Raw genomic sequence first — 224284 nt, 5'->3', positions numbered from 1 at the left:
CTGTATTTGGCTGCATCCATCTTCCCCTCAATTTTAACCATCTTCCCTGTCCCTGCTGAAGAAAAGCAGGCCCAAACCATGATGCTGCCACCACCATGTTTGACAGTGGGGATGGTGTGTTGAGGGTGATGAGCTGTGTTGCTTTTACGCCAAACATATCGTTTTGCATTGTGGCCAAAAAGTTCGATTTTGGTTTCATCTGACCAGAGCACCTTCTTCCACATGTTTGGGGTGTCTCCCAGGTGGCTTGTGGCAAACTTTAGACGAGACTTTTTATGGATATCTTTGAGAAATGGCTTTCTTCTTGCCACTCTTCCATAAAGGCCAGATTTGTGCAGTGTAAGACTGATTGTTGTCCTATGGACAGACTCTCCCACCTCAGCTGTAGTTCTCTGCAGTTCATCCAGAGTGATCATGGGCCTCTTGGCTGCATCTCTGATCAGTCTTCTCCTTGTCTGAACTGAAAGTTTAGAGGGACGGCCAGGTCTTGGTAGATTTGCAGTGGTCTGATACTCCTTCCATTTCAAGATGATCGCTTGCACAGTGCTCCTTGGGATGTTTGAAGCTTGGGAAATCTTTTTGTATCCAAATCCGGCTTTAAACTTCTCCACAACAGTATTACGGACCTGCCTGGTGTGTTCCTTGGTCTTCATGATGCTCTCTGCGCTTTAAACAGAACCTTGAGACTATCACAGAGCAGGTGCATTTATACAGAGACTTGATTACACACAGGTGGATTCTATTTATCACCATCAGTCATTTAGGACAACATTGGATCATTCAGAGATCCTCGCTGAACTTCTGGAGTGAGTTTGCTGCACTGAAAGTAAAGGGGCCGAATAATTTTGCACGCCCCACTTTTCATTTTTTTATTAGTTAAAAAAGTTTCAAAAATCCAATAGATTTCGTTCCACTTCACAATTGTGTCCCACTTGTTGGTGATTCTTCACATAAAATAAAAAATTTATATCTTTATGTTTGAAGCCTGAAATGTGGCAAAAGGTTGAAAAGTTCAAGGGGGCCGAATACTTTCGCAAGGCACTGTATGAATTGGCTTCATCACTCTGTTCTCCTCCCCACTGATAGCTGATGCAGTGTGAGCATACTGTGCGCACAATGACTGCCGCCACATCATCCATCCAGGTGGATGCTGCACATTGACAATGGTGGAAGAGAGTCCCCATTACTGTAAAGTGCTTTGAGTGGAGTTTCCAGAAAAGCGCTATAAAAGTATAATGAATTTTTATAAATTGTTAGTTCTAATAATCTTTCTGTTGGCTTCACAAGCCAGCTTGATTCTCTATGTACAGTAAGCTGTGAATGCTTTGCATAAAACGTTTTTGCAAACCAATTATTATTTTCACCTGACTAATAAGTTTGACTTTTTTGTTGACATTCTGAGTATCTAGGCATATTCAATAAAAAATTATAGTCGTGACAAACCGAGTTTCTCCTATCTTTGAGTGTTCTTTATTCTCATAATTCTCAAGAGTTAAACTATGGTTGTAAGCACATGTTTGATAATTCATTGTTCTAAATTCATATTGTAAATAACTGTTATTTAACTATCGGAGACTCATAAAATCTACTAGGTAAACCATAACACATTATAGTCGGTATATTTTAATTTTGATGATATTACTTCTTATCTTGTTATGCCGTTAAACGTTCAAATTTTCATTTCACAGCAGATCAATTCACTAATATATTCTATTGTTCTTGTTGATTTGTCATGCATGTTTTGACATTGTACCAATTATTTATTTAGAGTCCATGTGTGAGATTGTAAATTATTGTGTTTGATTTGGAACAGGTGTTTAAGCACTCTGTCAATTTACTGTTCCAATTTCTAATTGTAACAGTACAATAAAAACCCTCATTTCAGTACACCACCAAAACAGGTACTGTTTTCTTGTAGGTTATATTGATTTTGTAGTGATGTGGTGGTGGGATTCAATGGAACAATTAGAAATGTGCAGTGATTTGATGGCTTTGAGTAGTCAATCGGACAAAATGAAAAGCAACACAAGGACTGAAATTTTACAATATACAGTTTATTAACAGAACAATAAAACATGGACAGAAAACCAGCACTGCCCCCAGTCTGGCCACCATTAACCAAGCAGTTTCTTGCTTTTGTGTAATCCTGGATTCCATATTGTAGAATGGAACTCCTAATGTACTATTTTTATCTGTTTTTGCTGAAACAACCTGCAAGTGTGGGAAATATACAGATGAAGAAGAATTTTAATTTGAGAACATCATATCATATTCTCAATGGTTTCAAGGATAACCTGTTTAATTAATTACTAGGAAGTAAATATTATTTTCAAACTGGTAAGTTGAGTAACGTTTTTTTTTAATCCATCCATTGTCTCAAACAGCTTTATCCAGTACAGGGTCACAGGAAACACCAGAGCCTAACCTGGCAAGCAGTAGGCACAAATTAAATTAAGGAGAGCAAAAAAGCCCCAATGCGAAGCAGCAAATAGGGGGTTAGCCTGGGCTCAGGAGGTTATACGATGTTGTGTAGAAACCTATGCCCTCAGGCCACGGAGGAGACGACCTGGTGTTAGGCGAGTCTCAAGACATCCAAGCCATCAATGCTGAGCGAGGAGGAAAAGTAGACCCAGAAATATATAGCCCCAACTAAGACAAACCAGATGGACAAGCAAAGCACAGGGAAACTAGGGACAGGACAGAGTAGGAGTGTGAGGGCATGACAGTTACAAAAGTTTCAAAGTTGCTTCTTTTGGATTACCAATAAAAAAGGGTCTCTTGAGGATAGTGTAACTATTAAGCAAGGTGATCCTAAGCTGTCTATAATGAATTTTGGCTAGCTAACGGCTAAATAATGAACAATGAAATGGCTACAAATGAAAACACTGAAAATGACAATGACAATGAAAACACAACAGTCCAAGTTTTACATCAGCAAATTTGCACATACATACACTGTTCACTTCCTTCTAAATATGTCTTCTAATTTTGTTGAATTAAATTACAAATGATGACTACACATGTTGTATAAATGAATCATGTGGATTTTGTGTAAAAAAATAATTCAAGTTTGACATCATCAGCTCATTTGCACATACTGTACATATAAAACTATATATGTGTCACGCCCAGTACACCTAGAGGGCGTTCTACTTCTTTCCTGTTCCTGTTCCCTGTGATTATTCATGTCTTTCTGTTGTGTCTTGTTGTATAGCTTATTTACTTCCTGTGTCTGCTCTGCTCCTTGCTCAGCATTGAGGTTTGGATGTCCTGAGACCTGCCTGGCACCAGGTCGCTCCTGTCCTTGGGCTGCGGGGATAGGTTTCTATATGGCTTCTATATTTCCTGAACAGCTGAGCCTGGGCTAACCCCCGTCTCACCTACGCATAGGGTCTTATCACTCTCCTGCAAAACCACGGTTTGTCTTTTCCGACATCCGTGACAGTGTTCCGGGCTCCCATGTCCCCTGGTCTCCCTGGCTCTTGGCTCCCATGCACTCTGATCTGGGCTTCCATGCCCTTATGTATGGTTTGTTCCCCTGTTCCGTCAGGGTTTATTTCTGCTTTGTGTAATTTTTTTTTACATGTTTTGTCTGTCCCAGGCTCCCACACCCGCCAGTCTCTCTATCCTGGGCTCCCATGTCCTCTAGTCTGAGCTTCCATGCACTTATGTGTTGTTTGTTCCCCTGTTCCGTCAGGGTTTATTTTCGTTATTCGGGATTTTTTTTTGCTTGTTTGATCTGGTTTTTTGTCTTGCTCCTCCGGAGCCCAGCCTGGCCCCCCCTTCCTCTACTCAATATTTTTTTTTTTACCCCAGAGAAGGGGGGAGCATTCAGCCGTGGACTCCTGGAGGTTTCCTTTCAGTTAAATGAGGTTTTTCCTCCCCCCAGTGCTGTGCAGCTATTTTTTGGGCATCAGGAGCCGCCCTTGAAGGCGCCCTGTTATGCCCAGTACACCTAGAGGGCGCTCTACTTCTGTCCTGTTCCTAGTTCCCTGTGATTATTCATGTCTTTCTGGTGTGTATGGCTTATTTACTTCCTGTGTCTGCTCTGCTCCTCACTCAGCATTGAGGTTTGGATGTCCTGAGACCCACCTAGCACCAGGTCGCTCCTGTCCATGGCCTGAGGGCATGGGTTTCTACATGGCATTTCCTGAACAGCTGAGCCCGGGCTAACCCCGCCTTGCCGCTACGCATAGGGTCTTTTCGATCTCCTGCCATTCCATGGTTCGTCCTTTCCCATATCCGTGACAATATGATGACTACACATGACAACAGTCACACAGTCTATACTTCCACTTCCTTCTCCTTCCAGTGAGACTGCAAATGTGAAACAAAACAGAGGATTTTGTTATTAAGTGTGAAAGGATTACCTCAAATAGCCCTATCTATATCCCTAAGGATCCTAAATACTTTAGTCAAATCATGTCTCAATATTCTTGGTTCTTTGTTCAGTTAACCTGCCCATAAATTAATTAAAAAGAAATTCAAAAGACTAGTACTTCCTGATCTCATTTGCAGTCTTTCTAAGGCTGTATTACCCTTGTATTATGCTCATGCAATCATAGTTCTGCAGAGCCAGTGTGTCTACAGATTTTCATTTCAACAGCTCTCCTTGGTACTGTATATCTCTTCCAAGTATCAATCCTTAGCAGGCCTAGTTTTTTTACCATTTGAGTAAGTACAGGAGGCCATTGGTTGACACAGGTTGATAGCAGGTTCTGATGCCCCTGAAGCTGTGATGAAAGGTGAGGATGTGATATGCATTTATTTCTTTTTGTTAATAAGGTTTGAACTCACTTTGATGCCATTTGTAGTTCTGTAGAGTCTTTTACCTTTTTTTTAAATATATGTGGACAGACTTACAGTACTATACACAATGCAGAACATAACAGCCAGTGTTAACATAAAAAATAACATACTGTACTCTATGGGTTCTATGGGTTGAAATCACAACAAACCAAACTTGGTCCTAGCTATGCCAGATCCACCTATAAGCCCATACTCAACTTCTGAAGCAATAGGATTCTGCCTTGAGGTCTACTTAATCATATAAAACATTCTCATGAAGACTACTTTAATGTCCTCACTAGGAATATTCAGTCACTGTTAAATATTAATGGTCTAGGAGGGCTAACTTAACAATGGATTTTTTTGTTCATTTTCTAACTTCAGGTTCTTCCAATTCAGGGTCACAGGGGAGCTGAAGCTTTTCCCAGCAAGCAAAAGGATAAGGCAGGGTACACCCTTGATGGGACGTCAGTCCATCACAGGACAGACACACAGACACAACCACGCACACACTCACACCTAAGGCCAATTTTCCCAGAAGCTATTTAACTTGCCACCATGTTTTTGGACTGTGGAGGGAAACTGGAGCACCTAGAGGAAACCCACATGTAAGTACAGGAGGCCATTGGTTGACACAAGTTGATAGCAGGTTCTGATGAAAATGGGGAGAACATACATTTAGCATCCGATGGTTAGAATTCAACCCAAGGTCCCAGTATTGTGAGGCAGCAATGCTAACCACTGCACCACTGTGCCACTCCTTAATGATTTAACAGAGTTTCATTTAGCCTGACCTGACAGGTGAGTTAACATTTATAGATAATGCTCATTGTATCAAAAAAAGGTAGGTTAATTCCCTATGTTAATTCTCTATGTGCTGGGAAGCACAAATATTTATCTAACCTCCATATTGCAACAATATTGATATTTATGATTAACTGCAGGTGATTATTGATTAGCTCTTAATGTGCTTTTAATTATTTAATTTTTAATTTTTAATTACTTCCATTAGATTACAAAATTGTGTTTGTTTTTGATCTGACAAAGGCACATGTACTCTGGAATTATTAGATCTCTGATTGGGCTTATTATGGTCTTGGTCCCTTGGATTTTAAATTAAATAATAGTCATTTTAATTGGTAATGTGTGCCATAAAACCTTTTTTAAATGCAGAAATAAATGAACATATATTTACTCCCATTTGGCAGAACTTTTTGTGACTTTTGTGTGAGATGGAGATATATTTGTAGTACAAAATTCAAAACCTGAATGAAAGCAATTTACTTTGTGTTTTACTACTTAGTAAAAATTATCGTTTTTAAGCACATCTGTTTAAATAAATGTTTTACCCATGTATGCAAATTGTTACATCAAAGTGGCCTTGAAATGCTTGCCCTTGCATGACCTCCAGAAACACTGAACAGTATATAAACTGTTGGGAAAACCAGCTGTAGGGAACCAGGATTTGCAGACCTTGCTCATTTCTGAATCAGTTATGAAAAAAATTATTCTCTTTGTTTTAACTCTTGTTGTCAGTGCACAGGGTGAGTTTAGTCATCTTTATAACATTTTTTTTGTTCTACAACTGCTTAACTATTTTGCTTTTCTATCAGATTGAGAGAGGACTGCATTAATAACCTAGCAAAATGTACAGTGAATTTGAAGTCTGGTAAATGTATGTGTCTTGCAAAAATATTCAGATCGTTCCTATGGAACTCCATTTAGTGAAATTACAAAATGATGCATAAACATTATGAAACCTAATATTTTAGTCAAAAGCTGAGTGCTCAAACTGAATAGCTCTAAGGGTAAGATAAGTAACAGTAAATACCAAAAATCTAAAGAAAGATTGAATATGTTGATTATTTAAGCATTATAACCTTTGAACTCAAAATTTGGTGGAAGCAATTACAGCCTCTACAAGTTTTGCATGCTGAAGTGGAGCAATTTATGCCCATTCTTCTTGGGAGCTGTACTTCAGCTCTATCAAATTGCCTGGAGATTGCTTGAGGACAATCATTTTAAATTCTTCCCACAGTTGCTTGATCATGTTCAAGTCAGGACCTTGATTTGCCACTCAAGAACATTCACTTTAATATTATTGAGCTACTCCAGTGTAGTGCTAAAGACTTAAAACTGGGCTAAAACGTCAGCTTTCAGGAGGACGTGGATCACTGTTTTGTTTTTTTTCAGAACCACGGTGGGAAAATGAGTATGACCAACCTTTGCATTTTACTTGTCCATCATACGAGTCTATTTATTACATAAGCAGGTGAGATGTTGATGTTGCTATGATCTTTATTATAACCTAGGCTATCCGCAGCCTGTCATTTTGTATATCAACAAATAAAACATCTGAATGCCATTATATATATATAGATCCATATTTGAATTTGTTTTCTGCCAAATCAATGTATACTATATGGCAAAGGTGTTGATAAAAACAAGCAAAGTATCCCTCTTGAAATTCTTTCTTGAAGACACACTGGATACTATCCAGTGGTTCAGTTAAATCTGAGGACAGGATGAACTTCTTTACCCAAAGGATTGGGGATGTATTGAACAAGCTACTCTGTGCTACAGAGGAAACCAATACACAATTTAGCTTCAACCAAACCAGGCTAGCTGCGATGGATGGCCTCCTCTTGTTTCTAACTTGTCTTATGTTCTTATTCTTAAGAAAATGTTTTCACCATATCCTTGTCCCTTATACATATAAATCCATGTATTATATTTTAGAAAAGGAAACAGAATTCCAAGAATAATTCTATTGAGGAATTCAGGTTCTATTTTCAGAATTTTTGGTTCTCTTTTAAATCTTTGTTTCACAGTTTTTTTTCTTTGAAAGAAAATGCAAGCAGTACTGGTTAGCATGTTATAACCAGGTGGGATAGAGGCCAAAATTACAATTCAGGAATAATGAATGACTAGGCATGTGTTGTGCTGAGATACTGTCCCCGACAGGTTATAGAGTATGATGCTTCAGGTCAGGTGGGGTGTGTCCAACACATTGCTCATTGTGTTGTTGCAGAGAATAGCCATACCTTTCCTTATGTTATCCTTATATTTGGAAAGTAAGGTTTCTTGGAAATTTGTGTATTTTCTTTGCATTTTAGAATTACTGCTTAAACTTTGGGGGCATTTTAAAACATTTACAATAACAGAAACAACCAAATTTGTTTCTCGGATCATACTACGTTAATATTACAGTATATATAATGTATATTCTCTTGCACCTTTAAAGCTTCACAAGAAAGCCAAAAAATAGTGAATGAGTGAAAAGCTTTGACTTTTATTTTTTATCCTTTCTAGTACTCATCATAATAAATATGAGGATCGTTTATGGAGTTTCAGCTGCAAACGCACCTTTGAAAACATTCCATTATGCTCTTGGTCAGGCTATGTGAATGATTTTGATCAGCAATTTGAATTTACCTGTCCACCAAATTCAGCCATTTCTGGCATGTACAGTTATCATGACAACAAACGTGAGGATCGAAGGTAATTTTATTTTTTTTATTATGTTAAGAGAAATATTGCTTTTAAAAGAAAATCTAAACATTTCACTGAAATAAATCCCATCAGCAGGGTAATCAGCAGTGTTTGGCTCAGTATTATCTTCCATGCGTACCTAATAAGTGTGAATAAGGCAACTGATCATAGTGTTTCAGATGAAAATGCAAAGGTATCTGTCTCAAAGCTTAATCAATGAAAGAGTAAAGGGTTCCTTTATTGTAAAATATTTGATTTTCCTTTCCTAAATACTCTGGCCACTCATTTAATAATGAATTACTGGTTTATTTTACATGTTATTTTTGCTACTGTATATAGTCAAGCAATTTGTATTTGGGATTTTTAAATTAATATGAATAAATCTAATATACTGTATATGGCTGTACAATCATTTATCCTTAAGCAGATCCACGACTCTCTTTTGTTAGTCAAGTCCCGTCCTGTGTTCCCATTAGTTGTTTCCCTGTTCTTTGCCAAGAACTTAATTATCACTGTTCTCATAATATAATGCTTAATTGATTTATCAATGTAACCATTACTGCATTTTTAAATAAACATATTTCCGTTTTGATGGCCTGAACTTTAATGTTTTGTTCATTTTAGGTGGAAGTTCTACTGTTGCAGTGATAGTAAGATCTGCTATTCTAACTGCAAGTGGACTGACTATGTCAATGGCTTTGATGAGCCTATGTCTTGGACTGTCCCGAGTTCTTACTACCTTGTCGGTGCTTCCAGCTACCATGACAACCACCGCGAGTAAGTTCATTTTTTCATTTCATTTCAAAAGCAAATTGTAAAACTAAAAGCAGATTGTTGCATTCTCATTGTTTTCTAATTCCAGATAGTTCAGGAGGCACAATGAAATTTCAGCAATATTACCAAAATATAATTAGTAGTCTCTTTATGCCATTATCAGGTAAATGTGTATGAGGGGGTGCTGGGGGTGCCAATGAGACCTGTTGAGGAATTCAAGAGGGTAAAGAATGAGTGCAGCTGCACCAGTAACTCTGCAACAATGGACAAAGTCCAGTAAAGAAGTAGCTAGTCCATAAAACAAATTTTTGGTTTATTCTTAAAAATAGCTTAAAGAAGAAATGAAAGTATGAATGAGTAAAATACATTTAATATTAAATATTTTTAAATTACATATACTTTACTGGGACTGCATCATGGTTTGACATTGTTTGAATTAAAGAATGTGCATAACACAATACTTATTTTGCATTATGCATTAAAAACAATTACTGTGTAGTAATGTACACTAAAATGAAAAAAAATATGTAAGAAATCTCAGTAAAATGTAAAAATAATATAACAATAATACATGTAATGTAACAGAAATAATATGTTTGTACAACATACATTTAAACACGTCTAAAAAGCATGAATATCAGTGGAGCCCTATAGAGGTAGAGCAATAGGTATAGTGGTAGGTAAATTGCTAACAATAGGTGTTGTTTATGTTTCATATGCTTTAGTGAATTTTATACCGCATATTTATGACACATGAAATAAAAAGCTGATACATTTATGATAAAAGGCACAGGAACAATTTGCATTGAATATGTTGATCACAGTTGTTGAAAAAATACGTCAAAAGATTCAGAAACATATCTGTCCATTTTCTACCTTCTTCATTTTATTCAAGGTGACTAGGGAGTCAGAGCCAAGTGACCTCAGCAAAAAACAGGCACCCGGCACAAGGCAGGGCACACCTTAATGAGTGTAAACACATAGACACAAACACAGAAAAGCAATTATTCCCACTAGGGCCAATTTTCCCAGATTGCAGTTTACCTACCAGTATGTTTTTGGACGTGGGAGGAAACTGGAGCTCCCAGAGAAAATCCACATGAACATAGGGAGAACATCACACAAAAACATCACGCAGATAGCATCCCAGGAATTGAACCCAGGGCCCCACTGCTGTGAGACAGCAATTCTAACCATCGCACCATTATGCAGACCTCGAGAAAGTATATATACATGGATGAGATTGTCCAGGTTGCTTTTTTTTTTTACCATAGTCTTGAATATTTTCTATTTGAAGACTATCTTTCTGACAGTGGTTGGTTGGAGCCAAAATGTTTAGAAATGGTGTGGTAACTCTTTCCACACTGCTGAGAATAAACTACTTTTTTTCTCTGAAATCTGAAGAATCTCAAATCTCTCTTGATCATGGCATGATCTTCCAAATTTAGTTTGGTCTCTCCTCAAAGTTTCTCATCATTATATAAGACAGTGCTACTCAAACTCAATCCTTATTTATCCTTTTTATTTTACCACCTGATTCTAACCACTTGATTGTGCTTGGTAAACTACAGTAAGCATTCCATTATTATTTCACAGATACTGATTCTTAATTATTAGTTACAACATTGCCACAAGTCTTTCTTCATGAATCTTTACCAACTGTGCATTTGCTCGGTGCAATTTCTGCTCACTTGGCAAATTTGCTGAAACTCTCTAATTGCTTGTGGATCCCTTTCTGAAAGCATGTGGAAAGAAGTCTTATCCATAGATTCCCATTAGGGTTATATAATGTAATAATATATAACACTATATATATTGTATACAGTATATAACATATATGGCATAATGCTGTCACCACCATGTTTCACAGAAGGAATGGTGATGACAGAATAATGCATTATGCTGAGTTTACATCAGATGTAACACTTTTTATATAAACCAAATTCTTGCAATTTTGTCTACTTTGACAACAAAACCTTTTGCCACATGTTTGCAGTGTCATTTTGGTGCTTTTTTGCTCAGTTCCATAGAAGCTTTCTTTGTGGAATGATAAGGATATGGTTGTCCCATGGATATTTTCTCCCATTTTAGACACTGAACTGTGAAACTCTGTTGACTTCTTGGTGATATCTCTAATTAGTTTCCTCCTTGCCCTGCTGTTCAGTTTGGAAGGACAGCCTAATCTAGGAAGTGTCTTGGTGTGTTCCACTTCTTAATGATCAACTTCACCATGCTCAAAGAGTTATTTAAGACATCTGAAATGTTTTTATACCTACTCCTTATCTGTACACTTATACATCTTTATCCTAATGTTATAACTGTATATTTGAGGGACGAGTGGAAGTTGGTGAAGTGATGCAAGAAAAGCTCTAGTTGGTCATTAGAGCATGTGGCAGCACCGATCAATGTATCACTTGTAGAAGTCCGGGAAAAAGCCAGTGTTGGAAGCATTCTTCTACCCAGCTGACAAAAATATTAGCATAGCTGGGTCCCATCCTGGTGCCCATAGCAGCTCCACTAACCTGCTGCTAAAAAAGGTCATTGAATGAGAAGGCAATTCCACAAAATGTAAAAGAATGTGGGTGGGTGGATCAAGCACTGTGCGTTTGCCTAGTGTGTGCATGAAGGTAAACCATCATTGTTGGGAATGACATGTATAGGGATGTGATGTTTATGTCACGGAACCTATACGTGGAATAGAAGGATCCTTATGCGTGACGGGAATCCCACAGGACGCAGAGTAGCAAAGGGACAATCCAAAAGACAAAATCCAAAGGCTGGGTCGATAAGGGAGGCAGAGGGTCCGGTAATGAGAGATATCCAAAAAACAATCCAAAGTCAAAATCCAGAAGGTGAGGTCAAAAGGCAGAAGCAGAAGATTCGTAACGGGAGATCAGTCAAAAGGTTTGGAAACATGCACTGGAGAATACTATGAAAGGCTTCTCAGTAGTGAGCGTGGGAAGGTGTGCAAAGGGGGTTTAAATACTGAAAGGAAAGGGGTGTGATTGGATGATAGGTTAGGGAGTGAGAATTTGAGGAATCTGATGCATGTGAGAATGTGATGGGTTCAATCAGGGATGAGATTGTGAAGCAGAGGTTCCGGGAATGTAATGTCGTTTGCGAGGGAGAGTGTGGAATGTGACAGGGACAGAAAGGCATTTCTTAGTTAGAGTGTGGGCCGTGACAGTTTATGGTCAAAATGAAACATTCTGGGTCCTTAAACTGGAAATCATTGAAAAGTTGGAGAGCATGGTTGGTGTCCTTAAAATATTAAAGAAACCTTCAACCAGAGGTCTCATAAAGCTGTAGAGAAAGGCTGAGATGTGAGTTGTGGGACAGGTGCATGCAGAGATGATAGGGCATCCAGGGGTGTTGGGTTCGTGGATTTTGGGGGGAGGTAAAATTGATATACCTGAGGATGTTCAATGATGAGACGGTTTGCCTCCTTGGGGAGTTCCTTATTGCTGTTCAGAAATAAAATGGTGGATAACACTTCCTTTTGGTAGTGAGTGGTAGGATCCAGTGGAAGAGGCAGAAGTATTGGTAAGTCGTCTGGAGGCTTCATTGATATACAGGTCTTTTTGTGACACCTTTATCCACTGGTTTGATAACAATGATTCTCTCTATTGCAGAGAGATTAAAGCACCTGAATTTCTCCTTGGGTGAGGTTAGACCTGTGTTTCCTAGGTATGGAAATGGTCTTGGGAGCTTGACTGTTACATTGATTCATTAAATACTGACAGAAAACGGCCGGAGGGGGGACTTGATTTTGTTAATGGAATTGATAACTGGGGTGTTATCAGGTGCCAGTGAAAAGAAGTCATCAGCTAAATGTGCTCTGAGCAGTTGAGGACAACTTGGGCTTAGGGGATGTCCAGCTTCTTGGGAGCTGGTACAAAACTGAGGCCTTTGCTGAGAAGAGATCGCTCATCCTGTGAAAGGGAAAGGTCTGAGGGTATAGTAACAGCAATATTAGGATTAGTGGAGGTAGTGGTTGTGTTGACTTTTTTTTCTGTAAAAGATGATTGAGTTTTTTATCTTTATCTCCAGTGAGGAATTGGTTAAGCTTGGAGATGAGGGATCTGATGAGGTTAGTGTCACGACCGCCAGCCAGCGGAGATTAACTCATAAGAGAACTAACCAGTACCAGCAGCGGGTAAATAATAACAAGCGCCACCACACGTGTTAATCCATCAGCACACGCTCTACCATGCGGCACGCAGCGCTATTTGTACCATCCAAACCCGCTTCCCGCTGCTCAGTATTGAGTCTTCTCGTAGAGAGCTCTACCTCGCAGTTATTTCAACCTCGCTTACTATACTACTCCTGGATTCTGAACTACCCTTTTGCCTCTCGACCTTGAACCTTGCCTTATGAATTGGATTGTTCGCCTCTCTTAGTATTTCCTGGATTTTGAACTACCTTTTGCCTTTTGACCACGATCTCACCTGACGTCTCGGATTGTATGCCTGTCTTGATATCTACCTGTTCCTGCGTCTGCATAGGATCTGCAAACCTCTTCATTGGGGATTCCTTACAGTTAGTTATAAAGGAAAGATGATGTGGAGCTATTAGCCACAAAACTTCTTTGTTGTTGTCAGAAAGAGTAATCTGTAGTTTGAGGGGCAAAATGGTAGAAAACATTAGTTTCCTCAAAAACTGTTGAAGAAGTTTCTGAGTGTTAAATTTCAAATTAAATCCTTTAGGAATGATGTCATAGTGACGACATCTGTATAGGAATAGGAATAGGAAGTGGTTAGAAAGCCTGGTCTTGGAACAGATCTCTGTGAAGAGACAGAATGCCAGTTTGGTGAGAGAAGGGGGCAAGTAGCACAGAGAAGAGGAGACGGCATCTACAAAAAGATTTATCAGAAGGCATAGTGGGTGACAGCAGCAGTGGGTTGAAGACGTCCAAGTAGGTAGCCGCATCAGCATGCATAGGCTGCAAACGTGTGAAGAAGTCTGAAGAAGGCCCCACAGCCAAAAAGCTGTGTTTCTTATCTTCTCTTTTCAGAATGGAATAAACCTTTACTTGTTCCTGTGCAGACTACACATTCTGATGCAGCTACCTACTTGGACTTCTATTACCTGTAATACTGTACTAGTGTCTATGACACTAAAATATGTCAGTTCTACTGGAGATCCTTCTATAAATTCATGTTGTTGACATTTTTTTAACATAGGAAAGTTTATGGAAATTAAAGAATACATTATTTAAAAAAATATTTTTTAGAATTTTGTTATTTTCTTTCTATTAAAAACACATTAGACTTTTTTGTTTCCAAATTGAATTCCAGTTTAAACAAACAAATCATATTCAACATTCAGATAGGGAAATACTGCAGGAGAACAGCGCAGCACAAGCTGCCTGTATTAGCCTGTGCTAACAATTTCTTGTTTTCTCTATGTTAAGAGACCGTCGCTGGAAATATCAGATCTGCATGAGACACTCTTGCTAATTCCTCAGAGATTGACAAGAGGGACAAAGGACAGCAACTAAAAGCTTTCAGTATAATAAACTGCTTAATCTGTAAACCACATTCAAAATGTACTATTAAAACAATTATCTGCTTTTGCCTTGTCTGTTTTAGTTTCTTGTTAATCACTTTGTACAAATGATTATGCACAAAAGAGTTTACATTTACATGGGAAAAAAAATTAATAGAATTAATGAATGACTGATATATCATTATCATTATTTAGTAGATCATGGTCAGCTAAATAATCCATCCATCAATTTTCTAAAGACTTCCAATTCACGACTGCAGGGGAGATGAAGCCCTTCCTGACAAGCAACTGGTGCAAGGCAGGGTATTCCCTGGACAGGATGCCAGTCCATTACAGAGCAGACTGACACGCACACTCACAATCATAATCTCCACAAAGATAGCACCCCAGATCCAGAATTGAACCCAAGGCAGCACTGTCACCCCTGCTAAATAATGATCATGATAAATCACTTTAACTACTATCCTATTATTTTATTGGAAGTGTAGCGGTGAGGCTAATAATAAGGCAGAATTAAGTGTTTCTGAGCTTCCCAAATGAGGCCCCATTTCTCTGTTCATCTCTGTGGTGCAGCCACAGAGAAACCATTCATGCAAGATGTTTTCTTTTGAGGTTAGTGTCTCATAAGCGACTCATATCTCACCTTGATCAACCAATCAGGGACCGGTAGTAACCCACGTGGGACTCTGATGCCCATGGAACTTTCAGCCAATCAATGAGCTGAAGTTCCTCCAGGTAAAAACAGGCAACACAGAGAGCCTGAGAGATTCAGATTGAGAGATTCAGACAAGATTCAGATTCAACAATTCTAAAGGGAATTCAAAGGAGAATTCCAGGGCAGGACGGCCCAGGAGCAGAAGGCTCCCAAGGGCAGGACATTCTCGCAGCGCGCCTCCTGACCATCCTGAGACTCAGCCCGGACAACCACGGAACGGCCAGTGTGTCCGAGTGCCAGGTCGGAACTGTGGACAGCTGAATCACTATTCAGAACTAGCTCTTCATCATAAACGAACTGGTCCTCTTCCTGACTTGCTGGGACCCACAGTCATCTTTTCTCCTGTGCACAAACTTTGCTAGTTAAAGCCAACAGTGAGCATCAGCAGCGCACCGTCGCAAGCCGCACATCACAGCCTGGCACGGAGCCAGAGAGCGCGGATTGGACAGCAACAGCCTGCAACTGTTTCTTTGTGCCCGCAGGAGATCTGAATCCCCAAAGATTGGATGAGTATTCAACTTCAATGCATTACAGCTCAATAATTCAATTGTTATCCCAACCAGTTGATATCAATTTAATTCCTAAGAGTTATGTACTTGTTTCGAGTATCTAATGTAGAAGTTATAACCAAGTTCATTCATGAAACGGTCTTAATGAATGATATACTGAACGTATGTCCTCTTGATATATGTAACACTTCGTAACTGATTGAATATATATCTTTTGTATTCTGATAACCCTCTCGAAAAGATCTGTTAGTTTAAGGCATATTCTATGTATTAATAAATGTATCCTCGTGTATTAGTACCTGTGTGTGTGCGTTGTTTGAGTTATGTCGCATGGTTGGACTCTAAAGCCATCAAAAGAATCAACTTTGTGATTTACTGCTACAATTAATAATTGTCTCAGTAAATGCCCAAACCCTACAGAACTGGTGCCTTCAGAGAGCCACTATGATTACATATTTGGCGTCCCTGAACCGGTTTAATCTACAGAAGTAATAGTGGTACACATGATTCCAGAATAAAAAATGTCTCTCTTTAAGGTCATTCAGTCAGGTAATGAACTTCATTCAAGAAAATGTTCAACCATGAAGACCAAGGAGCTTTCAGAACTCAGGAATAGGTTGTACAGATCAGAAGAAGGTTATAAAAAATTAAAGTCACTGAATATCCCTTTGAGCATAGTTGAAGTTGTTCGTAAAGAAACATGTATCACAAAGATACTGCCTAGAGCAAGTTGTCCCTCCAAACTGAGCAGCAGGGCGAGGAGGAATCTGGTTAAAGATGCCACCCTGAGGCCAAGGGAGACTTTAAAATCCCTACAGAATTAAATGAATGGCGTGGGAGAAAATGACTATGAATCAACGATATCCTAGTCCCTCCACAAAACTGGGCCTGTATTGGACTGAAATTGAACCATCTCAAATCCTGCGTGGAGAATTCAATAAAGGAATTGAGAGATACTGTAGACTTGTGCCAAAAGATTTTGTTGTCAGACAAGAAAAAAGAGTTTAGGTTTAAATGATGTCAGAATTACATCTGACACAAACCCAGAATAGTACATCACTCAATAAATAATAATCCTACAATCTACATGGTGGCAGCATTATGTTAAAGTCTTGCTTCTCTGTTAGCAAACATCATTAGCAAACAAAAGTGAAGCTTGTCAAGACTAAGAGGAAAAATGGGTGGAGCAAAGTACAGACTAAGAATAGAAAAAAACCTGCTTCGATCTGCTAAAACCTAAAATAAGGACCAAAATTAATCTATCAGCAGGTGAATGACTGAAAGCACATGGTAAAATGTACACTGGAGTGATTTAACCAGAAGAAACTGAATGTCTTTGAGCTGCCCCATCACGTCCAGACTTGATAGAAAATCTGTGGCAAGACATAAAGTTACTGTCCATCAATGAACCCCAACCAACCTGACAGAGCCTGAGTGAATTCACACATAAAAATTGGCCATTGCACCATCCAGGTGTTCAAAGTTGATTGAGTCTTATCCAAAAAGACTCCCATCTTTAGGGTGAATACTTATTGAATCAAAATATTTTTGCATTCAACTTCTTTCACCCATAAATGTTTTCAGTGTTAAAACAATCTCTTTTTTGAAATTGTATGCATCATTTTAAATTAAACAAAATGGATAATTGGAAAGAAGTGAATATTTTTGCAAGGTACTGTAAATGTGACATTTATTGAAGGATTGATAGGACATTAAATGAACAATGTTATAATGCTGTTATACAATCATCATACACATTGTACATTGCAATCATACACATTGCCTTATCATTGAGCAAGATCATTTGACATTAAAGTGCAAGAAAATCAACACAGTTGATCACACATGAATATGCTAACCCTTGCTTTAAAACTAATGGTGAAAGAGAGACAAATCACACTTCAACACATACTGATTGGTGCACAGATTATCAGGTACATAATCTATATTTATCAATGTATGGTACAATGTGGTGTATACTGTAACAGCTAAAAATAAAGTATTTGGGAAATAAGTAAGTTGGTCTTTGAAAACCATGTTTGTTTAATTATCTTGTCAGCTTTCTTTATCAGCCCACAGGGAGTCATCAATTTTGTGAGGGAATGAAGTTGATTATGCTAGCCAATAAAGAATATTTTGCAACAAAATGAATGTAAAGAATAAATTATGCAGTACAATAACAAAAATAACAACTAAAGAGGTTTATGGTGAAACGTATTTTCAACTTTTTTACAAAGAGAACATGAACTTCTGTGCTTGCTGTGAAAAACTCCGGCACATATGCAAAGTGTTGCTGCATTCTGAAGGCAGAGCTGCCTGTTTTGCAAAACATAGAGGTTTGTCGTCCTCCAGTGGGCTACTGGAAAATGACAGCCCCTGTCAGCAATGTGCATTTTTTAAATACACCTGCAAAGAACAGTACTGGAGTAATGAAAAAATAGAAAACATTTTTTCTACAATTGTGCTATTGAAATATATTGCTGAAAGCCAAAAATTAAAGTAGATTTACCCTAAAACACCAACATCAGTGTAATATCTAACCTTTTTATATAGGAAATGTACACATTTTTATTTACAATACTAATAAATGTATAATAAATACAACTATGCTAATAAAGTTAAAGCATTTCATTGCCGACAACACCGCTGTATGTGTACTATTCGTGCATTGATAAATAAACCTTGATTGACTGACTGATTGATTGATTGATTGATTTATTGAAGTTATCCTATACTGGTATATCTTCATGTTTTGTCTCACAGTGATGTGATACAATTTCTGATCAAAATAGCCTTACAACAGCCTTGAATTGACTAAATACTCTTTTTGCAAGAGCTTTTTGCTCTTGAACTTAACTTTTTCATCATAATCATCATCTTTTATACAGGTGGATGTTAACCTGCATGCCTTTCGCTGCAGCTCCTACAGTGCCAAGAGACCAGCTACAAGGTCTTCAGCCACAGGATCTCTATTCATCAATGTTTCACCCCCTTATCTCCTAGTAGTGGGGCAGTGACAGGGACGTCTCATTGCCGCCTCCTGCAACTGGCCTTTATTACATATGGGTTTTTGGCCACATCTCCTGTCCCTTCTCCTTATAGCCAAAAACTCTTTTTTTTGCCTCTTCTGCTAATCCCCTTACTGCCCTCTTCAGTGTCAAGCCAGCCCCTCCCACATCCCTAAGGAAACTTAACATTTATGTACTTATAAAGCCTCAGCATCACACTTCCAGAGTGTAGACTGTCTCCAACCTCTTCCTCTGCACTCTGCTGCAAACTGAGGGTATTTCAGCCTCTTCCGCTCATGTTTAACTTCCATGCCCTCCTTCCATAGCACAGTGAGTTCTGCATGGAGCAAAGCCTTGGTCTCTTCTGCCCACCATGCTACATCATGACTTAACAATGTGCTGCAGATTTCCCTAGGGCCTTCCAAGGTCCCCCTCCGTCTTCTTCTCCACTCCTGGTGTAAGACGTTTTGATATTGCCCTCTCACTGCTTTCCCCTACCTTCTGCCCTTTACTGATGAATATAACCTGCTGTGGTAATGAGAGAAGACTTTTCCCATTTACTTCCTTACTCTTGGTCTCCAGCACCTCTGCCAGCTTCATAAGGATCTGATTGTGTCTTCATCTGTATCGCCCCTGAAACAGAGCCATCTTGCAGCCTGTCAATATGTGCTGGAGCTATATATTGAGGGTGCCACAATGATGGTAGCCCTCCTCTGTCCTGTACTACTGGCGGAGATTTTCAGGGTAGGCAAGAGGATATCGGTAGCCCTGTACAGGAAATGAAGTGGTGCTTGTGGGATTTTCCACATGTCCAGCTGATTTCCCGTTTCACCACACTCTCCCCCTTAGTCAAGCTTTTCTGTTGTCCTTGTGCCACTGCTTTCACCCTCTATCTCTCCTCTTCCATCTCTATTTCCTTCATGCTCATGGAGTGGCTGCCCCCATCCCAGGTCTGCTTGACCTTTTTGGGCTGATCCAACCACTTCTGGATGTTGTAACCTTCATGTTACAGCACAGAAGCCAAGATTAAAGCTGGACCATATGCGGTGAATGATATAACCTGAAGCACAGGTTTTGTGAGAGCCAGATGTACTTAACCAATACGTAGTATCCAAAGTTGTAGTCGTAGCAAGCGCAGGTCAGTAAACTGGTGGTTCATGAAAATGACAGCACACAGGTAACGAGAAAACATGAAGGTTAGGAGCTCCAGTGGGATACCCAATCCTGAGCACCAAGATGATGGGAAAGAGCCCTTAAGTACTCTGGTGTGGTGGTGACCGATTGAATGATTAACTGATGAGTCTGCATTTGAAGAAATTAGAGGCTTGTGTGTGAATATACGTAGCCATGACACTTCACTGCTTTCTGCATCTCATCATGTGCCCTTCAACTTCTTCCAGTCTGCACCTGGGTATTGGCATCCTAATTGTCTGGTCACAGGATTCTTTCAACTACGTGATCAGCCTGCTCTTCTCCTGCTTTTAGCCTAGGCTTATGGCTTTCAGAGGAAGATGGAAAGCAACCCTCCCAAAAAAGGCCTGTTTCAGAGAGACATAGTGGAAGGCATAGCCACTTCAGGATGTAAGTGTAATCTTTCCTGTCTATCTATTTAACTGTTGTTAAAGTGATTTTGCATATCTTCAGTGGACACATTATCCTCTGGTATAGTGTGAATTGGTAACACAACCTTTGTACTTTCCAGGTAACTGACTGATTGATTTTTGCCAGGCTATCTGAGAGTTCCTGGAGGACAGCTTTTCCCATTAGTTTGTCTGATAGCTCTGCTGTATAATCTCTGGCAAGACTCTGGATAGGTTGTCCACCTACTGAAAAGTATATCTTGTCATTTCTTACCTCCTTCCTCATTCACAGGCCTCTGGACTTACTTCGCTTAAATTTCCTTCTTGCCCAAGTAACCAGCTTATCCAGTCTCTTGATTGTTGTGCACACAGCTGTCCTCAGAAAGCTTGTGAGGTCATCAATGTAGCTTCATGGTGGTGAAAACCTCTGCCCTGATGTTACTGTCACAAATCGCTCTCACGCAGGCAAGCGCTCCCACATTCCCACGAGCTCTCCCCGTACCAAACGTGCACACATCAATCTGTCCTCTATTTAAACCCTCACCAGACCCCCTGTCAGTGTTCACGATTGAGATTCTCTCCCTGAGCTTAGTTCCGACCGACTCCTTTGCTATTCTACTGTTTCTCTCCTGGACCTCGACCCTGCAGTTCTTCGACTACGCCTTTGCCTCCCGATTTCGTACCTAGGCCTCTACAACGCTCTCTTGGATCCTGACCCCAGCCTGTTTCCTCGATTACGCCTTCGCCTTCTGATTCAACGCTGACACCTCTTCTACGCCTTCCCGGATCCTGACCCCTGCCTGTTTCTTCGATTACGCCTTCGCCTTCTGATTCAACGCCGATGCCTCTTCAACGCCTTCCCGGATTCTGACCCCTGCCTGTTACCTCGACTACGCCTACGCCTTCTGATTCTACACCGACGCTTCTACACGCCTACCCGGATTTTGGACTTAGCTATTGCTCCGACTACGCCTTCGTCTAGCGGTTATCCTTCCTAAGAGCACCGCATAGGATCCCAATCCTCCGCAGTCAGCCCCACCGTGCCAGTAACCCAATGACCATGAACAGCATTGGAGAGATCGAACACGCCATTGCTATATCTACTTCAAGTTGCTGCCAGCCTGTGGTGTAATCCTGCAGCACGAAACATTCTGTATTTGCAAATCACCAAAGTAACTAGTATAAGCTGGTGCAGTACAGCCTATATGCATTAGATATGTCCAGCCAAACAACGTGGCTTCAGCTTTGTTTGGAGGTCAGCGTTCTCCCTCTTGGATGTTCAAATTTGCTCCCAGTATAGCACACATTGAAAATGCAATGCAATGTATTGTGTATATACAGTATATAGTGTATATTGAGTGCCCCCTGACTTCTGTTTCTCATAGTAACAGAAACCTGTTGTTTATCACTGTTCTCTTCAGGTGTCTTGTTTAATAAAGACTTGTAATATAACTTAACAAAGGTGTCAAAGTTTGCGGGGGTAATATTTGGTGAGGCAGCCCAGGAGTAATTTTCCATAGAATACGGAGACCTGGATAGCTACGGTTAAAAAAAGACAAACAGAAAAGAAACCAGTAGTACAGACAGTGAAGAAGAGTGTATACAGTACGTTGTCCCTTCTCATCACCATGAATCTGATGAGATGGTTGTGTGTAATGAGCTAAGTCCAGAAGCTGGTCCGTGACCGAGGGTGTTAGGAGCATCTGGTTGGACCCTATGCAGTGCTGTGACTGTAGGTTCTTGCTAGTGATTGGCATCCCAAAATCCCAAAGGCAAAACGCAAAAAGTCATAGTCGAGGTAATAGAACTAGGTCGGGAATGCAAAAGAGTCAGGTCGAGAGTATCCAAATCCAAAATGAGAAGTGAAGCTAAGTCTAAACATGAGGAAACAAGGTCGTGTAGCCAGAAATCATGTCGAGAGTAGTTACGCACACAAGAGAAAGCCAAGGGTTATTCTCAATAGTGAGCAGAGACTGAGTGGAGTGAGAGGGTATAAATAGGGCAGAGCATGAGGAATGACAATTGATTAATTAGTGCACAGGTGTTGGCAGTGAGAGATGCTCATAGGAATGCCATTCATGAAATGGTCCTTTTTTATCCTTGTGTTAAATGTGATATTATTGATCCAAATCATGGCAGAACTGCAAATGATAATGTTCCAACCACATCCCCAGCAACCTTCACTAGCTAGAATGAAAATTTTCAACACAGTGGAGGAGACCCTAGGACAGAATGTCTGAATCAGAGCCCAGATGCTATTGAACCAGAACCTAAAGTGGACCCAGGGGAAGCAGAAGTAGAACCGTACAAGGAAACAGAAGTCATCCCCCTAGAGAGTGAAGAGCACTACAATTTCTCCTCTATGATCAATGTGCAGTGAGCTTAAGAATTGCTACCATCCTTGTTTAAGGTGATAAAGCAGCATACAATAAACAGCACAGATATGATCTATACTATATTTTATAACCCAAAAATGGGAAAACAAAAAGCTTTTCTTCTAATACAATTATTTCAAAACAATTGTTTTAACTGAGTAATACAATTTTTGCTCTAAAACCTAGGTGTGAAATTTTTTGGATCTCCAGTGTTTTTTAAACAAATTCATAAGAATGTTATTTTGGACTTCCTGTTTCCAAGTGTATAAAAAAGAGTTAAAACACACGGGAAAACCTTTTATAATCCATCACCATGGGAAAAGGCAAGGAACTGACAAACCAAAAAAGATAACTGGTTGTTGATCTTCACAAATCATTTAATGGATACAAAAAGTACAATAAAAAGTTAAATACACCACTGAGCACTCTTAGGGAAATAATTTACAAATGTATGTTGTTTACTGACAACAAGAAACAAATTGAAATGGCTGGAGTTTGCCAGACACCATTGGGACTTTGTTTGGAACCGGGTGCTATGGTAAGTTGAGACCAAAACTGAACTCTTTGGTTATTCATACCATCAGTATGTTTGGCGTCTGAAGAAGGATGTATACAAAGGAAAAACCTCATACCCACTGTGAAAAATGACAGTTGATTGTTGATGTTGTTGGGCTGTTTTGCTGCTACTGGCCATGAGGCCCTTGTTAAGATCAATGGCATCATAAACTACTAGGTATCAGGAAATTGTGGCCAAAAACCTGGTTGCTTCTGCTCCTTGCAGCACGACAATGACCCTTAACACACTTCAAAATCAACAAAGAAGTAGTTGGCTGAAAACAAAATCTAAGTTTCACAATGGCCATCTTAATCTCCGGAAATAAACCCAATTGAAAAACTGTTTTCTGAATTGAAGAGGGCAGTCCATAACTGTACACCAAAGGATTGAAAGATCTGGAAAATATCTGCATGGAGGAATGGTCCAAAGTCCTTAGCACTGTGTTTTTCAACCTTATAAAACATTATAGGAAAAGGCTTTATGCTGTTATCCATGCCAGAAGAGGTTGGAGGTTGCAGCAAGAACTGGAAACAAACAGGGGATCCAATAATTTTGTCACCTAATTTTGTCATGATTTTGAGACATAATTATATTAGAATAAAACCTGTAGTTTTCCAATTTTGAGGGGCATAAAATATAACTATCTGTGCTGTTCATTTTATGTGTTTTTTTTGTTAATCTTAATCAATAGTTCCAATAATTATTATATAAAATGTATTTTTAGTGTTGTGCGTCTTCTGTTACCTTGCAGTGGAGAAGCTTAAAATAATTGAAAAATAAGTTTTGGGGGTGCTCTTCACAGAATTTAAGAGAAACCCTTTGTATATTCTTGTGCTCTTCAGGGACCTTTTTAATAAAGACCCATAATATAAATTAATAAAAGGTGTTAGAATTCATGGGGGTGACACCAAATCATTGTAGCATGCTCCAGCCATTCTGGGAAATATTCCCCTATTGCTCCTAAGGTCTGAGATCATCCTCTTTGCCACAACCGGAAATAAAACCCTCTCCTCCACTTTCAGAAGTGTAATACTGCTAAATTTGCTGATCTCCATGGCATTTTGTTCCTTTGTTTCTTTCAGGCAATTCGCATTAACCTCCATAACAGTTTCAAGAAAAGTTTCAATTGGACAATTCTTACATAACCTGTTTGGTCCTGGTGCTGAGGCAGACCTTGCCTTTTCCACCACTTGCCTAGCTTCACTGAGCTTAGACGGTGCTGTGTCAAATCCAACTGGTGGCTCTGCTAGATGCGGTACATAGCCTGGTGGAAAAAAGGGTTTCCCTTCCCTGGGTCGACATACTGACAACTAATTTAAGCTTTGAGTTCTTCCTTGGCAAATTTGAGCTTCCCGTTTGTTTTTTTACTCTAGCAAATCTCCTGCGTGTTAAAATGGGTTCCTGAAAAACTTTACCCTCTCCTTCTTTTTTTTCTATCTGTGCTTATCTTCAGTCCCTTTTTCTCCAACTCATACAAAACCTCTTCATTCAATTCAATGTTTTAACTGGAGTGATGTAATGAGTGGAGTACCACACAGACCAGTATTAAGACTACTCCTTTTCCTAATTAATATAAATTATTATGACGCTAACCCGGGTGTGGCACCTTTAAGAGGCAGAGCCCTTGTTGAGACATGGGCGCATTGCCTTGGCAACACAGCTGAGCGGAATTTGAGGGTTAATTAGACTCAGCTGTGGGACTGTTTAAGAAGAGAGCTACTATTTCCCTCAGAGAGAGATCAAGCAGGACTTAGTCCTAAGTTAGCTACAGGAAAAAGTGGATGTGGGAGATCAGGTCTCTCATACTGTATGCAGAGGCTTGGTGGTAAGAGAGCTGGGCTGAAGCAACACAGCAGCAGATGTGAGATTGAGTGCAAGTGACAGTCTGATGGATACAGCTAAACTCTGACAAGGGAGAGTAATGATAGCAACAGTACTGGAGGGAACTGGGTATAGTGTGATCCCTTAAACATGGAAGGGACTGGGAAGAGCGTCTGTCTTGAAGGAGACTGAGGAGAGAAATGGAGCCATAAAAGATTGTGGAGCTTTAAAAGGTATGGAGATTTAAAGGGGCAGCAGTCTGTTGTGATGTGAGAGCAGTGTCCACTAATTGGTAGAGATTTATGTAAGTTAAGTGAAGTAGGATAGTACGAGTGTTATCAGAGTGTTGGAGCAGTAGAAGGACCCTTCCCCCAGGTGATACAGGATTATCAGAGATGTCAGTGGTGTATGTCTGGCTGCAGACCTCTGGTGATGAACATGTGGTGGTAACAAAAAGATGGTGCCACCAATGGTACACGGTGTGTTGAGGTGCAGTGATGGCTGGTCAGTTGTACAAGATGCACCAGCAGCTGCATGTGTGAGAAGCACAGTGACAATCAGGCACAAGAGAAGGTGCACCAACAGCTGTGTGAGTAAGTTAGGAACAGGGGCTGGGCACAGAAGAAGGTGCGTTGGTAGCTGCAGAAGTGTACACAACCTGGGGTATGAGCGAGGCACCGGTTGTGTGTGTAGCGGCAATGCTTATTAATAAGACAGAATTAAGTGTTGCTGTGCTTTCCTAAATGAGGCCCCATCTATCTTTCTCATCTCTGTGGTGCAGCTATTCATGCAGTTCTGATTTAAGGTATTTTCTCTCAGATAAGGACCAGATAAGGACCAAATGGGAATGCACCCAGTCATGCTTGGCTGTCATGATCAATGCCCATTCCTGGCGCCTATCTGTCTGTGAGATTCTTGGGAACATTTGAATTGCGGTCCAAGATGTCAGTGGTCATTGTTACTCATCTCTCATCTTGACCAACCAATCAGGAACCTGTAGGGCATGGTAACTCCATGTGGGTCTGAAATGACTGCTAAACTTTCGACTAATCATACCTTGTCTTGGTTCTGGTTTAAAAGACACTGCACAGCTCAGAAACTTTGCTTCTCTTGCCAGTTTTCACACCCTAAGAGACAATTACGTGAAGGTCAGTGTTGCCTGTATAGGGAGTGGAACCTTGTTTCAGCAAAGTGTTGGCCCAGGGGATGCCCGTGCATAAATCGTTAGCCAACGCCAACATGGACTCTTGTCGACAAACTGAATACGTTTTTATTCAGCAGCAGCGCTACACCTGTAGCGGTAATGCTTGTTAATAAGACAGAATTAAGTGTTGCTGTGCTTTCCCAAATGCTTTCCCAAATCTCTCTGTTCATCTCTGTGGCGTAGGCTGATTAACATTTTTTTTCTTTTGATAAGGGACAGTTCCCAAATGGGGATGCACTTAGCTAAGCCTGGCTATCATGATCAATGGTCATCCATTGGCGCCTATCTGTCTAGGGAGTGCCAGATGGACATCTGGACTGCATTCCTAAGTGTTAGGAGTAAGTGACTCATATCTCACCTTGATCAACCAATCAGGGACTGGTAGGGCCGAGTAACCCAAGTGGGACTCTGATGCCCATGGAACTTTCAGCCAATGAATGAGCTGAAGTTCCTCCAGGTAAAAACAGGCAACACAGAGCTCCAAGACTATTTCAGAGAATTCTGTGGACAATTCTAAAGGGAATTCAAAGGAGAATTCCAGGGCAGGACGGCCCAGGAGCAGAAGGCTCCCAAGGGCAGGACATTCTCGCAGCGCGCCTCCTGACCATCCTGAGACTCAACCCGGACAACCACGGAACGGCCAGTGTGTCCGAGTGCCAGAACTTTCCTTTGTTCTAAGAGTCGAGAGCGAAGGTTGCCAGAGAGTAACCAGAGGATCCACCCGAGGTTAGCACCAGCAGCAGGCCTCGTGAACAGGTCAGAACTGTGGACAGCTGAATCACTATTCAGAACTAGCTCTTCATCAGGAACGAACTGGTCCTCTTCCTGACTTGCTGGGACCCACAGTCATCTTTTCTCCTGTGCACAAACTTTGCTAGTTAAAGCCAACACTAACTAGCCGGTCAGTGAGCATCAGCAGCGCACCGTCGCAAGCTGCACAGCACAGCCTGGCACGGAGCCCGAGAGCCCGCAGGAGATCTGAATCCCCAAAGATTGGATGAGTATTCAACTTCACTGCATTACTGCTAGAGAATTCAATTGTTATCCCAACCAGTTGATATCAATTTAATTCCTAAGAGTTATGTACTTGTTTTGAGTATCTAATGTTATAACCAAGTTCATTTACGAAACGGTCTAAATGAATGATATACTGAACGTATGTCCTCTTGATATATTTAACACTTCGTAACTGACTGAATATATACCTTTTGTATTCTGATAACCCTCTCGATAAGATCGGTTAGGTTTATATGCATATTTTATGTATTAATAAATGTATCCTCGTGTATTAATACCTGTGTGTGTGTGCGTTGTTTGAGTTATATCGCATGGTTGGATTCTAAGGCCATTAAAAGAATCATTTTGTGATTTACTGCTACAATTTATAATTGTCCCAGTAAATGCACAAACCCTACAGAACTGGTGCCTTCAGAGAGCACACTACACACCTCAGACCCACAGTCACCCTCTGTGCATAGAGACTTTCTACTAGTCATCTGGACTACTAGTAGATCCCTGAGAGAGACACTGTCGGCGCGTCGCCACAGCAGAAATCTCTCCACCTAATTCATCTGACTCTGAGCTGCACCCTGAGTGGTTGGCTGGGAGCCAGAGAACGCCGGGACTAAGCCTATTGAATGCCACAGCGATTGGATGCAGCCTCTAGCTGGTCTTTGGTGTCCGTGCCTGGAAATATGAATCCATATCTGGATAGATAAACCCAATGTCGAGAATTCAATTGTTACCTCAACACAAGTTGATATCAATTCAATTCATGTGAGTAATGTATTTACTTTTGAGTAGCTAATGTTAACTGATTAATGATAGTATAGCCAAACTGTATACTGAAGCATATTCTTGTTTGTTTCTCTATGTGTTTTGCATCTCTTCTCTTTATCCAGGCAGACTGTTATGTGTTTTATATGCACAATTTATGTATTAATAAGTGTATCTTGTTTATTGAATCTATGTGTGTGCATCGCTGATCGATTTATTTTCTAATAGCCATAATGAATCACCTCGTGATTACTGCTACAGTAATAAATTGTCCCAGTAAATTCATAAAACCCCTACATGTGTGTTGAGTCAGCTTGGGTGTGAAAGAAACTTTGTTAGCTTCTAGAAATGCAAGACTAAGTGAATGTGAGGCCTAGCCTTGTGAAGTCAGAAGGATGATGTTAGCAGCCTGAGGTAGACCTTTGTAGTCCAAGGCTGGCTGGGTGTGAGAGGACCCCACTCTTCAAGGAGCAGAGGAGAAGGAAGCTCTGTAGGTGTCATCAGGAGGAAGCCACTCCAGATGAGTGAGGTAGGTAAAAGCTAGGAAGATCTCTAAAGAGATGGTGCCACCTGTCCAGCTGGATGGGGGGTCCATGATACGCACCACTATCAGAGGAGAGTGAGTGTTAAGAGAGACTAAATGCAGAGACTGCGCGTGCAAATATAGAAAAAGAATGCAAAAAGATTCCCCAACAAGCAAAAAGGGGTGTGTCTGGAGCGATGAACATGCCCACGATCAGTGAACGGTAGCCATTACCCCCCTTGCATCACATGATCTAGATTCCGGTATGGTTAATAAACTAGTCAAGTTTGCAGATGATTCCAAAATAGGAGAATTAGCTCAAACTGTATTAGTAGCAAACAAAAAAACAAAAAAGATGTAGCAGTGACTTGGCAAGACTGGACAAAAACATGGAAGATTACATTTAATATAGATAAGTGCAGGGTTTTGCATGCAGCTGGTTAAACTCAATATATCCATTTTGTAATCTGCTTTTCTAGTACAGGGTGGGGGGGAGCCAGAGCCTACGCCAACAAGCAATGAAAATAAAGCAAGATACAACCTGGATGGAAGCCAGTTCATTCCAGAGCACACACAGAACAAACACAAACTTAAACATTCTCACAATAAGATTTTTACAAAAATCAATTAAAGACTGATTATTTTCAGACTGATTATTAAACATATATATATAGAGATATAGAAATGATTTACAAATTTCCAATTAAGCACAAAATCGTGAACTTTGTGAACGGGCAAGAGTGAGAGTTCCCATGAACTGTGACATTATGTGGCCTCTTCCTGCTCACTAATCATTGTAATGGCTACTGCAACCAGAGCCGGTCCAGGCTCCCGTGAAACTTAGTTCAGGACCCTGTGCAGACGGTATAATCCGGAAGTAAGTCGAAAGGACAACAGGGAGGAGACGACGAGGATCATGGCAGGTTAACAAACAGAGGGGCGTGACGAAAGTGAACTGGTGCTCGGGGGGAGTGGCCACGGCAAACAAGTCCAACGGAGTCCAGGGGGAGATCCAGGGCGAAGTCCAAGGTCCAAATCCGGTTGATCCATCTGAGATAGGACAAAACAGAGTTAAAAGCTGGAATGGGATCCAGTACAGGGATGGGGAATAAAAACGGGATGACGAGGCCAGGCGCTCTGAGCCCCGGACTCAGCTGGGTCAGGACGCCGTTAGGAAGCCTATGCCCTCAAGCCGTGGATGTAGGGCGACTTGATGGTAGGCAGGCCTCAGGCATTCGTCTTCCAGTGCAGAGCCCAGATTGGTGAGAGCGCCCAGCATAAATAAGGAGGGGCAAGATTGAGGGCAGGTACACGGCATCATAAATGTGAAAGAGCTGGAGTGCCCTTAAGAGGAGGGATTACGATCGTGACACTACTGTAGCACGATGTATGAGCGAATTTCACTGCTGAAATGTTCCATTGTTACCTGCGTGCAGAGTTAACACGTAGTATTTGTCGGCAAAACTATCTTGAAGTCAAGAGCAACATTTCTATCACATTAAAAGAGATGTATACTCAAACCTGCTTGTTTAGAATAAAATCGGGTTACTTCACATCACTAAACATTTTGTTGCCTCATTCTGAATTGCAGAATATGGCGCTGCTTATTCCCGGAATTTTCATTTGTTACTGTGTCCATTTTACTTTAATTGTGATTTGAAATGCACTCATCAATGCTGATTCTTTCTAACCCCAAAATATAAATATACCGTTGCAGTTACCCTTTAACCATTACGAATGTCTTTGGACTGTGGCAGGAAAACGTAGCACCCAGAGAAAACTTTGGTATACAACCCTCATGCAGGTAACACCCCAGGAACTGAACCTGAGGCCCCGGCACTGTGAAGAAGCAATGTTTAACACTGCACCACTGTATCACCCAGAAGTTAAAATATAAATACAGACTGGAAAACACTAAGCTAGAAGAAGCTACTCATGATAAGACATCTGTGTTTATGTTGGTACATTGCTTACATCTTCCAGATGATGTGGGGAGAAATTAAAAAGGAAAATAAAATGTTTGGCTGTATTAAAAGCTTAAAATTGAAATTAAGGGATGTCATGTTAAAATTGTGTATTGCGGTAGTTAGGTCTCATTTAGAATACCGTGTAAAATGGTGATTATCACATTACAAAAAAAATATTACTGCTTTGAAATGAGTCCAGAGAATAACAGATGCTTTCTGGGTCTTCAAGGAATATTCTACACAGAGGCTGAAAAAACTTTTTTAGTCTCGAAAAACAATATTAAGGGACCGGATACAAATATTAAAAATTCTCACAGAAATTGACAATGTCAACCCAGAGGACTTCTTCAGAATAAACAATGAAACACAAACCAGAGGGCACACGTGGATACTACATGGAAGTGTATTTAACAACAACAGAAGGCACTTCTCTACCCAGAGGGTTGTGGTAGTGTGAAACAAGCTAACCATGTGATTGAGGCTGATACTTTGACTTAATTCAAGAAACTGCTGGATGAGATTCTAGGATCAATTACAGTAAATACTATCAAATGAGCAAAATGGGCTTAATGGCCTCCTCTCATTTGAAACATTTCTATGTACAGTTCAGTTTATTGCCATATGCACAAGTGCAATGCGTATTTGCATGTATGTTCCAAAGACATTAAGAAAATACCAAAAACATAAACACAGAACAGAGGCAGCAACAAAAAGTTAAAGAACATACAACTTTAAAAAAACATCAGTGTGAGCCAGTGGTAGGGGTAATTAAAACATCGCGAAACTGATATTAACATGTCAATTGCAATTACATTCCGTGCATTTTGTTTTGGTGAGCAGAACAGAAATATCCTTAGTAATAACCAGAATCGGATAACTCTGATTTTCCATCCTATACATGCTGCTGTGGGATATGCATTTCAACAAACACAGAAATCACGTAAGTGGAAACAGTAATACTCTAAATTTTTGGAATGGTATAACACACACTGTTCTCCCATCGGTGACTTCTGAGAAAAACATAGATTGTAATTTACTGATTACACAGAGAGCAAAATCTAGTAATTGACAAATCTTCGCCATTGTAATTGAAATAAAGCACGTAATTTACTCATTTTGTGGTGTCGAGTCCTGATAAATTCCCATTTCTTAGGCACTCATAAGGTCGTTTGATTAAGTTTAGGAACGCACCCCCTGCTGCACTTGCTTGCAGCTCAAATACTATGCACAACTCTATGAAAGGAATTATGGGTACGTCGCGTAATGGCAGTCGAAGAACGAGCAACTGTGCAAAACATCTCGAATCTGCTCATTTGCACAGAATTCTGCGACAGTGACGTCACGCAGCAGCGCGCCAGCAGTTTCAGACGCTATAGTTCCTGCAGCTGCTGGCCAATCGGTAGCAGAGCTCTCCTGGGTCCCATGGCTATGGCCTGGCCAATCCGCTTCAAGCTTGATGCTCCTAGTCTTACTGTCCGGCGGAGGCTGCTGTGAACGCTGGCGGGAGCGAGTTTCTTTCTTTCTCTCGGGCAGACCGCGAAGGGAACGGGTTTGTGACGTTTGGAGGGAAACATATTTTTGAAACTTTTCATACGCTTTCTGTCCGGATCTGAAGGTTTGAGTCCCCCCTCTTGTCAGGAACAAAAAACTTCGAAAACCTTTGGTGTGTGGATGCAGAAAATGAAGATCTGGTACCAAGACTCATTTTAAATAAGCGACGTATAAATACAGGAAATTATTCACTTTCGTAAGGAAAAAATATACTTTTTAGTTTTAGTAAGGAGCTGTCACCCCCTGTTAGAGCGCACGGTTCTCTGTAACTAGATCCTCAGCAGTGCAAAGACGGGATTTGGGGGTTTCTACGCAGTTTTGTCCCTTTGAGTGACTCGGATAATTATTGTTTTGCACCGCGAGTTGGCCGGGCAGCTGCAGAAATGGCGAAGGTGCAAGTGCTGAACGTTGCCGTCCTGGACAACCCGAGTCCCTTCGGAAACCCCTTCCAGTTTGAAATCACTTTCGAGTGCATGGAAGACCTTCCCGAAGGTAAGCGCATCTCCCTTGGGCTGCGGATGTCGGGCAGCCTTTTTTCTGCCTTATCTCAGGTGCAAAGTGCGTCCTGCCGAAATGGCGGGGAGAAATCGTAGGTACTCAAGGGGCGAGCACATTTCTAATTTTGTTGCATGAGCTGGTGTGACACTTTGCTGTTCAGATTTTAGGTGGAGTAGAAAGCCTATCGTAAAGCGCTGTTATGAAAAACTATTATAATCTTATAATCTATTGTTTGCTAGTACTTTGAAGCAATTTAGTTTTGTAGTTGAACGAATTTATAATAGTTGTAACTTGAGCATTTTCCAACATTTTTACAGATAAATTGTTTCATTCTCGTAGATTTTCAAGAAACGTCAGGGCTATATTATATCAGTTAGGTGAACAGGCCTAACTAGTTCACCCGCAGTCTAACAGTCAAAATGCAAGCAATTTAAAGTAACTGATTCTCTGAGATTTATGACGGCGATAATTCGTTTGATTCTTTCTCTGGTTAGAAGCATTTCGCTTTTTTCTTAATTATACTTGTATGTCCTTTCCATTACTTAGTTTAAAGATGGTAATCTTTGAATTTTGGCGCCGGCGGGGACTTAAAGCAAGCGAGCAGAAAAAAATTCTAGAATCCATGCCTCTTCTATCTGATTGGGCGGCTGATGATACGGGGGCGTGTGTTTTAGCATCTGTTGTGTATCCGATTGGTTCCTAAGCGAGTTACTATGACTGTAGCTCCTGATTGAATGGAAATTGCGGGAGTAGCTTTTGTTTCACGCAGAGCTAGAGGTAGTATTCTGCAACCACATTAATTTGACGCCGAGACGGTTGGTGTCTTCATTTTGAAGTTTCCAAGTTACTCATTAGTAACTTAGAGGTATTCAAATAAAGAATTGTTTATCCGAAGCTGCTTGGTAATATTCATAAGTAAATATAACGTTCAATGTTTCAATGAAACATTTACTTCTTAAAGTTTATATTAAAATATTCTGGGTATTGAAGACTGTTCAAAAACAAATATATTCACTGTGACAGTTTGGATTATATTTTCATTTTAATAAACTGTATGATTAATTGTACCTTTGTAACGTGTTAATTTGTAGTGGGGCAATATTGGTTTCCGTCTGAATATATTTAGTTGTTTTAATTAAACACATTTAATGTCTTGCAGTAATTCTGAAAATTAACATTTTCAATGTTACTTTATCTTTTGCTGTGCTGCGATATTCTGGCGCCCAAGATCAAAGCTTTTAGAGTTCAGTCATACCAGTTCAAGCCCGTTTAACTTTAAGATGGCATTGTATTTGTGTAGGAACAAGTGTCACAACCGAAGAAGGCTCCACAGCCGAAACGTTGTTTTCTTCTTTATTCAGCATGGAGTAAACCTATTACTTGTTCCTTTGCAGCCTATGCATGCTGACATAGCTACACACCTAAACTATTTCATTGTATTTGTGTTTAAAATTCCTGCTCGACAGTTGGTGGGTTTTTAAGTAATTTGATTACATAGTGATTTTTGGACATTCATGATTTTATATAATGAATGGGCTGTTCCAAATGTTGGAAAAGACCCTTTACCTAATTTTAAGTTAAGTGGCACGTTGGTGTAATGGCTGAGGCGTGTGCCTTGTGTGCTAGAGGTTGGGGGTTCAAACCCAGCTGTCACCATGATTTTCAGGGCGTGGTGGTGCGGTGGCTCTGTGGCTAAGGATCTGCACCTGTGGCTGGAAGGTTGCTGGTTCAAACCCTGTGGCTGGCAGAGGAATCCTACTCTGTTGGGCCCCTGAGCAAGGCCCTTAACCCCAACTGCTCCAGGAGTGCTGTATAAATGGCTGACTCTGCCCTCTGACCCCAAGCTTCTCTCCCTGTCTGTGTCTCATGGAGAGCAAGCTGGGGTATGCGAAAAGACAAATTCCTAATATATGAAATTGTATATGGCCAATAAAGTGATCTGATCTTTTATCCATTAACATGACAGCCTTGGGGTGGCACTTCGGTATTAATTGTAATACGTTTCAGATGTCTGAGCACCCTGAATCAGCGTGCGCTGTTACAGTGATCACATGTAGCTAGGTCTTTCATACGAGGCTGAAGTTGGCTTCTTATTTGTGTTTTTCTTTCCACCTTAAATGCTGCTGCTGTGATGTTATATCGCCTTTCGCCTGTAGATGGGTCTCTTCGGTCAGTACTAATCCAGATGGAATACTGTAGACATAATAATAAAAACATCACTTTATTAACCCTTTACAATTTCTTGCATTAGGAATTATCTTTTCACATACCCATGCATTTTCTCCATGAGACACACAGCAATGATAGGGAGAGAGCCTGGGGTCTGCCATTGTGCGGCGCCCCTGGAGCAGTTAGGGTTAAGGGAGTAGGATTCCTCTGCCGGCTGTGGGATTTGAACCGGCAACCTTCCAGCCACAGGCACAAATCCTTAGCCACAGAGCCACCGCTCCGCCCCAGACTTCCTCAGTGAAAGAGAATATCCAAATAAATGGCAACTGTCCAGAAAATCGCAAACCAATTTTAAAAACTCAGAATTACACGAACTTACACTGGGAGAAGGTGATTGCACTTTCTGCTTATTATTACGGTCCTCCCCCCAATTATAAAATCGTCTCACAGTTCTGACACTGAGGTGTGAGTGTCAATGTTACAGGCTCTCGAAATCCTGAACTTCAGGAAATTTTACTGTTCAGAGGGTCATCTTTAAAAAAACGTACGTGGCATGTGAGAATGCATTGGGAAAAGCTGATTGCACTTTTGCTGTATTGCTGTATGTCCCTCCCCCCCGATTGCAAAATCGTCTCACAATTCTGACACCGAGGTGTGAGAGTCAATGTGACAGACTGTCAAAATCCTGAAGTATAATACATTTTACTGTACCTTCATTTAAAATATGACCATCTGAACATGGCATGAGAGAACACATTGGCAAATGGTGATTGCACTTTCTGCTGTATTGCTGTGGCCCTCCCTCCTGATTGCAAAATCGTCTCGCAATTCTGACACCAAGGTGTGAGAGACAGTGACAGACTGTCAAAACCCTGAAGTACAAGAAATTTTACTGTACCATTTTTTTAAATATGACCCTCTGAACGTGGCATGTAAGAAGACATTGGCAAACAGTGATTTCACTTTCTGCTGAATTGCTTTGGCCCTCCCTCCTGATTATAAAAACATCTCAAAATTCTGACACTGGGATGTGAGACACAATGTAACGGACTATGCAAATTATGTCCAAATTGCACACTTGTAATTACAAAACTTCACTGTTGCATTTCTGCGTTGTGACATTCTGCACATGGCATGTTAAAGTATATAGAAAACCTAGATCAGGACAGGCTAACTGCAACTCATAGTGATTTGTCATTGTCTTACTTTCTGAATGAAAAATGTATTTTTTCAGTGATTAGGACACTTTGTTATGGCATAAAATATGCTTCAGTGCCAGAATAAATAATCATAGAAAAATGCGCACAGTGGACATTCGTAGTTGCGTTTACCATCCAGGCCGCCTGTTTAGATCACAGAATGCAGGTCTTCTTCAAATTCCCCAAATTAATAAAATAACAGTTGGCGGTAAAGCCTTTAGTTACAGGGCCCCTAGCTTATGGAACAGTCTCCCACCCCATATTCAGGATGCTGAGTCAATCTCTGTATTCAAATCCACACTGAAGACCTATTGCTTCAGCTTAGCCTACTCACACCTTACATTATAGCCTGCTGCAACCATTGCTGCAGGTGCTGCTGTACATGCCATTGTGTGTCTCCGTGTTGGCCCACCAGGTAGATACATCTGTTCTGACCAAACTATCCTATTCTCTTCCCTACATGTCCGGATGGTGCCTGGGCTGGGCACCATCTGAGTTGGATGCTGCATCACTGCAGTGGATCCAAGAGGGCCATCGTGGATATAGCTATTGTTAGGAGGAATTTACTGGTCTGCAGAGATCTGCATGGAGTACTAACACACAGAAGACATGGAGAGATGGATTAATTGTTTTTTTTAAATAATATAATGTTAGGATGCCCAAAGGGGTTGGGCAGCCAGTTGACCTTGGCCCCCTAGAGTTTTTTTTTCCTTACTAAGGAGTTTTTGGTTCCTCTTCTCCGTTGTCTTCTGAATTGAAGTATAGGAAGTAATAGAATCTTTTGGTAAAAGCGGTTGAGATCGACTTGGGATTGCAGGATGTCCAGCTTCTTCTGGACTAGTACAAATGTGTACAAATGTATGATGTGGAGCTGTTACCCATAAAAAGTCCTTAACTTTTTTGATGTTGTCACCATAGATAAACTGCAGTCAGCAAAGATAAAGATAATTATCTTTCCTGACTGCCCTATCTTTCTTACACCTGAAGAAGGTTCCAAAGCCGCAAAGTTGATTCCTTTCTTCTTTTTTCAACATGGAATAAACCTATTACTTTTTCCTTTGCAGCCTATGCATGCTGACACAGCTACCCACCTGCTATATAACATTCCTATAATAACTATGAATGACCACTGTGGGCATTTTTCCATGATTATTTATTCTGGCATTGAAGCATATTTTATGCCATACTAAAGTTGCAGTTAGCCTGTCCTGATCTGTCCTGTCCTGGTTTTCTATATACTTTAACATGCCATGTGCAGAATGTCACAACACAGAAATGCAACAGTGAAGTGTTGTGAGTACAAATGACTGATTTTGCCTCTCTTACCTTAGTGTCGCAATATTAAGATGTTTTGGTCATGAGGAAAGAGGGACAAAGCAAATCGGCAGAAGGTGCGCTATATGGTTGACTATAAATCCTCACATGCCAAGTTCACAGGGTCATATTTAAAAAATGGTACAGTAATTTTTCTTTCACCTCAGGATTTTGACAGTGTCACATTCTCTCACCTCAGTTTCAGAATTATGAGACAATTTTGTAATCAGTAGGGAGGGACACAGCAATTCAGCAGAAAGTGTAATCACCATTTGCCAATGTATTCTCTCATGTCATGTTCACAGGGTCATATGTAAAAAAACAGTACAGTACAATTTCTTGTACTTCAGGGTTTTGACAGTCTTGTTACATTGTCTCTCATATCTCAGTGTCAGAATTTAGAGACGTTTTTATAACCAGGGGGTAGGTTCATAGCAATAAGCAGAAAGTGCCGTCACTCTTTGCTCATCCTTGGTTAACCATATATTCTCATATGCCATGTTCTAAATGTCCCATTTAGTACTGCTATATTAAAATGTCTTGTAAAATGCAATAATTTTAGACTTTTAATGATCAGGAGGCAAGGTTGTGGTAAATATGCAGAAAGTGCCAGTGAATTCATGTTTTGTCTTTGTCTTATTTACTCGTTGTCTAACATGCGAGTTTGTGTTATTGTGTGTTTTGAAAATTGGTTTTTGATTTTCTTAAATGTTTCATACAAAAATGCAAGTTCGACAGTTACTATTTACTTACATATTCCCCTTTACTGCAGATATGTAGAGTAATCCATCTGGATTAGTACATTTAAAAATGACCGTAGAGAGCTATCTACAGGTGAAAGGCAACATAACACAGCAGCAGCAGCATTTAACTTGGAACGAAAAACGCAAATAAGGAGCATACTTCAGCCTCGTGTCTTGCGTAGTGTTAAGGAACTGATAAAATTGATTTTTCAAAGCACTCCCCATTAATTTGTGTTGGTGTCCTCTGCTATTCTGTATTCAGGTCTCAGAATATTATTTTCTTTTAGCTTGTCACTGTAGGGCATTAAGCCCAGGAATATGTCTGGTAACTTATGGATTGATTTGAGAGAGCAGTCATTTTTTATTCAGCAGTTGAATACAATTGTGTATTATTTTAAATAGTTTTAATAGTATAAATGTTCAATAGTAAAATCTCAATCTGTGTTCTATTTTTTTGCTTTGTTATCTAAAAGATAATAATAATAATTGCTTACACTTATATAGCGCTTTTCTGGACACTCCACTCAAAGTGCTTTACAGGTAATGGGGACTCCCCTCCACCACCACCAAGAAGATGGTGATTTCATAGGTGCTTCATAAGTGACATTCTGTACTTATCTACATTTAAATGTAATCTGTCACGTCTTTACCCCATCCTTAAGTGTTTCTGAATTTCATCTACAATGATGGTTAATCCTCCTACTTGGGTATCATCTGTGAGTTTATTATACCGGAATCTTAGATTGACATTAGAGCAACAGTTGTTCTAATACAGGTCGCTGTGGTACTCCACTAATTAATGCCATATTACCATATTTCAACATTCACCTCTTTACCGTTATCCAACCATTAAGTAGTGTTGCATCCAGAAGCATTTCCCTGACTGTCAGCAGCAAGGAATTTGACAATTACTGTTAGGACTTTAATCAAAAGACCATCGAAAATTTAGATATAGGCCTGCCATTTCATATTTCTTTGTCCTCATTACTGCTGTTCCTTGTTCAAGGATGTTAAAGGTAACAGAATAAAAGCTATTTACAATCGTGTATGGTTCTCATGAGACTGTTAGAAATAGCTTTATTTTCCTCTGTTTGTATATCTTTCAGATTTGGAGTGGAAGATCATTTATGTGGGTTCTGCCGAGAGTGAGGAATATGACCAAACTCTTGATTCTGTTCTCGTTGGTCCAGTTCCAGCAGGAAGACACATGTTTGTGTTCCAGGTGGGTGTAGAGATTAATTGGATTAGGTAAACATATACCAATCTGGGAAGGCAGGACTGTAGAGGTTTTTTGCCTATGGATTCAGTGTTGGACATTTGTAAATGTTCTTAACAAATGGCACTGCCATTTGATGGTACAGAAATGGGTAGACTGTTGCGTTTTATCACCACCTAATTGGAGAAACTGCGTATTACCCTTTTTGCAGTAATTGTGTGTGAGAGTATGTGTCACAGTTTTGCACAGTAAAGTTATGTGTATTCTGCATGCTGAATTAGAACATGAGGTTACAAATGAGAGGAGGCTATATCTGGCCTAGCTAGATCTTTTAGTACTCATCCACCCATTTCTTGTATGAAGTATTGGGTTTGACCACATAACTTGCTAGCCTATTTCAACCCCACGACCCTTTGGGTAATGAACTTCCTTCTGTTCTTGCTTTTGAATGCATTTCTGTGTAGTTTCCACGTGTGCCCACAGGTTTGTTTCATTGTTCAATCTGAAAAGGCCACTGGGTTGACTTGGTGCCTCTGCAGATTTAGAATGCTTCTGTCAATTTCCCCTCATAATCTTCTCGGTTCATGACTAAATAGCTTCATTTCATTCTAGACTGCCAGCCTAGGACTGATTCCAGAGTAGTTATATTATTTTGGACACCACGTTACAAAATATACACCATTTTCTATATTAAGACCTTTTTGGTTACTGTTATGTAACTGTAAAAAGTGAGGCAACTTTGGTACAACTGATTGATTGTTGTGAACCACTGAAAACAAGTAAAGTTCAATGCAATGGACTATTGTCTAATTAGCGACTCTGGACAAAAGTGCAGTGTTTCACCGACACCGACAGTGTTTTGCAATTAATTAATTCCTGGAATTTTTATCTGTGACAAATTATATCTATCAGTGGCACCATGCATTTGAAATAAAGTGCTGCTTCCTCCCTCCTTGCAAAATATACAGTGCCTTCCCAGAGTTAATTGGGACAGTGAAGTCTACAAAAAGTGCCAGTGTAAGAACTAATTTCTCATGTAAAAACGTGACTGAGTAAAACTCCTAACTAGTTAAGCAATTTTTTTATTGGTCAGTTCAGTTCTCTCCTTCTCGGTCTATTCAACAATTTGTTAGTGTTGAGCCTTTTTAACTTGAGGGAAGAAAATTACTGGGACAAGTGGATGACTAGTGGTAACATGTTCGTCAGGTGTTGTGTAATTAAGCTCATAAAAGAGCTGTGGGTGTTCTGTCTGTCTGCTTTGCTTTGAGTTTGTTTGGAGCCCCTTGTCAAAAGTCAAAATGAAAACTAAAAAGTGTAGTTTAATTTTTTATTTGAATTTTAAAACAAAACTCTGAAGAACTAAAACCATTTTCACCAAGAAGAAAATTTACAGGTGATGACAGAAAAATGATCAAAAATTCTGAAACAGTCCTATCAGAGAAAGTGCCAACTTCCAGTGCAGGACTGAAGTTGTCAAAATCCATGTCACTGAAAACGGACACAGAGGAGTTTGAGGTTAAAATCTTACGGGCATGATCAAGAAAATTCTTTACCAAAGTAACTGGAGAAAAAAGTGCATGTGTTTTAAAGAAAACCACCTCCTTTTTGAAAAATGATGGAGATAATATCGTGGTGAGGGCACAAATGGCAAACTGTGGACCTGGTCTTGTAACAGACAATGGATGCAGTAGAAGGCAGACTGTTATTGTTACATCACAATTCCTGCTTAGAACAAATTGATATACAGCTTTTTCAATGCTTTATCATGCAGCATAACAGTGACCTAAAATATGACCAACGCCATCCAAATAGTTATCAGGAAAATACTAGAAAATATTTGACTGTCCAAGTTTCTCTGGATTTAAATCCAATTGAGAGAGGATTGAAGTTTGAGCATCCTTAGAATAGGTAAAATCATAACAGCATAACCTCTTTACCTCTTGAATGGTTAACATTTGGTAAGTTCGGTGAGTTGTGAGTGTCATGGATTTGTATGCAACCACGTATTGACCTTTGCATTCTTAAATGAACGTCCCAATTCTGTAATTCCTTGAAATTACTGGGTTGAACAATTTGTTTTTGTTCAAATAAGATCAAATGTACTGTGTTAAATTACTCAGAAGCGAAATGCACTTATTCATATTAATCTCATTTTTACAAATTAATTGGTTTAATAATGGCAAATATCCTTGACACTCTGTAACTGTATGCATTTTTGTGCTATTGAAAATTACTCTCATTATGCCTGCTTTGAAGACTAGTGTTTCATTATATTTATTTGATCAACAGATTCTTGGTTGATTGAAACGTAATGCTACAATTTAATTTTTGACTTGGATTTATTCTGTGGCTAGCTAATATGACTATTATAAAATATTATTTTGACATTGGTAAACATTCAGTCTCATAGTTATTGCAAAATTCTTGCATAATGAAACAAGTAAGTTTAAATCATTTTGTTTTTGGTTACTGGACCAAGAACTGCAGTTATTCAGTTGCACTTTTTAGTGTCAATTGTGGATTTATTTTAAAAACTTGGCAGCAGAGTATACATCAGTTCTGAGGAATAGGAAACATGTTCATGCTGTGTGCTTTTCTTTATGTGCAGATAACTTGTAATGAATGGGACTAATAATCAATTTTAATGGGTTACCTGAAGCAGTAGAGGCCCTGTTACAGTATAGAGGGGGAATCTTAGCACAGTACAAACTGCCTATCCTATGCTGCTTCTGCTAAGTGGCTATTGAAGTCAAATCTGCTGTCAATACTGGAAGTGTGTTTTCTGCAAAGCGCTAGACTGTGTCCCCTGTTTTCTTTGCTCCTGAAGTCTGTTTTTAAGCTCACACACATAAGAAGAATGCGAATTAGCTCTGTAATGTAATGCAGGTGTTTGTACATCCTAGTATCGCAATATGGTTTCAAAAGGTCCACTACCCACACAAAATCATATAATTGTTTTCAGGTTGCAGGAGTGCAGTTGAGACCAATAGCCACTGGTCCCATATGTCATTCGGTCTAGCAACAAGGCTTCAAAAGACCAGTTGATGAGATCCTAGGGCAGTTAAATGGTGTATTGGAAAACCATGTGATGAAGTTAAGAGCCATTTTAACCTGATTAACTCGAGAGCCAAAGACGTATGACGAAAGAACTACAGAAAACTCTACGACAAATGAAATTTGTGTCCCTCCTCTGCTCCTGTGGAGAACCATGCAAAATCCATACATACGGCACCACTATATCTCAGGACCCAGTGCTAAACTTACTGTCATATTAATAAGTTAACTTTTCAATGCGGTCTCCACTGGCGTGTGTGTTGCTGGCCATCCCTGTTGGACAGCTTTTTTTTTCTGTGCAAGGTTTTTGCTCCCTAACCGAAGTCCTCCTTTCGGACAGGCGGATGCCCCGAACACCAGCCTCATTCCGGAGAGTGACGCGGTGGGTGTGACGGTGGTCTTGATCACCTGCACCTACAGAGGCCAGGAGTTCATTCGGGTTGGCTACTATGTCAACAACGAGTACACTGACCCAGAGCTCCGGGAAAACCCCCCTCTCAAACCAGACTATTCACAGGTGGGTGGTGCAGAGTTCTTGGGGAGTTTTGATTCCCATAAATGTACTTTTTGTAGTCATCTAAAAGTTTATATTTTGGAAGGAACATTGATAATGCAAAAAGCATATCAAATCACAATATCACTTTGCTTTACCAAATGACTTTCCTGATGGAGTGCTGAACCTGGAAAAGTTTAAAAAATGAGAAATAAGCTAGGAAAAAAGTGTGGAAATTTTAGTATCAAAATAATGCTTACCTAATGACGTTCACTACACACAGGTGTATTGGTGTTAAACATACCTAACCTTCTCCGTATTTCTGAAATCAAAATCTTAGAGCTGTTATTAGTGTTCATCTGAGACTGCAGTTGGCTGGGTACCTGAAAGTTGCTAAGCCAATGAAACTGAAATCTCCCCATGTTAAAATTAAGTAAGGAGGCAGAGTTGATTTGTGATTTCAGTTAGATTGGGATCTTGTATATTTAATATTTAATTTAAACCTTTGACATACATGCACGATTGCTCATGTGGTCCCTGCAGCGAACATCACAAATACAGTGTGATTATGTGATTAGAATTAAGCAACACAATATTCTCATGATGGTGCAACAATCCCATATGGTTTTCAATGTTTTCTGTTTAGCTAGCTAATATGGACTTACAAACCGTTAGTCTTCTCAACTGCCTTCTCTTAAATTCGAAAGCTCATTGCAGAGTATCAATATTGATATTCAGGAGCATAAATACAGAATTCAAGAGCCTATGCAGAACCAAACTCGACTGTACTCGGAGAGTCAATCACGCGAAGTAATACGTTTATTCATTGCTGAAAAGAGGAAAAAAGAAAACGCAATGTTTTGGCTGTGGAGCTTTCTTTGGGTGTGAATCATGCTAAGAGTTTGCTATTGTAAACTGAACATGTAATCAGTGTGTAAGACATCTAGCTAACAGTAATGTTTACGTTTTGAGTGACTGATTTGTGACACAAATGGGGCCGCAAATGATAATTACAGTTACAGTCAAACTCCAGTCCTGCTGTGCTAACTGATCAGATAGTTCGTTAAATTAAACTCAAATTAGCCAGATGACTTTCGTAAAAATGCTGAAAAAGTAATACTACCTCACAGGGAAGAATGTCAGAATTAGCCAGATAATTTTGTCCAATAGAAATGTTGATTATAAATATCTGGGAAAATATATTTAGTCTTAACTAAAAACATGAATGAATATCAAAAGATTGTAATAGAAATAAATTCATCAAAGCTAGATAATTTTCTCAATGTGAAATGTAGTCAAGCTGTAGTCTTCAGAAAATATTGGATTGTGATATAAGACGTTTTATAAAACGGATAGTTCCGGTCCTGAAATTTGATTGGCTGACATGCTTTCGAAGCCGTGCTGTATTCTCTGATATACGCACACCCCGAAAGGAATTTTGACTTTTTACTTTGTAATAAAGAAAAATCAATCGTATAGTGTAGATAAAAAAGTTTGGATTCTCAGGTATTTGATACATGCATCTTCTGCTGTCTTTGTTGCACTCTTGAGGATCCTTGTGATTTTTTGTGCTCTTGTTGAATTATAGTGTCGCATAGTTTAAATCATTTTCATTCTTAGAAATTATCAAACACTCAGTTAAAAGCAAGGGAGGTTGTCTGTTATAGTGGACATAAAAATGAGAGCTCGCTACGGTGTTATTGGAAACCCAATTTTAATTGTAAAGCGCTGGAGTGATATCCTGGCAGACACTGAGACCAGCACCAGTGGGAGTACTCCTGCAGCGAAAAAGAAAATGCCTGACAAACTAGGGATTGTACAGTTTTTCAATGCTTGTGTGATCAATGGAAATGTTCAAATAAATGTGCTAAAGAAATAAACAAAAAACAAGTAATTTATTCCTTTATCATATTGGCTAGCTAATGTCCTCTCTTTGCTAGTAAGTTACTTATGGCTGTGTTTCTGCGTTGCGTAGCAACACGGGACTATATTCTCGGAGAGGAACGTAAACACATTAATTTTCGTGTTAAATCATTTCTTAATTAAAATCCATTGCATACGACAATCACATATTTGGGGACTGTTTTATAAAAACTTCGCATCGGGTCTAACAACACCTTTTAACTTTTAACTATCCACAATATAACACGGCCTCTCGTGCCTTATTGCTTAAGTAGTCTTCATGCTGTAGCGGAGCAAATTCTAGAACTTTGGTAAAGAATTCTGACTTAATTTACCAAAACATCATCACTCTGCTTGGGCCATTATTAATGTTGCAAATTTGCACATAGAAATGTTCAGCAATACAAATTAAGATTTGTCTGCACAAAATGTGTTTTCTGACTCATCCATTTGTGTTTGCATTGATATTTTTATATTTCCCAAAAGGGGTCAAAGTAGCAGAAAAAATGGAAAAACTGCAATATGGTAAAAATGGAAAAACTGCAATATGGATATATATTAATTTGAGGTTCTATTTGTTAAGGTGGTCATTAGTCACATGAAAAATGTCAACAAAGCATGCATGTGTTTAAAACACGAAAGTTATAGATGGGTCTTGAAATATTAAAAAAACTGCCTGGAGACAGTCTGGAAAAAGTCTGGAATTTATCAATGGGGAAAAGAGCACACACCCTATCAATGCCACTTGAAAGCTGGCTACAGTTTGTGAAACAAGGTACTGTTCACAGTACATATGTTTGAGGGGGAAAAGGGCTATCCAAAAGAAATATAGGGACAGACTATGTATGTGATAAGCAGCAGTCTAGCAGAGATCTTGAGAACTACTTTATTAGAGGTGGAAATGTAAATATTCCCTTAAGATCAGCAAAAAGTACGTTAATACAAAAATGGGTGTTTAGCTGCCTGAAAACTCTTCTTAAAAAGAGGCAACAAAACCAGAAGAATGACCAACAGATATGAAACTATGGATTTGCAGATTTAAAATTTACTGGAAGATCAATATTTGTGCCTGCCAGTATCTCTCATTGATCACTGAATATCTTGAAAGGAGTCGGTAAACAATGTCAGTAGCTTTCACTCTAAAGCCAATAAAGATGCTTTATTCAGGTGTATTTCCATAGAGTTGATTCAGGAATGCATCCTCTCTTCCTGGTGAGTGGACCTGCACAGCAAGAATATTTGCATGTGGCAGCTGCATACAGATACAGCCATTCAAAATGCGCGGTACGGTAAACTACCCACAAGCCACCGCAGGGCACCGCGGCAAGTGATTGGCTGGCCAAAATGACCGACAGGGGCACTCGTGGTGCATTGGTTGATAGTGAAAAGATTTAATTATTTAATCTCTTTACTGTGCACATATTAATCTGCTTAGTATTGAATATGTATATGGAATATTACCACTAAGGGGAAATTTTAGTAGCTGAGCATAAAAAGAAGAGGGGCATAACGCATCTGAAGGTAATAAACGATATTAATTTAGGAACATAAACATTACTGTATGTAAACTGTACTGTGTATGGCTGGTCTTGGTAGTTTAAAGAAAAAATACACACCAGTCTTCCATTTCTCCCTAAACATTTTAAGCATGAAAGTTTTATGAAACTGTACCCAAATATGCGAATGCTGTATAGAATGAATTGTAATTTAAAAAAATTATTTAACATGAAAATTAAGCTGTTTACATCTTCTGCCTGAGAACAGTCACCCGTTGCTACCCAACGCAGAAACACAGCCACTAACTAGCAAAGAGAGGACATTAGCTAGCCAATATGATAAAGAAATAAATGATTATTTTGTTTATTTCTTTTGCACATTTATTTGAACATTTCCATCGATTGTACAAGCACTTGGAAACTGTCCAATCCCTAGTTCATCAGGCATTTTCTTTTACGCTGCAGGCATTCTCCCGGTCTGGCGCCGAAGTCTGTGTCTTCTAGGATATAATGTCAGCGATTTTTTGTTAAATTTGGGTTTCCAATAACGCCGCAGCAAACTTGTTTTTATGTCCACTATAACAGACGATCTCCTTTGCTTTTAACCGAGCGTTTAATAATTTCCTAAAATGAAAATGATTTACTTTATTTCCCTCACGGGATCAATAAAAGTATCTATCATCTATCTAAACTATGGGACAGAATTCTGGGGTCTCCCTATACCAGAGATTATGGTAGGGCTTCATAATAGTGATTGGCTGACACCATCTGACACCCCTCTGATTGGAGAAAAAAGACGTGCTGGTCTGCTATACATATTGTACCAGGAAGATGATTTCTTTCTATTCGAAACGTGTATTTTAAAAGTTGTAGTTTAAATAAAGTTCATGTTTTATCTAGGGGCTGCTCGCTCGCCTGCGTCTGAAGAGCGGCTTCTAAACTGTGAAAACATGTCTGTCTTTCCGTAGGGGGAAGGGAATCTGATCTGCAAGGCCCTTTGGCTACAAAAGTAAAAAGAAGGCGCTCGCTATCTCTCTCTCTTGATAATTACATCCAATAATCAGAAATGACACAAACATAATAACCACAATAACGACCAACCAACAAAAACAACCATGTAAACATAATACCAACCAAAAACATAGATAACAACCACAAAATACAAAATCAAATATATCAAACCATTAAACTCTCTCAAATTCTTCTAATTATCATAATCCTGCCCCTTATGCAAAACCAAACCCTCCTCCCATCCCAGTTTATCCTCTTTATCATAAACAAAATCCACCTCAGTTTTCAACATAAGCATTACACAAAATCAATACCTCAACACTCCATACTCAACAACGATAATTCACAAACAGCCAGAACATGTAACTCCACATTCCCAACTAGACCATTTTCAATAGCCCTTATGCAAAACCAACACCCCTCCCCTGTTCTCTCTCTCTGCTGGCGTTTGTAATCGTTTTTATTTTTAAATCAATTTTAGCAAAGTCATGTATTTTAAAAATCTTAAGATTTCTATATTTATGTCTTTATTTAGTGGTTTCATTAGTGACAAAGGCTAAACTTTCTTGGAAAAATGTCTTTTATGTAAACCATGTTTGCTATTAATTCATTTAGGGCTAGAATATGTTCATTGTCTTCCAATGAAAGAAGGGTTCCTTTCGCCGTGGTTGGGTTGACATTAGAAGCTTGCCACGCCCGGACTGTTACACCAACGCATTAGTATGTTAAAGCGATTCATTGACTAGTAAGTACTGTACTTCCATGGTTTTGGATGGGGGGAGGTGTCTTTCGCTGGAAATCTCGCCCCCTTCTACTTTGAAAATACCTGTGAAACCAGTTTAATTCATCACAGCCAGCACTCCCGCAGAGAGGGGCGTTGTACTTGCAGTGTATACAGTAGATGGGGAAGCCAGAGCCGACCGCTACACCGCCCACGTGTTATGCTCTTCACTAATGTCTAAGCCGGAACACATTATATCTAATTTTGTATTTCTTTTAAAAAAAAATAGTTTGCCCAGCCTAACAGTATTGTTGTTATTGTTTTTATCCTGTAAAGTGCTTTGAGGAGCCACCTTTAAAGGCAACATATACAATAAAGTTCTTTATTATTACTGTTGTTAATTTGCTGGACAGAGAGGTGAACATTATTACGCAGAAGACAAAGATAGCGATTTACTTTTTATTGTGCTGCTGTAATACAGTTTTAAATAAATAAAAGTCTAAACAGTATCAGCTTTATTTATGGGTTTTAAATAAAGGCGATTTAAATCAATATAAATGTTTATATTGTAACGCATAGGTGACTATTCATTGTTATTAAAATGACTTAAATTCGATCATGTTGTGATATTTAGAAATATAAATTTGTTTGGTGCAAGTGAAGTTTTATTTAATCTCTGAGTCAGGGAAACGTTTTATCGTACAGCGTGTACAATTCTTGTGTTGCGGTACGTGAATATAATTATATCGTTATTAATTTCTTTAGATACGCGATTCCATATTATATTCCCTTTTAATCAAATTCTTAAAGTATGCTTGTTGACTCTGGTATCACGTTAGTTAAAGACCTCGATGCTTAAAATGTTTAGGGAGAAATGGCATACTGGTGTGTATGTTTTCTTTAAAGTACCAAGACCAGCCATATGCTGTATGTTTATGTTCCAAAATTAATATTGTTTATGGCTTTCACACGCGTTACAGTATGCTCCTATTCTTTTTATGCTCAGTTACTAATATTTCCCTTCAGTGGTAAAATTCCATATAAACATTCAGTACTTAAATGGGCACAGTAAAGACATTAAATATACATATACATAGTGTATACAGTACAGTTTGCATACAGTAATATGTTTATGTTCCTAAATCAATCTCTTTTATGAGCATGTGAAAGGCATGGTGAATCTGAGATTCTCATAAATTACTGTACTTTGCATGATTGGAAACAAATGCGTGATTGTGAAATGCTGTGGTGTTACTTTTACAAAGACAGTCAATGAAAAAAAGAATGTGGACCAGGGCAATACTTTGAGTTTACAGCTTGTCCAAGGTCATTCATTATTAATACTATTAGTAATATCTTCGTTAAAGACTTTGATGGCGACAGCTCAACCATGAGAGGTTGAGCTTTATTAGCTCCACCTTGCGAAAATTCCAGATACTATTATTTTACTTGTGGTATAATAGGAGAATTTACGGTAACTCGCGGTAGACTGCGTAATCGCCCGCCCGCGAGAATTTGTAACAGAGTCTGCACAAAAAACTATATATTGCAGTCTTACCTTCTAGTCTATCAATTGGAACATATACTGTGGGAGAAACTGCTTAATTTCTAAGTTGTACCACTGAAATAAGTTCATTTTTTTGGTGTTAAACCACTGCAAGATTATTTCTGACTTGTCCACTTTGTCATAACACATGGTTAGCATATCATTAATGTAATTACCTTTCTTACTGGGAAAAACAGCCCTGCTGTTCCATACAAGTGTAAATTCAACATTTTGTAGTCGCGTATGCCAAACCCCTGGCAGAATGAAGTCTAGTTTAAATGCACCTAATATTTTATCACCCTGTCTTGTTTCAGCTCCAGAGAAATATCTTGGCCTCTAATCCACGTGTCACACGCTTTCACATCAACTGGGAGGGCACTCCAGACAAGATGGAGGACTTGGAGAATGTCGACCCAGCGCCCAACACCATGCTGCCCCCAAGCTGCACCCCCAGTAAGAGCCCTGGGCTCAGCCTGGTACCTGATAACTCCATGGACTGCTTGTAGACGTGTGTTTACTTAGCCACCCCCTAACTCTCCCCACACACACCTTCACTGCCAGCAAAGCCTTAAAGCACTTCCTGACAACGGGCCCCAAGAGATTGCTTGATCTCCCTCCGAAATGAATCCTTTCAAGCAGGTCAACAGTGTGCCCACTCCCACCTGGAAGATCGTCTTTCCTCCATGGGGGCAAATCTCACAAGTCTCTCTGGGCTTTGGGAGTTGGGATGTTTCATCTTTCACTTCTCATAAATGGGACACCTTTTCGTAAGAAACTGCTCTCTGTGAGAAGTAATGCCAAACTGCTGATTCACAAAGGACATCAGCAAATCACAGTATACACTGTTTAATCTTCGTCTGTACCAGGAAAATAGGAGATTTAAGGGGGACAGGCATTGAGATAGGTGTTGTAAACATCTGTATATATGTTTTTCTTTTTTTCATGTATTCCAAATAAATTCTCACCTGTTCCTTTTTTGTATTTTGTTGTATTCTACACAAAGCTTTATAAATGGTACTATTAAAAGTTTTTTAATTCTTAAATATAGTGATACACTCTGGTGGGCATGTGGGTATCTTGGTAAAGGAGTACAAGTTCATGAAAGCTCACAGATGAGAAAGCGGTAAAGTCTTTTTTTTGTGTGACCGGTGTATACAGACATCTGTGCTTGTGATGGGTATGTAATTATTTCTCCACACTGTGGCTTGGCAACTCTTCCATGTACCCTGAACAGAATCTCTTGCAGTGGAATTATGTTCCTTTACAACAATATGGTGAAGGTCTGAATATTTCTTACCATAGGTAACAACTTTACATTTGGAATATTAAAACAAATTAGGGAGAAAGGGAATCTTAGCTTCTGACAAGACATTGGTGATCTCATGTTTTGTACTAACATAGTGCAGAACAACACTAAGGTTTACAATAAGTGCCAAGTGATGTATTACTTAAGCAGTGTCATCGATGCTGACTGTAGTAAATAGTAGATCTTTCATTGTGGCTGGATCTAAATGTGGAAAAGATGCTTGCAGAAAATGTTTTAACAACACTGCTAACCATTTTCTGTTCCAGTTTTTCTTATTCCCGATAGCTAATTTTGTTGTACTGAAGCTGCAAAAGGTTAGATTCAAATCCCTCACCACCTCCAATAAAAAAAGATACAGGGTCTTACGAACTAGCCATCTTAGCCATGTTCACAGGTTTGGAATTAGTGTTCCTGTCACCTGAGAGGTTTGAGGTTCATATGTTGTTAAATTGTTACACCTGATGTTTTAGTGGCCCATATTTTCCATATCAGCAGCCCTGTTACCTTGGTGGGGGGTTCTTTATAATTGAGTTTATATTGAGGGTATATATTGAAAGTACATAGGCGCATTATAATGAGAAGCAATGAATGAGGTTTAAGTAATTTTGAACAAACCAAACCACTGAAAATCTGGAAAATGTAATACCAAGGAAAAGGATGAAAGAACAGTTAGTTGTAACAGTATATAGCTTTGAAACAAGATGGTTACAAATTCTTCAGATCAATATGCTTTGAAAATGCTTTTTTTAATTTATTATTTAAGGATTCAATAAAAATATTGTCCAGTGATGTGATAAATTCTTAAGAGAGCACATGAAGTGTCCACTATGAGAGGATGTTTTTCTGTCCATTTTATCTGTCTGGTCTGCTGGCTTCTGGAAGTAGAAACACTTGCTTTATACTGTGCAGGAAATCTACATGTCAAGGCAAGCTGAACTGTTACGTTCTTTCTATTCTGCTTTTCAATGGTAAAAGGAAGTTAAAAACTGACAGATTATTTTAGCCATACGTGTTTATTTAATTTAAACTGAAGAACGTTTCTAAAAGAGCACTCATATTGGATGTGCAGTATCAAGTTGAAATTTGAAAATGGTGTTTTATATATGATCATGGATCCTGGTAGGATGTAGAGTCAACCTTTTCTATGGAACAGATTAATATTTGTGCATCTCCACATTTTTTGTCCTGTGTCACTTTTGAATTTTTGCTCTGGTTTCAGTTTAGAATGATGTACTGTAAATAATGCAAAACTAATAAATCTGCCCTGAGAACTATGATCAAGTGTGTTGGGATTGAGAGAATAAAGTGAAGCTTTAAAAGTGTTACTTCTAATCTGGTTCACCCTTCGAGGTCACCTACTGGTTCTTGGTCTGAAAGCTGTCACCAGATTATAGTTATGGTCAGGGCATGCTAATATATCTTTCTCTAAGGGATTTGGTCACCCTTGCTTCTTTACAACATTTTTACACTGGAGATTTACAAAGAATACATTTTACAAAGAGAGTGAAAGATGAGTTATAGCGGCACCTGGTGCTGCACAGTTTTGCCAACACTATTCTAGGGGAGGCCCCTCTTGCATCAAGGTATTTGAAGGTAATTTTCAAAGAGGTGCCCATACCTAATCAAGGTTGGCTGTTGCAACTTAATCCAAATAATTATGCTGTTTTGTCCATAAGTGCCATTGATGGGTATGACGTATCTGATGATGATTCTTATGTACATCATTTCCAGCTATAGGTGATGTAAATAATATCACTTTATTAATCCTATACAATTTCTTGCATTTGGAATTTCTTTCCACATACTCCAGCTTGCTCTCCATGAGACACACAGACAGGGAGAGAAGCTTGGGGTCAGAATGCAGGGTCAGCCATTGTACAGCACCCCTGGAGCAGTTGGGGTTAAGGGCCTTGCTTAGGAGCCCACCAGAGTAGGATTTCTCCACTGGCTGCAGGATTTGAACCAGCAACCTTCCAGCCACAGGTGCCGATCCTTGGCCACAGAGCCACCACTCTTCCCCTTGGAGGTGAAAACTTTGTACTTTAAGCACTAAACCAATGGTCCTAATAATTTCTCAGAATTTCCGTTATAATTATATTTGCATGCACAGGGTTAATAGGATATCCATTTAGTTGGGGGATAAATGCGTTTGGACTAATTTTGTTATAGATATGAACCTATGATTCTCACGTTTTGGTGCCAATATAAGTAGCAATTGTTTGGAGTAACAAAATGTTTGCTTCTGAATGCAAAATGTATATTTCCAGTCTGTACATTTTGCCAGACATCTAAATTTGAACACAGTTGCACTCAACTAAATGAGTATCGTGTCACTTGGAACTTGCAGTGTAGTGAGGGGCAAGTGATGTGCAGAATTAGATCTGCTAGCCAAAGTCTACGGCAGAGATCTACTGTATATTTCGTAGGTCATATTTTAGTCAGTGGTTCTCAAACTGTGGTACGCTTACCTGCAGTGGTACGCCAAATGACCCTGGAACTGTGTTGTGTGTGCTGAAAACTCGGAATGGGTTTTCATATTTTGAATTTTAATACAAGTCGAATATGCAGCCTATGTACTACAATACAGTGCGCGCTAATACTTCAGTCGACACGAGATAATCTGTAATTCTATACCACTATAAGAATGTGTGCTATGGACGCAAGTGACCAATTGTATTTTAAAAAAAGCTACTGTATCTCCAGCAAATAGGGAGGTAGGAGAATGTGCGTGATTTTGGAACAATTCCAATGTTGTAAGCACAGGAATGCATAGAAATACGTGCGACGAATGCTAGTAATCTTGTGAGAGCAGGAAAGCGTGATAGATAACAGAAAACTATTAAAGAACTGTTCTAAGTTAATTTGAGAAAAATACACCGAGCGTCTGTGTTTCGCACCCATGCGCATGAAATAAAAACGTAAAATAAATATGGAAATAAAAATGGAAATGCGAGCTTGCGGATTGCTAAAGCAGGTAAGCCACACTATTTTTGAAGAACCTTATTTACTGTTGATAAAAGAGCTGTCATGTATTATGTGTGAAGAAAAGGCTGCTGTACAGCTCGACCTGCTGCCCCGCCCCCGAAAAACACAGTCACTCATAGAATTATTAATGAAGGATTATATCAAAAGTACGCTGATAGAGCGCGTTAAGATGATCAGATGTTTTTCACTGCAATTAGATGAGTCTGTAGTAGATTTGTCCAATTTGATCGTTTACATAAGATACGAGTTTGAGGGTACGTCCCATGAGGACTTTCTGTTCTGTAAGCCGCTACCAACAGGAACTACAGGAGAGCACATATTTCAGCTTCTGAATGAATTTATAGAAGAGAATGCCATTGACTGGATAAAACGCGTCGGAGTTTGTACAGACGGTGCTAGAGTGATGACAAGCCAACACAGCGGTGTAGTTACACGAATTAGAGAGGTTGCTGCAGAAATTAATGGACGCATTGTAACATCCACCGCGAGACTTTAGCAGTCAAGAAAATGCCTGACGATTTAAAATCTGTTAGACTCTTGTGAATTGTATCAAGGCTCGAAAAATTAATTCACATCTGCTTTGCTCGACTAAACAGGCTCACCCCTCTCACTGAAATGGTACTTTTTAATTATTTTTATTTGTTGTTGTTACTGTTTTTTTCAGCATCTCGGCAGGTGACTTTTGCGAGGCGCATGTCGTCTTTCAGCCGATCCAGCCAGCGCGTAAATGGTCCTCCACGGGGCCGGCGGCCTTCCACATTCAATTCGAGGGCGGTCTTTGCCATTGATGTGTCATTGCTGCAGAGCACGTGCCTATACCATCGCAGGCGTGATTCCCTCATTTTCTCAGTGATTGGGGCGACTTTGACGGTGTACTCCGTCTTCTTGATGTTCAATTTCATCCCGAATCGTTCAAGGTGCGTCTTCCACTCCTGTACTTGCTGTTTGAGGCCGTTTCGCGTTTCACTTGCTATCATAACATCGTCGGCATACAATAGCGTCCATGGATGCCTAGTTTGGATATCTTTGGTCTTTTAACTGCAAGGTGGAAGCTGTATTCAGTGTTGAAGAGCGGGACTCTCCAGTGCGTTGACTCAAGGAGCATTGGAGTGCTTTGACGCACAGTAAGACTTTGATCTCTGCACTTCCTTTAAGAATCATTTTTTGCTGTGAAACCTACAGTTCGTCATCAGCTCTGCCCTGTCTGACAAACGCATTTTTTAAAATTATATCACGTTTTAACTGTGAATTATGAAGCCTTGATTTTGATTATTTTTGTTGCTCTTCTATAGTAGTATAGTATAGTATTGTAGTTAATTAAACTTGATTACTTTGTGATAGGATAGCCATACAGGCTTTTATTATTTTCCTTAAACTGCTTTAGATTCAGTAAATCTCTCATAAATAACCTTGTAATAGATTTTAAAGGGGGTGACCCTGAGATCTTTTTGCATGACAGATAGCAGGCCCTGCGTTGAGGCCCAGCAGCTTGCTGCATTCTGTCTGAGACGTTAATGTGTACAGTATTGATAAAAAATAAGTTATTATATGGCAATTCATTTAAAACTGTAGGGTTAAAGCCCCTCAGGCTTGAATGGGGTTTTTATAACTTATCCTGCCGAAGAGTCTGGAGTAACCTACAAAGATCATTGGGTGAAAAACTATGCAGAAGAAGCTGCTGTGGCATGACTTTGGAGTTTCTCTGAATATCAGCACAAGGAGCTGCAACATACTGTTAGTCAGTGTGAGAGTCAGAACGTGAAGTAGGAACCTCATTGTAAGAAGCCCTTTGTCTTAACCTCTGGACCAATAAGACCTTTATCTCCATTAAACCTGGCAGAAACTTTGAATATGTCCTGTTAAGAGAATGGTCAGCTCAGTGAACTCATTAAGAGTTCAGTTAAGAAGAACACCTGATCCATGATCCCTGGATTTAGAGCCTCTCCAGAACAGAGTGTAGAATGTGCCCTCCAGTATACTCCAAATCCAGACTGTGCCTCCTCACTCTTGGCTGCAGGTCCCAATTCTGTTTTCCGTAATCTGAACTGAGATAAATATTGGAATGTGATTAAGCAGACTGAGGAGAAATATCCCCTATCAGATACTTAAAGAACCGGTAGCTCCAAAATTTTATTTTTGAGCTACTGGTAAATCCTTGTATATCACTAGGAATAACAACACCCAGAAATTTAGCTTATTGCAATGTTCGTTAAGTGTTTTAGACACGATAATTTAGACTTAACCTGCTTGACTGAAGGCTACCTTCCTGGCCAAAGGATGAGGAGGCTGGGACCCGCAAAGTGAAGAGTTACCAAGGGGCAGCTGCAGTGAAGGAGGGATGCAAAAGACCAATGCAAGGGAGAGAAGAGGATTACATACAGAACAGTATTTATAATGTTTCGGTTAGGAAATTATGTCATGATTGGTTACAAATTACTGACAACTGAGGTTGCTGAATTTAGCAGTTGTCATTCCTCCTAAACCTTCGTTATAAGCTCCATTTATACACAAATTTATCCAAAATGTGTTATTCCTCATGTTATAGTATGACTATTAACATAAAGTGCAATTTAAGGAACTTCCAAATATTTTCCCTTTAGACATCATTAAAACCAATAGATATGATATCAATGGTTAACAATAAGTGATAATGAGGTAAAAATATAATTGTATTTTGTTTACGCAAAACATTATTTTGTTTTGTGATTTCACAAAAAATAACTAAAAATAAACTATTTTCTTTAAAGCAAAAAAGCAGCTCAAGGCTTCAATTTATTTTGAAAATGATGTGCATTAAATATTAAACAGAATTAACCTCATGCAGTTAACGTACCTTAGATTTGTAATATATACATCATTTACTTATTGATCCACAAACCTTTGGATAAACACATTTGTAAACAGTCATTAGATCAGAGAACCAACATTAATGTGATCAATAGTCATAAGACGTGCCAGGTGATTTTTCCTCTTTGCCAGGCACTGGAATTGTATTGAAAATTCCAAGGAGGTTTGCAATTCAATGAAATGCAGTTAATCATAAAGCCACCCCCATGGACTTCTTAAGAGTGAGTAATAATTTTCTAGCTGGTCATATCAGATGAGGTTGTGATTAGGACAATGGTGTACCTGAAGTGAAAGTTCCTTTGGCTCCTCTATTTTTTGGTGATCAACAGCTTATTTTGCTGAAAGAAAAACAACAGAAATGTATAGAACGAGGTATTGAAGAGCTCTTAAAATGAATAAAGTACAGGAAATGAATAAAGTAAATTTAATAATGCTGATAACATTCTAACAGATGCTTGGCCTGCAATGCAGAGACCAGATCTCATGCTTCTCGTGTACATGAACCTGCGTCAGTTAATCTGGCTGGGTGCTCAAGACTTATATCACTAAAGACAACCATAATGTGATCATAATGGGTTTGGTTCAGTTTGAAATTTTACTTTGCATTGCATTAAGACAACTCAGCAGGTCATTGTTTAGCATAAGTAAACAAGAATCATGTCCAGTTCCTGTATTTTTCAAAGGGACAGAAATCTTTGAATTGTTTTTGTCAGGAAAGATGATGGAAGCCTGTGCCATCCTCCTCAAACATGGGAGATTAACTATTAACTATTAACTTGACTGGATTGACTGGACTGGGATTCCGAATAATTTTTAATACTCAATTTTAATACAGAGTGTCAATGCAAGGTATCGTATATAATAAATAAGAACAAAACATTTTGCAATGAAAACAGAACCATGTTTCATGACCCCAGATTAACCTCACGGAATATCTGCTCTAAGATGCTTCTCACTGGACTCTTTGCCAGGTCTCTGGCTCATTAGAAAGCAGTCAGACGAACATATTCTTTGCTCTATGGCAACTTGGGAAGGACAAAGGATGTGTCTTATTCAACTTTAATTGATGTTGTTGCCAAGCAGTTCTCCATTAACCATTAAACTGGCATTTTTAAATGTATTCCCATTGTTTTATTTTATTATTTTTTTACTCAGAGGATGATGAAAGGCAGATTCTTGCTTTTAACATTTTCTGATTTGACTTGTTTTTGTACTATATGTTTCAAGAACACACACCTGGAAGTCCTAAGAGGGAGAAATTGGCATCTGGGCAGGGTTTGAAATGAAAATATTCTTTCCTCATGTTCTGTGGGAATGGCTGCATCAGTAGTCAAAGTGAGAACATAAAAAGGGTTACAAATGAGAGGAGGCCAGTTGGCCCATTTGGTAGTTACTAGATCATTGATCCAAGGAATTTATCCAACTATTTCTTAAAATAAGACAGGGTATCAGATTCAACACCATGGTTTTCATACTTATTCATACTCCCATAACCCTTTCCATAAAGAACTGCCCGTTCTTTATATGCACTTCCATATAGTTTCCACTTCTGTCCTCTGGTTCTTGTTTTAGTGTCCATCTTGAAGATGAACTGTCTGGACTAACTTTGGTGATGAGATAGAGCATTTTGAATACTTGTATCAGGTTACTTTGTAATCTCTGTTCAGGAATGAAAAGGTTCAGTATATATTATATAAATTTAACATCCCTTGTAATTTCTAGTTTAGTCCTTCTAATTGTTTCCATTACCGTGCCTGTAACCCAAGTCAGACTTATTTTTCTGCAATTTTTTGTATTCAGATTTCTCATCTATCTATCTCATTATCTTCATGACCAGTTTTGAGACTGTTGCATCAGAATAAATTATCTTGTTTTCTTGAGTACAATTGGTGAGTTATCATGTGGGTCTGGGGATTTATCCACCTTGAGTACCTTTAGTACCCACACAATTTCTTCCTTATATTCTGTTTATACTATTTAATGAAGAACTTTATCCTTCCAGTAGCTGAGGCATATGTTGATTCCTCATCATTTCTTCATAATTTCTTCAAATCTGCATTCCAGAAATAGTAAACCTTTGCTTTAGACTCGACAAGTCTAGTCACTTAAATACGTTTAGCATACTGTACCATATTACTGTATGGTCACAGTTCCTGAATGCTTCTCTTAGTTTTGTTTGCCTCACTCTAACTTGATTGTTTGAAAAGACAAAATCTATACAAGAACTTCCTTGTATACGTGCTCCAACAAATTGCGTAAGAAAGTAATCATTATCCATATCTGTCATTTTGCAGACATTTCTACTGTTTTGTTCCTGTCTATGTGGGGAATGTTGAAGTCTCCAAAAAGCTGCTTTTTGTTTGTACCTAAATTCTTCATTTGATTATACAGTGGTGTTGAATTATGCTCAACGTCTGGATTTGGTCGTCTTTAGTATACTTCTGTAACTATATCTTTGGAATATTTTAAAATGATGACTCATATAGATTCAGAGACTCTCAATTAATTTGACTTTAGTTCCTGAACCTAAATATTTATTTCTTCCCTATTCCTTTTGTAATTTAAAAATTGCTGGCTTTGTGCAACACATGTGGATGAAGGTAGCACTGAAAATCAGAAACAGGTACAGGTTTGATACCAATTACAAATCCTATTCAACCTTTAACAAGCAGAAACTAAAAGATAAAAACTGAAATAATTTACTGCAATTAATAACTCTGCTGGAGCAAAAAACGGAAGACACAGTGGTCCCCCAGGATAGGGTTGGAAACCATGACTTATGGCAGCAGCCTTGTTTTCCTTGGAGGCATCCCATTCCACTACTGACTAAGCCCACCCTTGCTTATCTTCTGAGATATAGTATGAGAGCATCACACATTGAAAACAAATACAGCCAGTTTCAGTGCTAAAGTGTGCATTGGGCCTTTGGGCAATCACATAGGAAAAAGGTCTCACTTGACAATGTTTAAATCTCCATTATGGGATAATATTTTGAAGGATTGGAAATATGTATTTTGAATTCTCAAATGCATAGACAAAGTTGACCCCGGACACTTCTGAATGGACACTGAAACATGCCTCATGTTGCCGCAAGAAAAATAACCTGAGGAGGCACAACTAGGGGACACAAGTGGAAATGACATGGGGGTGCATTTAAAACCGAGAAAAGGGGGTATTCAGTATGCATTGTGGGAGTATGAACCAAACTGCCATGTTGTTGTTGTTAAAGCTGATAGCCTGATGTTTTTTTTTTTAAATGACTGAATTAAGCTTCTAGCTTCTAACTCCCAGACAGGTTACATGGACCAAAAAGCCTACCCTTGTTTCTAAACTTTCTAATGTACTTATTTTGACCAAAAGGAAGAGTGCCACCTACCTGTAGCAGTGGAAACTGTTTTGCTGCATGCTCCTGATCCTGAGTGCCTGAGTGACACATAGGGAGTATGAGTTTCACCATTTGCTGACACACTGCAGTGAAACTATTTGAGATTCACAAAAGGATTCCATCTTTTCCATTTTCAACCACCATAATTGCACATCTTCAGAATTAAAGACTCAATTACATAATTCATTATGAACAATGGTTCAAGTTCATGTTATCATCTAAAGATAACATAAAAAATAATAATAGTCTTCAAAAAGAAATTAATCTAACCACAAACAATCCAGTATAATTTTGTTATGGTTTGGCTCATTTTTACCTGGAGTATATTAATTGCTAGGTCTTTGGTAGTATTCCTTAGAGTGAAATCTGATCATCTGTTTTGGTTGGGGGCAGCACAGTCATACAGTAGTTAGCATTGCTGCCTATCACCAGGGCCCTGGGTTCAGTTCCAGACCTACTGTAGGTCTCCTTGTGTTTGTGTGGGTTTCCTCTGGGTGCTGCAGTTTCATTTCAGAGGCCAAAAACATACTGGAAAGTTAATTGGCTCCTGAAAAAATTGGTCCTGGTCTGAGTGTGTCTGTCTGCCCTGTGAAACACTGCCGTCCCGTCCAGGGTGTACCCTGCCCTTGTGCCTGTCGCTGTGGCATGACCCTGATTTGGAAGAAGCGCTTACAAAATGGATGTATGTTTTGGTTGGTATTTCCTCCAGATGTGATTAAACGTAGAGATTGTAATGCAACTACATTCACTATTAGGGGAACAGTGTTAGGGCACCATTACCAACAATAACAAAGCTGGTGTGTCTTAAATAGCAGGTTTAATGTTAAATAAAGGTCTCAGTGAGTGACACAGCATGGGGTGCAGAAATGTGTTACAATACGCTCGAGTAACAGAGTAAATCAGTTTGTCCAAGAAAAAGAAAATGTTTTGTGTTTGTATTTTTTGTTGTGGAGTGTCAGATAGTGATGGTGGGGTTCATAGGTTGCAGGGCAGACGAAATGTCTGTAGGGTGTTTTAAGGAGGTTCTAAATGGTAATTGGAGGTGTAGTCTTTGTGTTTACAGATATCTGGTTCCATTACAGGGCAACCCAAAATGTGAGAGAGCAACAGGAAAGCATTTACACGGAAAACTGTTCCTTGGTTTAATGGTAAATGAGGAGGACTCTAAGGAGTGGTTACTATAGTTTATGACAGTATTCTGAAGGTCTAGTGTATTTATGCCCAGTAAAGACATGTTAAACGCACAGCAAATCACAACACTACTGTGGTGAAACCATAGTAGAAGTGGTTTATAAGGGTGAGGCCAGTATGAGTTGGTAAGTGTCATTCACGTCCTGGGCTTTATATTGAATCACATGTTCCTGGGTTTACATATTCCTGGTTAAAACCTAGTATTAGTATTAATTTTTAAAATATTAATCTTCTTCGTATGGATTCATTTGTTAACAGGATATTTTTGGCATTATAGTTTTAAAGCCTGAATCTTAGTGATAACAGGCTCTCTACTTAATATTCTATAGACGTAGAGTCTCCGCGTGCCTTAAATTCTGACCAACTTTCTAAAAATAGCCTACTCTTGACGTCACTCGTCCAATCAGGGATTAGCCAGGCAGGCGGGGGTTAGCGAGGCCATTTCGTCTCTGAACCTTCCTTTGGTATCCAATGGAAATTCTTCTGTTGGGATGGTTTCCAGGTGAGATCTTGTCGAACGAACCAACTAAAATTCTTGAATGCGAAGTTGGGCGTGGTATAAACTGAAGGAAAATAATAGGTGACGTTATTCGTTGGTTTTGGGAGGCGGGATAAAATGCTCTTGACAGGTAGGAAGTGACCAATTCCCAAGCCGTATAGTGAGGATTTAGAAGCGATTTACCAATAATAAACAACTATATGTTGTCTGTCATGTTTGAATAAACCAATGGAGATGAGCGAGGGCGGGATTTTGTAGAGGCCGGAGTTCCGTCAGCCTTAAACCGAGGATTAAGGGGGGGGGGATGTTGATTTGGGGGTTTTTCTAATCGGTTTTGGGTTCGGTAAACCGGTTCGAAACCTGGATCGGGAAAAGAAAGGGGCGGGATAGGTTCAGTGAAGCAGGTACTCGCGGAGGCCTTTGAAGAGAAGTTTCAAAGCTCTAAATACCGGGGAAGAGCCGGGGGGGCCTCGGCGGGGGCTTTGAGGAGGGACAGACGGGGAAAGGGGGACCCGAACCAGGAGGACCGGACCGGGCTCGACCCAGGAAAGAACCAGGCTTGAGAAAATAGGGAGAAAACAAACTCACGACCCTTTCGGTGGGTGGATTGTTGTTTTTTAAATAAAAAACGGAGAGAGGGAATCCCAAGACAACCGAACCGAACCTGGCCTGGAGGTCCGTGGATTGTAACACCGAGGTGAAACATTGCCCAGTCGGCCCGGAGATATGGGTAACGCTCCCACAGCCAAGAAGGGCAGCGAGATGGAGAGCGGTGAGTGTTTTGTTTTTCATAATACGTCCGCTGGTGCTAGTTTTATTCGAATACATTATTATTGTGATCTTGCATTGAAATTCAGTTTCCGAGTGTCCTGGATCTCTTGGTGAAGAATACTAAAATCCAGCCGATTGAGGGGATTTACGAAGTGTGTTTTTCTGCTTGTATCTAAAGTCATTGTTGTGCTTTCCCTGAGGGGAAATGGCTTTGGATTTTGGACCACAGGAAGGGACACGGGTCCTCTAGGCACATGAAGCAGATAGAAATGAAAATGTAGTTAACACACAAATAATAGTCTTATTATTTTAGTATTAAATATATGCTTTAGTGGTCTTTATGAGCAGATAGACGATGCACTTGAGTCTGAACTCGACCAGCTGTCATCCGGAGTGCAGTCCAGCGTGTCAGTGTGTCAAGGAGCCCGGATGCCCTCACTCCCCACTGTGGGCACCAGTGCTGCAGGACAGCCCCCAACCCAGCTACACAGTCCATCACAGGGCACAGACACACTACATGCCACCTCCAGGAGGCGTTACTTATATGTGAACTTGAATTTAAAAGAAATGTCAAGGCGCACTGATGTCTTTAAACCTAACCCAGCCCCGGTTCAACAAACAGGTTTGGCGGATGAATTAGCAGTCGCTAAAATCACGGCCCTGACAAAAAATAAATTCTGAAACCGCAACGCCTTGAAACGTTTACAGTGGTATACCATGATTTAAAAGATAAATTACGAGTAGCTTTTTAAACAGTAATAGACACCAGTGCAGGAAATCAATATTGTGTAACCACACACATTTCACACTTCACACACTTGCCATGGTGTACTTGTATAAGGAAAAACAGATGTGTCCAGGTTAACAATTCAGTAGGAAGTAGTGTTTGAAAATAGTTTTGGCGAATGACTGGAAGTGCTGTTCAAAGCACATAAAATCGTACAAGCATGCCTGTAAGTAACATCTTTCTAAAAGTGCAAAGTTAAGTTTGTAGAAATAATTTGATGTGTGATGAAGTAAAGAAAGTCAAATCCAAAGAAAGAATGTAATTTATTGCAATTTAAAACCCAATTTATCCTCATGTATGCTTTGCACACAAAACTAACAAAACGGTTTCCCCTCTTATAAAGTACAGTTAAAAGCAGTGTTATCTCCTTATGGCCTGATCTCTGAGCACCACTAGGTCTGATCAGTAATGGAATGAAAGACAGTTGCTGCTGTAAGTGATGTTGGTAGACCAGTAGGTGGTGCTTTTCCCTCTGGGGTTTGGGGTTTGTTATGATGGAAACTCCCTCTTTGTGGAGTGTGCATGTTTCCCCCCACAAAAGACTTTTTGCCTAGGAAAAATTGAATCCATGTGTTTGTGTCCATCGGGCTGTCCATGTGTTAATGTGCTAGTGTGTCTGTGCCCTGTGATGGACTGTATCCCATCCATTATGTTCTCCTGCTTTGTGCTGGAAATTGGGGTCTTTCTGATAATATATGGAATTGTTTTAAAACGGGAACAGGAGTTGTCTTTACCTTAAGGGTTGTGGGAGTATGGGAGTACATTGAAGACAATATGTTGCCCGCTTTCTAGTAATGAGTGGATGAGATTCTTGCATCAATTAGTTACTAACTACCAGATGGGCTGAAGGACTTCCTTTTGTTTGTTACCGTTCTTATAAATAGCAAGTACTGTATTATCAGGACATACTGTAGAGGCAGAGACACTAGGAAGTTGAAAGTCTAGGTGTGATACTGTGAAGGAATTAATTGGAGTGCAGAAAAAAGATGAGCACTGTTGGGCTGAAAGCCCTGTTCTTGTTTTTAGCTTTTTTAAATTATGATAAGGTAATTACTCAGGATTATCACCTTAAGAATAAATCATAAATCAGTTCCCTGCCTTATGAGCCACCATATTGTGACCCTGCACAACATAGAAGAGTAAAATCTGAGTTATTTAGCCACAAGGCTCACTTTGCTCATGGCTAGATTTCAGTGTAAAGGAGAGGTGTTTGTAACTGCTGGGATCCCTGAAAATTTTGGGGTGTTTCTCCAGCAGCCTTGTGTGATGTTGTGTAGAGAGGCAGCAGCCTTGGATGTATGCCCTCATGTTGAACTTTGGCTTAATACATGTTGATATATTTCTAAAAGAAATACTTCTAATTTAGTGACTTCTAATTTAAACTTCCAAATTTAAACTCTCGTCAAGATGAGAACAAAAATTCCAGATGTGATGCTTCACTAGATTCAGCCATATCATGGGGGTGTAAGTCACATCACATCTAACAGTGTTAGTGACTAATGTCGTAAAGGCAATATTTTTGACTTAACAATGATACCTTCTAGGTTGATTCATTTCAGATTGATTCGCACATTAGATGGAACATCCCACTTTGGGGTTCTCTGTCAAAGTTCTGTGCAGCTGTAAATATATATTTTCATACTTTCCTGAATTCATGAATTTACTAGACATCTCAACTACTGCTGCTGGGACAGATGAAATGTCTGCAGAGCACCCCCAGGTGGTATCCCAGATGACCCTGGAATTTGTTGTGTGCACTGAAAAGTTGGGACGGATTTTCATATTTCCTCTTTTAATAAAATTAGTTTGTGTCAAATACGCAGCCTGCGATACGCAGTACAGCGCACGGCAATACTAGAGTGGACACAAGATCTACTATGTAATTATGTACCATTGTATAGGAATGCGTGCTACGAACGTAAGTGTCCAATTGTACTTAAAAAAAGTTATCTCCAGCAAATAGGAAGGTAGGAGAATGTGCGTGATTTTGGAACAATGCCAATCTTGTGAGCACAGGAAAGCATAGAAATGGGTACTACGAACATTAGTGACCAATTGTATTTAAAAAAAGTTATCTTCAGCAAATAGGGAGGTATGAGAATGTGCATGGTTTTTTAACGCTGTCAATCTTGTAAGCACAGGAAAGTGTGATAGGTAACAGAAAAAATTTTAAGGACTGTTCTAGGTTAATTTGAGAAAAATACACTGAGCATCTGTGTATTTTGGTATGTATGTGTGTGTTTCGGTCCCATGCGCATGAAATAAAAACTTCTTTAACTTCTGAGACAGACTCCTGAAACGGAAACGGGGAAAAATGCAAGCTTGCAGATTGCTAAAGCAGGTAAACCCAACACTATTGGTGAAGAACTTTGTTTACCCTTGGCAAAAGAGCTGACACGTATAATGTGTGGAGAAAAGGCTGCTAAACAGCTCGACCTGCTGCCCCTTTCAGTCACTTGTAGAATTATTGATGTGGCAGATAATGTCAAAAGTACGCTGATAGAGCGCGTTAAGATGAGCAGATGCTTTTCACTGCATTTAGATGAGTCTGTAGATGTCATTGATTTGGCCAAGTTGCTTGTTTACGTTAGATACGAGTTTGAGGGCACATCCCATGACGACGTTCAGTTCTGTAAGCCACTACCAACAGGAACTACAGGAGAGCACATATTTCTGCTTCTGAATGAATTTGTCGAAGAGAATGTCATCGACTGGCTAAAACGCGTCGGAGTTTGTACAGAAGGTGCTAGAGCGATGACAAGACGACACAGCGGTGTAGTTGCACGAATTAGAGAGGTTGCTCCAAATATGAAGTGGACGCAGTGGAGGCCTTGGCAGTCAAGAAAATGCTGTTACTCTGCTGTCAAAGTTGTGAATTGTATCAAGGCTCCACCAATGAATTCACGTCAGTGTGCTTTGTAATGTGGCTGGTATAATTAGCCTACCTGGCTGATTATATTCTCACGTTTGAATGAGCGGAATATGGAACTGCAGGGGCTCTCTGACACGTCAAAACAATTTTTGACGTGTCTGACAAGATCACCGCTCTGAAGAAAAAGCTGCAGCTTTTTGGCACTTGATGCTACTGTTTGAGATTAGATTACAGTGCATCTCTTGTCTTTGGAAGAACAGTTCTCAGAGTATTTTCCAGTTGAGGCCTCACCAGAGAATGGATCAGGATGCCCTTTACTGTTGATGTTGCAGGAATACCCAAGGATCTGACCTGTGCTGAACAAGAGAAGTTGCTCAAGTTATCATCTGATGCGACTTTGATATCAGAATTGAAATGAAGGTCACTGTTGGATTTCTGGATCCAGAGACAGAGTGAATACCCAGCTCTCTCATTAAAGGCTGTGTGTTTTTTTTATGCCTTTTGCTACTACCTACCTTTGTGAGAAAGGCTTCTCTGCTCTCACTGCAATCAAGACAAAGTACTGAAACAAAACGGATGCTGAGCCAGATCTGTATTTGAAGCTCACTGCCCTCGTCCATGACATTGCAAGGCTTTGCTCGACTAAACGGGCACATCCCTCTCACTGAAATGGTAGGTGCTCAGTGCTATTTTTATTATATGTGTATGTGAGTGTGTGCGTGCATGCACGCTCATGTTGGTCATTGTGATTTTCTGGGGTTCCTAGGAGAAGACAACTTGTAGGTGGTACTTGGATGCTTTGGTTTGATCAGGGGTGGTACTTGGTTTAAAAAGTTTGAGAACCACTGATATAGGTAATCAGAGCTATCAGAACTAATGCTGTTGGAGAAGGAGGCAGTCAGTATTTGTACTTATATACATAAATATATGTACTCATGTCTCCAACTGCAAAACTCTGTTTTAGAACCAGACACTACAGCACAAAAGAAGGACAACTTTACTGTTTTAGCATCTTCACACTTTGTTCTTGTGTGTCAGTAAGCAATGCTAGGACTTTGTTCTGTCTGTATTTTCCAGTCCATAAGGTCATGTGTTTAGATACTAAGATGCATCTAAGGCACCCAGGTTTGTAGAGACATTGTCAAAGGTCTCTTAAGTTAATTCTGGTTCGATTAGGTTGTGTTATTAGCAGAAAAGTGCTGAGTGCCATTGAGGAAGCATAAAACTGTTTTTAGCCATTGTTGACTTTTGCTTTATCTCATTTGTGAATCACTGTGTGGAGCTACAGACAGATAACAAGAAGCATTGTTCCATCAAAACCTAAAGTTGTCTTGACGGTCTTGTTGTGTGAATGAAACAGGTATGCTGCTGTGTCTGCCAGAGGAGGTGACTTTGATAAATTTTGGGGTAAATATGCAGGCTGTACGATACCCCATGAATCTAGAGCGCTGGAAGTGTAAATTCTGTTTGGCATTTCTAAGGTATACCTGTAGTTCAACCATCCATCCATTTATTTTCTAACTGCTTATTCTAATTCAGCGTTGCTAGGGAGCCAAAGCCAATCCCAGCAAGCAAGGCGCGCAGGGTAGGGTACACCCTGGATGGGACACCAGCCCATAATACAATACACACAGAGACAAACGCGCGCACACACAGTCATACCTAGAGCCAATTTTCCCAGAAGCTAGGAGGCAGCAATGCTTGTAGTAAATTCTAAAATTAAAGGTACCATCTTGCAGTTTTTTGAAGGATTGTGAGCAGCCATTCTTTTTTTTTTATCCTTAAAATGTCATGTGTAATATTCTGAAAAGTGTGACTTATGACTTTCTCTGCTCGAACGTGATCTGACAGAAATGTACTCAATTTTATTCAACCGTACCATTCCTCAAAATAAGACAACCTGCCTGAAGTACCCAGCACCCGGTGTTAGTTTATAAGCTTGTACTGCTTGTAAAGGCAAAGTCTTTACTTGTCAGCCTGTTTCTTGTTAGGAACAACACTCCACTCTCCTATGTTTTCTGGGAGAGAGAGAGTGCCTCACTGCATAGGGGAGTGAAAGCTTTCAAACACGGGACTCCTCACGCAACATGTGCATTTGTGAAAATCTGCGACAGTAAGGTCTCCACACTGTGATCATCCCCAGAGGAAGTGAAATGTTCCATTTTCTATACTGTGACCTGAACTCTGTGCACAATGCCTCTGATTCATCATAGCTGTCTGTGAATTGTTGCACAAAGTCCTAAAAATAAACCTCCTTTTGAGTAGTGTTTCTACCTTTGGATGGATTGAGCTCGGTTCTGTTGTCTTCACCAGATCTGGCTATAAAAAGATTTCTGGTCCTGAATTTGGCATTCAGCCAAACGTTTTATTAACAGAAGGAAGTTTGCACTTCCCAAAAAAACCTGCAGGATTTACATGTAAATTCAGCCTTTCCTTCTCCCCTTGTACTGCTAGGATCAAGCCTCCTCAGCTGTTCGTTTACTCTCTCACAGCTGTGTCTTGTTTAACAGTTATGGTGTGATTTAAAGCTGAAATTTTTATTAGAAGCCGTTAAACATAAACCCAGCATTGTGGGACTTAAGGAGAAGCAGCGTTAGGAGATTGGTAGGTGAAATAAAATATGCTACACAGCAGTGAAAGGGAGAAGTGATGGGTGGGTAAGAAGAGATAAATGTGATGGATAAATGGATGGGTGCCAAACATCGATTAAAGGTCAAAGTCGTTCCTGGTAAAGATTCCTCATGAAGATTAAATGTTATCACACAGTGGCTGTTGTATTTATTCAGTCATTGATACAGACTTTGCTAAACATAATTTATTTTGATTGAATTAATATAGTGGAGGCTGTCTAGAAGCACTGAGTGAGGATTTTTTGTGTATTTAATTCTAGATGAATGAAAACAAAAGCCAGTTTGTTGGCTGGGAAGCTGGTAGAATGTAGTCTAATAGGCCTACACATATGGAAGACCAAAGAATCAGTGTTGTGTTGTCTTTGAAAATTGTAAATGTTGTGGATCTGCTAGCCAAAATCTCTGGGTCGTTTTGGTTTGCTTTGGGAGTTGATTTGGGTGCTTCAGAGGTACAGCAGAAAACCTATACAGACCTGGCAAGTTACCATCCCATCCATGCATTTTCTAACCACTTCTTCCAATTTCGGGGAAGCTGCAGCTCATTCTGGCTAGCAACAGACGCAGGGCAGGGTGCACCCTGGATGGGACGACAGTCCATCGCAGGGCAGACACACAGAAGGACAAATACAACAGAAGCCAATTAACCAACCTGTATGTTTTTGGACTGAGGGAGGAACACAGATAGCACCCCAGGTTCAGAACTGAACATGAGGGAGCCCCTGTGCTGCAAGGCTGCAATGCTAACCACTGCACATCTGTGCTGTAGAATACTGTGCACCTAAATGCATTGATTAATTTTTACGATGAGTTTCATGAACTGGAAGTGTACATTAAGAAGTTTCACATGGTTGTATTTTTGTTGATGTTGGTATCATTCTAGCAAAGTCTGATTTTCCTCCATGAATTTTAAAGACCATATGGGCATATTACAGGTCTGCCCTGAGTTCTTTGAGAGGCTGAAACAAACCTGTTTGTCATCTAGTGAATACAAGTCATATGATGGTGAAACATCTGCGGTAGTGAGACTGCATGTGTTTTTATGAGCCCTTTTATGTAGAAGCAATTTCAAAGCTTCCAAACGTCCTCCTCTTGTGACAAATTTCTTTGTTCACCAGACAGAGACAGAAAGCTTCAGTCTCACGCCTCATTATGCAGGTGTTCTGCATGCAGGTGAATTTTATTCTTCTCTGGTCATAGTGGATATGTTGGGCTATTATGTCTGTGATGATAAAGCTGACATAGGTTGCCCAGTTTTCTCTGGTCAGAAAGTTCTGCATGGGCGGATTACATTAAAAACCACAGCAACTGGAGCAGCAGATGTGTGTGCAATCAAACATTGATGTTTGCCACAGTTACCAAAAAAGAGAGCAGGTCCAAAATTAGATCAGAATCTTTTGCTCATTAGTCATAAACAATCTGCTACCACATGCATGAGAAAGGCTTCGTTTTCCTTGTTTTGAAGTACAGATGCAGCCATTCAAAATGGGTGAGGTATTTCGCGGCATACCACGACACGCCCACCGGGGTATCACGCGGTTCACATGTGTCACGTGACTAACTATCCGGCGTCGCCTTGTAAAACCGCCAGGGGGAGCTTAACCTCTCATGTACAGCATTTGAGCCTTTAATTTTGAACTGTGTATTACAGCATGTTAATCATCAGTCATTAAAATGTTGGTATATTTTATGAAAGCAAGATTGCTCAGTTGGACAAAAGTACACAACCTACCTTTATCAGAAACATTTATGCATCAAAGCCTTTACTGAAGATATTACTAATAGTATTAATAATGGATGACTTTGGACAAGCTGTATACTCAAAGTATAATTTCTTTAGCACATTTGTACAAGCACTTGGAATTTGTCCAAGCCATACTTTGTCAGGCATTTTGTTTTACTTCAACGGGCATAAAAACTTCCTTGCTTTTAACAGGGCGTTTCATAATTTCTAACTACGAAAATGATTTAAAATGCGACACCTATCATTCAACTACAGCTTAAAATATCACAAGGATCCTCAAGAGCACAGCAAAGAGTGTATTAAAAGACACTTGTATTTATCAACGCTTTCTTTTCTTATGGAACCGCTTCAGAGGGGTGTTCCAGGAATCGGCACTTTAAAGAAAAAAATACACACCAGTATTCCATTTCTCCCTAAACATTGTAAGCTCAACAAGCATACTTTTAGAATTTGATTAAAAGGGAATATAATATGGAATCGCGTATCTCAAGAATTTAATAACGGTATGATTATATCCGTGTACTGCGGCAGGGCTGTGTAGGGCTGTTTCGCCTGCCTGTTCATGCGAGCCGTCTTGTAGCCTACTGGTCTAGGTGCGTGACTACCAACTGGCAGGTTGTGTGTTCGAATCCAGCTGGTGCTGGACTTTTCATTTTTATTTATTTATTTTTTAATCGCGTAACATAAACATATTACCGTATGCAAACTGTACTGTATACAGTATGTATATGTATATTTAATGTCTTAACTGTGCCCGTTTAAGTATTGAATATTCATATTTAATTTTACCACTGAAGGGAAATCTTAGTAGCTGAGCATAAAAAAATAGGAGCATACTGTAACGCGTGTGAAGGCCATAAACGATATTAATTTTGGAACATAAACATACAGTATATGGCTGGTCTCGGTACTTTAAAGAAAACATACACGAAACATGGTTTCATTATGACCAGAATCGGTCTTGAGATATTTTTAACTTGATTTACAGTATTTGAGAGGTATGTCTTAACACCGATACTACAGTGCTTAAGTACTGCTCACGTATATGTTTCTAGGTTTATATTATGCATTTCATACGGTAAAATTACTTTTGAGCAACTAATAAGAAGCGCGAAACGGTCTGCATTTTAGTTTCGTTTTGTGCTGGGACCCGTGGATTGATTAGAGATATCAAGTACATACAAGTCATTTTTTAAATGTTGTAGTTCGTCTTGAAAAAATATTACGAGTACATCATCTATCAACAATTACACAGGTTCTGTTTCCATATTGCGGATTTTGGTTACGTAATATGATTTTCTAGATTTCACGTTGTGAATATGATGGGATGTCTGATGGGATGTTTCTAAAAATTCATCCTCTGTAAAACGTCTTCTCTAGTTGTCCTGCATATGTATTCGCTAATGAAGCTGTGTGTTCTGAGCCTGGATCTCTACATTTCTGTATGAACCAGCTTAGAGGGCTAAAGACAGCTTGTGTTTAAATTGAGTGTAAGGCAATTTATGCTTTTAAGTCATGGTCAGCATTTAATTTTGTACTGTGCTGTGAACTTGTTCTGTGCCAAGTCGCATTATTTTATAGCATTATCAAATACGGTGGCGCTGTGTGTACTGTAGTTACCTGAAGTTTCCTGACTCCCATGTCACATGGTCTGTGATTGAAACCTGTAAAACCGGTTTAATTCGTCACAGCCAGCACTCTTCAGGTGTGAGGGTCTTCTGCTCAGAATGAAACGCTAAAATGTTTGTGTATATTCTAATGGTAGTGGGGGCAGGGTGTGTGGGAACAGGTTTGGTTGAAATTGCATTGGAGATCTACAGTGCCTTGCGAAAGTATTCGGCCTCCTTGAACTTTTCAACCTTTTGCCACATTTCAGGCTTCAAACATAAAGATATAAATTTTTTATTTTATGTGAAGAATCACCAACAAGTGGGACACAATTGTGAAGTGGAACGAAATCTATTGGATTTTTGAAACTTTTTTAACTAATAAAAAAATGAAAAGTGGGGCGTGCAAAATTATTCGGCCCCTTTACTTTCAGTGCAGCAACCTCACTCCAGAAGTTCAGCGAGGATCTCTGAATGATCCAATGTTGTCCTAAATGACTGATGGTGATAAATAGAATCCACCTGTGTGTAATCAAGTCTCTGTATAAATGCACCTGCTCTGTGATAGTCTCAAGGTTCTGTTGAAAGCACAGAGAGCATCATGAAGACCAAGGAACACACCAGGCAGGTCTGTAATACTGTTGTGGAGAAGTTTAAAGCCGGATTTGGATACAAAAAGATTTCCCAAGCTTCAAACATCCCAAGGAGCACTGTGCAAGCGATCATCTTGAAATGGAAGGAGTATCAGACCACTGCAAATCTACCAAGACCTGGCCGTCCCTCTAAACTTTCAGCTCAGACAAGGAGAAGACTGATCAGAGATGCAGCCAAGAGGCACATGATCACTCTGGATGAACTGCAGAGAACTACAGCTGAGGTGGGAGAGTCTGTCCATAGGACAACAATCAGTCTTACACTGCACAAATCTGGCCTTTATGGAAGAGTGGCAAGAAGAAAGCCATTTCTCAAAGATATCCATAAAAAGTCTCGTCTAAAGTTTGCCACAAGCCACCTGGGAGACACCCCAAACATGTGGAAGAAGGTGCTCTGGTCAGATGAAACCAAAATCGAACTTTTTGGCCACAATGCAAAACGATATGTTTGGCGTAAAAGCAACACAGCTCATCACCCTCAACACACCATCCCCACTGTCAAACATGGTGGTGGCAGCATCATGGTTTGGGCCTGCTTTTCTTCAGCAGGGACAGGGAAGATGGTTAAAATTGAGGGGAAGATGGATGCAGCCAAATACAGGACCATTCTGGATGAAAACCTGTTGGAGTCTGCAAAAGACCTGAAACTGGGACGGAGATTTATCTTCCAACAAGACAATGATCCCAAACATACAGCAAAATCTACAAAGGAATGGTTCACAAATAAACGTATCCAGGTGTTTGAATGGCCAAGTCAAAGTCCAGACCTGAATCCGAGAATCTGTGGAAAGAGCTGAAAACTGCTGTTCACAAACGCTCTCCATCCAACCTCACTGAGTTCGAGCTGTTTTGCAAGGAAGAATGGGCAAGAATTTCAGTCTCTCGATGTGCAAAACTGATAGAGACATACCCCAAGCGACTTGCAGCTGTAATCGCAGCAAAAGGTGGCTCTACAAAGTATTAACGCAAGGGGGCCGAATAATTTAGCACGCCCCACTTTTCATTTTTTTATTAGTTAAAAAAGTTTCAAAAATCCAATAGATTTCGTTCCACTACACAATTGTGTCCCACTTGTTGGTGATTCTTCACATAAAATAAAAAATGTATATCTTTATGTTTGAAGCCTGAAATGTGGCAAAAGGTTGAAAAGTTCAAGGGGGCCGAATACTTTCGCAAGGCACTGTATGTTCTTCACACCTGAAACATTTTCTCTGAAAGCATTTTCTTCGCAGTTTAACCTATCTTGTTACAGCATGTTACAGTTTACTATTATTAACCATATTAATTTTAAGTGCTTAATGTAAGCACCACGCTGTGGTGGCCGGGCACGGTGAGTTGCGCTGGCAGCTGTGTGGTTTGACGCAGCTGGTGGCCGGGCACGGTGAGTTGCGCTGGCAGCTGTGTGGTTTGGCGCAGCTGGTGGCCTGGCACGGTGAGGTGCGCTAGCAGCTGGGTGATGCAGTGGTGGCCTGGCACGGTGAGGTGCGCTGGCAGCTGTGTGGTGTGACGCAGTGGTGGCCTGGAACGGTGAGGTGCGCTGGCAGCTGTGTGATGCAGTGGTGGCCGGGCACGGTGAGTTGCGCTGGCAGCTGTGTGGTTTGACGCAGCTGGTGGCCTGGCACGGTGAGGTGCACTGGCATCTGTGTGATGCAGTGGTGGCCTGGCACGGTGAGGTGTGCTGGCAGCTGTGTGGTGTGACACAGTGGTGGAAATGTTCACCATGTTTCACCATGCTGAAAATGTCTGTACCAGACTTTTTTGAGGCCTGTTTAATTGTGTCTGAAGTCTGATGTTGTAAATTTCATTGTTAAAAAGATCCATGAAAATGTCACTACTAAAGTTAGCTGGTACTGTTGGTATTGTAAGTGGCAAGTTGAGCTCATATTTTAGATTTTGTGTAGTTGCTAGCGTTGAACTGTGTGTTGGATGCACATGAATATATTCATAATATGCCAGCGCACCTCACCGTGCCAGGCCCCCACTGCGTCACAACACACAGCTGCCAGTGCACCTCTACATACCCGACCACCACTGCATCACACAGCTGCCAGCGCACCTCACCGTGCCAGGCCACCACTGCGTCACACCACACAGCTGCCAGCGCAACTCACCGTGCCCGGCCACCACTGCATCACACAGCTGCCAGCGCACCTCACCGTGCCAGGCCACCACTGCATCACAACACATAGCTGCCAGTGCAACTCTACATACCCGACCACCACTGCATCACACAGCTGCCAGCGCACCTCACCGTGCCAGGCCACCACTGCGTCACATAGCTGCAAGCGCATCCTCACCGTGCCAGGCCACCACTGCATCATACAGCTGCCAGGGCACCTCACCGTGTCAGGCCACCACTGCGTAACACCACATAGCTGCCAGCGCACCTCACCATGCCAGGCCATCACTGAGTCAGAGATTAAATAAAACCTCACTCGCACCAGACAAATTTATATTTCTAAATATCACAACATGATCGAATTTAAGTCATTTTAATAACAATGAATAGTCACCTAGGCGTTACAATATGTGTTTTTTGATTCACAATCAGACAAATGCAACATAAATTGATATCTTTGTCTTCTAAGTATCTTAATAAACTTTCAGCATAGCTTTCTCCCCGTTTAGATTTATTTTGGGATCAAACATGCAAAGATTAGATTGTAATCGTTTTTATTTTTTAAATACATTTAAGAAAAGTGTAATCTATACTAAAAAGCTGTACACCACCTGCTATAAAGATACATATTGTAATACTTTCGGGTTTGGATAGGACAGACACAAGAACTCAGACTTGCGGAGTTAAAGCAAGTTAAAGCCTTGATTTTATATATCACCTTTAAAAGTGGCATCTCAAAGCAAAGTAAATACCCAACACTGATTGTACCCATCTGTCATGCTAATAAAGCAGCTTGAATTGAATTGAGGGGGGGGGGGGGGTATATTTGCTTTGTGTATAAAGTACATTGTGAATGTTTTCACAGCCTTCACTTTGTCGTTTTTATGCCATTTTTTGACCATGCACGAATATTCCTATGTCCGTATCTTCACAAGGGAATCAGTGTGAATTTTAATACTAATTAAATGACCGCGGGCATTTTCCACCCCCTCTACATTCTCGGAGTAGAACAGACTAACCTTCTAATGAAAGACGGTCCACCCCCCACGGACAGGAAAAGTGCCCACAGGCACTTAAACTTAATATGATCAGTAACAGTAAACAGTAACATGGTGAGAAGGAGCACGTACAAACGTTTTCGAAATAACCACATGTAAGACTCTGATGCTTAAAATGTTTAGGGAGAAAGTGGAATACTGGTGTGTATTTTTTCTTTAAACCAATACCAATACCAGCCATATACAGTCTGTAACGTAGGGATTTCTATATGTCTTTATTTAGTGGTTTAGTGATTAAATAAAACTTCACAGATATTAACGAAGAGCATAACGCGTGTACTGTATACACTGCAAGTACAACCCCCCTCTCTGCAGGAGTGCTAGCTGTGACGAATTGAACCGGTTTCACGGGTATTTTCAAAGTAGAGGCGAGATTTCCAGCGAAAGACACCTCCCCCCCCCCTCAAAAACCCAGTAAATACAGTACTTACTAGTTAAAGGCTAGGCTCCCGACTACGGCGAAAGGAACCCTTCTTTCATTAGAAGACAATGAACATATTTTAGCCCTGAATGAATTTATAGCAAACATGGTTTACATAAAAGACATTTTTCCAAGAAAGTTTAGCCTTTGTCACTAATGAAACCACTAAATAAAGACATAAATATAGAAATCTTAAGATTTTTAAAATACATGACTTAAAATTTTTATTTGAAAATAAAAACAATTACAACCACCAGGGGAGAGAGAGAACAGGGGAGGGATGTTGGTTTTGCATAAGGGCTATTGAAATGAGGTCTAGTTGGGAATGTGGATTTACATGTTCTGGCTGTTTGTGAATTATCGTTGTTAAGTATGGAGTGTTGAGGTATTGATTTTGTGTAATGCTTTATGTTGAAAATTGAAGTGGATTTTGTTTATGATAAACAGGATAAACTGGGATGGGAGGAAGGTTTGGTTTTGCATAAGGGGCGGGATTATGGTAATTGGATGACTTTGCGAGAGTAAAATGGTTTGATTATTTGATTTTGTATTGTGGTTGTTATCTATGTTTTTGGTTGGTATTATGTTTAAATGGTTGTTTTTGTTGGTTGGTTGTTATTATGGTTATTAATAATACGATCTATAGTTGAAATCTGAGCCTAAATAAAAAGAAAAGGCAAGTGATTAGGTTTATGAGCAATCTAATTACTTATTCGTTTAAAACGCTATATAAAATAAAGTTTATTATTAATTTGCTGGACAGAGCGGTGAACATTATTAAGACAAAGATAACGATCCTGATCAGTTTAGAAATCTGTGTACGCTGTAAGGTTTTTACTTCTTAAACTTTTAAAATACACGTTTTGAATAGAAAGAAATCCTCTTCCTGGTACAGTATGTATAGCAAACCAGCACGTCTTTTTTCTCCAATCAGAGGGGTGTCAGATGGTGTCAGCCAATCACCATTCTGAAGCCCTACCATAATCTCTGGTATGGGGAGACCCCAGAATTCTGTCCCATAGTTTAGACAGATGATAGATACTTTTATTGATCCCGTGAGGGAAATAAAGTAAATCATTTTCATTTTAGGAAATTATTAAATGCTCGGTTAAAAGCAAAGGAGATCTGTTATAGTGGACATAAAAACAAGAGTTTGCTGTGGCGTTATTGGAAACACAAATTTAACAAAAAAGCGCTGGCATTATATCCTTGAAGACACAGACCGGGAGAATGCCCGCAGCGTAAAAGAAAATGCCTGATGAACTAGGGATTGGACAGTTTCCAAGTGCTTGTACAATCGATGGAAATGTTCAAATAAATGTTTAATCATTTATTTCTTTATCATATTGGGTAGCTAATGTCCTCTCTTTGCTAGTTAGTGGCTGTGTTTCTGCGTTGGGTAGCAACGGGTGACTGTTCTCAGGCGGAAGATGTAAACAGCTTAATGTTCGTGTTAAATAATTTTTTTAAATTAAAATTCATTCTATACAGCAATCGCATATTTGGGTACCGTTTCATAAAACTTTCATGCTTAAAATGTTTAGGGAGAAATGGAAGACTGGTGTGTATTTTTTCTTTAAACTACCAAGACCAGCCATACACAGTACAGTTTACATACATACATTGTATACATACAATGTTTATGTTCCTAAATTAATATCGTTTATGACCTTCAGATGCGTTATGCCCCTCTTCTTTTTATGCTCAGCTACTAAAATTTCCCTTTAGTGGTAAAATCCATATAAATATTCAAAACTAAGCGGATTAAAATGTGCACAGTAAAGACATTAAATGATTAAATCTTTGCACTACCAACCAATGCACCACGAGTGCCCCTGTCGGTCATTTTGGCCAGCCAATCACTTGCCCTGCGGTGCCCTCCGGTGCCCCGCGGTGGCTTGTGGGTAGGTTACTGTACCGCGAGTTTTTACCGCGCATTTTGAATGGCTGCATCTGTACATGAGTATCCTGTCACAATCGGCAAAGAAATTGGAGAAGTAGTTGTTGAAATATTCAGGAGAGTAATGTAATAACATTTAGAAATGAGAAGTGGCCATTTGGTCAGTCTTGCTTGATTGGTTCCTAGTGATGGACCTGAGAACCTAATTCAGCTTCAATAGTATGCCTGAGTAACCTGTTCGTCTCCAAGGACCCTTCACAGGGTCAATGACAGTCAATGTCAAGCATGTAGCAGACCATCTCTAATGCTTCTGCCTTTGAAATAAGGATTCTCGGTTTTAACTTAAAATCAAAGTGAGATCTGTATAAATGCTAGGAAAAAAGTAAGGAAATGCCACTACTAATGATTAAGTAAGGAAAGCAGAAATGCAATCAGTAGATTCTCTAATTTTCCCAAGTCTGTTTTGTCCAAAGACATACTGTGGGGAAAATTGACCCTGGTACTGGTACGGGTGTGTATTGTGTCTATGTGTGCCCTGTAATGGAGTATATCATGATTTGCGCATGTTGCTTGCCAGGATAAGCTCCATCTCTTCCCCCTGCCAGCTCAGTATTGGATAAAGCAGTTAGAAGAGGGTTGAATGTATGGTAAATCTAAAGACTGGAAATGTGATGTACTTTACTTACAGTGGAAAGCTTAAGAATTTGGGCAGTGAAGTGAAATCTTGTGATTTATGCTTTGTACTATTGAAAGTTTTGTTTCAGATCAATACATTATTATGAGGCAAAAGTAGAGAATTTCAGATGTCTTTCCAATTCATTCCCCATCATCAATTACATTATCAGTAAAGACTTGTGTGCCAGGACCAGCTTTTGTGTCATTGGGTATTGCTTTTCATAAATGTTTAGCAGTGTTTCTAGATACCAGAAATGGGGGGATTGAACACAGCAACTGAAAATGTTCTAACATGACTAAATATGCATGAAAAGCAATACCCAGTAGCAAAAGTTCACATTCTACACTTTTGCCTCATAGTAATATTTTGAGCTTATATGCAAGTTTCATTACTTCATAGCAAAAATGACAAATTGCACTTTACTTTTCCAATACCTAAGCTTTTCACTGTATTTGCTTTGTTTTTAATCACATGAAGGATCTTGGGTGTTGCCGATGTATCCTAATAGGCTTGATTATAGCATTTTTTGACATCCTGGACTTCCAGAGAGTTGCTGATTATTGAGTAACCAAGGATTACTATAAAGACCGGATGTCTCAAGTGTCAACTTGAACAGAAAGGGTACACTTGAATAAGAACCCTTCTGTTCTATGAAACCAATACATTTCCTCCTATAATATATAACTTATGGTTTGGTGTTTGCATTGAAATGCACAGGTACTTTTACATTTTTAATGCAAAATAAATCTATTCATTAGAATGTGCGTTTTACTCCACATTTTCAGATTATGTTGTATGTAAATACCTGTAAAATACTGATTTGACATTTTGTTTTTTCAGTTTAAGAAGCTTGCTGGTTTGTGTTGACTTCAGAAAGTCTGCTGACATTTATGAGGCTTTGCACCTCTTTTTAGAGGCAACATGGAAGAAATACTAGATAAATCTTTCTCTTCTTCCAGTGCATTGCCTAATGTACTATATATATACTAGAAGCAGTCGAAACACATGATTATTTATAGACTTATCATCATAGACTTTTCATCTGTGCATTGCAGTTGCTTAGTTACTTACAGTGGTGGGTTCAGTATTTCTTTTGACAGCTATGGTTGCTCAGGACCAGTTACTGTTCAAATTTGCTCTGTCTTACCATGATATAGTAGCACTAGTGCTGTTAAACAGAGCCTTAAATTGTAATATACTGTATGTACCAAACTGATGAATACATTACTCAAACCCCCTTGTAGTTATCTCAGTTCAGGACTAACAATGCCCTGGCTTTAATCTGTGCAAAATATTAATTAAAAATTATGGCCACAAATTAACAAATGTTCCTATTTCTGAACCAATTTCTGAGTGGCAGTGCCCTTTTCAGAATGTAGCAATCCAAATTATACATCCATCCATTTTCTATTTTATACCGTTCAGGTTCACAAGGGAGTGTCTCACCCTGGATGAGACACCAGTCCATCTCAAGACAACACAGATATAGACACGCATACACTCACACCAGGTCCAGGTTTTTCCAGAAGTCAGTGAACCTACCAGTATATCTTTGGTCTGTGGAAGGAAATTGGAGCACCTGGTAGGAAACCCACATGAACATGGGTAGAACATACAAACTCCAGGCAGATTGTACCTTAGAAATTGAGCCCAGGGCCCCAGCACTGCGAGGAAGCAATGCTTACCACCATGCCAACACAAATTATACATAGCCTTGTAAATGTCTGTGCACATAGGTTTGTTTGTAAATAAAATAAATGCAGTGGAATCACCCACAAGAAATTGGACTTGACGTCATGGTAGACTGTGCATTACTTGTCTAATGGCCTAATCCAAGAAAACAAGCCCTGTGATTAGTATTGCTACCTTTGAACTTATATCTTTATTCCAGTGTTCTAAAAATAACCGATCCACTGCTAGTGTTACATCATCACAGGAGCGCCTAGTGGCTTAGCTCTGGGCCTGGAGTGTCCAGTTCATCCTGCAAGTCACATTCACTTCCAAGGAACATTGGTCTTGAGCTTCTGCAGCCTGGAATCTGGAAGCAAAAGAATCTTTAAACAAGGACAGTGCCAAAGGGGAAACATAACTAAGAACAATTATTTGAAAATATTTTTTAAATACTTGTCTGTTTTCTGAAGTGCTTTTGCTCACAGCAGTTGTTCCATGATGTAAAAAGGATACAAAAGTGCTTGTTTGCGTAATAAAAAAACCCAGATGTGTGCTGCTTCAGATTTTATCTCCAGCCGGCCTGGCTCTGGACTCCTTGAAGGCCTTGTGATGGAAACTGTCTGAACAAGGGAGTTCTGTCTGGAGCAGCAGATCCTGTAGATCTGTGCAGCTTCAGGAAACAGGATGAGTGCTGAACGTCTTCTACATGGGCAGAGGCAGAAAGTGCTGCCATCCTGCACACAAAGCTGCAGATGGGCAAGGTAACCAGCAAGTCAGAATCAGGTGAAAATGTGCTGTGCTATCTGTGGAATAAGTTACCTTCTGAAAACTCAGAAGCTAAGCACACTGGGACATGAGCATGAAGGATCACTCTGGTCTTTTTTCCCAGGAACTGTTTGTCCTGTAAAAAGGAAAACAAAAGATTAAAGAAATTCAGACAACATCAACATGAATCAGTATTGGTTATTTATAATTAAGGGTTTAGTTGCTTTTACAACCAAAAAAGCATGTGCACAAAATGGAAGAATACATGTTCAGCCCTATAAAAAACATGGGCTTTCTTTTTTTTTCACGTGGAGCTAGTCACATAACACTTCTAAATTTCGTACCTTATACAGTAGGAGAAGGTTTGTTTGGGGGAGATTTTCAGTTAAGAATTTCTTCTGAAGCTTAGAGTCAATTTGGTATTCATGATTGAAAACTTTTAACGTTTTTCTTTTAACTTTAAAAGTACATTACAAACTAAATCTTCAAACTGTAAAACAAAGCATGCAATACCTATTTGATATTTATACCAACTGGTATATTGATAAATAGGAACAAGTAAAGGTTTATTCCATGCTGAAAATAGAAGAAAACACACAATGTTTCAGCCGTGGAGCCTTCTTCGGGTATGAGAGAGGAAACTCGGCAGCTAATAAAACATGGGAGAACAGAAGCCGGGAGTGGAGAGGTGGCAGGAGCAGGAGAGAAGAGTGGACACTCAAGTGGTGTGAAGTTAAGAGAGGTGAAGTCAAAATCTGCAAATGAATAGAGAGAATTGGAAGGAAACGGGTGTGTTGTTAGAGGGGGTAGGTGTGATCCTAGTTTCAGGATAATTTTGGTTTTGGATGTCTTTCTGCAATAGGAGTTGAGAAACCCCTCTTTGAGAATGCAGACAGATCAGTATAATCATGGTTGTTAGAGGTGAAATGAGAAACTTACCTACTTTAACTACATCGATGATTCATTTTATGAGGATTGTCTTTTAAGACGGAGAACCTCTGTATTATTGAATGTTGAATTTTTAAAATCATGTTCTTAATGAATGTTAAGTGGACTATGAATTACTTAAATAGACTACTTATGTATGTTTTTTCATCGTGGTTTCCTGATTTTTTTTTTCTTGGAATATATAATTATTTCAAGCGCTTCCCTGTTGCTAGGCAACCATAATAAACAAGATCTAATCTAATTATAGTACAGTAACAAGTTATAGGTTTATTCCATGCTAAAAAGAGAAGAAAGAAAATGCAACGTTTCGGCCGTGGAGCCTTCTTCAGGTGCTTCATGTGTTTTCTTTCTTCTCTTTTCAGCATGGAATAAAGCGATTTACTTGTTACTTTGCAGCCAACGCAGCCACCCTCCTGAATTATAGTACAGTGTACTTGGATATATAAGAGTAAAATACATATAGTAGAAATCATCAATTTCAAAATCTCCAGGAAGTAATGGGATTCATTAGTTACATTTTTAGTAAATTATATTTTAAATTATTCCTAGGAGCACAGTTACAGCCTAGAAACATATTTTGGGTATTATAAAAAAACAGGCATCTTAGTCTGCTGAAGCTTTAAAAAATCCTCTGTAGTTTCGTTTATATTGGTTTTCATACTATTTCTTGCCCTTGTGAACTGATAAAACTAATTTTCAATTTTAGATTTAGTGTATTTTTGTAGACTTTCCAGAAGGTGTCAGTAGTGTGTGTAGATTGTGTCCTGAGCTGTAGCCCTGCGAGTGTTTCACAGCAGTGGACTGAGAAGGGAGATATTGTCTCCAGACTGGATCTAGGGACCCTCAAGAATGATCGGAGGGCTTTTCCCTTAGTTGGTAAAACTGATATCCTCACATTACAATCACATTTTGTGCTGATCTAAAGAAATAGACTGTTTTAAGTGTGCAAAGCTCTTGCAGTGTTACTTTCAGCAGGTTATCATTCATTTTACCTGTACTCAAGTGCAGACTCTTGTGATGTTATTTTAAAGTGAGTAAAGGAGAAAAGTTGAAAAGGGGTCCTAAAGCTAAGAAGAGTATGAGAACGCTTTATCTTGCAAGGACACATGTAGTCACGAGAGAAGCTATATCTAATATTGTAATAGGCTTTTCATGTGCATTAGCAAGATTTCTTTAACATTCTTACTCAGGGAAGACTGAAAATTAAACCCTTCACTGGAAGAATCAGGGGCAGATTTTTCTGCAACATTGAACCAGGGATATGATTTAATGGTAGTTTTCTTACTTGCAGTTGTGGAATTCAGGCAGGAAGCATTGAACAGCAGAGATAGTTACAAGTAACAGGAGGTCTTGCAGCCTATATACCCTTTTTGGTACTAAATTGTTCGATGAGCTTAAAAAAAAATCAGGATATTGGCTTCAACAACTTGTCTGGGTAGCTTGTCCCATACTCCCCACATCCCACTTTCTTCATGTATCAGATGGAACCTGCTTCATTCATAACTGATGTGCAGTCCCCTCAGGCAAGGTCCCCTAGGTAATGCACAGCAACCATTCATTATTAGCACATCCAAAACACATCAGATCAGGTGGAGAAGATCTGAATTAAGGTAGAGCTAACCTAAGTAGATTTTAGCTAGGGCCCTGGGTTAAATGCCTCTAAGTCTGTTTTTCATGGACTTTTTGATGACTAAGTAGTCAGGAGCATCCAAAGTGTACCTGATCACCGTAGTGGGATTCTGGTCCATGAGGAAGAGCACCACCTTCTGGTTCACAGGAACCACTGCTGACAGGTATGCATTGTCAGTACAGACCACACCCAAGCATGCTTAGCTTCAGAGGTCTGATGAGAGCAGTCAGGCTTCAGCATTACATTGAATGCAGTCTAAATGACCCAAATATTAAGTGCGTGCACATTTTTATTTGTTGCTTGCTTTTCCACTGTACAGTATTAGGTTTGGGAAAAGGGGTAATAAAGGGGTGTTAGCGTGTGACTCCATTAATCTCTGCCACAAAACAAGCACTGAAAATCTTGCTCACCCTGATAATCCCACTCATCATAGGCTGGAATTGCAGAGCCAGGGTCATAGACACACCTACTGAGTGTCATTTGACATTTGACATTTGCTTTAGCACAAGTGTTTTTTTAGAGAATGCCAGATCGTTCCTTTGTAGGATCCTTTATACCTCTGAGCTTCAATTGTAATTTTTAGCAGTGTGCTATAATTGTGACATCAGACTACACAGACTGCACATCAGGCTTCTAAACTGCTATGTATCCTTGAGTCCTCGTCTCTCTGTTGGCCATGAAGTAAAGTAGGTATTCTGGTGCCTATAGAAATTCTACACAACCTTTCCAACGTAACAGATTTTGTGTCCTTACAGCCTGAAATCAAATTAATCATCATTTATTTATGTTTATTTACACATTGTAACCTGCATAATTTCATCCAATTCACGGTCAGGGGGAGAGCCGTAGCCTAACCTGGCAAACAACAGGTGCAAGGTGGGATACACCAGCTCTTCACAGGGCAGGCAGACGCACATATTCATACTAGGGCAAATTTTCCCAGAAGCCAATTAACCTATCAGTATATCTTTGACTGTGGGAAGAAACTGGAGCATCTGGAGGAAACCCAAGTGAACACGGGCAGATTATTCAAACTCATAGAGATGGCATCCCAGGAATTGAACAAACACCCCTGTGATACAAGGCAGCAATGCTAATCACTGTGTCACCATGCTGCCCCTAACACACACAACCTTCAAGTAAAAAATATTTAAACATTCTGAAATTTTTACAAATGAAAACTTAGAAAATGGATTAGATTGGTGTACACAACCCTTAGTAAAACCAAATATAAATTGTAACTAGTTGCCTTTGTAATCACACGACAACCTAATCAACCATCACCTGTGTTCAACTGTAGTAATTGTAATGATTTCAGCATAACATCAGCTGTTCCTGTAGGCCATCTCTGCTGGGTAGTGCTATCAAAACATTTTGAGATAAAGTTTTAGAAAGTCATGGAGCAGGAGATTGATATAAAAAGTTGGCAAAGGCCTTAATTATCCCTTGGGGCACTGTCAAGATGAATATTAAAGGAGGGAATGTGTTTGGCACCACCAAGATCCTGCCTGGATCCATGAAAAAAAACTAACAGCAATGTTCCAAGCACTCCACAGATCTGGCCTGAATGGTAAGAGGGCAGGAATGAAGCCATTACTGAAAAAATGGTAACAAAGTCTGATAAAACTAAAATTAAACTTTTTGGTCTAAATGCAAAATATTACGTTTGGTACAAACCCAACACAGCGCATTATCCAAATGACACTGTCCCATCTGTCAAGAATGTTAGTGGCAGTATCATGTTACTGGGATGTTTCTCATTGTCAGGGACTGGGACACTTATTAAGATAGAAGGGAAAGTACAGAAAAGAGCAAAGTACATAAAAGGTACAGGTAAACATTTTGCCATTCAGCATGGTCTTGACAAAGAGCCAAAGCAACAGTGGAGTTGCTAAAGAAAAGGGGAAACGTCCTTGGGTTATCCAGTCAAAGCCCTGATCTCAGTCCAATTCAAAATCTGTTAAATGACTTGAAGGCTGTGGTCCATCAACGGCCCACTCACAATTTGATCTTGAGCAGGTATGTACGGATGGATGGGCAAACCTAGCCAAATCTAGGTCTGTTATGTTAGTACAGACCTTTTCAAACTTAAATATGGTTATAATAATAATACACTTTATTTTATATAGCGCCTTTAAAGGTGGCTTCTCAAAGCGCTTTACAGGATGACAATAACAATAAATAAGACTACAACAATAAATAAGAAGATTTCACAAGATAAGACACAATTACAATTACAACAATACAACAATAACAATAGAGGAGACCGTGGAAGGTGGTATTAAGAAGAGCAGAGGGGTGAAGAATGGAACCAGTTAAGTAAAGGCTTTTCTGAAGAAGAAGGTTTTGAGTCTGGATTTGAAGGAGTTTAGAGAAGATGACTCTCTGATATCCTTGGGCAAAGAGTTCCAGAGCTTGGGGGCATAGCAGGAGAAGGCCCTGTCGCCCATACAATGTAGACGGGCTTGGGGGACAGTAAGATGGGCAGAATTTGAAGAGCGGAGGTTGCGAGGTGGGGAGTAGGGTGATAAAAGTTCAGACAGGTATTGAGGTGCCAAGCCATGTAAAGCCTTATAGGTGGGCATGAGGATTTTAAAGTCTACGCGGAATTCGACCGGAAGCCAGAAAATAATTCAAGCAAAAAGTGTTTCTGCCAAGTACTAGCTCAAGGGGTTGAACCAAATCATTTTTTCTAGATTTTCATTTATAATTATTTTTCTGAATGTTTGAGCATATGTATTTCACTTGGAAGCTGTGTTAATAAAGGTAAAAAAATTATCATTTTGTGTCTTTATTTCAGGCTTTTAGGTAAACAAATGTCTCTTTGGAAAGGCACTTTACCTGCTAGGATTAAACACAAAATCAATTCCTTTAAAGTCTCCTATGTTCACACCAGAGAGATTAAGATTCCTTTAAAATATCTGTGGATCACATAACTTTGAAATCTGATGTTAATCTTGTAAGTTTATTGTAAGACCAATGATCAGCGTGATACTGAATGTGATATTGAAGGAAGCGACAGTAGTGAAACGCAGTGTAGGTCTGGGATTAAGTAGAAAGCACCACCTGCTGGGCATGTGCAGCATGACTTCACACAGAAACAGGCCGGCAGGAAAGCTTCCGAGTCCGAGGGGCTGCTTACGGAGATAAATGTTAGCAAGCAAAGGACTGACTCCATAGTGCAGCATTTCCCAACATTTTCCAGCCTCTGGCACACATGGCACCATCCAACCCCCACTCTCCCCTCATCGCCTCATCATGAACATTTAAACAACCTGTTGTGTATTTATGAGTCTCAGTGGAAACGCCTTTACTTCCGATTAATTTTATTCCACAAGGTCCAATAAACAGTGCTGCAAAATTAGCACACTGTATATTAATAAAACTGTGCGCCAGAGTATTCATAATCCCCTTTTCATTAAATATAATCAGAAGAGTTCAGCTAAATACTGAAAAGTGCAATGTCAGGTAGGATTAAAGGCTCTGATTTTTAATTTCTGTAATCTGTTTTTGTCAGTTGTTCAAGCCTACGTACATTGTTAGATATGCATATAGTGAAAACCTGTAAAGCTGTCAAGTTTTATTCCTCTCTATGTAGTGCTAAACCTGTCTCTGTCTGCATTTGACATTTTTAAAATATTTTTAAAAAAGCCCTTCTGGAGTTCAAGGACGATTGCGTTTGCCAGGGTCACAGAATGATTTGGGAAAAGTTTCCACCTCAGAAACTGAAACGCATTGGCACAGTTTTCAAGTTTTAAGCTTAAAAACTAGATTGCAGAGCAGCTTCTGATTTTTTATTTTTATTTTCAGATTGCATCTTTTTCAGTAGAGCTTATATATGAACTTGTTGAACTGCAAGTAAGACAAATTTAATCAAAGATATTTCAGGTGCATCATTCAGGCGTTGATAACAATTGGCAGCATATTTCTTATTTTTGTCTGTTTTGAGACATCATGCTGCTCAGGTCTTCTGCAGTGAAGAAAATCAGCCACGTCGTCATTGCAAGCATGACAATGAATTCATCTTGATCCAGCTTTGCACACAAAATGCAAATCGAGCTGCTTTATGAAATCACTTACATTTGTCAGACAAAGAAATCCTGAATGGTGTATTTTTTATTTTATTTTTACCGAATCACCATTTTGGAAAAGACCGAAGTAGTGTCTCACGTGGGCTGTAGGTATCTGTAGGCTGATACCTGAAGGTTGATTGGTTCCTGTGGCCCTGGTGTGTGCCCTGCAATGGACTGGTGTCTTGTCCAGGGTGTATCCTGCCTTGCCATTTTGTAACTGCTTCATCAGGGTGGTGGGGGAGCCAGAGCTTATCTATTCAAGCATCTGGTGGAAAGTGGGACAGAACACCAGTCCATTGCTCCAACGTATGGCAGACACAAGCACAGACACACGGACAGCCAGGGCCAGTTTACCCAGAAAACAATTAACCTACCAGTATGTCTTTGGACTGTGAGAGGAAACCGGACCACCAGGAGAAAACCCTCACAAACACGTGGAGAACATACAAACACCACACAGATAGCACCCTAGGTTCAGAATTGAATCCAGGGCCTTAGAACTGCAAAGCAGCAATGCTAACCTTGCAAACCACGCAACTCACTTGGTGTGACTTCATTCGTAATTTTTAATTGAATTGCCTCAACAGGCTGTTCCCTGTACTTGGTGTTCTGTTGCCTAGAAACTTGTGTGGCTTGCGACTCCCATTAAATACTGGTTAAAATCAGAAAAACAGAAAGTAATTACAAATGGTTAGTGGTAGTGAGGTCAATCAAGCAGGTGTTAGAGATTGGGAATTCCAAACTTTTTTATGAACAAAGCGGTATGCCTATGAAAATAGATACATATCATTTACAGTGGTGCTAGAAAGTTTGTGAACCCTTTAGAATTTTCTACATTTCTGCATACATTTGACCTAAAATGTGATCAGATCTTCATTTAACTCATAAAAATATACATGATCAACAGTTAATGTAAACGTTTGGTTGAAGTCATTGTTGATCAAGGGGCTCACACCAGTTACTGAAAGCATAGGTTCACATACTTTTTCCGACAAAGACATTTAATGTTGGATCATTTTGATCATTAAATGAATGAAAAAGTATATCCTTTTGTGTGTTCTTTGTTTTATTGGGTTCTCTTCATCTATTTTTATGACTTGACTAGATGAAGACCTGATCAAGTTATAGGTCAAATTTATGCAGAAATTTAGAAAATGCTAAAGGCTTAAACGTTCTACCATCACTGTAGGTGATTTTTCATGTTCATGTATGGGGTTTGTAATAATTCCTCATGTTATGTACAGTGGAAACTTTTTTCAACAGAGCTCAAAGCGTACCCTTTACCTGGGATTTTGAAAGGTAAATCACTGAGCTGTTTACGAGAGAGAGAAAGTCATCTTCTAATGATTGGAGATGGGGACATTGTGGTCCTCTGTAAATTCCTAAGGAGCTGCATTAGAGATCTTTGGCCCTTAAAACAGCTCTTTGTCCTGGGCTGTGGATAAGGGAACTGAAAGCCTCTGAATTGAAGTGATAAGAACAAATCTCACAGTATTACAGTTCATTAGGGAACTGAAAAAGCTCAAACTTTTCTTGATGGTTGAGGCATGAACACTGAAGTTGGCTGCACTAGTGGCCTGAATATTTAGGTGTTACTCTGGGGTTCTTTGTGACTTCCTGGATTTTCGGGATTGATCTTTGAGAGAGCTTGACAGGGCAACCAGCCCTAGGCAGAGTTACCTTAAATTTCCATTTGAACACTGTCTTTTTGACAGTGGATGTATGGAGCCACAAATGTTTAGAAATGGGTTTTTAACCTCTCCAGACAGAAGAGCATCAACTACTCTTTATCCAAAGTCCTCTGATCATGGCATGAAGTGCATGATCCACTAAGTTATCTAATGATGACAAAACTCTCAAGTTACTATACAGGACAGAGCTACCTACAATCAGTCCTTATTGATCTTTTACCCAATTATTTAACCAGCTGATTCTAATTAACTCTTTCATTGTGGTAATTAAACTAGGCATACCTCTTATTATTTCACATACTGTACACTGAATTTTTTTCTGAGCACTTTCACCATTCATCTAAAAACATGGAGTTACTAAGCAAAATACCTTATGGTTATTAAAATACCTAGTTTAGTTTAAACTTGTACCATATTAAGACAGTCTAATCACCCTGATTATTTTGTGGGTTCATGGGCTTTTTCTTGGTACCATATAGAAATCAGTTTATTAAGTATTGGCAGAAGAGTTGGCAGCTACCGACAATGACCGGGTACCAATCACATTGCAACACAAATACATTTTCCTTAGCTGAAATCTCCTGTACTAGCTGTACTGTGTGTCTGCAACATCTCATTTTGCTGTACATTTTAAAATATGGGCTGTAATTTTGACTGTAATTGCCGTTCTTGATTATATGTGATTGTTGTTCTGTTAAATAAATCTTAACTAAGTTTTTTGTTAGCACAGAGATTAGAATGGATTTGCACTGTGACCTAATTATTGTTGACTACAGTGAGCGATTTCTTCCATTACATTGTTGTCAATTTAATTAAATGGAATGTAATTGTGTGACAAATTGTTGGTGATGGAAAGCTTGGCAATGAATAATTCAGAGCTGAATTGTCGCTGCTAATGAAAAGGGACTGGTAAATTCATGGGATGACAATCCAGAGCTCTGCTTTCACTCACAACAGCAAGCAGATATACAGGTACAGACCAATGATTGCTGACACTATCGCATCAGTGAAACTAGCATGGTCCTTTGTTCTAAGATTACGAAAAGCAGTTAAGCATTTAGGATTTCATATAGAAAGATGGAATTATCAGTCAAATTTAATAACTTTATGATCAGGTGCACCTACAGTAGGCCTTGCATTTAAAATAAATCCCCCAAACAATTTTCTAAATCCTGTGAAATTTCACTCAAACTCTGAACTTCTTGAGTGCAAGGGCAGGCTGAAACATTGCATCATTTCACTACAATAACCGTACTCAGGAGCTCTCAGTTTGAAAAAAAGTTGTTACATCTTGCTGTTACCAAAATTCTGGACCATCTATAATCCATATTATGATTGAGCTGCCCAGATTCCAAGAAATAGAACAAGAGCTATCTGAGAAGAGTTGTTCTTGGATAGCTTATCTTGGAAATCACCTGAAGAAAAACATTGCAGTGTTCGGCTGCTGATGTAAGCTACATTTTGAATAGGCGGCTGACTGTAGTCATGGCTTCAGGTGCATTTTTAGATCTATTGAAAATATTATGCATCTCTCCTGTGTGGGTCTTCTTGGTTTTGTCTTTACTGAAACATTAATCACGGACACCAAGCCCCAGGTTTGGAAGGTTATGAATGGGAGTTTTCAGTTTTTTACTTAGGAACTCCAGAGTCAGCACATTGTGGAAAATCAAAATCTTTTTCTCATTTAATGTAAAAAATTCAAATATGGAGACGATGGACTACAAATGCACTTAACAGTCTTTTCTGAACCATTAGATAAAATCGGTCTTGTAGAGTTTAAGGAATAGGGAGGTCAAAATCTATATGCATAACAGCTGAATGTCGATCCCTTCGGTAACAGGTGTATGGTGTGCTGAGGTTTTTATTCTGTCTCGGCATATATAGTGGCACTGATTAGAGACCCAAACCCTACAAAGAATCACTTATGAAACCTTCTCTTTTTGTTGGAGATTAAAAAGCAAACAGTTAAGAAATCATGCATACATTTGTGCACCTTTCCCAATTTCCTACATCCCACAAATGTAAGAAGAAACCTTTTCATTTGAGTTGCAGAATTTTTAGGTTCAACACACCCTTTGATTTCAGTTCTAGACGTTCGGTATGTCCATGTCAATATTTAATCTCTTAAAAAAGGTATGTTTTAATAAAGATCCAATTTTAGAAGTGGACTCATCAATTAATTTTCTTTTAATGAAGTCAGAATAACCCTTTTCCATTTCATTTGCAGATTGTTTTTAATTAAGCAGTGGTGCACAGCTTTGCATTCTTTTCAGATGTTTATGTACAGATGTGTAATATCTCTGCAACACAGCAAGTTTGGAAAGGTGGCTGTGAAAGAACCCCTACGGCCGTGAACCAATACAGGGATAATTTCTGCTTGTTAAGTAATACTAGAACATGGTACCATCAAGGAAGAGAAGCAGTTTTTATTTATGTCGCAAAAAGTATAAAATACAACTATTGTCTGCTATCTCCTGTATTTTTCATCACTGTCTGAACAGCGTCAGTAACACATTTTTTAATTGGATGGAGGGCACTGGCAAATGACAGGAGTGATTATTGTGTGATAGGCTGAATGTGAACTCATCCAGCCATGGGGACGCCTGGCCTGCTGTGTGCCTGGGCTGTGAGCAATCCTAGTCCTAGCCAATGATGTGTCCCAGCCCCAGATTCTGAGCAGATATCTGTACTAGTTTAACCACTGGAGGGAGCTCTGCTTTTCATGATTTCAGATGATTGAGTGAGCTATAAAAGAAAGCAAAACAGTCTGTATACAAAATTCAAACATTAAGGGCCACGTGAGCACAACATTTGTAAATATTATCCTTAATCTCTTCATTTCCTTATTAGTATTAACATCCTGCACTTAATAAGATTCTGTTTTATCACATTCTGGTGCTCAGATTTTACTTTTAACTTTCATACAGCAAGACCTTCATGAGTGCTGAGGATACATTCCACAGACAGGAGTGCTGTGGAATTCAGCACTAAGAGAAGGAATTACAGCTCGAGTTCAATGCGTATGCGTTCTCATGAACCCTGTTTCTAACCCCCAGTGGAGCCCTCATATGACAGTAATATCTATTGGTAATGGTAGTACTGCCATCTGTACCACAGAATATAATTAACAGAATATAATTGTATACGGAAAGGAGTTTTATTTTTAAATCACTTTATAGGTGCAGAGACAAATTTGTCTGTGCCTCAGTACATTCAAGTTGGAACTTACTTAGACCATCCACTGTCTGTCTTCACCCCTCCAGCTTGGCTGCAGTGGGAGACTTATAGGAGGAGCCACATTTGCCACGATGTGCCAGGCTGTGGCACATGAGAAAATTACTGTAATAAAATAACCGAGATCGAAAAAGTGCGAGAGCATTGTAAATGGTCCTTGCTGTTCTGCACGGTACTATGGACTGAGTGTTGAGAGCTGTTTTTCATTGCTTCTTGCCTTCAGAACCAAAAGCAGGAGACACGTCTCCAGCCTGAACTGAGTGTGCTTTAGGTGCTTCTGTCTGACCGGTACGCATGTCACATATGACCTGCCAATAAGCAGACTGTTCTATTGAGAATAATTCAAATAATGGCCAGGACAAAGAGCACTATGACCAATCAGCACTAAAAGAAACAACACTAAGCAAGGTATTACACCTAAAGGAGGTTCCATGGCTGAAATGTTGCATCTCTTGTCTTTACCTTTCAGTATGAAATTAACCTTTACCTAGTACGAAGCAAGGTATTAAGAGTGTGCTGATGATCAGGAATATTGTCTGTGAGCATATACATAGACCTGCCCAATACTCATATCAGCTTAGGGCAGGAAAAACCAGTTCCCTAACCTTTGCCTTCACCACAGTTTGTAGCTAATTTGCCTGTTTGGAGGGAGGATTTCCAAACTATTGTGTTTGTGCCAAGGAAAGAGAAGGCAGAAGAGTAATACCGCATTCTGACTCCCAGCAGGCTCAGGGAGAAGAGTGTTTCGGATGAAAGAGGAGAGGCATTCTGAGTTTTCAGTATGGAATGAGAATGTAACTAAAGCAGAGATAGGGCTAGTGAAGAGCTTTGTCATCTGCAGAATGAAAGGAGACGAGGCTTCGTTCTCAAACAGGTTTTGCTTCCTTGCCGACGCTACCTGGAGCTTTCCGTGGGAGCTTGCAGACAATATGGAATATATCCTTTTCAAAATCTCTCTTTTTTTTTACTGCCAAAGAGCCCCGAGAGAAGAGGTGCAGACTGTGTAAGAGTGAGCACAACTGGGCATTTTTAATGAAAATGCACTGGAACAGTTTCAGCAGGAGGAAGGTTGTGCTAAGACACGTGCTAGTTCATGGACTACATATTCAGGTTTCTCAGCTGCATAAAGATGTCTGAAGAGTGTTGCTGCACACAAACTATCAAAGACAATAGTCGGGTAGCCGGACAGGTGAATTGAATGAAATTTGTCTCCTAGGGGAGTGTTTTTAACCGAAAAAGTGCATATATAGTTGACTGACCTGCATACCCAGCATCAGACGCTGTGGAGCATATTTCCTTGCCTTATGCTTAAAGTGAAACAGCAGTGCTATTTTGAGATGTGTTTTGCCAGAGAATTTCTGAGGAAGTGCAGCACAGCCTCCAGTTGAGAAAGGGAAGTGGAAACACTGGTAGTTTTAAAATCAAAAGCCTAACAGGTGTGGGGGCACCCAGCCGAGTTGGGTCCTGCTCCATTCCTTCACCCTTGCAGTAGGCTCAGCCGCTCCCTGGGGATCTGCACGGCAATAGAGGTACAGTTGAGTGTTCAGAAGCTACTGTGCACGGGGACGCAATGTCAGCTCTCCAGAGGCTAGCAGGGAGACTGTTCCAGCGCAGTCCCCGGCCGGCTGACGAGGAAGCAGGGGAGACCTGCTTCAGGTTTGAGGAAGAGGAGTACAGTTATAGAAGTGAGTCAAAGATGCAAAGGAGAGGGGGGTACTGTATTGTTAAATTAATTTAACTGCTGTGAAAGGACGGCGAATGTAACTTAATCCTGCAACATCAAACTTTAATGTTGCTGTGTACGAAGTGTATTGTTTTTTTTTCCTTGTCTCATTGCAAATCTCACTGCACTTTTCTTCATAGTATCACTTTCCCCTTGGGGTTTTTCTTTACTCTAGTATAACCCCAGTAATGGAGAGAATGAGGCTGGTTTTGTACTGGGTTTCTGGTGGGCTCTCTAAGAGTTAATTTCACAAGTGTGTGAAATTCTTGATTTCACAACGTCTGACACTTTTTCAATATGTATGAAAAAGTGGGCAATGAGTAACGGCCTGAGAACAGAAGTTTGTATCAATATTCTCAGGGTGTATTCACTGCCCACTTTTTCATACAGGCTCAATTTTATGTACTGGGCAATGTGCGATTATCTAAAATGAGAATTTTGCAGAATCAGAGGAACAGTTTCAGTTAACTTACAGAGCATAAACATTAGTTTCCCTTGCAGTGACCATTGTGCAACTTCCACTTTGTCATGCTGGCGGACAGTTGATTTTACAGAGTTTCTTCCGGTACAATGGCAAGCAAATAACTGGGGGCGTCTTGACCCTTTCAAACACTGTTCAAATTGCAGACTGACCTTGTTTGGCGTACTCTTTAAGATTATGAATCTCCCATGTTAATTTTCTTTTGAAAAGGAAACTGAAGTAGGCCTGCAAATATTCAATTGAAAGTAGCCAGCTTTCTGGCTTTCAGTGTCTTTGTTGACAAGCACAGAGAAAAGCATAGAAGTGATTGCACAGCATATGTAATTACATATTCTGCTTCTCTTTCATTGTTTAAATTCTATTTTATTTGTTTGTTGCCTGTTTCAGGGATGTTAAAGGTTAATATGGACTACGGAGTCTGTACTATAACTATTACATAAGGAATATAGTAATAATATTACATTGAATACGCTTTTATACTCGGGGTGCACCATAAACTGTTTATTGCAGAATACACCAGCACAGAAAGCTGAACAAAAGGTGCATTTGTTGTAATTTATTTTTAGATCATATGCTCCAAAATGTCTGAATCCTGTACATTTTCTGCCTTGCTTAGTTAAAAGTAAAGTTAGTGTTTTAAGCATTGAAGTTAACTGATGTTTTTTTTTTACACACTGAATACTTCTTGAGTGAGTTGTGGTAGACTTTTCATGCATGCATCCCTGATGCCTTTCACAAAGCAGGCAGGAGTGCGCCTTCTTTAAATAGAATGGAGAACAAAGATTTCCATACATTTTTTGTGGCAGGCATAAATTCACATAGACAAGGCAGTGCTTACCCAGCTGCTATTAATAGCTTATGCTGAATTACACTGTTTGTTAACAACCTTGTTTTTATACCTGTCTAACAAGGACAGGTTTGTATTTGTCGGAAAGGAATGTTTTACCTGTTCTTAAAGGGACTTGCTCCGTAATTCTAAAATGTGATCTGGGTACACACCTTTGTGTACACCTTTTGTAGTTATATTTGTATAAAACTGAAGTGACACGATTTAAGAGATGGCATGACTCATTGATGGTCCTGTAACTGTTGAGCAAGTGTGACCACACCACAGAACCCCTACATCTAAGTACAGGCTCATAACTCTCAGTACATAGCATAAATAGTTAAACATTGAAGAGGTTCAAGCAGGGAGCTGTGTCAGCATGCATTAGCTGCAAAGGAACAAACAAAGGTTCATTCCATACTAAAAAGTAGAAAAGAGAAATGCAATGTTTCGACTGAGTTTTCTTTAGATGTGAGCAGTGTAGAGCAATGATTGGGGTTCTGGACTAGTAACTGCAAGGCCATGGTTCACATCCCAGGAAAGACCCTTTCATTGTACCCTTGAGTAAGGTACTTCACCTGAATTGTTAGAGTACAATACCTAAATTAAATGTATACATGGGTGCAAATGTGAATGTAAATCTGAATGTTCTAGTAAAATGTTTATTATAAAATCCAAAAGGCCCACGTTAAATCTGAGATTGGTTTTATGGATATTGTTGAAGCTTACATGTGTGACAGTCACATGTGTGACATGTTAAATACTGTCTTCAAATTATCAAACAGTTTTATGGGGAAAATAGACCAGATTTTTAAAATAAATGTGAAAGTGCTGTTCTCAGAAGGGAAAAGATCAATTAAAATAGAGGTTTTTTTTCTGGGTCACAGCTGACGAAGAAGTTTAGTATAAAGCCTGAGTTAACTCCCACTTACTAGTAACTCGTGGTAATCCTGTGAATACCGGGAAGGAAACAATCGGTACTCCTTTGGCGAAGGGGTGGGAGGAGCGTGGTGTGAGAGGCGTGCGGTATGGTATTGCTGTGGACACCAGTCAGGTAGAGCATGGTGCGGCACTCCAATCCTGTGAAGGATGGGAGACCAGGGGCAAAGGATACAATACCAAGCGATGATAAGTAATTCACCTTTACAGGAATATCCTACATCTGTGTGGGCAATAAACTGAAGTTTGTGATATGTATCTGAACGACAGTGAAAAGTACTGAAAATATAACAGATGAACAGGTAAAGCAGAATATCAAAGGGTGTGAGACTCGGAGGATGAATTTAAGATGTTTTAGTTGGCTATTTTATTATATTATGCTGTTGATAGTGTGTGATGTCAGGGGAGGGGGGGACGGAACCACAGTCTGCACTGAAATGACCAAAATAAGCATTTCCATTCAAAAGCTATAAATTCAATTAATTTTTACCAGATATTTGTGGTCAGTTTTGTAAGCTCAGATACTGTTCATCCCTATCCTGCAAATACAGTATAGGAGAGGAAAAGCACATGGTACAAAGGCCTGCTGTTTCTCATCTCACTTAATTCAGTTCTGCATGGAAAATCCTATTTTAAGTGTCGTGCTGTTGCATTACTTCTTTACATGCATTGCTGTTAGATGTTTTGAAGTTTTAAATACTACATGCATTGCTGTTAGATGTTTTGAAGTTTTAAATACTACATGCATTGCTTGTCCAATCCTCCTGATTGTTTTTTCTTATCACAGCATTTTGTTTTCGTTTGCCAAGTTGAGCTACAGGCGTATCATGCCTACAATCTCTTTGTTTATTTGCACAGGCTGTGTGCTTCTCACTAGAAGAATGAAGTAATATAATTACTAGAAAGGTGCCTGAGCTGGTTCCATGGTACTTTTTCAGTTTAGGAACAGATATGATTGCTGCATTTCAAATTATCTTTGTAAAGGCAGATGAAGAGGATCAAAATGAGGAGGCAGGACAGTTGCATCAAACGCTGCTCTTCTGTTTCCTTTAGTTTAGCTGCATCATTTTTACATTTTAGTCTGCAGAACCACTGCTCCTTAAATCTAGGTTCATGTACCCACAGAGGTCCTCCAGGAGACCATAGAGGCCATAGAAAAATGGGATAATATTCCATGCGCAGCTTCAGAATAAACATCTGCAGTTACAGTAGGTCATGACAGAAGTTGAGGTGTTTCATCTGGGACACCGAACTGGCAGTTATTTATTACAGGGTTATGTAAGCCCCTTCATAAAGGCATGGTCTCACTCATGGTAAGCACTTGGGTTTGGAACCCAATGAGAGAGACTGGCTTGAGCATGAGTTTTGAAATTGGCTTTTTTAGTCAACACATGACACTCTGGGACTTGATCATCTGAATGAAGCGGTCTCTAAATCTTTTTCTGGCGACCTAATTTAATCTCCACATTGACGTCAGCAGTGGACATTTGTGGCCTGAAGGCTACTGTGATTGATGGGAAGAATTGATTCCATACATTGTGCACAATCTGCTAGGAAAAACAAAATCTCTCCTGTTTTTCCACAGAGAACAATGTGACTCATGTTGCTGCTGTGTAGCAGTCTATGATTTACTGGTAACACAGAAATCCTCCCCCTTTTAGAAACCTACACTTGCTTAAGTGTCTCTGATCAAACTCTAACAAGAGGTTATTCCAGGTTGTGTGTGTGTGCATGGAACAGCTTGGTTATATTCAGTTACAATCACAGTAGTGCATATTGATGCTTACATTTCTTACAACCCATTCCTGTCATTGGCTGGACATCACTCACACAAGTCTATCTCATAAAGAAGAGTAATTTGTTAGAAACCATACGCTATCACTATAAAAATGACTAAAAATCAAATAAATAAGATAGTGATTTGATTCTCGTGCAAGCTTCTTCAACCTTTGCTCTCTTGTCTTGCCATGGATCCAAGAGAATCCATACTCTTACGTATGAGTGTTGAGTTATGAAAAGCGATCTTGACTAATCATTCTCCGCCTTTGAAGTAGCTTGCATGCTAGAACACCTGTATAAATTCCATATACAGGAGGAGCTGCGGTATTAAGCAGATCCTCATGGGTGTTGTACTTTTATCTTTGTGTTTCAGAAGTTGGAAATTGGGCAATTTCTATTCATTTTGTTGGTCAAAGGCTATGTTTTCTATCCTTTCTTTCTATCCAGAACATCTACAGAAATCTAATTTCAAATGAAATTGACACTGACAAATAATATAAGTGTCAGTGTCATGATCATGACGTTCATGCTCATGGCAGAACACAAAAACACTGTTTTGTAGGGGGTTCCTAATATTTTGGCCATTGAGTGCATTGCCCTCTCTTCCGTATGAGAAACACAGTTTTGTATCTGCTGTCTTGCGTGTGCCTCCCACTGGTCTAGCTTCTGCCTGTCCCTTTGTTTGAACTGAGTGAAGGAGCCTTGGTTTGCAAAATGAGTCGTTCTGAGGTGACAGCAAATGTACGTAATGCTACTGCAACATAATTAAGGTTAATTAAGTACTTCCTGAGGCTACTGTCTCACTAGGGTTGAAGCTTATTGTGGTTTATTTGGCAATAATCAAACAGCACATAGCTTCCACCTGAATGGGACTGTGATCCATATACAGTACAGAATATGTCCCATTAATGATGGTACATATTTATATGGGTGGAAGCAATCGGGGTGAAACACTGTTCCCATGGACAACAGCATTAGGGAAGATTCAACCCATGTCCAGAGTCCTAATCACTATTCTACTAGGCCAAGTTTTGTTGACATTCCTGATTACACTAAGTGGATATTTGCTCATTTAGTTAAATAGACGTTCAGGTGTTAGTGGAATCTCAAAGTGCCAAAAGCCACGTTTGGGAATGTACACTGAGATCACCCATGGGGAAATCATGGAAAAGGTATAGTCACAGCAGATTCTGCTGAGGTTGGGAATTATTGGAGTGTTTCCACACCACAAGATAAGCAGGCGATACCCACTTTGAAAAGGGGTCGGTACTGTGTGTGATGTAGCTGGGGACTTGAATTGGAATCTGTGACATCTTGTTTGTCAGGAACTCGCAACCTCCATCACAGTGCTTTTGTACTTTTAGTTATTGCAATTCTTTTCTAATGTAGTTTTCTCTGGGCAGCTTTGTTTTGTTCATTGATTGATTTCAAGAGCTAATAAGTCAGTGTCACTGAAGCATGTTTACTTTTTCTCACGCAAAGAAAAGGTTTCCTTTTGAAACTGTAGGCACGTTTGCAGAAGTCATGACTCTGAAAGTTTGTTTCCCTCTATGGTTCTGCTTTGAAAACATGTTGCAGCTTGCCAGAAGTTCTATATTGTGAATGTGTCTGTCTGGAGATGGAAAGCTGAGCTCTGTAGACCCAGTGAAGTCGTCCATCGAGTAGTAAGCAAAGCACAGTCTTCAGCCATGTGGCAGAGTGAGGTTATGAACTTGCACTATAAATGAACTTGTAAGCCCTTAATAGTTTGTGAAGCATATTGAGTTCAGTTAATGTAGCCTTTCATAAGTATTCATTTCCCATGAAGGGATGGTCAAAATCAGGACTTGATTATAGATTGTGATTTCTTGATCTCTGGGATAGGGATGATCCATGGTTTCTTTAGATGAGCTGGAGCTGTATTTCACCTGAGATGGAGCCTATCAAGAATCAATTTCCCTATCATTGATGAAAAACCTTGATTATATTGAGAAACTGTACTTTTACAGTACCATTTGGAATATTTAATTCCAAAACGCTATGCAAATATGTTTTTTATGTAGTCATCCGAGTATCTATATATAGTCAACTTTGAGCTGTCTTGTTGACAGTAAAACACAAACCAGATACATGGAAACTGGAGGGAAGAGTATTTAAAACAGTAGGCACTTCTTTACATGAAGGGTTGTGGCAGCCTGGATCACATTACCCAACCATGTTTTGGAGCCAGTTCCCTCTTTTCTTACACGAAAAAGCTCCCTTAGATCCTTGGATTAATTAGAAATCAACTAAACAACCAAGATAGGCTGAATTAACTCATCTCTTTTTCAGACCGTGTTATTGGCAACTGTCTTAATTACAGCTCCAGTACAGGGCAGTGTGGTATAACACTTAGTCATATCAGCACATACAGTGCCTTGCAAATGTATTTGCCCCCCTTTCAATGATCCCCCTTTTTATTGAATGAATAATGCTGAGTACACTTTTTTTAAGTGAACATTTTACTCAAACCTTGACAGCTCAAGTTCAAAACTTGCTTGTCATGAGAGAATGATGTTAAATGTCTGCAGGAAAAGCAAAGGAAAATCTTGAAACTTGAAACTGTAGTGATCTCTTTTGATGTTGTGAGGTGGAAGATTGTTCTCAAGGGAATGAGATAGATACTTTATTGATCCCGTGAGGTAAATTGCAGTGCAACAACAGCTTAACACACACACAACACAGCCACAGTGTAATGAATTATATAATAATAGTACAATACATACAATACAATACAAGAGTTACTCACAGTCCGGACACACAAGAACAAACTAGAACAGAACAGTACACAGAAAAATCGTATCACACATATGAATGTAAATATAGATGTATTGCACAGGTCCCTGGCATATATTGCACAAAAAATGGTTGTAATCGGGGAAAAAGAAAAAGAAAGAGAACAGATGTAGCAGTAGATGTGTAGATGCGTTTAGTCCAGAAGCAGGTCACTGTCGATGTTGCCTCTGCCAAGATGCAAGGTGGATGCGTTGTACAGTCTTATGGCAGAAGGCAAGAATGACCTCCTGTAGCGCTCCCTGTCGCACTGTGGATGAATCAGTCTATTGCTGAACGTGCTCTTCATTCCTGCAAGCCTGTCATAGAGGGGATGGGAGAAGTTGTCCATGATGGCCTCTAGTTTGGACATCATTCTCCTCTCAGCCACTACCTCCAAGGGGTCCAGGTCAGACCCAATGACAGAGCTTGCTCTCCTGATGAGCTTGTTCAGCTGATGAGATGCTGCTACTGATGATTGAAGAGGAAGTCCCTGGAGCAGGATATGAAGGCCGTGGCCTTCATAATACTAGTCTGCTGAGCCAGTCTCTGTTTCTTTGCATACAGTTCCTTGCATAAAGAGGATACTTGGAAGAAAGGGGTCAGCCGCATAAAAGCTCATTTGCATAGACTGAAGCCATGTAAAGCAGGGGGCGCTTGTACTTGGTTTCTGTTTCTGTTTCTCCTGGTTCCTTTTCAAGGATCTTCTCCCTTTTTGTTCAGTTCCACGGGACACAAGCCTTTTTTTAGTACCCTCCCTTGTGGATCAATAAAACTGGAGTAAAGGCCTCTATCTCTCTGGAGAGGGCTTTGCTTGCTGAGTAAATATTGACATAAACAGGCTTGGGGTTTGATTGATCCACTGTTTAATAACAGGAGCAGAAGCCAACAGAAAGAGAGAGAGAGGCAGTATGAACAAGAGAGTGGATTTCAGAGACAGACCTACCAAGAGGCAGCACATGACAGGAGGCAGGCAGACGACACAGCACATTGGCAGGAGCCAGGCATACCGCTGAGGAAGAGTGAGCACAAGGAAACACCAAGCGGAGGTGGACTGGAGAGCAGCTGCTGAGATTGGCAAAGAGTAGAGTTTGAGGAGGAGGAAGAAACTGAGCATCTGAGGATAAAAAATAGCTTGGGAATGGTGGGCTTTATGCTAACTCATGTCATTCCCATTTGTCACCAGTTCTGACTCTTGATTTAGGAAAGAAAGATGCTGAAAGGGGGAGAGTCTGATTGAGATTTCAAGAAACTCTTCAGGGGGCACTTCAGCAGCTATGAATGGTAAGAGCCGATATACACAAAGATGGAAACATTTTAAGCAGGAACATGTTGTACATGCAAAATGAGGTAGTGAGCCATCGCTCCAACCTTGAAGCTTTATTTTTCTTTACGGGAATCCAGCCGGGATGAAATAAACAAGTTTTTCTGAACTTTGGATGTTTACAGTACAGCCCTCCTGCTAGTGTTGAATTCTGGTAAAGTTGGAAAAAAATTGTTTCTGTGAATTCCAAGTTAATCCAAATACAGCAGCTGCTGTTTAACTTTCCTTGTTGATTACAGACAATTAAATTAAAATTAAAACAATTAAAACAAACCTGGCTGTGGTGATAGACAGCCTAATTATTGACTTTGCTTATTGTGTTAGTTGGAGATACTGGAGGACACTGAGTTCTGCAGGATACCAAGCTTCAGAGCTTGAGAGCCTGAAATTTTGTTTCTGTTTGCATTCTGTTTATTGGGTTGACTGCTTGGTTCAGCTATCCATCAATTTTCTAATTGTTTCAGGGTCACAGGGGAGCTGGTGCCTATCCTGGCAAGCAAATGGCAAAAGGCAGGGAACACACTGGATATAATGCCAGTCCATTTTAGGGCACATGCAGGTAAAACATGCACACACTCACACCAATTTTCCCAGAAGCAGATTAACCAACCAGTATGGACTGTAGGAGGAAACCGGAACAGCCAGAGAAAAAACAGACAAACATGGGGGAAACATACTAACTCCATGCAGAAAGCACACTAGGTCTGGAATACAACCCATGGCCTCAGCAGTGTGAGGCAGCAATGCTAATCACTACACCACCATGCTGCCTATGGTTCAGCCATTAAGATGAAAAAAATAAACCTTTAAAGATAAGAATAAATAGATAAGCAATGTCCCAGTATGGCAACTGTGATTTAGGAAATATCCTTCAAATGAGACATCAGGACTTCAGTCTAACATCTTGGTCCTTGGCATTTCCTAACAGAAAGGGTGTTTATCTTGGTTTGTAGGCTAAATGTCAGAGTTTGTACAATCTAGCTTTTGTGGGAGCTGCACTTTAGGGGTGGATGAAGTGTGTCTAAAGCATTTTGGAATGAAGAGCACTAGATTATTGCTGTTGCTGTTGCTATTTTTTTACATCTAGGGTGAACTAAAGCTCAAGCCAATTATGTTTTGCAGACATGAGCAATGCTCTCTGAGGGTTGTCTATGATACAGCACTATGTTGGGTTGCCTCTTTTGCATTAGGAATCTGCTAGATGTGCTGCTATTATCCAGGGCTCTTCAGTAGGAGCCCAGGGACCCTGGGGTCTTCTGAGACTGCCCAGAGGACCAATAAAATCAAATTAAAACGTCTTACATCTTTGGCACAGATGTAAAGATGTAAAGTCTATCTCACACAGTGCAGAGAGCCTGCAGTGTATTGGGTGGTTTCGGAAGCATGACAAACTCTAGTCTAATTGTACTTTTAAGCTGCAGATTTATTATTGAACAATATTTCTTGAAAAGTGGTCCTGCATTCAAAAGAGGCTCTGGGTTTGTACTCTTTATACATAAATCGGACAATAAAAGCAAGAATGTAAACTAACCTGCTCATATACCTGAAGTATGTGCATAAACCTTCATAGATTTGTAATTACTGTTTTCATTTGAGTGACAAAATGTTGTCTGATTCCTCTGTAAGAATTTTTTCCCCTTACTGGATCCAAAAACCTGTGATTGTCAGACATTTCTATGGTTTGGTGAAGGTGGAGGCTACAGTATGTAGTTTGGCTACCAGATGTGTTTTTGAGGAGTGTTGAATCTCAGCTGTTCTGAGGTAGTGTAGAGTTATGCAATGGGTTTGTTGCGATTATGCTTACACGGATAAGAGCTTTTCTATAGTTAAAGCCTTGAATTAGAACAGGAGATAAGGGTAATGGTGCATTAAACCAACAAAGTGTTAAAATAGAAATACTTTTTCCCTGACTTTTAGATTTTGACCTCAAAGATTTTAGTAGCATAGTGCAGAAAATGTAAATGTAAGGAGCACATATGGAAATGAATTAAGGCATTTCATGCAGCAGGTTCAATAGTGCCATTGTAAATTATTAATAACCAAGTAGCTGGCTTACACAACAATAAAAAGCATTGCGCAGTGTTGTTTTGCATAATCTATAGCATTATGCAGAAAATAGAAAAGCTTTAGTGCCATTTGTCTGAAACTACCTTGTTCGCAGACACTAATTAACATTTTTTGTATTTTAACTAAAAACGCTAATCTGTTATCCTTGATAGCTCTTCAAAGACTCACTAATCCATCCTAACGAGCAGCAGTAAAAATTCCAGGTGAAAAAGGTACTCTTATCATTTCCAGATGTTGCCACAGTCCTTGAAGTAACAGGCTGAGCACTTCTGGAAGGACTGAAAAAGGCAATTGCGAATGTTAAAATACTGGGGATGTAGGTTTACCCTTTTACTGTAAAATTGGTCAGGACATACATTGCAAAAAATCCTGTTAAAGTTTAGCAGCACTGAGGCACAGTTAGCAGCTACAGTTATTAGCTAGGTTTGCTGCCTGTGTTGTTTTGTATGTTCTTCCCTTGTTCGCATGGGTTTCCTCTGGGTGCTTCAGTTTCCCCCATAGTCCTAAAACATATTGGTAGTTTGCTTGGATTCTGGGAAAGCTCACTTAGTTGTGAGTATGTGTGTCTGTGCCTGTGATGGATTGACGTCCTGTCCAGGGTGTATTCTGCCTTGCACCAGTTGCTTGCCAGGATAGGCTCTGGCTCCTCCATGACCCTGAATATTAAAGCTTAGCACATTAGCCCAATGCTTTCTTGTTTATGACTTCACTGTAGCTCTTTGAATATGACTGTGTATCCCAATTATTAAGAAGTCTTTTATTCCAAACATCAAAGACAATAGTACTTGGCATAAATCAGAAGGTTACTTGTGTTATTCTCAGTAACTCTCTTCTGCATAAACTGCCATCTTGGAAATGATCTTAGAAATATTATTTCTCTTACATATTTAAGTGGTGGAGTGTTTGTCGTTTTTATTCCTGAAACATGTGCCAAACTGTGCCATTGGTACACTGTTCCCTAATGGTTTTGTAAAATCAGAGCTGTAATCAGACTAGAAATGGGAATTGGATCATTTCATTGTGTTCTCTGAGGAGACTGCACACATTGTAAATGCTTCAAACGAGAAAACACACAACTTGAGTTGGTGTCTGTCTAATATGATTTTGTGGGCAATTAAATTAGTATATGATGCAAAGCACCAAAGGTTTGAACGAAACCTTGGAGTTTCCCCCCCAGCGTAGTTTACCGACACTTTCTGAAGTGGAAAGGGTCAGTAGCTTTAAATTCCTTGGTGTCCATATCACCGAGGACCTCACATGGTCTCTCAACACCACCTGTCTGATCAAGAAAACACAACAGCACCTGTACTTCCTAAGATGTTTGAAGAAGCCTAAGAGATCCTCACTAACCTTTACAGATGCACTACAGAAAGCACACTGACAGGCCGCATCACAGTGTGGTATGGCAACTGCAGTGCTGCTGACCGCAAAGCCCTACAGCGGGTGGTGAAAACTGCCCAGTCCATCACTGGGGTTACCCTCCCATCTATCCAGGACATTTATGACACACGGTGCTTGAGGAAAGCTCTAAGCATAATCAAAGACCCCATACACCCCAGCTACAGACTTTATGATCTACTACCATCTGGAAAATGGTACCGGAGCATTCGGGCCTGGACTACCAGACTCAGAGACAGTTTTTACCCCCGCACTATCAAACTGTTAAATTCCTAGCTCTCTCACTCTCACCTCACCTCTCACCTATGATCTGAACCTCACAGTGCCCTTCTTCCTTCCTTCTTACCAAAAACCCAAACACACATTGAAAATCTACCTCTACCATACATGTCAAAAGCTCACTCCCCATAATTTCTATCCCTTTTTTTTATTCTGTTGATGCATATTTTTGCACATAACCTGTTACCTTTTTGTTGTTTTGCACATTGCCTGTTGTTGTTTTTTGCACACTGCCTGTTGTCTCTGTCTTTCTTTTGCTAAACAATTGTGTTGTTGTTGTTTTTTCTCTTTGTACTACTTATGTCCGAGAGCTAGCTAAATAGCATTTCGTTATACCATATACCATGTATATGAGTGTAATGACAATAAACTTGAACTTAAACTTTCTAATTTCCTCTTACTTCAGAGACCCCTGTGTTTGAAATTCAGGCCTGTAAAAAATCTCCTGAGCAGTGGAACAGCATGGTGTGCCTGCCATGACAGTGGGCCACTCTGGGTCAGTATAGAGTTCAGAGGTGCTCATGGATGTTCTTCTCCAGTTATTTTGTGTGAGGGGTTTTGATTAGGAGAAAGTACCTGGCATAGCCTGCTTGAAAACTGATCAAGAAAATAGCTATCTGGCAGGTGAATTTTACATTCTCAAAATACAGTGATGGCTGTAAGAATCCTATTGTGAAGGTTTTTGGTTTCCTAAGCCCCAGGCTCTTGTACAGAATGTGCTGATGAAGTAGAAAAGCAAGTAATTTAAAATGTTGCAACTGCACATGCCACCCAGTGTGTAAATATAAATGGATTAATGCAGTGGTTCTCAAACTTTTTGGACCAAGGAACAACCCTTGATCAAACCAAAGCATCCAAGTACCACCTACAACTCATCTTCTCATAGAAACTACAGAAAATCTCTATGACCAACATGAGAGCGCACACACACACATATATAATAAAAATAGCACTGAGCACTTGCAGTGAGAGGGATGAGCCTATTTAGTCGAGGAAAGTCTTGCAATGTCAGGGACGAGAGCAGTGAGCTTCAAACGCAGATCTGGCTCAGCATCTGTTTTGTTGCGGTACTTGGGCTTCTCTATTCTCACTGCAATCAAGACATTCTCACAAAGGTAGGTAGTAGCATAAGGCATCAAAAACCACAGCCTTTACTGAGAAGGCTGGGTATTCACTCTGTCTTTGGATCCAGAAATCCAACAGTGACTGTCGTTTCAATTCTGACATCAAAGTCGCATCAGATGATAACACGAGCAACGTCTCTTGGTCAGCACAGGTCAGATCCTTGGGTATTCCTGCAACATCAACAGTAAAGGGGTTCCTGATCCACTCTGGTGTGCCCTCAACTGGAAAATCTAATTGCAGTGAAAAGGATCATCTCATCTTAACGCACTCTATCAGCGTATTTTTGACATCATCTGCCATATCAATAATTCTGCAAGTGACTGAAAGGGGCAGCAGGTCGAGCTGTTTAGCAGCCTTTTCTCCACACATAATACGTGTCAGCTCTTTTGCCAACGGTGAACAAAGTTCTACACCAATAGTGTGGGGCTTACCTGCTTTAGAAATCCACAAGCTTGTATTTTTCCCCGTTTTCCCTTAAACGACCGTCAGTTGTCTGTAGGGTATAGATTAATTATTCATTTTCCTTTTTCTGTATTTTTTTAGAATCTACAATTCTTTTTGGTACACCCCCACAGTATTGGAACAGCTGATTGTGTGTTTTTTATGGTTTGGCTTGCAGCTATGAACCCCGTGATTCATCACGCGGGAGAATCAGGGAAGCCAACCTCGCTACTTTCAAGCCACATGTCTTTACCCCATCACAGGTAGCTCAGCCCTTTGCCTGAGGTTCAGAGGAGAGGCATATCTCTACCTGACAGCACTGCATGCATGCAAGAGCCCAGAACACCTAGCCAACTCATCCTACCCTACGCACAGCTATTCACAGCACTAAGCTATTTGTGCATTGCAGCATAGGACATCCTGTTCGCAGTCAGCTTGAGCCATGCCCCAGGCTCGAACCTGTAAACACAGAGTTCAACCTACATTCAAATGAGCCACAAGAACTGTACATTTTAATTGAAAAGTGCTATTTATTTGTGGTTAGGTGTCAGTGCACTAGTTGAGAAGTAAGATCTTCACTGTGGTGTTTCTGTTAATGCAAGAGCCAGTTAAAATTGGGTTGTGATAAATATGAAGAGCTAGCTACCCTACCTGTCAGGACAATTTTCAAGGCTTCCTGTTTCCCTCTAGAAAGCAGGAGACTGATTTCATTCTTTAGTAGGTATAGTACTTCAGATAGATAAAGATAAGGATCTGCACTAGTCAGTAAATTACAGATAGTTCAGAATTCATCTGTACATGTACTAAGAAGGACTGGAGCAAAGGAGCACTATTTCTGTTATTAAAAATCCACTTTGGCTTACAGCTTTGTCTTTGCACTGATTTTAATTTTTTTGTTAATAAAACTTTATGTAGTACCAATTAGCCTTATTTTGAGTAGTTGCTTTCATCCCACACAACTGTGCATGCTTTCTATTCTGAAGAGCAATCCCTCTGGCTCAAGTGAAAGCAGTGTTAAGTTATACCCTCTAGTTATTAGTCTCCTTCTATGTTTAATTTCCTCTCTTTTTTATACAGAGACTTAGTCCATGTTGATGATTTTAAAGCCTTTCTAGGGTAACTTATCTGTGCCTTTAAGTATTAGGATTTGCCTTATTAATTCTAGCAGTTGTACACTCTAATTTTACAATATATTAAAAACGTGTATGCAGTATTTATCTGCCACAAACTCTGGGTTTATCGAGAGTTGTAGAATTGTTTTTTATTCACTGCTGTGAAGCCAGCAGAAAGCAGTCTTCCTTATTAAGTCATTAACATTTTTAAGATTATTAAGATTTTTGATTCACAAAACATACTCTTATAAATCAGTATTATAATATACAAAACTGCATAGAATAATGCTGCTTCCTGTAGGGTAAGGAGGACATGCAGTAATTGTGAGATATAGACTTGATAAATGCTCAGGAGCCAAGTCTATACAGGGACAAGCCTGGACTTGATTGCTTCTATTGACCACAATCTAGATATGTTTTTTATCTAAATGTAGGCCTACAAGAGCATCTAGATGCAGAGTCTTTGGAATGTGTCTTTTTTATAAAAAGGGCCTTGTCATTATGTGACTGAATGAGAATTGCCAAGCAGCAGGATATGAATGCTTGAGTGCCTCCAGTGCAGGGCGTCTGTCCTAGCGAAGGCACATGGAGCGTTCCAGACAGCTCAGAGTTTGCATTGTGACACCACTGAGAGTACTGTCAGCATCAACTCTCCTGTCAGGCACTGCAGAGCTCCCAACGTGACCAATGAAAATCTCTGGCTGAGTCACAAGAAGTTGACCACCCCTTATTAGATACAGTAGGTATAAAATTTCAAAATAATCAATTCCATTCATAACATTAAAGGCTTTGGGGTTGGTAGAATAGTATATAATATGTATGTGCTGGAAATATTCTGCCGTTTGTAGACAGGGATAATCACATGTAAATGGACCTTAACCAGTGAGTTTACTGGTCTCATAGCCAAGATGGCCTTTATTTTAAACCAGCAGACAAAGTGGAACACATTGAAGCTGGAAGCTGCTCTAGTTCCGTTTTCTAGCCTTATGTTCAACACGATACGTCCCATGGCTTTGAAGAAATAAAGGCAGCTCTGCACAGCTGGCATTGTATCCAGATAACCAATTGCTGGTATCATCTAGTGTACTCGCTATCTTAATTTGCAGCTGCACAGGGCTGGGATTGTTATCCGTCACGTTTAAAGAGATACTCTTTCAAAAGGTGCTCTGTCATGCTGTTTGTTGAAGCATCAGTTCTTGACACAGAGGGAATTGACAGAGTGCTAACGCCTTGGGTAATGAGGAAACATTGGACTTTTTGGGATATTCCCCAGAGTAGGAAACTATTCTAGCCAATAAAGATAAATTGGTCTTTGTTGTTTACCTGAACTGTTTTTAACATAGTTAATAGAATGTTTTATCAGTGATGTAAGTGGAAGAGGGAAGCTCTTTTATGAGTGTATTTTCACAGCTTCCTTTTGGTGTAACTGTTTATCCAATGTAAGAGTAATTAGGAGTGAATTACATCATACCCTGTGACGTCGTTCCTATTCCTTTTCAGTTATTCGCCCTGGAAACTGAATCTGAAAATATATCGTTAGCAGACTTTCTCAAAGACTTCCACTCTCCACTTGCTGAACTGTTTAATTTAACAAGATATCTGTGTGGTTATTGCTAAATGGCTTTTTGGCAAAGGCTGGTGGTTTGTAGTATAACTAATTAAATAGTTCAGGTGGTTAGCTGCGTCAGGCTGCAAAGGAACAAGTAAAAGGTTTATTCCATGCTGAAAAGAGAAGAAAGAGAACACAACATTTTGGCCGTGGAGCCTTCTTCAGGTGTGTCAGGTGTGGCGGCTCCACAGCCGAAACATTGTATTTTCTTCTTTTCAGAATGGAATAAACCTATTACTTGTTCCTAATTAACTAAATGAAAATCTATAAGATTTACAAATTTATCAGGATTTTAAAGAAAAGAAAATGAAGTGAGAAAGGGGTTATGCAAATTTCTATTATGCAAATTTCCATTATATTTGTAGAATTTATGGATACCATCAAGCTCATTAGCCTATTTCTAGGATAGGTGGGTAGAATTAGTAGCTCCATTCAACAACATTAAGTGAAATACCACCTCTGTTCTGACCTGATACTATTTAATATTTGTGTTTTGCACCCTGGTCCAGGCCAGAATGATTTTGGATAAATTCACAAGGTCACTTGTGAATGAATACAGTTTTGCTTTTAAAAAGTTTTGTTAACACAACCTGAAAAAGCACATTATTTAATAATCCTTTTTATTTTTCAATTAACTTTAGAGTAATATTTAAAAATGCTGGAGTATATATGTAAAAATGACTGAAAAGTAGAATATATGTTTATAATACCCAAAATTTGGCCTTAAATGCTTTATTAATAACCTTTACTTTTTGTATACTGACAAATATTGTCTTAGGGGTTCCTAGGCCTGGACCTGTGTGCCCCACACCTGCTGATTGTAACTGCAGTTGAGGTCTCAGGAACAATATTAAACCCTTATTTGCTCAAATAACAGGATTAATTTGATTTATTTAATTGTTTTCAGCTCCTGATCATTTGTAACATTTGTAACTTACTAGTTCAATTAAGGATTCAATTAGCAAAGAGCTCAGTTGGGGCGATTGTCCTTCCCCCATTTTTTGCTTTCCTTTTCACTCTGGAATTGCCAGGTATGCGTCTTGTCATACCCTCCGATATTGCCATTGCCATTCATTGATCATTTGGGCTCATTGCCTCCACTGAACAAGGACTACGAGCAGGGGATTTCAGCATGCTCACCATCGAGCCACTATAAAGTAAACGGTATCTGACAGGCACTGTTTTTTGTTCTTTTTTATTAGCATTAGCTGCAGACAGCAATCTTGTCTTTTTCTAACAAGGCTAAAAGCTAAAGAGCCGTAGGCAACCTGAAATTGGAACTATTGCATGGCAATCTTTCTCATCTCTGAAACTTCTGTCGTGAATTTCAGTGTTGGTTGTGCTTCGTGTGATTACTGCAGAAACTTTCAAAGGCTGTTTAAAAATGTCCTAGGCTTTTGAATTTGTGAACAAACATTAAGGATTCCATCTTAAACCAATTTAGGGATTATGTGTTGTAAATATTTCAGTTCTGTTTTCTTGTTAAAAATGAAATCTACCCATGTAAAACCTTTCTGAACACAAAATGTCCCAGATAGTTTATACATTTTATTTTTGCAGTTGAATCAGTTACAATCTCCTGATTCCCTTGTCCCTCTTGTTGAGTGATTTTGTTTCAAAGAAGAGGTTAATTAGTGGATTACAAGCTTAAAACAAAGTTTTAAAAAAGAAAAAACTCATTAAGCATTCACACCGAGAGACGTTTAGGAATTTTAACTGTTGCTGTTGTGTAATTATAGAAAAACCGTTAAATGCATTGTATTTCACCCAGTCATTTCTTTATAGATGATAACAGAGGTGGGTAGCTTGTTTTAGACTCCCAATATTTGCATTTTAAATGCAGTTCTTTCAGGTTGTGCTTCACTGTTGATTGTAAAGAGGTCCATTGGGTTGGCTTTGTCAGTGTTTTTGAGGATCTTGAATTCTTGAATCAGCTTCTCTTTGTAGTCTTCTTTGTTCAAGACTTCTTGAGGATTCCTTTAAGCCAAGAAATCTATATGGATGATCTTCTCTATCTTGATTCCAGTACAGCATACTCTTTTCACTTTTTGTGACCATAATTGTATGCGGTATCCTAAATGAGATCTTTCTTGTGTTGATTTATTTTGTTTCTCCACATTTTTCTAGAAAATAATGCTTCAGCATATAAACACCTTAGTCTTTGTTTGAAGTAGCCTCTAAAGGGGTCTGATTTCACAGAAATTTGTCTAGCATCAAAAGAAGCTATGTTTACATGCACAAAAACTGGCAAATTACAAACCGTACCCGTAAATGTTGTTGCATAACATCTATCTGTACATATTTATTTCTCACCACTCTTACAAGAACCTGCGCTAGAAACCTGTAAACCTATAAATTTACTCCTCCCACAATTACATTTAACCCATATAATTAGACATTACCCCTTTAATTTTGCACATAATCCACTGATCGCACTTGCCCATAAACCATTACTCATTTATTGTGAACTCATTTAATGATTGCGTAATTTGACTATGGAATAAAAGAATCCCTCATTTTGTTAAGTCTACATTGATGGACTCTAAAACATCTATTTGAAGGCATTAGTTAATGTTCAGGTGGTTAGCTGCATCAGCATGCGTAGGCTGCAAAGGAACAAGTAATAGGTTAAATTCATGCTGTGGAGCCGAAACGTTGTGTTTCCTTTCTTCTGTTTTCAGCATAGAGTAAACCTATTACTTGTTCCATTAGTTTGTTGTTCGTGCAGAACATGAATCAAGAGATACAGCTAGTGTCAACATACTCTTAATGTGAGCAGTTTGAAATCTCTGCTCAGGTGGCTGCCTCACTATCTTAAAACACTTCCTCTGGACATCGTAGCTGACTGTTATACCAGATAGATATTTCACTCTGCATTATACAGTATTTTATTTCAATTCTATGATACAAACAGAATTGGACTACTACAACCAAAAGCCCATTACCTGTGAAGAAAATGAATACACTGCAATTGTCTACATGAAATGGCACCTGCCAAGTGATTAAACATCTTGAAGTCTATTTTTTTGCAAATTTCTTTTCTTTTGGAAAATGATCTGGTAGTTGGATACACTATATTAATAAACAATCTGATTTTAACCTGCATAGACTGTAATCTAATAATAATAATAGCTTACACTTATATAGCGCTTTTCTGGACACTCCACTCAAAGTGCTTAACAGGTGATGGGGACTCCCCTCCAACACCACCAATGCGCAGCATCCACCTGGATGATTCATTCAATCTAATGATTCATTAAGTCCTTCTCTAGTGTTGAAGAGTAGGTAGGTCATTTTGACAGTCCTCTTTTAATTAAGATTTAATTAAACCATTTTTACATTTTTGCATGTATCTTCTTTTTTTATTACAGTAAAGGAGTTTCTCGCAAAAGCCAAAGAAGACTTCCTTAGGAAATGGGAGAACCCAGCACAGGTAAGTAATGCTGGTGTCATTGTCAGTAGCTTAAAGGGGAACTTTCATCTCAATTTGTCAGCTCTGTTATTAAATATCAGTAAGAAAATAAATTCATTGACAGTGTAGAAAAAACAAACAAACCCCAAAATCACAATCCCCTGAGCAAGAGTTCCCAAAAATTGTGATGTGGTGCTGCCCTTCTTGATCACTAGTCACTGTAATGACTAACATAATGTGATCTATGCACAAATAAGTACAAGTTGTGCAGCAGACATTTCACAGCAGAAATTAATTAATGTGATCTGCTTGCAGCAAAACTGTGTCAATTTCGAGAGCAATATTTCTATTGAATTAAAAGACATGTACTCACAAGCCTGCTTGTTTAAAATATAATAAGGCTGCTTTATGTCACCGGAAGCTTTGTTGCCACATACTGAAACTCAGAATATGGCACTGTGCATACTTGGAAATTTAGTCTATTTTGTGATGTGAAGTGGTTGTTTTACAAGTTACTGTGTACATTTTATTTTTAATTGTAGTTTGAAATGCACTCATCAGTGCTGATTCTTTCTGAACCTGAAATATAAAAATAGCGTTGCAGTTTCCCTTTAACAACAGAAGACAAAACAGTTTAATGTTTTTTTTCCATGAATATTGTATCTGAATGTGAATATTAAAAATTGTTTTTTGTTGAAGTTTCAGTACCACGAAGATGACAGGATTTGTGTATCCAGTTTATTAATTTGCCAAAATAATTGAAGTTCAGTATAAATTATTTCTAGGGTCTTTAACACAGATACAGTTCCTCATTCCTTACATATCTTGTTATCTCTCATTCCTTATCTCTGCATGTAGAGTCAAGTCCATAGGTTGTATACAAAGCTTTAGTACTCATGTGTGTCAAAGATTTAAATATGCAATGCACAACTCACCTATATGTGTGCTCAAACTAGCTCACCAGATTTTTCTCTATTAAACTTCTGCTTAAAATTATATTTTTATATACAGTAGCTCTTATGTGGACTGCAGCATGTAGCATTCTTTGTGTGAACACCTTCACTGAACAGACACCACCTGTTCAGCGTGAAGGTCAAGCCCTATACTCCACAGATTGCAGGTACACGGAGCTATGCTGAGGATCTCTATCTCAGTCTCTACAAGACAGAGATTGCTGGTCTGTGCTGCATAGGTCCCATACCCCAGAGTTGCTGGTTCAATGGGTTTGCTGGTTTGTATCGGACAGGCCCCATACCCCAGAGACTGCTGGTTCATTGTGCTATTCTAGTCTGTAGTGGACAGGCAAATACCCGTGATCACTGGTTTACGTAGCCTTGCTGTTCTATACTGGACAGGCCACATCCATCCATTTTGTAACCACTTCTTCCACAGAATGCTGGTTCACTGGGCTGTGCTGGACTGTGATTCCTTAAGCGTAATTGCATACAGTACTTGACTCAGTATAATTGAGTTCTAATTTAGTTAAGTAATTGATAGAGGGGTCCTTGACTTTCAGTGTGCGAGAGACATGTGAGCATTATGATACCAGTGAGGGCTAGGTAAGCCCTTCTGTGCTCCGTATTAATAATGACTTTTGTTTTATATTGCCCCTGTCATGAGCCATCATTTCAAGGCACTGTTAAAATACATCAGTCAGGTAAAAAAGAGGTTCAGACACATACACCAATATAAACAATTAAAAGAGGTTTTAGGACATGATTTGAAAGTTCTGATTCACTTGCAAGATTTAATATGATGCGCTATGCTCTTTGAACAGCTTTCTTTTCCTGTTGCTTCAAGGAAAAGGAAAAAACGAGGAGCTGGCTTGTGGGCCATACCCTGCGGTTCCATGGTCTAATGTTTCCAGCTAAAGCGGTGATAAAGCTGGATCTCGAATGCACCTGCTTGTGAGCCCTTTGGGTTTACTCATACACCTGCTCCTGTCTGTTTGCTGAATGTCAGGTTGATTTGACTGGTAAAACGTGTGGGTTTGAGATTAAAAAGAGGACTTGTTCTGGGTCCCTGCTTAGCAAGTCTTAGTTTCACTTACACAACTTACACAAAACAGCGGTAAACCCCAGCACAGCCGATAATACTTAGTGAACATCATGAAATTCCCTTCATGGCAGAGAAAAAGACTTCAACTGTTTGGCTATGGATGGCAGCAAATTGTCATTGAATTTGGAAAAACAAATCTTTACAAAAGAACATTTGTCTGTCTGTTTTTTTCTTATTTAAAGCAAATTTGATATATTTAACTTTTTTTGGTTGTTTCCATTTTCCAAGGTTTAATTACATGTAATAATTGTTATAAATAAGTATATAACTGGATATTATAACCCTAATGCTAATTGTATAGTGTAAAAGGAAGGAGCTTTCCACTGTAGAATTAATACTAATAGATTTTATTTAATAAGTTACAAAGTGACTTGTACAGAAACACAATGTTGGATACATTATGGCTACTTTAAGGAAGCATGGGGCTGCACATAATTGGTGAATTATCTGGAGTCTGGTGTCATCCTGATATCATCAGAGAGTCTGAAAATGGGTATGTGGCATTTTTGACTAAACAGAATAGCCAGCTCCAGAACTCGAACTGATTCAATTACTTATTTAGATAAGAAGTAAAATCATCAGTTTTCTTAGAAATGTTTTTTCTGGTAATTGACATATACTATTTGTAAAGCCTGGAAAAACGTCCTTGAGGGTTAGAGTTACCCATCATTCTAAAGTGCAGAAGTGCATCATTCTCAGAAGTAATGTGTGTGGAGTAAAGGAGTCCTGTTCCTGACTATTTGGTTTCCTGCAGCTCTTCGCTGCTGTACTCTCAAGCTCAGTGGTAGCTAAAGGAACAGTTTATACAGATTTTCCAGCAAATCCAACTGTCTCTATCATTACCAAACATTCTAAACAATCTATAACAAATAGCTAAATGCAATCTGAGCAAATTGATAAAAGAGTCAGAAAAATCAGTTTATAATAAAAATGAGGATAGTTCTATACTGTGTAACTGAGTGATAACAGTGTGGGTATGATTCCACACATCCCACTGAAGTAAAAAGGAGGGAGACTCTTGGGTCTTCTGTAATTTGCAGAACACATCGGTTCTCTGGAGGTACTGTAAATTCATGTCCATGTCGGGGCTGTATTAACCTAAAAGAAAGAAAACTGGGAATAATAGGAACACTGACTCAAAATAGGGTGATCTGCAGATCCATACTGGTAGGGAACAAAGTAATGTAACTTTGTGAAACTATATGAAGATCAATTAGAAGCTAAGAACCTTACAGTTATGAATAAGAGGAGGCCATTTGGCCCATCCAGACCCATTTGGTTGCCAGTAGCAAATTGATCCAAGGATCTCGACTGGGTAGCCTTTTGCCTACTCCTTTAAGCTTTTTTACAGGAGTTTAAAAATGTAGTAACTGAGAGACATTTTTTATTGCTATATTTAGTTTTGGCTTCATTATAGGTGTTGGATTTTTGTCTGTGGGGTGTGGGCTATTCTTGCAAACCCCTGAAAATGTTTTTTGATATGTAAAAAGAACCCAGTGCTGCCACTTTACACTGTGGGGGCTGGGATTTGATAATGTGAGATATGCACATGTCTGTTCCAAGTACATTACTGTATTGACATTTTTGTGTCTGAAATAATTTGCTTGAAATTAGCTACTTTATTTATGCATTGTGAACTGTAACAAGGATGTTATACTTAACTGTAATTTTTCATTTTTGATGTGTAAACTTTGACAGTATTTTTAACATGGAAATACAAACGCAAAAGATGCAAAACAAGCCATCTTTAAGACACTTTCTAGATGTTCTTTGTGTTCTAGATTCAAGTTGAGCATCTAAATACATTGATCTGAAACCAACAGTAAAACAAACTGGAGTTTTATCTTAAGTTTCTTGTTGGTATGATGCAGAACAATGCTGTAAACAGTGGGGAGGAGTACAGGTTGGATCCTACTGGATTAGGTTGTAGAGTTGCTGAGTGCTGCAGACAGCTGAGGGGGGTTATTAGCTGGGACCCAAGTGCTTGAGCTCAAGGATATTTCAGATCTTCAGATTTTTTCAGAATTAGGGAAGCTCAGCTGAAGCTTTCCAAGGACCACAAAAGATACAGCAAGGAGCGTAATGGCTGAGTTGGACGAAAGCGGGGTTGGCCGTCGAAAGCCAGCCACAGTTTAGAGGCCACTTGAGGGTCTGGAAGCGCTCTGAGGTTCCTTGGGTCAGGGGACAGAGTCCACATCGGCATCTGGAGGTGAAACAGGCACCCAAAGGCGAAAAGGGCCAGGATAGATGTACTGTACTGTAATGAGAGAGTCATGCAGGGAGCTGATCCTCTAAAGGAGCTCCGAGTGCCGCAATGTCTAATTGCTTCCAGAGTGGTGCAGTGGGAGTAAACCGTTATATGGTTAATGAGAAGATTGGATGCATGATTGGTAGGAGGAGGGCTTTGCCGAGAGGTGAGTCCTCAGCCACATTGCAGGATCCGGTAACTCTTCAGAATGTCACAATCTCAAGGGTCAACCAACGGCTGTGAGCCAACGCCTGCCCAGGTGTAACACCTGTCTTATAGCTTCTAGAGTTGTTTGCCTTTTGCTTATCATAGAGAAAGGAATTAGCAGGTTTGAAAGTTGGCTGTGAGTTGGTTAAAGAGCTGTATCCATGTTTTGTTTTGAATTAATTTTAAAATTAAAAGTTGCCTCAGATCACACAGTTTGGTCACAATGGCATATCTTAAAGTGCATGTCTTAATGCATCACATCTGTTCTTAGCATTGAGCCAAGGTAAACATTGTACAATGCTGAGTTTTTGTGTTTCAGATCGTTAAATACAATAGGTTAAAATAAGCAGGTTAACAGTACTTTGGATTAAAAGGCTGGTACTGACAAAAATAGAAACGTATCAAAAGGGCGCAATCCTATAAATGGCAAATTTCCTGATAGCATTACAAGCTTAAATTATATTATCTTTATACACTTCTTAAAGTACAGCAAATTCATCAAAGAATGATTCCTGGAAAAATAGTTCATAAAAGTCCAGTGCTAGTTAGAAAACATGGTCTACAAGTAATTCATGAGCTTCAATGATGTGGGTATTTTACTTTCCTGCATATAAACACCCACCTAATGCCACTTTCTAAAGCATTGTGGCCTCCCCATGCTTGCTTTCATTCTTAAATATCTTTTTAAATATCCCTGTGTATTCACCTGGGCAGAGCTGTTCAGCTGTTCAGAGTCAGAGTCAATGTGGCAGCGAGGACCTCTAGTGGCTTGATGTGTGGGGCTGCTGTATTTGAGACCGCTCTCTTCTACAGCAGCTGAGTAAGTGTAGTAAAGCTCACAGTCTGAAAAGGAAGTAAAACAGAAAATGAACAAATCTGTATGGCTTTGACTTCATAACATTAAAGATGCGGTTTCTGTGTTCATTTAGTACAATGTAGGCTTTAGGATTTTGCTATAAACTGTTAGATTAGAACACTGGCAGTGTTAAGTAATTTGTCACATTCTCTTGCTTCTGGTAGGAACTGGCTTTTGAATTCCAAGGTTTAGAGAACATCACAAGTTTCCCATGTTATTTTTCTTTCCATTTCTGCATCAACATGTTAAATCAGTCTTTAAAAAAGAAAAATACTTGAAATTCCATACCTTACAACCCATGATTTTTTTCAAACAAATATAAAAAAATAAAGACCCACATCCCAGGTGGGCTGGGTTACTATTGAATATTGAGTAATACAGTGGCTGGCAAAAGTTTTCACCCCCTTTGGACTTTATCAATTTTATTGTGTTACAGCATGGAACCATGATGTATTTAACTGAGAATTTTTGCCACTCATCAAAGTACTCTATAATGTCAAAGTGGGAAAAAAATCCAGACATTTTACTAAATTAAAAATAAGAACCAGAAAATAATGAATGCATAAGTATCCCCCCCCCCAGAGTTAATACTTGGTTGGACCACTTTTGGCAGCAATAACAGCTTTAAGTCTCTATCAGCATTGCACATCTTGACATTAGGATGTTTGCCCATTCATCTTGGCAAAATTGCTCAACCTCCATCAAGTTGGATGGGGACCGTTTGTGAACAGCAATTTTTAAATCATTCCACAGATGCTCAATTGGATTGAGGTCTGAGCATTGACTGGGCCACTCAAGGACATTAACATTTTTTATTTTAAGCCACTCCAGTGTGGCTTGTGCTGTATGTTTTAGGTCGTTGTCCTGTTGGAAGATGAAGCACGTTTTCCTCCAGGATTTTTCTTTCCTTAGCTTCATCCATTTTTCCTTTTATCTTTTTGGGTTTTCCAGTACCTACCACAGAGAAGCATCCCCAAAGCATGATGCCACCACCACCATGCTTCACTGTAGGGATGGTGTTCTCAGTGTGATGTGCTGTGTTAGGTTTGCGCCAAACGAAGTTAAATTTTGGTCCAACTTTGGACCATAGAATCTTCCTCAAAATTTTTGAGTCTCTCACATGCTTTTGGGCAAACCAGCCGAGATGTGATCTGAGTTTTTTTTCAACAAAGGCTTTCTTCCTGCCACCCTTCCATACAAGCCAGATTTATGAAGTGTGCGTGCTATTGTTGTCTCATGCACAGTTTCTCCCATCTCTGTCATAGAGGACTGTAACTCCTTTAGAGTTGCTATAGGCCTCTTGGTGGCCTCCCTTACTGTGGCTCTTCTTGCCCAGACACTCAGTTTGGGATGACTTGGGAAATTTTCTTATATCCTTGCCCTGACTGGTATTTTTCAAGGACCTTGTCTCAGATCTGCTTGGAATGTTCCTTGGTCTTCATGGTGTAATGTTTCCTTGAAAATGCACTAAGTGGGGAAGCTCCCAGACACAAGTGTATGCGAAAAGATGAATTCCTAATGCAAGAAATTGTATAGGGCTAATAAAGAAACATTAAACATTTAAAAAAAAATTCTGAAATCATGTGAAACACCTCAACTGCACTCAGGTGGACTCCAGTCAAGTAATTATGTGACTTGGAGAAGAGTGTTGGTTACTTCCGAGGTAATTTAGGTGTGTCATAGCAAGGGGGTGAATTCTTATGCATTCAATTATTTTCTGTTTTTTATTTTTAATTAATTTATATTTTAATTATATTTAATATTCAATTTAATTTGTTTAATTATTATGTCTGGATTTTTTATTCACCTTGACATGGACTACTTTGTGTTGATGAGTGGCATTAATTCTAAAATACATCATGATGCCATGCTGTAGTACAATAAAATGTGACCCAAAAGGGGGGTGAATACTTTTGCAAGGCACTGTATGTCATTGGTGCTGCACTTTGAGTTTGGTTAATGCTGCCTGTTCCTACCATGTTAAAGATTCAGTTTCTTTAACCATAGGCTTCAATACTGTATATACCCCAGAGTTTAGGTAATTAAAGTGGAAAAATAAAAAGAAAAACTATGCGTTTTTCAGAATTTAAACCATAGATTCAGTCTTGGAAAGCCAAAATAGATTTAAAAAATAGACTCTTAAAAAAAGCTTGCATTTGCAGTCTGTTACTACCGGAAGGTGGATATTATAATTGATTTTATAATTATAAAATTAACTTTTAAGTGTATATTAAATTGTCATCGTGTTGATGGTGATCATTTCATTATTGGGTGTGACCTTTCTATTGTGTGGCAAGAAGACCTTCCACAGAGAAGTGCTACAGGGATACATTCCTTCCCTAATTTAAATCTGCATCCATAGTGACCCATGACCCATGTATTCTAACTGCTCTGTCTCCAGAACACTGCATCCCTGGACCAGTTTGAGCGGATAAAGACTCTAGGAACCGGATCTTTTGGCCGGGTTATGCTTGTGAAACATAAAGAGACGGGGCAGCACTATGCCATGAAAATTCTGGACAAACAGAAGGTATGTTCATCTGCAGTTGTCCCAGTCTGCTCTGCATTACCTGAAATTTTTTCACATTTCTGCAAGTGGGATAAAGGTACATAGGTGCTGAATTTTTATTCTGCTGTTTCAGAGCTGTTGAAATCTGCTTGGAGCTGGTTATAAAAGCACAGCCTACCTCTAGATGGGTTGTGACAGAGGAGAAAGGTGCTGAGATAAATCCAGGGAATTTTCCTACTTTCGCTTCATTCAGGCTGCTCTACAACTTGAGAATTTTCCTGCGTCACTGCTCCCAAAAGAGCCATTTTAAACGCATTGTCAAGTTGTGAAAAAAGAAGAAGCTGTCATAATGTAGTAGGGAGCTATATTCATCAAGCCTATTCTGCTATGTTAGTAAAATGTTCAATGAAAGCAGAAATGTTAAACTACTTATTTTACAAAACCAAAAAGAAACGTAAGTATTCTATGAGATGGAAATGTCTCAGAATATATAAAAATCAATCTCTGTCCTTGTGAGGAGTTTGACAGTATAGCCCCTGGCCTTCCCAACTGCAGTTTCTGGGAAAGCCAGAGGTCAAGAATGTATGGCTAATCAGAGTATACTGTCTTTTTTGTCTTACTGTCTTGTGAGAATTTCAGAAGGAGAACCATAGTTAGTAGAGACACGAGACAACAGCATTTATCCAGGTGCCTGAGGAGGTGGATGGTGCCAGTAGGTGTGGCACCTGCTATTCAGTTTATTTCTTAGGTCCCCTTATTCCAATTTGAAACACAATCTTTAAAGGGTTAACTTAACTCCCAGTCTTTGACCTTCCATTAGCTTCTGTTGGTTCAACCTGTTTAATGAGAGCTGCCTGTCCTAAACCAGGAGAAAAAATGGCAACTTTTTTAGAAGTATTCTAAAAAATGCTGGTTTTATACTCACATATTCCTTTCTCCCTCTTCTCCCCATTCCAGGTGGTGAAGCTCAAGCAGATCGAACACACGTTGAACGAGAAGAGAATCCTTCAGGCTGTGAGCTTCCCCTTCCTGGTCAGGCTGGAGTACTCCTTCAAGGTATGTGGCCTACTGAGTATGCAGTATCATGCAGACAGTAAAAAATTTGAATATCAAAGTGGGAAGCGCTAAGGTAGAAGAGGCTACTTAGGTCTTCGTGTTGACACATCATTTACTATACATCTTCTAGGTGGGAAAGCCAAAATTTTAGGATTTACAGTATAAACCGTAGTCCCAACTGTAGAATGTAAATCAAGGGATGTCACGTTAAAATAGTATAATACACTAAAAAGTCCTACTTTTTAATGTGACATACAATTTTGATCACCATGTTACAAAAAGATGTTGCTGCTCTGAAATCGGTCCAGAGAACTACAACCAGATACATTCTAGGACTTAAGGGAATGTTCTACAATGACAGGCTCACAGAACTGAACCTTTTTAGTCTTCAGCAGAGAATACTGTAAGGGGATGTGACCCCAGTATTCAAAATTCTGAAAGGCTTTGACAAAGTCAACCCAAGGGACACAAGTGGAAACTATACGGAAGTGCATTTAAAAGTGAGATTAAGATGTGTTTCTTTCTGCAAAGGTTTGTTGGAGAATGGAACAATCTGCCCGGCCATGTTGTTAAAGTCGATTAACTATATTCCTATATCCAATTGGTTAATTTGATTTAGCCCAACTGATCTGATTTTGACTATTTAAAAACCACTGAAGTGAACAGGTCTGCTCCAGCTCAAAGCACAATATCTGAGCAACTTAGATAGAATGAGCCAAGGGGTTGAGATCTGGTGAGTAGGTCTACCGACGCTTCTGTTTGCACAAAAATCCAAAGCAGGTGAGACTGCTGTCATTACTTGCTCAGGAGTCTTTTCTTTAGTTGCCTGCTAGTCCTTACTGAAATAATAAATCTAAGTGAAATCTAAACATTGCTGGTATTCAGCCCAGTTGTGGTCTGTGGTCAGGACAACCAGTACGATTGGAGTCAGGCTGGCATCTTTGTGCCATTGGGCATAATCACATATAAGAGCTCTGCCAATCAGAAACACATCTTTTTTTAATGTAAGTGAAGCAGCTTGTTTGTGCTCTATGGCAGAGTTCAGACATCACTGCGTCACACAAGGAATATACCTTGCTCACTGAGCTGTAAGAAGCAGCTAAACCACGAGAAGAAAAGGACCCTGTCTCTGGTGAAGAATACCATTAACCTGTTCTTTGGTTGACTTGATGCAGCCCATTGATTAATTTAAAACCCATTATTCTAATCATTAATTTTATTTGGCTTTTGTTTTTTCTGTTGTTTTTTTTTGTCTGTAGCTCTGCTGTGTTTTGGCACCCCATAGCGTTTACAATGATTTGTGTTTTACAAGTGTGAACTAGCTGTGCTTTGAAGACCAAAAACATGTTGCTGAGTTAGACGTCCAGTGTCCTTTACAAAATAGCTGCATGATATCCTTGGATAAGGAGCCAACTAGCAACCACATGACATGGGAAGAGGCCTCCTCTCATTCAGAAGTCTTGTCCACTTACAAGACAGAACCATTCCAGTTTCATTTTATAGGAATCCCTGCACAAAGACAACTGATTGGAATTGGATCAGGATTCAACACTGCTCCTTTTTACTCTGATTGTGGCACCCCCTGACATAAACCCTTATTTTTAATGAGTCTTTTTTCTAACTCATTGTTCATGCTTGTTTTAATTTTTCATACAGTGAAGCTCAGTTTCTTAATTACTTAATTTGAAACTGCACAAACATCTGTCTACATTGCCTGCTTGGAAAATAGGCAGAGAAACCCTTTGTCCAGAGGCTGAAGAGCAGGAGCGCCTTTTTGCTAATATTGTGCATACAAGTTTAGCAACCACAGAGGGAAAGCTTCCTGTAACAAGACAGTAGGAAGTATTTGTTTGTGTGTCTTTTTGGCGGGGTGTCTATGCCCAGCAATTGCTAGTTTCTGAGAGTGATTTCTCCTGCTTCCCTTCAGGACAACAGTAACCTCTACATGGTCATGGAGTACGTTCCTGGAGGCGAGATGTTTTCACATTTACGAAGAATTGGCCGGTTCAGGTAAGTAGCATTCAAACCACCACTTTATATGCGTTTTCATATATTAGTTCATACCAAAATCCTGAAATGTTGTGACCGAGTCAGTTCAGGAGACTGCATCTGCACTTGTGTACTAGAGACACATGTGGAAATTAGGTTTAAGACGAGTAAGATAAACCAAATGGCCTTCTTGTCTGTAACCTTTCTTTTTTTCTAAAACATGTAAAAAGTATATCCTTTTGAAGAGGATTTTACATGGCTCAGCTGAGATACCTCCGATGTGAAGGTTAGTCCCTATTGTTTTGTGCTCATCAGGGTGATGCCTTCAATATTTGGAAACATTATGACACAATGAAGGAGAGAAAAGGTATTCTCATACAAGCTCAAAACCAGAATTCAAATGGGCAGAATCTGGGTTATTTTGCCTTCATAAAGCGTTCAAAAGCCCCCTGTAGGTACATACATCTTGAGTTATGTGTACTAAAGTATAAAGATGATTCTATTTTTTATCAAATGGTCGTTAGCACTAAATCTAAGAAAAAAATTAGTTGGAGTTTATTGCCTTTGAACTGATAGGGATTCTGTGTTGTTGCATAAACACTGACAATGAGGCCTAATTGTTAAACATTTGCTGAGCAACTGTTTTTTGTTTCAAACATCGATGGGGTCTTAACCAAGACTCAAGATTCTCTCAAGATCCAGAACTGGGTCTGCATATTCCTCTTCTTCAGGAGCAGGGATGTTGCTGCCACTCTGCAATCTAACAGATGTTGCTTGGCGCAGGGTGCTGCAGCTATGTTCATAGACCACTGGCCAGTTACACAGAACATTTTAAAACGTCCTTAATTTTCACTGTATATCCTGGAAATACAGTATTTACAGTTTTATACAGCCATTATAAGTATACTGTTAAAAATTGGGGGTTATGAAATTAGAGGAAAATCAGCAGCTGACCAAGTGGAATAATTAATAAGTAAAATAATCATAACTCCGAACTTGTAAAAGATGTTGCTAAGAATATACCACAGTTATAATAAGATATGATATTGGTATAATAAGAGACATGTGAATTATTTTTCTGGCACAGTTTTGGTGAAAAGAATATTAATTGTGGCACACTTGTTTAAACAGATACACATAACAAATGACCATGTACACACTAAACAACACACACATAAACATGCAACAATGTACAAATTTACAAACAAGGTGTCCCAGAGGCCTAATATTCACCCAGAAAAACCCCAGAGTGCTACCAAGTATTTGACTCTAACCAATGAAATACTTGGCTTCAATCTGGTCTACATGGGTGATCTCGAACAAGGAACTCTCACTTTGGATGTCTCGTCTGTCCTTTCTGTCTCCTCCTCTCTTGTTTGTTTATGTTTTCTCCTCTTTGTCCTCTCCTGATCTGATCTTGTTTATCCCACACTTTTGACACTCTTAATCATTTATCCATAATTTAATAAAGGTAAACCAGAAGATTATTTTGGTCAATGTGTCTCGCATCCAACACAATTAAGTAAACATTCCTCAGTTTTAAGCTCTAAAAAGTGGAAGTGGAAGACACTAGCTAGGCATTACTCATTGTCTCTAGATACTTTAAGACACTTCTGTAGTCTCCTATCATATTCTGTAAAATAAATATAATGTATTTGCAGTCCATTTTGCACAGTTGTTTGACAAAGATAGCTGTAGGCATAAATTATATGGTACTGGCATGGCTTTGAATATTGATGTACCGTGAATGTTATGGTAGTATGAAAAAATAATTAATCTGCATTAAAATTTGAAATAAGAAAACACTATTTAACCCATCTGCTTTTTGACCTTGACACTACCCTGATGCACTGAGAAAGGGAGAAAAAATCCTAAATTAAAGGGAGCAAATCTGACCCTGACTTAGCTGGACAGAGTCCCAAGACCACCGGCCTAGATACCTGAAAGTCTTATACTGTTGGATAATTTTTGTGTTCATCCTTTCTTTTTGTGAAAAATTCTGACATCTTAGTCTTCACATCACCTGGTAGCTGTTACAAAGGTTCACCACCCTTCACTTTTCAGCTCGGGAGAAGGTACTGTATTCTTGCAGCTGTGTCAGGTGTTATACTGGTGGTGAACAAGCACTTGACATCAGATCTGTGAATGAAAAGTCTCTTCAGCCCCATCGTCAGACAGGCATTCGGTTGACACATTCATTGTGCTTATCTTGTGTCTTGTCCCTGCAGTGAGCCACACGCACGGTTCTATGCTGCTCAGATTGTCCTGACCTTCGAGTATCTTCATTCCCTGGATCTCATCTACCGAGACCTGAAGCCAGAGAACCTTTTAATAGATCAGCAAGGATACATACAAGTGAGCACACTCAGTGGTACAGTGGTCCGGAAGTGCAAAATACAAGAACAAAAATGAGTGCACAAAAATAATGACACAACACAAACAAAAAATAATTCACATAAAGCAAAAAAGAGTGCACAAACTGCAAACAACAACAAAACAAACAAAAAAGTGCACAAACAAAAATGATACAACAGAAACAAAAATGGGTGCACAGACAGAAACGTGCGCACAAAATAAAATATATTCAAAATGGAAATGGGTTCTCACAACGTACATTACATCTGTTGTTAGGTAAGAGGACATCACTGAGTGGAGTGCATGTGTTGAGTTCTTGATGAGACGTTTCTGTACATTTCTTGATGAGACGTTTCTGTACATTTTCTAAAATCTTTAAAAAACAGTGTGATAGTAGGATGTTCTGTCCGTTTTGTGGAGGGTAGCTTTGTTCGTTTTGCAAACATTACAGGAAATAAGTAGGGTTTCTTCATGAAAACCCTGAAGGGGCTTCAAGCAGAAATCACGTGATTTCAGGTCATTGTTAAGGTGCAGTATAATACACGACATTATCTTTTGGAATACTGTACAATAAATAGTGCAGGGGAAGTATTTCACAACCTTTCTTTTTTGCTACTAGATCAAGGGAAAACCTTTACACTTTCCAATTCATACATTTACTCCGTTGGGCCCCTGAGCAAGGACCTTAACCCCAACTGCTCCAGGGGCACCGTACAGTGGCAGACCCTGCGCTCTGACCCCAAGCTTCTCTCCCTGTCTGTGTGTCTGTGTCTCCAAGGAGAAAAGCTGGGGTATGCGAAAAGACAAATTCCTAATGCAAGAAATTGTATAGGGCCAATAAAGAAAAATTACATTATATTACATTTCAAAGACCAAAAAGCGACTGGGATGAAGTCAGTGGTCTACATCTAACAGGAAAAAATTTAAATCAAATTTTGTGCACTGTTTTTCTTTGTGTTTTGCATGAGACTGTACATGGTTTTGAAAGCTTCCACTTTAAAATCGAAAAAGCCTGTGATACTTAAATTCAAGGCTGTGTAAGAGTATGCAAACATTTTAAGCATTATTCTAGTGACAGTGAAGTTATAATATGGCAAAGTAGCTTTCCTGCACAAACCAAGATGGTTGCACAGAAACCATTTACATCCTATTCCATAAAATGTATGTATATCCTGTGTAAAAAGTGTTTGGCTAATTAAGTCAAAACTTAATAAGCATCAGTTTTGGGAAAGTGCAATTAAAATATTCCTATGTGGGCATCTGGTGTGAAACCAGGTAGCTGTCTGACTTTTAACGTTTTTCCTGACAGTTCAATCTGAGATGTTATATTGCAAAATGATGGCAAAAAGTCCTGCTGTGCCAGTTGGGCTGAAATTTCATCAGTACTAAAACCTTCTTCAGACTTGAAGCTTAAAAGGTTCTGCAGTTTGTTTTCTGACCATACTGGGTCTTCACCTGCTCGGAAAACACAACCTGTAACACAAACAATTGTAATAAATTTTGATCCTATACAAAGAGTTGTTTGGCCTGGAAGCCCTCAAAATCGCTTGTTTTCTATTTAACATTTTGTAAGGCATCGTGATACTGTTTTCCTGGTAACTTGAAGTTTTCTATTAAATTTCAGTTTTATTGAACATTAAGGAACATTTGGTCTCACAGTTATTTTAAACTGTGCAATATCTGCATATAATCAAAAGCTGTTAGATGGAAATTAAATTAATTGAATAGTTTAAAATGCTGTGTTTTTCTTTTTTGTTTAACAAGCACGGGTATAGGTATGTGTACTACTAGGTGTTGCCTGAGAGAGAAAGAGGACAGAAGTTGGAATTGGAAAGGCTGGAATAAGCATGTCTTTTTATGCCTTTTTATTGTCAGGTAACAGATTTTGGGTTTGCCAAGCGAGTGAAAGGTCGGACCTGGACGCTGTGCGGCACTCCAGAGTATCTGGCTCCCGAAATCATATTGAGCAAAGTAAGACACTCCAAAAAGGTCCTCTCAATATTTAGTCAGATGGTGGAGATGGAAAGTAAACCCATGCGTGGAGTTGGCAGGCAATTTGCTGAAATGCTACTAAAGTTTACCATCAAAACAACAACTTGTTTCAATTGGTACCTCATAATCCATTAACTCAAGACACTTAATAATAGAAAGACTAAACAGTGGAAGCTGGTAAAAAAAAACAAATGAGTAAAGAAATCTAAATAAGAACTGTTTTTAAACAAGATTTTAAAGTTCCTACAGCATCCAGTTCCAAGGTATGTATGCAAGACAATCTTTTAACTCGAGGTTTGTTAACTGAATTAAATGCAAATCATATACAGACTTCAACAGAACATTAGTTACACGCAGGATATAGCATGAATAAATCAACAGTATATCAGAAGGAGACATTCAATTCATTGTAAATAAGCACTAAAATGTAATTAATTAATTTCCCATAACAGTTGTGTGCATGTCCATGCCCATGTTCAGTTCACTCCCCACCAGAGATCAGAGCAGTAGAAAGTACTGTAATTAGATTATAATGTCATGAAACTGAAATTTGTATTGATGTTACACAGTAAATGTAGAAACATAATTCATAGTAGCTATAAAAAGAATGAAGATGAAGCTTAAAGTAATGTCATTTCTGGCACTCGGTATATTAACTGGGCAGTTGTCAAAACTGTTTGTTTAAAAATTCACGATCAATTCACTTTTAAATTCAACCTGACATGTGTTCAGATTCGATTTGGTTCATTATAGAGCAGTATGAATAACAAAGTTGAATAGGAAGATACAGTAAGCTGAGATCACCAGAAAAAGAGGTGTCAGTCCATCTGGTAAACAGGAAATGAGATTAAGGAGCAGCTCAAGGTTAGCCTCACCAGCTTCTATAGTCAGTGTGGGAATATGCAGGGAAAATGTACGAAAAGCATTTTGCATACTTGATAAATCTCTCCTCTTTGCTGACTTCATTTTAAATGATAAAATAATTTATTTCTGTGGAGAATGATAAACACATAAAACACTCTCGCATCCATTGCCATGTTAATACATTTCTGCCAAAATGTGGACTATTATCCCTAAAAAAATTAACTAAGTTAGCTTGATAATGGCTGTGTCAACACAAGTGAATTTGGTGCCAGAATACATAGAAGTGAATTTAAAAGTTCCAGCTACACTCTGTGTACATATTGAGATTTGTCACAGAGTAAATGAAACCGGACTGAGGTTGTTTGAAATTAGCCCAATTTATAGCCTTATAAAGGGGGCATTTTTCTTTTTTTTTTCCCCACAATGGTCTTCGCACTTTGCGATTTGCTTCTTTTAACATTTTCCGCTTACTAAATTGGGAGCAAGTTTTGCATCTAAAGCAAAATGCTTTTAAAATTACCTTGAAAAAATCTTGAAGGTCTCTGCCATGCAGTATAGCTTAAATAATGAAAGACAGTTTAACTACCGTTTCATTATTAAAGCAGTATTCATTGTATCACATGGAGTTCTCTAAACAAAAGAGTGTAAAAGGTAGTCCACTCAGATATAACCATTGCAACTGAGCCCCCGTACAACAGCTTTCCATTACGACCCTAGCAGCAGCGCCTGGGCTCTTTCCACAACCAGCCAGACAATACTAAATGTACATCAAACTGCTTACTCACCAGCTCCAGCAATAATAATAATAATTGTGTACACTTATATAGTGCTTTTCAGGACAGTCCACTCAAAGCGCTTTACAGGTAATGGGGACTTCCGCCACCACCAATGTGCAGCCAATGTGCAGCATCCACCTGGATGATGCGACAGCAGCCATAGTTTAAAGCCACAATATTAAAGGATTAGCCTGGACTTCAATATCGAAGGTGGCAGAGCTTTTTCACACGTTACCTTGGTTATGCATGGTTATTGTCAGACTTTTCGCTCCATGTATGGGCTGTTTTACTTTTGCGCACACCAGCAATAATGACCCAGTGGATAAACTACTGCTGGATCTCACTGACTGCCTTCTTTGGCGATGTTTCCATAGGGTTACAACAAAGCAGTGGACTGGTGGGCCTTGGGAGTGTTGATATATGAGATGGCCGCTGGGTACCCGCCTTTCTTCGCAGACCAGCCCATACAGATCTACGAGAAGATAGTCTCTGGGAAGGTGAGCGTTCTTCCAGCTATTCATTTCTCTTATAGCTGCAGGAGCTGCGATTGATACGTGTCTCTGTAATGGAGATGTTGGTTAGGCAAATTCTCTTCAGGTTTCACCCAGCCACTACTGTTTGAAAGGTATGATCAATAGGTGAATTTTGTATTGAGTAATGGAAAAAGAGGTTGTTATATAAGCTACAAATCCCAATTAACTTTTTTCAACTTTTTCAGCTAATTTTTCAGTAGTCATGTCATAAAAAGTCAACTGCTTCTTCCAATTTTGGGTTACAGGGGAGACAGAGTCTATCCCAGTAAGCAACAGAATATCCTGGACAGGGTGCCAGTCCATCACAGGATAGACAATCACAAACACAGACGCATACATCTCCTACCTGGTCAAATTTTCCCAGATGCCAATTAACATAGCAGCATGTCTTTGAACTCCAAGACAAAACCAGAGCACCTGGAAGAAATCCACAAAAACTCTATGCAGGTAGAACCCCAGGAATTGAGCTTAGGGACTGTGGCAGCAGTTCTACCAACCATAATGTAAGATGTAATATTTGTTTAATTTGGACAGCGATTTTCATCTCAAGGCGTCCCAATGCAAAATACACATACTGTAGAAGGGGCCTACTTTTTCCACCGCTTATGTGCAGCACCCACCTGGTTGGCACTAAGTGACCATTATGGGCCAATAGCCCCACTATGCAACCTATCAGCTGGTGAAGTGAAAAATTACTCTGTCATTTGAATAAAAGAGAAAGTTTAGGAAGATCACATCACATTGTAGAAGCCCAGAGTGCAATTTAGCCAGAACACCTGGGTAACAGCCTTACAAACTGCTTCACAGGGTCTTTAATGTTCAAGTAGCCAAGGTCATGCTGACGCAGCTAACCACCTGAAGTATCTTGGTTTAATGTCTCATTCAAAGGACTGTACCTCCTCCAGAACAGTATCCCAGGTCACCATATTGGAGTATTAGATTGGAAATGCTCACCTACTGATTCATCAACACCAAGATACTGGTTTTCCTTGGAGGTCTCCCATTCCTGGACTAACCAGATCCGGCCTAGCATAGCTTCTGAGATGTGACAAGATCAGGCTAGAAGGTGGTAATGCTGCTGTAGTATTAGTAAACCCACTATATTGTATCATCAAGCTTGCACCCCTATAAATTCCCATTGCTTTTTAACAGGCAGTGCCCAATCAGTCAACACATTAAAACTATTGAAAATCAAAGTAGGCCAATAAAAACTACAAGGCAGGTGTCACTGGTATAGCTGTGTTCTGGCTCTGCCAGGAATCAACTACGGTTGGTTGTGGACCTGAAGCAGAACCAGCTCCACTCAGGAGATAGCAGCAAACCCCGCTGGACCACAAGGCCGAGTTTTCCACTGCAAGAGAATTATACACTGTCTAGGTCACTGACACAGTGCCTCTGAAAGAATTCCCAGTTTTAACCAGATGTCAAAAGGGGGATACATGAGCGTTAAGAAGTAATGACTGCCTGTTTTGCAGAACTAGAAATTGATCTGGAATTTAGAGTATTGGTAAAATCTCTTACTATAAAAGGTTTTCATACACACAAGCAGCTCCAGTTTCCACATTGTCAGCAGCTTGTGCCAGTTGCCACTGGATATTACATTCCATCAGATTATCGATATAAACAGCCCACTTCTTTCTCTCTGAATTATAGTTGGAATTGAAAATAATTCTGAAATGTACAAAATTCAAAGTGTAAATAATTTTTGTAAGTGTCTTTACAAACTGATTTAAATCCCTTCCTGTCACTTGCGATATTGGTGTACCTACTGTTTCACAGACTAGGCCATGCTTGAATCCATGTTGCTTTGGTAGACACCTGCCAGCTGCTTATAGCATTGATGAGAACTGCTTCAGTGTCCCATTTGATGCTGGCTCTTCTGTGAGTACTTTGGGGCTAGTCTGGCTAGGCAGCACACATTTCAGAGGAAGATGTGTTTACTGTCTTTATACCCAACTGTGTTAAAGAGCTGTAGCATTGAGCCAAGTTGATTGACAACTGCCAATTTCAGATTGGGGATAATATATCAAGTCAACAAAGAATATATTCCGGATTTCAAAATATATGCTGTTCTCAGACTTCAAAAGAAGTTAGTATCCAGATGCAAGAACACCTTGAGTTAAAACTCACCTTAATTCATCCATCCATCCATTTCTAACCACTTAATCTTAAGGCTCTCGAGGAACCGGTTCAAGGCAGGATACACCCTGGACAAGATGCCAGTCACTTGCAGGTCACATACAGAGACATACACACTTACACCAGGGGCTGTTTTCCTAGAAGCCGGTTAACCTACCAGTATGTCTTTGGGCTGTGGGAGAAAACTAGAGCAACCGGAGAAAAACAATCGTGAACATGGGGAGAACATACATTCTCCATGCAGAATTGAACCAGTACTGGGAGGCAGCAGTACTTACTACTGTTCCACCATGCCACCCAGCTAACCTTAATTTAACCTTAAGTAGTCCTTCAGTTTAAGAGCAGTGACCATATTGGAGTCAGGACCCCACTTACAGGAAATGTCTCTGTATATAGTACGAAAGTGAAGTGTATTCTGTAGCCAGGCTTCAAGCCTTGGCTGGAGGCTTTAATGGAGGTGGATATTTAACCCAGAGCCAGTAGTGACTCTGTTCCCCCTGTGCCCAGGTTCGGTTCCCCTCCCACTTTAGCTCAGACCTGAAGGACCTTCTTCGGAACCTGCTGCAGGTGGACCTGACCAAGCGTTTTGGGAACCTCAAAAATGCAGTCAGTGACATCAAAAATCACAAATGGTTTGCCACGACAGACTGGATTGCAATCTACCAGAGAAAGGTAACGTCTGTTCAGAAGTTTTTATTTTCTGTTTGTGTGGAATTAGGTGGTGTGAAGACATTCTTGGTTCAAGTATGGGCTGCCAAGTAAAAGTGTATTTTTTACCAATGTAAAAGTGCAATATTTCTAAGCAAAATTAATTTGTAGGGTGTCAGTATTCCGTGTTATACCAGTGGGTTTAATTTTAAATTAATTTCGATTGGTGTGATTTAAACTGGAATCTTAATACTCGTATGGTGAACTATTTGTTGGTTCAAATTAATGTGCTTCAATCGTCGCTGAGTAGGCACTAGTAAAGCATAACTGGGACCAGGGAAAGAAAACAGAGATCAATAGAATATCTGATTCTGCTCTTCATTACATTGAAGTCATTTTAAATTGTAGCATAATGGTAGTGTTGTGCCAGTCATGTGGTAGCAACACAGATGGAAATTCATCTTTCCATCAACCCAGACATTTTTTGTTTTCTTTCCGAAGTTTAATCTGAGTTTTCTTCTGCACCTGCATTATTTTTTCCTTCCAGAAAAAGAGCAATATATTCCATGTAATGTTCCAAAATGAATGGAAAACACAAAGGGCTCAGTACTTTCTCTCACTCCACCTCTCGCCATTTCTCAGCTGTTCTCTCCTGCAGTGGGGTTTCTGTAGTGATGGTTGCACTCAAACTTCTCCTCAGATACGGAGACAGGCCAGGAGTGAATTCTAGCCTTTGCATTTAGGTCAGAATATTCTTTAGTCCATGCTTTTTGAGCATAAGTGCGCTTTTTGTCAAAAAAGTACCTTCAAATAGTTGAACATTATTTTTATTTGTATTTACTGATTTTAGTTGCTTTACTTTCTATAGGCTGATGTGTCAAAATGTATAGGCCCATTTTTAAACAAAACAAAAACCTAAAATTGTAGTATATGCATTACTTGAAATATTTAAAAAATCTTCATTTTACTTGAAACGTGACCTGATGTAACTTGTCAATTTCACAGAATATCCAATCCAATACCGACAGAACAAAATAAATAAGAGCTGTTAAGACTGTCAGTGCACCAAACGGTGTGGTCTGATTACAATGCCACATTCCAAATTCTAAATCCCATTGTAACAGATATTGTACAGCCCACTACCAGAATACCAGATTAACAGATTAACATGAAACTAACAATCTTTGAAAGTCACGCTTCTGTGAAAAAACACATTGATCAATCTTACTATCACGGTATTAGGCTGTATGTTGGAATTAAGTAGACGTTCTGGTTTTTACCCTTAAATCCCCAGTGTTGTTCTACAGGGAATCCTCATTGAATTCTTTGGATCAATCTTTCTTAGCAGTCAATAAAATGCATTAAATCCTCAATCCATTAGATTAATGCACTAAGGAAAATCATGAAAGTTGAATATAAAACAAAGCTACTGAACATATCCTCCTAGCTCTCTTTTACTTTAAAAAAAGTGTTTTTCAAACAAGTCAGATGCCCAATATCTGTCTCTGTGCCCTCCATTCTTGTAAGAATGTGAGACTGCCCCAAGAAAAGTCCAGGTGATCGAGTTGATAATTGACTGAGAAACAGGCAATTTTTTGCTAAAGAAACTGCACTTAATTTGATCAGCACAATTATTGTAATGAGTGAATTACACAGAGATGTTATTAAACGTACCTAACTGTGTTACACACTGATTACCAATGTAGTGTTCTTCAGTAAAAGAAGCTTTGTTTAGCATGCTTTAAAAAAAATGATGACAAATAGTAAGAAGAAAATGAAAATAGCAGCTTTCAAAGAAGGATGACAGACATTGATTAAATTATAACAATATTCAAGATGTTTTTATTGGTAAAATGTTTATTTAAAAATATGACCACACCATGGTAATCAGCAATGACAATTATTAACAGTTTAGTTCTCAATTGCCATGTTAATGTATTTCAGTTTCCAGACAACTTTAAAAATCCTGTGCTGTCCTAAGTGTCTAGAATTTATCTGGGGCCAAGTGGCAACAGTAGTTTATCCATCTACTTCTGACACCTGCTGTTCCCAGTGCAAAGCTAGTCTAGTTCAATTGTACTGTAAATTTTAACAGGCTCTTGCATAAAATCTGAGCAAGCATCAATTCAGTTCTTTTAGGGCTTGTCTGTGAAGTTCATAATCTCAAATATCAGAGGCCCCAATTTCCAGACAAGCAATGTAGCCGTGTTTCTTCTTGCTGTGATTGCATCAGGCACAATTTCATCTGCAGTCGACTCACTTAGTATGAATTCCTTTTTCCTTAAATTTTTTCAGGTACAGCAACCAAGTTCATCTTCATATTCTTTCAGCTTCTCCTTTGCCCACTCTCCTAAAAAAAAATGTGCAACTATCTTGAGAATATCATGAACTGATATTCTGAAAGCTGGCTGAAATATGTCTGCTTGCTTGTTGATATTGTGACCACAGTGATGTCAATTCAATGAGCACAGAGAGATTCAGCTGAGAGAATGGTCTCATATTCTCGTATTTAAACAGTAAGTCAGAACATGCTTTCTCCCACACATGCATGATTGGTTCAGAAATCGGGTTCTCTTGAATCTTATGTAAACCAAAACAGTTCTGCTTTGTACACAGACCAAGATGTAAATTCAATATATAAAGCAGAATCCAGATTTCAAAATTATTTAAATATGTTTCTTTAAATGAGAAGTGGCAGGTATTCCACAAGGATATGAAATACATGCAGCCTGGTCCCATCCCATTTACCTGACAAATGGAAAGGGGTAGCTTGTGGAACTGCATGTTCACTAAAATTGAGAACCGGGGAGTGTCCTGGCAGGGGAAGCTGATGGATATCCAGTCCCTGAATAAAATTCATTTGGTTCAACCCAAAAGAGTTTGTGAAACTGTTTTAAGATGCATAAAAGCTAAAATACAGTAAAACATAGTCATGCATCATACTGATAAGTGTAAAACTTACAAATCAAAATCATGATTGCATTCTATAAACATTAGCCAGATCCAGAAAAAAATTCAGTAATCCCATTTCAATCGCAAGGGTTGCATTCCTGGAAAACCTTGCAGAATGTAAATTTGCAGTTGGTACATTTCAGACTTTATGGGAGAAACAGGATGTGTGGAACCACCTTTTGAAATAGTTCAAGTAGGTAGCTGCGTTAACATGCATAGGCTGCAAAGGAACAAGTAAAAGTTTATTCCATGCTGAAAAAAGAAGAAAACAAGGCTCCACAGCCGAACCCTTGCATTTCTTTTCGTCATGGAATAAACCTTTACTTCTTCCTTTGCAACTTTTGTAATACCATTCTACTATGGCAGAATTCAGAGTGCTGTCTGGAAACAAGAAAGAACCTAATGGCAGGAAACAGAGCACCTGAGAGACAGTGACGTGAACAGCTGACAAAACACTGCTAGCTCACCTCTAGTACAGCCACCAGAAAGGACATAACACCTTTTGCTTGTAAAACGTATTCCTCTCTTGAACTTTTAACAAGATTCTTGTACATTCACTTAATTTATATGCATATTTAGAAGCATTTTTTGTTTGGGTCATATGGTATAACACTTTAGGCAAATATGGTGTACCACTGGCAACATGGTACAGTAGCCACATTCTCCTATATTGTGCAAATAGTGCATCAAATCTATCAACAGCCCTATTGCTTTGACCTTCTCAAAACTAATCATAAATATTTAGAGGATAAAATAAAGACATCACTGATGTGGCACACTTGCAACACGAGATTCTTTGACCTTTCACATACACTTAGGAGCCAATTTAATTGCTTATTTAACTACTGTGTATATATATTTGAGAAATTGTATACTGTAACTATTTTAATCACTATCACTGCATGGTATCAGCTATCAATGCAAAATGTAGTACACTGTGCAACAAATGTGCAGCGCTTAGCAACACTGGACACTTCATCCTTTTTCATACACTTAAAAGCTCTTTTAATTTATTTAATCAAATATTAATAATCATCCCAGCCCAATGTAATAATGTACACTTTATGCGCAGAGCACTTTAAGAATGTGAGAAAAATTGTGGACACGCAATCAGCACTTATTTAGCTCGTGGATATTGAATATCGTGTCATGGAAGGTAAAATGGTATAGAGAAAACTATGTGGATACTCAAAACCACATAAGATAAATTTGCGTATAGCTAGGAATTACTGTATATGGCAAATCCCAACTACAAAAAGGAAGGAAAAATCCCTGAATACAGAGAGCCATATAAATTTCCACCTGCATTCTCTTTCATAGGTCGAGGCACCTTTTATCCCTAAATGCAAGGGGCCAGGCGACACCAGCAATTTTGATGACTACGAGGAAGAGGAAATCCGAGTCTCCTTCACTGAGAAGTGTGCAAAGGAGTTCAGCGAGTTCTAGATCACTGGAGCAATAGAGGAAGTGATTGAGAGAGATATAGGAGACACAGCGAGGAGGCAGGTGCGCTCTCTCTCATACAACGGCAAAACCAGATACACCAGCGCAAAAAGAGGAGATCATCGCAAGCCAGCAGAGTTGCCTTTTTTGTGTCCGTTTTCATAAAGGGGAAGGTGGGGGGAGGGGGGTTAGAGTACATTTCATGACCATGATACATCCGTTTGGCAGCTGGGATTGGCGAGGCGAGCTAGGATTGGGGGTGCTATGGCCGCCATCTTTTATTTTTTTTCTCTGAGCTGACCAAGGTTTTGTGCCGAAACCCATTTGAATCATTCGCAACACTGCCCGTCGACTTTGTTTCAAAAGCCGTACTTTCGCTTCAGATGGCAGGAAGCAACTGTGACCTCAGGGTTCACTTATTTTAAAATCCGCTCTCCTCCCATTGCCAGGACTTAGCATTTAGAAGTAACATCCTCTCTTAACTATGTACTCCTTTCGTGAGATCCAGTTCAAATGCAAACAACACAGTTTCCGGGATAAATGTTCCTGACTGAACGAAGCTGCAGGGAGTTTGACCCACTGATGTAGTAATTCAACAAAATTTAAGAAATTAATGGAAATTACCTGTACAGCCTCCCTAAATTATAAGATGGATATGCAACAATAAAATGATTTTAACATTTAACTAAAAAAAATGAGAGTGAGCAGGTATATTGTGAAGAAAACATTCCACAGCTTTTAATAGTTATCATATGAAAAGGGTATTCAGAAAAGGAGAAAAATGCAGAAAGTTATGTCTGATAGATATCGCTCTGACTAGAATATACTGTAGGGTTTGCAAACTCCTCACTGATTTCTGTAAGCCATATAATAGAAGACTTCAAATGAGCTAGCTTGTTTTCAATAGTAAGCCTTATGGAAGTTTACCTTGGTAAATTCTAGGATTTTAATGCTTTGCTTAGTTTTGCTGTACTTTCAACATGGTTAAACTTTCTTTTACTGGGCGTTAATCCAACAGACCATGGGAATGTCATTGATCATGAGAAATTATTGTAAGGAATGTTAGTATAATACACCATAGTATGTGGTCCAGTATAGTAATGCACAGAGAAGACACGTTATGGTAAAACCACTTTAAAAAATACCACGGTAAAAGTTGAAAATCCTATGGTAGATTTATCACGGTAGATATTTTTAAAATCTGAACCCATTTTAATATAGACAAAAATTAAATTCAGACATTTATTTGTGTGCAATTTGGATTATATTAAGTATAAAGTGATTATTTTAGCTGCATGAAATTTAATCACTTGCGCAGTTATTCTCAAAGCACCAGAAACATCACTTTCTCTAGAACGGAAACTTCCTCCAACAATATCCTAACACCCATACCATAAAACTGATTTTCATTTTACTAGTATTTGCTTGTGCGTAACCACTATGCACAGTGGATAATATGTAGATGTGTAAGTTGTGAGCCCATACAGTATTTCCCTCTCCATCTTGGTTGCAGCCTCACCAGCTGCCAGATTCTCACAGCCCAGACAAGTGCTACACCTCCTATGCAGAAAGTCCAGTCCTTGCTGTGGGGACAGGAGGGGAGTGACATCATCATAACCATCTCATGTCGCACTACAAGATGTGTTACACATGTGCCTGTGTATCAGAAAATTTGTGATGTGTGTATATTTTGACACTTAAAACCCTGTAAAGTTTTAAATAAATGGTGATGGTGAGGATCAACTGTAAAGAGAAGGGAAGACTTCTGAAGCATTGCTCTTCTAAGTATAAGAAAAAGTCATCAATGTACCAAACCATAGTACCTCAACTAGATTCAAGACATCACATGTATTTGAGCAAAAAAAATCTATCCTTTGTTTTTGTGTCCCTAGACATTTTCTGTGTGGGTGCTTGCATTTGTAAGTGGATCAAAACGAAAGACAACTGTGGTGATTATGAATGGTTTCTGACTTAATCACTGATTTACCTTTTACATGTGCTATTTTAAAATCCTTGTGTAGACTAAAGTGTTTTGTTTTATTGGGAACATTGGTAACATACAACTGTAATTTTAACTTCTACAAACGGAAAGTCTCCCAGTGGAAAAAAATGTAATCAAAAACTTACTGAACTGATTAACATACATTTTGATAATTTTGCATATGTTGCTTTTATTTTCATTAACAGTATATGGCAAAAAGAGTTAAAACTTAAGTGATTGTTTTAGATATAGTTTTCAATAAAGCTGCCAAGCCCAGCCAAACATATAGACACAATTGTGTTTAATTGAATGAGTATAAAGAGTAACATCAAAACCAGACATTAATTTTACTCTGATTATTAAAAGTCCAGTCAACCTTAGAAAGATACTGGAAAAGCAACAAAATACTATATCACCATGAAGGCCATGGCCTTTAAAATGAAGGATTCTGGCTCCCGTTGAAACTAGTTCAGAATTTCTTTTGTTAATGTTCACTTACGTCCAGATTTCTGTAAAGTGCAGTAACTGTAAGATGTAGATGAAGGATTTTGTACACAAGGGATCTCTGGTTTTTGGATTTCTATCTTGATATTCACCCAATGTTACTCCAGCCCCTCTTTCTTTTCTTAAAAAAAAAGTCCTACTTCCTAAGCCTTGGTTTTGCTTAAGAACCACAAGGTTTCTTTTTAAATATGTGGCTAAGCACCCTGTTGTGTGGAACTCTGTACTTATGCTTTGCTCTTGGAGTCTACTGTCGACGTCGCCCATGCCTTTCTCAATCTGCTTGTTGATTCCTACATCTAGTGATGCCGTGGTGGGTGGGTTTGCAGTGCATCTTGGGGGAGATGTTTTAATAAAGAAGGACCTTTGTCTCTGTCTCCAAGTGGAAAGACAGCACTGACACACATGCTGTGATTATTTCCTGCACACGAGAGCTGACCAGCTGGAGGTCTGAGGACTTTGAGGTTTGAGGGCCATTTTATTTCTGACTGCCTGTTAAAATCCCCTGCCTCTTGTGCCATCTGATGGTGTTTCTGTCAGTTTATCTTACCCTTTTAGGGTGTCTGCAATAAGATCAAACTGGACAGTTCATATGTGATCTGGGCTAAGATTGACCCCATTACACCACAGCAAATTAACCCTCTATGTTTTCTCATATTGTTTTTCTTTCAGTATCACAGCTGTGCTACTCTGCATGTGCAGACATGGCAATGCCACAGTATAGAAACTCATTTACAAAAACAGATAATACAGGTGACAGGTTCATCAAATAACAAAGTGTTTTCATTTTGAACTGGCTTTAATATCCAAACCATGCTAAAACTCGAAATGCCACGGTAAAACCATCCAAACTTATTAAGGAATCTCCAGGGTTTCCTGCTTTAGTAAGTGAAAATAAATTTCTAAGATGCAAGGGGGGAAATAAGACATTTTCCTTGAGGTCATGCTCTGTAGATCTCGTAATCGAAAATTATCATCTTGGACATCTTCAATGGACGGTCATGTGATGCTTTTTAAGTTACACCTCAAATTGAACACTTTGCTAATCCAGGATTAATTTTAGTTACATGTGAATGGGAAAGACTTTCCCCAGATCCAGCTATTTTTTTCTCCATTATGAAATAATGCCACCAGTGAAAAAGCATAGTTTCCCATCCAGGTTCAGTTTTCAAGGTCAGTATTACTTAAGATCAGCCATTTGTTTTCAGTTCTATAGTTTACAGTGACATACAGCTATGACCTGCTGTTGAAATTGAATTAAGATAGAGCAAAGATGTAGTTTTTTTATATATATATAGTTAATAGCATTATGCAGAAGTAAGGTTTCTGGTGATTCATTTTTGACTGAAATTCTCATACATTTCCTTGTTTTTCAGACAGGCATTGGTTTCCTTTTCCCAACAAGCAACACTAATAAATAATGAAGTCCAAGGTATATCACTTACCTCATCAGATTCTTCCAGGTAGAAGGAAGATAAAATACTCTTAAATTTAATCAGAATTACTTGGTTCATGGCTCTTAAAGGCTCTTAAAAGATTAATACTTTAAAAGTCTTCAGGCACAGCTGTTCAAACCCAGTTTTGTATTCTGTACTTCCTGTCCTTTCAAAGAAGAGGAAATGAAACTCTAGACTTAGTTCAGTACTCCTTCATGTGGTGCCATTCACTTTCTGTTAGACTTTCTTTTTGGAGCCCCTATTTAAAATGCATTTTTTCTACTAAAAATGAATTTGTCATAGAGTGAGTATAGAGGATATTGGGATTTATATTTATTTTTGTAACATGGAAAATGTTTATATGAAGCAAATGTTTCTGGAGACATGCAAAAGTGAAAACACAAAGATTTTAAAGCTAATTTTCTCAGTCTTTAAAGAATTGTGTAAGCTATGTAGCATTCTTGAGAATTCTTTAAAGAAAAATGGACTGAATTCTGTATATTATTTAGTACTTTCTTTTTAGAATAGGCAGTCTTTTAAAATATATATTTTGAAGGAGAGTCTTTTAGTAATGTTACTGTGACTCTTTGCTGAATGCCTTCCTGAAAAACAACCATTTAGCATTATGTGAGTCTGGTTTCACATAATATGTTCAACATCTGGGTAAAATCTGGAAATGCATTCAGTTCAATGCTGAAAGTCAAGTTTCTGTCAGTTCTTACGGTTGCATGTTTCATTCAGAAGTTAACTGAAAACAATTTCTTTCATGACCATAAGGGGGCTCTCTTCCTGTATTATTGTATGTATGCCCATTGCAGCCCTGTAATGAGGAATGTCCTGAATTAATTCCTTGTTTTATAGGCGGTCTACTTCCAAAGACCAGTTACTCTGTTGTTCAAAGAGGATTTTATCTTTGGAAACCAATTTATGTTGAGTATCTGTTTGCCAGACTGACACGCATTGCTTGATTTAAAATAATGTTGCTCACAATGCAGGAAAATCAGAAATTAGTCCCATTCCTTTCTTCTTTTACCAGTCATAAATATTCTTTGCTATTCAGTTATGTTCTTCTCACATGAATTCATTTAGTCCTCACATGACTTTAAAATATTCTTTGTATAAAAGGCTGAATTGTACAAGAAGACCATTTTAATGCATTATTTTAAAGTTTTACTGTTCTTGTGTATTCTGGTTAACTAAGGAAAGTGCTCTCTTTGTTATGACATAAGTCCTCCTTTGCTTAAAGTGGGGTTGTTGGAAGGCAAGATTGATATCAGGCAAGAATCTCACTTGCAGATGTGTAAAGGGCACGGAGATGCCAAGTTTTTAATTTTGGTTTCATCAGCCTAGCACCTTATTTTTCATCCTTTCACTTCCCTCTCGCCTCTTTTTATGCTGTTTTCAGTGTCTTTTTTTCAGCATCTCTGTGCTTTCTCCTTCTCCATTGGAAATACCACCTGTTTCCAATATATTGTTAAAGCAAAAATGTTTTACTTTTTAAACCAATAAATAAAGTATTTTTTTCTTTTTTTTCATATTTTGTAAGTGTATTTACAATCACATAATTGTTTCCTCCGGAGATTAATAAAGTTTTGGTGTGCAGTTTGTCATCCCCTGTGGGAAAGACTGCTGTTTAATCTTCTCTGCCTTTCACAGTCTTAATTCTTCTGCCCTCTCTTCCATCCAGAATGGCAGAGAACCTTAGCAAACAGCAAACACAGAAAAATACAACAAAACGTCTGTAATATTTTGCAACATATTAAGTATCATTCCAATAAAGTTTTACTTGTTATAATTGAAACTTCTCTGTAAGAGTTATTCATTTTCATTTTCTACACATAAGATACCAGATTGTTTTTGGGTTTTTTTTTTGGGGGGGGGGGGGGAATGCTGCTTTGTTTCACTCTGCATATCTATTGTAAGATCACAAATTCTTCTATGCAAGAGCCACCACCCCTGTATGACACATGGCAAGTGAGAAGAGTTATACAACTACAAGGTCATCTTTGGAAGCCAAAGAAGAAGCTAAGTTATATTTTGGCCTCAAACTGTTTCACACCACAGAAAAATAACAGTGTTCATTCTTCTGTTTTTGTTTTGTTTTGTTCTAGATGGGGTCTTTGTTGATCATAATCATAGCCATTTGTCCAGATAAAACTTCAGCCCCAATGCCACAATAAGTTAGGAAATGGAAAGCTCCTTCAGATATTTGGTTTATAATTTCATATTTGCACATAGGTCAAAATGCTTAGTATATTTTTTTGTTGGTACTTCACCCCATTTGGAGTCTAAAGGGGTCTTCAAGGATCACCCATTAATGGTACAAAGACATACAGTAGGTAGGAATTTTACTGCATCAGAAAGTGAAGCATCACAGCTAAAAGATACAGCACTTAAGTAATATGTTATTGGTATTTTCAAACCCTGTTCTAGCAGAACATCTTACCTGGAAACAGGAAAAAAGTCTAATCTGCTTTACATTAACAAGTGGAAGAAAGCCTTAACTGCTAGTTTCACAATAAAAGGTTCTCTTCTCCATATTAATTTCTTCCGTCTAAAATGAGTCCCCTCCCAGTTATTTCTATTTGGGATAGAGACCTGCATTAGTTTGACAGTACCACTGATAGGGATACTGTACAGTGCCTTGCGAAAGTATTCGGCCCCCTTGAACTTTTCAACCTTTTGCCACATTTCAGGCTTCAAACATAAAGATATAAATTTTTTATTTTATGTGAAGAATCACCAACAAGTGGGACACAATTTTGAAGTGGAACGAAATCTATTGGATTTTTGAAACTTTTTTAACTAATAAAAAAATGAAAAGTGGGGCGTGCAAAATTATTCGGCCCCTTTACTTTCAGTGCAGCAAACTCACTCCAGAAGTTCAGCGAGGATCTCTGAATGATCCAATGTTGTCCTAAATGACTGATGGTGATAAATAGAATCCACCTGTGTGTAATCAAGTCTCTGTATAAATGCACCTGCTCTGTGATAGTCTCAAGGTTCTGTTGAAAGCGCAGAGAGCATCATGAAGACCAAGGAACACACCAGGCAGGTCCGTAATACTGTTGTGGAGAAGTTTAAAGCCGGATTTGGATACAAAAAGATTTCCCAAGCTTCAAACATCCCAAGGAGCACTGTGCAAGCGATCATCTTGAAATGGAAGGAGTATCAGACCACTGCAAATCTACCAAGACCTGGCCGTCCCTCTAAACTTTCAGCTCAGACAAGGAGAAGACTGATCAGAGATGCAGCCAAGAGGCCCATGATCACTCTGGATGAACTGCAGAGAACTACAGCTGAGGTGGGAGAGTCTGTCCATAGGACAACAATCAGTCTTACACTGCACAAATCTGGCCTTTATGGAAGAGTGGCAAGAAGAAAGCCATTTCTCAAAGATATCCATAAAAAGTCTCGTCTAAAGTTTGCCACAAGCCACCTGGGAGACACCCCAAACATGTGGAAGAAGGTACTCTGGTCAGATGAAACCAAAATCGAACTTTTTGGCCACAATGCAAAACGATATGTTTGGCGTAAAAGCAACACAGCTCATCACCCTCAACACACCATCCCCACTGTCAAACATGGTGGTGGCAGCATCATGGTTTGGGCCTGCTTTTCTTCAGCAGGGACAGGGAAGATGGTTAAAATTGAGGGGAAGATGGATGCAGCCAAATACAGGACCATTCTGGATGAAAACCTGTTGGAGTCTGCAAAAGACCTGAAACTGGGATGGAGATTTATCTTCCAACAAGACAATGATCCCAAACATACAGCAAAATCTACAAAGGAGTGGTTCACAAATAAACGTATCCAGGTGTTTGAATGGCCAAGTCAAAGTCCAGACCTGAATCCAATCGAGAATCTGTGGAAAGAGCTGAAAACTGCTGTTCACAAACGCTCTCCATCCAACCTCACTGAGCTCGAGCTGTTTTGCAAGGAAGAATGGGCAAGAATTTCAGTCTCTCAATGTGCAAAACTGATAGAGACATACCCCAAGCGAGTTGCAGCTGTAATCGCAGCAAAAGGTGGCTCTACAAAGCATTAACGCAAGGGGGCCGAATAATTTTGCACGCCCCACTTTTCATTTTTTTATTAGTTAAAAAAGTTTCAAAAATCCAATAGATTTCGTTCCACTTCACAATTGTGTCCCACTTGTTGGTGATTCTTCACATAAAATAAAAAATTTATATCTTTATGTTTGAAGCCTGAAAAGTGGCAAAAGGTTGAAAAGTTCAAGGGGGCCGAATACTTTCGCAAGGCACTGTATGTGCTTAAGACTTTCTTTGTCTAAGAGATTAGTGTACCAGTCACCTTAGGTTTGCATATAGAACACATGCAATACAATACTGGCACTGGCTGATGGTCCAGTGGTGAAGATACAGGACTGATATACCAGGAGGACAGCTGGTGCAGTGGTTAAGATACAGAACTGTTACACCAGGAGGACAGCTGGTCCAGTGGTTAAGATACAGAGCTGTTGCATCAGAAGGAGAGCTGATCCAGTGGTTTCAGGACCATTACACCAGGAAGTCAGTTGGCCCAACTCAAGTCAACACAACTTTTTCTTCTGTGTGCTCCAGATGAATGTTAAACCAAGTTTCTGTTTAGCAGCTCTGTGGTTGTAGTGAATACTCTATGTCTCATATTCTAATTCATAAATTACCTTAATAAACTGATGAGCAATTTACCTCCCACAATTGTTCAGTTCATTTTTATTTTTTTTAATGAACACAAATGAAATTGTTTTTTTGCTTTATGCTTTCATAAAAAGTACTTTAAAAACATAACTTGATATCTGATCATTCCCTTGGGCATAAATATTATCCAGTTCATCACTGGATGGGAATATTAAATTTATTCCTTTTTTAATTGTATAATGTTAGCATGCCCAAAGGGGTTGAGCAACCTGTTGACCTTGGACCCCTAGAGTTTTTGGTCCCACTCCTCTGTTGTCTTCTGGTTTTTCTGTTCTGTATTCACAACATGTAAGGTCACTTGCTTTGTTAAGTGCCTTGGGGCAACCTTGTTGTGAAAGGTGCTATATAAAAATAACTTGAATTTAATATTGCTGCTTTTTAAAACAATATAAAGATATTGGTATATTTTTATTATGTAACTTTCATTAAAGATTCTGTTGTTCTCAGTTAATCTTGATGTTATTACAAATCCAACTGAAATCCATTTAAACATTTATACAGCTTTACGTTAAGTAGAACAAACATATTTGGTGAAATCCATGGTATTTTCACAGAACAAGTAAAGGTTTATTCCATGCTGAAAAGAGAAAAAAAGAAACACAAAATTTCAGCTGTGAAGCCTACCTCAGAGCTGCTAAAAACAGAAATGTGGTTTAACATTCATCTGAAACACAGAGCAGAAAAAAATTTATCTTGACTCTCAGGTCAATGGTAGACTCAAGTTGGGCCAGCTGACCTCCTGGTGTAATGGTCCGGTATCATGATGACTGGATGAGCTGTTCTCCTGCTGTAATCAGCCCTGTGTCTTAGCAACTGGACCAGCTTTCCTCCCTTATGTAACAGCTAAGGGATCTTAGCTGATTTTAACCACTGGACCAGCTGTCCTCCTGGTGTAACAGGCCTGTATCTTAACGACTGGATGAGCTGTTCTCCTGGTGTGATCAGCCATGTATCTTAGCCACTGGACCAGCTGTCCTCCTGGTAAAACAGCCCTGTATCTTAACCACTGACCAGCTATCTTCCTGCTGTAACAGTCCTGTACCTTTACCACCAGACCAGGAGGACAACCAGGAGTTATCCTCCTGGTGTAACAGCCCTGTATTTTATGCTGTATACATTATACATACATTAACAAAGGTACCTCTTTGCATAGCAAACCCTTTTACTTTATCTGTATTTTAAATATACAACTTTGCCTCCTCCTAATATAAAAGCTCTTTGCCCTACTAGTGAAATCTCTTAGCTTCCTATTATAATACGCTGTTGCCCTAACTACTGATGAACACACTACTGTGTATAGTACAAATAATGTAATGTAACAGCTTCATCATATTAATGAATTCTAATTATTTGTAGACTAGAGCAACTAAACTAAACATAGAAAAAGGTTGTATGAAACTGGAAACACATCTTCTGCTGTATATTCCCAGAGAAGGCTTAACAACTTTCCACACACGTCAATGTTTTGATTTTGTTTTCTGTCTACTTAAGTAAGATCCCAGTGACTACTTTACTATGTATTTTATACGAGATCATTCATATCAATTCAGCAAATACTTTGGGGAGTGATTGCATAACTACCTTTAGAATTGGATACAATAAACTAAGCATTCAGTGATAGACAGTAATGCAATTTCCACACCAGTAGCAATAACCATTCAAAAGCTTTGTAAATTGAAAATTCAAAGCTGATCTCTAAATTCAGCTTTCAGCTTTTTATGACACTGTTTCATTAGTATTGCTCATTATGTTTAGATTTTATTTTTAATTTACAGCTGGATTTGGTCTGATGGCCTTTGAACGAATGCACAAATTGCTTCTTCATAGTGCTTCACTATGCTATTTTCTGTGGGGAATTGCAGAATCCCTCATTTAGCCAAAGAAAGCCATCTGTGAGGTTGCTAATGTTAACTAATAAATAGTTTACATACGTATGTCTTTTCAAAACCTTAACAGAAAAGGTTTTGAGAGAACTCATTTAGTGTTTGTTTAGGATAAGTAACACCTACTGTATATAGCCAGATGCTTATTTTCTTTATCACTAGAAAATACATATTTATTTTCTAATATGAAATACTATCCAGCTATGCTGGATAAATGACTCTCATTCCTCCACCTGATCTGTGGGATCGTGGGACAGCTAAAGCAGAATAGCTGCTGTATGTCCACCAGAGTAGTGCTGTACTTCAGTGGAGGATGACATGGGAATCTTCCTATATTTAAAGCAATTTGAGCTGTATAAATGCAAGGATTTATTATTTGTCATTTTTTCTTTGTTTTTACTCTCTGAATATTTTTATCCTTTCTTTCATTTTGCTCATTTCAGAACCTCCAATTGATTCTTTATGTCTTAAGCCACAGTAACGACTCATATACTTGCTGAACGGAGAAGTAAGAGGAAGATCAAACAAGCTCCTCTGTCACACTCCCCTTCAGAGTCACTGCTTCTGACATGTTGTAAGAACATGTTGGCACTCACTAGTGGAGTAGCATAATTCTTTCTGACATCACTATAAGCAAGTATACACCTAGGAAGCAGAGCTATAGTAACTAAAGTAACTTCTTCACCAATAACTTCACCAGCCTATTTACCACCAGTGTCACTTGTTACCAGCAGAGCACTGTCACTTGCAGGGCTGACCCTAGGCTCAAGCAAGCTAGTCGACTGCAAACAGCCCTGAGGCCACCAGGTGTACTTTCATTGTGCAATACAACATATTATTTTAATCGGCACATTCAAATGTGAGCCAAAAATTACCTCTAATGGCCCTTTCAGTTGCTGGTGTGCTAATCTAGGCTGGTAAAGTTTGTGCGAGCCGATAATAGTAGTGTATCTATATGTTCAAATTGTGATCTGGAGGGCCCCCTTTCCAAGATCTTGACTAGGGCCCCCAAAAAACAAGGGCTTGCCCTGGTCAATTGTAAAATCTTAGTTACAGTTGGCTAGCAACACAACTCCTGATATGTTGAGCACAGACCTCAACCTGCACTCTGAGTTTCCTACCTCTACCCATTCTGCTGTTTGGGAGCTCTCACAATTACAGTGCAGAATGAGATACAATACCGTGCATCCTGAGGTGCAGCAAAGTTGAAATGGAAATTCCCTCCAGCAACCCCTTGGCGATGTCACGACCACTAACCTGCCCAGACCAGCCCCCAAGAGGACTAATCAGTTCCAGCAGCAGGGTGATAATTACAAACGCCGCCGCACGTGTTAATTTCACATCAGACGCCTTACCGTGCGGCAGGCTGCATTATTTAAGCCTCCCTTACCCGCATATCGCTGCTCAGTATTGAGTTCATTTCTCGTAAGCTCTACTTAGCGTTTCTGTACCTTTTGCTTTCCTGGAATTCTGACTAAACCTTTTGCCTTCGGACTTCGGATCTCGTCTCGCCCCTTGGATCGTTTGCCATCTGTGTCTATTTCGGATTTGACCCTGCCGCTCTCCTTTCGACCACGATTTTGTCTCACGTTTTGGATTGTTCGCCACCAGTGTCTTTACCGGATCTCGACCTACCTTACGCCTTCAGACTATGATTCAGCTCCTGGTTTCGGTCTGTTCGCTTACTTACCTCCCAACGACTCCTGCATCTGCATCGGATCGTTTTCACCTCTTCCGAGCCTCGTTACAGTCCAGCCCAGCCTAATCAGCTGTACCTGGAAACGCCACTAGTAACAAGTTGTATGCCATCTACCTTCAGACATATTTTCATCAGGATACCTCTTGTTTTCTTTAAGTGTACAGAAGAAACTGAATTTTGTATTTATCGTACAGTGTCGGTTCTGTCTTATTGGAGAATGTTTAGGTTCCTTGACTACACAAACTGGAAAACACCTGTAAAACAACTCACACATGTGATTGACTTTATTTAAATCTTAAGGATGACGTATTTTCGTTTGCTGATTGAGTTTTTATGCCGACAGGAGGAAAAAAAAAACCGCAATACGTGTAGAGCTGTCAGTGACACTGACTGCATTGCAAATTGGGAAGGAAATACCAAGGGGAGCTCACATGCAGTTTGCCTTGTTGTAAATAATGAGAGAATATGAATATTACCCATGGTGAGCTATATTCATGAAGCTTTTCTCTATTAGATCCATCTATTTTCCAACCCCTTTAACTACTACAGGGTTGCTGGGGTAGCCAGAGCCCCTTTTCCAGCAAGCGACAGGCAGGAGATGGGATACACTCTGGAAAGGATGCCAGTTTGTTGCAGGGTACACATAGAACAAACTCATACCAGTGTTAATTTTCCCAGTAGCCTAATCAACCTACCAGCATGTATTTGGACTGTGGGAGGAAAATGGAGCACCCAGTGCAATCCTATGTGAACATGGGGAGAACATACATCACCAGGCAGAAAGCATCCCAGATCAGGAATTTAACCACTGTACCACCATGCCACCCACTCTATTACAGTACATGTCAAAGTTAAGTTTATGCTGCAATGCAAAAGGAAAGAAGAAAACATTTTTGCTGTGGAACCTTACAGGTGTGAAGAGAGAAAGAGACTGAAAAATGATTCAAGGAGGTGACTAGGAGAATAAAAAATGAGTTTGTGAGAAGAGCACTACAGGTGACTACAGGAGTCAAAACAAATAGAAATTTCAGAGATGGATTCCAGGAGAAGTGTGAAAAGAGCTGTTGTGAAACTGGTTTGAGGATAGTTTGGGCTTTTGGTGTCTTTCTGGAATGAGACTGCCTGCAGACTGAATGATTAGTGTAATAATGGCTGGTAGAGGTAAAATGGGGAACTACTGACTGAAGAGATCATTTATCCTCACTGTACTGACATGTAGGAGCCCTTTCTCATTCTTCCTGCCAGAGTTTCCTTATTGTTTCTCTATTGTAATGACACTTTCTGCAAGAAATGCCATATATAAGACTGCTGGATAAACACAGTGCCCTCTGGGTGACCTCAACATGACCAGGGACCTGTGCAAATGCAGGCCGCTGGATATATATTCAAAGGAGATGTGCCAGCTTCTGTTGCAGCAAAAAGGTGCTTGACAAGGATGGTGGCTATGGAGGGACCTGTGGACAAGAATATTTTCTTTTCTTAAATGGCAGAATAAGATAAATACTGCCAACCATCTATCAGCCTGCTTGTCATGCCCATTCTCACAAACTCTTCTTTTGTTCTCCCCACCCACCCCTTCTTCCTGTGCCCCTTCTCTCTCCCTCACACCTGAAGAGACTCCACAGCCAGAACATTTCTTTCTTTCTACTTTTCATCTCTGAATTATCCTCTTTGCATTTCAAAAATGTTTTTTTAGTAATTCCTCAGGAAAGAAAAGGTATTAATTTAACACAATTGATTTTCTAACAAGTTTTATTTTAGGATAAGCTGCACAAGTATCAAGCAACAAATATGGCTCCTGCAAAACTAACAGGTTACACAGAAAAAAATTAGGTGCACGCAGTGTACTGAATAAGCAAGATACATTTATTTAATTTGAAAGATGAACTGCACTGAATACCTCTCTGCACCTATTAAACGTAAAATGTGTGTGAAAAGATACAGTGCCTTGCGAAAGTATTCGGCCCCCTTGAACTTTTCAACCTTTTGCCACATTTCAGGCTTCAAACATAAAGATATACATTTTTTATTTTATGTGAAGAATCACCAACAAGTGGGACACAATTGTGAAGTGGAACGAAATCTATTGGATTTTTGAAACTTTTTTAACTAATAAAAAAATGAAAAGTGGGGCGTGCAAAATTATTCGGCCCCTTTACTTTCAGTGCAGCAAACTCACTCCAGAAGTTCAGCGAGGAGCTCTGAATGATCCAATGTTGTCCTAAATGACTGATGGTGATAAATAGAATCCACCTGTGTGTAATCAAGTCTCTGTATAAATGCACCTGCTCTGTGATAGTCTCAAGGTTCTGTTGAAAGCGCAGAGAGCATCATGAAGACCAAGGAACACACCAGGCAGGTCCGTAATACTGTTGTGGAGAAGTTTAAAGCCAGATTTGGATACAAAAAGATTTCCCAAGCTTCAAACATCCCAAGGAGCACTGTGCAAGCGATCATCTTGAAATGGAAGGAGTATCAGACCACTGCAAATCTACCAAGACCTGGCCGTCCCTCTAAACTTTCAGCTCAGACAAGGAGAAGACTGATCAGAGATGCAGCCAAGAGGCACATGATCACTCTGGATGAACTGCAGAGAACTACAGCTGAGGTGGGAGAGTCTGTCCATAGGACAACAATCAGTCTTACACTGCACAAATCTGGCCTTTATGGAAGAGTGGCAAGAAGAAAGCCATTTCTCAAAGATATCCATAAAAAGTCTCGTCTAAAGTTTGCCACAAGCCACCTGGGAGACACCCCAAACATGTGGAAGAAGGTGCTCTGGTCAGATGAAACCAAAATCGAACTTTTTGGCCACAATGCAAAAGGATATGTTTGGCGTAAAAGCAACACAGCTCATCACCCTCAACACACCATCCCCACTGTCAAACATGGTGGTGGCAGCATCATGGTTTGGGCCTGCTTTTCTTCAGCAGGGACAGGGAAGATGGTTAAAATTGAGGGGAAGATGGATGCAGCCAAATACAGGACCATTCTGGATGAAAACCTGTTGGAGTCTGCAAAAGACCTGAAACTGGGACGGAGATTTATCTTCCAACAAGACAATGATCCCAAACATACAGCAAAATCTACAAAGGAATGGTTCACAAATAAACGTATCCAGGTGTTTGAATGGCCAAGTCAAAGTCCAGACCTGAATCCAATCGAGAATCTGTGGAAAGAGCTGAAAACTGCTGTTCACAAACGCTCTCCATCCAACCTCACTGAGCTCGAGCTGTTTTGCAAGGAAGAATGGGCAAGAATTTCAGTCTCTCGATGTGCAAAACTGATAGAGACATACCCCAAGCGACTTGCAGCTGTAATCGCAGCAAAAGGTGGCTCTACAAAGTATTAACGCAAGGGGGCCAAATAATTTTGCACGCCCCACTTTTCATTTTTTTATTAGTTAAAAAAGTTTCAAAAATCCAATAGATTTCGTTCCACTTCACAATTGTGTCCCACTTGTTGGTGATTCTTCACATAAAATAAAAAATTTATATCTTTATGTTTGAAGCCTGAAATGTGGCAAAAGGTTGAAAAGTTCAAGGGGGCCGAATACTTTCGCAAGGCACTGTACATCTCAAACCTAGAGTAGTCTACCTGAAATGGATTTCAGAGTTGAATGTACTGTAAGTTTCACTAAACAACAAACCTGGAAGGGCCAGAAGGATTGGCTGGAATGGAGCTATACAAACATTTCCAATTTTAATAGTTTTACCAGGATGACTATCTTGCAATTTCTACTTACACCTCATCTCATAGATCTCAAGAACCACATTTGAGGATTTGACTCTCAATAAAGATGATAACATCTGGCAGATAATTGTCACTGTCTTTACCAGCCTTAGGCAGATAAAGTCCTCTTAAACCTGTCAAGTCATTTACTGGAGTCAATATTTGCATCCACCCCATGGACTGAGCTCTGGCTGTCAGTTGCTAGGAAGTATTCACTATTATCCAAAGCTGCAGTGAATCTCTTTATTCATTTTGCATGTACTTACTAGGAAACAGTATATTCTGCTCTGTTTTACATTAATAGTGAGTACTGACCTCTCGTGTGTAAAAGATAATTTATTGATTACCATAAACAGCATGTAGCCTAAATATAAAACATATTCACTCTAGGATATGTTAATCTTAGTACATCATGAAAAGGCTATCACAGCTTAACCTTACTGTATACTAACATGATTTGGACATGCAGGGGTGTTCTCAATTAAAATGCCACTGGGGACTACCTGGATCCATTGAGAGAAAACAAATTATCTGGTTGTTTAGCAGTTCAGAGCTCTTGGTCAAGTTGGGATAACATCTTTACATCTCTTGTTGCTCCACAAGTATCTCAACACTGAGAGGCAGCAATGCTCACCACTTTGCCATTGTGCTGCCTTTCCTTCAAAGAAGGATAGTCTGGTTCTTACACTTTCATACCATGTACCCAAGTACAATACTACAGAGTGTATAAGGACGTTCATAGACACTAACCGTAGTGCCTCTGCAGTACAACACTTTGCAACAGGACAAACGGGCAAATGCTTGTGCACCGCTGTGTTCAGGTGGACACCTCATCTTTTTTTTTTTTGCAGTCTTTGCAGAGGAAATATTTTTCTTTAGGGGCTAATTAGCAAGGCAAAACAAAAAAGGGACAGGCAATACCTCTCAATATTAAGACCCACAGCAAGCAAAATGTTTAAATAAAATAAAATTAGCATAAACTACTCTTTGAATGGATATCAACAAATCCCTAAACTAATTTAATGCAAAGCAAGATGTAAACCCACTTAGATATCTATTTTTTAATTTCAAGGTTATAATAAAAATCAGCAGTGATGAGTGCATTTCAAACAACAATGAAACCGCCAAGTGCATGGAAAAGTGAATAATGAGGCAATTCAGAATGAGGCAACAAAACTTCTGGTGACACAACATTTTCAAGTTTTGAAAATGTGCTCTAGCAGGACTTATATTTTTGTGGAACTTGCTGCCCCATAGCCTGGGCCATCACCTCAACAGGTGATTTGAATGAGTGCAATTGAATTGAATTCAACATATTGACTTCAAGATAGTTTTGACGATAAATACTACTTGTTAACCCAGCATGCAAATCATGTTCGAACATTTCTGGGGTGAAATGTAACCTGCACAACCTGTACTTATCTGATTGTACATCATGCTGAATCTCATTAAAAACCCTTGTAGATGGGACCACCATCAGTTTATTACCCATCTCTTGGCTAGTTGACAATCCCAATGGAAAAGGAAACACTTTGACTTTCCGCTGATCCAATCCCCTTTTGTGTGCACGTTCTGAACAAACAAATTCTGGACAGTGAGGTATTGTTTAAACATAACCGAGTTCAAAAAGACAAAAAAAGAATTAATGTTGTTAGGAGTCCACATTTTTCATTCGCTTACAGTAACTATTGAGCAGGAAGGGCCATTTTTATGTCACAATTTGTGTGAACTCTCTCCTGCCAGTGGCAAGACCAGCGATTTCTCATCTGCTATCTCATCTGTGCCAACCATACAGTCCTTTCACAAGATTAATGATTTTGCACTTAATTCAAAATGTTTAAAATTTTGCAATACCTTCAATTAATTAATTTTGTTATTGAGCTTTATTATGCAGTCTGAGACATTGGGATTGCAGTTCCCCTTTAACCAAAGGGTACAAAATACCAACATCGGATATTCTGAGACCACCTACCTTCCATTACTCACACCTGAAGAAGGCTCCAAGGCCAAAACGTTGTGTTTTCTTTCTCTTTTCAGCATGGAATAAACCTATCACTTGTTCCTTTGCAGCCTACGCTTGCTGAGGCAGCTACCCACCTGAACTACTACTACCTTCCATTATACTGTACATTCTCTGTCCTTTCCATTTCTCTACCCATCCTTAGATTATAACTTGACAATTCCAGTTATGGTCAGTAAAATATCAATAACTGAACTCTACTCACAACCTATACACCCATTATATTGTAATGCAAACGGCCGTCAGTGGTGTGTAAGAGCCGGCTTACCAGAGCGGTGACGTCACTGCCCTTCCCTGTAATAGCAGCACTACAGCCACTGGGCTGTAGCAAGATCTCTTTAGCTCAACAAGCTGGGTCCCTGTTGAGTGATGCCGGAGGCCTGGGTTTGTGTCCCCCACGGTGCAGGGCCGACCTGTGTAGGCAGAAGGCAAGGGTGCCCTCCAGAACCCCAAAGTGTTATAGTGGTGTTAGAAGCGGGGTGGGATAGCCCTTCGCTGAGGACAGCGAGTTAAGCGGGAGAGAGTGTAACGCATATGGCCGTCAGTGGTGTGTAAGAGCCGGCTTACCAGAGCGGTGACGTCACCGCCCTTCCCTGTAATAGCAGGACTACAGCCACTAGGCTGTAGAGAGATCTCTCTTTAGCTCAACAAGCTTGGTCCCTGTTGAGTGATGCCTGAGGCCCAGGTTTGCGTCCCCCACAGTGCGGGGCCGACCTGTGTAGGCAGAAGGCAAGGGCGCCCACCTGAACCCCGTTGTGTTACAATATTATAAAATAAAACCTGCACTGACAAGTGACATTATAAGGAGGTCCTGTTTCCCACTTCCGTTTGTATTCTTGTGGGTAGACCAGGACGCATAATTTCCACCAATTTCTGGAGGGTGGCTTGATTTGTCCTTTGCATTTAATTCATCATTCAGTTATCCCTATCCTGCAGTAGCCCGATATGCCCATTTGCTTTCTCCTTGGTGGACATTTTCTGTGAAACCTGCTGTATACAAGTCCAAGTTTGTCATTCCAGTCATATACAAGTATACAGTGGAACAAAATATCGCTCCTCCTGGTCCGCAGTGCAAATACAGACAAAACACTGACAGACAGTGTAGACAGGACTAATATTAATAAATACGATCATGCAAACTAAGACCGGAACAGAGGCAGTGTACACAGGATATATACATAGTGCAATTCAATTGCATAGGCTTTAGTATTGATGCTGCTGTTAGTTGGGCCCCCTTAAAGATACCTTTCTTATATGCCTCTCTCTCCTTATATCCATTATCACCAGAGATTGATGAATACAATCAATTGCATTGCCAACAGATACTGTTAGCTAAATCCTTTCTAGTCTATTTTCTATTTGATTGGGGAGGGGGTTTCAAACGTTATGGTGGCCAAGTGCACTTATACAGCGCAACATGTGCTGTTCATAAATGTGCTTAAGAGCCACACCCCCATACACAGCTCAGTGTCAACAGCTTCCATCATTTCAGTGCACTTTCTCCCAAAATAGAGCTCCAATACTGATGAGATTAACATCCATCCTTCTATCCATTTTCTAACTGTTTTATCCAATTCAGGGCACCAAGGGAGCCAGAATATATCCCAGCAAGCAATGGGAGCAAGGCAGAGTAAACTGTATACTCATGAGCTCCATCACAGAAGATACAGACACACAATCACAACAGGGACAGTTTTCCTAGAAGCCAATTAACCTACTGTCACAAATGACCCGCTGAGCAATCAGGAGGATGGACCCTGTGCAGAACCTCAGGTGGCCAGTAGACAAGCAGGAAGCTTCCAGGGCAAACGAGGGCTAGGCGAGAGACATGGTCAAAGGCAAGTACCGTGGTTCGTGTCGTGAAAGGTGAAGAGGAGGTTTCGAAAACAAGGGTGAGGTAGGAGTTCCAAAGGGCAACCAATACAAGGCAAATAGCAGAGGGTTTTGGATGGTTTAAATATTGTGAGAGGAGGAAGGTGCACTGATTGATGGAGTGTTGTGGTTGGCTGATCGGCAGGAGTGGTGTCGTTTGGCAGAAGTACTCGGGGCTGGAGTGTAATTAGCGCAAGTGAGCTTCTGTGTGGGAATTTGGTTGGATGAGGGCGTGACACCTTCTAGTACTGTATGTCTTTGGACTGTGGTAGAAAACCAGAGCACCTGGAGAAAACCCACAGGAACACAGGAAGAACATACAAACTCCACAGAGATAGCTCCCCAGGTCCAGAAACAAATACAAGGCCCCAGCTAGGCACTGTGCCATTAACAGTGTGTGCTGATTAACATGGAAAATACAAATATTTTTTACAAAATTCAATTAATCTTATTCTAAATGGTATATTCATATTAAGTTAATTGGTATTACCCAATATTTAACCTACATTACCCCAAGTATTAAATCACAATGATGATGTGTCCTGCTTACAATCAAACTATTTGAACCAAACAGTTGATGAGCTTTTGCTTGGGATGCTCTGAAGTAGAGACACCCTGTATGAAGTAGTGAGGATAACCAAGCACATTGAATGTCCCATGATTCCTGAAAGGCTGTAAAGTAGTGCAGACCAGGCCTTTTCTTAGTGAGCTATACTATGGGAAAGAGGCTGTTAATGACTGTTGACCTTTGAACCACTTATACGTCACAAACTGCAACAGAAGACTTGCCAAATTGCTTTGATCAATCAACAAGGATTTACAGGCAGTGTATTAAGGATAAAAACATGCAGATTCTCAGCAACACTGCATCAGATGCAGTTCACTAAGACACACATGGATTGCAAACCTGAATCATCTTCTGTTGGCTAAGTGGTTCCATATCTCTATGGACTTTTAATGGAATCAGTATTGCAATGTGTTACAGTTGTAATTACCACTGAGGTGTAGTGAGCCACGATTTTATCGTCAAAGTGATGTTTAATCTCATGTTATAATTTACCCTTTCTTATGTTTTACAGTCAATATATTGTCAACTGCTGTCAAAGGTTTGAGGTTAAATCATGGGTGATTTGTAACAAAAAGAACTTCAGATAGTGAAGGTGTAGTGACATAAGTAGAATTCATTCATCAGAACTGTCCATGGCCATCACTGGAAGTAACATGGCATAACCTTACGAAATTGTACTGTGGTATATTCAGAAATTATGGTAAAGTATATGTAGATATGATAAAAGAAAAAACGATTTCAAGTCACCGCAACGTAAAAGCAAGGCTCGAGCATGGTGAAAGATAGTGGTGGTGGGGGGGGACTGTAATACAATCAAGGCTAGGTTTTTTGCTGGCTGCTGCTTATTATTAATTAACCAACCGGCCAAAGCTACGCGTAGCGCATCATACTTTCATTTTGTGGCTCCGCTAGGTCCTCCTCCTCTCAGTAAGAGCGCGTTTTTAGCGGGCTGTGTTCTGAACCTGTAAATTTGTTGCAGACATGTGTTCTGAACCTGTAAATTATTTACTTAAAGCGTCAAGGGACACGATAATTAACTTGCTGACCTCTGGTAAACAACAACACACACCGCTTCTTACATCGTAAGCGTGGCAGTCCTCGCAAACTCCTGCGTGCTCTGATGTTCAATTATATATATATAAAAAAAAAACATTCACTGATACATAGACTTTGTGATTTGTTTTCCGTAGTGCGTATTTGTTCACACACTAAAAATCTGTTAGAAAATAAAAAAACATTAATAAACCAAGGGGCAAATAACCGCCAGTGACAAAGCATGTTGAAAATGTGCGGGCGGAGCGGTGGTTAGTATAAGGAGCTTGGTAGCTTACAACGGTGGCGCCATGCGTTCAATTCCCGAGGTGCTATCTGTAAAGTGTGTGTAAATACTCGCCGTGTTCAAGTGGGTTTTCTCCCACTGTCTAATAACATACGATGAGGTATGTTATTAGACTGTGGTAGTTGGGTGAGGTAATTGGCTTATTGGAAAACTGAGTATGTACCTTGCGATGTACTACCGGACCGTACTGGGTTAGGTTCCGTGTTCGCATCTGAACCTGAGCTGGATAAAGAGGGTATAAAGTAAATGGGTAAAGCAATATTTTGTAGGTTTTGATAGGCGCCATTACGTTAAATGGGTTAATTGTGATTTATGTGTTCTATGTCATTAGCCTGTACACAGTACTATCACAACAATCTGTATTGTGGAACAACGAAATTAGTACACATGCAAAATAGAACATGGGTGAGTTTGATCATATTTCCACGGGTGGTCTTTTTCATTTTAGTCCTGAAGTGTCCCGCGACGGATTCCCTGAACTACGTTTGTTCACACAAGTTATTTTGGATGTAATAATAATTGCTTACACTTATATAGCGCTTTTCTGGACACTCCACTCAAAGCGCTTTACAGGTAATGGGGACCCCCCTCCACCACCACCAATGTGCAGCATCCACCTGGATGATGCGACAGCAGCCATTGTGCGCCAGAACGCTCACCACACATCAGCTATCAGTGGGGAGGAGAGCAGAGTAATGTAGCCAATTCATAGAGGGGGATTATTAGGAGGCCATGATTAGTAAGGGCCAATTGGAAATTTGGCCAGGACACCGTGGTTACACCCCTACTCTTTTCGAGAAGCGCCCTGGGATTTTTAATGACCACAGAGAGTCAGGACCTCGGTTTTACGTCTCATCCGAAGGACGGCACCTGTTTACAGTATAGTGTCCCCGTCACTATACTGGGGCATTAGGACCCACATGGACCGCAGGGTGAGCACCCCCTGCTGGCCCCACTAACACCTCTTCCAGCAGCAACCTTAGTTTTTCCCAGGAGGTCTCCCATCCAGGTACTGACCAGGCTCACACCTGCTTAGCTTCAGTGGGTTGCCAGTTGTGAGTTGCAGGGTGATATGGCTGAATTATCTTTGTCAACATCCATTTAAATTGTGTTTTAAAAATATTTTTAGGTATACACATTTTAAAATTCTGCAACATGAAAAAAATCAATTCTGAACGCCCGATGATGATAAATATCAGAGCAAAATACGCTGTCTGAACCCGAAAAATGGGTTTTGGGAAATCAGTGGTTTATCAGCCTACAGTGCATCGAAAACAAAGGAACATATTTACCCAGAGGATTGTGGGAGGGTGGAAAAAACGATCCAGTTGACGTGGCTTCTTTCTAGAAATCTCTGGATTAAATCTTCGGATCAATAAACTACTATATACTAATTCCGAAATACTAGATAGGATGAATGAGCTCCTCCCGTCTGCAACCTTTCTTATGTTCTTATTTTACCAGTGTATTACATCTGAAATGGGAGAAGTGGTGAAATGTAGACACTCATCTTCAGACGTTGGCTAGATGTGCTTGAATCTCAAATAATCATATGAATAGGTGTTTGACAGGAATCCTGAATGCAGTGTTAAGGCAGAAAAAAATGGCAGCGTCAGAACAATATAGGTATGTACCTTAATATTGTAACGCTTACGGCCGACAGGTACTGTGTAAGAGCCGGCGTACCAGAGCAGGTGACATCACCGCCCTTTCCTGTGATAGCAGCGACCTAGCCCCGTGAGCTAAAGAGAGATCTCTCCACAGCCCAGTATCTGTAGTCCTGCTATCACAGGGAAGGGCGGTGACATCACCTGCTCTGGTACACCGGCTCTTACACAGTGCCTGTCAGCCGTAAGCGTTACAATATATTTACTGTATGAAGTTAAAATAACAACTAGGGCAGCATAGTGGTGCAGTGGTTAGCATTGCTGGGGTCTTGGGTTCAGTTCTGCACCCGGGATGCTATCTGTCTGGAGTTTGTATGCTCTCTCTATGTACTGTATGGGTTTCCTCCCATAGTCAAAAGACATACTAGCAGATGAATTGTCTGATGAACTGGCATCCTGTCCAGAGTGTATCTCGTCTTTTGCCCATTGCTTCCTGGGATAGGCTCTGGCTCCCCTGTGATTCTGAATTACATAAAGCAGTTAGAAAGTGGATAGATGGAAAGAAGCAAAATTAAGGCCTACCAATCAGTCAACAGTGACCTTGGTTTGTAACTTTTTCAATTATTTTCTAGATGAAAAGCAAATTATTTTATATTTTAATTTTGCTGTTCTGTAATACAGTGATGAATACAGATCAAATTTACAAAAATAGTGCTTCTTTCTAGTCCTGTGTTCAGTTAGAATACCTAATTCAGACTGCTTATAAATAAACTAGTATGGGACCAACTAATCAGTTAATTTCTCTGTGATTTAAAACAGGTTTTCTGTGATTGTTTTGTGATTTTGATACACATTTTGTATGACTCTCCCAGTCTTCCCAACAACAGCAACAGCACACATCAACTCAATTTGGTGGATAAATTTAAGAGGTCTTATACTTTATATATTTAAATGTTGTAGTGTTTTACTAATGATAGTTTATATACAAAATTGTCAAATTAATGTTTTCTCCAATTTTACGAATTGTATGAATAGAAAATGTCAACAACTAAAAAAAGATGGAATTTCTTCAGCAAAATATTGTCACTTTATAATTGAGGCATGTATTTATTTTTCACCTCACTGCTAAAAATAACTTTATAATGAAGGTAATGGAGGTTGTCAGAGGAGAAACTAAAAGTATGTTTTACTGATACAGGGAAAGTAATTGAAATTGAAAGTTAAATAATATCAGTTGTATTTCAAGTCTGGTTCACTCAAAATTGAATGTCAAATCTTGTTAAAAGAACCCAGATAAGTCACAGGCAAAATACAGTCTTTTATTATTTTTTTTCATATCTCAAAGAGGGTCCACTTTCTTCACCACAAAAGTACAGGTTCTACCTACAGTAGGTGGTGCATGGCTACTAGCTACACAGATCAGACTGAGAACTGAAAATTTTCTGAACTGAGGGGGAAATTAAGGTGAGTGACCCTAGTGTAGAATTTAGCCAGAGCACCAGGATATCATCCCTACTCTTTTGAGCATATATCCTAATTTGCACAGGCTCTACCACATCAGGAAAGTAATATTATATATGGCCATGGTTCCAGCAACAATCACATTTAACAATATCACCGTGGCCAAGACAAAATAAGTAAGGCATTGTAATAGTTTCACTACAATTGCCATCCAGGCAAAGCAGAGATACAATATAAAAGATCTAAAGTAAAGGGTGAAGAGGTCCTGTCAACAAACATTCTGCTGAAATTTCACAGTTCCCTAGCTAGAGCCACATCTGGAGCACTGCATTGAGTTCTGGCCTCCATGCTACAAAAGGAATACCAAAGCTTGCAAGAAAGTCAAAAGAGGAGAAGGAAAGCTCATTCTGTTCCTTAAGGGTATAAGGCCTGTGAATGGACTACAGGAACTTGATCTTTTCAGCGGCATTTCATTTGACTGGCATTACCTGTAAATAAATTAAAGGTTTAAGGGGAATAAATAACAGATTAAGCAGTTTTTACATATAAAAAATAGTGAGCAGAATGATAGGGACCTCAATTAAGGCCAAGTGAAAAAATCAGTATTCTGACTGTAGAGAGCACAAATTAGATCAAGACAAATAGCACATAACTGCATTTTAGAACTGAAACATGGAAATAATAGTAACAACAAGAATGTGAAATGAATTCATAATTTGTATCTCCTCAGTTTTCCTCGTATCAATAGAGCTTCAGCCAAGGTTTAACGTTTCTACGTTTTATGTTTACTGGCATCCTTTAAACACCTGAGCTGCGTCATAGAATCGTGGTATTATGGGTAAAAGGACAGCACGAAACCCTGTTTCCCCTCTGCAACACCTAAATTCTCCTAATTACTGCTGGTTTGTAATTCGTCTGAATTAGGAGCCGCAGCGACGTGTTAACTTCCGCAGCCTCTCTTCGAACTCTCTGGCACTATCGACTTCCATCACTTGTCTTGTTCTTGCTCACACAGAAAGGGTAAACACGAATCTCCTCCTTATACAGTACACGTTCGCCTCCCCGAGACATTTCTTTCGTTTTGTGATCAGAACAGATTGCTCCGCCGCAGAAAATGGAGCAAGACGCAGCTACCAGGAAAAAAAACCCTGAACATTGCCCGTGAAACGTAGGGCTGTAACAGCTCAATGAAAAGGAACAATATGTTTAAGTAAGAAATAGCAGCACGTTTCTCGAAATAAAACGTTCTTAAAATATTTCCCTGGTGAAGATGAAAAAAGTATTTGAAGTGCAAAGTGGTATTTGAAGATATCGCTCAATATAAATTTAGCTTCTCTGGTTATCTCAGTATTTCAGAACTGTCTCCGACCTGAGCTTTTGCTGCTCAGTTCGCTTTTCGCCCGCCCGGCCTCAGCGCCACCATCCCCCCAGGCGCTCAGGCCAGCGCGCACTCATGCACGCACGCACCAGCGCACGGCGGAGCCGCTTCAGCAAAGTGGCGGCGGCGCGGAGGTGGACAGATGCGAAAGCCGCAAACGCAGCCGAGTGGGAGGCTAGGACAACATCTGGAAAACTGTGCGTCAGTGACTTGTCGTTTTCTTCTAAATGTTCATTTTTTTAACTCAAGATCATTGTACGTTTTTAAATTCGCTACATGAACCTTGAAATATTTTAATAATGTCCACCACTTTATCGGTTATTGGAATGTTTAACTATATATATATATTTCAGTAGTTTAAACGTTTTATAAACTCATGCGCAACCTGAAAACCAGATATATCCTGACACTAAGCGATGATCCTGCGAGCTCAGTCTTCATTTGGCTTTTCAAAACGGGACAACCACGGGACTATGGTAATACCGGCTACTTGTGGTAAGTGTTTATTATAGGTCCAGTAGTATTACCCTGATACAATTGTGTAAAGCGGAATGAAGGCGTCTTTAAATAAATGAAAGTACAAAAACTTGTAAAAATCTGATGGAGAGTGTGTCCCCCATAGTGAATTTACATGGATAAACATTAACATGGGATTGTTCCACTTTTATTAACAGGACCACCTACCAGAAAATTACTTGTGACAAAATAAAATGCCTTTTATGGAGGCGTATGTGCTCCGCTCGTTTCTTTAATCGAACAGTACACCTACTATTGTTACGGAACCTTTGCGCCAATTATAAAATGGCTACAAAAATCGTGTTTAACTTGAAATAATCCACACACCTATGTTAAATCCTATGGGCCAGATAGGCAGAGATGTATCGGTGTCGCGCGTTCTTCAAGAAAAACTATTTTTCTGTAGGAAAAAGAATAGGAGCGCGAATCGTCATATCCTTATTAATTTCTTCTCCTTCATCAGGGCACACCCTGGACGGGACGCCAGTCCATCACACAACACACACTCACACCAGTGTCCATTTCCACAGAAACCAGTTAACCTACAGTATGTCTTCGGACTGGAGGAAACCGGAGCACCCAGCAAAAACCCACGCGAACACGGAAAAACATAAACTCCACTCAGATAACAGCGCAGGTCCGGAATTGAAACCAGGGCCCTAGTGCTCAGATGTATTCTCTTTTATATGTTAATTTATAATTAAAATAGGGTTAACTAGTTAATTTTCCATGTTTAGGTACAATTATGTTAGGCTTCGAAAATCGCAACATGGCTGCTCTTGCGCTTCCGAGAGCAGTACTTTGAATAAAATAAGTTCTCACTACCGTGGCAGGTCACAATGAAATCCTGACCTGCTCATTTTGTATCACTTAAGGTTTTGCACGTGAACGGTATGGAGCGCGTGTCGTGAAATCCTCTTCTGAACTGAGAGTTTAAACATAATAACTCAAGAGTAATGGTTAAATGACTTCGAATATCTTTTCAATAACCACTCTTGCAAGTCTGTAGTCAGCTTTAATCTGGAACAAAATGGCGAAATTCCAAAGTGGTACCTCTCTTTAAGTGGAAAATTATTTAGCCCCAAAGCAAGAGCTAGATGGCGGCCAGTTTGCATCTGCTAAGTCCTGAATGGAGATGTTGGTGGGAATACATTGATTCCTTTGTATAAGCCCTTGTGCTAATGTGCAATCTAATTTACTTTGAAGAGACTTTAAAACCATGCTGTGGCTGAAGCATCACACCCTGGGTGCAGTTATTTCGCCTTCGAAATACAACCTTGTAGGTATATAGAAACATGCAAAGGGTGGATGTAGCTTGAAGTTAACAACCTGTAGTCAAGTTTTTATTATATCAATAGCATTAAGCGCAGTCTTGACATTCATTATTTTAAAACACTTTTAAATTTACTTATGTCTTTACCAAAAAGCTTGGAATGTTTAAGAATTAAATTAGATCAATAAACCAAATATTCACACGCGTGTGGCACGCTCAGGGTACAAATCATTATGCATATCTCGAAAAAAAGTAATTACACACCAACCCGAAAGAAATAAATGGCGATAGTGTGGGCTATAAAATAAAATCTGAAAAATGTTGATATTAAAAAATCACACAGCTCGGTTAAATTAGTTTTATTATTTTTTGTTTTAGCGAAAACAAAGTTGGGTCCAGTCGCACTTTATTTTCACGGAAATAAAATAGAAACGGGAGGAAGAAGTATCAATGTCCCAGTACCATCTTAAAACGCTTGCCTTCACTGTTGCACTAGCGCGCTCGATCTCTGCCAGTCCACCTTAAATACACAATGTGGGTAACGCAGGCGTAGAGCAAGGCTTCCGCTTCATTCCCAGCCGGGCTCGGACCGGATCGGAGCAGCAGCGTCACTTCGGAGAAGACACAGTAAAGGTACTCGGTGCAACCAAACCGAGCCCAGCCCAGCACCATGTCCGAGCCGAAGTACCGCGACTGGATTTTGGAGACTATTGATTCATTGCGCTCAAGAAAAGCTCGACCGGACCTGGATAGAATATGCCGAATGGTACGGAGGCGACACGGGTCAGACCCGGACCGAACCCGTTTGGAACTGGAGAAACTGATCCAGGAGCAAACGGTACTGAAAGTTAGCTACAAAGGGTCCATTTCGTATCGCAACGCGGCCAAGGTGCAGAGGAAAAGCCGAAAGAAAATAGACCAAGGCGCTGGCGCTGGTGGCGGCGGTGCCGTGGGGGATCAGACCAAAAATGCCGATCTTAACAACGACGGCGACACCGCTCCCAGTCCCGTAGAAAGAAAGGATCCCCACGGCAAAGGAGCTGAGGGCTGTGGGGCGAGGCAGTCCGACGACCCCCAGCCCAAAACGGGAGGTATTAGTGAGAAGGATGAAGGGGATTTGGTCCCGAGTAGCGGAAACAGTTGTCTGTGCTGTGGCGCAGCGGCTTGCAAAAGTCAACCTCGCGCTGCTCCCGGCAGCAGCGTGAACGCAAGTGCGTCCAGAGAGAAGAAACCGCAAGAGCCGAGCCGAGAGAAGGGCACGGATAATGGAAGCTCTCTCGCTAACAAGACCAGGGGTACCCGCGGGGTGGAAGCAAGCTTGCCTGAACGCGAGTGCTACAACAGTAATAAACAACGGAGAACTTGCAGCCACCACGGGCACACACAAACGCATCTCAAACCCAAATGTAAGGTCGGTCCCGCTCCGAAGGCGAGCCGCAGCAGTTCAGACGAGCCCAACCCAGACCTGGGTGACCGGTTAGTGGCTTCTGTGCGGAGCCTGGCGGAAAGGAGGGGTCCGTGTGCATCTAGGGGACACACGTCTCTCGGCTTAAAGGAAATATTGGGATTCCTGAGCTCCCACGAGCGGCTGTCTGAGGAGAAGCTCACTCGCAGCAAAGTGAAGGTGGTCCTGGAGAGGGAGGTGGCGAGGGGTCGGCTTCGCAGGACGAGGTTCGGGAACATCACTCTCCCGGTCAGAGGGGCTGGGGTGAAATCCACCGCTCGGTTGGCGAAGAGCGCATTGCAAGGCAGGCAGAGCACGAAGAAGGTAACTTATTATTTCTCACACGTCTGCTTTTCTCCCTCTTTCCCCTGCACTCTTCTACATTTGTCATTTCGATTCAGAGCTAATGTGCAATTCTGCCTCCGATCACGTTTTGCTGCTTAGGCGAGTTTTTCTTCAGAATTTTGCCTGACCCACTTCAAAATACTACAAACTCGAGCCACCCGAGTTTTCCGCCTCGTTTCGACTGTTTCCTTCTGGGCATGAAAATGCTTAACCTGAAAACAATGCAGGGGCATATTTCACTTAATACATCGAGCGTTCTTGCTCTGCAATTTCCTGATGTGTTGCAAATATGGTACAGGCCAGTGGGGTTGCTTGGGGGAATTAGTTTTTATGCTTCACGAGGAATAGTTTCATGTCTAGTGCTGTTTGTTGTTGGTGAAATATCAGGTAATTATCCCAGCAGCTTTAGACGGACTGCTGGGCTAGGAAAGTCCGCATGTGCTTGTGCGACTTCCCGCAAGGGGTGCGCTCGTGCTAAAAAAAGCCTGCCTGTCGTCTTTGCCACATCGGAAATGCCAGATGGACAATACACCCGACAAAATACACTTTATTGAGTAATAATGGCGACATTTCTCACACGCAACGGCTACAGCCACGACAGGCTTTGATTCCGTTTAGGGGATGATGTATTTTCTCGCTCCGATTCGGGTTACGTTTTCTAAAACTTTTGCGGACAGGCTGTGTGCACGTACTGTCTGGTGCCCACACTGACGCGCAGTTCAGGAGAACGAAGTCAGGGAGTGTTTATTACTCTTTAGGCGTGACAGGCAGCATTTTGGACACCAGACAGCGCAACTAAGTGAAGAAAGCAACTCTGCTGGTGTTGAGTAACACGTAGGTAAAGCATCGCTGTGGAGAAAATCGCGCTTCCTCTACAGCGAGCACAAGCACGGGGTTTCGAGTCATTGGCGCTATTGCGTTTGCTTCGCGTTTTTCTACAGCTAAACGCTAACTCGCTCCTTTTGAGAATTGTCCGCATTTTATTATATGGTGTCGGCAGCGCTCGCTGCAGAGCGTCGAGTTTCTTACAGCAGGGGAAATAAATACTGCCTTCTATGCGTTTGAAAACTGCAGGATCGGATAGCGCTAAAGTGCGGCATGTAATAATGTATTCAGGTGCTTAAAAAAGTGATTTGAAGTCAATGATATATAAAAACTGGGACTGCATTTACACGCAGGCCGCTTTCAAAAGATTCTGAAAGTTGAGCTGAACGAGGGCTCTACTAAATCATTTATTACTATAGTGTGTCAACCAATATTTTTTAAACGTTATTTTTTAACGTTCGTCGAGTGTAAACTACAAACGTGTAGAGGAAAATGTGCACTATCCTTGTTCTCCCATTCTACTTTTTACACCTTTCCCTGTACTTCTTGCTTAATTATCATATGTGTATCATTAACAGTTCTAGGTAAAAAATGCTTTTGAAAGTCAGTGTGCTTTGCAAAGACCACAAGGAGTTGCAGAGGAATTTAAATTTGAAAAGAAACGTGTTGGGGAATCAAATAGTGATGCATAAACGTTAGAACAATATATTGTACATTCATTACATCAAAATGTTGCTTTTTGGCTTTTAAGTTCCATCTTATAGCTTTGAGAAGTCTTATTTATTGATTTTCAAACATGTAATGGAACATTAAAATAGTATTTTTCTATTAGTCTTTTGTTTATCTTTGCCCTCTGATCACCTAAAGTGCAGTAGGACTGCTGCAACCAGAACTCCTTAGAAAAAGGCCGTGAATGCATCACATCTTGCTCTCCAAGGCTCTTTGCTTCCTACTGGCTACATAGGTCTGTGTAGTACAGAGACTCATATATGATCCAAGAGGCCCAGGTTCCAATGACGTTGGAAGAGAGACTGGAGGTTCCCAGTGAAGTAAAGCTGCTTTCACTAGAACCTTTACTTAACATTGCTCCATCCATTTTCTAACTGCTTTGTCCAAATCAGGGTCATGGGGAGGTCGGAGCCTATCCCAGCTGCAACAGACGCAAGGCTGGATATACCCTGGATGAGACACCAGTCCATCACTGGGAACACATACATGCTAGTGCCAATTTTACTAGAAGCCAGTTAACCTACCACGTCTTTGGGCATTGGATGGAAACCAGAGTACTGGAGGAAACCCATGAAAAACACAGGAAAACAATACAATCTCCATGCAGATAGTACCGCTTATGAATTGAACTCGGGACTCCAGCTCTGTGAGGGAACAATGCTAACATGTGCACCATGCTGTTTCTTAACATTTCTAATAAAATTCTTGCAAACACATTTTAGGAGCCACCTGTCTGCCATGTCTTATACTTTATTGAAACTGCTTGTTGAGTGTTGGTGAATGATGAACAGATGCCGTATTAGTGTAAAAGAGCATGAGTGACAACAGCTAATAAGTGCCAAGTGAGCCTTTCTTCAGGGTTTGTCATTTGTGAAAAATTGGTGTTTTATTCTAAAATAACTTGTAGCATTCAGGTGACTTCTAAAATAGTATGGCCACTCCTTTCATTTAATTTTCTCTTTTGAAGTAGGGTAGAAGATCCGAAAAAAGCATACCTGTGTTCTCAGTCACAGTCCATGTCCTTGTGACCCCCATTTTTGCTCAAGTCGATAACTGAGAGCTCGGCTGAAACTAACACTTTCCTTATTTAAGCTTTTTCAGGATTTTCTTTCTGGAAAGTTAGACAATCTGTGTTATTAATACTATGTAATTAACATTTAATAACTAATAACTGTTAGATCAGTTAAGAGCTCAGTTAAATATAAGATGACTAACAACCAAGGGGATATATATAACGAGCTGTTCAGCCACGTAGTTGCAGCTGATATAACTACTCATTGGATCGAAAAAGCTCCTAAACACAAAACCATTCTTATGAAAGTAGCCAAGAACTGAGATGGAACTTAAACCTGAGAACAGGCTGAAATGTGGTTTTTCCAGTTCTAGTCCTGCTAGTGGACAGCATGGGGGCACAGTATTGCTGCTTCTCGGCACCCGGCCCAGGGTTCAATTCTGGAGCTGGGGTGCTGTCTGTGTGGAGTTTGTATGTTCTTTCCATATTCACATGGGTGAATTTCTCTGGGTGATAGCTCCCATAGTTGAAAGACATGATGGTAGGCTAATTGTCTTCTGTTAAATTGGCCCTGGTATGAGTGTCTCTGTGTGTGCCCTGTGATGGACCAGTCCCATCCAGGGTGTATCCTGCCTTGGACTGGTTGCTTGCCTGGTTAGGCTCCAGCTTCCCCCATGACCCTGAACTGCAAAAGAGGATTAGAAAATGAATTATCATGGTAGCAGTGTAACAACCATATAACTTGATCTTATCAGAATTCAGAGGCTAAGTAAGATGGCTCGTTCAGTACTGGGGGGGGATTTCTTTGGTGTTCTCCCAAGTTGTTGCTGTGAGTGGTTATTGGTTGGGCCAGTAGAATTTACAATGCCGGTGTCTCAGTGTAGTCGGCAGGGATACCCCATTGTAGGAGGTGCCATCTTTTGAATGATCCGAATTGTTAAATCAAGGCCCTGACTACTTGCATGGCACTTTTGAAAGTGAAGGGAATTCAATCTCCATGTCCTCAATATGTTTCACAATGCATTTGTACAATTCACCCTCCCACTTGTTTCAATTGGTAGAGCGCTTGGGTCACACTTTATTTCATGGTCTGCTGTGCGGAGTAGTTGCCACAAGTCGCCCAGGTGGAGGCTATACTTCAGAAGTGGATAGTGCTTTTGGATCTTTTGTGCTGAAAAGACTGTCAATGGAAGGATCTATTATTTCTCTTAAGTGTTTTATTCAGACTAAATTTTATTAAGTATGCAGCATACTTTTTGCTCTATTTCTTGGATATATCTCTTTGAAGTGATTTCTGAAGCTCAAAACATCAGATTAGAGAAAAGGAAGTTCTGCTCTGCTGGAGGATTTGCAGTGTTTAAGGAGTTAGATGAGTCCTGATGTAGCTGTGACTCACAATGCTGCAAGCTCTCTGGCTCCCACTGAGACTTAGTTGCTGCACAGCTGTCTGTCGGCATGCCCACTCAGGCCCTACAGAGGTCTGGCGGTTGTCTCTTTCTCCTTGGGGAATCGCAGCTACAGGTGGCTAATGATATAGCATAGATTTGCATCATGTATCTGTGGGGCATTAAGCCCAACCTGAATGAGGCAGTTAGAGGCCGAGTTGGTCAGTTTTATTTACCATATGATATTCAGAGTAAACACAACAATACCGATTCATTCCAGGTCATAGTCTTACTTAAGGTATTTTTAATGCTTTAATAACTTGAGACTACATAAAGTAGGTTAAATTTGGCCAATTTAAGCTGGGAATTTCATGAAGTACAGAACACCTGCTGGACACCTTTGTGTGCATTTTCTGTGATGGACTGAAGTCCCATCCTGTGTTTCCACGATAGGCTCCAGCCTGCCGGTTTCCTTACTAGGAATTAGTGACTTTCTAATAATAGAAATTTAATCCTGTGCATTATTAATTGGCAACCTAAACTGTCAGATCACCAGCTTATTAACCAAACTGAAAACAGACTTGGCACTAATACAACTGTGAGCTTCTGATACCAGGCTTGAAGGGAGGAAGTATCTAAACAAAGAACCAATTTAGAAAATGTTAATTTACAATTTCAGTAAACCTTGGCGATAAGAGCTCAGTTGGAATGAAAACCAAATAAAATCAGTGGTCAGCAGAAAGCAAGATTGAGGACCTATGCTTTAAATCAAGAGTGCCATGACGAATTTTAGGTATTTTTTAGCTTCAGCACCTGAACTGCTGGGAGAAGTTAAATTAGTCCAGTTCTGCCAATTAGCTGATTGGACTTCTTTAGCTTAAATCAACATTATTATATTCACAAGTAAAGGTTTATTCCATGCTGAAAATAAATGTTTTGGCTGAAGAAGGCTCCACAGCTGAAATGTTTCTTTTCTTCTCTTTTCAGCATGGAATAAACCTTTACTTGTTCATTTGCAGCCTACGCAAGCTAGCATAGCTACCTGAACTACTTATTATATTGACTGCACATTTCCCATCCTGAAGAGCTGCAGTAAAGAAGGTCTTATAGGCCTTGATATTTAGTGCTGAGAATACTTGGGAGTTACGGTTTCTCGTCATGATACTCGTTTGACAAAAACTGGACTGTTCTTAAATAACCAGAACAGTTTGTATTTACCAGTTCAGTGAGTTTGGAAATGCAATGGTGTGTGCAGTAGGGAAAAAAAGTTAAAAATCATCGTATAAGAATTAAATCCTTAATTATCCCTAGTTAGCACAATTAAGGGAGTAATTAGAATAAGGTGGTAAAAATAATTGGAGAAATAGCAAAATAAGCCCTCAGTTTGTCTCTGTCCTATCTAATGGTTAAGAGTTTGAGTTTGGTGTTCACTTTACACTTTAGTGGAAACATGTCTTGACAAAAATGAGATGTTAGAGGACCTCAGAAAAAGAGCATCCAAGGGAATGTTGCAAAACATTTTGAAATATCTGAAGCTCGATCCATCCATTGTCAGATAAAGAGTCTACAAATGGAAAAGATTGAACTCCATGGTGACTCAAGGCAGTACCAGTCATCCTGCAAAGATTGTCAAAGCAATCTGAAGTCACAGGGAACTTCAGACTAATATATAACTATCCGCAGGATTCTTTTGCTGTGGCTAATGGCTTGAGTGTTCATGCCTCAACAGTATGGAAAAGACTAAAACAAGAATGGTGTTCCTGTGAGCATAACCAAGAAGTAACCATTGCTGTCTAAAAAGATGTTTGCCAAAAAACTCCTGGGCTCATGACTACTGGAAGAATGTTCTTTGGACACAACAAGTAAAAATCTGAACTTCTTGGCCACATTGTGAAATGTCTTGTGTGATAAAAACCAAGCATTACTTTCAAACAGAAAAATGTCTTCCTGGCTGTCATAGCAATGGTAGGAGTGTCATTGTTTTGAGTGCAGGACCTGAGCGACTTGCCATCATTGGAATTGCAAATTTGGCATAGTATTTGCAAATTCTGGATGAGAATATGAGGCCGTCCGCTAGGACTAGGCGATATATAAAAATTTTATCAATACCAACGTTAAGAATCTCTCACCAACCTAATTTTGCTTATGTTGGTATGTTCGGTGAAAGCTTTCCCCACTGTGTGTTTTAATGAACGGTCCCCTTAAAAAAACTACAACACCCAGTCGTCATATCCAGTCACATGCTTCTGCCTTGTCCAACCTTCCTTCTTCATTCAAAACACAAAGAAGCGTGCCTGGCATGAGACAACAAGAGCGCTTATGCTGAACCCCACTCAGGCAGGGATGACTCAAGTACAAATGAAGACAAGCTGGTATCTAAAAAAAATGCTGTGTTAATTGTTTGTTCATATTTTGGCTTCAGCAAATAGGATACTGAACAAAGATAAGTCAGATGTAAACTCTGTCTGAAACCCGTTTCTGTACCCTAATGTAACACGAGCAACTTGTTTCACTACTTGAAACACAACAATTTCATGGAATACAAAGAGTGCTTGGCCAAAAAAAGAGAGACTGACAAGCGCACTCATGGCTGAAGTGATTCCCCCAAACAGCTGTCTCCAACACAAGTATTTACTAATGCGACTCAATATGCAAAAGATTTACGCAGATGTAACGAAATACGCCATTACATACTACATAGCGAAATAGCGAAGGACATGGTCCCCATTGCTACAGTGGAACACACTGGTTTCAAAACGCTCTTTCAAACCCTTCACGAGAGATACTTTGTGTCCTCGAGAAAATATTTTTCTCAAATTGCGGTGCCTGACATTTACAAAGCTTTAATGGTAGTAATAGTTTCGCATATTTTAAACATGATATATCATGTAATCATATAATTTCAAGGGTTCCAAAAAATGATCGTTAATTTATTATCGAGGTAAATGTGTGAAATTATCGTGATATTGATTTGAGGTCATATCGCCCAGCCCTACCATTTACTCATTCTTGCTGTAGCTGACCCGAAAGTGGGGTCCTGAAAAGAGATGTTCATGAAAGGAAACCCTCAACTGTCAGCAATATGAAATAGTTTTGTATGGAAGGCCAACATTCCAGAAAGCTAATGGGAGAGACTTAAACAGTAACACAAAATGTCTAATTGAAGCCTTGGCTACTCAATGAAATGTCACCAGTTACCAATTTTAAGGATTTAAATACTTATTTACATCAGGATATTTAGTGTTGGATCCTTTTTGTTAATTAAATAATCTGAACATATCTTACGCCTTTGTGCGTTATGTTTAATCAAATTATCTTCACCCTTATTAAGACTTCAATTATGTTTTACATATGTATTAAGTGTAAAATTTACAATACTTTGGGCCAACCTATAGTAGTTTTAATCCCTTGTCTTGGCACTTTATCACCAGTGAAAAAAAAGTGGTTAAGTGGTGGGTGGAATAAGAATCTACAGAGACTGGGTCTTGAGTACTAAATTTGTGCACCCCTGCTTGAGATTTTACAGGTGCTTGATTATTAATATGACCTAATAAGTTTATTTGATTTGTTATTCATTATTGTAAATAAGGAGCTCAATTAAGGAAGATAAAATGTAGAAAGAGAACAAGAAAACTCTCAAACCCTAGTGTTCTGGAATGTCTCATCCCAGCTTTAAATTTGGGTGCTTCACCTCTATCTCTGGTGTGGAAGGACAGGTGTGTGTAGGTGTTTTCTGGTCTTGCTAATGCAGCAACATGTAAAAGTCTGGGAGACGTTGGTAAACTAGTCCTATTAAGTGTTTATGTGAGTCATTGATAGCTAAACTGGAATGCTATCCTGCTGTTGACACAGTATGCCTACAACACTGAAGTTGGACCACCCTGCTTTGAATAACTGACAGCTTTTAACAGGACTACTCGATATGTGGCTCTAACACCCTACTTGCGTGCTGTTTGCTTAATAATTAAGCTGATCTGCAGAGCTGTTTGTGGCAGCTTTTTCCAGCAGGGGGGGTTGGAAAGGCTGTGTGTTGAACTATAGGATGGTTGAGTTGGCCCTATCATCGTGGCATTGGACCATTTAAACCTTTAGCTATCTGTTCTCCTGAGTGCAAAATTAAGTACTTGGACATGAAATCACAGGATTGCAGAGAATTGCATGTAGTTTTTCGTATTTTAAAATTTATATTTAGAGTGGTATTGATTTGGAAGCTGCTTGAAGCTAAAGCTTGAAGTGTGCTATATCTAATACAATTTGATTTAATCAATTAATGAAACCCTGAAGTAGGCAATGCATTTTCTGTTCCTATAGTTGGTGCCTTGTATCAAAAAATTAACATGGCAAAAGATATTCACGTTTTACCAAAAATTCTACACATCATAATCTGTTCAAGAAGCTTGACTTGGACTAAATGTTTGAAGAAGCTTCACTCCACTCCCTAGCTGTCGAAATTAGACTAATAAGATCACTTTATTGGCCATATACAATTTCTTGCATTAGGAATTTGTCTTTTCACATACCCCAGCTTGCTCTCCATGAGACACACAGACACAGACAGGGAGAGAAGCTTGAGGTCAGAGGCAGGGTCAGCCATTGTACAGCGCCCCTGGAGCAATTGGGGTCTTGCTCAGGAGCCCAACAGAGTAGAATTCCTCTGCCGGCCACAGGATTTGAACGGGCAACCTTCCAGCCACAGATACAGTTTCTTAGCTACAGAGCCAACGCCCTGTCCCTATGGCATAATTGCTGTATCTCATTGTATTTTGTTGAAAATTACATTTTAAATTTAATTTTTTACTTTTATGTTCCATTTTGCTTTGATTGGAATATATACATGATCTTAGATGTGTGCTTAATGTTATTCCCCTGTATTCATTGAAAGTCTTTGCATCCTTGAGCCATTGTTCTTTATGTGGATAAAGCAGTGGGACCAATAAGTATCCTTCTGAAGTTCACTGTGCTGTTCCCATAGAAAGAGATTCTTGTTTTTATAATACATTATGGATACACTTAAATGGCCTTGTAAAATAAAAATGAGAATGAAAGGCTGAGGGTTGCATGTTGGTGGCAGTGGTTGGCATTGGGACCCTGGCATTTCATTTCAGTAAAACCTTGTTTTGGGAAGGGGATTCTTTTCTTTTGTGATGCGGTGGAGGTATGGAGAAGCATGCATGTATCAATTTGAAGCATGCTTTCACCTGATAGCTGTAAATAAAATGTAATTAGTGTAGACCATGTTAATGAATGTAGAACATGTACAGTGCCTTGCGAAAGTATTCGGCCCCCTTGAACTTTTCAACCTTTTGCCACATTTCAGGCTTCAAACATAAAGATATAAATTTTTTATTTTATGTGAAGAATCACCAACAAGTGGGACACAATTGTGAAGTGGAACGAAATCTATTGGATTTTTGAAACTTTTTTAACTAATAAAAAAATGAAAAGTGGGGCGTGCAAAATTATTCGGCCCCTTTACTTTCAGTGCAGCAAACTCACTCCAGAAGTTCAGCGAGGATCTCTGAATGATCCAATGTTGTCCTAAATGACTGATGGTGATAAATAGAATCCACCTGTGTGTAATCAAGTCTCTGTATAAATGCACCTGCTCTGTGATAGTCTCAAGGTTCTGTTGAAAGCGCAGAGAGCATCATGAAGACCAAGGAACACACCAGGCAGGTCCGTAATACTGTTGTGGAGAAGTTTAAAGCCGGATTTGGATACAAAAAGATTTCCCAAGCTTCAAACATCCCAAGGAGCACTGTGCAAGCGATCATCTTGAAATGGAAGGAGTATCAGACCACTGCAAATCTACCAAGACCTGGCCGTCCCTCTAAACTTTCAGCTCAGACAAGGAGAAGACTGATCAGAGATGCAGCCAAGAGGCCCATGATCACTCTGGATGAACTGCAGAGAACTACAGCTGAGGTGGGAGAGTCTGTCCATAGGACAACAATCAGTCTTACACTGCACAAATCTGGCCTTTATGGAAGAGTGGCAAGAAGAAAGCCATTTCTCAAAGATATCCATAAAAAGTCTCGTCTAAAGTTTGCCACAAGCCACCTGGGAGACACCCCAAACATGTGGAAGAAGGTGCTCTGGTCAGATGAAACCAAAATCGAACTTTTTGGCCACAATGCAAAACGATATGTTTGGCGTAAAAGCAACACAGCTCATCACCCTCAACACACCATCCCCACTGTCAAACATGGTGGTGGCAGCATCATGGTTTGGGCCTGCTTTTCTTCAGCAGGGACAGGGAAGATGGTTAAAATTGAGGGGAAGATGGATGCAGCCAAATACAGGACCATTCTGGATGAAAACCTGTTGGAGTCTGCAAAAGACCTGAAACTGGGACGGAGATTTATCTTCCAACAAGACAATGATCCCAAACATACAGCAAAATCTACAAAGGAATGGTTCACAAATAAACGTATCCAGGTGTTTGAATGGCCAAGTCAAAGTCCAGACCTGAATCCAATCGAGAATCTGTGGAAAGAGCTGAAAACTGCTGTTCACAAACGCTCTCCATCCAACCTCACTGAGCTCGAGCTGTTTTGCAAGGAAGAATGGGCAAGAATTTCAGTCTCTCGATGTGCAAAACTGATAGAGACATACCCCAAGCGACTTGCAGCTGTAATCGCAGCAAAAGGTGGCTCTACAAAGTATTAACGCAAGGGGGCCGAATAATTTTGCACGCCCCACTTTTCATTTTTTTATTAGTTAAAGTTTCAAAAATCCAATAGATTTCGTTCCACTTCACAATTGTGTCCCACTTGTTGGTGATTCTTCACATAAACTAAAAAATGTATATCTTTATGTTTGAAGCCTGAAATGTGGCAAAAGGTTGAAAAGTTCAAGGGGGCCGAATACTTTCGCCAGGCACTGTATATCCAATGAAACAGTGGTCATTTAAAAAATCAACACTTTTTAATTAACCTTTCAAAACATTCTATAAATGGTTCCGATATCACCTTTACCTTATAAACTTCAATCATTTGTTGCTTTTTAGTCAGCATGAATGAGTTAGGGTGCCATGGTGGTGGTGTGGTTAGCACTGCAGCCTTACAGTACTCTGGGTTAAGTTCCTGGGTTATTTGCGTGGAGTTTGTATGTTTTCCCCATGTTCACCTGGGTTTCCTCTTACAATCCAAACACATACTGGTAGAGTGTGTGTGTGTCCTGCAATGGACTGGTGTCCAATTAAGGGTGTATCCCACCTTTTACCCAACGCTTGCCGGGAGAAGCTCTGGCTTCTGTATGACCCTGTATTTGATAAAGCAGTTATAAAATAGATGCTAGGAAACAGTGAATTCAAATGTATAAAGTCAAAATCTGCTAATCGTGAAATAGTTTTTCCTACGTTTCTTATTTATACTTATTTTCAGTGGTTGATTGTCACGTTATAAGTATAATTTGTGGAAAAACTTGTTTGGACACTGATTGGAATTATGCATGAATGTCATCTACCACATTAATAGATATGTCCATACATAAAATATTTTTAAAATTATTTATGATATATAGTTAATAAAATATTATTTTACTGTATTATGCCTTAATGTAATCGGTAGGAGCTACACAAAATGGCTCATCAAGCCTGAATTTATCCTGGTTTCTAGGTCTGAACCAATTGGAGAGCACGCCACTCCCCATAGGTGGGACACCAGTCCATCATAGGATGGACAGCCATGGTGATTTCCATTTATACAACTTGGGCTGGGGCAATTGAGGTAAAGTATCTCACTCAAGGTACAACAGCAGTGTCTGCAGCAGGGACTTGAGCCCACCACACAACCCACCAGTTATGAGTCCAGAGAACTGTCCACCATGATGTGCTACTCCGGGGGGGATGTCGTGATTACCAGAATGTCCCTAGTCATGAGTAAAGAGTGACTTTTAATAGTCTAAATCGGCTAACTGCCCTGCAGTTGATATACAAGACCATTTTGACGCAGCAGTGCAGGTTGTTAATTAATCCCACGTCTTGGGCCATATTATAATCTCTTGCACCGAGAACCATGTTCAGCCAGCAAGATTAATTTTGTCATATTATTTTTTTATATTAATATTGTGCCCATTTACCTGTTTTCTTACAAATTTCCAACTTCTTGGTGAAATATGCAAAGCAGGGTAACAAATGCTAGAAGGGAAATATATTTTCTCATTACCTAAACAAAGGCTGACATAAGTTCTGATTTCTTTAATTTCATTTGCTTCATAATCTTAGCTATCTTCTTCTGGTGAACCTTTGATAATATAACTACTGTTAATGAACAATTGGCTTTATTTCAGGTATAGTGAGTAGACTTCACTGTGTAACATGAGTTAACTGTGATACTGTGAGACATTTTATGGGCTTGTTCTCCTGGTTTTTTATTTAAATCTCTGATAAGTCTTGTTTTGTCTTGTTCCTTTTAAAGACGACCACACCATTGGTAATAAAAAAAAGTTTCCATTAGAAGACTTGGAAAACATTGGAGTTTGAGCCTGAAAATGATATTGTATTTAAAACTGTGCAGAAGAAACCAACAATGCAGTCCACAATGCAATGCACTGAAATTTTTACGCTTAAAGGTTTACTTTCTGCCTTTGAAAGAAAGGGACTGAATCTCTTGGCTAGGCAAATCATGGAAAGCCAAAGCACGGTCTGCTGGGTAACGGATAGAACTAAATGAGTAGCAACTGTGCGAGTGGGAGCGCTGTGCTTCTCGTGTGCAGGGCAGAGCAGTTCACTTCAGGCAGACACATACCCAGCCATTAATGGCTCTGCTGTGGCTTGGAAGAGCTGGTATTCAGCTTTTTTTAAGGGTTAGTAGCAGCTTAGGCTGTATTACAGTTGCTCTTCAGCACTTTTGAATTCTTGTACTTTTCATATTAGATTTAGAATTCTTTGTATGCACAAATGTCAGTAGTATCTTATTAGGTGAGTATGTTGCCTAGACATTTTAATTGTTGAAAGCAAATTTAAAGTTTGAATAGCAAATTGTCCTCTCTATATAGCCTGTAATACTCTGATATCCACTCCTGATCCTGGAGGGTTGCCATGTCTTCTGGTTGTATTCCACCCTGGACTGTTAGTGACTATTTTAATCAGTGGTTTGTTTGATTTTTCAATATTATGAAACCGTTACTCATTGAGCAGTCTAATATTGATTGATATACCACCAAACATGATGGACTGTGGCCCTACAGGACCACAAGTGATTATCACAGCTAGCAGCAGCTTATACTATGTTCCGCATGTATAGACTATATTGTGTAACCTTTTTATAGTTAATTGGTGGACAAGCTTGTTTTGGGAAGAACAGGGCACAAAAGGTCCCCAATATACATTGGGGTTAGGGACCACATAGTTGCGAGTTATCATTAAACAAAATATTTAGTGAAGTACCAAACACTTAGTATTACTGCAGGATGAATAAAATCTCCAGTCTAGGTGAAGAGGGAGAGAGTATGTAATGCAGGGGTTGTGTGATCTTGCTGTTGCGTAACAGTGTTGGGTTGCTATACTTAAGGTGGCAGAAAGCAGCACTTTGACTAGAATATGAAACAATTCCTTTTTGAGAAAACAGGGCTGTGTTTTAAATTATTTAGATTTTGCTGAAGATTTCCCTGCCATTGATGAGAAAACTGCATGAATGTATCTTTTAAACTAAAAATTATAGTACTCCAGCTGTGTTAAAATCTCATTTTTTAAAATGTTCTTAATTTATATTAATCAACCAGTTATACCTGGTCCCCTTTTTCTTCTCCTTATTCTTTACCATTCAAGGCCTATTCTACTATTATTACAGATGTATTAGTGGTACGTTTGACAATACCTATGCATGATTCTTTACACTTCTTGCATCCTGTGTTCCATTCTGGGCTGGGAAACCTTCCGTGTGGAATTTGGAAGGTCACAATCTGCATGGGTTTTGTCTGGTGCTCTGGATTCCACCCACCAACCAAATACGAGCAGCATAGGTGGATTGATATCTAATTTCTCTTCATGTGTATGGTGTACCTAAAAATGCGTATCCAGTCCTGTTGACCATTATGAAGCTTTTAGAGGTTTTTATTAATCAGCAACTTTAATCTTTTTGAAGGAGGAAAAAGACACTGAAGGGGCAATGGAGACAGATGCCAGTGAGGAGGAGACCCCCCCTGAGCCGGAAGACAAAGGTTCTGCTGAGACTCCATCCCCTGACCAACAGGACCAAGAGCTGACGGACATAAGCACTGCAGCTGCAGAGAGGGAGGGAAAAGACACACTGTCAGAGGAGGGCAACACAAAGGGCTTCCTGCCTGACATTCCGACTGTCGCCTCCCAGGACTCTATCCTGGAACAGAAGCAAGAATGCACGTCCTCCAAGGTGAAGGAATGCTCCTTCCAGATGGACACTTGCAAAGACAAGGAGATGGAAGCCGTTCTGCCCAGTGAAAACAAAATCTCAGAACAGTGCACGCTTGTCAAGGTACTTCCCATAAGCCATGTGGACCTTCAACCGTCTTCTTGCAGTGTTCCGGACCTGGTCAAAGAGTGCACTGTTGAAAAATGTCAGCGTAGCTCCTATGCAATTGAAGACATGCTTCTGGTGCTTCAGGAAAATACAGGTAAGTAGACTGTTATGCCTTCTTGTTAAAAGATAAAACTTTAAGAAGTTTCTTTAAACAGATCTGGAAGACTTTGTAATGAACAGGTGGATCTTCACAGAGTTCAACCTATCCTTTAGTGCCTGTAGATTGTGTGCAAGTCTGGGTATTATTCTACTATATTCTGTTTTTTCTATTATATTGTTTCATAGCCTAGCTGCTTGAAGAGCAATGCGTTATGCCTATTTGTACAACATCTCCAATGGTCTCAACCGACCTAATATTATTGTTCGTATTATATATGATTGTTTATGTTTAAATGCATTTATAACCAAGCACATGAGGCATGACTTTACCTAGAGGGTTGTGAGAATGTGTAACTATTTACCCAGCCACGTTGTTAAAGCTAGTACTCGGCTTCTACCAGGAAATGACTGGGTGAAATCCTTGGAATGGATTTCTCATCTTTTTTCTCAGAAAACACTCTTAATATTGCTTCAGTGATATTGTATAACAAATAAATTGTTTAGCCAGAATAGAAAATTGGGGCCAGTACAATCTTCCTTAATTGCAGTTACTGTATAACACTGGTGGGGTGTTGTGGCACACTACAGTAGCAATATTTTGATCCCACAGGGCCCTGTGAATCTACCTGAAGAATGATACTGATCAAGTGTCATTCACAACTTGTAGACATGTTGCAGTACCCCATCCTATTAAGATAAGAGGAAAAATCTGTACTTTAATATTGCTGTCACTCATTGGAATTTAAAAGGAATAATGTAAGGTAGGATTATCAATCCTGTAAAATTTTCAGTATACACTTTTTCATTTTGTTTATAGACAGTTGATGGTGGAGTGACAAGAAATGTGTGCTGAACAATGCTCAGGCCACACTGTGAACACAATACATCATCAACAATTGTTGGTGTTAATAAATTACAAAATGAATTCTGCTATTGACATTTAATTCATATCTCTCCTCTTTAATGTATGAAGACTTGTTTGTCCTTAACGAGTTGAAACTGTTGCTATGTATGGAAAATAAAACTGACCCTTTAAGGTGAAAGGCACAGGAAAGATGACTAAACAGCAAGCTATCAGAGGCTCAACTCTCTTCTGCAGAGAGTTGATAGAGCCAGGATTGATTTTTGCAGGGAGTGGGAGTTATGAAGGGAATACAAGTTCCCAAATAGCCAAAAGCACATGGAAGAGTCCCAGGGCATCAGGTGGTAAGAGTTTAATGAAAGGGGAAGCGGTGAGTGGTGGATTTGTCACCCTCCCCAGCATTTTTGAAACTGTAATGAAAAGCTTATACAGGGAGAGAAAGTTGTAGCAGGGAAGGAAAGGTCCACCAAGTGTGATCTTACCAAAAATAGGAGGGTGCTGTGAAATGACCGTGCAATGAGAGCATGTCTGCATTCTTATAATGGGACCATTGGGTGGTACAGTCCTGCAGCAATTCTAATAAGCTCCCAGCCAAAAGGCTCCAATATGATTTGTTTCCCAGGGGTCCTGTTTAACAAATGAGGTTGCTGACCCCAGACATTTCCAAAAACGTCTGTCATAAGTCAGATTGTTTTCTTTAAAGATGAAATGTGTGCATTTAGGACTCAGAACAGTAGGCACTTCCTTATACATATGTTTGTGGGGGTAAAGAAGAAATTTCTCAGCCATATTGTTGGAACCAGTCCCTGGGAGCTTTCAGCAGACATCTAGATGAGATCCTTGGGTCAATACATTTTTAGCAACCAAATGAATGAGATGAAATTAATGTCCTCAGCTTTCCACCTTTCTGGTGTTTAAAAGGTAAAATCAATCGGTAGGATTGAAACCACATTGGGGGTCTGTAACTCTGAAACACTCTATCCATTTTAGGAATTTATTGGGTATATCCTTTTAGATTTGAACTTTTAAATCTAAAAATACTTTAAAAGCATTTAACTTTTAAATTAACATTTAAAATTTTAAATTAACACTCATGCTTAAAATGTTTTTCAGATTTACTTTCATGTATTTTTTTAATTGTCTCGTGTTTGCGGTATGCCAGTCCATGAAATATATGTCCTGTTTTCCCAGGTTAAATATGATGTGATTTTACTTATGTTTTAGATCCCTTATTTTAAAAAGTTTCTTTCTTTGTTCTAAACAGGTAGATTCCTGTGGAATTATGAACATCAAATTTCTAAATATTGTATGTCTTGTATGTCTTGCAAATTTGCAAAATACTTTGTATTTAAATATTGAGTCTGTATATTTTACCCTGCTTTTCATTGGTGCAATTGTTTTGCGCTGCTCAGTGCTCGTCTTGAATGCTGCAGCTTTTGTTTTTTGCAGAATTATGTCTTTTTATTGCATTTTCTTGCCGAAATTGATGCTATGTTGAATGGATCCCATGATGACTCTGGTTTTCAGAAGCAATTTTAAAGCCTACGATCTGTACTGTGATTGGAGGACCGGGATTCAGTTGACCTTGAGACTGTAGAGGTTATGAGTAAAACTAAGGTCTGGGTGAGTCCCCATTTCCTGTAAAGTGCTTTAAGTGGAGTGTCCTGAAAAGCACTGTATAGGTGTAAGAAATGATTATTTATTATTAATTGTACCCATTTGTAGGTCTAGTTAAAATATGCAATAGGTATACTTAAACTGGTGATCTGTCAACAGAAAATATCTTACGAAGTTTGCCTCCTGGAATCAAACGTTTCTACAGTTTTAATAGAAGAAAGCAGTGTTCTAGGTTTATATGCTTGATTGTAGGTTTACATTGTCCCTTATATTAGTGGCTTATTCAGTTTTAAAAGGTTTAGTATGTGTAGACTTTTGCAGTTTTCTGTTGTTGGGCGTACTTTAGTTCCATTTTGCATCTCTTTGACTTCTTTAATTCAAGAAGAAGGAATATAAGCCTCAGACATCAGAAAATAATTTGATATTTAAGTATGTTTAATTTCAAGACCTAGATTTATGTTCAGTAACATGATCAAATATAAATTTTTGTTTTGTATTAAACCCCAATATTTGGTAGGATTTGTGATACAGAGGTAATTATTTTGAAATTAATTCTTATATTCCTTGCATCCTGAATGGGAAGTGTTGAGGTAACAGCAAGGCAATTAAGATGTTATACAGGGCCCTCCAAACATATTGGGATAAAAAACTAAAGTTGGGCTCTTATATAAACAAGAAATTGAAATTCACATAAAACAAAGTATTCTCAGTCAGAGCTCAGAAAGTCACATTTTAATTTTAGGATATATTTTGCAAACATACTTAATCCATTTTGAACCAAAGCATATGTTGCAGTGCGTCCCTCCAAAATCTAGGTGACCATAAGTATTGGAACACATTACATAACATAAAGCAAATTTAAGGAAGTTAAATTTTGTTTCAAATCCTTTGCTTGCAACTGCATCAAGACTCCCTCCCATTGACATCACCAGAAAATTGTTCTTTTTTGAGATGCTTTGCCAGGCTTTAAGTGCAGCCTCTTTAAGTTGTTGCTTGTTGGTCGGCCTTTCTGCCTGCAGTCTACTTTTGAACAAATAAAATACATGCTCAGTTGGATTCAGATCTGTTAATTGACTTGGCCACTTTAAAATGTTCCACTTTTTCTGTCTGATTAAATCCTGTTTTAAGCGAGTAGTATGTTTTGGGTCATTGTTGTGCTGCATAGCGAACTCTTGCCATTGTTTTCCTACAAGATGTCTGTATATCTATGAATTCATCCTACTGCTGCCATCTTCAGTTAAGTCATCAATAGAGACCATTGAGCCTGTTCCGGAAGCAGCCATATGTGCCTAAGCCATGATACTCCCTCCACCATGCTTGACAAGTGGTATGCTTGGTCATTGGATGTTTTCCACACTTCAGCCTTTCCATCACTTTGATAGATGTTTATTTTGGATTCATCTGCCCATAAAACCTTGTTCCAGAACTTCTGTTGCTCATCTCAGTATTCTTTTGCAAATTCCAATTGAGCCTTTCTGTTCTTGCTGCAGATGAGGCACTTACAACCTTGCAGTACAGCCTCTGAATTTTTCTTGAAGTCTTCTGTGAAATTGCAGTACTTGAGATTTGCACCCCTACACTCTTCATTAATAATTGTTTTTTTTACATGTAGAAATATTTGCCTTTGTCTTTTTAGGATGCCGTATATTCATTTTATTATTGACTCCTCCAGTTTCCTTTTCCTCAGGAGCATTCAAGATAGTTGATTTCGCAATGCCAAGAGTCTTAATATCTCTGATGGTCATTTTCTTTCCTCTCATTTTCAGAATGACCTTGTTTTCTGTCACAGTGAGTGTTCTGGTCTTTATGTTGGTTTCCGCTGAGTAAGTCAAGTGAAAGACTTCAAAAACGGTTTCAAAAGACCTCAGTTATGCCTACACCTTCACTGCTGTTTTGTGTATGTGCAGTGTTTGCAGCTTGTAACCCCTGGGCAATTAGAAACACCTGTAAACCCATTTGTCCCAGTAATTAAGCTAATCTAAAATGTGGAGATATGAGCAAAATAGTGCTGTTGTATAATGGTGAAACATTTATGCATAAAAATAACCATGGGTAAAAGGGAATATTCTCTGCTTTTGTCTCGTATTAATTTTGTGATTTGAGATTCAAATTTTCAGGGCATACAGCTATAAATGGATAATTTGAACTCTTATCCCAATACTTTTGGAGCGCACTGTATATGATGGTATTTAACCACATAAAGGTTGTATGTGTTAATTGTTTTCAGTTTGAGGAGTCGTGTAAAAATATTCCCAGTCTTAAAAAGTCCCAAGGATATAGAGCCACATGCTTAAAATGATTAAGTTGCAATGCTACACAAAATGCATAGTGACAAACTGTATACTATATAACTTTTTGCATGTGGAGGATATTACATCTGTTTCCTAATTCTCTGAACACTCTGGTTTTTTAGTTCACATAAGTCCTTTTGCTTACAGATTATCACATACCTCCATGAAAATTGGTTGAATATTTCAGAGGGAAAGGAGTTTCTACCTGTTTATGGACACCAATTCAAGCTATGCGCAGCCGAAACAAATTAAATGTTTCAGCTGAACATCAGTGGAACATGTAAAGATCCAGACTGATTATCTGAAATGGTGTATAATTTTAAATAAAGCATGTTTTTATTTAATCTTGCTTTTCACTGAATGGTTGTGTTTACCGCTTTGTGTGCACTACAGCTGTGCAGGGAATCTTATGGATTGCTGTGATCACAGGAATTTAATTTGTAATGCTTTGCCTGTGATTTGTTATGAGTTGCATTAGCAAAGAACTAAGTAAAAATTAATTGCCAGTTTTGTGTACAGGAGGACGCCATCATACATCACCCACTTTATATTGTTTCAGTGTTTATATCACTGACGAATTGAGCAACTCGATGTAAAAATTGCCAAAACATACTTAATTCTTCAAGGCACCGAAAGCCAGCAATGCAGTTGGTTTGTGGATTATTTGGTTCAGAAAAATACTGCAAAGAGCAAAATCTAAATAAAACTTCTTCTTGAAGACAACGCTGTTAAACATGACCTAAGATTATGAATCGTTATGCCCAAACATTAAAAGTTGAATTCTTACCACCACACCTTGCTAACTTCTATCCTGAAGCAAACGTTGTTAGTTTCCCCAATACTACAATTTGAAAGGAGCTGGCGATACTATTGGTGTCGATTTCATATTATTTCTTAGTCCAAGGTACATTAATTGTATATACCTGTGGTCTGAACTGCATATTGGGAACATATTTCAAGTTGTTTACATTATTCCTTATGGAAATTAATTCCCCTTTCTAAGTCATTTTGCTATAAGGTGCTTTATTAACGAATGCATGCTACACTTAATAGGACCTCTGTACTGTATTTGCAAAGATATAAGTGAAACAATCTAACTTATGGTCCCTAACCCAACTCTATTCCATTAATTCTTATGGGAATAGTCTCCTGTTTTAATTTAATGGGCAGAGTTTACACTCTGAAGAAACTGAAATCTCCATATTTACCTTGTTATTATGGGGGACAATTCCTCTACATCTGTCATTCTGCTATACCTCACGACATTCTGCTCCCTAACTCTGATATGTAACCAGGATCGCTTGTATATTTTCACCATCTAAATCTTGCAGTTACACTTGAATTTAATCATTCCATGATTTAAATTGATTTATTTATCAGCTTTGCTCAATCAAATGATGCTTACTTACAGTTGAAGAATAAGTTGGTCTAATCAGATTTTTCCCATTTCCTGGCAGTCATCAGCTTTTTATTCAGTCTGCTGTGATTGGAAGAGTATTTGCAAACAAGCAAGTTTTTATTAATTTAGAAAAGTCAGAAGGTGACTTTGACATTTGTGGCAAGAAAACAGAGACTTTTTGCAGTTTGACAGTAAACAACACTCCTCAATTGAACAGATTTAGTTTGTCTGATCAGATCATAAATACCAGCCAACTATACATTCAAACTGATCAGTTGCAGATAAGTATAGCAGGTGATAAGAGCACCTCCATTGTCATATGCACAGCTGTTGGTATTTGTCTTTGTATAAATTCTTTCAATTCTAATTTAAGCCAAAATTTAAATCCCTGTCCTGTTTCAAATATTTCAGATTTTGATTTGTTTGTTTAAAAAGATAACATACTCTATAAAATAGCTTAAGTTACATTCTACGATGTAACAGATTCTTAGCTACTTGCAATTTGCAAATTTATCTCTGATATTCACTGATGTTTTGAGCAGTTTTTAATTTGAGCTTTGTCAAATCAAAATTTAGTCAAATCCAAAGCACACTTATGCTAATCTTCATGTCATGGCGTATATGTTCATATACCACTTAAATGCATGGATGTTCTATATAGCCATGCATAATACTGATTATTATGATATTGTGATATTCATATTCATTAGCATCATTTTAAGTTTAGCTATAGTTTAATAATTAATTATCTGAGGGTTGGTTTGTTGTAGAATGATTTTTTTCTTCTACAGTTGAAGCAATCTTTCAAATTATACCTGGTGATGCAACTGTGTGTGTCTTTTGAAAGTTCAAGTGTCGACACAATTCTTTCTCCTTTTCTTGTATCAGTTTGCAAATGTTGAATAACATTTTTTGTTGGTGCAAGTACAGTTAAGGGTTGATATATCCACCAGCAAGTATTTTCAAAATGTTTTATTGGCACTTAAGAAAATATAGTTTAATGCTCCAATTCAGTTTTTTTAAATTAGGTTGAAAGTTGGATTAACCACTTAGATTAAGTGCCATAAGTGTATATGGTTAATAAGAACCAGAGCTGAAGCAGTCTTTTAGAGTGTTGATCAGTAAGTTTGGACCTGTGGCTACACTGTCAACAGCACTGTTGACTATGATTTGAGCTAGAAAGACAGAAACAGGTCCTTTCCCTTAATTCAGTGACACTCGGTGGCCCTGGAGAGGCAGAGAATCTTAATTGAAGATGGACTTTGTTTTAACTCCAGCTGTTCACCAGTCTTCAGATGTTTTGAGTTATAATAATAATAATAAACTTTATTTTATATAGCGCTTTTAAAGGTGGCTTCTCAAAGCGCTTTACAGGATGACAATAACAATAAATAAGAAGAATACAACAATAAATAAGAAGAATACACAAGATAAGACACAATTACAATTACAACAATACAATAATAACAATAGAGGTAACCGTGGAAGGTGGTACTAAGAAGAGCAGAGGGGTGAAGAATGGGACCAGTTAAGAAAAGGCTTTTCTGAAGAAGGTTTTGAGTCTGGATTTGAAGGAGTTTAGAGAAGGTGACTCTCTGATATCCTTGGGCAAACTAGTTCCAGAGCTTGGGGGCATAACAGGATAAGGCCCTGTCACCCATACAATGTAGACGGGCTTGGGGGACAGTAAGGAGGGCAGAATTTGAAGAACGGAGGTTGCGAGGTGGGGAATAGGGCGATAATAGATCAGACAGGTATTGAGGTGCCAAGCCATGTAGAGCCTTATAGGTGAGCATGAGGATTTTAAAGAATTTGACCGGAAGCCAGTGCAAGGACTCCAGAATAGGAGTAATGTGAACACTTGCACTAGACCTGGTCAGGATTCTGGCTGCTGAATTTTGGACGTACTGCAGTTTGTTCAGGGTAGATTTAGGTACCCCAGCGAGTAGAGCATTGCAGTAGTCAATTCGAGAGAAAACAAATATGCTGATCAGCTTTTCAGCCACAGTTAATGATAGTATAGGGCGTAGTCTTGCGATATTTCTAAGGTGAAAAAAAGCTGTTTTGACAGTATGCTGCACATGTGGGTTGAATGTTAAGCCAGAATCTAATATAACCCCAAGGTTTTTCAATTTTGATTGAAGCTCAAGTACAGAGCCATCTACAGATAGGGTTACAGGACTGGCTTTACGAATTTGATGGGGGGTACCAATAAGCATGACTTCAGTCTTGTCGCAGTTAAGATGAAGGAAGTTTTGAGTCATCCAAATTTTTATGTCAGAGATGCAATTAGATAGAATAGAGACAGCCACATCAGTGTCAGGTTTGGTATGGATGAATTTTCGAGTATCGTCAGCGTAAAAATGAAAGCTGAGGCCATGTGATCTTAAAAGCTGACCAAGTGGGAACATGTAAATGCTGAAGAGCAAGGGGCCCAGTATTGAGCCCTGGGGGACACCAGACTTAACAAGACCAATTTCAGACCTGGACCCATTGAGAGAGACAAAGTGACAGCGATCAGTGAGGTAAGATTTGAACCATTTCAGAGCAGTGTCAGGAACTCCAAACACAGTCTCGAGACGAGAAAGAAAAATGTTATGGTCAACAGTGTCAAAGGCAGCACTGAGATCAAGAAGGATGAGTATGAAAAGAGAACCAGAATCGTAAGCTATTAGATCGTTGGTGACTTTGACCAGGGCAGTTTCTGTGCTGTGAAGTTGACGGAAGCCAGATTGGAGGGGTTCGAAAAGGTTGTTTTCTACTAAAGAAATCTAAGAACGTGTTGCAAAGTTGTGATGAGGCAGGTAATGTGGTAGGGCAGTTTGGCTTGAGCAGTTTGTTGATGGTGGAGAAAAGATGTCTGGGGTTGTTTTGGTGATTTTTAATGATGTGAGAGAAGTAGGTGGATCTAGCAGACTCTATAGTAACCTTATATTCAGATAAGTAGTCTCTCCAAACCCGATAATGTACATGTAGGCCGGAAAGATGCCACCTACACTCAAGTTTGCGAGAGGCTGCCTTCATGGATTGCAGACGGTCATTGTACCAGGGGGCAGGGCGAGGGAAAGAGATGATTCGAGTTTTTAAAGGAGCAAAGGTGTCGAGGGTAGATAAGAGCATTGTCAAGTAACTGTATTTTGTCCTCTAGAGGGTCAGAGGAAGAGAAACAGGATAAGGAGAACAGAATTTGCAAACCTTGTGTGATCAATTGATCGCCAGTTGCGGAAATTTACAGAGCGTGGGGAGGAGGTGTTAGAAACAGGTAATTCCAGATTGAAGAGAATGGCTAAGTGGTCAGAGAGGCCTAGATCAAGGGGAGGGCAGTGGGAGAAAAAGGAGTCATTTGCAATAATTAGATCTAAGGAGTGTCCTTTGTTATGTGTAGGGGTACAAACACCTGAGTAAGGTCAAAGCATCCCAAAAGAGAAAGGAAGTCTTTAGCCAGACTGGAAGAGGTTGAATCAATGTGTACATTAAAGTCCACTAGAATAAGGATCCTTTTAAACTTAAGGCATAAGAATAAGAGAAAATCAGCAAACTCACCTAAGAAGGCTTCACTGGGTCTGGGTGGTCTATAAACTGTGGCAATAATAGTAGATTGGGGATAGAAACATTTAAAACAAGACACTCAAAAGAAGAGGGAGGAGGTATAGTAATAGGACTTATACTGTAAAAAAGGTTGTAAATAATGATGCCCCCGCCTCTGCCTGAAAGACGCGGAAGGTCAAACAAACCATATCCAGGAGGAACTAGTTGGTTGAACAGGAGTCCATCATTTTGTTTGTGCCATGTTTCGGTTAAACACAGAAGGTCCAGTTTTTTTTCTTTGATAATGTCACATAAAAGAAGAGCCTTGTTGTTAATGGAGCGGGTGTTTAGAAGCACTGATCTGGCCAGTCTCGGGGATGCAGGGGGAAGTGGAGTGCGGTCCAGGTGCAGTAGTGAGAGGAGATTTTTTAGATCGGCGCCGGTACGTGATGGACTTACAGACGTGCACCGAAAGGCAGGGATAGAGACTCCGCTGGCAGACAAACGAAAAAAACGGCATCCTGTGCTGCGATGGATCTAGCAACTCGGTCGTAAAAGTGAAACGGTAACAGTGAAACGGCAGTAATCAAATGTGTCTTTGACCAGGAAGTAGCTTTGTTTTAGTTGAAGAAGTTGCAGTGCAGTGTACCTCAGAGACATGATCAATGAATCGAAACGGGAAGAAAATCCAGGGAAGGCGGTAGCAAGTGGTGAAGGTCTTCAGTTGAGTAAATTCACGATGCAGTGGAAGTCGCATTTGTGAATTTGTAACGTGGAGTGGATAACGTGAAGCGGGTAAAAATAGATAAATTAGAAATCAGTGTAATCGAGGAGAAAAAGGTAAAAAAACATAAATAAGTAGATAAAAATGAAAAACTGGTGAGAGGAGCGGCAGCCAAATTCGTCAGCGTTCCCTCTTGACCAGAACCGGAACATCTGTCAATTTATAGAGTTCTCTACAAATCCTAAAAGGTAGTGATGCTCCAGGAGTTCTGTGCATTTGCTTGGTACCAAATATCCTCGCCACCTGAAGAACCCTCTACTATCTCTTCTGTTTTTGCAAACAGAAGGATGATCTGGGTAGGACAATTCCCTCCTCTTAGTTGTGTGATCACACCACAGTGAGCACAGTTCCTTGTCTGGATTCGTAGGAACCTTCAGTAAGGTAGATCTAAAAGAGACCAAAAATGACATCTCTTTTCAGCTCAATTTAAAGTTTTCGACATTAGCTCTGACCACAGCACTTTGCATTTCTGTCTTTCAGAGGCTTCAGAGGAGGTTGTGCCACAGGAGGCGGTGTGTCTGACAGTCCAGGGTGACGTCAAGAATGGAGAAGAGAAGATGCAGATGGAAGAAGTGATTGTTATACCCGAAGAGCACGTGCCTGACTCCAGCACAACACAGGTTAATCAATCAATCAAAGTTTATTTATCAAATGCACAACAATACAGTGTGCAGCAATGAACTGTATTTACTACAAGCTCACTGGAGGGGGGGTGGGATAAAAATCACAAAATTAAAGTTACAAGATAAGGTTGCATAATAATAGTGCAATAGAAATGTAATAAGATAAACTCAAACAAAACTCAATATGAATAGAGGCGCTATGTGTCCAGGATGTATGCAATACATTATGTCCAGGTAGTGCGGTATGCCGAATACAATGAAAACTATGTCCATGTAGCCATTAAGGGTGATTTGCTAAAGGAGCTGCAGGTTGACTATGTAGCAGTCTTATTGAATGCTTCGATACCGTGTAGGTACGGTAGGAGAGAAAACAGTTTATGACTGGGGTTCTTGAGAATGGACCTGGCCTTCCTAAGACATCTAGCTGAGTAGATATCCTGGATGTTTGGTAGCTCACAGCCGGTAATGATGGTGTAATGCAAGGCCTTCTTATTGTGATTTATGCCAATAGGAAATGTTTTTGTAACCCCTCCTTGGATTTCTCTTCAGTGTGCAATGGTTTTCCCCAAACAACTGCTATATTTTTCCTTTGTTTCAAACTCTACAGCTATTACTACAGCTATGCTTGACTGTGATTTCCATTGCTGATCACTAACACTTGACATTTTTTTCCAGCATTTTAAGCTTTTTACCATGGTTAACTGTTTTTCAGCAATATCTTGTTGATCAGAGATCCATATTAGGTTTTGTTTCAGTTTGTTGCCAATGGAAAACATTGACTTTCCATTTCTTTTTCAGGTCAGATTGATGGAGTGTTCAGAGGGTGTAACATTATCATCTGTACCTGCCCAGAGCCGTGAGTTTTTATTTCTTAGAATAAAGAAATGATGTCAATTTTAGACTCTTGTAGAAAATCCCTGCCACTTGCCAACTGTGTGGGGTGTTTTGTTTCAAAATAAGCAGAGGAAGCGTTTGTTGCGCAGATAGCAGAGATGATATACTGTAACATAATGTAGTAAGTATTTTTCTGTCAATATTTGGGTAGTTTTATTTTCTGCTGAAAAGTCCTATATTTTCATCAGTTTTCTGTAGGCATTGTATTTTGCCAGGCTTTTGACCGAATGAAAAATTATTTACTTTTTGTATCTGTTAGCTTATTACTGCCAGCATCCCTAAATTGGTAGAAAAGTGGCAAAATGTGGCTGTTGTCTCTGCAGGTTTGGGCTGTAAAATGGAGGTTGGTGTTGCATCCTGCCTGCTGACTCCTTCTGCTTCCCCTGGAGATACAGACACAGCCGAGGAGCGCGTTCTGAACGGAGACCTGTGAGTTTCCCAGGGGGTGCAGGGCTGGGGCGAGAACAGACCAGACTTTCAGCCCAGGTGTTGCAAGACGTCCGTGTGTTGTGGTGTTCATGTCAACTAGGCGCTCCCCATTGCATACGCTTAGCAGACCCATTAATCAAACTTTTGTTATATTTTTATTTGTAACTTTTTTCAGCTTTGAAAATCCTGGGATGAAAGGGTCAACCATTTACCAGTGTCGCGCTTCAGAATACCACTCAGCTAGGTGAAATGTTTTAATGTTCAGGTATCGGCAGCCCATGCAAAAGCCTGCTTATAATCAATATTCGAAAACCATAGAATTGCCACCTGTATCTGTAAATAACCGTGTAAGTGCCTGAGATGAGCTCTTGCCATGTGTGCTACATGCACATCTTTTAACCTAAGAGTTGAATAAGTGTGTAAAAGTGACTGTGTGATCTTTTTGCATGCTAAGATACCTTAGCATGCAATATACTGTATATATATATAGTGTATATAAGTCTTGGTTTACACTGTTATTACAATTTAAACACAAGTTTTGCATTTAATTTTCATGCATCTTATTTACATTGCTGCCCTCCCTTCATTTTTAGTTCATGTTGCTCTTTGCCCTGTTCTACAGGTATTGTAAGAATAGCTGCTAAACAACCTGATGCTTGTGGTTGTTTACAGCCCCTGAACTATTTATTGAATCATTTGCATAGCTGTTAAGCTGACATAGAGAGCAGTGCAAAATAATTGCCTTGCCGCAAGGAGACATGGGTTTTGCAGTTGCAGTTTTTTTTTTGCGTTATGCCTATCCTGGCATCCATAAACATTTTATGCTAATAGGTATCACTTTAAAAATAATAAATTGTTAGAAAGTATAGGAAATAATTAATTATTTTAGTTAATGTATTTTTTTCTACGTTTGAATAATAAGGAAACAATTTAAATAACATCTGTTAAATTTGTAGACTTATTTTTGCAAATAGTAGAGCTATTTATTATTATGTATTATTTATTAACTGATTACAGCAACACTGACCAAAATGGGGAGAGATCAAAAGAAAAATGTTTTGTTTTTATAAGCATATTAGAGAGTAGTCTATGTTGGCAAATGCTGCTTGCGTTACAGTAAACACAAAAACCACTATCCAAGATCAGCAGATAGGCATATGGAAAACACAGAGGATCTGTCAGTCTTGTCTCTGGCAATGAGCACATTGTGCTTGCAAACCTGTCAAGGAAAGGAGAAGCAGATACCTGTCCTTTTTATTGTCAAGCCATGCTTTTAATTACAGTAAAGATATTTGACTACTCCAGTCAGATCAAACACAGAGTTGTAAATTGTAGGATCTTCAGAAACAGTGCAGTGCAAAACCCGCAGTCACACTGCTCCCTACACACTGCAGTGTAGACTTGGGTTGTTTCCAAGGTGCTTTCACATCCAAGCATTCATTGAGTAAGAAATTAGTAGCAGGGCCATTCAGTAATACAAGGCAATAAAATGACTACTTCAATGGTTTTTTTTAGAATTCAAGCCTGCTGTGAGGAGTGTTACTCTCTTGTGAAAGGAGATTCTTATTTCTCTGTCTCCACAGTTTTGTGAAGTCCGAGAAGCCCGGCATCGATCCAATGGACTGGACAGTCTCCGATGTGGTCAGCTACTTCACAGCCGCTGGTTTTGGAGAACAGGCAGGAGCTTTCAGGACGCAGGTCAGTGTCTAGTTTTACTTTTAGCCACAAGGGGGTAGCAATGGCACATTTTTTTAATAAGAGCTCATGTCTCGCACTACTGACCTAGTAGTGAGTATGTTCTTTTCAATTTTTTATACAAGAGGTCTTAAAGAACTTGAAAGATGCGTTGGCAACAAATCTGATATATTTATAAGCCAAGAAAGATTAATCTTTTTAGTCTATTTCAGCTAATTCTGTCAAGACATATTGGCAGTTTTGAAATTATGCTTCGAATCGTTATGTAGATGGGGTGGCAAGGTGACGCATTGGACTAAATGGGTAGCATTGCTGCCTTACAGAGGTAGGGCCCTGGGTTCAATTCCAGACCTGGGGTGCTATGTGCATGGAGTTTGTATCTTCATCCAGAAGAAAGACGAAGAAAGATCATCGTCTTTCTTCTGGATGATCCAGTTTCCTCCTGCAGTCCAAAGATAGACTTGTAGGTTAAGAGGCTTCTGGAAAAATGTTCTGTGTTGTGAGTGTGTGCCCTGTGATGGACTAGCATTCCATCAAGTTGATTGCCGAGATAGGATTGTGGGGGACCCCGAGCCTGATTTTTATGAAGTGGTTATAAAATCGATGGTTGTTGTCTAATATTTTCACAGTTCTCTGATCAGTTGTTTGTATGACTGGATTAGACAACTTATGACTGAAAATCATTTGAAACCTAGTAGATGTACTCACAGCACACTGTGTTAAATGCTGCCTCAACAATACTTGTTTCATCAGGTACATAAGTACTGGGTGAGAATTTACAGACTTGGATTAAAAAAAAGAGTAGACAAGCTAAATTCTCCAGTACACACACAGTGAGTGAATAAAATAACTGAACTCCACTGAATGTTATGAGTTGGGAATCCTTTTGCTGAACTTCTGATTTAAGAAGAATGAATGCTGTGAAGTCTGAGGACAGGTTAATCTAAACCGAACCACTGGGACCACTAAGGTTCTTAGTGCATTGTTTCTGTTGCAGTTAAGCAGCACCAGCAGAGGCTGAGGTTTTGGGTTTCTATCTTTTTTTTTGTGTATTATGTTTACTTATTCTTTGAGATAACATTTATTTTAATTAGAGTCTTTTGTTTCATATCATTGTTGTTTAAAAATAACTGATGGTAATTATCAAACAGAAATCAGTCTAGTTCTTAAGTTCTAAATTATTAAGAAGATGACAGACTGAAATGCAACCATATTTAATTGAGGGAAAGTAACAGGTGTTTACTTAAGAAAAGACACCTGTTTGAGATGTACAGCCACATGGTATAAAATCATGCCAAGTCTGTGAAGTCCGAAATTTTAAATTTTATTTACCTGGCTTGGAAAAATATGTTATTATTGTTAAAAAGCTTTTAACATAAAACTAACGTGGAGGTTGCAATGTATACAAAAGGTTTCTGAAGTATAAATAACGCTGTAATGTGTGCTACCAACAGTATAAATACTCAATAATACATATAATACATGTTTTTCTAAAGTGACATTGATCATTCTCAGTCCTGGTGGTAGTCCTTTCTACCTCCTAAGTACAGTTCTGATTTTATGTGAAGGCTATGTTGCTAGCAAATATTAGTTTACATTTTGAGTTCTTACAGTTATACTAGTTATACTTAGGGCGGAGCGGTGGCTCTGTGGCTAAGGATCTGCGCCTGTGACTGGAAGGTTGCCGGTTCAAATCCCTCGGCCGGCAGAGGAATCCTACTCCGTTGGGCCCCTGCGAAAGCCCCTTAACCCTAACTGCTCCAGGGGCGCCGTACAATGGCTGACTCTGCGCTCTGACCCTAAGCTTCTCTCCCTGTCTGTGTCTCCATGGAGGAAAGCTGGGGTATGCGAAAAGACGAATTCTTAATGCAAGAAATTGTATAGGGCTAATAAAGAAACATTAAAAACATTAAACTACAGCCATGCAGAAGTATGATGAAAATGGTTTTAATATGATTAGACCCAAATATCCCACCAGCCAAATGAGTCATCTGCCTCAGTGGCAGGCAACACTGCCTTGGGAACATTAGAACGTCTTCTGTTACCTCTGCTGTGGAAAACAATTCTCTTTCCCCTGGCTCTTTCTTATCTTGCCTTGTGAGTGTGGAATGAGCACAGCTCACGTTTGAGAGGAAAATACTGGAATTCAGGTTTTCTTTTCCTATAACTCCCATACAGTGTAGCCAGTCACAAACAATAGTACTGGGACCTGAATGTGAAAAGAGCCAATTGCAGGAGAATCCCTGGTAACAAGGACAGTTGAACACTTGGACACCATGCTTTGTGCTGAATGGTAATACTTTGATTAACTTGGAATTTCCATGTTTGAATATTGAACCAAAATTTAAATACTTGTTCTGTTACTCACATGAATACATTTGAAAATCTTTTCAAATTTTTACTTTAATGTTACATAAATACTAATCTAACCTTTTCCTTACTGTCTGTTTTTTCCCTTGTTTTACAAATGATTATCTTGCCGACAGCTTATATATAGTTATAGATATATACTTCAAAAGGTATATTTTACTGAGAATTGTTTCTCTGTGTGATAAAGATTTATAAAGTGTCCTCACTTGTTCCCAAGTCCTTCATTCACCGTCTACATTTTGAATGCCCGTGTCAATTACCCTCATAGTCTTCTCTGTTCAGCACTATAAAGATAAAGTAATTTAAATCAATCTATGCAGTGCATTTATTTAAGGAAGATTACAAGATCAGCATTGCAGTGTTGCCAAGGCTGGCTCCCATCCCAGAGGTTGCTGGTTCAAATATTAGTTTATAAGCCAGCTGTAGTAGCTTCAGCAGCACATATAGAATGATACAAAGAAGATTAGCTGTCAACAAAATCTATTTGTAAAGGAGCAGCAAAGGCCACAATGTGTGTAGTCAGGCTGTTGTGGGAGTGGCTATCTTGTTTTTTAGTTATGGTTCTAGTAGTGGTATTTTTTTATTTCCCTTTTAATGGTTAAGCAAGAAAGGAAAAAGACCTCTTGTATATATTAAACTCTAGCTGGAACTTGACTGAAAATTATCCTGATATTTTTTTGCTCACACTGCCTTCATGTTAATTCACTCATAATAATTGTCCAACAATAACTGTAAGAATTATTTTTAAAATATACAAAAGCATTTAAATGAAAAAATAAAATATTTGGGGATTCAATTAAATTAAAAATGGATTTTTTTAAACATTTGCATTGTCAGAGAGTAAATTGCCAGCACAGTAAATTGAAAAAAGTGTTAACAGTAAATTGCAAAGTATTACTATTTGTTAATTTCTGAAGTACTTAACACCAGTGTAAGTTGTTTTGCTTTCTGTAAAATGTATAGGTCTTACTGATGACTTGTAAAGAGTACTAGAGTTCATACAAGAGCATAGTGACTCATCAGTTTTGCAGAATATAAGTATGTCTGTCTCCTCATTGGGCTCTGTTCCATCAAAGGTTAATTCACCAGCAATGTTATTACCCATTTATACAACTAGATACACTGGAACAATTGGGGTACATGAGCAGTGCACACACTGGGAGCTTTTTCACCGCGACTTCCTGCATCCAGTATGTAGCTGCGTCAAACACAACATGTTAAATTTCCCTTTAGTTTTGCACATTAAAGAGTTGGACAGAACAGGTGGTGCATTATTGGACATGTTTTTAAATCGCCTCTCTGTGGCTAAGGATCTGTACCTGTGGCTGGAAGGTTGTTGGTTCGTATCCTGTGGCTGGCAGAGGAATCCTACTCCGTTGGGCCCCTGAGTCTTAACCCCACCTGCTCCAGGGGCGCTGTATGAATGGCTGAGCCTGTGCTCTGACCCCAAGCTTCTCTCCCTGTCTGTGTGTCTCATGGAGAGCAAGTTGGGATATGCAAAAAGACAAAAAATCCTAATACAATAAATTGTATATGGCCAATAAAGTGATCTTATTTAAGACTGAAGTGCAGCAGGTCCCTTAGCCCTGACCACTGACTCTGCACTGTGAATCACTTCTGTGCTCCTCTGCTACAGTGATGCCTTTTTAATGGATCTTTTCTTAATGAAGGCGGTGGTGCAGAAGTTAGCATTGCTAGGGCTTAGGGCCCTGGGTTCAGTTCTAGACCTGGGCTGCTATCTGCATTGAGTATGTATGTTTGTCCCGTGTTCACATGGGTTTCCTCCAAGTGCTCCTGTGTCCTCTCACAGTCCAAACACATATGGCTAGATTAATTGGCTTCTGGGAACATTGACCCTGGTGCGTGTCTGTGGGTCTCCCTTCAATGGACTGCCATCCCATCCAGGGTGTACCCTGCCTGACTCTCAGCTGGAAGAAGCAGGTAGAAAATGGATGGATGTTTGAAAGTAAGCCAAAGAACAGCTTGCATTTGTGTAATATTTTACAATAATTAAAGTGTGTATTTACAAAATTATCTATTTTGGTAATGCTTTGCATTTATATGTGTTTTTAGACTTAAGAGTAGTTTAAGGTTTGTCGCAATGCAGATTACAGATGTATGTTAATTATTATTTTTTTACAGAAGATAAATTCATTGGTCTTGTAAAATTAGTGTAAAGCTTTTTTTCCCATCAGTTTTGTGTGCTGTATGAAACTTAAAAAGAAAAGGTAGGAAAGGTGGTCAATGGTACTTCTTGCATGTTAGTTTGTTGTGTTTCGAAAACATTTTATGTGGGTGACCAATGATGTACGCTAACCTCATGTCTGGGCTCTTATTGTGACAAAGTCCTTATTCTCCCAATTCTCAACATTCTGTTTGAATTTCCTTCCACAGGAAATTGATGGCAAATCCCTCCTCCTGATGCAGCGGAATGATGTACTGACAGGCCTGTCCATCAGACTAGGCCCCGCCCTCAAGATCTATGAATATCATGTGAAGGTGCTCCAGAGGACCCACTTCCAGGATGATAGCACCATCTGCTGATAGATCTCCACATCACCCCATTTTATGAACTTTTTAATGATGTGAAGAAGGTGCTGCTTTTTTCCGTGATAGGAATTGTATGATCTCAAGAAAAGCAGTAGGCGATGACGGAGCAGACACCTCATCCAACCATGATTAAGACCCTCGGCTTTGATTTTAGAGGACGGCCTCTTCATTCCTGCCTATGTGTTCCATTTCAAGACTGTCATTGCTGAAGCTTTCCAATTTTTTGCGTTGAAACCAGCGGTGTGGCCTCCCCTGACTTGCTGACACCCAGACCTTTTAACCCATTTCTTCCTCACAGTGACTCTCTCATTGACAGCAGGCAAGGGTTCCTTCAAGCTGGACTCTTGACAACACATTTATCCATTTTCAAGGTTACTTTACAGAGGTCACACATCACTTTTTGTACTAATGCTGTATTTTATAAGGATTTTTGGAAGTGGTTATGTCAAAAGAATCCCCTTCCCTATTTATGAATCCTTTTTTTTGGCATTGTTATAAGCTTTTTAAATTTAAAATTAATTTCCCATAAAATTCCAGTTTTGATAACTATTTGTTGCCATACGCTTTAAAAACTGAGTTAATGTTTGTGTAAGTGATGCTTCTTTATAACTGTCTAGTGATGTATAAGCAAAATATAAAGTGTGTGAGCAGCTGCCCACTTCACGCCTCTGATTGTCCATATTTCCTCTTTTCTTTTGTACTGTGCTGGGCATCAGTAAGCTACCTAATCAATCCTAATCAATCAGTCAATCCTTTATGCAGCTGTAAACTTACCAAAAACTTTTTGGCCTTCTTTCTGTAAAGCTCCTAAGTATGCTGGATCTGATCTAATATATAGGGAACATAATGCATCAACACATGTTTTTTAAACTTTTTTCATTGGTGTTGATTGTAGAGTTTGTTGCAATATTATTCATAAGATAAGACCTAAACTGTTTGTAAAGCAAATACAAAATTAGTTTTTGATACCATTTCTTTTACATGCAAAAAGTTTTCAAATTGGAGGAAGCCATTTGCCCCATCTTCCTCAAAGCTTGTCGATCCGTAGGTAGAGAGTTCAGTAAAATACACAGCATGCTTTTGGTAAAATTTCACTTTTCCACTTTTGAAAGAGTTATCTTAAACTTATTTGAATTACGCAAAGCAAGGAAGAATTCAGTTTGGTACACAACGTGGTACAAAGCTAAAAAATTCAGAGGCCTAATATGATGGGCTTGATACTCATGTACTACTCAGTGTGACATGATTGGCAGTGTTTTGATGCATCATTTGTTTCCTTTACTGGGAAATTTAAGTGATAGTTCTCAGATCTTTGTCAGCTTATCGGTTTTCTACTTGACCTTCTTACTGTGTCAAGGGAGCATCCCTAAACTAACAGAAATGTGGTTGAAATTAACCGCATGAAATGCTTATTTTAAAGCCTATGAAAAATAGCAAATATTATCAATGCAAGGTTCACTTTAGTGCTGTCCTCAGCCTTTTACAATATACGTGTTCTCTTTTAAATAATTCCCAGAAACTTGACAGCAGATCCACACAAAATGTCAGCCAGATCGAATTTTGTTAAATTACATTCTCAGATCTAGGTAACACATTTAGGTCCCTACAATTTAGATTGCATTAGGTATTAAATTTAGTCCCTAAAAATGAGACAGTTGAATGATTATACTGTTTAAGAATAGGTTCCTTTTGAGTTTGTATGTACACGAATTTAGTGTAACAAATAACATAAGGACCTGGAAACAGTTCTCCTCAGCTCTGTTCCTCAGGTAGAGCCGTCCCATATGTTTTGTTTGTGTTATTAAATAACCAGCATCGCAGTATCTGAGGGAGAGCGCTAAGCTATTACGATTCAGACTCTTTATGTATTTAGTCTTCCTAGATAACTTCCTACATACAGGTCAGAGGCTTGTGCTGATTTAAAGAGACCTATCACACCTGCTAGACTGTTGTCTAAGGGTTTTAAATGGCAAATGATAAGGACGGATCTTTCTAATGGAAACATTTTGTTAATTTTGGTAATGTGGGGTGCCCACAAAGCTTTGATTGTGTTGAATCTTTCTGCTTCAGAGTGCATTTTATCAGTAAAAAACTGCCAGTGTAATAGTACTCCTAAATGGCTCTAAGTGACAAAACCTACTTCTAAATTCTTAAAAAATAGAAAACTTTATCCATGGAGCTGGAGCATCTCCCGGTAAGCAATGGGCACAAGGTAGGATACACCTTGGATGGGACACCAGTCAATCGCGGAGCATACACAGACACACACACTCACACCAGGGCTTTTCCCAGAAACCAATTAACCTATCAGTATGGCTTTGAACTATGGGAGGAAACTGGAGCACCCAGTGGAAACTCACGTGAACATGGGGAGATCATGTTAACTCTACACAGCACCCCAGGTCCAAAATTGAACCCAGGGGCCCCACTTCGGACAGTATAATAGTTATGCTTGGTTCCCCATAGCTTTTAAAACCTGGGCTAATTTCTTGAGTGGGGGTGCTTTCTGTGTATTTTCATACTCTGGGTGCTTGTATCCCTTCACCTTCCAAACACAATAGCAAAGATAATTGGTGTCTCTGAATTGATTCCGTGTGTATGCCCTACGATTAAGTGGTATCTGGGTTGGGATATAATCCCATTTTGCACCCTGTACTCTAGGTTGCCATGAATCTTACAAGAATATTTTGGTTCTCATGTTTAAATTTGGCTGACCTGAATGCTTTTCCAAAAAGGATCTCATCTACAAATAGTAATGTAAAAAAAGTCAGCTAATGGATACAGGCTTTTACATTAACAATGGTAATAGCTACAGTATTCCACCTCTCCCATACCATTCTAAGAAAGAAAATTATTTCAATCCGTGCCAACAGTGAAAATGAAGCATCCACAAGGTCAAACAGCTGTATTGCAGACCAATCATTATTTAATTTCTCAATATGAGAATATTCAGGGATTGTTTTATTGAAATTATTAAACATATCCACTTGTATTAAAAAAACAATGGAAACATCTGGGAATATTTTCCCAGACTTAAATTAAAAAGAAAACTGATTTGCTTAAGTAAAATGTTTTTTTCAAAGAAACTCTACGTTTTATTGGAATTTTTACATTTTGTTCTATTACATTATTACTTGTAACTGAGTCAACATTTCCCTCTCAGCTAGAAAATTGAATATGGCTTTTATCAAGTGAATTGATTGATGTACGAGAGCCAGTGAAAACCTGGGACAAGCCAAGTAGTGAATAGTTTACTTCTTTTAAATGGGTATCTTGAAAGAGAGCACCGGAAAAGTGCACAGCAAATAACTAGGGCTTTCAGGAGTCAAAGAAAATATAATGAATGTATTGATAGTTACCCTTCAGAATGTGAATCTTGTAATGTCAAGTTAAATATTGGTGAAGTTTGTATAATGGAGGAAAAAAACAGAGTTCTGAGCCCTCCAGAAGTCTCAAAAGGGCAATGGAAATTAGAGCCATCAGCCTTTCTGATCTACAGGAAGTGATCTACAGTAGATGAGTGGTACGTTGGAGGTTTTGTATTACTTTTCTTGCTGGAACACTTAACAGACATTGTAAAAAGGGAAAGTACTTTTGTATGGGAAAAACAACATTCTATTCTTCAGTATAATGAAACCTCAGGAAGGTAAATACTGGGAAAATACATTGTTTTGCACCATGATTAATGGCCCAGAGTTAATTCAAATTAAATGAATTGGTCTGATGTCTGTCTATGCTACAGTGTTGAAATATTGAATAATCTTGATAGGAAAGTGCAAGAGAAGACTTTAACCAGCAGTGAACTGGTCTTGAAACAAGTCAGTGATACATTGATACATCTGCACCTCAATATAGGAAGGAACATCAATTAAAAGGAAGATTTTCATTAAAATTGTTTTACATTACATGCTGATTCTGTTCTGAAGTTCTGAATGAGTTCAGCAAAATCCCTAAGTGCATGTTTGACCATTTTTGCGTGTAAATGAAGGATAAATTATTGCATAATTGTTTGAACAAGAGGCTGGTGGTGGGTGCTCAAAATGAAATCTTACTGACAACCTTACTACCATGTACTATCCAGTTTATAAACAACTGTCATATAAGTCATATAAAGTCATATAAACAAGACTTCTACCAGCAAGTACACTGAAGGGAATTAAACTTTTTTTTCTTTTGGTATAGTTTTGTCTGTTAATGTCACACTGGCTTGTAGACACTGCCTTGATTTTCAATTTGAGGAAAAGGAAGACCAACAGCATGATAACCTGGAAATTCTTCGTTGAAAAATGTTCACAGTTGTAGTTCACTCAACCAATTCACTTAATGATTTCAATCATAAGAGCCTATACAAATTGAAATTTGTACACAGTGATTGTACATGGTTGTTTTCTTAGATGAGCACAACCTAGAAATTTGAAGAGTGCCATTTGCAGGAGAAATAAATCATATATAATTTAACTTAATTCACGTATTCTCATCCATGCTCTTCTGTTCTACTATTTAAATATTTCAAAGCTACCATTTAAACTTCTGAAAACAAAGTTCAGGAAGTACAAAAAATAGTTTAAAGATAAATTGTCTTGAAAAAACTTTTTTCCATGACTAGTGCAATTTTCTATCTGCTATTCTAATTAGTTTTTATTAATAATTTTATTAATATAGTGTATGTATGTCAGGGAGGGGGTTAACTTTGAAAGTGAGAAAAGGGGTCTTCCTGTCTGTATTAAGTACATACAGTATCTCAATTTCATTGAATAGAAATGACTGGTTTCCTTTGATTCGGTGGCTCTGTGGCTAAGGATCTGCGCCTGTGGCTGGAAGGTTGCCAGTTTGTATCCCACAGCCGGCAGAGGAATCGTACTCCGTTGGGCCCCTGCGAAAGCCCCTTAACCCCAACTGCTCCAGGGACACTGTATAAATGGCTGAGCCTCAAGCTTCTTTTCCTGTCTGTGTGTCTCATGGAGAACAAGTTGGGGTATGTGAAAAGACAAAGAGTCTTAATACAAGAAATTGTATATGGCCAATTAAGTGATCTTAAAAAATTATGGTAAGACAACATGTTAATTCTCTTGGTAATTTTGTTTTATGTGCTCTGCAGACATTAATGTATGGCAAAAACAAAATCAAAAGTGGAACGAAACATATTTAAAAGGAAAAATAAACAAGAATAAACATCTGAATGCTAACAATGTGTTGATAAGGTTCATGGCAGAGTGAGTGAAACTGCTGATAATGACTTGTATTTATTCAACTAGCCAGCCAAGAACATGTAAAGTAAAAAAAAGGGCAGTGTCACAGATTCTGTATTTGGTTGAGGTAGGATTTTGAAACGCACCCAAGGATCGTGGGTTTTAAAATATGTTTTAATTTCTTTTCAAAAAGAAACATCAAAATGGGATAGCATTTCAAGTATGCCACATGTCACAAGGGTTATGGGTTTTAACTTTGTTCTTTCAAAGAATCCTTGTAAATGAGTATCACATTTAAAATGCTTCTTCAAAACAGAAATAATAGTTTTCTTTGTAATGCATTCTCCTTGCGTTGATTGGGTGATTTTAAATGGGAATAAAGGCTCAAAGTTTTTGTTGATATTATGGCTTTTATTTGTTCAGTGCTGAGTTAATGTCTGTACAGGATATTGGTTGAATTTGTTTTTCTTATTCATTTGCACTTGGACGATATATATGTTTTTCTTTTTTGTATAAAAAGTCTTTTGAATAAAACAATGTTAAATTCCACTTAATGTTTCTTTTCTTAAAACTGTTTCTGCCTATTCAGGGTCCAGGGGAGTGCCAGAGCTTGTGTCCGTAAGCAATTCTGGGAGCAAGGCTGGTGTACACCCTCAGGCCATTCCCTTAATACTCCAGTTACCTTTTAATTTGACACTATATTCAGAAGTGGTTGTGCATCAGAGAGGACAGAGATCAGTTGTGGTTTGCAGAGCATGCACAAGATTAAATTGAGTCTTTTAAAAAAATCATATTTCACTGCAGGCGTAGGCTGCATTGTAAACTTCTTGGGCCAACATTGACAACAGTAAAAGTGCTCATATGATTAATGAAAATTAACATTAATCATTCCAAGTATATGTAATCATTTAGACAGCAATTCTCGGTCATGAGAAACTGAAAAACAGAAACAACAACCTACTACATCAAATCAGCATTTGAAGTCACTTTTGTGCTGAGAGAAAAACTACAACTACTTAACTACTAACTATGGATAGCAAAACATAAGAAATACATCTCTCTAGTAACAGACTACCCAAAAATCAACTAATAAGGCATTTCTGTGGAAGTGTCAAGCACCATGAACACCTTTTTCATGTTTAATTGTATAATGTATAAGCAAGTGTTGCACCATTCTGCTCACAAAATGTATCTGCAACTATGAGAAAACCACAGACTGAAGGAAACAGGAAGGGCTCACAGCAAATCAAAAATTATAAAAGGAGCTTCTCAAACCGATTCATATTGCGATTTACTGCATTTAAGGTGGCTTCCTTGGTGGTCATTTGCAGGAGATGATTTGCAGGAGGGAGAACATGGGCATAAAGCATAGGAGATGAGAGGTATTCCTTTCCTTGTGGTTCACAGATATCAGAGAATCATCAATGACAAAAAACCACGACTCGAAAACAGCATTTGAAGTCACTTTTGTGCTCAGAAAGGAACACTCCAACTCTTCCTCGTGGATGGAGAGACCAATCACTTTAGAAACGCATTTCTCTAGAAACAAACTACTGAAATGATCCCTGAAAGTAAAGACGTCTCTTCAGCCCTGCAAACATCTGTTGTCAGTTTCCAGATCCGTTTTCTCGCCTTGGCCAAACGAGGCAAGTTTTCATGCTTGGCTCGGTATCAGTTCATAAGCCAGCTCCAGGAAAGGAAATTCATGCATCATAACAACAGACCTTTAAAAACGGACAGCAGGGGGACTTGGGAAGAATTAATTCCTGAGGGTCAAACACCCAGAATGCCCAATGAATGTCTAATTGTTTTTCAGCCTCATTTTTTTGGTTCACTTTGAGAAGTGAATGGTCTGGTATTCCTGCCGGTAGTTGTGTTGACTATGTATAGAAGTTGTTCATGGGTTAACATCTGCAGTAGATGAGATAAAACATTTGCATTTCTTGTAGCCCAAAAAAGATGTGTAATATAATTTTTTGTTAGTGTATATTCTTTTATTTTAGGCTTTTTGCATAAAACTTTAACATCACATAACTTCTCCCTTATGGAAGAGTACAAAATGTCCAGAGTCTAGTCCATAGGTAAGTTCCAGTCACCTTTTCTTGGCAAATATTCTACAATTAAATTGCTGGATCTAGAAAAAAAGAGGCTGAGGAGGAAGTTGCCACCTTGCCATGTTGTTGTCTAAATCCTTAATTGACGATACACATTGCAGGGCTTGTTCACCTATTGGGTTATACATCACAGGAAAACACTTCTCATGAATTCTGAGCTAATACAGTCCTTTGGCCTTTGTTTGAAGCATTTGTGTGCACCAAACTTTGCTGTGAGGAATCAGGACTGCAGAGGACTGAGCTTACTGGTGTTAACTTTTTTAATCTGCTGGAAAGCTGCCTTGCAAGGGAAAAAAGAGATAGAAGGAAAACAGAGGAACAACAAATACAGAGCACCTAAGGAAAGAAGACAGATGCCAAAAAGATAAAAGTAAAGTAAAGACGAGCAGAATTTGGTTGAGATATTTTCCTTTATTTTTTAAACCTGACAGGTAGAGATTTTTTTTCTCTTTCTCTTATCTAATATTGGGAGCAGAGTAGCAACTCTTGATATTTAGTTGTGACGTAAAATCTCCACCCATGAGCTAGGTTTTTGTTTTCTCTTTGTTTTATTATTGGCTGAGTTGCTAATATTTTGTTATAAATAAATCTCCCATTTGCTGTCTCAAGGTTTCTTGTCTCAAAAAGCCGCCTTCTAACAGTCCATATGATCACCGCAGCCCCTGCAGCATCAGAAGTGAAGTGTACAAAGAGATAGGAACCCCACTATACAAAACAACACTATCCTGCTACACATATACTCACTCCCATTCTCCTTTAAGTGTGCTGGTGGAGGTCCTTCTCTACTGGTAGCCCCTGCCCCTTTGATAAGACTAAAAGAGGTGCAAAAACAGTTAACATCCAATTATATCATAAACAAATCATAACACACAGTTAATGAATTTAGACATTAACAATATTTCCCTATGACATGTTACTACCAGACATAGTTACTCTTAACTATTTACGGTACATGGTTAAACCTTGTTTTATAAATGGGCTCTTCAGTACTTGTGGGTGATGTGCATGTAGACCCTGACTCGGGCACGATTACAGGCACCCATGTAACAACAACTGAGCTGCGTCGGAGTACTTCCTTCAGAGCAAGCTCCTGAGCTGGTTGCAGGAGAGATCAGACAAAAGATCAGGTCTCCCATCACTGTACAGACTGATGCTTGGCAGAGAGCCACCAGCCACTGCAGTTAGAGCAGTAGATGTGAGACACTGCTGTTAAGAACAGTAGGAAAGAACAGATCTGCAACAGAGTGAGAGCAGACTAGTGACTGCACCTTGGGTAACCCTGATAAAAGGCATAGAGAATGAGCAACAGTCTTGGAGAAGACTGAAAAATAAGAACAGTGAAGGGATTGAAGAAAGATGTGAAGACAGGGGTTTGAATTTAATCTTTTCTGTAGGGGGTTTAGACTTCCAAGTCACAAGCAGGGGTTTATGGCAGGAAAGGGGGTTAACTGATAAGGATTGCAGATGCCAGCTAGGAACCCCCCTGGGTGTAATGTTAAACTGACCATTTGCCCAGAACATCGTAAACTGGCCAAATACCATGAACCCCCCTCTTTACCATCATACCGAGTGACGTCAGAAACGGAGAAGAAAACACTATATAACCCAAAAGTTTGTAACAGTACGTTGAACAATACTTCGGTTTTGTTGTTTCTTGCGGGAAACAAGACTTCGGCTTTATTGTTCCTTGCATGCAATAAACTCATCTGTTTCACTTCATCTCGGGATCAAGAACCTTATTTCTTCTGTTACAACAAATTTGGCGTAGTCGGCAGGATGCTCCAGAAGGCGCAGAACTTCCCATCGGCAGGAGAGACGGTCAGCGCGCACATAACTAAGAGGTAAGGACTCCTCTTTTATTTAAAAGTCCCGACTCTCTCTGACCGATTGGGAAATCTCTGCTCCCTGCGAGAATCGCCCGAGATGACGGAGTAAACGTGAGTTTCTGAATTCCTCTGGCCCGGGGAAGGCACCGGTGTATGTAATGGGTTGTTTGCTGTAAGCCCAGAATTTGGTCTGGCAGGGGTTCCGCGGTATTGTGTACAGGCGTTCGAAGCTGGTGTATGCCTTAATTGCGCGTGGAGTTTTGAACGGGTTTTGGACCCTTACCGTGAAGTCAGGACTGGTGTGGGTCTTAATTGCACCCGGAGTTCTGAAGGTCAGAACTGGTTTGGGTCTTAATTGCACCCGGAGTTCTGAGGCTCTGAATCGGTGTGGGCCTTAATTGCACCCGGGGTTCTAGAGCAAGTGGTGCATTAAATGCACGTAGTTCAGGACTGGTGTGGGTCTTAGTTGCACCCGGAGTTCTGAAGGTCAGAACTGGTGTGGGTCTTAATTGCACCCGGAGTTCTGTGGCTCGGGATCGGTGTGGGCCTTAATTGCGCCCGGGGTTCTGGAGCTGAGTGGTGCATTAAATGCACGTATAATCCAGGATTGGTGTGGGCTTTAATTACGCCCGGGGTCCTGAGATTAGCTACGCCTTGATCGTGCACAGATTGGCTTGGCGTGGTTTTTTTTTGTTTTAAAGGAAACAGGAGTAGAAGAGATATATGTATGTATGTTTTTGGTGTTTTCCTTGTTTGTGAAATACATATACACACGCACGACACTAACATAAACACACCTCATAATAAAAGAGCAAAGCATTAAGTAGCAGGATTTAAAGGACGTTGAGACCCGAGAATCGCCCTGATTGAGCTCAGTGCGTAAGTCCACCCCGGGGCAAAAGCAGCGATGCTGGCGTTCTGGGGATGGTGAATTACTGATCAAGAAAGGGGGTTTTTGAGGTCTCGTTTCTTACCTGTGAACAGTGCGGTGTAAATCCTCTCTAAAGTCTCTGAGAGGTATTTAGATCTGGAGGTAACAGACGCCCTTAGCTGAATGAGTGCAGTAATGCACAGGTTTTTCCAAGTGAAAACATCCCCCTACTGAATGAGCTGTTACCTCACACACGACAAAAGTAAATCTTAAAGAAACCAAACATGTGTGCTAATTGGGTGTTTGAGAAAGTGGTGGAAGTATCTGATTACATATCAGAAAAGTGTAAATTGACTGAAAGGGAAGAGAAATATAGGAAGAAGCTGAGTCTGTCAGAAGGAGTTTGGGGCGAAGATGCCTGTAAAAAAGCGTACGAACATTGGAACAAAAACAAAGATTTAGCTGCAGCCCTGGTGATCGGCCGACACCTGAGGTGGCAGATTAGCATGAAGGAGAAATCAGAATGGGATAGAAAAGAGAAGGAGTTCACAGAAAAAATAAAAGCGTTAAATGAGAGGAAAGATAATTTATTCGCGGCAAAAGAGGTACTAGGAAAAAAACTAAAAGAGGCAGTACAGGAGAATGAGAAATTAAAGAAGGAATTAACTCCTGGTCACGCTGCACTGGTTAATGTGCTACAGCCGGCGACTAAGTTATATCCTGCTCTCCCACAGGGGAACAAACAGGCAGGAAACGAAAATAATTGGGATCAATTCCCTCAGTGGCCATATGGAGAAGGGGGGTCTGATTGGGATAACACTTGGTATGAGTGTGATAAAGACGGATCAGGGTCTCCCCTGTTAGAGGGAGGGCGCCCGCAGGTCTGTACTCTCACTCGAAGTGGGAAAGGACTTGATGTAGCAGGGGCTGGCGCCGTTGATGACAGCGCCACTCTAACACTGTCTCGCACCCCGTCGAGGGGGGTCTGCAATCGCACCTACCTTCCCTGATTTCCCCCATACGATCAAATCCAAAACCGTAAGATATTGACCGGTGGCCTAAAGTACCGCACCCGAAATTAGAAATGCAGCGAACCTGGAGTGCGCTTCAGGAATTAAAAGGATTCATGTAAAAGTAAAACAAGAATACAGCACATTGTATTACGAAGAGAAAAATATATTCTCGATGTGTATGTGTGTTTTATGAATTTGTGTGCCGGCATGTAACTGTGAGTTTTGGTCTACTAAATGACGGTGTGAGTGTGTTTAGCCAGCGGGACTGGCTAGAGACGTAACTAAAGAGACTTGACGAAAATCAACTTAAGGAGATTGGAAAATATAAGAGCGTCTGAAACGTATAAGTACAGTACAGGTGGACGTAAAAGTAGTTAAACAGTTTTTGTATTATTATAAATTATTATAAATTGTAATTTATACAATTAGTTGCAATAGTGGAAACAATTTGGTTTTATTCAAATGTCTCGAAACCAGACATGCTGAAACGCTGTAGGTTTAGAATCGAGACTGGGGAGAATAACGTCTTGTGAGAAAATCTGTTTACCTAACGATTAGATCCTGTAAATCCCTTGTAGCCTCCCTAAGTCTGTCCCAGTCCAGTGGTTAAAAATGTACTGTTAATGGAGTGGTGGTTTCTCTGTTAGGGGATACTGGAGCACTACTGTCATGCTTGTTTCACTCCTCTGTTCAACAGTGTACTATAGAGCAATGTATAGGGGAAGATGGCAGGAGGCCACAGGAGTATTGGGACAGCAAGTTTTACTTGCCGAGTACCAGATTTTAATGGGTGGTTTGATCCCAGATCTATTGGGTTGAAATATTATGCATTACAAAGAATGACTATGCAGAACAGGGTATCACGTGGCTTCAACTGGCTGTGATCACTCAGTATGTTGATGGTATTCTGAGTGCTTCCCCTGACGAGGAAACCCACAAGTCTGAGTTGCTTCAGCTTTAGAGTGTCTAATAGAAGCAGTTATGATAAGGCCCTTTTGTGTCTAGCATTGTGGAATTTTAACAGGGCCTGGGTAATATGTTTTTTGCAGGGTGAGCACAACTCTTAACAGATCTGCTTAAGGGGGGAGTGCAGTACAAGGACAAGATTGCCTTGGTTCCTGCAGCAAAAGCCGCCTTTAATAATTTGAAACAAGTTCTCTTACAGGTGCTGAGACTGGGGTTTCCTCAGAGGGATCAACCATTCCTTTGTATTATTGCAAGTAGCTGACAGAGGCCACCCAAGGAGCCCGCGAGCAGGTCCTGGAGGCGTGGGGACCACCACCTGAAGGAGGGCACAACCTCATCCCAGGAGAGTGGGTGTGGATCAGGAAATTTCCTTCACAGGTTCTCCAGCCCAGGTGGGACGGACCCTACCAGATCCTGTTGACAACCGAGTCTGCGGTTCGAGTGGAAGGAAAAGATCGCTGGATCCACGCGTCACACTGCCGACGAGCCTCATCCCCGGACCCAGAATGAAATCATTTCTGTCAATAATGATAATTGTTGCTGTAGAACTATGTTCCGCAGGGATTAATGATCATCTCTCCCACAAAGGAGAACATGGAATTAATTCCTTTTTAGGCCTCTCCTATCTGACAGCTAAGAAAACCAACCAAAGTGCCTGCTGGGTGTGTGCCGCATTACCCAAATATGTACAGGGAGGACTTCCTATGGGGGCCATTCCTTGGCGTCTCGAGGAAGTCATAGGCATGATCATTTGGAGGGATAATTTAGGAGATTTTAATATGACAAACTATGGGGGTTGCCATAACACGACTTTAACCTGCACAACATTACAATATCTACAGGAGCGAGGCTTAGAGCCCACGAGTTTCACAGGCTCTTACGCTCCTAAATATAACAGAAGCCATACACCACCATACCTGACTCTAAATAAGGAACGTGAGGGAAACATATGTTTTCAGCACACTAATGGTCTGCACTTGGTTGGATGGAGTCGTTGCAACCTTACCATCGCTGCAAATATATCCACCTCTACCTTCCAAATTCCAGGATGGGATCGGCACACCCCACAATTCGGTATAAGTTTCTTATTTTCAGAGGCATGGGGAGCGCCAAACGGAACATATTTCATTTGTGGAAAACGAGCCTACCCATGGTTGCCAGCCCAGTGGTCTGGCTCATGTTATTTAGGATATGTGGTTCCTCATATCCGTGTTCAAACCCACACCCCCTTCGGACCTAACCACAGACCACAAAGAAAATTGGCTGATTGGGAATATTATTTAGGTATAATATTTCCACAAGCCGGCATGAACTTTCTGAGTCGAGAGTTAATTCAAATGGCTTCGACTTTAGAAGAATTAGCAAATTCTACCTCATCTAGTCTGAAGGCTGTTAATGATGAGATGGTAGCCCTCAGAACAGTGGCCATGCAGAACCGACTAGCTTTAGATTATGTACTGGCGGCCCAAGGAGGAACTTGTGCAGTAATTGGCACTGAATGCTGCACATATATCCCTGATAATTCTGAGCACATCTCAGATCTGGCCCAACACATTTACAATGAGGGACAGAAATATCAGGACTATTATACTGAAAATTGGGGAATTGGATCTTGGGTAAAGTCTGTGTTTGGGGCCTGGGGCAGAACTTTTTTACAGTGTTTATTTGTAGGAATAGTATTGTTTATATGTATAATTGTAATCATCACGTGCACAAAAACATGTATCACATCTTGCCATAACCGTGGAACGAACAATGTCATGGCAATACATACCTGTTCGCCAAGAAAGGAAAGATCTGCCCTGACATTGTATGTATAAAAATAGGCTACACTGACGTATGCCATATTTTATAAGGGGGGAATGAAGAAAGATGTGAAGACGGGGGTTTGAATTTAATCTTTTCTGTAGGGGGTTTAGACTTCCAAGTCACAAGCAGGGGTTTATGGCAGGAAAGGGGGTTAACTGATAAGGATTGCAGATGCCAGCTAGGAACCCCCCTGGGTGTAATGTTAAACTGACCATTTGCCCAGAACATCGTAAACTGGCCAAATACCATGAACCCCCCTCTTTACCATCATACCGAGTGACGTCAGAAACGGAGAAGAAAACACTATATAACCCAAAAGTTTGTAACAGTACGTTGAACAATACTTCGGTTTTGTTGTTTCTTGCGGGAAACAAGACTTCGGCTTTATTGTTCCTTGCATGCAATAAACTCATCTGTTTCACTTCATCTCGGGATCAAGAACCTTATTTCTTCTGTTACAACAGGATCTTGGAAGGGACTGGGAAGAGCAACAGTCCTAGAGGGGACCATGTAATTGGATTGAGGAGGAGCAGTAGACTATTTAAACGGATGGCAGCCTATTAGGGTGTGAAAGAACAGGGCTGCCCAATGAGCCCAACTGTATGAGGGAGTTGTTGTGCTAGTTAGTTTAGTGAGTTGAGATAGAAAGTAGGGTGCAGTAGAGGAGCCCTCACACTGGAGGACGTTGTAGTGTCGAAAAATGGAAAGGGGTCATCTAAATACTGATCTCTGTCAGAGCATGTGTGGTAAAAAGCAGTGGTGGCTGGGCACAGGAAAGGTGTGGTGGCAGCTGCAGCCACAGAGCGAGATGTCAGAGAGTCTGTGTGGTTTTAAAGTGAGAGTGTTGAGTCTCATCATGAGAGTGAGGTGCTGGACACTTCAGGTTGAGAGTGTGAATGTGAGACACTGGAGACTTGGAATTGTGGTAGAGTGTATAAGACCCAGTCTGATGGCATTGGAAAGTGATGTAAGTAGCTGGAAGTGGACCAGGTAGTCCGTAGTCTAATTAGAGTTGAGACCAGTAGCCAATGTAGAGCAAGGGACCGTGAAGCTCCAGCAATGGGAATGAGTCATTGAGGAACGAAGAGGCTCCATAATACAGTGAAGGAGCAAGGAGGCTCCATGAGTGATTCATCTGGGAGCAGGAGGCTCCAGGGATACGTGGGAGCAGAAGTCTCCTTATATAGTGGATAGGAGAAGGGAGGTTCATAGAGAGAGTCAATGTCATCGAGGTGCAGGGAAAGCCTAGATTCAAGATTCAAGATTCAAGATTTCTTAATTTGCCATATACAAAAAGTGTATTGGAATTCTCACACCTTCAGCTGTACCCAGTAACATTAGAGGAAGAGAAAAGAAAAAAAAAAGCACAAATGACAAACAGACATGGACAAAAAATTCAGACAACAGACATTATAATGCTGCCAAGACAAGACATAGTGCAAACAGTGCAGTACCTTAAAGTGCAGGTGCTAATTTGGTCTGTTTAAGATGCGGACTGCTTGGGGGAAGAAACTGTTTTTGAATCTATTCAGTGTTCTGATGCTGCGAAACCTCCTACCAGAACCCAGAGGTGAAAACAGATCGTGGCCAGGGTGAGTTGGGTCCCAAAGTACAGCTCGAGCCCGGTTGTGGCAGCGGTCGAGATATATCTGGTCGATGGAGTGTAGCTCGGTCCCAGTGATTTTCTGTGTGGACCTCACAACCCTCTGTACGGCTTTTCTGTCCTGTACTGTGGCTCCAGCATACCACACCGTAAAACCACCAGTCATGACACTCTCAATTGTATTACGGTAAACATTTGTGAGTGTTGTCTTGCTCATCCTGCACTTCCTTAACTGTCTTAGGAAGTGAAGGCGCTGGTGGGCTTTATTGAGGATGGCAGCAATGTTCTCTGACCAGCTCAGCCTCTCAGTGATCTGGAGGCCGAGGAACCTGAAGGTGCTGACCGTTTCGACTGGAGCCCGGTGAATGATGATGGATGTGTGACATCCACCGTGCCTCCTGAAGTCCACTATAATCTCTTTTGTTTTGCCAATGTTAAGTGTGATGTTGTTGTTGTGGTACCACTCCACTAGCTCTGTTACCTCGCTCCTGTAGGCAGTTTCATCATTGTTGCTGATAAGACCAATTACTGTAGTGTCATCAACAAACTTGATGATGCGGTTGCTATTAAATCTAGCCACACAGTCATTTGTAATTAGAGAATACAGCCATGGGCTCAGGCAGCAGCCCTGGGAGGCCCCTGTGTTGAGGATCAGAGAGGATGAGGTTTTGTCTCCAATCCTCACCATGGGGTCTGTCTGTCAGGAAGGAACCCAGCTAGAGATGGAGTTGCTGAGGCCCAGACCCCTGAGCTTGACCACCAGCCTGCCTGGCACAATTGTGTTGAAGGCTGAGCTGAAGTCAGTAAATAACATCCTGGTATAGTTGTTCCTCTTGTCCAGGTGCTCAAGAGTGGTGTGAAGGGACAGCATAGTCCACTGACCTATTATTCCTATAAGCAAACTGCAGGGGTCCAGGGAGTTAGGGACAATACTGTTGATGTGTCCCATCACCAGTTTCTCCACTTCATGACTACTGAGGTGAGTGCCACCGGGCGGTAGTCATTCAGACATGATACCTTGGTTGCTTTAGGCAGTGGCACAATAGTAGTCCTTTTGAAGCAAAGGGACTCGGAGGAGATCATGGAGGGCAGGGGCATGGCTGAGGCAGAGACTCTTGGCCTGCTAGTCCGCAAGTCAGGTCTAGGAGCTCTCATTATATGTGTGCCACTTATTCTGGTTGCCCTGATGAGGGGTGTATACAATACCACTCTTGGAGGAAAGTGCATGTAAGTCAAAGTAAATACATGTTAAGAAAGAAAAGAGAGCAAAAAATTTCCCCAACAGGTTGTAAGGGGTGCATCCAGAGTGTGAGTCAAGCTCTTGTTGCCAGACACCACACCCATGGCATCACAGTGCATCTTGTCAGTCAAAAGATTAGACTTTTGTTAGGGAGCGAATATGAAGTGCAATGTATGTAACATGTATAAAAAGGTAAAAACTAGCTTGACCAAGTGCACACCCACGGTAAGATGGCTAATACTACTGGGGAAAAAGTTGATAGTTGTAGTGAAACGTAGTATTTTAGTGCTGCCTGAGGCCAGCGATAGAGCCCTCTGTCACCAGCCTTTTCTATCTGGTCTAGCAGTTAATCAATGTGTGGCTGTCAAATTTGGAAATGGCATTGCATCTCTAAAAAATCAAAGCAGAATCTTTCTCTTTCTGGTACAAGCACTATTGGACTTTTCCCTGCACTATTGGATGGCTCTATCATCCCCATCTTAATTTACCCTTAATTCTCATAATGCATTAGGGATCTATGAGGTGAATGGATTGCTGCACATTTGTAGTATGCCTAGGCCTTTCTTTGAATAGCTTCGGGAAGAATCCAATCATCTGTAAGAGTTCAAACATTTGTGATGCATTCTGATGTTTCAGGGGTAGGGACTTAAATTGCCCACATGGGAGTACTCCTTTGCGGTATCTTCATCTGGAGGCATTCTGACCAACAAAACTGGTTTCCTCTTTCTCTCATATCTGATTGATATAATTTTTGTCTGGAGTGTGATTTTGTAGGTTACAGGTCCCATTCAGCAGACCACTTCATATTTCATAATGACCACTTCATAATGACCATTTGGCATTTTGCCAAGAGCTTGTGTTCAGAAGCATCTTCTGCCCAGGTTGGAATGTACATTCTCTGGCATTCTTGTCATACCACTGTTTCTGTGTTTTTTGTGCTTCTTCCAAGTTTTGTTTTGCCAGAAGGGGTGTATTGTTCCTTTTTGCCCATCATCTAAGATGTACTGCAGGACTTTGGTTTTCTTTGGGTTTAAGGTCTTCCTACAGTACTCTTCGTTCAGAAAATCAAGGGGTACTCTCAATGCCCTTCCGTAGAGCAGTTCAAATGGAGAAAGTTGAAGTTGAAGATTGTGGCACCTTCTGATAAAAAAGTTATGGTAGCCAAAAATCTCAGTCAATTTTTCATTATCAAATCTTTGCAGCATTGTTTTGAATGTCTGGTTGAAATGTTCGACATTTTTATCAGTGTGATGAAAGTAAGGAGTGGTGAGAATACCGTGTATGCCTAGCACTCTATACATGTGTTACAATAGACTAGAATGCACCAGTAAAATCAGCTGCCCCAGTGCCTTCGCTGCCTTTTTAGCTTTAACTGTCTTCAGGGGAAATGCTTCAGGGTATCTACAGTATTAGTATAATCACTAATGATTAGAATGTACTGTACTTGTTCCCTCAGCTGCTAGTCTCAAGAGAACCAACTACGTCCATGACAACTCCCTGGAAGGGGGAATCAGTTACAGTCAGAGGGTATAGTGGCCCCTGTCTCAAATCCTTGTCTTGGCTATTTTTTGGCTTTCAGGACAGGAATTTACAGTAATTACAAACATCTGTATCAAGACATTGCCAGTTAAAATCTCAGTTAAATACAGTAAAAAGTTTTTATGTTATCATACATATCTTATAAGATTATATAATTTATATAAAGTAATGCCATCCAGGGTGTGAAGTTTTTGAGAGGTGCAACTCTTGTTAGAGAGGTAGCATTGTTAGGATACAACAGCTGAACAGAGCTTGTGAGTTAACAAGATTCAGCTGTGGGAGGGCTAAAAGAGCAGACTGAATACTTCCCTAGAACAAAGAACATCTCAGGCTGCCAGTCCTGAACTACCATCAGTATAGAGAGAACCCATGATAAAGATAGTCTCCCACATATTAGGCATGACCTAATATGACCACTATAGCGGGTTGAGGTGGAATAGCTAGCTGAGATTATAAATACAGCAGCCTCACAAGTTATGCAGAGGTATGGGAGTGAGAGTGACCATACTGGAGGAGAAAAGAGAAAACAAATGAGTTACTGTAGGATATGGCAAGAGAGCAGGCACTGGGCTGCAAACAACCCTAGAGAGAGAAATAGGCTATATTATTTGACTTCATATTTGTGATCATGCTAGTGTGAGAAGCTCCAAGACAGGATGTGAGTTGTGTAATCAATCTGGAGTGAGAAGCTCTAAAAGAGAACATGGGAAGGAGCAGAAGGATCTTGGAAACAAAGTCTATGAGAGATCAGGACTAAACCTAGTAATGAGGTTAGGAGTAGGGAAGGCTCATAGCAGAAGCATGAACATCAAGGGATGGGAAAGAGTAAGAATAAAAGCCTCAGCCATTGCAGTATTGGCCAACCAGTACAGCAGTTCTGGCCAAACTGGATTGACCAAGTTGAGGGTCTTATACTGTTACTCCCCAAAAGGGATGAATCAGTGAATATACAAACTTCAGGTAACTGGGTTTAAGAGTCTGTGAGCTGAGGACACAGTGACATGAGAGAACTTTAAGAAGATGATCTCGAAGGGGATCATAGAGAAGATCAAGGCGTGAGTGAATGTGAGAGAGTTTCTAAGAACTAGAGTAAGAGGTAATGTGACACTGAGAGAGTTGTCAAAACTACAAGGCTGTGAGCCTTAAAGTACACATGCTGAGAACTCAGAGAGTTAATAGATAAGTTTAAGTGAAGTAAGCATGAGATATAAGTAAGATTAAGCCTTTGTCTCCTGGTTGCTTCAACAAGGGGGGCTGAGTGATAACACCACTCTCAGAGGAGAGTATGTATAAGTTGGGGAAACTGGTAAAAATCTAGTAAAACAGTGAGCAAAAAAGTTCCCCAATAGACTGTGAAAGCATGTCACCTGCTTTGGACACAACTGCACCGTCACCAAATGGTGTCCACAACCCGCAGGGTATCGCAGTATCTTATTGTACTAGGCCCCTCAATGGGTATAGAATGACAAATTTCCTAAATTCTGATTCTATCCATCTTTGGGCACCAATTGCTTCCCCTAGCTGCTCTAAACAGTAAACAATGGTCCAATACAATCTTGTCTTCAGACAGGTATATTTTTCCCTCTTTGACTTTGATGAATAATATTGCCAGAGTAGAGTCTTAACTCTGTGAGTCTTTAAAATTAAACTGACTTTCAATTGCCAAGTATGTTCTTTCTGACAGTCGTCTTTGTGTTCATAAATATTTGTCCTCATGACTATGTTTCCTACTGTTTCTGGTATTTCCTTCAGTTACTTCTAAATCCAGTTTTGCAAAGAGTAGGATTGCTCAACTTTCCCGTCCACCTGGACCTGTTTAATGTGTGTCCTTATGTTCCTTTGTATATGAACTATGTATGACATGAGAATAAGATGGAAGAGGCTGAACCCAACAGGCTCACAGGCAGGATTTACCACTGTTGACTGTCCACTGGCAGGATCGTATCTATGTTCACATTTCAGGTTTTAGTACCGCCAAGGCATTGGTATGACACTGTATAAGGACTTGTGTGTGGCGTGTGTCTGTGTTCGAGGCCCTGCCTCGAACCTGTGCCCCTATTGTGTGCTGCCTCACACAACCTCACAACATCTTTTAAAAAGAAGACATTGCTGATTTTTGGCTGTCTGAAACACTACACAGTAATATAGCCATACAAATATGAGGGAAATATGAAGTCCTGTAACATTGTCTCTGATAAATAATTGATCCACTCCACAGTAATTAATCCCAATAACACATTCTCCCCATGCACATTAATTAATCCATCCCCATTACAAATAGACTTTGCTACAGCAATTGTCCTACCTCAGTATTTATTACAATTGTCCCAGCAATTGTCCTACCTCAGTATTTATGGCAGTAACAACTTGTTGTAGTAAACTATGCTCCTCCCTTAATAATTGTCTTGTCTATGGATGCAGTGGCGTTTCTGGGAAATGAAGAGAACCTGTAAGCAAGGTAGTAAGCAGCCTAGCACCCTATGTAATTGGTGCTACAGTAGGTGGTGCAGTCATACAGGAAGCTTGGATAATTCTTGTTTGAGGGGGTCTCCCTATACAGTATGTGACAATATGTTAGAGAGGAATCTGTGAACATTCCTATATAACATTCGACAACAGGAACACAGAACATCTGATCATGTGTCGTTTGTCCAGTTATCGTGTTTTGTCATGTATATGTCACGGACAAACTGTATGTGGTTTTAGAAAAATAGAACTTATGTCTTCAAGTGGAAAAATAACTAAATAACAGACTTGAATTTGATCGATTAGGTTGATATGGAAGCCCGTTTCCGCCAGGAAGTAAAAAAAAAACATGCTATGGTATCTCAGAATCGCAACTTAGTAACTCAGATGGCTCTATGGCTAAGGATCTGCGCCTGTGACTAGAAGGTTGCTGGTTCAAATCCTGTGGCTGGCAGAGGAATCCTACTCTGTTGGGGCCCTGAGCAAGGCCCTTAACCCTAACTGCTCCAGGGGTGCTGTACAGACCCTGTGCTCTAACCCCAAGCTTCTCTCCCTGTCTGTGTCTCCGTGGAGAAAAGCTGGGGTATGTGAAAAGATGAATTCCTAATGCAAGAAATTGTATAGGGTTAATAAAGAAACATAAATTCCGACTTAGTATCTCAGAATTGTGACTTAGCAACTCAGAATGCCAAGTCAGAATTTGCGACTTTGAAATAGCCCATATTTCATTGTCTGTCCTTTTGTTATTGTAACGGATTCGGGTTCAAGGGCTTGTGCCCTCACCGCATTGGCTCGAACCCAGGTTTTGCCAGCTGAGCTAAAGAACACTTTCTTTAACCCCGGCGGCCAGCATCCCTGTTATGCGTAGGGGAGGGCGGCGCCGTCACCACACTGCAACCAGATCGTACAACCTGTATGTCGGCCGTTCCGTTACACTATTTTCATGAATCGTACAGAATCATAGGATCTAAAGGCCTGAAGACTTGTCTTGTACAGTGCCCTGATTACAATTACAAATTGATTACACTAATTTTTATAGAATCCCATTTCCGCCAGTGAGGCTTCCATAGTACCCGGATGGAATAGTGCACGGTGGCCTTTTTAAATTAGTTTTTATTTACGGAGACGGAATATGAAATAAGATACAGAAATAGGCACTTCACATCCAGAGGAATTCACAATTATAAAAGCTGAAACCTACTTTTTACGTATTTCCATTGTAGGTCCTTTTTTACTTAAAAAAGAAGGTCTTTAGCTCAGATGGCAAGACCTATCGTTTGTACAGGGTTCGAGCCAATGCAGTGAGGCACGAACTAGAGTGGGAGCGGCGAGGGCACAAGCCCTAGAACCCGAATCCGTTACAATAACAAAAGGACAGACAATGAAATATTTCGAAGTCG

At 39.7% G+C, this 224284-nt stretch overlaps 4 protein-coding genes, 2 long non-coding RNA genes and 1 pseudogene across 10 annotated transcripts; 4 read left to right on the top strand and 3 right to left on the bottom strand.

Annotated features, from left to right (window-relative positions):
- The first annotated feature begins 6258 nt into the window (after window positions 1-6258).
- On the top strand, window positions 6259-14620 carry LOC102687150 (hemagglutinin/amebocyte aggregation factor-like). Its single transcript, XM_015349449.1, has 5 exons — window positions 6259-6332; window positions 6982-7060; window positions 8101-8289; window positions 8905-9057; window positions 14468-14620. The coding sequence occupies exons 1-5, from the start codon at window positions 6284-6286 to the stop codon at window positions 14511-14513; spliced, it is 516 nt and encodes a 171-aa protein (XP_015204935.1). The 5' UTR covers window positions 6259-6283; the 3' UTR covers window positions 14514-14620.
- Window positions 14621-29015: 14395 nt separating this feature from the next.
- LOC107077654 (uncharacterized) lies at window positions 29016-31899 on the bottom strand. Its single transcript, XR_001478660.2, has 2 exons — window positions 31708-31899; window positions 29016-29679 (listed from the first exon to the last, which is right to left on the bottom strand). It is a non-coding gene; the product is annotated as an uncharacterized lncRNA (long non-coding RNA).
- A 125-nt stretch (window positions 31900-32024) lies between these two features.
- On the top strand, window positions 32025-50479 carry LOC102690741 (histone chaperone asf1b-B). 2 transcript variants are annotated; one of them, XM_006631767.3, is made up of 4 exons: window positions 32025-32639; window positions 39177-39292; window positions 42681-42857; window positions 49824-50479. In XM_006631767.3, exons 1-4 carry the CDS (start codon window positions 32531-32533, stop codon window positions 50013-50015), a joined length of 594 nt encoding a protein of 197 aa, XP_006631830.1. In that variant the 5' UTR covers window positions 32025-32530; the 3' UTR covers window positions 50016-50479. The 2 variants fall into 2 exon arrangements, with proteins under 2 accessions (XP_006631830.1, XP_015205111.1); XM_015349625.2 differs by lacking the exon at window positions 32025-32639 and adding an exon at window positions 33343-33422.
- An 11196-nt stretch (window positions 50480-61675) lies between these two features.
- Window positions 61676-144618, top strand: LOC102686951 (cAMP-dependent protein kinase catalytic subunit alpha). 4 transcript variants are annotated; one of them, XM_015349488.2, is made up of 10 exons: window positions 61676-62494; window positions 114234-114295; window positions 122045-122173; window positions 123110-123208; window positions 125136-125218; window positions 127426-127552; window positions 129428-129523; window positions 131559-131681; window positions 134364-134528; window positions 138777-144618. In XM_015349488.2, exons 1-10 carry the CDS (start codon window positions 62449-62451, stop codon window positions 138900-138902), a joined length of 1056 nt encoding a protein of 351 aa, XP_015204974.1. In that variant the 5' UTR covers window positions 61676-62448; the 3' UTR covers window positions 138903-144618. The 4 variants fall into 4 exon arrangements, with proteins under 4 accessions (XP_015204974.1, XP_069052027.1, XP_015204973.1 ...); XM_069195926.1 differs by lacking the exon at window positions 61676-62494 and adding an exon at window positions 93675-94498; XM_015349487.2 differs by lacking the exon at window positions 61676-62494 and adding an exon at window positions 94505-94654.
- Window positions 117224-123223, bottom strand: LOC107077647 (uncharacterized). Its single transcript, XR_001478649.2, has 3 exons — window positions 123078-123223; window positions 119494-119630; window positions 117224-117430 (listed from the first exon to the last, which is right to left on the bottom strand). It is a non-coding gene; the product is annotated as an uncharacterized lncRNA (long non-coding RNA).
- A 22670-nt stretch (window positions 144619-167288) lies between the features above and the next one.
- On the top strand, window positions 167289-202906 carry samd1b (sterile alpha motif domain containing 1b). The gene is made up of 7 exons (XM_015349631.2): window positions 167289-168633; window positions 182694-183201; window positions 194168-194307; window positions 195109-195166; window positions 195528-195633; window positions 197217-197331; window positions 202093-202906. The coding sequence occupies exons 1-7, from the start codon at window positions 167536-167538 to the stop codon at window positions 202240-202242; spliced, it is 2175 nt and encodes a 724-aa protein (XP_015205117.1). The 5' UTR covers window positions 167289-167535; the 3' UTR covers window positions 202243-202906.
- A 5907-nt stretch (window positions 202907-208813) lies between these two features.
- Window positions 208814-209018, bottom strand: LOC138241909 (small nucleolar RNA U3; annotated as a pseudogene).
- Window positions 209019-224284: the final 15266 nt, after the last annotated feature.

The sequence above is a fragment of the Lepisosteus oculatus genome, chromosome 11, assembly GCF_040954835.1.
Source record: "Lepisosteus oculatus isolate fLepOcu1 chromosome 11, fLepOcu1.hap2, whole genome shotgun sequence".
NCBI classification, from domain to species: Eukaryota; Metazoa; Chordata; class Actinopteri; order Semionotiformes; family Lepisosteidae; genus Lepisosteus; species Lepisosteus oculatus.
This window is presented reverse-complemented; position numbering and strand designations above follow the sequence as displayed.

Bases quoted from the DNA above. Each gene is read 5' to 3' on its own strand.
- samd1b (XM_015349631.2), top strand. From the start codon at position 167,536: ATGTCCGAGCCGAAGTACCGCGACTGGATTTTGGAGACTATTGATTCA. The intron at 195,167-195,527 runs GTGAGTTTTTAT...TTGTCTCTGCAG, and splicing joins ATCTGTACCTGCCCAGAGCC to GTTTGGGCTGTAAAATGGAG. The intron at 197,332-202,092 runs GTCAGTGTCTAG...TTCCTTCCACAG, and splicing joins CAGGAGCTTTCAGGACGCAG to GAAATTGATGGCAAATCCCT.
- LOC102687150 (XM_015349449.1), top strand. From the start codon at position 6,284: ATGAAAAAAATTATTCTCTTTGTTTTAACTCTTGTTGTCAGTGCACAG. The intron at 6,333-6,981 runs GTGAGTTTAGTC...GTTTTTTTTCAG, and splicing joins TCTTGTTGTCAGTGCACAGG to AACCACGGTGGGAAAATGAG. The intron at 9,058-14,467 runs GTAAGTTCATTT...CTCTATGTTAAG, and splicing joins TACCATGACAACCACCGCGA to AGACCGTCGCTGGAAATATC.
- LOC102690741 (XM_006631767.3), top strand. From the start codon at position 32,531: ATGGCGAAGGTGCAAGTGCTGAACGTTGCCGTCCTGGACAACCCGAGT. The intron at 39,293-42,680 runs GTGGGTGTAGAG...CCTTTCGGACAG, and splicing joins GACACATGTTTGTGTTCCAG to GCGGATGCCCCGAACACCAG. The intron at 42,858-49,823 runs GTGGGTGGTGCA...GTCTTGTTTCAG, and splicing joins TCAAACCAGACTATTCACAG to CTCCAGAGAAATATCTTGGC.
- LOC102686951 (XM_015349487.2), top strand. From the start codon at position 94,540: ATGTCAGCTCTCCAGAGGCTAGCAGGGAGACTGTTCCAGCGCAGTCCC. The intron at 127,553-129,427 runs GTGAGCACACTC...TTTTATTGTCAG, and splicing joins ATCAGCAAGGATACATACAA to GTAACAGATTTTGGGTTTGC. The intron at 129,524-131,558 runs GTAAGACACTCC...ATGTTTCCATAG, and splicing joins CCGAAATCATATTGAGCAAA to GGTTACAACAAAGCAGTGGA.